We start from the raw sequence: 243,793 nt of genomic DNA, 5'->3' as shown, positions 1-243,793 counted from the left end.
GTTCCAGTTTTCGGATTACGTCGCTAAACTTATTTATATTCGCGTAACAGATACTTCTTTCTCGTTTCTATACATCTTGTAAAAGGTAACTAGTAACTGTACTTTCGCATCGCGGACGATGAATTCAGGATAAAGAGAATTCTCTGAACATGAAGGCAGTTAAAAATTTACCGCTAAGACGGCAAAACGATGATTCCCGATTCCATCTCCTGGAAATCAGTTCATCTTCGTTGCAAAAACTTTTCATAGATGATGCTATTCTTTTGCTCGTGATGTAACGCTAGACAAATGTATTATTAGTCAGGAACTAGACAACGGAATTGTCAGGAATCACGTTGAAACGATGTCCTGATGCTATGGTATCATAAAAATGATAAAAAATTTAATTGACTAGATACTGATTGGTTCAATGTCATGCGTTAATCGGAAATCAGCAAACGAATCGATGGAAGAAACAGGTTTCTTATCACGCGTCATTTTACTAGGAATTTCATTACATCGAATAAGTAGCCCAACCCATAAATAAATCAGGCAAACGGGGGGAATGACTAACGCAAGATTACGCGACCCATCGGCCACTTTCGGCCCACGCTATTTTATCACGCGTTTAATCCGATCTTCGTACGTATAAGGTTATGATACAACGGTCCATAGATTACGAGTCACATCCTAACTGTTTACTAATGTAAAACAATATTCAAATTTTGATTGTAATCGCGATTAATTACTGTTCCTCACTCTGCTCCGTTTTTTTTATTGTCTTATAACCAAACGATTATGAAGTTGCTTGTACTACCTTCATATATCAACATATAGCTTTTATTATTACTATGTATAACAATATTTACATAAATGTACAAGTGACACACATTTTAGTAAATGTGTGTGCAAATCACACGGAGTGCCAGACAAAGATAAAATTGTACTAGGCAAGAGATAATTTAAATGGTCACCTTCTCCCTTAAAAAACTATTATATAGTTAATTTAGTCTGTCTTCAAGTATTTAATATTCTACAAAACGAAATGTGAAAAATAAGGCTTTTTGCCTATGTCGTTTCTTGCTGTTTTACGCTTGGAATAGGACGAGCTTCATTTCTCTGTTCTGGCATTAAGCATCATGAATATTAATCAAAGATGAGTAATTCTACCATATGTACACTCCCTGAATAGAACCATAATACACTGGAAAAAAATAGTCTTATCAATGAGTTACTTATCTTTACAAGAATAGCAACTATAAATACATTCTCGAAAAATCTTTATAAAAGTTCTGGAACTAAAAGAAGACTAGAATTTTTTCACAATGTTACACTGCGAAAACTTTCATGCAGTATATAAAATCTGTTTCTAATTGTTCACATTATAATGGTAGAAAAAATTGAAAGTACTTTGATAGACTGATTGTAAAAAAGCATTTCATTCCTATCATGAAATGTTCGACATTAATTTAAATGTATCTGAAGATTGAATTTTGAGTATTAAGAAGGAATGTTCCGTTTAAAATCATAAATAAACGTGTTCCTCTTTTGTGATGTACGTTCACAAAAGCAACACGAAAGTGTTCAAATATACAGTCGCATTCATTTACAGAAAAAGGTGAGGTATATACTATACATATCGTATGAGGTCATGAAAAAACTTAAGTAAAATAACGTTTACCAGAATATACCTATCATTAAACTTATATCACAATTCGCTTTTAATCGTTTCCTTCCCAGAAATTTTTTGTCGTGGAATAGCATTTCCTGTTCGAGTACTATTCATTTGACTATCTAACTCGATTAACCTAATATTTCTATAATATTTTCTATATTTCCTCCTAATGAGTTTCACTTTCTGTTGATCTTTTCTGAGATCCACGGTGGTGCCTAACATCAAGTGTATGTCCTTAATATGTGCTAACTTCAATAAAATGATTTTTCTCTTGTTTTTAGCATTCTTTCTTCCGAGTAAGTTAATGTGCCTAATAAATTTTCGATAATCCCGGAGCAATTGTTCAATGATATCTAAACACAGCCAACGTGTTCGAGCAATGCATTTGTCTGGTTGCTCTCCAGCTCCAGACTGACAAATATTTACAAGAGCTTCGACATGCAAGTCTTCATCCAAATTCGCCAAGACAAAGTTAACAAGATTAGGAATGGTAATTGGCAAAGAAAACGGATACACCGTGCTATCCTCTTTTCTGAAATAATTTAGAATAAGATTTACCAGAGAATTCGATTAAATTGGCTACGCTGTAATTACCTTTTGGCAGGAAAAAACAGAATGGATGGGAATCGATTCATATTATATTCCCACGGTAAATCATTGTTATCACCGTCAACCCTGACGAATAGAAGATGATCCATTTTACGTAGGTAATGAGCCACTGTTAAATATGTATATGAAATCGCGCTACAAAATGCACAATAAGGAGAATGGTACATCACAACCACATCCTGCAGAGAGATCATTAAGTTTAATAAATGTTCTATTATAATTATAATTTGACTTTGTACCATTGTGTGTTAATTCGTCATCTAATTTACCTTCATAGGATCTAAAATTGTGTCTAGGAAGGTTTCAGTTGTTAACTCTGGTATACACATGCTCTGCACACCTTCCACATCGCAAGTAACATTATTTTTAAACTTCTGAGCGTAACGCCTTGAGTTACTCGATCGCAGAGTCCGTTGTAAAAAACCGTGAGTATAATTATTTATAAATTGTATAAGTGTATATCGATTAAACTCATCCTGCATGACATATTGACTTTCGTGCTGGAAAAAATAGTATCACATTAATAATACTATTAAATCATGATATCAAAGACAGGAGCAAAGTTGAACTTACAGCGGCATCTAATATAACGACAGCAGTCTTATCTTTTCGTTTCAAGACGTCTATTCCAAGTGCTTCTGCAAAATAGAAGTAGTGCAAACTATCAATTGCTATCAGGCCCAATGTTGTATTCGTTTTGCGCACTGAGATCTTTAAATCTATATCCGGTTGGTCAGGATCATCACGTGGAAATATGGGCTCATGATATTTTTTTGCAGCTATCCATCTTTTACATTGCTGTTTTAAATAATTTTGCTTAACAGCTTCGGCAGATTGTGAGTCACGTTCCCTTCCAGGGAATGAAGATGCTTTCTTTCTTTCACTAACAAAAAAAAAACAGTAGCAGGTGACGAATATCGTGTATCTGATAAGCATTTTCGTACTTTTTAAATTTAAACCCTTGTTGTAGCTTCGCAGGTATATGAGCTTTGTTACAGCAAACTTCATATTTCTCTTGCAGATCCTCCACAGGAGAAAGTTTAAAAATATCTGCACCTTTACACATATGGCCCAATTTATCCGAGTCAAGTCTGCAAACGGATGTTATCCTCTCCGCATCGTTCAGAACATTTTTTTTACACAAAGAACATTTATTTATTACAACATTAGCACAACAACTATCATTAATCCATCGTTGGATAGAAACACTAACGACCGATTCGTTTAATTGATTTTTGTTCTCCTTTAGGATCTTTATACATTGTCTGTTTCTCTCAGAGTGCCTATTAATAGCAGTGCGGCGATTAAAACTGAGCCGGTCGAAGATATCTTTAGCCAAGAGACTATCCGCATAGTTATAATACTGAAGTCCGATTTCTCTAATCTGAAACATTAATAGAAATTTTATTAGAGATCTCTCGGATGGAAAAATTTTTTCTAGATTACTACCCACCAAATTATAATTGTAATTTTCAACGTGTAAAGGATTACGAGGTGTGAAGAGAAAAAGTACAGGCCCCTCTTTCAAATATGGTGCTAAAGTGAGTGCTTTTACCCCTGGAGGTTGTAGCCATAATGCTGGTTGATGAAGGGATGTTGTAATCCAATTTAATATATTTTCGGAAGTCCAGTCAGAATCTTCTGGATACCTCTAAACATTTGAATTCTCAAACTCATTTAATCATCCTATATATGCAAATGTTTCTGCTTTATACATTACGCATTGACATGTACCCCTTTATAAAAAATTTTCATATACTTACAAGAGATTCATTCCACATCAGCAAATCTGCAGATGGAAATTTATAAACGTTATGATCTCTTTCACTGGCTAATGCACTGGTAACAATAGCAAAGACCAATTCTCTGTTAGGATCACTCTCTAAAGCACTAATAGCAGCCTTGTGAAATTCTTTGTAACCAGGAGTTCTGTCTAACCTTGTGAAATTAAAATATCCTACTACTACAGCCTGGAATAGTGCACACAGATGATTACGTGTTATGTGTACAATAATTTAAAATATTAATTACTTATTCATATTTACATCATAATTCACAATTAATTCTATCAGCTGATCTGGATGGGTGATCCTAACTATTGGATTCATTGCTGCATTAAGAAAACGAATCATGTACTGTGAAGTACGAATGCCTTTGTATTGTACACCAGATTCTCTTGCTGGATATAGCATCAAGAGAGGGTATCTTTGAATTTTATACTGTGCTCTACATTCTGAGCTAGGATGCCAGCAATTAATAGCAGCAAAAAATATCTGAAACAACAATTATAATAATTACTTTGTTTCTACAATACCTTTCAAACTATCAATAGTTACCTGTGAGTCATAATACTCAGCAACTTTCTCAAATTCTGGTCGCACTGCTTGACTCTCAGCATCCCATGGAGCATAATACATAACAAAACTGAAATCTGATTCTCTGGCCCTTTCTATCACTGCTCCCATATGACCTTTATAAAAATCTAACACAATTGAACTATGATTAAAAAATGGCTTGGCCATAGGCGGCTTTGACACCTTAGGTGATCTAGAAATAAAAACAAAATACAAAAACTGCTGCTGTATTTGCAAACTTAACATAAACCATCTATTATAATGTATCCAAAGCCTGCACGTCACGATAAATGATTAATATGTAGAATGATCTTTGCGTAAATTTTTATTTTCATTAATTATTCACGTATAAATTAGACCAGAAGAAAAAATCTTTTTGCAACCCGAAGATGTCTTGTAGCACTGTTATTAAATTTGCTTGTACTTAAAAATTTTGTTGGTAATAAAAATGCATGAAGATTCGCGGTTTAATAAATCTAATAATCAGAGATTTAACATAACCTAAATCTTACGAGCTATGTAACGCAGTCAAGGCGGTGAAGGTGACTGCGAGAAAAAAACAGATTTCCCTGGCGTAGGAGAACATTTTGCTGGCCAGCTTCTCTTCTATCGCAAGCCTCTGGTTCGACTCCTTGGCCACGTCGTTACTTCCTGAGTCCGGTGCAATCGTGTGCGAGTTATCAGCATTTCTTGGCGTGCTTGTTTCCAGCTCTTCCTTCAACATTATCCGTGACAACCGAAAGGAAATTAAGGGACAAGAATTTCGCCGCGCGTTACAACCTCATCACACTCTCTTCATTTACTCGAGTTGGTCAGTCGAGTCGCTGCTTATTTAATTAAAAGTACCTAATTAGCCGGGTTTTTCGTGGTTCTCTATTGAACCACCTGTACATATTTTCATCAGGCTGGCCAAGAACTTTTGGCCCAGAAGTACATACATACATATTGTACAGTACAATTTGTACTCTGACTTGTGTACGTCGTGCGGTGAATTCTGGTACTAATCACACGTCGGCTTTGAATTTTGAACTACATACCATTATAGTTGCCAAAAGACGCTTGAACACTTGTAGGTGTCTTTAAATTATGAATTGTTAACTTACGATGACAATGTGAACCATGTTTAAATTTTTTAAATTTACAATATAAATAAAGCACGGTAAGGGATAAAGATAGATTGGTACCAGAGTCTTCCGCATGATGTACATAAATCGTATGATGGCAACGTATATGTACTGACTGATTCATGACTGATTGGCCTGATCACTCTGAATATTTTTCATAGGCCGAAAACAGCTGATCGCTAGGTAACACTCATTTGCATACAACACAAGAAAATAACATTGGATTGGACATTCATCAAACAGCAGGAAACTAAAATCGTTGCGGACTAATATTTGTTAAAGTGTAATAATAATCAGCAATCGTCAATCGAGAAACAAATTTGTCCAGAAATACATTGTACGCATTTCAAAACGAGAAATTAGAGAACCGCAATCTTTTGTTAAGAACTTGTTATCAATTCTAAAATCAAACGTGACAAATAATTTGAGTTGAAGTAAGTTTATACTTTGATTTTTAATGTTATATCATATTCGATTTGTAATAAGAAAATTGTTATTTTTTTAAAGGTTTTCAAACTATAGAAAATTAATTGTATTATCATTCATATGAAACTAATAACTTGTCAGTGTCGTCAGGTACTTAAGACTGAGCACTACTCAAGAAATGCTTTACAATTAAAAACAAACAATGAAAAGTCTGTTGATTTTCATACCAAACAAACTTTGCAAGGAAAAGTCAGGATATCTGTTTGGCAAAGTACTTTATGATGAAAATACAGAAGTAAAAAAATTCTATGTTATTGGAATAAGTAGAATGGATAATTCAGAAACAATAAAATGCAGCAGCAATATCATTGGATATTACTCTGATGCAGAACAGAAACGTGGACACATTGATAAGAAATATATAGATTGGATTCACATATTTTTACACTTTGGTACTTCCAAAGAAAATATTTATGATTATGCCATAAAGAGTGTTACCATAAATAATAAAAAGATTTCAACCCTAAGTTGCCATACAGTTATTATCATATATGATCAAACAGCTCTCAGAGAGACAGAACTGTTTGAACAAAAATCAACAACTGGAGACCATTTTTATGAATTAATGAAATTTGTGCAGAATAAACAAGTAGAAGGAGAATTACAAAAGAAAGGAAAATTGACTTATGTAAAGGAAACTCTCCTAGTTTACCACATGTTTCTGTATTTCTACCCAGTTCTCTTTCTCAATAAAATAACAAATAAATTGTTACCAATTTTTAAATATTCATTTCTTGGTTTACATGTTCATGGATGGTTGGAGAATGTTAAATGGATGTCGATTACAGTAATAAGAAATAAGAGGTTTACACTAAAAACTGGTAATTATGTATTTGCACTAATAACAGATATGCTATTGGGAATATTTATGTTGCAATTGTTATTGCATTATCTGGAACATACATTTCCATCTCAAATTCTTTTGAACAATGCAGAGGCAAGTTCGAAATTTAATATAACAATAGCACTAACGTATTTAAGAACATGCAACTTCATATCTAATCATTTACAGAAAGTTGTGACACTACTTAAAGATTTAATCAACTGGTTAATGGGCGTGCCAGCTGGATTAAAATTAAATCATGCCCTGAATAATATGCTTGGCAAATTTTTTCAATATCACATACAATTATGGTGGACATTCTTAATATTTATGAAACCCTTAATGGACTTTGCTTTTGAAATGTTAGTACTACTTGGAAGATTGGGTGTTACATTCCAAATAGCAATAGCTGCAGATCTATTAGCTCTTGTCAGCTTTCATGCATATTGCATTTATGTGTATGCAACAAGGTAATAAAATATAGAGTTTAAGGATTTCAAGTAGATAATTAACTGGGTTTTCATGATAGGCTCTTCAACATTCAATTAAAGGGCATCACAGGATTAGTTAGGTTATTTTTAGGTAAAAAAAAGAATCCACTACGAGACAGAGTGGACTCCTGTCAGTACCAATCAGATCAACTATTTGTGGGTACTCTGTTATTTACAATACTTTTGTTTCTTATGCCAACAACATGGGTGTATTATGCTGTTTTCACTACGGTACATAAACCAATAAATTTGTATTATTAGTTTAATAAGGTATACAATACAAGTCACCTTATAATACAAGTTAAAATTATTCATGATTATTCAATTATTATTAATTCAATGTTAAATTTTTATTCTCAAATTTTGATAGAGTATCAATAGCCTACATAATTATTTGTTACAGCTCAGATTAGCACTGATTGGTTTTGGAGGTTTCCTGACTAGATTAAAATTTTATCTTCAAATTATGCCAGTATACACATTTATTAAATGGTTTCTGCAGTCTCATAGTACACGCAGTAAGTAATAGAACTTATAATTACCTAGCCTATTAATTTGTATAAATAGGTATGTTTTAATTAGGTATTGTCAATATCAAATTACATTCACATCATGCCGATGGACCAATTATATTAGTAATGACAATGGTTGTGGCACCATGGCAGTTTACATGGATCAAATGTATCCCAGACACAATTGCTCAACATCCACCCATTGAATGGAATAAGATAGTAAATAATATAATATGGGGTGAACTTCTATACCCCTTGTAACTATTTATTTACAACTTGTATAATGTAATATACACATCTTTCTACAATACAACACTATAATGTTAACATTATGTCGTTTTATTTAAATGTTTAATTCGAGCTCGTTCCTTTTCTTTTTTAATACCATTGAAAAACTCCTGCATTTCTGGGCTCAAAGTAACTAGTTTCTCATCAATGTCATTTTCCTCTCTAATAAAACAAAAATAAATAAGAAAAACAGCTAAACTTACTCCTATAATTATTCCTTGAATAGGAGGTTTATCATTACGGACCCCATTAGCAGGCCACGTTGCTGCTTTAGAAGTTGAGTACTTTATAGGTTCATTAAAATTATCATCTTCGTCTACAACAGTTGTACTTTGATTAGAAGTACGAGAAGTCGCGCATCTACAAAATAATAATTAATCTCATAACCTTAAAGGTATTAAATTTGATAAAATATGGAATTTGTAACTTTATGTATTTCAATATACCTTTTTAACAGCGCCCTAACATTCTTAGGTTGTAAAACAGCTTTAAATATATTTGAAGGTATCATTTTTAAACAATGTGCGCTTGTATTCGATGTATCTTGTTCGTAATGATGAAAAACTGTCTGCTCTTGCGCAAGTAGTATATACGCATATATTCTGAACTTGACAACATCATATGTGTATGTATGTACAATTATATTTTGTACTAAATTAGTTTTATATAGATGCTACTAAATAACAATCGCTTATTGTGATTGTAGCTAATATCACCGTTACTAAGCTTTTTTTTTTACAAATAAACAATTCTTCCTGATCCTGCCGATTCTGGTCTTAAAGCTCTTATTCTTGTTTCTTCTGTATCACAGGTTCTAGCATCCACATGTACTTGCGGCGGTAATCAATTTTAAAAGTGAATAAGAATTCTTTATATTTTCTTATACGTATTATTCACTTCTTACGAGATAACAGTTTAACAAAATTTTCATTAACATCGCAAATTTTTCATTATCTTAGTACATAAAACAATTAATTGAAACGTGCATGCAATGGGATCTGATGGTACGTCAGAAGTTGAGGTTAAAAATCCGAAGTTACGAAAACGAAATAAAAAAAAAGATAAATTGGAAGGTGAATATCCAGAAATTTTTGTTTACGTTTAATCATATTTTATCTTGTATGTTGTGTAAATGACATTAACGCTACTTCGAACTATTTATAAAATTAAGACTCGGTGGCATTACGTTTAATAGTCTATCTAGAATGGGATCTTTTAATTGTAAATAAGGTATAAATTAATTTACATTGTAGTCGCATCGGACAATAATGTCGACCAAATACAGGAAACTAACGAGCAGAAAGTAACACAAAAAAGGAAAAGAAAAAGAAAACAAAAGTCAAATAGCAGCCATAATACAAATGGTACTAATAACGAAAAAAATGATGGAGAAGCAAATGATTTTGTTGGTGTACAAACAAATAAGAATGAACAAGATTCAAATGATGAAGCAATCTTCCCCAAAAAGCTTCAAAGATCAACGTAAAGTGTTTTTATCTACGTTGCCATTTCTAACTTTTAAGTTTTCAGAATTTTTTGATAACTTTTTATGTTTTAGTGTTACAAATGCAGAGAGTGATCCAGACAATATAGAAGGTGAGGAAAATGAAATGAAGAAACCAAAGCACCCTTCTAAGAGACAACTAAAAAGGGAAAAGGCTGAGAAGAAAGAAAATGAAAAAATTGAAGCTAGCAGACTGGAAGTAATGAAGAAGGGACTGAATTACGTCTCAAAGGTGTTTTATCGAAATTCAGAAAAACGAATTTAAGTAACCATTTATCGTAATTACATTATTTTTATTTACAGTGGAAACATGCAAGAAGCGAATGGAAATTTGAGAAGCTGAGGCAAATTTGGTTAATAGATAACTTATTAGATGAAACTTGCATTCCAGATGACATTTTCCCCACAGTTCTAGAATATTTTGAAGGGTGCAAAGGAATGGCAAGAGAACAACTTCTAAAAAAGGGTATGGACGTTATAAAGAAAATAGAGGAGAACGAGAAAAACAAGGATGAAATGGAAACTGTTGCTTATCAAAGGGCAAGACAGCTTTTGCAAGCTTTACCTACTGAAACATAATTAGCTCAGAAAACATACTAAAGAGTCAGATCATTTTGTACTTCACATTGATTAATGACCATTAGATGTATTAGCAAAATTAAGTGTTAAGTGTTGAATTTCAGCATCGTTTTTAATTGTATATTTATAAATTTGTAGTTATTCTCTTTTCATTTTATAATGACATCTTCACATTTGAAACTCATAAATTTTGTTGTACATGTAACTGTATTAAGTATTTGTAAATAATAAAATTTATCAGTTTATTACACGTACAAGATTTATTTAACAATTTCAACAATTCCCTATAAATTAAGGGCTATACACTGTTAAAAAGTTCCATTTTGTACTTATTAACAGGAAATATTCTTGTACAAAAAATTATACAAGTGTTCCGTCAACTACAGGATATTTCAATCATGATCGTAGTTAAAATAAATTACATTACTCTGTTGTATACTTATCTACAAACTGTTTAAGCTTATCTACATCTTGAAGACCAACAACACGTTCTAAAACCTTTCCGTCCTTCATAGCAATTAATACTGGTACAGAACCAACCTGTGTACAAATATTATGTTTGTAACATAAATATTTTGATAATTACTTTAGTTCAAAATTGTTTTCTTTTTGAACTGACCTCGTAGTCCAAAGCCAAGTCACTGTTCTCGTCAATATCGACTTTCGCTAACAAAACTTTTCCCTGCTTTTCCGCGATTACTGATTCTATACGTGGTGTGAGCATGCGGCATGGATTGCACCATCTACAACAGAAATTGCAACATTAGAGATTACTACCCTTAAAAACAAGTTGCAGGTATGGAAAAATAAATCCACGTACGTTGCAAAAAAGTCAACGATCACAGGCACCTTGGACTTCTTTACGCGATCATCAAAATCTTTTGTATCCTGAACTTTAAAGGCTGTCGAATCTGTTTGTGCCTGGGCCGGTGCATTTGCAAAACTTCTGCTTCCTAAAGCGCTGCGAACAGTTCTAACTCCGACACGCAACATTGTTTCTCAGGTATTTTTTAACACACACTTTTGTAGCAACGAGTAATATCTGAAGTGATAACGTTGTTAGTATAAACGTTTCCTAAAACGCAATACACAACAATACGTCTTGATCTAACCTGTCCTCGCAGGAATACACTGTAATGGAATACACCGCGGATAAAGTAGGTTGCATCGATACGGTGTAAAAGCATGATAACCAACATTACAGAGCAAGAATATGATTTTTGAAATTTTTTATTCTGATAAAATTAATTCAAAAAAATTTTCATTGAATAAGGATTATAGAAAATGTACGTACAATTTAAAAATTTTCTGCACCCGTTTGTATGCATTTTTGTAAATTAATTAACGTTTTGAGGAAGCTTTGGAGATTTCAGAGAATGATTCACAGAAACTAGAATACAGTAAAAGTTTTTAATGCCTTTCATCGTTAAATTTATACTACTTATTGTTTTGTCAAATTTTGAAGAATGTAAACGACTTACTTATTAAGCTCTATTCAACTATTTTCTATCTGATCTAGCTTATATGCAACCAGAGGAAATTTTTTCCCTGATGCATCTAACTAGTATATCGTAAGGGGCTGCAGCTAAATAGCATAAGCTAAGGGGCTCCAAGTATGAAAACTTTTCTTTTAGGCAATTTAATTATCTTACCCTGGATTTCGTAAACATTCACATTCGGAAACCTTCGCCAGTGACCTATTTTTATTTTCGGATCCTCTATTTGCAAATCGAGGGTGATGTTGCAATCATTCAAACATGCGTCACGCATCGTGACACCTAAGGGCGATGTATTGTCTACGCCCGGAAACGCATTTGCGACACATTAAACGCATTATCGACTGAGCTACCGCAGGAACCTCTATAGTCGGCTGCAAAAGACTTTGCTGCGCGTTTAATTATGTTGCTAAAGCGGCCGTGAAGCTACCACTTTAATTTTATTCCTTTTCAACTAGCGTTAAAATAAACAGAAGAGCGACCTTAATCCATTCCAATAACCTTCATAAAGATGGTTAGCTTTCTTCATCCCTTTTATCCATAGACCAATGCCATGTTGGATTTTTTGGCTACATTTCTACATTCATAAATTAAATAATTTCATAGAAATTGTACTCGGTAGAGAATGTGTCAGAGAAGTGACTAAAATCCGGCTATATATGTGACCTATCCAAGTGGCATCGCGACTGATATCGTTCCCCGGTCATAATCGAGTTTACTTTCTGGCGAATTACAGGAAAATCGATTCCTCTGGGTTCTCTGTTCTTTGGAAGAAATCGAATGCAGCTATCACGTGACGATTGTGAGACGAATTAGTTTATAATATCGTCTGCTACTGTCGGGCGTAAACAACACTGACTATAGCCCATTCATTACAGTCTATTATTGAATTCGCGACTAATTATATAACTCGATGACGAGTACGTATCCAAGGTACACCGAGTGTTTTCGTCATCCGAGTTGCTGTATGCTGGTTTAATTACTGAATTGAATCATTTGGGCGGCGAACCTCGCGCTTGCTGTTACCAACTACCACGTGCATCCTTTAATAGCACCGGCATAGCACTGAAACAAATTCGTGGAGCTGTAACTGGCATTCTGAACAAGGACACATTGATAAAAACTATGGCAGACCATTCTTCTACAGATTTTTCAAACTGACCAATTCTTCACCTTTTCCAAAATAAGCCTGCTTTTTACTTCTTTTCAGAAACTGAAAGATTCAATGACAATATTTAGTGATATTCTCGTTTAGTAGATATTTTAATAAATGTTTTAAATTATAGACTCATAAAGATGACAGATTGTAGGCAGACCTAATATTTATAGTCACTCGATTATTCTATTAAATTCCGAGCTTTTGTTGGACAGTCCATTTTATCCGTTCTCTCAGTGACAATTATAGTCGTAGCAATAATAGGTCATTTAAGCAGCTGCAGTATTTGTTTTCCAATTGACTACCTTTGATCCTTCCACATCATGGTTACGTAAAAAGAAAATACGTTAGGTAACTAACTGTTTACTCCGTGACGCTGGACACCTGTGAATTAAAGGAGGAGCCGATGAGAATTTTTCGAGCATGGTGAAAATGATCCTTGCCAATCCGTTCGGTTGGTAATTAAATAAAGAGCATGGATCGCGTGTGCGATCATTCTCGTTTCTTCTTTGGAAAGTAACAACGGGTTGCCTTCGTATACGTAGCTACATACGTCGTAGGAGATCGATCCTCTGATTTTCTACGTTCAATGATTCAATGCACGAGCTCGTCTGGCTTCGTTAATTCCATTTCGACGTTACGCGAAGTAAAAATCTGTTGCGCAAGTTGTTCCTGGTTATACGACAGGGCGCACTTACGAAAATAACAGATTTTCACCGTGGGAAAGCCGCTTGTACGCGAGCAGGTACGCCTGAGGACGAGACAATTGTCTTCTCCCTCCCTAGAACAATGTCGCGACAGTGAGGAAGCGTTCATATTGCCATAACGTACACACAAGAATAATCGTTCTTCGCAATACCATTAATCTTACGCTTTGACCCAGCCGTTATCTTCTGATCTGTCATTCTCAGACTTCATATTATTATTCCTAGAAAATCTGGCACTTATGTATCGCAATTAGAACTTTAATTCAGCTTACACAAGCTGAGCAAAACAAACAGAGTTAAAGCCGTATGTTATCTCGCAACCAGAATAACAGAGTCTTTTTGATTTTAAATGGATTACTCTAAGCTGAGGAGTCAGATGAAGCACTAGAAAGCTCGTGTCAAAATATCTTCAGCCAGCTGTCGTACCAGCTATTCTCAGATGTTCATAAATATGCAGAATAAAGGGAACAACGCCGTAATTAATACTGTTCCCAGATATCAATCAATTTGCACAAATATTTGTAAGGAGCAGGCAGTAAAAAGAGCTTAGCGTAATTACGTGTCTGCGCATAAATGTATAGCGTAAGAAGAGGCGCTGGTTAATGCTTCCTCTAAGCTTACAATTTCGCGACCTACACCGTATCGCCTCAGCGGTAATCAATTTAAATGGATGCAACGTTTCGTAACGCATTCTCCAAACAGAACGATGAAGTGGGTGATAATGGAAAAACGAAAGTTTTAAACCGCGTATTGGATTTACTCATTGCGAGAGGGAAAGACTGGCTCTCGATTAATTCCTCGAGCAATTAATAAGTCGATCGTCGCTCGTTCCCCACCTGTGTCCACAAAAAGGGTGCCTGATCAATGGAACGACTGTCGGTGCTGGTGCTGGCCGATTAAAATGGATGGGATGGCGCAACGAATCATGAAACGGTATGACTCGTGCCATTAGGCTCAACGCAGATAGTCGCTTTTGTCTTCAAGGTCCCGGCCACCTTGGTGTTCGGACCTTTTCCTCCGCAATCCTACGAACGATTCTGAGCGGGCTGCCGAGCGTGTTCGAGAATTGCGCAAACGACCGTCGGTTGTTTCCTTATACGAGCTTCTCCGCAAAAGCGCTCGTACGTATTTACACCTGTAAAATAATTTCTGTTCTTTTCACGTTGTAGACAGTCGAATTTAATATTCATACGTTGTTTTTGTGTCGAGGACTTCGCGCAAAATACCTTCCTGCGTCCAACAAACGGTTGAAGTTACGTAATTAATGGACTGTGGAACCTGCAGCTGACCCGATTGCCTAAAACACATTGCAGTAAAAAGTTGTATGAAGTTTAATGTGGTTTTTATCTGTCTATTGATAGTCTAGAATCTTGATGAGGTGCTTTGTACCTTTGGAACCTGATAATCCACGAATCAATGCGTTCTATGTTCCTTTTTCAACTCCTTGACTTCAATTAAAACGCGAGGGAACTTCCAGATGGAAATATTATTAAAGGGCAACGGATTGACAGTTCTCCTTGTTCTCCATCGAATGAAATCTGTCAGCGAATTGTCGCGAACAGGCGGCGCGATAGAAAAGCCCCTAGAAAAAACAGAATAGGGGTTCTGAATGGAGGGACTCGACCCGTAATCGCGCGGAATAGAAAGGCCAGGGGTTTCTACGGGGTCACCATGGCATAGGCAGATCTATGGGGTGAGGAAATCATAAAGGGAGAACCGTTGGTCGTTATGGTAACCGTCGATCTAGGATTTCATCTAGTCGGCATCACGCTGACTAGAATAGGTGACCTACTGCTCCCGAGAAATCTCGGTTCTACGAGTCCAACGTATTTTCATAAGCGCAAGCGGATGCGGAGTGCCCGTGACGTGTTGATTGTGAAGCTTGCTACACATTTATTTAATTCTCGTTCATTCCTTGTATCAAGTTTATACAATCCTTCACTGTTCTTGAAAATGTAGATTCTTATTTCAATCTTAAATTCTCATACATCTCCAGAAAAAGAAGTTATTATTTTGATTATTTTTCTTCCTATCGAGTTGATATTTCGAACGAAAGCGATCTTCGCTTCGAGATTCAAATTGATGTTTTGAAAGCATTCTGCAAACAAAGGATAAGATGTTAGTACTCTGATATTGTGGAACTTTTGGGGCGAACGTTCCAATTCAGAAGCAAAAGTGGCCTGATCTTCAGATTCCAACAGGTGTCTACATCGACGTTTTTCGATAAATAAAAAAATGTTGGTAGAAAATTGTAGTCACGTAGCGTGAACGGTGCCAACTTCTGATAAACTAGCCAACGACAACACGGGGAGCCGGGCACGTTCGTAAACGTTTAGCGTGTTAGCTCTCCGATTGGATCATTACCGCTTCGGAGCCCAAAGCGACAGAGGATTCGAGGCTTCCAGTAGATTTTCACGCTTCGCCGGGGAACGCAGTCTGTCTAATCAAATTGCACGACGTTTCACGGAACACCAAGCGTTCGCACGCGAAAAATATTCAGTGAACGCCTGGCTTCTGAACCGTCTGCCGAACCCTTTCCATTACTTCTAACGTGTAACCGAATAAACTACCGTTCGAATTTCAGATGTCGCCGCTGTGAAATCGAATAACGTTTTAATCTACCGTTCATCGATTCGGCAACACCCCATACGAGAAACTTTGCGGATCAAGTTCCGACAAAGCTGATGGAACCGTGATCGATGAGAGATGGGCCGCAATGCTGTTCGTGCAATCATGGATATCGTGTTAGGCTTGATTCGTTACCTAGTTTATCTATTATAGATTTTCTATTAGAAAAAACTTTCCAGAGAATGTAAATGTTTTTCGAACAGTACGAGGCGTAGACGACTTTCGCATTGTCTGTGCGGAAACGATTCAATTGAGCTTATTTTCAGAATAGTTTGAGATGTAGATCGATTTTCGCGATGGATGTACGTAATTTAGTGGGAAACCGATTCGATCGCAAGTGCGAACGGGCGGTTCTAGCCGGAGGTGCCGTTTGTCCTAGTTTCGCCCTGTTTTTTCCCTTTTCTTCTCGTTTCGGTGCGATGCGCCCATTATGGCACGCAGCACGAAAACGCCAATCGGCGATCGAGTACACCGAGAACTTCTTATCACGTGATATTCCGTGCACCAGGGTCGTGCAAAATCTCAAACAGTGCATAGTGCATCGTCGCTGCACTCCTAGCATCTCGCTAACAGCCGTCACGACGTTGATTCTCCCTTTCTATGACGCGCCACGGAATGACCTAATTTCGATTCCACCGAGTGCATAGAATGCTCGGCAAACATCCGACGGAAACACTAGAATCACAAAAAATGACATGCTTTTAGCGCTGAGCTATTCTACAAGAAATGTAAATAAATAAAAATTACTATCTCCTCTATTTCGTATGTTGTATGATATGCAGGAAGCTTCTTAGTTTATACTTAGTAATTAATTGATAACCTTGGTCGTTTGGATACCGCAGTCAAAGATAATGTCTTATCAACATTAGTATATCGCACATAATTGTATGCTAATGAGCAGGGAAATTCCATGATGCGTAGTTGTGCGGTCTGTTTAATCTTTGGGTAGTTCCCTCCGAGGAAAGCATTAAATACAATTTGTATTTGCTTGAATTTTTCAAGAGGATTGTCAACATTGTGGAAGCCTCTTTTGTTCGAAAAGGTGAGCTCGTTGCCGGGTTAGGGGAACGAGCGCAAGGACGACGTTGACACAATTAAAAGAGTCTAGGACAAATATTTGACCATGCGAATTTTCATTCTCTGGAGGTTCTCGACAGATCTAGGGCTCTCGTAGATCGCGTGCCTCGCGTGATCCGCGGATCGTTTAGCGTCGGGTTCTGCTTTTATTACTTTAGATCCTGGATAGAGACGACCCTTGCCAGCTCTCTTTGTACGCTGCGGTCTCCTCCCTCGGTTTAATGAAATTACCGGTATAGAGTAAAGTTGACGTAGACACGAACCGCCTCGCGAGCCATTCTCGCCTTGAGACGTCCAGGAAGTTCAGCGGCTCGATAAGCTGGAAGCGCAATTCCCTCGGACCCGGCAAAAATCCTCGACGAAACTCACTGACCAATCCGTTCACGGTGTCGGGTTGTTTAAAATCAAAGGTAATCTGGCGTAGCCGGGGTGCGAAGCTTCCAGTTAACCGGGGACCTTCGGAGCCATCATCACTTGTCGAATTTTACGGCTATTCTATCTATAGGAAGCAAAGTATCCAGATGGGAGACACGGTTCTATACCACAAGAACAATTCATATGCTCTTGAAGCTTACAGAGAAGGCTTCCAGATTCTATCCATGAAAACGAAGGTGTCCAATTAGGAGATACGATATTGCACCCTAAGTACATTTCATATGATCTTGAAGCTTAGAGAGAAGGATCTAATGCTCTTTCTTCTTCGATCTCGAGATTCTTCTTAAAGTTAGAGTTAATGAAAGTTTCTGAAACGTCAGCTGACTAATTTTACGAGATGGATACACAGGCGAGAACAGGCAATAAACTTCTGTGTCACGCCTCTCGATTAGAATCCGTAAATTGGGAATGATCGTGAAGACCACTATTCTTTGACCATCATAGTTTGTGAGTGAGGGCACGCGATTCCTTGCCAGCACAATATCCATTAGCGGGAGCTTTGTGGAATGATAAGCTAGCCAATCGGACTCTAGATCATCCAATCCCGATCGAGCGACGTTCATTTCTTCCCTTAGCGGTTCTGGGTGTGTTATCGTTCGTTCTGGCCGGTTTCCTCCTTTCGTTTCTAATCCGCGAACCGCCTAGCCCTCTCTTCCTGCTTCGACGGTTCTATTTTCAACGGCGCGCCGCACCGGAGCAACGTGGATTTTAGTAGGCCACTGGGAAACGGCGTGGCGAAGCAAGACGAGGCGCGGCCCCTGCCTCTCCTCGTATACGGCGAATTCGCGCATTTATGCTCGTTAAATCAGGCTGACTAATTTCCCTCGCTACATCCTATTTCTTCCGTTTATGGCTCGGCCAGCGGAACTCGCTCCAACACACGGTCCCACCTTGGAAAATTATTCTGTTGACCTTCGACGGCGAATTCCTTCGTTGGCTTATTCCAGGCACGCGACCGCTGTCGAGGAAAATTCAAACACCTGTTAAGGACACTCCAACTTTATCTGGAGCAAAGTCAGTGGTCGCTAAAAATTTAGACTTTGTAAGATTGATTAGGTTATGGAAACGAGAACAAAACCTTGATGTGCCTATTCGCCTAAATAAACAATTTGTTGTCTGCTGGTTATCAACACGAGCCGGTAATAGTCTCCAGTTTGGGGTATGTCCTTCTTTTTCTTGAACCATATTCTCTGCACAGAAAAAGAAAGCTGTTGTCGTTAACGAATTTCTCTAATGAGAAGCAAGAGAAACGAGAGCTTAAACTCCCTCTAATTAACTCGGCTCCAATATTTAAGTTGTTACTTGATTATTTCGCATTTCGCGATAGGGGAACCCACGAAATCGATTCGCACAGGTGTGCAAAATCAAACAGCACGATTTAATCGTGTTTTCACACTTGAACCGTTGGCAAGCCGAGGGCAAATTGCCAGAATTCGCGCGAAGTGAGTCTCGAGAGCTGCGAAACGACGAAAGTTTACACCGACGGACCAAAGAACAAATAATTCGACGACACGCCTCCCTCGGTTTTAACTGGGAAACTTCGATACGATTTACGAGCGCACTTTCGCGATACACCGAACGGATCGATGGATCCTGGGGCCATCGAACTTTCGGTGCTTTAATACGAGAAAGGAAAGTCGGAAGCGGGGCGAACGGATGCCGAGGAATCGACCAAATGGATGAACCGAGGGTGGCGAGAACCGCGAAAGAAATGTCCAAATAAATGGACTCGCTGTCGATTCTAACAGCAGGTTACCACCGGACAGATTCGAATAATTCCTGGCCGATGTCTCGTCAGCCAGAATTTATCTTCATCCTGCTCGATCGTCTGTAATTCTTCTCGTGTTCGTGCGAAAGGTATGTAACTGCTACCGTATATATTTCTGCCATCTGCGTTTCTCGCGACGCTTCTTGCAACCCTTCATTTCACCATCGGCTTTATTTTCAACCTGCTCCAATTGAAGCCGTCCACCGTGCCCTGCTGATCAACTACCAGAACCTGCTGCACGATTCTCTGTACAATTTTGACCCTCCTGCCTTATTTTCCGCACGCAATTTATCCTTTAGCGTCGACGCGACGCGACGCTTGCTAAATTTATTACGAATTAATCAAAATTGTCTACATCTATATTGCAAGAAACGGGAGTAACTTAGTAGTTTATTTTTACCTTTAATTATTTTAGTAGGTCAATAGTACTGTAGTAATGCCTTTCAATTCTTTTGCACATCATATTGATTAAAATAACAGCTAATCATTTTTGTCAAAAATAACATTCGGCAGCAGCATTTCCTGACTCCAATAACTGTAAAATAAAAGATAAAATAATGAATAAATTATTGAATAAAGTAAAATATTGCAAATACTTTTAGTGCTTGGTTGGTTTAGTGTTATAAAAAAAGAGCTTCGTTAATCTTGTTCATATTTCAAGTTGCGTTCACGTGGTAAAATAAACTGGAAAGCGTTGCGAGGGGAAAGCTTCGTTGACGAAGACGGTGGCTACATCCGATTAGGCTATTCCGATTACGATTCGAGCTACGTCTCTGTCGCATCGCGTCGCGTCTTGAGAAGATGAGTATAACGGAAGTGAGCAACGAGTAAGTGGAATCGGCGAATTGTTCATTGTCCGACGTGGTTCAATGTCGGAACAATGGCCGTCGGACGAATTACCTCGACGCGAAATCAAGGAAAAAAAGTGTGCCATGACACGGAATTTTTTCTGTTTATTTTCAGTGCGACGCGTCGCTGCGTCTTGATGGTGGAGGATGTGGAACTGCGTCGACGTAAAGGCACAACAAGGTCGCCAATCGTTTTCAAGCCTACGGACGCGCTCGGCACAATATGTATTTATTCATTACTCTGAATACTCGGTTGATTAGTCAAGTCGGTGTAAAAATATATCGTCCGCGGTAATTTTCCACGATCTTCCAGGATATCGAGCAAAAATCTAATCGTCTTCACCTTATGTGTCCGATAGGAGAACTCTCTCTCTCTCTCTCTCTAATTATCTGCGGTATATTATGCAATAATGTTTGTAGTCAGGCCGTGGAGGGCTAAAATCGTTCCTTTATGTCCGACTATAAACCTGAGCTACTTAAGGCGACTCTAGAGCCGCGATTTGTAACGTTTGCACGTGCCTGCAGGAATCCTCTGATGCACCTGCGCGTAGCCGCGAGGCAAACCGCGAGATCGTGACGGTTTCGCGAAGGATCCGCGTATGAAATTCACGGACGTATCCATTAGGACGTGGGTGTCACGGCGAAATCTTGAAAGGAGGATTTCTGGGACTGCGGTTTACGTTTCGCGGAGGTTACGACGGCGCAATATTTGTCCTAACAAGTAGCAAGCCAGAGACTGAGACGCCTGCGAAACAACGAATAATACCCAACGTTGCATTCTGCAGGAATCTTGGACAATTTTCATATTTTCTTGCGAAAGATCTCTACAGAGTAGACAAAAGTCTCCAACTTGATGCTGGAAATATTTTCTTTTCATTAATAATTCAGAGTTGTTCCATTTTTCTAAGCTTTGGAACATTATGTAACCGATTGCTAAGAATATTGATCTTTGAGAATGGCGCAGTAGTCGAACTTAATTTCTAAAGGTGATATTTGTACACGTACGAGGCAGCATGACCGTCACAGTAAACATCCTATTTGCTTAACAATTGCATCATGCACGATATCGATGACAATAATGTTCCGTTACGCATAGAGGAACCCGTTGCACCGCGGATAAAACACAATGTCGCCGCATGTTGCCTAATTAACAACTTAGAACCCGATCTAGCCAAGAAGGGTGTCAATTAACCCGGCATTCTTTCACGTGCAACTACGGTCTGCTGAAAATGGCGCAGCATCTACCGGGGTAACTGCGAGCAATTCGCGCTGGCAATATTAATCAGTCGTTGATTAGCATAAATCTGTAATTCCTGTCCTAGTGTTGGTTCAGTTCTCTGCATGGTAACGCTGCTAACGTCGGCTGATCGACCGCTTCTTGCGTCGTTAGAACATTGAATCTCATAAATCCGCTTAAGTTCTCAAAATAAACGTTTGTTCGCTTTATAGGTCTACATACACATGCACGTTGCTTCTCAATGACATCCATAATGTTAAAAATGTCCTGTCACAAAAGAAAACTTTTTAGATTCAGTTGCATATATGCAATAATTGAGTTTGAATTGGTTACATTGAAAATGAGGAAAAAATAACGTAACTATAAATTTAAATCTTAACCTACTTAACATCTCCTTAGCTCCACGAGAAGAAATCATGCCTTAAACAACTGTAAAGGGCCGCGACGATGATCTAGGATAGAAAAGTCTGGTCGGCCGTGTCGAATCGCAACCAGTATGGCATAGCTGTTGACTCACGATCATGTGACCTGTAACGTAATGTTATAACAGTAATAAAGTACGTGAACAGTGTCGATGTCTGCAATAGGTGTCAGTCGTTTCATCATCAGGGTCATCCAGATGCTACCATATGAGCGTCAGATCATACTTATTTATCGTTGTTTTCCTCCATTATCGTTCGATTATCCATATCGCTGGCAGTTTCACGTTCCTATAATTATGTAATACGGATATCCTTCTACTCGCAAGTAATTAAAGAAAAACGTCGTGACAACAGTGTAGCTCGCGGAACGATCGTTAAGGTCGAGCGTATGAAATTTTCCAAATTGTTCTACCGATTGCACCACATGTGCACACGGTTTTCTTGTCCGGTTGTACATTTCTTTCCTCGCGCCCCCCCCCCCCTTTTCGGTATCCTAGAAATTACGGTTTCCCGTCAACTGTTTGATCAGCGATTTTTGGTTGTGTATACATGTACCCAGACTTATTTACGGGATGGTCATCTAACGCAAAGCAAATAATCGTTCGCGAAAACTGGGCTAGCCCATGATATTATTGGTCGCCTCGTTATTTCAGTGACGGTGTGTCACGCCTGGCTACCAACGGTTGTTATCAATTTATCGCTACCCTGATCTATCGAGCGAGACCCGAGCTGGTTTTTTGGAATACCGGTCAGCAATTACATCGTCTACAATTCCGAACATCGCTTATGGCATAATATTAAACGCAGATTCCAAAATGTATTAACAACTTCTATGGTTTTTGGCGTAATTTTTACATATGCAGTACGGAGAAATGGAAAACATTATACAACGAGATAAATATTTCGTGAGTCGACAAAATGTTCAAAAGATAGTCGCTACTTACCAACGTGACTAAGTGACATTGCGCAGCGGTAAATAAATATAGTTTATATTCACAAGCGTATGTGTAAATGACCGTATATTTAATAATTTTTCTTTATCGCTATCGACGAACAGAACATAAATTAGAGCGTACGAAACATTTCGAAACAAAGTACTAGTAATGCTGTTCTAAAATCATATTTACAATGCAGTAAAATATTGTTTGGTATAGTGTTTTATCCATTTCTGGTGCAGGAAAGTTATGCAGACTAATCATTAGAATACGGACTTGATGCACTTGTAATACAAACGTTTCAACACATTAAAATGATTGGAAAACGAAATAAATATCTTTGAAAAGAGCACATCGAGACAACCAAACCAGCATGCTAGCAGTGCAATTTCATTTTTCAAGTATTTTTCGTGTGCCGCGTTCGATAACAGATATTTCCGTCTAGGAATTTCAACTAGTCGGATTCTTTCCGACTCTTCTAAATTCTGGCGGCGTCTTTTCATTACGATATACGAATCGAGGCACAAATTACGATAGTCCGCCGTGCGAGAGAAGGTTCATGCGCCTTTCGCGCCCGGGCCCACGAATTCTCTCCGCTCGGTGAATTTTTATAGATACTTGAACTGCTGCCAGGAAACGTTATTGTACTCGTTTCACGCGCGTGCTACCGTTTCGCATTCGAAGATACGCAGAGAGTCGATCAGATTCGGCTCCAGAGTCCGTCAATCAGCCGGCTGCCACCGACTATTTTTATAGCGGGAGCGGTGATGTAACTTTTGTCTAGCAACAGTTCCGCGGGAACTGCGCGCGAACCAACTAATCCGGCAGCTTGCGTGCCTGACCTTCACGAAAGACCATAATGATGGACGCAATGAACTCCGTAAAATAGTCGTTTTGATAAATATACAGAATATTGTAAGACGAAAAAGAATTGTTGACGATGAATTGCAAGAGCCGAGACGACTACACGAAAAATTACTGAAAACATGTATTAACACTTTAGCTACTGGAAACCTTTTAATGACTGCGCTAAAAGAAATTGTATACTTACGTGGCTCGATGGTCATACAATAGTTGTCGAGAATTTATCATTCGTAGCTAAAGCTTTTTCTGAAAGCCGAGTGAACTGTGGAAGCTCGGATCAAGGATTTCGAGGATCGTAGCAGTGGTGGACCAAGAGATCTCGGTTTCAGGCGGGTCTAGTACATCCATTGATCCATTTCACTTGAGATCAATGGATCACGGGGCTAGAAAACCGTTCAGCATGTGGTTACTCGGCGTGACGGCATCGGTGAAACATGCAAACGGATAAACAGCCAAAAAGATTGTTTAGCTTTATCCAGCTTCAGCTTCTTCAGCTTCTGGTCCATGAAACAGACTTTTAAACATCATGTCGAGCTGCATTACATAAAAGTATTCTAAAAATATTACAAACTGGCCACGAGTTTTTCGTTACCTTTCAGTTCACGGCAGATCCGTGGAAAAAAAATTGTCTCGCAATTGTCTCAGAATTGTCCCGTGATTCTCCTACAATTTCCATTTCATGATTAGATTAATAATCTTCGTGGAATACGTTGATTTTTTCCTAGTACGGTTATTGTTAGACTAAACGAAAGACGTTGGTGATTGATAGAGGCGCTTGGACCGGGGAACGGATAAAAGATATGTTGTAAGACCGGATCCGTTTGAAAAGAGAACGCTGAAAAGGGGTGAGGTGGCTTAGAAAAGACTGTTTGTTCGCGATCCTTCTTTATCTTCGCCCTCGGAGAAAGATGAGCCCGAAAAATCGATTCAACGGCTGTTTCTTCGTATTCTGTTGCGCGCGATTGCGTTTGCCACTGACGTCTGTCCGAGCTGTCCTCCTTCTGCACGAAGAGTTGCCGTTGCCGTGTCTAAAGTCATGCTGCTCCTTTGAGCGTTACCATTCGCATTAGGCTCAATTCACGCTTCGAAGGTTGTTTCGCAATAGTTCGTCACGGCGATACCGGTCGATCGTCATTGACTATCTCCATCGGTACTTCTGAATGATTCTCCCCTAGGATACCAGTCAGTTTTTCATCGACCAACTACAACAAACAGTTACATGCATTCTTTCGTGTAATTTTATACGATTCTTATTTTCACGTGGGCTTATTCTAAAATTGACTCAACAAGTATCGATGCTTATGAACTTCTTTTGGAGATATGCGAGCCTATGAAGCATCCGAGGTGTTTCTACGGAAGTATAGCGCACTGCAATATTCCCATGTCATCCTTAAAGCTGAAAAGATACTGATGACGCTTCGAACCGCGAGGAATCTATCCAGACTAGAGATAACGATAATCGTCGCGATTGGCGTCCGAAGAAATGTCGCGAGCGTCATAGTCGATCAGTGATTCAGCGAAGAATGTTAATTTGCATTTCCACAATACATCAACATCTCGGTTGGACAGGGAGTTACGTTTCGCGCGTATCCGTGGAGTTAGAGTAGGGGTGGGCTCTGGGTGTTCCCTGTTGCACGTTCTATCCGCACACAAGCCAGCGCGCGATCCCCGCACACCTATGCAGTTTTGTGCACGTGCAAGTGGCTCCGTTCGTGTAAATAGGCGGCGGTGTCGGGTGGGGGTACGACGCCTCTCTAAGCGACGCTCCGCGTCTTCGTCAGTCAAATTGCGATCGTCTCCGCGTGATGGGCCGCTGTTGAGGGTTGAGCGCCGCGAGTTTCTACCGGCACATAGTAGCTAGCACGCTTCATGGTGAAGACGAATTATTTGCTCGGCGACAGTGTTGGGGAACACTGGCGAGCTCCGGCCAACTAGTGTATTTAGCACGTACCAATATTCCGTGGAACCACACCGGTTCGTCGACGAGAATAAACGCGGAGCGAAGAACCGTCTTCCGGATCCCCGGCGACACTTGTCAGCTCGCTGTTCCGGATATCGGCTTTCAACTGGCTGAACTTCTCGCTCTTTCCTGTCGGCGCACCTAAACAAGGCGTGAAACAGACCCAAGAAAAGCTGAGATTTTTTTAAACGACCATAGTGAGACCAGTCAGCAGGATGAAGAGCTTGACCTTCTTGCTGTTGTTCCTGGTCACAGTGACCGTGTGTCACGAGCCGTTCCAAGTAATCTTCCAGTGGAATACAATCGATGTTGTCTGGCAATCAGAAGATGACAAGGAATTTGCATTAAACCACGGCGAATATGTGCCCGCTAATAACTTCATCTCCGGTATCAAGTTCTGGAAGGGTAAGATGTACCTGACCATGCCTCGCTGGAAGGATGGTGTGCCGGTCGCACTCGGAGTTACATCCGCCACCCCGGTGAACAAGGTTACGGCACCAGCCCTGGAAGCGTTCCCGAGCTGGGAGATGCAGAAGCTCGGCGACTGTAGTGCCTTCCAGTACGTGCAGAGCATGGAGATCGATCCGATCGGTCGTATGTGGGTGATCGACACGGGAAGAGTATCTCCTATGGCGGTAGAGACGAAGAGCGCCTGTCCTCCTCGTCTCGTGATCCTCGACCTGGAGAACAAAGGTGAGATCTTAAGAACCTACGAGTTTCCCCAGCACGTGGCACGCCCGGCAACCGCGTTCTTGAACGACATAGTGGTCGACCACGAAGACGGCGGCATGGCATACATCTCGGACAGTGATCGCGACGATCCGGGCATTATCTTATACTCGCTCCAGAACAACACATCTTGGAAGATCAGACACGACTCGATGAAGGCCAAGCCCGAAGCGGTGCGATTCATGGTTGCTAAGGTGCTGATCAACTTGCCGTTCCCAGTGGACGGGATCGCGTTGTCCCCTGCCAGCGTACAGGACAGACAGCTGTACTACTCGCCGTTGTCCTCTTTCCACATATACTCGATACCAACGTCTGTGCTAAAGACCAATATGAGCAACATCGATGATTACGTAAAGGAGTTAGGAAGGAAGAACTCGCAGTCCGACGGGATGATGATGTCCGCCACCGGAGTGTTGTACTTTGGATTGTTGGCCGACGATGCAGTGGCCATGTGGGACACCAAGATGTCCAGCAGCTTTAACATCGCGCAGAGGGTCATCTCCAGAGACCACGAGCGGATGCAGTGGCCCGACAGCTTCGCGTTCGACGACTCTGGCAGCTTCTATTGCGTGACCAACGGCTTGCAGAACATCCTCAACAACCGCGTGAACGTCTCCGTACCAAACTACAGGGTCGTTCGGTCGAAGATCGGGCTAAAGAGCTACCAATATCTAGAGAATGGCACCGCGCCACTGCAACCGGATATACTCACTTCGACCGCTAACAGGATTAGCCTCGGCCTGGCAGTAGGATTAGCCGTTCTGTTAGCTGTCGCCGTTCAGTAACGTCTCTCTTCCTATTGTCGTTTCTCCTCTTTTCTAGACAGTAGACTGTATCACAACGCACGGGTATACCAAAGACGTTCGACCCATCTTTCCAGTCAGATAACGCGCCGACAAAAGCCTATCCAGTGTTCCTCCGGTGACTCTGAACATCCAGTGCGACCCTCGATCCACCGATTCACGCGCGTGAAGTTATGGTTGTATGTACAAAGATTCAACGCCGGTTGGTTTCACAGCCGCACAGCCAAGCGTGACTCGGCCGCGTGTAACTGTAATGTGGGGCGTTTTCAAATTATACAGTGGATCAAACGAGCTCCTTTTATGGTGGTACACACCTTATTATAGGCGGAAGTATTGTAGCGATTTGGAAACGTTGATGCACACGTTGTAAGAGAAGCTGCAAAGAATCCGTTTCAGAATTCTACCGGGTAAATTTTCCCATACGTCCAGCGATTTCTGTATATTTAGGTTTTGCCCTCCATCGACTACCTGTACAACAGAATATTATTAACGTTTCCGGAGCGGCACATCATTTCCGTGTACATATAGCAAAGTATTAAAGAATATCAGTTCGTTCCAAAAAAGTTGCTAGTACTTCTTAGATTCGTTCTTAATGACGGCTTCGTTCCATCGAAGCCTCGATTAGATCTTCGTCCTCATCGACGGCTTATGTGCGAGGTCGTTTCTTTAACCTGTGGTTTGGGAACACCTGTGCCCGCAATTTCACGGTTTGTAGGATTTTCCAGCTTTCCATCTGCTTGTTCGTCGGGCTAGGATATATTTAATTCGATATTTATAGGTACACAGGTGTGTCGCATTTCGTATGTATACCCGTGTACCAGTGCGACCAGCGCGTGTACATGCATCGGAAGCTCTAGTCTAGAGTACGTCTTCGCGACAGTGTAACTGTGCAGACAAGACTACTTGTTACCATAATCTCGCGAAACCGAGAGTGTAATTAGATTGCACGCTGGTCTAGAGATACCCATCGTGAACGATGAATTTAATGGAACAACAGAAACGCCCAGGATCTCTCGAGACTCTACCAGGAAACCCGTCTCTCTATGTCATCTGATTGCCATCCAAGATTCCCGGGCGAAATTGATCTCGAAGAGTTCATCGGTACAATTACCACTGACGGTCTTTATCACAGGGAACAGTAGCGTATCTTCTTCTGCTGCAGCCACGAATCCGCCTTCGTCTGAAACGGAAGAACATTTTAGTTTATTACTCAAATAAGTAATTGACACGTTCACATCCTGTATATCTACGTTCCGGAAGAGAAATACAGAAAAGCTTCCAAATTATTCAGAAACTCCTAAACTAAACAAGTTTTTCAGTTAAAATATCATTAATTAAATCAATTTAATTTTCTAGAATATTTTTTGAGACTATGTTTCGGATCTCTGAACGTGTAAAGCTCTTTTCCAAAAATACCGAGCAATACCAAAGAGTTGATTCAATTGGTTTTACAATTGCGTTTCCCGCAAAAAAACCCGTCCGCGTTTCCACAAAGTTTCCTTAACTTTTGGATGTATCGAAAGGAAATCGGTCTGTACAAACTTTCAAAGAGGCCACTGGAAGGTAACAGCCTCCCCTCCTGTGAAGAAGAAGAATTAATTCGACAATTCCCAGGGTCCGCGCGAAACGAATACTTTCATTCCACTATGTATTAATAATAAATCTATCAGTATTCCAGCCGAATCTCCATTTAATCAGGCGACCGAATTCAATTGGCACGCGTGCCGCAGAAACAATCACGCTCTCGTACCGGGCGAAACTTTCGCCGCGACACCGACGCATTCGCGCTTAATTGACCCCGAATTAACATCGCCAATGGGCAGTATTAAATCTTCTGGCCAACGTTAAGCGACGATTCGACAGCAGTTGGACAAGATAATGGAAACAAAGTGGATAGAATCAGCAAGTTTTACAAAAGCGGAAACACATAGGTAGTATTCCTATTAATTTGTCCAACCTTTATAATATAGTTCGATCGCGCCCAATTCAAAGAGAAATTAAGAAAAAGCTGCGGGTAGAGGGGAGAATGAATAGCGAACGGACCGTTTGTCGTTGCGACGAAAGTAGTTGTTGTCGAGGTCCCTCCCGGAAAAGAAACAGCATTGTCGAGAATTCAAGAGGGTCATAGTTCGATCGAATGGGAACGACCACGCGACCAACCATAACGGGGGCGATAATAAACGGCAACGTAACGAATCAGCTCGGAAAATTAATCCTCTGTAACCAGTCATGAGGGGTCGCATTCCATTTTTCCAACTATGGACTCTCTTTCATATTGAAAGACATCGCTCTAGATATATGTAGAGTTCAGAGATTCCTTCACAGGTTATGGCGGATGATTATCTTCAGTGGAATAAGTCGTTCATTGTCAGACTGCAGAAGTTTACTAGTCTCTTCGTAAAGCATTCGCATCAGTACAAATGTGTTTCACTGATCGGTGGTTTTTGCCTCTTATTTTTAAAGTTCTGCTGTGTCTAATTGTTGTATTTTAATATCGTCCCGCGGTCGAGTGTGTTTCTTTAATTGGGCGCGAATTGCCAACGATTCGTTCTTGATTCGCCTTGTAGAGACGGAAGAATGTTCGGCGATCAATGGAATACCTTATTCTCATAAGGCTCTCGCTACTCCGACCTGTGAACACGGATGTATGAGTGCACGTATAATTAGTGTCTACGCTGCATATAACGCGTACGAATAACTTTAATGTATATGGCCTTATTTGCGACGATGAATTGAAACCGTATACCGGGAGAACGGTCGGAAAATGCGAGTTATGAATCATTTGTTTAGGCCGGTTCGGGGAACGCAACTTACCGCCATTTCACGGCGTTTGTTTGTTGCAATTATGTATTGTGTGTTCCCTTTCTCAGCGAATCGACCCAGAATGCTCGCATGGCTAACCGATTCAATGATATCTACCTCTCCTCCTTTTCACTGTAAAAAAGGGAAACCCTTCGTCTTCGCGCTACCTCCGCGGGCCCAGAAAATACGAAAACGTGAATACCGTAGATTCAGAAAGTGAAAGTAGCTTGCACTATTCACCTGCGACAGCTTCTCCTCTTGGGAGGCAGTGCAACTTGCATATCAATCCGATTATTTTACCTGGGACTTGACCATGGATCCGCCGAGATTACAGCGACCGTAAGTAGCAGAACGGAGTGCCGCAGGATGAATGTTTCATACGAGTAGAACGTGCACGGAATCCGTGTTTCCAGGTGCATTTTATTAATCAAAGGAAAAACGTGGAACGTCCATTATCGGCGCCGGCATCTCTATAGCTTCGGCGCGGCGTCATTCGGAAAAGGGAAACTCGAAAGACGAGGCGGGGAGGGCGATCTCGCTTTCAGCCTCTTCCCACAATTGTCTCCTCTTTCAGCCACGCAGCGTCCCAGTTTTGCGGCGGAGTGAGGTGCACGCACATTATTACGCGGCGCAAAACGGAGTCGGGGCCTAGCCCTGAACCGCGAGTCAACGAACGGCCAGGGAGAGGCTCGGAGGATTACAAAACTTCGCTGAGAAAACAGCGTGCACCTGAGATCCGATCGGCGCACGTCGAATCTGGGACCGAACCGCGCTTCGGGAAGCGATACTTGGATTATCTGCGGAATAGTCGCGCGGGAACGGACTTCTAGAACGCGAATTCAGAGAAAGACGTCAAGAATGCAAGCCTGAACTGGCTACAATAGTTTCACACTTCCGCTGAAATTTTCTCAGTAATCATCGGCGAACAATTCAATCTTAAACGCTACTCCCGATTCCCTGTGGCGTATAGTTTCCCAACAGTTTTTGGCTCTCAATCTTCTTTCAAAACTTTTCATTGGTTCTAAGGAACCCACAAATTTCTCAGCGTTCACGTTGAGAAACTATACTGCTTCGTATATTGCGAGGTTCTAGCTGAGGAGCGAGAGAATATTTTCCTCGGCGTGCAGGTTTTGTTTAGAAAGAAGAAATGATTTTATAGTCACACCTGACCAATGACTCACGAGATATCAAGATATTTCAATATCACGAGACATTGATGATGACTCACTCACAGATAGCATAAAAAATACTGAAGCATAGCCTTCGCGAAGAGACGCCGCCGGTCAATCGCATCTGCAACAAATGATGTCAGCCGATTATGAAAAGAATATTAAGCGCGTTTGACTCACAGGCGGAGTTCGGTGTTAATGTTCGTTCGAGGCGGTTTCTATTTACTCGTCGGATGATTAAGCGCTAACCAAACGTCCAAGGAGACTGCTCGATCGGCAGATTCGACTGTAGTCGCTCTTTCTGACTAGAATTGAATCGGTGCAACCATACCGAGACGGTTGACGAATCAATAAACTCTAGATTAATGCGAAGAGAGCCCGGAATAGAAAGAGAAAAGGGTGGTGGCATTAATCCGGGGTTGCCTGAACCGAGACTTACTGTACATTGTGGTTCTTTTTCTATGGATAATGATTCTTAATCTCTTAACCGAGCACGGCCAGTTATTTCATCATTAATATTCATCTGCTTCTTTTGACCGCTGATCGTATTCAACAGACATACTTGTCTACTTCTTTTTGAGACTTCAATGAAAGATCGCTCAGTTAGCAGATTAATTGGTGTCAGTAAATTCTAATCAAAAGCAGCACTGATTGCTGATCGACGATGGAAACGGGTGCCGACGGTGCACGACAGAGTGTTCTGCCGTTTATTAGGTTTGTAAGAGCGTTTTTTTTGTGCAGGAGTGGTTTTCGTTGATTCTGTCGAAAATTTTGGTTAGGTGAGTCCTGCCGCAGCTGATCTTCGGACTGGATTGCTTCGTGTGTGACTTTGTCCTGTTTATTTTACGAGCAACGTAAATGATTGATGTAATGATTCCATTCTAATGGTGATACAACTGGTGTTCGACATACGGAGCGATAGTAAGCATATGTACGCTAATTACATGCTCGTTCTATGTCAATTTACATAACAATATCTGTAAAGCTATATACACCGGGAAGATTAATATATTTTCTTTAGTTATATATATATTGTATATCGCGAGGTGTCGCGTAATAAAGTGGCATGATGCAGTAAACGATCATTTTACCAGGAAGAATTATAGTTCACCTAGGGAATCGTTTCATTAACGTTTGACTTTTAAATTGTACTTGACTTTTTAATGTAATTATTTTATTACAATACTACCATTTTTTATAAGACACCTGTGTATTGCGTAGATTAGAAATACACCTATAGGATTCAGGCCGGATATATCGACATTCGTGTCGTTGATGATCTATTACTTCGTGTATTAGAGAGTAACATAGCTATTACATAGTATTTCTGTAAATCATGTCTTATTAATAAAAAGATAGATGTTTGCAGACCTTGGATTTCCTCCTTTCATCGTCACGTCGCACTCTTAATTGTCTTCGTTGCATAACTACATATTCTCACCTCGTTAAATAACCACTGTTTCTTCATCGGCCAATTGATAGAATTCATGGCAAAGTACTAATTACAAAAAGAAAGGGTAATATTAAATCCAAAATTTTTACAAGAAATATTTCTTAAAAAATTGCATCGATCGTTTCTGTTAACAAATACTAATAACATATTCTATTTACATAATCTTCCGAAAAGAAGCGAACCTAAAATAAAACTGAAATACAAAATTAACCGACTAAAAATTTGAAGTTTTAAAAGAACCAAAAGGTTTCGAGGCATTATCAAAGATGGCGCCTTAAGTCCTATTAAAAAATCAGGCTCTGCCGGTAACATTCGACGCAACGATGCTAGTGCATTTTAGAAGTACTAAATAACTATAAAATATAATTTCTATTTTGCTTTCCAAAATTCTTACTTACTTATATTTAAGGTACTGATATGGCACCATCCTAGTATACTGATTTTCCGGAGAATTTACTAGATTACCTAAAACGGGAGAAAGACAGGTGTTGTTTAGCGAAAGTAATTTCTTTCTACTCTACTTCCCAGCCAGAATTTCGCAAATCCTTCATCTATTTTTGATGATCGTAAGTGAAACGGTCGTTCAAGCTTATTTATACTTAAATGTTGATACTATGTTAAATATTATTTATTATGTAGTACATAACTAAACATATTACCTTACTCGGTCATTTTTCACGAAAGTACATTCATAATGACGGCAATTGTTAAACAAACTCTGAAATTGATCGTTTCGATGATGTCAGCAAATACGTTCACAGCGTCTTGCAAATGCTAATGTTCGAATGAAAACAAGTCGTTTTTCAACCAATCACGAGACAATATGTAAAATTACGGCTCTCGTGACTGGCAGAAATCTTAAGTCTCGATTTTTGATTTCGAGAATCGAAAGTGCGCACTATTCGCCAATCGGAGAGCGCACCACATTTGAAATGAATTGCGCGTTAGTCCGTATTGTTTCCATACATCCAGTATGAAAACATTCCATAATTCATTTTGAATAATTAATTATAGTTTATTTGCATATTGTGCAAAAAGTTCTTTTAAGTCGAATTTTCTATCTATTTTTGCGCAGGTAACTCTTTTAAAGATTTCGACAATTTTTTATTATCTCACAGTGCTTTTAATATCACAAAGCATATTTGATTCATCAATTCTGTGTCGAAAGTCTACTTAAGGGTCAATATACACATGTATAATAATGTGATGCATAATTTATTTTAATGTTGAAATTAAATTTACATAGTTCTGCGGTTGCGTTCACAACGAATCCACTTCCATGCGCATGAGCAACGACATATTTCGAGAGTTTCGCCTCTACAAGAATCTTGTTGTGGTGGGGGCAAAGAGGGACTGGTTCGTACCGGCGGCGCCTGCAGTGACCGGCTGGTGTCCGTGAGCACCCGGGTGTCGATAACGTGGACACGAGAGATCATATAAGTCGAGACGGTGTTTTCCCCTCGAAGAGATCGCCGCCAAGAAAATCAGTGTCCTCGCCCGAGTCTAGTGGGTGTCAAGAAAAGAATCGGTCTGGCTAGCTCGCGTGCGTCTATCTCTATCTCGATCCGTCTGCCTTTCCTGTGCCTGCCCCTTCCTCCGGGCCCCGGTTGATCTGTCTCTTTTCAACAAACGGGGACAGATCGAATACGGCGTGACAGCGATCGACTTGCTCCGATACTGCACGGACAACCCTTGCGCTCTTTTTTCCAAGGTTTACGCGGTTTTCCATGTCAACGACACGCGCGCTCCTGCCAAGGCCAGCGTGCTACGCCCTGCACAGAGCAGCCTCCGTTTTCTTCGCCGTCAAGCAACCGATTCGCGCATCGTTCGTACCCGTCGCCGACGACCCGTTGTCATCCACGTCGTGCCTATCGTCGTTGTCATTGTTGTCGACTCGTCGGTGGTCGAAAAGGGCCGGCGAGCAAACGCGTACGTGCAGGGCCATCGGCAGGCTGAGGAGAAGGAGACAGGACAGCGTCGCTCACGCCAGCCTGAGATGAGCGACCATGGCTGCATACACTTGAATAATTTCAAAGCAGCCAAGGGTATCCAGCCATACAAAGTGATACACTCCTATTTCGTGACCAGCACGTCGACCGAGGCACGCGTAAGAAAGGTGCGACTATCTTTTTCTCGCGTGATCCGTGGTCAAGGTTCTGTCTTTGTCTCCCTCTCTCTCTCTCTCTCTCTCTCTCTCTCTCCTCTCTCTCTTTTGCTCACTTTCGCTTGTTGTATGCTCCGTCTCTTTTTCTCCCCGTCTCTCCATCTCTCTTTCTGCACATATGTTGTACCTGACGATCATTTGCCCCGACTCATTCTTTACCGTATTATCTCAGCGATTTTATCATCTCGGAATTGTCTTCGCTTCGAAAACTATGAATACAGTCGTTTCAAGGAGTAGGAAACTGTCGCAACTACGTACGTGAACTCCCGTAGTATCGGAAATCGCGGGATCGTTTTTATTCTTTGTTGTTCCCACTAGCAATATTGAGTCACGAGCCACGTAAATTATAGAAAGTATGACAACCTTGTCTACATATACGCGAGCATTCTTTACAGAAATCAGATGCCATCATTGTCATCTTATTTTTTCGTATTGCAAAGATAAGATGCCGTCTCTTCCTCTTATTTTTTAGTCTGATTAGCCGATCTCTACTGATAACGCTTTGTCTTATCTGTCTATTGTTTCTAATTTCTTTAATTTGTTTTCAACAGAACTTGAATCGCATGAAATCGATCCAAATTTCTTTAAAATGTAATCGCTATTAACTGTTCCAGTTATAATTTTGGAACAGATACACTTTCACGAAGATAAAACATGTTGCGCAGTCAATGAAAACATCGTGAACGGTGTAATTTATTTGTTTGGTTTGTACTGTTACTTTCATGGACGGTCGTGTGTAAAGACGGATTTAAAAATGGCCGCCGCAAACGATTACTCTGCCGGTACAAAGTTCTAGCAGATTTGTTGCTCGCGTAAAGTAACGGTATTGCAGATTTATGATTCTACTGATACCGTTACTTTGATAAATGTTTTATTACACTTTACAGCATTATAAAATTATATTAAATAATCCTTATGCTTCATATTTGATATACCCAAAAATATTTTATAATTTATCTTGAACAATACTGTTATCTTGTCTATATAACACTTTTTATTGTAATTTTTCCATAAAAAATGTTGAATAAGCAATTACAACATTTTTTAGGCTGTAAGCTGTTTATGTCACACATGTAAATCATATAAGGACCGTCTTCATTCTTGCCTTCACTGCATATTTTTTGGCTGCTATGTAAAAGGTCACATACAGGAACATGCAAAGACAAAAAAGCATTTCTTAGGTAATTCAATATAAAATAAAATTTATTATGTTTGAAAAATGTATTATTTATACAAATCTTATGTTGCAGCTGTTGATCTTTGTTATGGAAATATCTTGTGCTTCCAATGTGGAGATTATGTATACGATAGAGAGTTATTGGCAGTTGCCAAATCACAGTGGAGCGAATCTGCAAAATCCCTGAGCTTTGGAGAATTTTATCGAGCATGGGAACCAACACAAATAGAGGCTGAGTTATTGAGGAAACATCCACGCAGAAGGCGTGTTGTAGAAAATTCTACTATAGGTAATAAATGCAATAAGATGCAATAGACAGAGACAATAAAATTTCTAATGAATCCAACATACTTTAACTGTCCTAAAATCTTTCAGGTCTAAGAGGACTTATAAATCTTGGAAGTACATGTTTCATGAATTGCATTGTACAGGCCCTCATCCACACACCACTGTTAAGAGATTATTTTCTTGCTGACCGTCATCACTGCCCACAACCCAGTCGCTGCCTAGTCTGTGAAGTGTCCCATCTTTTTCAGGAATTTTATTCTGGTAGCAAAGCACCGTTAACGCTTCACAAGCTTCTCCATTTAATATGGACGCATGCCAGACATTTAGCAGGTTACGAACAGCAGGATGCCCACGAATTCTTTATAGCTACGCTCGACGTTTTGCACAGGCATTGCGAGGCAGCGCCGATTTTAGTAAAAGATAATCCGCATCATTGCAATTGTATCATCGATCAAATCTTTACCGGTGGGCTACAGAGCGACGTGGTTTGCCAGGCATGCAAGTACGGCATAAAATCCATCTCTATTTGTAAGGTGTAAAGCTAAATCTGTTATATAATAATTATTCAGCTCTACATCCTGCATACTAAATAGTACAATAAAGAAAATTGTCTGCTAATGTAATCATTTTTTAGCGGTGTATCGACTACTATAGATCCGTTTTGGGATATATCATTGGATCTGGGTCCAGCAGCTAGTGCGTCGGGTTCCGACAGTTCTGGTCCTCCTACGTCTCTATTGGATTGCCTGGAAAGGTTCACACGTGCAGAACATTTGGGATCCAGTGCAAAAATCAAATGTAGTAATTGTCAGACATACCAAGAGAGCACCAAACAACTGACGATGAAGCAACTTCCTATCGTGGCCAGTTTTCACTTAAAACGATTCGAACACTCTAGTATACAGGACAAGAAGATCTCCACATTCATCTCATTTCCGGAACAATTGGACATGACGCCCTTTATGTCACACAGACGGAACGGCAACAACAACAGCTCGATGATGGATGGTCTGCCAAAGAATGGAGAAGACATGGCGTTCAGCGATAACAGATACTCGCTGTTCGCAGTGATAAATCACGAAGGTTCTTTGGAAACTGGACACTACACTGCCTTTATACGGCAGCAAAGAGATCAATGGTTTAAATGCGACGATCATTTAATCACGAGAGCAAGATTAAAAGACGTCTTGACTAGTGAGGGGTGAGTCCGCGGCACTGGCCAATCAGTCCGCAGTTAGTATTATTACCAAGGATCCAGTGAAAAAACCTTTCCTTTTCAGGTATCTTCTTTTTTATCATAAACAAATTTTGGAGTACGGTCGAAACGCCAAGGTGTAAACATTAGATCATGTAATTAATTTATTTATCACGACGAATCATGGGCGGTAGACTTAAGTCCTTTAGCATCTTAAGAGATACACACACGAGCAGCTAATCCTGTTCTGAAAAGTATCTCGGAAATCTCGTCCGACCTACACAAATTTACTTTTATTGGTCGAACGCGCATGAACTGCGCAACAGCAAATTACATGTTAACAAAAAAGAAACGAAAAACAAGGGCCTCAGAGAAAGAAATTTCTGAAACACTGAATTCGTAAAAAAAATGTAATAGATGAAGATATATTCGAAATTCGAAGAATAAATTAATGAACGACTCTACTATTACGCTTTGATCATGAGATTGAGCAGATAAAACTAGAAATTAATTACTGTTACGAAAAAAATAGGCAAGATCGACGGGATGTCGTTCTGTTAGTATAAATGTTTGTCGTGATGTTCGAACTTTTAATTGTCAACACATTCTGAAGAGTGTTAAAGATTTAAGGAGATCATCGTGTTCGCTGTAATTTGTCGTTTCACTATCTTTCTTTTCCACCATTGTTTCGTGTTTGACGAAATATCTAGGTTGGCGCACACGGCGATCGATTTTCCCTATTCTCGTGTCTTAAAATAATATAAGCGTAGTTTTTAAGATTAGCTCAATTTTTTTAAATGACCGATCGCATTTTTGTATATCGCTGACTGTTATTATATTCCTGCCCTGACACTTGTATACACAAGACACCAAGGATGGATCACACGATCATGATTTTTTGATTAATGAATTATTTACATTTGTTCCTATCAAATTCTTAATAACTCTAGCATGCATTACGTAAAATCAATTATCTAAATTATTTTTTGACTCAATTCGTTGTGTCAACCATCCGTTGGTGAATCAATTTTGTACAAACGAAGTAACATATATTTAAAAAGGGGGATAATGGTATTATCCAAACAAGGCGAATTATTTCGCGTGACTGTGTATAATAAAAGATCATTGTTTGACATATTTCTTTCTGGTTGCCCGTTTCACTTTTTTCTTCTCGATGATTCAAAATTAATTGTTTTCTGTACACCAGAGTCTACAGAGAGTGCCAACCAATTGCATTATTAGTTCTTAATTTATTGCTTATCACCATTACTGTTATACTCTATTTTGTATCAAGTTTCTGTTGGATGTAAGAATAAGTGTTTCATTACATTTTGTTGATTTCGCTGTTGGTTTCTATGATATTCAGATGTCTATATTAACTTAACAATATTAAAAGATCATTTTATTATGTTGGATTTCATTGTCCACTTAAGAAGGCAGTAGATCATTCATTGCTACATCCAGTATGTTGTGTTCACAGTTTTGTGTACATGTTTCATCAAGACACCAAGCTCCATACAATCTTTTCGAAATTAATTACTAATGAACAAAAATGTACAATCCTGTATAGAAGCGTCAAAGACCCTATCAAGACTTCTAAGTGTGTTAATCTAAAATAAAACTAAAATTTCAATTCGTGCATCAGCGCACAAAAGCATGGGGAAGAAATTGAGAAAAATATATGCACCTTGAGAAAAGATGTGCTAAATATTGTCATCGTGTAGCGTACTCGTCGATAATACGCATTGCAATTTGCAAACTGCACCTATGCGACCATTCTCAAGATGTACCGTTTTTGACATGACCAATAATACTGTATATCTGAGAATTAATATTACGCGTACAGTTGTAACGTGTTTTATATAAGGCTGAAGTAAATATATACAGAAATAAAGTTATATTTCGTGGAGAAACAGTTTCATCGATTAATTCTTTCTTTCATACATTTTAATGAAACTTTTATTTTTATATTAACTGCATTTGATCTTTACCAAACACGATGCGTTTATTTAACAAAAAATTCAAATTTGAATTAAAGCCCGCGCATTTATGTCGAAGTGTACAATAAACTTGGTAAAACAAACTATTGGGAATACTATCGTATAATGTGAGGTAAAAAATTATTTGTTACAATTTTCTAACGGGGAAAATGTGTACAGTAATTTGATATTGTACACTCTTTATATGACGTTGTAGTAATGGAGGAAAGATGGACGACTTGACGTTTGGCTTGCACAGGTAAACGTGCGACTGGTTGACAGAAATTTTCAAAAAGCTTCTGATTAAAGGAATGACGCGTTACAGAAAAATGTTCTTTCTTTTCCAGGCTGGTTCACTTAGATCTAAAAGGTGCTCCACCACGAGTGTGTTACTTCGAAAAGGTCTGTTACCGTGCCGAACTTTATTGTTTACACTCTGTATCATTATTCTGACAGTTGTATCAATGAATCCTATCTATGTATAACAATATTTTTCCTTTTATTAGCCACGCGATATTAATATTACAATAATCTTTCTGAACGATACGATTGTGTATAACTTTTTTATTTACAAAATCCAATCATTACCTGCTCACCTGATATTATCACTTTAATTTATATCATTCTTATTATTCATAGCTAAAACAGTATAAATAAAATTTAATGATTTTAAGTGTGACATATTTTTATGTTATTGTTTTTGTGGGAGAATGCATAATAAACCTGTGAAGGTCAATTTAATTTTTTAAAATAAAATCATACATTTTTTACCACATTCATTGTCGCATCTTAATATTCTTTATAAAAAAAAGTATAATTATCTACAATAATTTACAGCTATTTCCACTTTTGAGAACATGGGGTGCTACTGGCATACTCATAGAATGGGAAGACACATTTCCATACAATCGGGAGCTTTCTCTTATAGGAAGCAATGGTTTGAGCAATTTCACCAGTGGGTACACAGCTCAGGAGGCTAGACATATCTTACAAATAGCTGGAGATTGTGGATTAGCGATTGTTCCTTTAGTACAAACATTTGGCCATATGGAGGTAAATGAAATCTCGATTCCAATATTGAATTAAAAAATGCATTACTAATAATGATATCAATTGCAGTTTATCTTGAAACATAATGAGTGGAAATCTTTGAGAGAAGTGGAGCACTTTCCAAGCTCAATTTGTCCATCTAACACAAGAACCTTGCCTTTGATTAAGTCCTTAATCCGGCAGATAGTTAGCTTTCATCCAGATATCCAATATTTGCATATAGGTGCTGACGAAGTCTGGCATCTAGGTCTTTGCTCAGTGTGCACAAAACGTGCTGCCTCTAGTAAATATGGGAAGCCATCTCTGTACTTAGAACATATTTTGGCTGTTGCACAATATGTGCAAGAAACATATCCCTATTTAAAGACTATCATATGGGATGATATGTTAAGATCTATAGATTTACAGGTTTTGAATGGTATCTTAGTAATTTATACATGTTAATTAGCGTCATTTAATTGCTTCATGAAAGTGTTTCGTACAATTTCCAGACCACTATATTGGGAAGTATGTGGAGCCCATGATTTGGCATTATAATCCAAGGGATAATTTTGCACTACCTCATGGTACATTTCTTAATATCCTATACTATAATATTTCATTTAACAGACATATAAAAATGCTTAACTTTAATTGCATTTTAAATACGAAAATATTTCGGTAGGACTGTGGGATAAATACACTGCAATCTTTCCACGTATGTGGGCAGCCACAGCATTTAAAGGTGCTACTGGTTCTTCACAACATGTCCCAGTTATAAGGCATCACATAAGTAATCATGAAAAGTGGTTGGAAGAATTAAGTGTACATGTGAATAAAGTTCATGAGTTTCGAGGAACAGCCTTCACTGGCTGGTCGAGGTAAGTTTTCATTTAATCGCACGCGAACTGTTCTATTGAATTTGAATTCTAGGTACGACCACTATGCGACACTATGCGAATTATTGCCTACAGCGATACCGTCGTTAGCGCTATGCCTGAAAGTCTGGCTGCATGGTTATTCTGAACAAATTCACAATCAAGTGGCTAAAAGCTTAGGATATATAGATCATCCTTTGCACATAACTCCGCAGCCAAGACCTGCTCCAATACCTAGTAATTTGCTCTTTCCTGGATGGCAGGTTGCAGTAGGAGTAGAATGGTTTTTGAATTTTCGAGCTAAATATCATAATATCGTTGCTAGCGAACAGTAAGTAAGAATTTAAACGTTGCAGCTTCAATGTTCCTCTCCTTGTTATGATATCACAATGTTACAGGATATCTACATGGATGAATCCATGGCAAGTGGCTAATAATTATACAAATCCCATGCAGTTAGAGAACTTAATTCCTGCTTTCACAGAGTATGTTCCATGATCATTTACCATAACGATATGAAAAAATAGTGAATAACGTGATGAACATCTTTTGTAGATTATTATTGGAATTATCCTCCTTAGAGGGCTACTTTAGGTTTCAAATGGAAAGTATTTTTTTCTCGACGATGGTGGACGAGTGGATAGGTACAAATATTCAGCCCATGAAGGGAAAGCTCGTAGAATTGAAACAGACTGCAGAAAATCAAATTATGTTGAATAGTCGTATTTAGGGTTCTAGCAAGTATTTCTTGAAGTATCTGCTTTACATCTCAATGACCAACTCTTATACAGGTAAAAAAAAGAAACACAAAACGATAGGCTGATGAACAAAGTACGAAGAATCTAGTGAATTGTACAATTTTATCTTATAAGTAGACGTAGAAAGGTAAAAAGAATAGCCTTAAGAAAAGTAATGATCGTGTGTAATACACGGGATATAATTTTATAAAAGAATGGACGATTATTTTAATACTTGGCTTAGGAGTGAACGAATTCGTGACAAATGTCTTCATCATCGAGCTTTGTCATTTTGCGAGCTGTTCTGTGATACTTGGCTATGAAGGGATTATTATAATATATTAGGTTGAGTCATTGATAACTGTCACCTTTTTTCTTCAAATTTATTTCAGTCCAAGTAAGAAAGTAGTGGTTACGAGCAATGTATCGAAGAATGTACATTATTATTAACTATTCGCATTTATTTGATGCTCGATACGAGTCGTATGTAGTTTTTTCGGCATAGAAAATATCCATTTGTAGTTGAAGTTGCTTATGATTCGACCCAATAATCAAGCTCAATAACCATACTTGTTGGTTATTGTGCTCACTATACTTGCTTCTAATTATCAGTGTTTCTTACATACATAGTACGTGCAAGTATTTTTTTACTCTTTGGAAAATTTCTTCAAAGTTCCTTTGAAGATGTTATTGATCAGCTGTAAAAAAAGAAGATTGTGCACAGTAGATAACATATTTCATGGAGTCTTTTTTATTCGTTTATTTATTAACTAATCTAATAGTTGTCTTTAATCTCTACTTATTGATGTAACATGTTAAACATCTGTAAAACATAGGAAAATCTCACATATACATGACGTATAGAGAGAAATAGTAATAAATGATAAATTAAAATATATACATATATGTTGGCGTTTCACCTTTTTGTTACAAATCTGATCGTCTTGAAATTATCGTTTCGGCATAGAAACAAAAGCAACGATTCCTTGAAAGGTGAAAACTTCGTAAAAATGTCTTTTTTTATTCGTTTTGATCGACATCATATTTTGAACGAATCGTATAAGGACCATGCAAAAAATTGATAAGTATGAAGATCAAGAAGCTGAAAAATTGGACGGAACTTACAAGGAGATTCTAACGCATATTAGACCTTACATATTGCAACTGACATCTGCTGAGAGTGTGCAATTATGTAGGGACTGGCTGGAAAAATTGCACAATGAGACCTCGCAACGCCGTCTAAGAAATGAGTATCTGTTGGAATTATGCAGACAACTGAGAACAGGTCGGATTGGAGGAATTTTTAGCAAATTGCCGCCCAGTGGGCTTCTTCTACCACTCCCTAAGCCATATCATACGGTATCTACATTGATATTATATGTACGCTATTATGATAATAAAATAATCAATCTATAATACAGCAGGTCTGTACCAGTTCGTCTATCAGTGATCTATCAAGCTTTGTTGTAAGACCATTCTATAGTACTTTAAATAACTACAAAATGTCTGCAAAATGTAGACAACATCATAGAAGCAACCCATTATTGAAATACCGTGCAATGGGCACTAGTAGCATGGGTCAGTGTTTGGATTCTACTAATGCATCCCCAACTGTTCATTCTTACCATCGAAATGCAGCGAGAAAAAGTCAATTGAAAATTTATAAACACCGTATCGATACACTGAATACCTTTATCGAAGAATTGCAGTTACAAAACGAGTATTTGAAAAAGCAATTGGTAGAGAAGAGTAATCATTATTCAGACAATCATTTATATTCAAATGTTAGCCAGTTAACATCTGATGTTGCTACTTTAAAAACTAAGTTAGTATACTTCTACTAAATTAGTACTAAGATGGCGAAACATCTTAGTACTAGTTAAATGTACTCTGGGAACAGCAATGGAATTTATATGTTTTGGCAATTATTAAAGGCTATTAGATGTACAAAAGATGAAAAATTTGCTAGAAAAGAATTGTAAACAAGTTATGCAGGAATATCATTCTACAGTTGTAGAACAGTTTAACGAGTTAAAGGATCAACTAGATGAAGCTCGATCAAAATATGTAGCATTGGATAGCAGTATAGCTATGATAGATGAAAAATTGGAAGATATCATCCATGGTAAGGTAAGATAAAAAGTTATTGTTTTTGGAGTAAAAAATGTGACAGATATTTTTTTGCAGAACAAAGAAACTGAAGAAATGAAAAATCATTTAATGGAAAGAATTAAGATTTTATATAATCAATTCGAACAATTTGCACAGGAGAGAAACAAAGAATTAGAAATGAAAGATTCGGAATTATTTCAGAATGATGTAAAGAAAAAGAAAGATGTAGAAATGCTGAATAACAAAATTTTTGGTTTGGAGATGAAGCTAGACTCAAGGATAAAAGACGTACAGTTAAATGATGTATTTCTCAATACATCATTATTATTATATATTATATTTTAATATTGTATTTAGGAGGAAACGTTGCAAACTACATTAGCTGAGCAATATAATATTTTGAGAGATGAAATTATGAATTGGAAAAGTGAAATAGAATGTGAGACACAACAACAATACGAGAATCTGTTGTCCAAAGTTTCTGAATTGAAGAAAGCTGTTGCAAAATTAGAAAAATCGAAAGAAAAACGTGTTTATGACCACGAGAAAAAAATGTTGAGAGTGATTCAGGTACTTAATTAAAAACTGTAATAGTATAGTTACATAAAAATGGTATTTTGATTTTATACATGTCATGTAATCTATGTTGTCTTTCAGAACAAAGATTTGGAAATAAAAAGCTTGCAGTTACAATTGCAAGACCAAAAGAATGAATTCTCTACAATTTTAAATACTAAAAAGCATAGTGAAATAGATAATATTGTCACACTTTTAGAAAAGAGGTACAAAACATTGTTAGCAGAAACTGAGGCATCAAAAGAATCTCAAACACAGGAATATCTTAAGGTTTTCAACGCTTTGTTATTAATACATTTATTAATTATATTTTCTAAATTTCAATATTAATTTTTGATGTTCAAACATTTCTAGAAAATAGCAGAATTAGAAGATCAAGTACTTAATCTCAAGAAATTTTGAATTAGATTTATAGTATAGTGAGAATATAAACTATAGTTTATAACATCGTATAATTATTATAATTATATAAATTATATCTTTATCATTAGTCTGTGAAAATAAATGTAATCGGTCTGCACATAATGTAGTGCAGTTATTATTGTATAGTCATACAACGTAGTTGTAGTCATTAATAGGATTTCTCTAAGAAAATCCATTTTAATGAAGTATCAGCCAGTAAACCGATGTTTTCCTCTCATTTTGTCGGTAACTGTGTCCTCTACCTTTATCTTGTCGCTAGGGAGTTTAACCCCTTAACCTTTTAGGTACGGCTGAATTCTGCGCGAGGCTATTTTCCTTGACGGCAGAGCATTAAGAACAGCATTAACACTCCTGTAAATCGATGTGAAGACAAAATAAGTGTGAAACAATGCATATGAAGACGATTATTTAATTCAAACGGTGAGCGAGTGAGCTACTAGAGTGAGCCACTATAGTGGCGCGTCATGCCTAAGAGGTTGAACTTGTTTATGTACTATGTGGATTGATAACATGCGGTACATTTTATTTACGAATTTTAAAGTTGCAAAAACACAAGCAAAATGCCAAAAGTGCGAGTGGAGAAAAAGTCTCGTGTGCACAAGGATGTTGCAAGACAGGGTATGAAACAAATAGCTATAAATAATTGAACTATAACGGAAAATATAAATGCATATTAATTTTATTTATTCACATTAGGTATTATGTTTAATACGGATATTGGACAACACATTTTAAAAAATCCATTAATAATTCAAAGTATGGTAGAAAAAGCTGCCGTTAGATCAACAGATGTTATATTGGAAATTGGTCCTGGTACTGGCAACATGACAGTAAAATTATTGGACAAGTGTAAAAAGGTTATAGCATGCGAATTAGACACTAGAATGGTAGCTGAATTACAAAAGCGTGTTCAAGGTACACCGTACCAAGCTAAACTGCAGATCATGATCGGGGATGTTTTAAAGACAGAACTACCTTTCTTTGATTTGTGCGTTGCCAATATACCGTACAAGATATCATCACCCTTGGTGTTTAAACTACTTTTACATAGACCATTGTTCAGGTAATTTACAATATGTAGGTAGTAAAGAAATATAAAAGGACTAGTTTTCAGAACATTATGCTAATTTTTAACATATATATATATATATATATATATAGGCCACACAAGAGGAAACAGGTTTGATCAGCACATTATTTTCTACAGATGTGCCGTACTTATGTTTCAAAGAGAGTTTGCTGAACGTTTGGTGGCTAAACCAGGAGATAAACAATATTGTCGTTTAAGTATAAATACTCAGTTGTTAGCAAGGGTAGACATGCTAATGAAAGTAGGAAAAAATAATTTTAGACCACCTCCAAAAGTGGAATCAAATGTAGTTAGAATAGAACCTCGCAATCCACCACCTCCTATTAATTATCAAGAATGGGATGGTTTGACACGAATTGCATTTGTTAGAAAAAATAAAACTCTTTCTGCAGCATTTAAGCAGACCACAGTATTAACAATGCTGGAGAAAAATTTCAAGCTTCATTGTAGTCTTAATAATAAGGTGAATAATATTGTAGAATTGATGAAAAACATCTTTGAATTATTTAAAAATATTTCTTTTATATAATATTTAGACAGTACCAGAGGGATTTGACATTAAAGAGATGGTGAACGATATTTTGCAAAAGGCAAATGCTGAGTATAAACGTGCCAGAACCATGGACATAGATGATTTCATCAGGTATAACGAGTTGTGTGTTTACACTGGTTTGTGCATTACGATTTGTGCTCGATTTCATAATATAAATTTTATTTTAGCCTTTTACATGTATTCAACGCAGAGGGAGTTCACTTCACATAATTCAGAGTTCAAATGATGCAAACGCAAATGTAAATTATGCATTAATAAAATACGTATTGTTTCAATAAGGGACGAACAATAAATTTTGCTGAAAAAAATAGGAAAGTAAAATATGATTTAAGCCTGTTGTCAATCATAAAAATATGTAACAGCTTTAAAAAGAAGGGGAAATCAGTGTTACCTGTTACAAACCAGTTATTTTATGATTTACGTATAACATGTATAATATACATATAACATTTCTAGGTTTACCTACTTTACAAAAAATTATATTTATGTGAACATTTTAATTAAATTATTTGTTTATAAGATACACGTATATTTACAAACATTCTTTGGGAATTAAGATCGTAAAGAAATATACCCAAATTTATTGTACATTGATGAAGATAATAGCAATTATAATCATACAATTTGTGAATCTTTTTGTGTGTAGAATATGCGTTGCTCTATAACACGCTAGCCAGAACCATGGTACCTTTATCTGGGTATTCTTTTTTTTTTTTATCCAATCGATTTATACCGAAGAAAGAATTATAAATATGAAAGAACAGTTAATGTCGGAACTTTTATACAGATTCTTCATATATTATTTTTATAACAGAAATGGAAGCCATATCCTCGTTTTAAAAGGCAAAGGAATGAAACAATATGAATGCATATTTTGTATGACGCAGTACTCTTCTAGTCTTCTCGTAAAGAATGTTGCCTCTAAACCGCAAATCAGTGATACACTATGCTTCATCATTGTTTGTAGTTTATGCACGCACGATTGGTTTAGAAAAAGGTTCAGTATAAAGCTGTTCGATCCAAGGTTCGTTCATCAGTAGCATCTTCGTCAATTTTTCGAGTTAATCAACGAATACATGCATCCTCGCGATGCCATTGATTTTGATTTGGTGTTACCCTGAGATCTTCTATGGCTCCTAGCATCTCTCAGGAACTTGCCTTTCTTTATTTTGCATTTATTTGAATCATTCTTCGAATCGGAATGTTTCAATGAACCACGAACGTACAATTTTTTTAAGTAAGGTGTCGTCGAGTCAATCGTGATCGCATAGACGAGCTGTACGTTCTACTGCTGGATCGTTTCCTCTTTTTACTTTTGTGCTTGTCTTTGTGTTTTGACTTTTTCTTATGCGTGTACGATTTACTTGAATAATTGCTGCACTGACTATGAGAACGAAAACGATCGTCGTCTGATTTCGAATTATTCAAAACCAGTGGTCTCGGTTTCTTCAACAAAACTAATTTCTTCCTTGATACGTCTCTATTCGAATTGCTATCGTCACCGCTAAGATCACGCAGAGATTCTCGTCGCCTAGAACTAACTCTTTTCTCTTTCTGAGATGTATAAGAGGAGGCGCTGCTACTCCTAGACATGGATTGCCAGTCATTCTTATACCTAGATTCCTTCCGGTGAGAATCCTTTGTGTCCGAAGTTTGTCTGGCTTTTTCGATGGCTCTGGTCAATTTCTCGGCTACCATATCGTAATCGCTCGAGCTGGTAGTGTAAGCCCTCTTTGATTTCTTAAAGGTTCGAGATTTAACGTTACTTGTTTCCTCCTCCGACTCGCTACTGCTGTCACTACTGTATGTTTCCTCGTCCAAATATCGGCTTTCCTTTTTAATTAAATCTTTACGAACACGTACCGTGCCTTTCGTAGAGGATTGCGAAGATCTTGATTTCTTGTCGTTTACTGTCTTTATCTCACTCTCGTGAGAGCTGGAATCACTACTGCTACTTATCCTTTTCTTTATTGTGCGCGAAGTTCTCTTCGTTACTCGTTTCCTTAGCTCGCTTTCTTCAGAACTAGACAAATCCCTCGCCCGATTGCGAGTCCTAGTTTCGCCCGAATGATTGCGTCTTTTGGTGGTCGTATTCCTCTTTGATTTTCTGGAACAACGTTGATATCTTTCGCCCCTTCTACAAATATAATCGAGATCTGAATCGGTGTCCGTGGACGATGAGATAGAGCCTCGTTTCTTAATGGTATGGGATGTGCTGGGTTGAGTTGAATTGTCTCCATAAAATGCAGACGTGGAAGACCTGAAATATTATTGAGATTGGTTATTCTTAAGATATATCTTAGAATCAAGTGTTTACTTACTGTGCGTTATCGTTCGCTGCTTGAGGAACGTTTACTTCTTCAGGATCTGAAGATACTAATTCTATAATTTCTGGCGTTCTCTCGTGGCGAGGTTTTACGTATCCAATTATTTCACAATCATTGTCGGACGAAGAAAAATCGGAGGAAATAGTCAAAACATCTGGTACGTTGAAAGGCATATCTGCAGGAAGGAACATCTGTCCCACAGTACTCGGACCTGATCAACAAAATTATTTTCAACTGTGGTCCAAATTTTTGTGTATAAAGTACATTGCTGGGAGAGATTAAAATTTACCAGGTACGCTAATTGTATGGGGTCCTGTGCTGGGTGTTACAGTATTCATTCTGAGATCTATTGCTTCATCCAGAACTCGGACATCTGAATCGTCAGAACTAATACTGTTGCTACTGGATGTTGGCGAATCGATATTTGGTACATATTCATTCGAAATTCCTAAAACAGAGTAAAATTTAATTTATATATCAAAGAATATGATATATCGTTTATATAATAGGACGAGTCATTGAAGAATGCTTGCAATAATTCGCAAGTCAATTTAGGTAACACAATTAAATGATTCATCGTATATAATGAAAGAAAGTACGACAATGTACCTTGAGGTAAATAGATCACAGACTGATCATACCCAACTAGATCGAAGTTAGTCCGTGCATAATTGAGTAGTTCATGTACAAAGTGATCCGTGAATGTTCCAAAATAGGGATGAACTAGATCACGGAACTCGGGGCTTCTGATGTCGTATTGGATGAGGGCTTCCAATATAATTCTCAACACATACGCGCAATGCTGGGTATTGTTATTAAGTAACGCTTGTAATTCTCTATTTAACCAAGGGATGAGTCGATTCAATTCTCTTGGTTCTCTCCTGTGAACGAAGTATAGTTACCCCCTGTACATTAAATCTTCGCGCGACAATGGGATAGAAACTAACCGATAATAATCTGCGCTACAATCGCGAAAACGACCAAATACATCAGGCAATGCTGTAGCCCAAATTCCATGCATGTAAATGGACCGACGATAAACAGAATGGTTTGCACGTCTACGTAAACGTTCTCCGATGGGAACTTGTGGAGCTATGCTTGGCAACTGTTCTCTTCTTGCAACTTGCTCTGGATTAAGCAATACTTCGTGTGGATTTCGACTATGTCCCATCCTAGTTGTTCTAAAAGAAATTAAAACAATTTATGTAGAATTGCCAATGTGAAATTGTCTAGAAGCACAATTTTGTATACCTATAATGAAAACGATGCCCAATGACATCCACCGAATGACCAAGATCTAAATTGATATCCAAAGTAGCCAGCTCCCTAGGCACGTGGTACTGATCATAATCTTCTTCTGATCTAACATTATGTATAATGGATTTAAAAGTCTGTTTGCACAGTGGACACTCTGTTTTTATTTTGGACCATTGAAGCAGGCATGTGAAACAAAACTGATGAAGGCAGCTGTCTGTAAACGATGTGTTTACCAGCTTGCCCAAACAAATACTGCAGTTTGGAGGTGGTGACACAGCACCATCACTTCGATCGCTGCTATCAGGATTTTGCACAGGTGCTTCGGACTTTATAGGCTCTTCTACTCCCGGAGCAGAAGCTTTTATTTCTAATGGACCCTCCATTAAGCCTCAGTGTTTTTACCGTTCCATTAAAAGAATCTGTCCTAAAACATATCACACAATATTGCATTAACATAATATCCTGACAGTTTGTGTTTCATTACTTTATAAATGCAATGTTTCTTAATGATTTATGGTATTCAGAAAATGGTGTTACATACAAATACAATCCATTCAAATGGTTGTTTATCTGAATTTATACGAAAACAATATTTTCGAGAATAATTTCTGATTTTTTGCTAAAAATGCAAAATATATATAATTTTCATATAAATAACTAAGATAAAGTGAAATGAATATAATCTCAGTAAAGGAACAATCTACAATACTTCGCGATTTTTATTCTACATCATTGGAAAGTTCAAGAAGTAAATTATAATATGAGCTATGCAATTAACCAACTAGATTTTATGAATGGTACTGTTCGAAAAAAATGTAACATCGACTAAGAAAAATGCGTCCGTGCTACATAAATAAAATAGTACTCGATGTGGGTATGGGGAAAAATAGAAACGATGCTATTTACGTTTTCGTCGAGATTGATCTGTCACAAATGTGAAATAGCAGTTACTTGACGAGACAAACTTTCGTACGCGTAATGCGACAAACGAGAAAAAGACCGAATTTACTTTCCACGGATTCTTTTCATCGAAAGGGAGAAAAAAAAGAGTAAGATACGTCACGTAGAGTGTGTAGAAGGCGTCATAAAGCTGTTTGATAATCGGTATGTTTCCATTTTATTCAACTTGTTATTGATTATCGATGTCACTATTTTTTCCCATAAATCATGCAGTACGACTGGCATGATATCTTACCTCTAACGTAACTCGCTGGGAGTCTAATAACCAGCTTCGACAAGTCAAACAATTAACGTCTCGGCGAAGCTATCTTTTTCGAGACCGAGTAGTCTTATAAAAGTCCATGATCACAAAGCGGAAACTGGCGTAGCATAATACCATGAGTGAGACAGATACCTAACGATACTGAGAATGATTGTCAGTGATGTCTCGCGTAAAAGTCCCTAAAATTTCACATAGCCAATCGCTTGTACAGATTGTAGATGGAGCTGATGCAAGTCCAGGAGCATATTTTCTAGATTCTAGATTCTAGAGTACAAATTGATACAAATGATTGTGCAACATTTTACAAAAATATAGTTTTGTTTCGGATATGATAACAAAACCTCTACGGTAAATATTTCTTAAGTTGTTCAACAGAATTGACTAACTTAATGGCAATGAAAAAAGAGCACGTGCTACCAACATTTTGATATATATGTAACTGTGAAATGTGTATGTTTTGTTAATTAGCACAATTCAAACTTTTTACGTTAATATTTAATGCAGGTAGAAATTTTTAATTTTAATAATGGTGAAGAACAAAGTTTGTTAACAGGATTCTTTGCCTGCTAACTGTACCGATATTTAAACTGGTTAGGAATATTTGAGATACATATTGTAGTCATTATGTAGTGTAGAGATGTCCAAGAGAGAGATGTCCCTAGCTATGAGATTCCTAATGATGTGTGTACACCAATGTACATTACGCGACGGACTCCCTGGCTACACTACTAACACCAACCAGTATCAACGACAGTACTAACCTTTGACGTATTATAAAATGGAAAAATTTAACTTGCTGAACCTGAAAGTAACACCTGATGAACGTAAGCAGATAACTGGCACATTCAACACATTATGTACAGACGAAGACAGAATAAAATTTACTTTAAATGTGATGTTAGAATATAATATAATTCCTGTAGTACATCAAAATCCTAAAAATGCTGAGGAAGCTGAGAAATTTAGAGCACAAGGTAATAAGATATATGTTTCTAAACCATTGACAAATGTTTCTTGCATAGAAGCTTTAAAACTATACACTGAAAGTATAGCGAACGCACCATGCTCATCCAAACAGCTTGCTCTAGCGTATGGTAATAGATCTGCAGTTTTGTTAAAGTTGCACAGGTATGAAGAGTGTATTAGAGATATAGAGAGAGCATTAGTTTTATCATGTCCAGATAATTCAAAAGCCAAACTTTATATGAGGAAAGCTGAAAGTTTGAAGGCTTTGCAGAAAAAAAATAGTTCTCTGGAATATACCAATGGTACAGAATTAAATAATACAAATTCTTATTTTGAAATAAAGAGTTATAACAATGAAATTCCATGCGCATCAGATGCATTAAGCTTGATATATAATGAAAAATATGGTAGGCATATTGTGGCGAATCGTAGAATAAATCCTGGAGAAACAATTATCACAGAAACGTATTATTCAAAACTATTACATCAAGATAAATTGTATACTCACTGCTCAAACTGCTTAGAAGTGTGCTATGCCAACATACCTTGCAATAGTTGCATTTATGCCATGTATTGCTCCGAAGAATGTAGAATAGAGCAATGGAAGAAGTGTCATGATATGGAATGTGCAGTATTTCCCCCAATGTTGAAGATGAAATATAGTACAGAAGATTTATTTAGCTTAAGATTAGCCATACAGGCTGTGAAAGAAAGTAATATAGACGATTTAAGAAAAGAATTGGAAGAAGTTGATACGTACAATGGTGAATATATTATATAGGAAGACATTTCTAAATTATTTTTGTTTCAGATTAATTATATTTATTCCTTATTGTTATATTAATATTTTCAGATCCTCGTACAAAAGGTTTCTCTAAGAATGGAATTTTTGAAAGTAATCAGTACAGAAGTATATTAAGTCTTATAACCAATACTGAAACACGTTCATTCGATGATCTGTTTACCAGATGTCTGGATAGTTCTTTCATTTTGTATTTTTTGGCTACATGCACTAACATGTTCGGAAAGCCACTGAAGAATGATTTGTCTCTATTAATGAAGAATCCTGATGTCATATTTGTTGGTAGTCTGGTGTTAAGACATCAGCAAGTAATTCCTAGTAATGCACACTCGGTAAGTTGTCATGAAAAAAATTAACACACAAAATATTGATTAAATCGAGTTATAAATAATTTCTATTTGGGGAAAAAATTGTAACAATCCTTTTATTATTTGATGGTAGAAAGATGCAATAAGTCCCTGCATTAATAATTATATAATTGATTGTATTACATTTACTTGTTCAAATAATTTTCTAGTAGCATAAAATTCAAAGCATAACAATGAAATTGATATTTTCAGATTTCAGAGGAACACGTAGTTACCGAATATCGTGGTGCTTGCATATTGCCATTTTCCAGTTTGCTCAACCATAACTGCAATGCAAACACGACAAGGGTTGATAGGGGCAAAAATATGTCCGTAATAACCATATATCCTATTAAACCAGGTGAACAGGTACGTAGTAATATATGAAAACGCTCAGAAAAATTATGTTATCATAATTTATCAATGTGAATTTTCCAGATATTTTGTGATTATGGTTATCAATATGGCCTTGATAAAAAATCTGAGAGGCAAATGAAACTTTTGCGGCAGTTTCATTTCAACTGTAATTGTGTAGCATGCCGGGAAGATTGGCCAGAATACTATAACTTAAAATCTGCAATAACTCCTACAATAGATAATGTAAGCTGCTTAATAATATAATTGAACTCAAAAATGATCAGTTGATAAAAATTGTATTCTCTACTTTTTTGATCAAGGACCTCAAGAGCAAAATCCTTACAATGCTATTAAAATTCAACGACTACCTTGAGATCGTTAAAGCAGGCGACCTGGATGATAAACCTTATATTCTACCTGACATAATCGAAATGATTGAAATTTTACATGAAAAGGTGCCATTACCTAACAGAGAAATTACTAATGCGGTAGAGGTTATGAAACAGATCTACGCTCTACAGGGAAATGTTTTTAGGCTTCCTCAACTGTAAAGAGATTTTCCCCTTTTATATGTATACATCAGAAGTCAATCAATGTCAAATTTTTTAACAAGATAACAATTTAGATAATTAAGTCTTTTAATTTAGGCATTTCCTAAGAAGGGTATCTAGAGTATTTTCTTTAGCTATTTACTATAATTAGATAAACATGGAAATATATTTATTGACAAATAATATTGAAATAAAAAGGTTTTGACAATAAGAAAATACTCGAACTGTAAACAACAATTGTTTTTACATTGACAGGCTTCTGAGTAATTTTTAACTTTCTGACCATCCTTTTCCTAAAATTTTCTTGTCTACTTTATTAGTAAGATGGTTTTATAACAGATAATGTTTTGTGATATTATAAATCATTTACAATATGTATGTACGCATGTGTGTGTGTTGTATTGTATTCAGATCCATGGATCGTTAAATAAAAAAATATAAATTTAATATTTTATTTTTTTCGTTTGAATTATTAACAACTGGAAATTTGAATGAATCGTATTTATAAATTATTAATCGCTCGACAAGAGGGATTTAAAGCCTATAGTAAAAATGTACAATTTGAGGTAGAGATGTACTTAGATAGGACGCACATAAACAACTGCAAGTATTTATGTAACTTATTCGATTTTTAAATACTGCTTAATCCTGACTATACTCAACCTATGCTCTTACTCTTCAGGTTTGTGTTATGAATAGCCAGCTAACTAATAATGGTAATAAAATAGTTACTATAACAGACTGATGCAGGTTACTCGAACCATTGCTACCAAAACTGTTAGGTTTATGGTTTTCTGTTACATAACTGATCCTCCACTCAACACCTGGGTACACAGGGCTGTGTTCCATAAAGTATTGTGAAAGTATATCTGCTGTAGTCGAACCTTAAATAAAATATGGATTGTTTACTAAAAGGTAAGTATATTTCATTGGAAGTGTTACGATTAAGAAGAAGTAAATAGCATACCCAAAGGATACGTCTTGAGATCCTTTAACATAGCGAATCCATCACCACCAGATTGCATAAAATCAGTCATAAGCACCATATAGATTTCATTCTTTTTTAACTCACTATATGATGGAATACTGCAATTTGCACATTGTACATATACTGAAACCACTTTAGAATTGCTTGGTTTAGTTAAGTCATAAACCACCTGTGAGATTGATGAAACCACGTTAAAAGAGGTATTGAGTTTTCAACAAAATAATGCCCATGATTTCCATCCATACCTGAAGACCCGAGACTTGTATAAATCCACCAGGCAAGTTTGAAGTTGTGTTTAAGTTCAAGTAATAAACGCTCCATTCTAGAACCGATAGCATCGTTTCTCCAGTCATTTTTACTTTTATTATAGAATTATGAAAAGGTAAAACACTAAGAATATCGCCCCTGGTAACTTTATCATCGTTGCTCCTGCTGATAGAAGTTCTAATACTTCCACTGTTATGGAAAGCTATTGCTGCATCTGTCCAGCCATCTTTGTTGCCATACTCCCGAGCATTAAAATCGATCATAGAATCAGTAATCAAGTTGCCAAGATTGCACTCTACGCGTCTGCAGACTTTACTATCTCCGTTGAGGAAAACATGGGTTTTTCCAACTACTGTGTGGCTCACATTATTAACGGCTGCTCTCATTCCTTCTAGTTCTTCCAAAATGTCCTTTGCCTGAAAATTTAAACAATGACAGAATATACTAAAGAATACCTAAGGTATTTTTATAATACTTGACATCTTACTTTTTAATACAACTGAGAAATCAAGAGAAGATATTTTATGCTAAGAAATATTATTATGTAAAGTCTATAAAATTATTAGTTATAGTAAAATTATAGTTTCAACAAAAGCGAAGAATTTAAAACACTTAATTAGTTGTATTCACATAATTTATTACCTTTTAAATTATCCATGAATAAATAGTTATAACAGTTTTCTACTTAGAAAATATATATATATCCTCATACGTTCTTCGTCCTTGTTGTGCCATTTGCCTTTCCTTGTCTTACACATTAGGGATATAGAGTTTTACTCTAGTACCACTTCACAAAAATCGTTAATAATTTCTTTATTACGAACCAAATATGTTTAAATTTATTACTGTAATAATTGCCAGAGGTCTATTCTAATTTTATCAATTATAAATAATCATAAATGATATGGTAGACAAGGAAAGCCGTTTGGTTACGAGTAAAATAGCCATCAGTGGCGCCATCTACGGTGGCGGGTCTGTGAACTAACTTTCCCTATCTCTAGCATGTGTAAGACAAGGATAGATATAGTGTGCGACAAGGAGAATAGATGTCCCGGTTGTGCCACCAACTTTTTAGACGGACTTCGAATTCCCTGGTAAGTGGTAGGAACACATGATATAGATGGAGGTATCCGACAAGGACAAACTTATGCGTTTTACGAAGCGAGAGAAGGACGCACAGCGAGACTCTCCCTCGACGTATCAATTCGAGGGAAGATTCGTTAGTAACTCAATTACCAGGAATAATTTATAAACATTTGCGATTGAAGCATGTAGAATGGACCTTCAGCTACTTTCACATATAGGTTTTGATCAGATTTTATGCGTTATTAGAGAGTTATTAATTAATTTTGACAAGCAGTATCCCCGCGTAACCTCAAAAAATTAAACATCGTTCTACAAATAATTAATTTTTCTGTCTTTGCAGACAGCATTTGTGATTATTTATAATCGACGAATGTAGAATGGACTTCTAGCAACACACCAATCACAAATTTAATTACATTTGGTTCGTAATTAATAAGTTATTAACAATTTTTGCGCGGGAGTACTCTTCTATCCTATTGCCGTAACGGTGCAGACAAGGACAAGGTAGATGGCGCAACAAGGATGGCAATAGTCTGAACGTGCCAATAACTTTGTTTCCTACGGCTCCTGATACTATTCTACCAGAACTCCCAAAAATTGTTAATAACTCATTAATTATGCGTCGAATCTTTACAAAATTATAACAGGAATTTAGCTGAGACCTCACTCTAGATTCTTTGGATACAAAGATGCATAAATTGTGTTTGTAAAACGGCAAAATTAATTATTCTCGGAGGCAATGTCAAATTATTTGAATTTACATCGTAACGGTTATTTCGAAAAATGTTAATAAATTGCTAACGACGAACAAATCGTGATCGAAAACGTATGGTGAAAGTCACTGGAGGTCTACTCTAGATTCTCCAATCACAAATGTGTATAAATTGTTATGCCAAAGAGAGTTATTAATAAATTTTAGGAGCACTATTTCGACATAACCTTAATGAGATAAATACGTTCTCTGAAAACGATTGTTTAATAGGTTTCGCAGCCATAATTTACGCATCTTTACGTCAAAAGAATACAAGGCGAAGTTGTGGCCATCTTCTCATTACAAATTTATTGGGATTTTATGCATAATTAGTAAGTTATTAACGATTTTTGGGAAGTGAAATTATCTTTCTAATATCTCTAATGTGTAAGACGGAGAGAGGTAAATGGCGCAACAAGGACGGAGATACGATTTCCGTGTCACTAACTTTGAAGCTGCTGCTTATCTCCTGATACGTTCTCTGTCCTTGTTGCGCCATCTGTCTTTCTCCGTCAAACACATTGCCAGCATTAGAAAGATAATTCCAGTTCCCAAAAATCGTTAATAACTTCTTAATTGTGCAAAATATTTCAACAAAATTGTAATGAGAAGTTAGCCAAGACTCCACTTTACATTCTTTTCACATAAAGGTGCATAAATTATGGCTGCATAACTAATTAAGAAATTGTTTCCAGACAACACTGTCGGAACACTGCATCAAAAATTTATTAATAACTCTCTTTGGCATAACAATTAATACACATTTGTGATTGAAGAATCTAGAGTAGCCTTCCAGCAACTTTCACAATGCGTTTTGGATCATAATTTGTTCGTCGTTAGCTGTTTATTATCATTTTTCGAAATAGCCGTTACGATGTAAATTCAAATAATTTGACATTGCCTCCGAGAATAATTAATTTTGCCGTTTTACAAACACAATTTATGCATCTTTGTATCCAAAGAATCTAGAGTGAAGTCTCAGCTAAATTTCTGTTATAATTTTGTAAAGATCCGACACATAATTAATGAGTTATTAACAATTTTTGGAAGGTATGTTTATCGGTCCAGTGCCTACCGTGTGTAAGACAGAGAAAGGTAGAATGTGCGACAAAGACAGAAATATCTTTTCCGTGCCACTAACTCTCTTTTATACACCTTCTGATAGAATAGTATCAGGAGCCGTAGGAAACAAAGATATTGGCACGTTCAGACTATTGCCATCCTTGTTGCGCCATCTACCTGTCCTTGTCTGCACCGTTACGGCAATAGGATTGGAGAATACTCCCGCGCAAAAATTGTTAATAACTTATTAATAATGAATCAAATATGATTAAATTTGTGATTGGTGTGTTGCTAGAAGTCCATTCTACATTCTTCGATTATAAATAATCACAAATGATGTCTGCAAAGTCAGAAAAATAATTATTTGTAGAACGATGTTTAAATTTTTGAGGTTACGCGGGGATACTGCCTGTCAAAATTAATTAATAACTCTCTAATAACGCATAAAATCTGATCAAAAACTATATGTGAAAGTAGCTGATGGTCCATTCTACATGCTCCAATCGCAAATGTTTATAAATTATTCCTGGTAATTGAGTTATTAACGAATCTTCCCTCGAATTGATACGTCGAGAGAGAGTCTCACTGTGCGTCCTTCTCTCGCTTCGTAAAACGCATAAGTTTGTCCTTGTCGGATACCTCCATCTATATCATGTGTTCCTACCACTTACCAGGGAATTCGAAGTCCGTCTAAATAGTTGGTGGCACAACCGGGACATCTATCCTCCTTGTCGCACACTATCTCTGTCCTCGTCTTACACACGGTGGAGATAGGGAAAGTTAGTTCACAAACCCGCCACCGTAGATGGCGCCACCGGCCACTATTTCTATCTTTATAGCGTAATCGATTTTTCTTGTCTTTCTCATTGGACATGCCAGAGAATTGAACGGCATCGCCGAAAATTGTTAATAAGTAATCAACGACGTGTCGAAACTGTTCGAAAATATATGGAAAGGTTGCTAATGGTTCATTCAACATTCTACAAATTATGTCTTTAACTTAATAAATTAATTGTTAGAAAAGACAGTAATTGAATGCTTCTTGTCTGCAGATGAGCAAATATAGTGCGGTGGTTCGAAAAAATGGTTAAAAACTATTTAATTAGAAACGGAACCCAATGAGAAAACTATGTGTGAAAGTAATCGCAGGAATATGGAAATTTACTTCCATCGGACTTGTTGTCTACAAGTTTGAGCACGTTGCCGGTGAGGGAGCTACCAACAAGTTAGGACATGTGCAATTTGTCTACCGGTTTGACCATTTTTCCGCGGATGGCGCCATCGGTCAAAGTTCTATCGTGGAAAAATCTATATAATCAATGGAATATTGACAAATAACTTACTAATCGGTGTAAAATTGTCAATATTTATAATCGTGAACGATAAAATAGACCTTCGGCTACATTTCCGTTGCACCATTGATCCGATCTCTGTGCACATCGATTTGTTAGTAACTATTTCTGGAGACCTCGCCCTAAGACAAGCCAGAATAACTCGACACCGTATTCTATAAACAATGAATTTGCCAATTTCACGGATTTAATCAGCGATGCCACACGATCGTAGAAGTTTGAACGGATCGGTGGCAATATTTCCGGCTCGATATATAAAACATTCTAACAGTTTCTGTGATTTGTTCGCGGAGCTCGGCGGGTCGCGAGGAAATATCGGTTGATCGAAGCAAATAAATTACCTGTTCGATGCTGTTGTCCACCAACACAGGATTGCCCTTGATCTCGGTGACCTCGCCTTCCTTGTTAAATTTCACCGTAAAATTACCCAGGTACTTGGTGTACGCGTACGCCTGGACCACGTACACTTTTCTGCCGCTTTTCTGCACCACCGTCGTCGGATAGAGGCCATCGGGCGTTTCAAGGTCGGGTTGTTTGCCATTGTAAAGGAAGGTGTTGGTGTGCCCGCCGATCACAACGTCGATGTCCTCCACTTCTCTGGCGATTTTCTTGTCGACGTCGAAACCGGAGTGCCCGACGGCTATCAGGATGTTGACGCCTTGCGCTTTCAGCCGGCTCGCTTCCCTGCGGATGCTTTCCACTTCGTCCAGGAAGATCACGTTGTCCGTGACAGAGATCGTCTTGGTCTCGGGCGTCAAGTATCCGATGATGCCGATCTTTGTCCCTTCCACGGTTAGAACGGTGCTGTTCAGCAAATTCGTGGCTGCTAGGTCCGGTTGTTGGCTCAGGTCCAGGTTCGCGGTGACTATGGGGAACGACGCGTTCTGGATGAAGGGGACGAGACCCTTGACGCCGTCGTCGAACTCGTGGTTACCCAAGCTCTGATTCGCAAAGAAGAGAAAAAGAAAACCATGAACGACGTTTTAGTTCCCCGAACGGCAGTTTAACCCTTTTAGGCACGGCTGAATTCTGCGCGAGGCTATTCCTCTGGACGGCAGAGTCTGACACGTACTGTACAGAGCGTCTGTATATTCTTAAGATACAGTTATATTGTTATCAGTTATATCGTTAACAGTTATATCGTTAACAGTTATATCGTTAACAGCTATATCGTTAACAGCTATATCGTTAAGATAAGTCTGTATATTGTAATTCGATGCGAAGACAAAAGAAGTGTGAAACAACGCATACGAAGACGACTATTCGATCCGAACGATGACCGAATGAGCTACCAGAGTAAGTCGCTATAGCGGCGCGTCGTTCAGAGCGATGACATCCGCGGAAGCCACTATAGTGGCGCGTCGTGCCTAAAAGTTTAAACCCAGCGCCGATTATAGAGAAGTCTCGAGTACGCGAATCGGGCTCGGCTCAATTTAGAAGAAACGAGGTTAGAACGGAGACCGCGAGCGATCGAGACCAAGACGCTCGAAAAATTCCTGCTATCGATCGGAGAAATCCTCGTCTCGATTTGCGAGACGAGAGCCGACGCTCGACGCGTTACGACACACGATGCTTCCGACGCGTTAATTTGTCGAAGCTGTTCAAGTTCGAATCTCGCTGGTCATCGTCGGTAATTTGCAGAATCGTCGTTCAAATTGCTGGACGATTCGTTGTCGGTCGGCGCGATCGAAATGTATTCGATTAGGCGACGCCTAGCGATAAGAAAAAAAATTCACGATCCTAAATCCCGAATATGTTTAGAGCGAGTCACGAATAACTTCCGATGCAGCTAGGTACGAACGAGTTTCACGGCTTTCGTTGAATAGATAATAGTTCGAAATAAATGAGATAAAAAGGAAACAAAGAAAAACGAAATGAACGTCCGATCAAAATGACAAGAATAATGACAATTACGACACTTATGATATAACGACGCGGCGGGCGCGGCAGGACTGGCGCGTGACAATCGAACGATAGCGAAACGAAGGGGAACGGGCGCATGTGGTACACGTTTAACCGCGTTAACCCTTTGCGGACGAGAACTCTTTAAACGATCAACGATATTTTCCTCGTAGAACCGGATCATGTATCGGACACTTGAATAATCGGAAAAATGAACGATATATTGGGTCGACAACTAAGTAATTGCCGATTTCAGTTACAGATGTCTCTCGCTCCCATTTTCATGATATCCGTAAATGTTATATTATAGAATTATTAGCAACTGGACAAATTGAATGCAGCGGTCAAGGAAAAGCGACCAGAACTGGTCGATCGTAAAGGTGTCATTTTCCAGCAGGACAATGCCAGGCCGCACGCGTCTTTGTCCACTCGGCAAAAATTCATGGATATTGATTGGGAATCGATGTTACCGCTCACCGTATAGCCCTGATCTCGCGCCATCGGATTACCACTTGTTTCGATCCCTGGACAACTCCCTTCGTGGTAAAACTTTTAACGACGACGACGCTGTAAAATCTCGCTTAACTCAGTTTTTGGCCGAAAAGGATCAGACTTTCTACGAGCGTGGAATTTTCAAGTTGTCGGAGAGATGGCAAAAGGTCGATCGAACAAAATGGAAAATACACACACATTACAGATTAAACTTCGTTCCAAGTAAAAAGATTTTTTATTTCATCGAACAAACCGGCAATTACTTAGTTGCCGACCCAATATATCGATCTACCGTTGCGTGCGAAACATCGATTTACGCACTCGCAACTTCTGGAACAAGATACGTGTTTCTGATGTTGGCAGTATGTCGACATTCGTCCTCGAAGGGTCAATTAAATTCGCCGCAGGTTCGGAAGACCGAATCGGCGTGCGAAATCGGCCGAGGCGCGACGAGACGGTGATATAAAAAATGATAAGTTTGCGAACGTACCGTGGCGTTCGGTGCCAACAGGTTCAGGAACTTGGCGACCACTTCCCATTTGTACACGTTGTACCATATCGATCCTTGATAAGTGTCCCCCGCGTTCAGGAAGAGGGAAGGAACGGATGATCGCCTCGCTTCTCGAATCAGGGTCGCCAGCCTCGCGAATCCTCCGTAACATTTCCCTTCGCTCGCGTCGTTTTCCGAGCAGATGGCGGAGAATCTCGACGTCTGCTCGAATCTGCGGACAAAAGCAACCTTTACGCCGAGATCGAATTTCGCCGGAGAAGAATATCGCGGCGTCTCGAACGTCGCCGAAAACGAAAATTCGAACGGAACGGCGCGAAGTAAAGATTCGGCTAGGAAACAGTTCGAAACGCCGAATCTCGTAGAATCGTACGGCGTTTCGCGTTACCGAATCGATGTTCGATAGATCCACGTTCGAGCGAGGTCTTTCTGTACAGGGCGTCCCAAAAATGTCTCGCGATACGGAAATGGGGGTGAGGGTAAGCAGAGGTCGTTCGAAGTAACTTTTTCGTTTTCCTTGGCGAAGGAAATTTATTTTGAAAATACATTAATATTCAAAGTAAATTCTCCCCTAATCGCGCGCGACGCTCGGATTGCGCACGAATAATGGACAATTTTTGGGAAGAGGAGATACGATTATTCGAGCTTCGCAACTCGTTTTTACAATTATTCACGATCGATAAATATAACAATGAGCCGCGGGTCTCGAACAATCGCATCTCCACTTCTCAAGTTGTCCATTATTCGTGCACAATCTGAACGTCAATTGGGGAGAATTTAGCGTATTTGGAAACATCACATATACTCGGAATAATCAAAAATCTAAATGACAAAGTTCGCTTCCCGAGTTGTCCATTGTTCGTGCACGATCCGAGCGTCGATCAGGGAGACTTTCGCGTACTTGGAAACATCGCGTACTCGGAATAATCAAAAATCTAAAAATGATGAAATCTAAATGATAAAGTTCGCGGGGAAATCCAGTTCGGTTAATCGAGCTAATTCTATACAGAGTTCTACGTAACTTTAGTTTCTTGAAAACGTAATTTCACAGTGAATCGAATGCGAATGGTTAATGAGACAGTAGTATTCCGCCCGTCACTCGCGCCGAGGGACAAATAAAATTATCTCTCGGATCGTATCTCATCGATCGCTGGATAACGAGGAACATGAACGAGCCCGAGGAATTGACTCGTTGCCGTGGACAGGTACTCCAAATGAATATTTCTTTTTTTCATATCGATATACGCGAGGTAACAAATTAACGTTTAAACGGCTGCGTTCGGCGTATTAGCATCGGACTGCTCGCAATTAGCGATCGACGCACGAAAGAAGCGGCTCGACTGACTCAATATTGACACGGATGTGTCGCAATTCCCGCATATGTTACGGAGACTTTCTTATTTTTTCATCGACCCGGACAGTTTCTGCGCGCATAATCGGCTCGACGTATCGCGGGAACACGGTGAAATCTTTTCCTTGACGCGTGAACCGTTTCGATTAACCCTCGCAGGGCGGTCAATTTTGCGTCGATCGCGCGATAACTAAATCCTCGACGTTTAAGCGAGATAAATTGCCGTTACATCGGGAACAACGGAACAACGCTGATAAATCTCCGATAAATATCTTCGAAAATGTTTCGAAAAATTGCCGAACAAAGCTCGGAATTGTTAGAAACGTGGCCGACGGTGAGAAATCGTAAAAGACGATGATCCGCCGTCCGAGGATCGAGAAGATCGTGTCTCCGGTTTCCTCGCTTTTCGTCGACGAACAAAATTTATTACCTTGCGTGCATGTCGTTCGTGTGAAGGATCCGCAGAGCGAGCCCTTCGCCGTCTTGCACGGCAACAGGATTGCCGAGGACCCCGAGAGAGAGGGCGGCCACGGCGCAGCAGATCGAGATCAAGATCCTCAGCATTTTCGATCGGCTTACGTACGATTTAACCGGACACTTTCGTTATCTGGCGTTGTCAAAGGTCGACTGACACGGTGCTGCGTTAGTATTTAGCTGTCGACAGTAACGGGGAAATTAAAAGCCGCTACCTACCGTATCGTATTCAAATTTGCTCGGTTCAAATTACAGCGCGATAAAAGCCGATTCTCGTATCGTGCTCGAAGAAACAACGAGAACGACACGTTCGCGCAGGGACACGCGCTTCCAACGAGCGATCTATTCGACCGAATCGAAAGGAACGTACAGTAACAGTACAGTACAGTTTAGTAGTAAGTTTAGCAGTAGTAACAGTACAGTACAGTTTACCGTACAATTAAGGGACGTACAGTAAATTCTACGGTAAATCCTGCTAATCGACGCTCGACTTTTACAGAAAAATGGACAATTTGGGAAGAGGAGAGATACGATTGTTCCAGCCTCGCGACTGGTTTTTACATTCGTTGACAATCGGTAGCTATAAAAGCGTGTCGCGTGGCTCGAACGATCGCGTCTCCTCTTTCCGAATCTCGTCCATTTTTCTGTACAAGTCGAGCGTCGATTTTAGCAGGATTTACCGTACAATTTACTGTACGTCCCTTAATTGTACTGTAAATCCTGCTAATCGACGCTCGGCTTGTACAGAAAAGTGGACAATTTGGGAAGAGAAGACGCGATCGTTCGAGCCTCGCGACTTTTATAGCTACCGATTGTCAACGAATGTAGAAACCAGTCGCGAGGCTGGAACAATCGTATCTCCTCTTCCCAAATTGGCCATTTTTTCTGTACAACGTAAGCCGAGCGTCAATCAAGGACAATTTACTCTACGTAAAGTCGTCCGTGCTTTTGTTTCGGACGAGAAACGCGAGGATAATGGTCGTCCAAGACTTGGAACCGGAAGCGAAGGAATCTGTTGCGACACTCGACGGCCGCTGCCAGCTGCTGCTGTGCCCAGAAGTCGGTGACATTAACGAGGCCCCGTGCCAACAACCGACCACCACGCTTTTCCGATCGCGTCGATCCAAATGAATGAACTCCGATCGTACGCGCGAACGCGGCGTCGGCGGAACCCGCGGAATCCGCGAGAAGAGCCCGAGCAGCGATTTTTTTCTGCTCGATCAGCGGCGATTTCGAGTTTTTTTTTTTTTTAAAACAATGCGAGTCCCCTTGGCATTCGAACCGCCCGCGTCCGAGTTTGAGAAATTGTTCGGAATATTTTCCTCGTCGCGAGCGAAGCGAGCATCGAGACCGCGGCGACTTCCGTCGAAACGTTGGAACGCTTTCGAGCATTGTAACTCGAGCGCGCGATCTCCGCGATTTCGCGTGATGGATTAGTAGCCGGCTTTGGACGGTGAGACGATTAAACCGTGTGTCGAGAAACTGAAAACGGGCGAGTCCAGCGCGTTTCGATTACTCGTAGCCGCGAACGCTGACGACGGAAGAACGCGAAATTATCGCTCGCGAGAAATTCTCATCCGCTCGCTTCTTTATTAACCCTTTGCGCTCGAACGTCGACTCTGTGGCGCCGCTAGACCTTGCTGCATAATTTTTTTAAGTAACTTTTGCACGATTAAATTCCTTTATATTTGAACAGTTGTTAAAATTCTAAGTATTCTACCGTGGCAAATTAGTTTAACTTCGTACCCATGCGATGCAAAAATGATACAAAATCGAAATACTGTACGTTCGAGAGAGAGAATAGTTCAGCTTTAAAGTTAAAACAACCTCGAGTGTAAAGGGTTAACCGCGTTTCGTCGTTCGTTCATCGGATTCAGGATCGTTTGAAAAATCGACCACCGGTCGGCCGACATCCAAGCGGCGACACCGGTGAGATACCGAACAGAGTTAAGATATCGCGGTTGTAATTCAGTAGATATTTGCGAAATTAGGAAGGAGAAGATATCGGCACATCGTCGACGGGTATAAACTAAGAGAGATAACAGCGCGAAAATAATACGCGCGTTGTGTCGTTGCAGGCTCTGTTGGAAGGACGTATGAAATTCAAGGCTTTCTCGTCGTATAAAAGTTATCGTAACAAACGGCCACGTGATCCTAATGTTGTAACACGGATCGCCGATTGATCCGCGAATGTTCGAGCCTCGAAAAACTCTGCGGACGCGATTGAAAACGGTTTGGAGGATCGATCGTCGCGTCTTCGCGACCGCTTGAAAAAACGTACTCGGAGCAACGAGGAAGATTCGGCCCGAGAAAAATCGCAGAGTTTCGGCGCGCGTCGCGTGCGATTCTCCGCCTGGCGAGGCGACAACGATCGAGAACGCCGCGTCGCCGCTGCACACCCGCGGCTCAATGATCGTAATTATGTACGTACGGTGCGCGGATCGTCGCCAAACATCACAGTACGTGGTCGGAAGTGTTTGATCTGCTCGCGGGAGGTGCGAATCGAAGAGTTGTCGCGCGGTCCGCTCTATAAATACCGTTCTAGCCGGCGGGACGCGGCGAGTCGTGCGAAACGAGCGGATCGCCGATGGTCTCGCCGATGCCAATCGCGGCCGACACGGTCCTTTTTACCGACGAAATCGAGCGGCAGATTGCACAACGCGAGTCGACGACAGCGGGAACCAGCCCCGGCGAACCGATTTTCACGAGCGACCAGCGTCGACTGAACAGATCGCACGCTCGGCACGCGGGACCTCGAGGAGGAGGCCGGTGTTCGCGCGCGAATCCGACACCGAGTGCCATGGATCGCGGCGCTCTCGATCGAACCGACCCGGCGACGTAACACCGGGGCTCTTATCGTGCCGCGAATCGTATTTTCGTGTACTTTCTCTTGTCGCCCGATGAGGAACGATGTCGCGGACGCGTCGTCTCCGACAGACCGTTCGGCTCCGACCTTCGGCGAATCGTTCGAACGTCGACGAGCTTCGAGGTCCCGCCCGTTGTCTCGATCTTTCGCAGGCACGGGGAACAAGTCTTACGATTTTTCGACGGGAAGATAACTCCGGAAAATATCGTGCTCGATAAGCAATCTACGCGTTCCGCGCATTCCCGATGAATTCCAGTACGCGAGAGCGTTGAAGATCGAATATCTTTCGACGCGTTAACAAAAATTGATCTCTTGGGAGAAATATGTCGAACTACGTCCAACTACGTCGAACTACGTCGAACTGTGCGTCGAAGAGATTCCGAGGAACGCGCGAAGCGTTTACGAGGAATATTCGTGAAGCGATAAAATGATTACGCTGCGTTGAAGGGTGGCAACGGGGTTGAAGGTCCGTTCGGCCATTCGAATTTCTCCGGAGGACAGAATACAGTAATGTCTCCCTTACCGACGCTCAGATTGTCCACTAAAATCGATAATTTGGGAAGAGGAGATACGATTATTCGAGCCTCGAAGCTCATTTTTATAGTTGTTGACAATTCGTGACTATAGAAATGGACCGAATAATCGTATCTCCTTTTCCCAAATTGTCCATTTATTGTGGTCAATCCGGGCGTCAATTAGAGAGACATTATTATATCGCGCTCGAGACTGTGTTTTAGTCGCTGCTAATCACGACCAAGATTGTCCGTGACGTAATGTTTTCGATCAACGAAACGAATCGATTTCCAACGGAGAACCCGTCGAAGAAGTTTCGCAAGATCTTAACGCGTCGCTGGTTTTTGTCTAACGGAGGAGTATCGATTGGAAATGATTTCATACGGCGGAAGATTTTCGAGAGAAGTTCTCGGTTCCGCCGCGAGACCTCGATCCGTTGCACTCGAGAAACAGATGAGAATCCCGAGGAACACGTTTCTGTCGCAACACCCTTATCTGTCGAGTGATTTCAATGCCTCGCGTCCCCGCGGTAGAACAAGAGCGAACGGTAGAACTAAGGTCACGTTCATCGCAGAGAATTATATGTTCGATGGCCGCAAATTGTCAATTTGTTTCGACCAAGTTGACGCTCCATAGCGTCGAACCAATAATATTAATTAATACTGTTCTTGTAATCTAACACTTGTTAACTGCATCGATTGTCTGCAGCATATTGTGTACAATAAATTCTCCCTAATTGACGCTCGGATTGTGCAGAAAAATGGTCGATTTCGGAACAGGAGATACTATTATTCGACTCGTTTTTGTAGTTGTTGAGCGCCAATAGCGTCGATTAGGGAGAATCTCGTGTACCGCGATCGATCTTCGTCGATTCGACGAAAAATTAATATTCGCGATTTTGAATCGTTAACTCGGACGCGATCTGAACACTAGAGTTTCGCAACACGTGTTTCCTTCGCTGCCCGTAAACTGGTTGTTAGCAGGCAGCATGGGTGATAGAATCAGCATAACTTATGCAGACAGTCTCGTCGGTTTTTTTTCCTCGTTCCACATAAAAATCGCAATCGCGCTGACGAAACAGTGGCGATTTGCGTTGCGAACCTATTTCGAGTCGCGATAAACGCCGCGACGAGGAAAACATTCCATTCGAACGGCCGCCGATTTTTCTTGTTAATCAATTTCGAAGCGTCAACGCGTCGCGGAAACCGTATATCCACCGGAAATGCGAAACGATTTCTGGTATTTTTCGGACGAACGAACGAAAGACGACGGAATTTTGTTAACTTGGCAAACTAAAGCAACGATCGTGGAGGTTGAGTCAAGGTCGCGTCAAGGTTATTTTGACGCTATATTTTTGCCCTAATCGAGCCTCGGATTGGACACAAAAATGGACAAAAACGAGCCGCGAGGCTCGAATAACTATTCGATATCTCCTCTTCCCAAATTGTCCATTTTAGTGCGCAATCTGAGCGTCAATTAGGGAGAATTTTTTGTACTCTAGACCCTAAAACGTCTTGTCCCGGAAAGAGGTTATTATTCAGTTTCGCGATAATACCGCGAAGATGACGTAGATCTTCTAGCGACCAGGGACCACGACCGACGTCGTCGCAAATGTCACGAACACGAAACAATCGTTTCGACTTCAAAGACTCGCGTCTCTGGTCTCCGGGACCAGAATAATTGAAACCAAGCCAATCGAGGGACGATCGAGGCCGTTCGCGAGTTTTCCCGGACGTGAAATCGATGATGCTCGCGCGAAGACGTTCCCTTGACACGAGAGAATTGGGAAAGACAGCGAGGCGACGCGACGCTGGCAACCGCGACGCGTCGTTGTCACGACGCGCTGACAGTATGCCAGCGTTCTATAATTCGCGGGTTTGGACCGAACATCTGCGACAGGAGAAACTCCGGCCTCCCCGCGGATGATACAAGGATAAACGTAAACACGGTTTTAATTCGCGACTAAATGCCATTGATTTCTCGGGCACTGCAACAACGTTACGCAAGCCTCGCCTCCTCCGCATTCCCTGACGGATTCCGCCGGCTTCGTCTATTTATTTGTTAATTGATGCGTTTCAACGCTTTGTTCTCTGCTGAACTTGTTACGTCGAGAAGAGAACGCGGACGAAGGAAGCACGCTTTCGTGCTCGTACGACGTAAAGGCGACTTTTCCGCTGCTATTCTATTTAGGAAAAATCGTGTACGAGTTCTCAGATCCGAGATCTCTGGATAAGGTGTAGGGTAGTGTAGCTGGTTTAATTTAATTTATTTCCGACCTAATTAACGCTGGATTTACCGTGGCGGTCATTTTGACCGGTTTCAAATTTCTTTGATCAAAATTGTCACGAAGTCTCGTTCGTAGGAGACGATTAAATAAATTTCTTCATTCAAGTATCAAGCTATAACAAAAATTACAGAAAGTTTAAATAAATTCAACGTTGCTGCGAAGCAGCATATTTTAAAATGTCTTTGCTGCTCGCTAGGTTTGAGGCTAACTTTATATTTATGGAATAAATAGTGTGTTAGATATTTTAATTCGAAAGTAAACGAAATTAAAGAATAAACACAAAGTTATTCGTGCACGAGTACGATCCAAAGGCGAAACGATTGGTCGCTGCATAGTAATCGGCTCTGCAATCCTAGCTTCTCTCGAAATCGACTAAAAAATCGCTCGAAACGGTTCTACCAAATGCAAAGAAGGCCGAGTTCGGCAACGAAAGAACCTAGAAAGCGATGCCTGTGTGCAATTCGATCGTACCTGGCAGCAGTATTTGGTTAGACACTTTCACGGGAGGCAATCCCTCGTGGCACTGACACAGCGAAGGATCCGGTCGGACTGAGACGGTAAGGACGACGTCCCACGGAAGGATCCTGGCGCCGTAACAGGTTCCTTTTGTTCCGAATTTTTTCCCGCTCCTTTTCTCTCCCTCGTCGCCCTTTTTCACCTTCCAATAGCTGGCCCGCCCTTGATCTATCGTTCCGGGAATCGCCAATCCGTTGATTTCGCTCGTTATCCACTCAGAGATGATCTGCCGGGGGCACCCTCGGCCTCATAGGTCTTAATTGCGAGGAACCAAGGATCTTCGAAAATGCACATTCGACTCCGGACAACGCGGTGGACGCGATTCTAATGGCGCGCGTCCGCTCTTTTCAGCGGCGCGGAGATCCGCGTTTTCTGTCCGACGGAATCCAGGCATCTCGTTATCAGATAATCCGAAATAATTTCTACAATCTGGGTGCACAGATAACGGGACGAAATGTTGAAACCGTCATCGAAAGATAAGAGCATATTGTAGATGAACCATCGTCGTACGATCATAAAAGATTTTTTAATATTGTTTAATCTGTATTGTTTATGCCGCAACAATTATTTTCTCGAGTTTTGCGTTTCACTGGCGATTAGAGAGTCCATTGTCGAACTATTATAAAGGTCTTTAACACTATATTTATATTATTCATACTACAACAATTATTTTCTCGATTTTTGCGTTTGACCAGCGATTAGAAATATTTGCCGATCGATAAGGAACTATCGAGGAATGCGAGGCTGTTTCCAGATCAAAAAGTTCGCCGGATCGAGAAAGCTCGTCCGAAAAGACTCAGAGTCCGCGCGATGATCCAAAATGGCGGCCGGCGAAGACGCGGCGATTAGCCTAAACGCATGGCAGATCGAGGGATTGTCGGGTCCGGAGTTCGCTGGAAACGGGACTGCGCGCGATTATTGTTTTACGGTGTAACGATCTTTATCGTCGGCTGTTGCATAACGAGCGTCATTTCGAGGCCCGATAATGGAGTCGCTCAACCGTGGAAGGTGCGCGAAGATAGATCTTCTTTTAAGCGGCCAGTTCTCGTCGAGCGTTCGCAGCCGGCAGGTGCGTTTCACGCTCGATGCCTGATTAATCGCGGCTTTCGGTGATTAATTATGGACGGCGCGACGTGTCGTCGAATTCGCTCGATTACACGCGTAATTTCGGAACGTACTCGGCGCCCGGGACGCAGATGCCGATCATTATAACGCGTCGTCTTGCCGAACCTCTTCGCCGCTATTTTGTCGTCGCGTTCACGGAATTTCCTTCGCGAGATTTGACGCGACGGGTCCTCGTGATCGGAGGAAATCGTTGTTTCGGTGTTACTTCGGTGTTTCGGCCAGCTTGCGACGATATCACGAGGAACGCTTTCATCTTTATTCGACTCGTATCGGTTAAGATCGATCCTTATAGATCCATTTAGATCGAGGATACGATGGTTTAGAAGTGGAACGACGAGTTCATCGAAGATCTTCGAACTTCCTCGCGTATCAGCAGTGACACTAGCTGGTTAGATCGCTGATACCAGACTGCGGATCTTTGTGCACAATAACAATAGTCTCCGTTAATCGCAAGATATACGAACTACACGGACACTTGTTCCTTTTCGTAATAATTTTAGCGAGTTGGCAGCAACGCAATAATATCTGTGCAATGCAATAATTTCAATGCATATATATATCTTCGAATTGTTTAAACGATTTTGCATACTTTCCATTCGATCTGCTCGTTTTTATCATTGATGCACAAAAGCCGCGATCTAGTTATCACTCTCTGTTCGTCGGGGAATATAAATGCCGCGATATAGAGGTCCTACAGTGTAGCGCGAATTCAGAATATTATTTTTACATGGAATACAGTGTCGTTTCACGCGTGGATCACCGATCATCGAGTACGGAGTCAGCGAAAGTCACGCGACGAGCGCGCCAGCCTTGGACTTTTTGCCAGTTTCAGGCTAAATTCCCGATCCTTTCACTCCGGAGAGGGAGAACAACCGCGATTCGTACGATCGGTAAATTCGTGGTCGACGATGTTCGACAATTCGTCGATATGAAATATCGTGGAACCGATCGTACGATATTATTATTGTATTTTTCGATGCTCAAGGACTCTTCGCTCGAGACGCGGAGCTTCCGATGCAACGGGCGAACCCGATCGCGTCGACCAATGTCAAGTGTTGCTGCAAGTGACCAATGACATTGCGCGCGTCGACGGGTTTGTCGTCGGTACCGAATTACAAGATAACAATGCCGTAATTGCCCGAACGCGGACGTGAAGACGGCCATCGAGCGCCCAAGGATTCTGTTCATAATTTTCGACCGTTTCAGATAAAGCAAACCCGTGTTTAGATAACATTGTTTTCCCCGCGAGCGTTCCCAGCAATTCTAAACAAAATAACAGAGATCCCCTCTCGATCGCCTCCGAACACGATTATATTTATTTTCTCGCATTACGCAATTTTCATCGGAGATAAAAGCTCTTTGTACCTGCGCCTATTCTTCGTTCAAAGAAACTTATCAGCGAACCGTGACCGTCGTATCATCTGCTACGAAATCGTTTTATTGCACAATATTAGTCTCTTTTAGTTCTATTATCGGCACATATTTATCCACCGAGCTTGGCTCATTGTTGTCGATGGATATTAAAGACAATGAAAAACATCGTTGTGGTACTGATTCGTCGACACATCTTCGACAGCTCGTAAAAACCTGGAAGAGATTACTCGCGCTGATTCGCGCCCCACAAAATCTTGAAAGAATCGTACCGATTTAGGAGCTACGGTGGTCATAATCGTATCTGCTCTTCCCATATTGTCCGTATTCGTGTACAATCTGAACCGGCAATTAGTTATTTTAATTTACTGTATCTTTCACAGCTGTGCATCGAGCGTAACAGAATCGTTGATAATAAGAAACAACGTGTCCGAAAATTCTGAACAAAAGGACCGCGTACGTTCGCCGTATCGATTTCGCGATTATTAAGATACGAATCAGCGTTCGTAACGGTAGGATCGTTTATCTTTTAGCAGGGATCTTGTAGCAGGAAGCCTATCGATCAAGACGGATCGGTGCTGATCGCCGAATCGAACGCACAGCGGTCGAAGGAGCCGGCGCGATTCGCGGTTGCGCGGCTGATCGGATCCCGTGGAAATCGAATCGACGATGCATCCGATTTGGCTGTTGATGATCCTGTTCCGGGTGTCGAACGGCTTCACCGGCAGGGGACTGCATTATCCGGGCCGATCGGATTTGTTCGAGCTGTCGGTGATACACTTAAACGATTTCCACGCGAGGTACGTGCCACGTGCGGCGCTCGTTCGACCGTTTCCGAATGAAAATATGAATGACGTCGGCGCGTATGAAATCGGGTCATTGAATACGTTCCCCGTGTCTAATTATCGGGATAACGATGGCCAGTGTTTGCCCCGCGGTTAATTATCGGGCCCAGATCTCTCCCATCTGCGCGGCCGTTATTAAATTGTATCGGTAATTCGACCGATCCGGGCCGATTACGGTCGCTGGCACCGTGGATCGTTCGCCGATTCAGGATTTATGAACCCGGCACGGAGGAACCGCGATCGAACGGGAATTTATTCGGACTCTTGCGAGCTCTGTCAGGCTGCCAGACAAGATCGAACGGTTCGTTAAGCCTGATTCGATTCATTGCCAAATTTAACAGTCCGATGGCAACGGCCGGCCGTAGATCATCCCGGATTTTCCGTCCGGCCCGTAATAAATCGTTCGCTCATTGATTGCATTAATCTTCGCGGTCGGTTCTCGGTAATCGTAGTTTGACGAGCTGCACCCGAACGGAACGTTCGCGACAAGACGAATGCGCGGATCGCCGGCGATCATTAACGATGCAGCGATTCGATGAAACGATCGCGGGGTATTGAAGAGTTCAGCAGGTGGCGGGCCGCGCAAAACGTGCGACGACTAAACGGAGGCTGGAACAATCGGAAAGTTTTGAAAGCGAAACCCGTGCCAAGCGAAATCTCAGGGTCGAGGAGGTGCGACTGGTTCGGGTTGGTCGTGACTTTTTCTAGCCACGTGTCTCGTTGCACAATTGCTGGCCGCTGCGCGTCACGCGAGAAACCATTGTTCCCGTCTTACCGAGGAAAAGTCGCAATATTTTTCCGAAAATCCACGTGGCGCCGGAATAGATAATACAACAACAATGCACTTCATTTTGTCTTATCTCCCAAGGAAAAGTTGGGGAATCCGTACGGCGCGTCGCAGATACGTGTTACGCTTTGTCGACGACTCGCGACAGTTCTTTTTAAACTATCGTCCGCCCGTTGAAAAATGACGAACACGCTTTTCGTTTTATTCGAAAGATAACCATTTTTTCCCGGAAAGTAGACGTCGACCGACAAACCAGCTACGCCTCGCGCGTTGATCTTCAACGATAGATCGAATTTGGTCAGCGGTTTTCCCTGGCGCTTCCGATAAAACCACGAAAAGTTTTCCGATAGATAAACCGTTTATTTTTTACCTCTTTCGCAATCGAGCTTCCGCGTCGTTGGGTTTCCGAAAAATAGTTTTCCTGCGATTCCAGGTTCGAGGAGACGATCCATAGATCGAGCGAGCATTACACGGAGGAGGAGACCGTGGCGGTCGGCGGGATCGCGCGGGTTTCGACCGTCGTGAATCGATTGATCGAGGAAAGGCCGAACCCGATTTTCCTGAACGCCGGGGACAATTTCCAGGGGACGATATGGTACAACGTTCATCGCTGGAACGTGACGGCCACGTTCATGAACATGCTGCCGCACGACGTTCTGGTAAGAGCCGGCAGAGAAGGAAGAGGATCGAGGGAAACGTGGATCGAGACGCGGCACGCAGGTCCCCCGGCTTAATTGGGTCAAACGGGTTTAACGATCGATTATCCGAACGCGGTTTCGTTCCGTTACTCAACAAGATATGCCCGCGTCGAGGCAATAAAATCGAACGGATCGTTCCATGAATTTTCGACGAACGATAAAACGTTCCGGCACGGGCCACGGAGCGCTATCGCGGCAGCATGTTCGAGGCACGCGGTGGGCCTTTTTCGCGGAAAGAGAAGTCGCATGGAAGCGACCGTCGGAGGGGGGAGAATGTTTGCTACCGGAAGTCGAGGGTCTCAACTTAGCGGTTTAATGTCTCTGTCCTCGAGAAAATGTATGGTTGTCAATTATATTAATTTATCGCTTGTCCGCCTTGAGTTATGTCGACTTTTATCTATATCGCATGAATTTTTACATTCGCTTCGTGTCGCGGTCGTTCGAAATGTACTATTTCGCCTCGTTTAGTAATTTTTATCGCGCCCGGTCGAAGCTCTCGATAAATCATACTTTTACTTTATTTTTATTTTAATTAATTAATTAATTTATTTATTTGTACTAGGATCGCTGATTTATTCTCGTCGAATTAAATCGCACGTTTCTTCCAGACGTTGGGAAACCACGAATTCGACGACGGTGTCGACGGTGTGGTGCCGTTTTTGAAAAATCTCGAGGCACCTGTGGCCGTGGCTAACATCGACGCCGGCTTGGAGCCGTCGATGCAGGTTCGTGGATCGATTAAGATCTCGGTTAAAGTGAAATTGTTACTTAAAAGATCGTTTCGCGCTGCAGGGTCTGTACAAGAACAGCACGGTGATCGTGAGGAATGGTACCAAGATCGGGGTCATCGGAGTCATTTTATCGACCACGAGCGTACGTACTTAAGCTCGCAGCGCATCTTAATCAGAGATCGTTTTTACGCTTCCCTCGTTCACGCCGCATATTTTATATTTGCCCGGCGAAATCGCGAACGGTCCGGCTTCCGGAAGAAAAATTGATAAACGCCCATTCCGCTCGGCGAGCGAGAAGCGAGCAGGAATCGAAGCACGAGCCGGATCTCTTTCAATTCGCTTTCACGGCTACATTGGCAACGGCGCAAAAATTCGCGAGACGAAATTTATAAATTTATATCGAAATTTATAAATATGACAATTTCCGCGAAGATCGCGCGTTCGCTTCGATATCTGCCAACAGATGCGAATCGCAACCGATACCCGCCAGCCATGATCATAGCCCATTTGCGTCCCAATGTCGCGGCGATCCTCGAACGTCCTCCGAAACCCTTGTCAAAATCATTCTAATCGATACTGGAAGCGGTCCAGACGCCTCGGTTAAACATTTGATTGATTCCGCACATCTGTCTCGACGATCGTCGCTCGGACAATCGGCGTGCGTCGTCTTCACGCGATCGAAACTGCCGGGCGTCAAGGCCGTCGAGGCCTGCGTCCGCGACGAAAAAAGAAGGCAAAAAGAAGGGGATCGTCGTTGCTCGTTTCGCTCGTTTTGCGCGCGCGTACCGACGGCGGGTCCGACGGATTCTAAGAAGCCCGTAGCTTCGTCGCCGTGAATAATCGCGCGACTCCTCGCCGATTACAGAGGCCCGATCGCTTAACCGGAAGTATAACTCGGCCGTTTCACCACGGTCCCTAATTTCGAACTTACAAATTGCCAGACAATTGCCGTTACCGGGAGATTGAAGTTCCTCGACGAGGTGGAAACGGTGAACGCCGAGGCGAGCCGATTGAAGTCCCGGGGGGTGGACATTATCGTCGTTTTAAGTCACTGCGGCCTGTACGTGGACAGGATAATGGCCCGCAAGTGTCCATTAATCGACCTGATCGTCGGCGGACACTCGCACACGCTCCTCTACTCAGGCAAGTGTCCGTGAAACGCTGCACCGCCGGAACCGAGTGGTATTCCAAACAATTTTCTGCCGGCCGATCACCTGTAATCTTTGCCCCGCGCCGATTAACCGCCGCGCAGATTAAAAACAGAGACGCGGTCATTAAGGCCGGGCTGCCGCGGAACCTCCTTCCGCGATTCACGAAGTATATACCGCAACGGTGATCGTTTGCTTTCCGCATAAATTGGCTGACACCGTGAACGTTTTAACATGTTCATTCGCCGTGCTCGTCGCTTTATGCGCTCGCGATCGTCTAACTGGATCGAACACGAAACGACGGAACAATTTCAAATCACTGCTGTATTATTTTTAACTCGTTAACGCTGAATCTAGCGAGCACTAAAAGTGCGTAACATGCGTCGCTTTGTAAATACAACAAAAGCGAGCTCGTACGTTTGCTTAAATTAAGATATCAGTTTTCTGCGAAAATGTCTCTATAATTAGAACAATTTTAACAGAAAGAAATGCAAGTCATTTTGACCAGAACGGTATAGGCTCGGTGTTAAAGTACACATTGAGAAACGCAGGATGCAATGTACGATGCACAATGCTGCTCTATCTTGCAATTGATACAATTTTTATTTTACGTAGCAATCAGTTATCTAACGATATGGCACTCGCGTTAGGCGTTCGCATAATTTTGCATAATCTGATGCAAGAATTGGCCGTATCGGATCATGCGAGAATTAATTCGAGAACGTTGATAACATTTTCCGCCGTGCACTTTTGCGATACTTTGATCAAGATCTCCTTGGCGAACGACCGGATGGAACTTTCAATAATATTCGTCCGATATCGAATCGGAAACTCTAGGCTCTCGTCGACTCGGGGATATCCGTTCTGTCTAAACGAGTTAAAGTTACAAGTTAACCGCGGTGGAAAGTTTAACGAGGGCTCTTCGAGTGTCGCGCGTTGACTTTTTAATAGGCCCGCGGCGGATCGCGGTGCTCGTTGCACCGAGTCTATCGGCCTTTCGTTTCGGGAACCGAAAGTTCATTCGCGAAACATCGTTAATTCGAGCTAGCTCTGAAGATCGTCGCGTTTGCAGGACAGCTTCCAAACAACGATCAACCCGAGGACGTTTATCCTGTGGTGGTCACTCAAGCGAAGACGAACAGAACGGTGCTGATCGTGCAGGCGGCCGCGTTCACAAGGTTCGCGATTCGTTTTCACGCTGATCTTTCGCGTTAGAAGTTTCCGCGCGTTTTCCTTGCCGAAGATCGACCAAGTTGCTCATTGTTTGCTTCCAGGTATCTGGGGAACTTGACGGTGTGGTTCGACGAGCACGGCGAGGTGGCTGATTGGGACGGTAACCCGATTTTTCTCGACAGCTCCGTCGAGCAAGGTGAGATTCCCGTGGAAATCAGGAAAGTAAAATATAGACTTTAATTGCGGGCTCGTTTATAACTCAAACATAACGTTCTCGTACAAAATGTGACAGTGGCTGAGCGTCCGAACGTTTACTATCGCCAGAAAGAAAAGGTCCCCGGGGTTAACCCTGACTTTTTGACCAGCCTTTGCACGATGGTAGGGCTTGAATAACGAAGGTAAACGGTAGTCCCTTCTGGCAGCTGACGTTTAATGGCTTTTCAGGTATTGCAGCAATAGCCATTTTATTAGTACTAAAGTACTTAAGCCATTTTGATTAGTACTTCTTTATTCGTGATACTATTTTTATTAGTTAAACTGAAAGACACGGACCCATTGTTAAACCCATTATAAACCCATTATAAACCCATTATTATATATAGAAAGTATTAACGGTCTGTGCGAAGGCTGGTTAAAAAGTCCGAGTTACTCCCGGGAACCTCTCGAGTACAGTGATCTTTATAATTGTAGTTTCTAGTGATATGTTCTACAAAAAGATCGCAAAATGAATATTCCTATTAGATATTGTAGTACTGTGGTAATGAAATAGTCGTATTTAATAGATCCTGCGATGGTGAAGGCCCTGGAGCCCTGGAAAGCAACGGTGGACGAGGCAGCGAAAAGGAAGATCGCTAAATCGAGGGTTTATCTCGACAGTAGATGTCGAAGACAAGAGTGCAACCTTGGCAATTTGATCACCGATGCGATGGTGGCCGGGGTGCGTGACGATTCCTGGAAACAGATAGTCAATTAATTGAACAACGAATCTGATAATTTATTGTTCTTGGACTTCAGTATGCGGGGAAAGCGAAGAACAGGACGTTTTGGACGCATGCGGCCGTGGCGTGCATGAATCCAGGAGGAATACGCGCTCCTATCGAAACGGGGGAGATCACTTTCAGCGATTTAATAATGGCCCAGCCCTTCGAGAACACGTGGGACACTATCGAGCTGAAAGGAAGTTGCATCATGGATGTAAGTTGAATTTTGAATCCTGTGAGATTAGGGTTTCTGTCCTATTGTCGCGAGCAAAAGCAGCTTGCGCGATAGTCTCGTTTAGCCACCTGTTGGGGACAATCTTTACTACAGACCTGTGCAGAGTGTCGCAGCCTCTAAGGCGCCTAGCTTTGTTCGATAATTATTATCGATTATTAATATTGATAAATAATATAATTATTAATTATTATTAATCTCTCGATTTATCGTTCTTATCGGTCGACCGCGGATCTTTAGGGGGAATAAAATTCGTCTACGTTAACTGCAAGAAATATAAATTACACGAGAGTGTATTTCCTTTCTTAACGTTAATAATAAGTTAACAATAACGTAAGAATCTCCTGAAATTTATCAAATTTGTCGAATCTCGTTACAGGGTCGTATTTGATTTATTAGTCATTTTTGTGTTCCGAACGCATAAAATCCGCGGTATCTACTGATCGGTGATATTTTTGCACGCACTGGCTGAATCATAAATTGTACGAATTTTTAATACGAACATCTACACGATCGAAGGACAATTGGTTATTTCAGATACTGAATTCGAATGGAATACTCGTGTGGTCCGGTCTGAAGCTCACGTACAAGATGACTGGAGGTACCAGAAAAGTGTCGGAAGTCTTAGTAAGGTAGACGTTTCATTTAATTGACGCTCTGCTCGTGATCGTACGGATCGAGAAATGGCGCTGACCTTTTTTTATACTTCAGGTGTCAAGCTTGCGAAATGCCAATGTTCGAAAAACTGGTGGAAGATCGATGGTACAGGCTGGTGGTTCCAACGTTTTTGATCGGTGCAGGCGATGGATACACTCCGTTCAAAACGTGCGGCCGGTATCACGAAGTCGGGGAAGTCGACACCGATGTATTAATTAGATATATGCGGAAGATCAGTCCGATCACTGTCGGACTGGACCGTAGACTCGTTTTCATAGACGACAATTCGGTGTGATCGATCGATTCTTTAGCATTTATCATTGCGTAAAGTTCATTTTGTACATCGTACGCTCGACGATCGAATAGTTTTACACCTGTTAACTGTGCGATCGATTGTTAAGCCCATTTTTGCAAGCTCTACCTACTTCCTCATCTTTTATATAGTCGTTCGTAAGTTGCACTCATTTGTAAGTTATACCCGTTTGTAAGTTGTACCCGTTTGAAAGTTGTACCCGTTTGTAAGTTGTACCTATTTGTAAGTTGTACTCGTTTCAATAGTAATACAAATCGATCTCTTACCTGTAAACTCATTCACCGCATCCCATTAAACGAAGAATTTAAAGAGCAGCGTTTCCAGTCTGCGTCACGAAACCATTTCCCACGCCCTCTTTTGCTCGGAACCTCATTCAATTAACGAACCAGCTTATCCAGCGATCGGCAAACATTTTCGCGAGTTCGAAAAATGCTCTTAACATCGTAAAAATGCAAAAAACCGTCGCGAAGCCGCGAGGATGCCGAAAAATCTCGCGTGATATCGTCGTGAAAGCAGGAAACGCCGGGACCCGGTTATCTCGCGGTATCTTGACATCACGGCAGGTGAAGCATTTAAATAATATATCGAACAGGTGAAATAGCAGCTGTTCGTCTGCATCGTGGCCCTGCGCCGAGCCGAGCCGAGCCGAGCCGCGCCGGGACGCGTGAACCGCCTTTGTAGTGCCGCGAGGACGCTCCTTTTTCAGCCGAAAAATTTTCGCGTTGCACAATCCGCTTCGTTCGCTCCCTTTATCTTCGACAGTTCTTATCAAATTATACCACGCGTGTCCTTTAATCGTTCGCCTCGTTTCCGAAACTCGTTAATTATTCGCATCCTTATCTCTGAACACTGCCGCGTGCATCGAGATTCAAAATGGTTTCGCAGTTTGCGCAGAAATAATTTCGGCATCGAGGATTCTGTAAATCGTTATTTCGGAAATCTAAATCGGTGTTGTAATCGCAGTATTTATCATATTTACGATATAAAAACTCCCATATTCGAACATTTATTTCTACAATATTCTGGTATCCGATTTAATCATTGTATTATTTAGATACATTATTCCTAGTAGAATATGAAATTGTTAACGACACCGTATCGAAAACACGAGCGCCTATTTTAGAAGAAAAATATGACTCGGTCCACGCAAAGAGAGATCATCGACTTTTCAATCCTTCTGTTCTCTTAAAACCTTTATTACATTCTCGCCGATAAGCAGCAAAATCGCGCGCTGCCGATATTTCTACTTGTTCTGCAGGATCACTCCATCGAAAGCTCCTTCTTCAAAACGAATTGCCCGGAACGGGAACTCGAGAAACAGTTTCCACCGCTGCATACCTCGTCGACCACCCGTCTCTCTCGCAACTGCATTTGAATCCGCAGTCGGCAAGATCCCGATCAGAACATCCGAAAGTCATAGAGAAAACAAAAAGCTGCACATCTCTCCCCCGCGCTCGGCACCGCCGCGTCGCATCGCGTCGCGCGAGTCCGGCTGCAACCGATGCACTTCCAGCACCGTTGCATTTCAAAAGCCGCGGTCTTGGACGTCTCGGCTGCGTGGAAGAATCGTCGTGGTTCGAAGTCTGCGGGGAACTCGTGTCTCCCGGCCGGTGGAGGGGGCTTCTAAGCCCCTTGGAAGAAACGAGAGCCGGCTACGAGGGAGGGTAGGGGTGGCTCGGAAGGGGGGAAACAGATTGAAATGCACTGGAGAAGGCGAGCGAATGCCGCGAGTGCAACGATAGAAGGAGGAGGGTAGAGAACGTTACCGAGCGGCTTGGAGGAACGAGGAGGACCGTGTTCCAGCGCAGGCCGGACGAGGAGGGTTGCCGGCAGAGCGAGGACGGCAGGAGAGTAGCAGCTCGAAAGGGATAGAGAAAGAGTGAGCGAGGGGAGAATTGTAGGGGAAACGGTATCTGGAGGGGAGGAAAAGCAGCTGCAAGCAGTCGGTGCAAGGGAGAGGCGGCTGGAGCGTAGAGCGAGACGGGACCAGTGTCATGGAGGCAGGTCTGGCCTGCTGGCTGTCTGTCGACCTGCTCCCTGGCTTACCTGACAGTGCTCGCCAGTGTTTCCATAGCCGCGTACACCGATGGATCGTCCCGCGATCCTCTCGTGAGCCCGTTGCGCTCGCCGGACACGCTCGGACTTATCTTCATCCTCGTCTTCGGCATCCCCTATTCTTAGCCGGTCTACCGATCCGCGAGCACCCGCAGCACCGGCCGGGGCCCGATCTTGGAAGCCGATCGAACGGAGGAGCTCGATCCTCGAAACCGAAGAAGCTCGTCTCCCGATAGGGGATCATCAGGTCCCGAAGGGAAGAGACCGGGTGAAGCGGACGCGGTGTCGGCCGCGGAGGGAGGGAAGTGACACGTTGCGATACGATCGATCCAACGGGGAAGTTACATGCGTTTAAACGGACTGGCTTTCGGCGAGCGATCGCGGGCCAGCAGCAGCAATGTGCTCGTGACAGCCAGGCCCGGGCACGAAATCGGTCGACGTCGACGCGGATCGGTGTACTGTTCGCCGCGTGTTCAGCCAGCCTCGCGGATCCTCTTCTTCGGCCACGTCTAGCCCCCGACGAACGCGATCGCTACTTCGAGAGAGGTTTCTGATCGTCCGGCGATCGTCCGCGAGGAGCCGGGCGGCGAGGAACGCACGCCAGAGAGACACACGCACCGGGAGGAAACGGATAAAACGTGGGCGTTGAGTGATTGTTGTCGGTGCTAGTTTCCATTCGGAGTCATGAGAGATACCAGCGATATGATGGAGGACGCCTTGTCCGAGGTACGTAACAGATAAGTAAGGTGTCCTCGAGCTTGGAGCTTCGCGGATTTTCGAGTCGATTTAACATCGGGATCTAGGGCAATCGGAGAGACGTTCGTTCGGCGGTGTCTACCGTGCCGTGGAGTTTAAAGTAGCTCCCGGCGACTTTTTGCCGTCCGAGAGAACCGAGGACATCGTCTCGTGGCAGATTTGTCGCGGGTTTCTCGGGATAATTGATCGCGAAGCGCGGCCCGAATCCAGGGCGATAAAATCGAAGATTTTACCGCGTTCGAGCCGTGGAGGTTGTAATTCTGGAGCAACGATCCTCGCGAAGGGAGTTCGGAAAGTGTCTCCGGGCCAGCTGCGAATTATTTCGGAGCTGAGTTGCGGCGGCGCCCGGTGAATTAATTGTCGAGGGCGAACAGGGTGCTCCCGGTGATAAAATCGAGGAGGAATCGGTGCCCGAAGGGGTACAGGATGACGGGACGGTCGTTTCCGAGTGTCGTCTTCGCAGCACGATTTAGAAACACATTGTGCGGCGCGCGGTGGCCCGTTTATGGAGGTCCCGGCGAGGAAACTCGGTCCACGCTCTCGCCGCCGATTTAAAACGTTATTTTTACTCGGAGAACCGGGGGCCGGGGGCGCGTTGAACGCCTCTCGGACGATTTAAAGGGGTTTCTTTCTTGCGGGACATTTTCCTACGCTGGATTTCCCTCGTTGGTTAAATTATTGGGTCGATCCGGTGGCCATCGAGCTGGATTTTACCTGCGCTTTTACCGGTCCGCCGTAGGATTTCTTGAAAATCGTAGGTAGCTTTGGTTCCATTCGCTGGGAAGAGGACTTCTTCCCCTTTTTTTTTTTAACCATCGGGAACCGGGTAATTGTAACTTTGACGGGAATTAACGAGCTGGCCCGAACGACCCACTTCGGGATTTTTATTTCTCCGTTGACGAAGCCTCGAAAGCCATTCGCTGGAAATTAGCCGATCGGTTTGATTGTTTCGCGGCGACGGAGCAAAATTGCACAGGTGCTCTATCGTAGGAAGTTATTGTGATTAATCGATGTCTCGCGTTAATCGAGTCGGTTATGTTTTAACGCGCACCTCGCGGTATGTTTGCGCACGCCCGTTTCAATTTGTCGTCTCATTTAGTACCGTCACAATTCCTAGCAATCGTTAATGCCGCGATAAGACTCTATTCTTCGCCCCTCCGTCTTATCTGCGCGAGACTTTTTAATTGTTAGCCGCTCTAATTAAATGGACGATAAAAGCCCGAGATTCATCCGTTATCTGTAGCAACGAGCGGCTCGCTATCTCCTTAGTAAAATGGTAATGCGAAGTCTCTTAAACCAACGAAACCCTGAAACATTTTGCTGCGAAAGATATCTTCTCATAATTCACGCATTAGCTACGCATTAGCGTTGCGTATCGAAGTCGACAAAAATAGCTAATACGATAGTAGCTGAAACAATCGTCCCTTAGAAGGGAATATCGTTTCGCTGTTCTCGTATCTGGTCCGTCGAAGGAAAATCATAGAAAATATCGTCGAGGCAATCGACGAATCGTTCGACGATTTGGAACCGGCGGAAGGCAGCCGATTCTTCTCGAATTCCACGATCCAGAGACACGGTCTCTTCGTCGTCGCGAAATCGTTCGAAAAAAAGCCGATTTCGAGATCGTTTGCGCGATCCTTGGACGTCGTGGCCGCGGAAATGGTGCGGGCCTCGTGGGAAAAAGACGGGGCAAATTGCACCTGTTTGCGTCACCGGTGATAAATTACTGTATTTGGATTTGACTCGGCCCCATTGTCAGTTAATCGTGTTATTTCGGATTCGATGCACTTTCCCGTCGCCTCGTCGCGCCTCGTCTCGCCGCGCCGCGCCGCACCGCGTCGAGGGTATTAAATTTCGCGCGTATGCGCCGGATCATGAATCCGGGGGCCATTATCGGTTATGTTCTTCCGTGTCTGCGTGCATTCGCGTTCCCATACCATTTTCACTTCCGTTCCCTTTCCATTCCGCCGTTCCCGACTTCCCGGCCCACGGATCGAAACGAATTTTGATATCAATTTTCCGACGTCATTTCACGAACGAGTGCGAGTAATTCGAGCAAAGTTTCTCCCATCGAAACATCGATAAAATTTATACGGCGCGTCCGGAAAAATGGTCTCTCTATCTCCTTCTCTCTCCCTTCCTCTCTTTCTCTCTCTCTCTCTCTCTATCGCTGTGTCTCTCTTTCTCGGTTTAATCGTCGCCTGAAAAAGGCCTTTTGCTCGAAACCGATGATTATTTAACGGGACACCGAGTTTGCTCGAGTGAAACCAGAAAGTCTACCGTTTCACGGGAGAGGAGAAAAAGCGAAAAATAAAGCGTCGAGCGTTTTAAATGGACCGATCTCGTTTTTCCAGCGGAACCTGTGTCCCTCTCTCAATATCTCTCTCACCCTCTCTCTCTCTCTCTCTCTCTCTCTCTCTCTCTCTCTCTCTCTCTTTCTCTCTCGATACGCACCGGTCGTTAATTATAAGGGATCGAACGCGTCGTGCGTTGTCGCGACAAATAACTTTCCTTTTTCCCCAGAAAACCAGTTTGCGGCTGCGATGCGCCGAGGCGCGACATTCTCACGGTTTAATTGCTGTCGAAAAAGGCCCGCGATCGCTTTCGTTGAGCCGCGAGCGTTTATCGCGGCTCGCATACGCGCACGATCGGCGAGAACACGGTTTTCTAAACAACCGGGAGATCCTGCTTGGCGGAAGAATATTCGAGGCGTCTCGTCATGGAACATGAAACGCCGGAAACGATGCTGCTTTTGAAATTAATGTTACGAGAGTCTTCTCGGCTAGATTCGACGGTTCGAAGAATCGAGAGGCCTTGCGAGAGTCTCTCGCGCGCTGCTTCTGCTAGACAAATGAAATCTCCGCGGTGATAGATTAAAACGCGATCTTAGGGATTTCGTGGAACGGAAGACGATTTGCTGCTTTGTACAAGGAAATGTCCCTTTTCATCGTCCGAATATAAATTCAGAAGATCACTCAATTCAGAACTTACGGAAGGAAACGATTACCGTACGGCCTCGATTAAACGAACTACCAAAGAGAGAACATTCGGATAACAGAATGTTTAATTGATCGATTAGATACAGTGCTAGATTAAATCCTTACCGATTTCAAAACAAGCAGCGTTGCCCATGGACCACCTCGGATCGAGCTATTTTTGTCGAGCGTGCTTAATTAATAGCAAAAGTAATCGCCGACGTGGAAGAAATCGCGGAATCATTTTGGTAGCTCTTAAGAATTTTGTAGACGATATTCCTCTCGCGTTTGCGAGAAGATTGAAGCAGGGGAGCTCGGCAGGATAAACGAATCTGCGTTTAATTACAATAATTCTTGCAGAGAGAAACTCGGACAGAAAAATCCGCGGTTTCCGCGTTATTCCTTTCGCGTGCACGTTTCTCCCTCGCAAATCAGAGGAGAGAGAGAATGAGGCGGAGAGGAACGGGGAGAGGAGAGAAGAGGAGGCGGTGCTCATCTTCGTCGTGTTTAACATCCTTCCGGTTAGCGTTTCACCCCGAAAGGGTGCAACCCGAGGCGTCTGCCGGGTAGAGATGGTGGATAGGAAACGTCTCCCGACAATGGGGCGAAAGTGTCTGAAGGATCTTTTTCCGGGCGGAATGGAGAAGTTGTCGGAAGAGTATATATAGAGAGAAAAATATAGTACAAGAGAGAGGAAGGAAGAGACAGGGAGAGAGAGAGAGAGAGAGAGAGAGAGGGCGAGCGAGAGAGGGACGAAAAAAAGATGGCGAAGGAAGGGTAGGTGTAGCGAGCAGATAAAAATCCTTGTTGGCGTCGACGTTAATTGGATTTCTTGGTGTGTTTCCACTGCGCGGGAACCAGGAGCTTTTGAATGCATCTATCAAAGTGTGCGCGTGTACGTGCGCGGAGGCGCGCGTGTGGACGAGATCGCGCGAGCACGTTCATGGAAGAAAATGTGTTTGTTATGCCTATAAATAGAATGTTGCCGTTTAGCTGGTAATGCTGGAGCATCGATCGCGGCGCGGAGGAAATGTCGGCCGACGTATCAGGGCTTGCTCGCCGCTAATTAAAACGTTAATGGTACTCCGCGCATACCAATTAAAGCCGATGCGTTCCCGTCGAGTGTATTAACAGTAATTTCGTGCGTTTAATAATCGCCGGGCACCGAGGTACGCGCTCTGGGAATGACCTTACCGTCGAAGAGCTTCTGCGGAAACGGGAACGCCGTCGGGTTCGCGTAAATTGCTCGAACGGCGACCTTTGTGCTCCTTAAAATATGATACCCGAGCCCGAGATCCTCCTGCCGACCTCCGTGATCTATTAATTGCTACGAAATTTCCGTTTCGGACACCGCACTGCCGTGTCTGGTTAACTCCTAATCGACGTTCGTACGGCTCGCGATGCGCCAGGTCCACTTATATCACGGTAATTCTATGTCAGCCGCGAGATTACGTGACAAGCAGACTGCGGATCTTTATGCATAATAGAAACTGACTGCATCGAGTGCGAGCGAATAAGTCGAATAGAATTTTCATCTCCGCTTCGACGAATCGAATGAGATGGCACCGAACCAATTTTTCCATAAATGCCATCGAATGCAGGATAAAAACTATTCGCGTTAATTGTAATATACAGTAACGTTTTTTAATAATTTTCAATACCGTTTTCCATTTGCCCTAACAATTTTTCCCATAAACTCTCCGTTCGAAGCCCCATATTTTTTCATTAAAATGATAACAGTATTCACGTCATCGTCGGGCACGAGGAATCAATATTTATGAAGTATTAAGTCAACGTCAATCACCGTTCTCGAAGAACAAGGAAACTGAATATTTATTGTGCGCGAAGTTCGCAGCGGCGAATTCGCGACACGATTCCCTGTTTTTCCACGAATCGACGAAATCGCGGAAGCGGGCCGGGCCAATTGAATTGCTAATTGAGCCCGATGGAACAACGTTTTCGAACTTTGACAACGAAGGCAAGAGCGCTTGCATAATGCCGCGGATCGTTGCGCTTCGAAACGGTGTTCCTTCGGTCATAATTGCAGATGTTCGACAAAGAGGAACTAGACCGAGTTCTGGCTGACGTAACGATTCTAGTCCGCGCCGATCCATTTCCCTCAATCTCTGATCTTCCGATGCTGTACAAACCGGAAGATTCGAAAGGCACGGGAACTTTAACTCGAGCGACTCGCTTTGGAAATAAAATGGCACGAAGATGGAAATACGATCGGAACGGGATCACGCTGGAATAGAACAAGTTTTGACGAGTTCCGACGAATTCTTGGCAATTCCGATGAATGCCGAGGCACAAAGGACGAAGATTCCGTAGACAATGGTCGTCGTCCGGGGCGCAGGAACAGGTTCCGGCGGGGTTTTAAACGGCGGAACAAATTTCGAAGTTTAATATTGCCGGGCACTAATTGAAATTTTCTTTCGACTCCCGCTTTCAATCTTCCAGCGAGTCGGCAGCCGCCCGAGGGTAAAAACGAGACATTCTTTCTTTTCCTTTCATATCCACTGGCACACTCGCAGAGGGGCCCCTCTCTCCAGCCCGTTGTTTCTCCATTCGACAATTTCCAAGCGCGGAACTTTTCATCCGCAATTTTCTCTTATCAAGGCCGCGTCAAAGGGGTGGTCGGTGCCAGAAGGGGGGGGCGGCCGGTGGCTCCAGGATGGGGGGCAAACATTTTCCAACCCCGGAACGACGGTTTTCAGTGTTCCGCAGGCCCCAGGGCCGCCTCGCAATTACGTAATTCACCGTCGCATCGGGATCTTGATAAAATACAAAAGTACGATTACACGCCGGCTGCCGCGTAACTTCCTCCTGGCAGATATTACTTTCCGCGGCGATTCTGCGCTCTCGACTTCTACCTTCCGTTCGGCACACACGGGGTGTCCCACTTAAATACGATCCTGCCAGATAATTTCGCGACGATTACGTGTAAACCTCGTGTTTTTAAGGAACCGTTCGATCGCCGAAAATATTCGCCGTCGGCGTTTCTCCGGCAGCGGGAGTAGAGGATAGCTACGATAACATAATTTTTCAAACGCTTATCCGAGGGAAAAAAAATATTTCTCGCGTTCCAGGAATTTCGCGCGGATCGTAGGTTTGATTCCGATAAAGATGTCCTCGATTCTAGAAGATGAAAATGGCGTCGCGATGCCTGGATTCGTTTTGTAGAGCGTCCTCGTCGCTCGGAGGGGACCGACCGCAGCGATATCATCGTCGAAACTGTCTAAATGCGCCCGCGTATGGCAATAATGTTTATTTACGAGCTCGCGAAACTGTACCGACGGCGATATTTTTCCCCGTCCCGGCGGAAATGCAGCTGCCATGGAAATTGATTTCGCTGAAAGCTCTCTGCTTGCTTTTCAGAAGCGACCTTTATGCAGGCCGCTGCTCGGTTACGTTACTCGCTATGCAGTTTTCAAACTTCTGTATGCACGTTAGTTCGTACACGAACATTATGTCTGGCGTGCGCCCCACTGTTGCCCGTGCATTCGGGTTCCATAGATTTTTCAGCGAACTCGACGGACCCGTTGAAACTAATTAATTTCTGACGGGGCCATTGTTCGGCGCCGCGCACCAAAAACCCATCGAAACTTCTGCGCCCGGGACATTGTCGAAGACCGAAAACTTCGTAGCTGGAAAGTGCAGTCGACGAGCTATCGACGAGTTTATTTTTAATTCATCGCGCCTAAGTAGATACACGTTATTCAAGAAGTTCGAGGTATATTCCCGAGGCTTCGGCTACAATATCGTACAGTTCCGAACTAACTTAACCACTTACGGAACAATAGCAGCAAGTTAGCTGCAAAAATTATCGCGTATAATGAGGAAACTTTGCGAAGCTGTAGGTGTTTGGGTATTGTACCACGACCACGTACCGGGTGCCGCGTTCGAAACTTCGACGGTCGGGACGAGCTCGAAAGAAGAAGACGTCCAATTCGAAGAAATATATATTTTCGCGGCAACGAAAATGCCGGCGAACTTGTTTCCAGTTCGCGAAAGTTCCCCTCGATATTCCCCCCGGAATCCTTATCAGTTCCCGGGGCTCGCATTCCGCGCGACGTGGAATCTAAATTTCAAATGGAATCTTATTTCGCGACTGAAAACTTTCCTCCTTCTTTTCTGCTTCTTTCCCCCTCTATTTTCCTTCCCGGCGAGCTTCCCTTTGAACCGCGTCCCTCCTCCAGGAATTTCGTCCGTCGCGAATTCAATCCGACGTCGCGAGGAGGTCCGCGATTTCCCTTTGGCAAGCTTTCGCTCCACTTTTCGCGCTTAGACACCGGCTTTGTCGATTCGGCAGGGCGCAGAAATATGAAGGGACTTCGCGGGATCTTGTTTCCAGGTGTTCGGCGATTTTAACGAGTTCGATCGACACCGTGGGCTGCCATTTTTGGAACGGCCTGTAGCACCGAGTAAACGTTTTCAATTAAACGACCTCGAGAACTTTCGATTCCAGGATCCGAGAATTTTTGCAGCGCTTCTTTCGGATCAAATTTGAGCCCGAAGTTGTCGAAGAAAACTGCATCGAAAATAACTACGTTCGTAAAATAATCGCACTATTTTTGCAGTAACGAAGCAATATACTCTGCAATATACTCTGTTTCCGGTAAATCGGTTCAAATGAATTTGATGCATGTTCGCGAAGGAAGAGAAGATCGGCGGGTTAACAACTCGAACGATTAAACATGTTGTCCGAGCCGTGCAACGACAACATCGATCCATGGGAATGAAAAATGCACTTTATCGTGCGCACCTGCAAAACTGAAACGCAACGAAGCCCCTCGTCGCTATTGTTTTTCCGTCCCTTTAATCCATCGGTATCAACCGTCTATTTGTCGAACGGCACTTTTATTCTCCTCCGGTATTCTCTCTCCCTCTCTCTCTCTCTCTCTCTCTTTCTCTCTATGCTCTCCCATAACATCGCGCGAACATTATTCGCGATAGAAACGGGCTCGCGGCCCGTTCTGCTGAACGCCCCCGTTTTATCGGTTCTCCGTGTAAAATCGATTTATAGCATGCAAAACACGAACGGGCCCCGTATCGGTATCATATTTACGATATATCAATATATCGTTTACGAGGCGGGTGCGACGTTTTGTTGGCCTTTTTACAGCACCTTGCGCATCCGGCCCGCGTAAGAGTATCGATATTCGATATTGCCATGTTTTTACCCGCTCTCTTTCTCCCTCTCTTTCTCCCTTTCTCTCTCTCTCTCTCTCTCTCTCTCTCTCTCTCTCTCTTATTCTCCCTATCCGATCCCCGATAACTGCGTTTCAATAAAACGAACAGTGCATGAAAATGTTGTAAGCGAATTACGACTGGCCGGGATCGTCCCCCAACTTTCTATTACCCTCGATTACGCGATTATCTGTCTACTCCAGCACACGTTTCGTTCATTTTTTTTCTTGGCTCGCGCTCGCGCAACGTTGCTCTCTACCTTCTTGGTCTATGCACTTTAAACGTATTCGATTAAATTCCTGTCATCCCTTACCAGGTTAGATATTTTATGGAAACGATCGTACATTCCCCGCTTCGATGGCGATCCTTCGTTATCGCGTGTTCGGCTCCCGAAACGGCATTTTTTCAGCCACCTATGGTTCCTTCTCTCCCCGAGAAAAATTATGATAATAATCGTGTGCCCGTTCCGTGGCCGCGCAAATGTCTTGATAATTGTTGAAAAATCGTCGATCTCGCGAAAACGCGCACGGTATAAAAATCATTAAGGTCGAGAGAGCATACCTCGATTTCTCGAAACGGCACTTTTTTCGGCACGCCCGTCACTTCCACTTTCCACGAAACAAGCCGCCCGGACCGGGAAACAATTAATATCAATTTATTCGGCGCGTTCTACCATAATCAACGGTCCATTCCAATTTACCGGTAAAGCCTGTCCGGCGGCCGCGGCTCCGATTCAGCCGAATAATCGGCCATAGCTATTTATTCCTGTCAATGAATTAACATTCGCTCCCGATTCACCGGCCCGCCGGTTAATTACAAGCCATTAGTTTACTAAAAAGTTTGCACACAGACAGGAATCCGTATTCCGGCTAATTAGTCGGCCGTTCCCGCGCGAATATTCATTTGCATTTCTAGATTATCATCCCGGGTTCATTACCATAATCCCGGTGTGCCCCCCGGCGTGGATACCTACTTTTACTTTTGCCAATTTGCCAGCGTTTATCGGTCGACCGTGTTTGTACCCGCCGGTGACGTTTTCCAGTCATTCTTTTCAATTAGTTCAACGACGAGGGTCGAAACAGTCTGCCGGCGCACTGCTCCGCGTGTAATTTCATTATCAGACGGAATCGCGGATTTTTAAACCGGCAATCGCCTTTTCTTCTACGCGAAAACATCGATACAGTAAATTCTCCCTAATTTTCAAGTTATTCGAGTCTCGCGGCTCGCGTTTACAATTACCGATTGCAAATCATTCTAAAAACCAGCCGCACGGCTCGAGTAATCGTATCTCCTCGAATCGAACGAATTTATTTATTCTAAACTTCGCGTACATTTTTGTCGTACTTTTATTTCGTTACCCGACGTTTTCCAGTAGCGTTTACTTTGATAGTACACCGTGCTTCGGTCCATCAGAAAATCCAATCGGATTCCCTTTTTCTCTACTTATCGTCCACGCTGCTGCTATCAATTCGATTACCTCGAGTCGGTGAACACGGTTCGATTGCACCGTGTCACCGGATCGCGTGATTCCCCTTAATTTCTCGACGACGTTACGGCGCGTTACAATTCGTTATATCACAGCGGAGGGACCCACAAAAGTATTGTCCCATGGAGCAATGTGTGCCGGGTCGCGACTCGCGGCTATAATCGTAACGCATGGCGCGTTGTCGTGCGAGGCGATCGTGTTCGACCATAATGGGGCCCCTTGTCATATAAAATCTGTCGTGACGCGGGTTCAACGTACAATCGCGAACCCGTGTGATTACACCGCGATTTTCTGTACCGTTTTAACCCGTGGACGACGGAAGCATTAAACGAGCCGCGGCACGAGATGAATCGTCGCAATTTTCGAAATGGTACCACCGGCGCTAATGCCAGAAAAGTTTTTCCCCCGAACGCTTCCGAATATTTCCACGTTTCCACGTGTTTTCCACGCGATTCTGTCCGATATTTATTAAGCAAGTTCCTATTTTATTCGCACTCTCCGGTATCGGAATCGTTAAAAAATTGAGAAAAAAAGCGCTATGCCTCCATAGAGTACAAGAGCCTCGGGCGAGATACAAATGCTCGCATACGTTTGATTCATTGAAATCGTTGCTATCCAATTTTACAAGCCGGCAATTATCCAATTAAAGCGCGAGCATGGTCCAATTAACAAATAATCCGCCGGAGCAGTAAAAGCCTGTATACATATCGGACCAGCTTTTTTTCTTTTTTTTTTTCGTTACCGCGTCGCTTCGGAAATGTACGAGCGCGATTAACGGGTTAAAACGACACCCCGATTAAAAGCAACATTTTCGCCGTGCCAAATAATTCGGCCCCGTTGAATGCAGTCGGGCAGGTGCTCAAAGGGACTTCGACGTAATTGGCGGTGGGCTGTGCATTGTGCGCGAAAAAGTGTTGGCTAAATTTCGATAATATTGGGCGGCCGGATCGGTTGTTAGACCCCTTAACAAACCGGCGACACGCGGGTACATTTAAAACACGATAATTCGATAGGCGGGGGATTCGGATCGGGGGGCGGGCGGGGGACGGGAAACGTTTATTGTATCGAGTCAATATTTTAGCGGCTCTTTTCCGGGGGCCGTCGCGTCGGTCCGCTGCCTTCCCCGTAAAAATATCGGTTTTCGATAACAGATAGTGCGCCGACCCGACTACAGGGTTCTCCGTGCGAATTAAACGGTACACGAGAGCGCGTGAACGAAAAGAGGAAAAAGAAACGGCGAGAAGGAGGGGACAGAGCGAAGAGAAAACGATACTGGTTCCAGTGGATCCAGTTTCATTAGCTAGCGTCCCCCATTAATTAATTAACGGGGTCTTGGAGCGGGAGTGAACTGCCGTATCATCTTAATCGCGATTCTATTGCTTCGATCGTTTGGTAACACAAGAACGTCTCTTTAGTCGCAATCGTCTCTCGTTAGCGTCGCTTCGTGGATTCTACGCCATTGCGAGGCCGCAGCGACGAACGCGTTGCTCGCGATCAGAGGGTCGTAAAATTTTCTAACATTCGTCAACTATTAAATAAAACGCTTCTTCGTCAACTGCGACGAACAGCAGACGGATAAAAGTGCATATCTTCTTTTAATGATATTGACAAGTGAAAATAATGTGACAATATTCTTACAGTTTTCTGACATCTTCATTGCTCCGTGTTTTACTTATCCATTTTTACCATAAATGTATAAAATTCGCAGTCCAAGTATAACGTTGTCGTTCAGCGTTTCGTTTGCTGTAATTTCTCTGCCTCTCGTTGCAATTATTTCGGCATCGCTACGCCGTTGGAAGACCGCGATAACAAGTAAATTGCACGTATTAATCGCGTCATTCGTGCCTTCAATCACAGTGATAATTACAGATCGCAAACGAGAAGGGAACAGATTGAAGGTCTCCACGATTTTATGGATATTGCCAACGTAATACAGGGTGACTGCGAGAACTGAACCTGTTACTTAATAAATTATGAATTTACAAATTAGCTGTGGTCGGTGGAGCTTAGAATTTCGTAGAAGCAACGCATTGGAGCGCCACTAACAGTGTATCGTTAAACACGATCTATTTATTCGATCCAATTAAGGCCCATAAATCGGTCGTTTCATTACGCGCGCAGCAGCTGCGTAAAGTGATCAGATAATTGTCGAATTCATAATTCACATGGCAGAATTTTAATTCGGCGCTCGCGCGTTTGGGAATCAATTAGCCGGGATGGGGGAACAGAGAAAGAGAGAACCGGGGAGATTTATTTGCCAATTTTCGATCGTTTTGCCGGAAAACTAATGGCTGCTCGAGCACGACGTTCCCCGGGCCGCATGAAATAAGGTAAATAAAAGGGAACAAAACGTTGATAGATTTATCGGTTTACCCCGTTCCGCGAAGTAACGTTCCTACCCCCCCCCCCCTGAGGAATTAATTAATCTAATTTATATTAAACGCGGCCGAACGGGGACGCCGCTCCGTGGGGGTTGAACGACCCCCCGGGGGGGCCTCTGTTATTAAAATTCCTCGGTATTTGCAATTTAGATCGATCGGCGCAGACGAGAAGACCGGAACTAATTTGCGCGAGCGTTTTATGGACAAATTAGTTGCGTTTGTCGGGCGTTTATGCGGGTAGAAAATTGATAAGCCTGATGAAGGGTTGTCCCGGCCGGTAACGAGGCTGATTTGCGATTAACGTTACACGGCTGGGCTGGTCAACCAGCCGAGGGTTCGTTCCGGAGGAATAAACGCGAAGTACGAATGAAAATTGAACCGGAGACTTTGATCGCGATTAATACCCGTGGTTCGTGGAACCGATGAATCGATTGGTCAAACAGAGAACCTATAAAATCAACATACCAACAATGTATGGTAACGTATCGTCGATGAATTATTTTTTAATTTCACCGATCTACCTACTCCACGTTCTTCTTTCTTTTTTTTTTTTTTTAATTTCCAGCCACTCGTTAAAAGCAGCAGGCTACGTTTCAATTTACATTCATTCGCTCGAATTAACTCTGCTAAGCTCCCCGTTCAAAATGAAATTTCTTTGTGAAGGAATTCTGTTAACAGCGCTCCAACAAAGTTAACAATGTTGTGTCGGGCAATTGGATTAATTGGTTATCGGTCGTTAATTACTGCTTTTTTTCGTTTTCAGTTACCAGGTTGCTTTATTATCGTTCCCGATTCATACGACCGGGCGTAGATCATCAAAGAGATTGATCGGACCGATGGTTCAATTATCTCTAAAGAGCGAGTGAGAAAGAGAGAGTCAGAGAGGGGTGGGGGGCGAGCCTGAAAAGATGAAAAAAAATCCGCATCACGTTGCACCAGCGTATTTACACTTTACCCGCTTATGCGCCGGCTAATCCATCTTCCCGTTCATTTTCTACCTCGTTACAGAGTTTTATTTAACGAGCACCAGTCCCTGCCACGCTTACCCCGGTTGTCCGTCATCCCCTGGGACGTTTTATTACGCGAAACCTGCCGGTAATCCGAATAGAACACGCCGAACTCGATCCTTTAATGTTAATTGGCTCTAATATTTGCTCGCCGAAACCGCTTCGTTCTCTCTTTCAATCAAATGCCTTCGCGTGCTTCGCTACCCCCGAAAATTGTAGAACATTTTCCAGAACAAGTAACAGCACGAGTATTCAGGCATTAAACGTGGACGTACAATGAATATGACATTTCTTTAGCTACCGAGGAAATAATTAAAAATGAAGATATTGTTGCAGCCTCGAAGACAACAATATTTATTTAAGAATTATTTAGCGCAGCTAATACGGAGTCGGTCGAGTCTCTTGCGAAAATTCTGCAGAGTGAAATTCCAAAAATTCTTGTCTCAACGAGAAGCTTGGAATGTCATTATCTCGAGTACAACAAGAGCTCCGAAAAAAAACTAATTTCGCCTGAATCGCGCTTGCTCAGGATGTAGAAGTGCCGGGAAAAGCGTGCAGTGAATTTTTTGGCGCCGTAGGAACAGATGCAAAAATTCGTAAGCGTTGGACGCGTTGATCGCCAAGGAGAATCGCGGGAACACACGAACGCGTCGGGGTGCAACAGTGTTCCGTTGTTCGTGGAAAATTGCATTTCTGACGGCAGCATCCTCGGGCCGGTGTCAAGGCCTCAATTAACCACGGTTCTCGAGTGGAAATCGGGTCAGTTTGCGGAAGGGTTTTATTCGGCCCCGTCGAATCGATATCAGGAACGCGCTATTAATCTCGAACGGTACCCGACATATTTTTATCGCGAAACAACCCTCGAATGGGGTCGGGAACGAGTCAACAAAATTACATTCCCGGGTATGGGGGCGGCTGCGAAATCCATTTCGCTCGCTTTTCCACGCCGCCCTTTTATTATACGCCCAAGGAATTGCTAAACAGAACGAAAATTGCTGCCATAAATTCACCGGAGAGAGAGAGCCCGCCGCGGCGCGGATCATGTTTAATGGCGGCCGGGGTTTCGAATGCTGAACCAGCGACCGGAAAAATTGATCGCGCCCCTTAAATCCTCGTTGCAAACGACGCGTGAACCTGCAAGTACGGCCCCGGAATTTCTGCCGGGGGGACATTCGGAGATTAGAGCACGACCGAATTTTATTCCCGTTGCCCCTAATTTCGAAAGCGATCGTGGAGCGAGCAATCGTTGTACGGCCGAATCATTGTTTAAACGACGACGTGGTAAAGCTCGAGAGTAGATCGCAGAAATTAATTTCTATCTCGAAAGAAAGCTGACAAATAAAACGAGACCGTCTTTACATCGGATTTTCACGTCGCAGGCCGGATCTCGCGGGTTTTAATTAAAATCTGCTCTTTCGTATTTCTCCTTGAAAAGTGTAATTCTTGGTAATCCGACGAATTTCTAAATAAATTTTCCGCGGCTCTCTCCCGCACGCGTGCGAGACAGTCCGTAGTTCATTAAGCCGGAATAAAACTGGAGTCGGTGCAAAGCAGCCCCTGAATACCCGGGTTTTATCTGTCCCCGTGAGCGTAGCCGCGAAATTGCTTCTGTAAATTCCGTGTCAGGTGCTTTGAATCGGCCGCCTGTAGATCGTCGGCCCCGCTCAAAGCTGAAATATGTCCGGGAAAATTTTAATTCACCGTGTCTCTTTACCGTTTTCCCGGCCACAAAGCACGTCTTCGCGACACTGGGATCCATTTCTTCCTTATTACTCGGCCCGCGAACCTGGAAGAAGAGGAAAGCTGAAAAGCGGTGCGGCGGCGGGGCGGGCGGGCGGGGGGGGGGAAGAAAAATTACGTTTCTAAATAAGACGTAAGCAAGAGGAAGGGCCGGTAAAATACGGGGAAAAGGAGAGAGCGAGAAAGAAAAGAGAGAACGAGGAGGAGAAAAGAGAGAGAGAGAGAGAGAGAGAGAGAGGGAGAGGAAGAAAAGAGAAGCACAAGGGAAAAAGAAACTGCTTCCATAAACGTTCCACTCGCGGAATTAAAAACACGGACAGAGGGAAAGGGAAGGCATGAGGGGGAAACGCGACGCGGAAAGTAATTTCAAAGTAGAAAAAGGGCGGGGACGAGCGACGGCGAGCGGCGAAAGGAGGGGGTGAAATACGAGCGGGCGGGTCAGAGGGGAAAATGAAAAAGTCGAATCAGATAGAGAAACAAATTTCCTTCCAGCTCGTAACAATAGAAAGTCAATTCCGCCTTTATTCCTTCGGCCAACTTTTACCCGCGCCAGAAGTTTTCGTTTCGCCGCGTTAACGCATCCCTTCGCCGCCCTCCGCCGCCCCCTTTCATCCCTACACGATTTTATTCGCGAGCTTATTTTATCTGCGTTTATTACCATCGTTTCGCGAACAGTTTCCATTACTCCTCTCTCTCTCCCGAGGCATCCGCGAAATGGAAATGTTTTGCTAGCCGGAAATTTATACAAAACCGAACGAAAAGATTCGATTGAAGCGCCTGGAAATGAATTGGTAGAATTGGAACGCTCCGGGGAGGGAGACTGAAAGGGGCTGGATTCGGTTTGAAATTTTCTTTGATGCCGTTCCGCTAGATTTTTTTTCTTGTGATTCCGCGCGGTCTGCTTTACGCTCTCGAGACTTTTAATTATTTTCTTCGGCTTTTTTAATCGTTCCGTAGCCAGCGGGAACAGAAATATTCCCGAGCGATATTGTAAATATGATTAAAAATTCTTCCCAGCGAAACAACGGTACTTTGAATCGTCCTATAGACAAGCGGTTGCAGGAAATCCTTTATTAGAAGCTCCGTGTAAAATTACCGTGGGCCGATTAAACGAATCATGTAAAAACGATTAAACTTTCCAAATTGATCCGAATCCTTCCTAAACGAATAGCAAAATTCGGACGTAACGAATTAATGAAGATTGATGTACGCTAATTAAAGCGCGTTTTAAGAGCTCACGAAATTACTAGTCACGGTCGAGCGGAGTTCCAGTTTAAAAATTAGTGCGAAAAGTGGTTGAAGCTACGCCTGTTATTTTTCTTTCATTATGCTGAAACTGACGATGCGCCGGCGTATCTGAGAGGCGCAGCAGGCTTTTTGCGAGGAAACCCTGATTTTTTCGTGGCCGGTGTGTAGCGGCTTTGGACGGACGGGCCTCGAAGGGAGTCGCCTTTTTTGAAATTATAATGAAGCGAGCCCCGATCGATCCGGTCTACGTTTAATCGCGCATAAATTGAGCAATCCTCTTTAATTACGGGGCCTCCGGGGTCCCGCGGAAGAAGGACTCGGCCGAGGATTTACATATTCCGAGGCACTTTGTGGGCCAACAGCCCGAAATCGCGTTTCCTGGTCCATCAGAAAATACGCCTGCCGCCCGAGACACACTCTCGATGCAAATCCTCTTTTTATGCGACGCCGCGAGACCAGGAAGCCGGAATAATTTGTAATTAATTAGCCTTTACTTCGGTCTCTGCCCCCACAGCTCTCCCCCCTCGGCATCGAGACGGCCGAACGAAATAATCAATCGAACGAGAACGTTTACCCGGTTTGATTACAACGGAACACTCGGTAGCGTGGCATCGTAATCGAACGATTTATGACGGTCGTTAAAGTCTCCTTAACACTCGTGGCATAAAATAAACGATTTTAATAAACAGTTCCGAGCTGCTCTTGATGGCTATACGTCGTGCCAACGAATTCTCGTAAAACGACTAACTAAAAATTCTTTGGAACTTCGGCGCTGTTGCTGCTTTATTCGGTTCTATATTTTTCTTCAACCCTTTGCCATAAATACTGTCACCGGTATCAATGCTTCGAAATCTTCTCGCTTTATTGGCATTATCGAGCAGATTACTTTATGCAATAATAAGAATCAGATAAAAAGATCGTTTCAATGATAATTTTTATGGTTTATCTTTCTTCTCTGGCTGGACACAAAATTCCACTCGACTCGATAAAAAATGCCCATCCGCAAAAATCTGTTCAACGTATCCAAGCAGTGGTGCTTTAAATCTGAGCGGCGAAGGATTAAACGTTTAAAGAGCTGTTGACACATGAACGTATAATAAATGTGTAATATTCATTCGACAGAATTTTGTAAAGTTAACTTGAAAATATACCTATAAATTCAACGCGTGTTTAATATTTCTGAACGTTACTGTACACGAAAATCTGGAATTGGTTAACAAAATATAGTTGAAAAATTTGTTCGCTTGTTGTCGAAACGTTCGGAGGCTCGTCTGCGAGCAACTGGAAGACAACTTGCGAGCGGAGCGCATCTGCATTCTGCGACGCGATACCCGAGAGAATCGGGGCCTTTTTTGCGGCCGTGATTAATGCGCGTCCACTTTAAGAGCCCTCATTGGCCACAAAATGATCGGGCCAGGTTTTTTAATTCGCTCACGTGTCAGCTCGGGAATTACCTTGTTCGACAACGAAATCATTAAGGACTGTCAAATTTTCTGTAACGTTCCCGAGGCTCTTAAACGACGCACGGGCCCTTCGTCGTTCGAGCGCGAAAACCTTACAATTAGTTGCTACCTCTGGGCGACAATGACGATAAAGAACGACCATGGAAGTGAAAAGATCGCGGATCCCGGCCGCAGAGAACGGTCGATAAAGTGGAACAGATCGGAATGAATGGGCGTGAATACTTTACGAGGGCCGAATTGATTTTATTCATCGAAAATTTATGCCGGCTCGAGAGAGTAACGAGCGCGGAAGTGTCGCGAGATTAATGCGGCTGATTTGAATTCGCTGGCCGAATTAATTCATTGACAGTCCCCGCTTGGAAAATACGATTCACGAGCTTCGTTCGTATCGACGGGAAGATTGTTTTATTAATGTCTCGCTCGGCGAAATAAAAACTTCCGCGTTAGCGAAACCCATTGTGCCCGGTGAAGTCGAACAAATTGATACGCGAATTATGCCCGCGACGTGGCCACAAACGATTACGCGATGCGCTTTAGCGAATACAAGTCGTGAAAGATTCTTCCTCGCTGTATAACGCGGGGCACGTTTCTCAAATATTTCAACAGACCGTTTGCCAAAAGTTTCCTGGAACACGTCGAAAACCGTATTTCTCATCATCCGAAGGAACGAGGCGCCTTCAAAAATGGAGAATCGTCAACGGAGCAGCGCTAGAACGCACCCATTGTTCCACCTCATAGCGCGCAGCGCGTTTTAAAAATGTTTTAACAATCCGTGAAAGCTTTCCCGCGGAACAATTCGACAGGAACTTTCACGAAACAAAAGTATCGTAACAATAGTTACGAAAATATTCGTAACTGTAATTTTCGTTCTCGCAGGATCTTCCGTATTTTCGGTTACAATGGAAAATATAAAATAAAGCGTGGAAATGAAAGAGTAGAATCATCTGATTCATTTAAAGTGGCTCATTAAGGTCTATAGAAAGAGAGAGAATGGCAACAAAAGCCTCGCTTTAGCGCAAGCAGCTTTCCCGGGCATATTTCAAGAAGCGAAACTATAAAAGCTCGGAATAAAGTACGAAATAAAAGCAACGTTACTCACTTGAAATCGTTCGTTGAGGCGCCCGAGGATCAGAAGAATGGTAACAAGCGGAGGAGCTGAACGTCACGGAGACCTCCCCGTTTTAATTCCGAACCCCATCGCTTTCTACGGTGAAAGCAGCGTTCACCCCCCGGTGATCTCTCGCCGCGTCGTGTTCTCCGGGAAATAAATCTCCAGGCTCTCTCTCCGCCAGCAGTTTTTCGATCTTCGAGGGACCGTCTCCGAGGGTTACCGTAAAACTAAGCCCGGCACGGCGACCCTGGAAAAATCGGTAGAAACCATCGTCGACACAATAACATCCGCCATTGTACAGCTTTCCAGTGTTTATTGCCCGGTGTCTCTGGGTCACTGGGTGCTATGCATTTTCACGTGGCCACCACCGAATCACCCTCGGCCGACCGTTGCAATAAATTTCCCGAATTTACCAAGGTCAGCCATAAACCGACCGCTCGGTAGCGAAACGGTAAAACCCGAAAGTCTATGACTATTGCATACCCAACGTCCTTTTCTGCACACTCTTCCGAATTAGTATCCACGCTAGGGCAAAAGTGATTTAGGTACTTCGATGGTCAGATTATTTTTTTTACTAATGCGGTACGTCCTGTGCTGTTGCTGTTCAAACTAATTGAGAGATTGCATTTGTTCAGACCTTTCGCCACTTTATTACTATGTTTACGATCTCGACGACTTTAAAATAAAATTAGAGGAACCGGACAATTGAGAAGAATTATAGAAATTTAATAGTTAAGTGTTGGCTTAAGGATCCTCTAAATCACAGGAAAGTGTACCAAGAACGTTTTATGCAGAAATCTGTAGTAATCGTAAAGAAAGAAATAAGATTGCAGAAAATTGTAAAAATATAAAATCTGCTAAAACCTTTTATACGTGCTCGGTGAATAATGCGGAAAAATGTTTGTAGACAAATCTGCAGCCCAGTAAAGCATGGAAAAGGTAAAATTGAAGGTATAGAAAATGTAGAAATTTCTAGGTTAGCTTTTGTCCCGAGCGTAAAAAGCGTAAAGAGCTGAAAAATTCTGCCGAAAAATCTACAGTAAAAGCAAATGACAGAGGATGCCTATGGAAATCGAGTAGCCAAGTTTTGGGACAAAACGGCCGAAAATCGGGCCAGGATAATGAGAGAAGAATGGGACGCGATGGACGCAGTCACGGTGGATGGAAACGGTGGATCGGGGATCTCTCGTGTTCCACTCTTATCGTTAGTTCCCACGTTGTCGATCGCAAATTCTCGCTTTCTCGGGCCAGATGCCGGCACTTTATAAAGATCCCGGACAACGACGTTGTAATGTCCACTCTCGGGCCGATCCTGCGCCGCAGTTACCCGATCCCCGTTTTTCTTTTTTCTGTGCACGGTCCGGTCGTCGTCGACGACGGTGGAGAACGGTTTTCTGCGAGAAGAACCAGAGGCGAGAGAAAGGAAAAGGGAGAGAGGGAGAGAGAGAGAAGGGATAGGTATAGCAGAGCAGTTTAATTCGCCGGTTAACGAACAGCAGGAATTAGCGGGCCGGTCGGGCGAGGAATTTTATGGAAAAATCGGGGGAAGGTATAATTAAACGTTCGCCGGCCGCGTGGACCGGGCGGTATCGTGTAATTTCGTTACGAATAACGCTTATTCCGGGAGAAAGTCGTAATGAGCGTACACCGATTACAAAGTGCCACCTTAATGCGACCGCCGGCCGGCCACCGGCCGCTTAATACGACCGCCTGCTTTTTGTACGTTTCAATTTTGGGAACGATCCCCGGGCCCCAGGAAGCGCTGACAACCGCAAGGAATCTCGTTAACCCTTCTGACGGCTGCTCTTCTTTTTTCCTCTCCCCCTTTCTCTCTCTCCCTCCCTCCCTCTCTCTCTCTTCCCAGATCTCCTACCTGTACGCACACACGGCAATTTCGAAGCGTCACGGCGCGGCGCGGCGATCTTTTCTTTTGCATTCCCTGGACGATCGTTGCCGTGTCTTCCCGGTTTTATGACTATATTAAACGCTCTCCTCTTCGCTCTACCTTCTCGGAATTATTCCGCGGAAACCGTGGATGCCCCCTGTACCCCATTCCAGAGCCGATGGATTGATTGTAGATCGCGTCGATGATCGAAATTATTCGGAATGCTACACTCGGATGCGTCCGGAGCGGCGTCGGAAGCTGTCAGTTCTTTCGCGATTGACAGGGCAGCGTAATTAAGTTTTAATTGCGATGTATTCTGAGCCCGTGTCGGGAGTCGGGAGTCGGGAGTCGGGAATGAGCGGAGCAGCTCTGTGTTTTTGTTTTATGGTTTATTGTTGGAGCAACTTGTCCCGGACGGCTTAATGGACAGCTTGTTTCGCCGAGACATCGTTCCGCTACTCCCTTAATCCAGTTAGCCGACGTTGTTTGTTTTTTAATGAATAAAATCAGGTAAAAATCGGATCCGACGTTTGTCGGATTCAATATTCCAGGATTGTCGGAATTAACTTGTAGCGAATTGCTTGGCGAATAATCTTGACATAAACGTTATTTGGCTTGCTTGCTTCTGAAAAGAGATAGAACACACTAACGATGATCCCTAAAACGGGACGGTCCGATTATTTTTAATTTTTTAATTTGCAGCTTTTTAACGGCCTTTTTAACAGATCTTTCTGTTACAGAACACCATGATGGACTGCGGGGGCGACGGAGGGGACCTCGAGGACCTCGTTGACCTGGCCACCGACGTTGCGGACTCGTCTCCGACGATTCGAGGTAATTAGACTCTGCTTGCCACCCTTCCCGCGGAGCATCGGCTCCGCGAAAGCCCATTTTACCGAGGCGCGGAGTTAACTCGAACAAGCATCACGATCGTCGGACCATTTTTCTTAATCCACGACTAACGATACCTGCGACAGACGGAGACTAATTTCTCTTTCGATCAACATCCCTGCAAACGATATTGTAACGGGCGATGCTGTTCGCCCGAAGGCTTAATCCCCTTATAAACATCTTTATCGCGGAAACACTTCCCAAGAGCCTCGCGATAATTATCTCGCAACTACCCCATAGTTCCCAGCGACGATTCCACCGGCAATTGCCTCCGAATGTCGCAAGTTTCCCATTCTTTGCACGAGCGACCGCTATCTTCGAGTCGCTCGTAAACTCCACCACGAGCTGCCGCCCCGGATCCCATTCCCCTCTAACTACCCTCTTGTCTCGCACCCCTTGGCCCCCGTTCAACACGTTTTATTTACCCGTTAATTAGATCGTCGACGGGGGCGGCATTAAGAGAGCATCCGGCGTGTAACGAGACCGAATAATCTTAAACAACGCGTCGGGCTCGTCGGAATCGTCGAATAAACTGCAGAAGGAATCGGCGGCAGTCCGATCTGTAATATTCCCGGGGGCTCCGGTAATTATTTAGGCTCTTTGTCACGGTGCTTCGCGCAGTCTCCTCGCGTCATCGAAACCGTTGGCAATCTCCGAGGGCGAACTCGGAAATGGAAAATCGTCGGCCGCGAGGACAAAGGGGAAATAGTGTTTACGGAACCGAGTCGCTTCGAGGGGCGCGGAGGGATTCCTGGCGGTAATCTTGATTGTGATCGGGCAACGAGGGTAATTGAGGCTTTACGAGATCATGCGGCGACTGCAGGCCCGGTGGTTCAATGGTCGGAGCGATTCCACGAGTGTCTGGGAGCAGCACGATTAATTAGAATTAGGGTGTCTCTTGATCGTACGCGAGCTGCGATTTGTCACGCTGCGCCCGATCTTCGTTCGACGTACGAATATTAACCCCCTCGATTCGGATGGAAAAATTAATCGTTTGCAATTCTTCATTCGATTCGAAGAAGAATACCACGATTTCATTTACCGTTCACCATTGTATAGTGTCGGGTGAAATTAAAGGAGGCTCGAATTTTATTCGACGGATCTACACGAGATATTATTCGAATTAAATTTTATTACAACTCCGATTGGTAACCGATGTTGTTGGAGATGAGATAGCATGTAGGAAACAGTTCGAAATTTGATGGGATTGCCAAGGACAAACAGCTTCCGTGTTTCCTGTCCGGAGTCAATGCTCTTCGACCGAGGGGAGGAGAAACCGCGTGAAAGGGGGATGGACCGAACGAGGAAAAAGATCGTAAAGAGAGAAAGAGAAAGAAAAGGAGAAAGAGAGGAAGAAAACGAAGCAATTTCTCGGGGCGGGATCCCGGGCGCGAGTGTGTCTCGGCTGTCAGGCGAGATCGTCCGGGATCCATGTAATTACGTCCTTCGGGATCGGCCGATGACTTCACGACAAAGTATACCCTCTCGGTTTTACCACTTTATAATCAACGAGCTCGCGTTCTCCCCCTCCCATGATCCCACGGTGTCCGCTTGAACGCGTACCGTAATCGCTCCTAATTACCCGGTCCTCCTGTCTCTCGCTCTCTCTCTCTCTCTCTCTCTCTCTCTCTCGCTCTTTCTCTTTTACTTGACGCCAAGAGTTCCCACCCCGGGCAACGGCAAACTTTCGGTCACGCGAGCCCACACGATCCACGAGTACCACGGGGCACCACAGAATTCAGCCTCCCCTCAGGACTCGGGAACCACCGTGAAACGCGTGCGTGATCGCACGCACCCCATCGCGGTCCTTCAAATTCTTTTTATTTCGTAGGATTTTTATGTGCCTCGCCTCCAGTCGGTTTTAATTGGTTGCTCGGGGATCGATTCCGTCGCAGTCGGTCATTACCTCGACCACCATGATGAGCAACAATTGTCTGAATGCCCTTTTTATACTCGTTCGAGAAAGATTCTGGCTCTCGATACGTTCATTAACGAAGTCGAAATTGAAAAGTCAGTATTCAACCATATTTTATTGTACAATAAGTGGACGATTGTTTTAGGAACATTCAGTTTTTTGGTCATTTCTGGTGAATTATACCTGTACATGCAAATTAAATAACTTCTCGCTCGAGGACCTTCGCGCAAATAAAACGCCGTGATTTTTGCTTTATCGCGAGAATATTAGATAATATTTTACGTCAACGTGTGCAATGACGTAAAAAAATACGCGACATCGTTGCGCGTCAAGGGGTCGAAAGTTGAATCGGGAATTATGGAGACGCGGGAAATGGATTCTTCGTGTCCTGATACAGCGGCTGGAGCAGTGGGTGGTTGGATGAATTCTTTATAGGATTGCTTAGGGGTTTTACGAGGGCTCCTTTAGTCGAGGTTGTTACGTCGATGGAGAGATGAGGAGCCGATGTCATCTAACCATCTGTATCTTCAAAGAAACATCGCGGCGAAGGCGGAATCTCGGCGGAACATCTGAACGTGGAAAATTCCGGATGGAGATACGAGAACTCTTAAAACTTCTTTGGAACTCGTCGTCTCAACGTGGAACATTCTATTAGCGAAACTCGAACAGAATCGACGAGTAATACTCTTTCGCTGTTCGGCGAGGAAACGTTCGAATGCCTCTCTATAAACCATAAAACCGAGAGGGACGGTCTCCGTGAAAATTCGTAGCCGGAGCGATCGAGGAAATTACAGGGAAGATCCGGATCGTCAAAAATAGATCGGAGAAGAGAGAGAGTGCACGCCGGCAAACAGCATTGATATTTCAGTAACGTCGGTCGGCAACGAGAAAGTCCCGCATCGGAGGAAATATCCTCGTAAAATGTTATTCCCCGGCATCCATAAGGAGGCAGAGCTGACGCAGAAGCTTCTTACGCGTCTCGCAAGAACGTCTGCGAGGATCGATCGCGAGATTACATAAAAGTCGTCCGGAATAAATCCTGCGGGAACATCTTCGCGAGAATCGGCGAATCGATCGCGGAGGGTATATCTTCTCTGGGTGGGGATGTTTGGCCCGAAAAGAGATTTATAGATCGTAAATCGGCGTCGCAGTCCCTTCTCTTCCCGTCGCGCGTCGTTCCGGACGGTGTCGCGCGATATTTCTCGGAAGATTGAAACTGGGAATTGTTAGAGGACCGCGGCTCGCAATTACCATATAAAATTCATGTTTCGAAAAAGAAAAAAGAAAGGAAAGGAAGGGGGCCGGGCTTCCGGGCCGGCCGAAAGCGGAAAGTTATTTTCCCCGGGCGCGTGATTAATGGTAACGACCCACAAAACTTTAATGAATCCCACGGACCTCGAGAGAGCAGCCTCGTTATCGGCTGTCTCGGCTCGATTCCATTCGCGATCGTGGTATTAACGAGCCGGTGATCGAGTTTCGAGGTTTATTTATTAGCCCGTTAATCGACGGTCCTCCGCCGGTTCCTTAATTATGTTTACACACCGAAAACTTTGTAGCGGGCTCGCGTGCCGAATCGATGTCGTTATCTTCCGATTCATCTTTAATTCCGTTTTTATCGCGCCGCCCGGGGAAGAGCTGTTTCTGATTCGATCGCTGTTTTAACACGGTCCGGCGAAACGAGTGCACGCTGGCGAACCGAACGGGAGAGTCCAGAGAATCCGAGGAGAGTTTAACTTCGTTCCCGACAGCGCCAACTTAATAGAACTCCGGGGAAACTTCCCGGCTAATTCGCCCTTTATCGAAGCAAGAAACTGAAATGAAACTTCTGCTTCCGATGGAACTGTACTTCATCTTTCATTCCGGGGACGTTCACGGCACCCACGCGTTTCGCGAATTGCGTTAGCCTTCGCGAGAAGGGTGTATGACGCGCGGGGAATCTTCTAGCGCCGAGAAGACGGTCTTCGGAATTTATCTGTCCTCGAGATCTTCTCGACGCTCGTTATTTTTCTATCAACGTAGCCGACAAATCGTAACGGCCGCGGATCATTTGCGATCGATATCGAACTTCGCATAATTACTTTTTCTTTAATTTCTCCATTCTATTGGAACGACAACGTCTCAGTTGTTGAAGACATCGTGCTTTGCAAGATTCTTCTAGGATGAACTTTCCACAATTTGTAACTTCCGTACAAAAATCCTGCCGTTTTAATTGGAAACGATGTTCCTAAGATAATCAAAATTTTCGGCTTCAATCGGATTGAAAAACTCATGGTCGACGAAGGGACGGTCCCGTCGTTGATCGTGCATGCGAAATTAGGTCGTTGCCATTTAGAGGAGCGATCGTCGCGATTCCCAGGAGAGCGGAATCGAGAGAAGGGCTAGGGGATGAGAATGGGCGCCACCCTTCCCGATGAAAAGAAACGTTTCCTGGGATTTCTGCGCATCCCACGAAGGGCATGCAAACACCGGAGGCGAGAAGGGGATCGGAGGACGAGAGGATGTTCCCGTGAAAGCAACCAAATTCCCCATATTCCACGGGAAAATTCGATTATCCGTGTTTCCGCGGACAAAGGACCCCGTTTAAGCAAACCTTTCTCGCGCGGCGACCGCACGTGCACACGTATGTGCATGTGCACGCGATTCCGTTGTTATTTAGGCAGCGGGAATTACGTTTAGGGACAACTTGGCAGTCCCGTGAGTTCTGTATAAATAAGTTTTATGACAAGAACGCCCGGCCAGAAGGTGCTCTAGCGACGATCCGCGGTGATGCCTGTCGAACAGAAATAGATCGAGCGACTGTGATCTCATCCCGCGATCGTAAACTCTTTCGGATTGAATCGTCGATCCTGTTGCTGGACCACCGCAAGTGCTATTGTCCGTGCTGGTATTATTAGGCGAGTCGAAACTGCGATCGAAATTGTGTAGTTCTTGTTGATCGTCGAATAAATTGCTTTACTGACAATGATTTCGTTACGCGATGATCCATCGTGATTTGCTAATTTTTTGAAAAATATGGAAACGAATCGGTCTCGTCTGTGCAACACTCTTAATCCTTTAAGAGACCACGATTAATAGCTGTAGATCTTAGATTTTAGGCGATCGTGGAATATTGGGAATGAGTTATTTCGACCGGTTCTACCGTTAATTAATTGCTGGCAGAGTGTCGTGGATGTTAACGGAATGAGTGTTGTAACGGCGCTAAAGATAGGGGGATGCAGGAGAAAGAGAAATGGCGGAATCAGAAAGAAACATGGTGGAGGATAAAGAACGATGCGCGAGACAGGTGTAATACACTGGGGCAAGATAAGTGCGGGGAGAAACAAATGTAGGAAGAAACGTCGAGTTCATTGGGAGAAGTTGCCAGCGAATTTAATTGGGAACTCCATTCGAGATTGCTGCAGTTAAATAGCGGAGGCAATTACTTCGGCTCTGAGAAATGAGATCCTAGCACAATGAGACAGCCTCTCTCGCTCTGGCGCGAAGAGTAATAGAAAAATATAAACGCCGCACGGTCTTTGCAAAATCAATATTGTTTTCAGTTCCTAGAATATACCCTTTCTACGTATGTACGTATATCGCTAATTAAATCACCGAGAGACGTTTTCAGCCAGTTTGCCGGCCGGAGCGCCAATGTTTCGAGTCGATCAACGTTTTAATTGTCGCAAGGGGATGCTCGAGGGTTCAAGGTGTACCGCGAGAGATCGTTTCCGGACGGTGGCCGTGGGACACCCTTCAAGCCCTTTAAATCGTTGACTAACCTAACCCAATCCGGCCTCGGCCCGTCTCGGAGCCCATAGAAAAGGAGACATTTAAATCTGGGTATCCCTGTGGGAACGTCCGGCGTCCACGTCCTGGGGGGTTGTCCTCCGGGGTGGGGGGGATGAAAAACAATGAACTCGTTTCGGACTGGTCTCGAGTCCCGAGTCCCGACTCTCCTCTGGTGTCGACGGACGACGGGATAAAGAAAAAAGGGGCGCCTAATGTACAAAGCCTCTGAAAAAATGGTCTATCGTGAAAAAGTCGTCTGCTCCGCGAGGGGGATAAGGTACCGAGGTATTCGACCGTTTCCTGGTGGTTTCTGGCCGACGGAGATCGCAATCGGGACTCGTTTGCCCCTTTGATAGTGAAATTAGGCGATCCCCTCTTGCTATGATATTCGAGACGCGCAAGAGAACGATTTCTACCTAGTCCGACAGGGTCTTTGACAATTTAATCTTGATTCTATTTGAAAATTAAACAACTGCGGGACTGTACATATATTTTGTCGATATTGTACTTTTATAAATCGTTGAGAAAACGTCTATCGTTCGTTCGAAATTGCAATAAGCGAAGCATCGGTGTTTCGATACTTCAGGATTTCCCTCTTCCTCCGAGATATCGGAAGGCATGTTGCAGCCCGCGCAAAATAACATTTTGCATATTTTACCAAATTTGTAATTCCGTAGATCGTGCTCCTTCTTGTTCATGTAAGACTGTACCGAGCGAACGAACGATTTCCTTCTCCCCCGGAAATATTGGAAAGACATTTCGGGCTCGGCCGAGCCATTTGTTCGCGGCGTTTTCTCGAGAGAACCCGGCGGTATTCGAATCGCTACAAACGCCATTTCCGCGGCCAAATGGAAGATTTAACTTCTCCGAAGACACCTCCCTCGTCCTGCCATTTATCAAACGCGGTATCCTTCATCGCCCAGGTAAATACTATATACATCCGCACAAACAGCATTTCCATAAGCGGACGCAAATTCTGTTTCCCAACTACTATCCAGCCCAACAGCGGCGCGTCGTTACATAATTCATAACAAGAGCAGTCTCTTCCACGTTCAATCTCCCCTCGCACCGCTGCTCCCCCCTCCGACCAAAAAATAATGGCTTCGAGCTTGCTGAAAGTTCGCCCAAGATTCCCTCCCTCTGTTTCCACGGTTCTAGTCAATTTCGGGCCAACTCTGTGCTCCGCTCCGCTCCGCTCCGTTCCAATAACTGTCGAGACAAGTATGAAAGACTGACGCACCTCCAATTGATGGGACTTCTTGGTTTTGCTTCTCAGAAGTTTGGCCACGGCTTCCGCGAAGCGGCAAATTAACTTGGTCTTCTTCTCCGATTAAATCTTCATTCAATTAAGTCCGCGTTCCTTCGCGTCATCTGTCTTCGATGCAAAACCAACAGGTTTTGATTAATCGACTTTCCGGTTGCTCGGATATTGATGGGCTTCCGACGACCATTTGTTAATTCATTGATTAAGTCGTTATTGGGCCGGAGAGCGACAGCTTCTTCTTTTTGTTCTTCCCCAGGGATGGTAAATCATGGGCTGATCGAACTGTTCCCTCTTCGAGGATATCCATCATGTTCCCACGAACAGGTACGAGCAAAGTAGCCCAGCTCGGCGACCCTTGAAGCACTCTCCCAGCCCCGAGAAGACTTAATTTCCTGGAGTCAGCAGTCCCTTCGGATCTCCGCAGTCGCTACAAATTTCGTACGATGTTCCCATCGATTCCTGAAATATTGCCCCATAAAGAATCACTTAATTGAACGTCCCAGATATTATCTACGACGTTCCCAGGTAAACTTCGGCAACTCTCTCGCCTCCTGTGTCCCAGTTCTCACACTTTCAGGGATGTTCGACATCCTGCAGAACTTCTGACCTTCGAGTCCGTCGAACTTTCCTCGGACATTCGAAACATTCCGTGAATCGTTAGCGTTCATTCAGAAAAGCATATGATTTTTACTTCGTTCCCAGTTTTCACACGCTCCGAGTTCGGAACGCTGCAGTTTCGAGGCAAGTCACTTTCTCCGCGTGGAAAAAATATGCCCGTGTCCTTCGAAGATTGTAAAATATATCCTGAAAATTTCAAATCGATGTCTCTATTGGTTCCGCTTGAAAAAATTCCCACAGATATCGTTTTCTATGCGGATCTGCTCAGCTAATTTTGAACACATGTTTCTTACGCAATTCTCAATGTTCGAACGACTGTAAGTTTCAACAAGATCGCAATTTTCGCATTAAAAAATGATGTTCCTATTCTTCAAAGAATAGAATCCGAAAATTTCAAGTCGACGCTTCCACGACTTTCTTCCACAAAAATGCCTACATCGTTGTTTAATTAAAAACGTGTCTCCAAAAACGCTCTCAACGTTCGAGCCCCTATAATTTCGAACGAGATCGCGATATCCGCATAAAAAGAGCAATGGTTATATCTTAGAAAGCCGGTCAGAAGGGCCCCCCAGATTTTGGAATCGATAGGTCGACGAGAGTATCGTTGGAAAAAATTCCCAAAGGTATCGGTTGCAACCCCTCGACTGGACGTGGAACATCGCTCCACAAAGTGCCGTTTAATTGAACACCCCCCGCGCTGGCATAATCCTCGCGGTTCCCATGAACAGGTAAGCTACTGGCCGTACCTGCCGCGCGACCCCTTCGTCCATGGTTCTCACAGGGGAGGAAAGCGTGCGTATCCACCGGCAGACGGCCGCCGAGGACGAGAGAGAGAGAGAGGCTCGTGCGAAATTCGATGATTCGCAGGACGGATGATGGGGTGGGTAGCGACAGGTAGTTCCCATGGGAGGCTGTCGGCCAGGGATTCCCACAGGAGCGAGCGCGAAACCGGGCCACCGAGTCGAAACCAAATTCCGGTCCCGGCCGCTCTCGTCGCGACCATTCTTTTTTCATTCCCGCTTTATCGCGAGCACAGAGGAATCGGGTTCGTCATCTTTTCACGCGATCTGGTTCCCTCTTTTTCGCCATTCTACGCCGTGTCTCTCGTTGTTCTTCGAGCCGGCTATGTGACTCGTCAGGGTACTCTTCGCAGTCCTCCTCGGGGTGCCCGTCCGCCAGAAATTCATGACGCGATCGTGCACCGTTCGCTCCCGCAAAAGTCGACTGGTTCTCTCCGCGAATCGTATCTGGAACGAGTCACGCTCCCGCCGGAGATTAATGGCGACCCTCGCGACACCGGGGCGCGATTTATGACGTTTTATTTAACAAATTACGTCCCGGTGTCGGGGTTGCTGGACTTCGAGGCGGCTTCAACCTACGACACCTTCCGTTCTCGCACGGACCACGCGATTTACGATAGCTTCGGTATCGTCATTTTTCAAATAACAGCATCCGCGCGTCGCTCAAGGTAGCACGATCAGGAATGCAGTCCCCGCCGCGCGCGCTTCGTTAAGATCTTGTGAAATTATTAAACCCGACAGGCAGGTGCGACGAGCTTGGCTCGTTTAAAAAATTAAAAGGAGCATCGTTCTTGTATTCCTTTCGCCTCCGCGCCTCGCGAGCCACTTTGCGCAACATTTTCCATTGTTTTTGCCCGGTTAAGCTTCGAGTCCCAAAACATCCTCGACAAAGGCGACCGCTCGACCTGATTATCCGTCGAACAAGACAGTCGATCGACCCCGGGCGATAACCGATCGACATCCCGACACGGAATCCATTTCATCCATTAAACTGTCTCAAAGGAAACGAAAGAGAGAGAGAGAGAGAGAGAGAGACAGAAGGAATCCCTTGATCGCAATTAAGCTCGCTTACCGTTATCGGACACAATCGGCATACACAAATTGGTTTGCGCAGATGCTGCGGAGAGGTTGCTGACGCTGTTGGGCGTGGACGAGGAGTACGAGGACCTGTTGTCTTCCTCGGAGGACGAGGGAGTGGAGCTGGACGAGCTGGAGGACGACGAGGAGGAGCTGGAGAACACGAGGCTGCTGCATCAGCTGGCGGCATCTCTGGCAGCGGAGCTGAAGCAGTCCCATCAGAAGCAGAACTCCTCGTCGAGGCTGTCGAGGAGTCCTCGCGACAGGGACCGGATGGACCTGGAGTCCAGCTACCTGGATCACGACTGCCTGGACGAACAGGACGCCGAGGAGACGTCCTATCACGAAGAGATCCCGGAGAAGTGGCAGTGCTCCTCGAGTTCCCGGGGCAAACAGGGTCGATTCATGGAGTCGCTGGAGCGTCTGGACCGTCGTCTGAGGATGGAGGACGATCTGGAGGACGATTCCAGGAGCCAGGAGCAGGTCCCGCCGTCCTGGGGAGCCGGCTGGGACGCCTGCGCCTCCGAAGCTCTGAGATACCTCGTCGAGGACGAAGGTCTGCCGCCCCATCATCCCACGGTCCTCGCCATGAAGGACCATCTGGAGATGCAGAGGGGACGCGCTTTCGCTCAGTACACCGCGTAAACACCATCGATCTACGATCCCATCGGTATTTTTTTAGCCAGCCTCGCCTGGCCCCGTAGATCGGCCCGACCGCTTCTAGACGGAGGATAACTATCGAGACCTCCGGGCAGCCTGATCTTGGCTACTTTGTGCCACCTGTTACGGTGTTTTCCGAGAGAGTGCGAACTTGGGACATTTCTGTTCAAATGGTTGGAGCCTTCGATGATCGGTTCGCCACGGTCGTGGATTAAAGATTATTCGTCATTTCGTTTGTCGTAGATCCAGAAAGTCTGCAGTCGATTCTCTTGATTTTGAAATCTCCGTTGTCTTTTTCTATTTAACAGAGACATAGCTTTACGCGATAGTGAACTCCCCTCTCCAAATGATTGCTAGCTCCGTTGTCCCTTCCAGAAGCGCCTATAGAGCCTCTAGAAATTCTTCTAGACGAGCTAAGAGAACAATTGGATCGCTTCTGTTCTCGTCGCGCGAATCTTTCTATCGTTTTTCTACCTAAAAATCAATTTTGCGACGAGGGACGATGACGCAGAGGTAGCAGCAGGGTTCGCTGCTGAAGTAAATCGTTTCGTACTAGATCCGTCGAATGTTAAAAGCTCCCTGGACCCTGTGATTCTTCGGGATCCGAGCACTAAATGGAGGACGAGCTCAGCTTCCAATGGCGGATCAGGCTCGGACGATTTCCGTTCGTCCGCCGAATCAACCTCCTTCCACCACCGTTTTGTTTCCCCCCAACAAAGCGAGCCGCCTTTTCATTGTTCTCCCATGAGCGCGATGCGTTTCATCGTGTTCTCCCTTCTTCGTTCCCTCTTCCCCCATTTCATTTCTTTTAACGTCCACTTTATGTATCGTCGTTAGCGCTATCAATAATCGTCGTCGCTACAATTAGCATTATCGTTCTTCTCTTTATTATTCATTATTTATTTTTACAATTATCGTGATAGGATTAAGGGATCCCGCGGATCGATTCTCGTGTCTCGCACTCGCACTCGCTCTCGATCCATTCGACGTGTTAGATTCGGGGAACGAACGTCGATGGAAACGATGGAAACGCGGATGGTTCATACGCTGGATCGATATGAACGCGGGGGTGGGCTCCACCTCCGGCTAAATTAATTTCCACGAGGGTTGTAGATCGCGAAAAGTACGTGTATCTTCGGCAATTTGCAGAAACGATTCAAAACGTCTCGAATGTGTATATTATTTTCAATTGGTCTCCATGGAAACTGTACTTTCCCACCCGGTATTCCGAGACTTTGTCAAATCCCGACCTTCCAACCCCTGAGTAGGAAGAATTTTCCCGGCGTTTCGACCCTTTCGGTTGCATTCTTTTTATTCGGAGAAACAGAGAGAGAGAGGGAGAGAGGGGAATTAGTTTCGATCGATTCAGAAAAAGGTGTTCACCGTTTCGAGAATAGTGGTTGAAACGCTGGCACGCTGAAAGCAGGATTAAAGACACCCCTAGGAGAAATTCGTAGACTATTTTATCATAAGTGCGTGAGAGAGCTGGGCGCCGGAAGAAAATTATGCATTTAATTGCTGGAACCTTGCGCCGCGTTATGCTTGCGCCGAAATTACATTTTCCACCCTCCAGTCAACCCTAATTTTGATACTGAGCGTTCGGTCGTAAACAAAGTCCGTGCACCTTTATACAGAATCTCAAAAGAATTCGCATTATCCTCTATTCGCCAGGATTTTGAATAAACAAATTCTGTTAAATAACTTGTAAACTCGTTAAGAAAATATTCGAACGAAAATATTGGTCGATCGAAAATAATTTACGCAGTGTTCTTTTAGACAATCGTCGGTCAACTCGGTGGAATATTTAAATTCGAGGTTAAATTAATATTCGATAAATATATCGAACGAATCGCGTAACGCGGCGCAGGGTTCGATCATCGATCGACCGGCGAATAGTATACGAAAAATGAGGATCCAGTGTCGCCGGAGGAACGACGGGAAAGGACTGTTTTAGAGATCGGCGGCGCGTAACGAGAGTTAATTGGCTAATTAGGCGTACGAAGCTAATCGCGAATCGGTAGATCTAGATAAGGAAAAATCGTTTCTGGTACAGGAGCGGTGTTCGACGTCGACATTGGATCGGTCGAGGAAAGCTAGCTGGAGGATAGATCGCCGCGAGTGGTTCTTGGGATCGACGAACGACCTCGATCGCGAATCACTCGCCGTCTAATCAAAGCGAAAACGCATTTTTCTTTCTCTCCGGTAAAGACAATCGATCCCGCGATCGAAGGCGTTCGCGGTCCATCAATCGGGATTCTTGATCCTCTCGGGAATCGTTTCTAAACGATCGACGAACGTCGCACGGGATCGTCTCGATCGGATCGTCCCTTGTACATATGTATGATATATCGTTTTAACTTATACACGACTATTGTTACTTTTACAATAAATCATTGTAGATAACATTGACCAGCAAATAAACGAGCGATAAGTTAATTTACTTTCTGACTTGATCGATCGACCCGCACCGGACATTCCTATTTCTGTAGTCGTTTCATCGAGAAACCTTTCATACGGCACTTTAAATGATTAAAGCTGTTTATTTCGACCCACGTTTTCGAGACGAACGATCGATTTGCTGTTTCGAGGTTCTGCTGTGCTCGTTGGTCCATTTTTCAGATGATCTGGGCCTTCTGCCAACCTACGTACACAGATGGACGGAGCTCTTAGGCTGATCAAAAATCAGGACCGTCGATGGAGGATCAAGGCGATCCGCGTTGCAGCTGTTCTACGATTTTAGGTAAGAATTGTGTCTCCTTCGATTAAACGATACCTCGATATTCGATCTCGATATACAAGTTGTACTACTTATTATAATTGAAATAAATTCGTTGCTCTTTCAAATCATTGAATTAAATCGCACATATTAAACATTGGACAGGAACTCTAGACTATGTATCAAAAGCTAGATAATTGAAGAACTACAATAATTAGATCAAAAGCAGAAATAATCTAACGATGAATTTGTTATTTCAAGGTGAGCACGATGCCAACAGTTGAACGTTCCATTAAAAGAATTTGTCAGAACTGTGCTTCTGTTAGAATCGCAGAAAATCCAACGGCCCGGTCACGGCGATACCTCGGTTCCCCTAAATCTTCGAGTTCCCCATTGAAAACCTTCTCGAGATCGATCATCGGTCTCGATTCCAAGGATCGAAGAAGCAGCACGAGCCTATATGGTCGTCGAAGGGATCGTTTTCCCCGTTATTCGTGCGGCTCAGCTGCGCGCAGGTTGACATACGCCTCTCCTAGGCGTCTCCTACGCGGGTTCTATCGTGATCGAGGGTCTAGGATCGGGAAAAGACCGATGCCGGGCCTATCCGGCACGCGACCAGCTTCGAAGGGATCCTATGGGCAGCTTTATCGGGCGGCATGCGGCAGCTTGCCTCGGGGATCTCTACGCCAATGGGGCATCTGGTGTCGGCTCGTAGCACATGCCACGCATCTGCTCCGTCGAGGTACTTTTGTTGTCTTCGACGTTCGTCCGGCGAAAATAAGTCGAGGCTGCTGTTACCAAGGGAATCTACGCGCTTTCGTTAGCCGCCGCCACGCCGACGATCGTTGCCGACGATCTATCCCGATGCCCGGTCCCGGGCACAAGTAATTACCGATCACTTTGTCGGTAGTCGGTCGTTGGTCGCCGCTCGATGCTAATCTGTTCGAGTTCTTCGTGGATAGATCGAACGATCGGCAATCGCCGATCCATCGGCGCCCTTTTCTTCTAGGGGATGAAGGACGCTGTGGCATCTGCGGGCTGCTGTGCCAGAATCCACCACAGTTTTACACTCTACAATGTGCGCCGATGAGCGAGCCTCTTAATTTTTGGAGCTTTAAGTACTTTTTTTAAGTATGTCTTTTGATCAACGCTAGATTTAGGGAGCTTCGAAAGCAGCTGTTTTATGTTAAGGTTATAAAAGTAACGATGACATTCTGACTTTTAACAAGTGTTATTCTAACATTTGCCATAAGTAATGCAACGAACAAGTAACTCGTAAATGTGTCTTTACAAACTAATAGTTCTCTAGGCGAGCAAAGTATGCTAAATATAGACCTTGTTCGTTTCACTTACGCGGAAATCAGAATCCACGGTATATATTAATTCTCCTTCCTGTTCTAGTCGCGCGGTCTTCCCTTTTTATCGGATAAAGAAACGGTAACGCAAGCGGTCGAGAGACGCAAAGATTTATGCTCCGATTTGAATTTGTCTCGTTGATGTCTCGAAACGCAACCTGGCCAGCGGATTTCATCATCGACTACTCCGTTAATCCCGAACGCGGCCGGATCTCTAATCATCCCCGGAACATCCTGCCGGGTGTTTCGACGCCAGCTTTTTTTGCCGGGCCCCGAAATCGTTTCGATTTTTTCGGAGGCAGCACCGTTGTTGCGGGCCCCCGACCGTTGGTGGGGGTTGAAGGGGAGGGAACAGCTGTTCCCGAAACCGTCAGGTGGTATCCCGATGCTCGTCAGCTGCGGGGGTGAGAATACGAAAAAAGGGTTGAGCGCAGGAGATCGTTGCACGCGCGACCGAATTCCCCGGGCCCGGTCGATCGGAAAAATCGAGACACCAATATTCCTGGGACCGAAATTCCGTCAGGGTTCCATGGGATCCCCGTAACCGCCGCCGAGGAACGCTATAGCGGCGCGTGGACGATTTTTGGGGCGTTCCTCGAGGTTAATCGAATTTTTCTGGCCGACTGGAAAAATTCGTCCGGACTTGAGAGAATGCGGCCGGTTGCAACATGGACAAACATCTCGAAGATTCCATCGCGAGATTAAAGTATTATTATTATAACATGTCCGATTAATAGGACATTTCTGTCCTGTTACGAATCGTCCAGCTTCGTCGCAAGAGAACGCGAGAACGCGAAAAGACCGTCCGAAAAAATGGAATTCGATGGACGCGAAACCACGAACGAGGCCCGCCAAAGACCGCGCTCCGTAATAACGCGGAGACTCGTTCCAGGCGAAAGAAAGTTCTCCGTCGAAGTTTTCGCATCGCTCCATTTTCCAGAAAACATGGCGGAAGTTCGAAGGGAACTTCCTGTCGAGCAAGTTCGCGGAACTCCCGGCCCGCGTCGCGCCGCGCCGCACCGAGTAAATTATTCCCCTCTACGGAAACTGAAGTATCAATCTCGAGCGTTCGCTATTGAACCGTCAACATCCATTTTAACTCGCAACAAAGTTAGAATCAACAGCCGAACGATTCCCGGACAGCAGCCGGGAAAAGTTGATCAGTATGCAGCCCGCGAATTCGGCTCCCTTCGCGGAACGGTGGCCCGATCCGCCGAATGAAAAGGGAGCAAGAAAGTTGCCGATGCTGCAACCGATTCGATCGGGGGGGCTTCGCTTTGCCTAATTAATTCGGCTCCCGGTCTCGGGAGCCGCGACAGTTTTTCGGGATCGGTTCGTCGTCACGCCACGCCGGGTGTCGTCGAAACCCGGGATGAATAGAACGGAGCGTCGCGAGCGGTATAGGGCGACCGGTTTTCTTCGATCCGACTTTCCTGTCGAATCTTCTTATCGGTACCTGTCCCGACGATTTATTCTCCTGCAACCTTTATCGCCGTGTATCGGCGGGGCCGATTCGCTGTCCAAAGAAATTGAAAGAAACTGGTTTCCGTGGAATTTGAAGTTGAAGGGTCCTCGGCGAGCTAACGGAAACCGACCGGTGGTGGTTGCTGACGATGAATAAAGCATTCAACTTCCTCCGGCAGAGCCGGGTTACTCTTCAATTGATCTTCCTGCTACCGATTTTTGCAGCACAGATCACGTACACCCGTAGTATTATACTTTTCTCGAACGACGTCCTGTCACTGACCCGCAGATGTTTGTACTACTTTGCAATTTTATTCGCGACGTTGTCGCATTCCGTTCATGAAGCAACACGATTTCACGAGGCAGCTGTTATTTCAACTTCTATCCGTCGACGATGTCGGCGAATTTATCCGCTGCTCGCGGTTTGGTTTCTCTAGATTTCAATTTTAGAGGGCCGCGGTACAGCGAATGCGAAAAGAAATTATAAAATAGAGTGGACGGAGTCTATCGACGAACTGTGCCTTCTATGTTGCCACGGCAGGCCCTTTGTTCCGAATTTGGCTCCCTTCTATCGAAGGCCCGACAACTGTGCAGCCAAGGTGTTCAGCACGAGCCTGTCCCTAATCAAGGATCAGTGTTTCCTGGCAGATGTTTCTGATTTTCCGAAACGAAGCCCCCCCTCACCCCTCTCTGACCTCTCAATATCAGCTTTCTCCTCTCCGTTATCTCGTCCTAAAATCGTCTACCCAAAAATGTCTAGAAACATCGTCCCGTTAAAAAAGTCCTCTCCACAATTTACCAAACGATTCTCCGAACATTCCGAAATAAATCTCCATTGTCTAAATTGTTATCGATATCTTCGGATTCGCGAGCATATATTCATTTCTTGCGCGTTCGTTCGAATCTTTTGTTACGGCAGAAAATGAAGTGGAGATTCGATACAGCGATTAGTTGCTGGACTTTAATCGAGAAGTAATTCAGAAACGCGACCGCCGAAGTGAAAAGGTGGCTCATGCTCCGCGGCCATGGCCGGTAAAAGCCGGCAGATGTATACTTCCGGCAGCTGTAAGAGCGGTGTCGTGTGCCTTTATGCTGCACGCGCCGATTGGCCATTAAAGAATAGACGCAGCTGGGGGATTCGATGATTTCCAGCGAAATCAATTTCCGACCTGGCCGATCGATACGCGAGAAAAATCGATACCGAGTCCTGGAATTTTTCTATTGCGCTTTTAAAAATTGTTCTCGATCGATCAGCGTTTGCAACTTTTTTTTACCGTTCCGAGCACAAAGCGAGAGTTCCTAAAATAATTTTGTCTGTTGTTCGATGCTAAATGGTTTAATAAAGTTTGCACGCGAACGGACGGGCGTCGAGCGTTGAAAAATTCATGCGATACAGTTTCGTGTACGCGAGCAGCGATACGCAGTTTTTATCACGGCGGAACACCGACCGTCGAACTTGCGCGACCGTGTGTGCACGTGTTTTTTTATTTATTGAATGCCTTGCAACTCGTTGCACATGTTGGAACCATCTGTCGCCGGCACGAAACTTTTCACTTTCGTAGTTACGGCCGCGAGACTTTTATTGTCCGCGTACACGTCGCTGTTTCTGTCTCAACGATTTTTATGCCGGCCAACTTTTTCCCCTCCCGTTTCCCTTCGCCCGCGAAAATGGACTTTCGAGTTTCCTCGCTGATGGACGAATAATGTTGCCGCGCAACGATTTTCTGCTTCAACATGTTGCTGGATGCCGAAAACAATCCGGCAACATTCAGCCGTTCGACGATCGTTCATCTGATTTCGTTAACGTAAGATCGTGACCGATTTAAAAAATTCCGACGTTCCATTTCGGATGAAATACGTTCCATGAGACGATTATGTATCGCGTTCGTTATCAGCTTCGAGCATAACGACACGACTTTTGCATTACTTGCGAAGAACGTCGAATTACAGTAATGTCTCTAATTGACACTCGGATTGTCCACAAAAATTTTGGAAGAGGAGATACGATTGTTCGAGCCTTGCGGCTCGTTTTTTATGGTTATCGATTGTCAACAACTACAACGCTCGAATAATCGTATTTCCTCTTCCCAAATTGTCCATTTTAGTGGACAATCTGAGCGTCAATTGGGGAGACATCACTGTAATTCTCTCGATATTAATATTTAAAATTATGACAGACGACACTTAGAAAATTCACAGCTATTCTTTGACAACCTTTTTGTCGCGTTTTATAAGAGATGCGTCTAACGCAACTAATAGAGTAAATGTAACTATGAAAGAGTTGCGATACTGTAAATAATAAATAAATGCAATCCAAGAGGAATATATATAGAATAATTTGAAGAACACATTCATGTGTGAATATTTTTCTTCGTTCGTCGTTATAGCGTGATACTTTAGTGCGACTGTTAGCAATGTAGATACTACGCACGTAGGTAAACGAAGCAGAATTGATTCGAACGATTAGGGGAGGTGATCCTCGGAAGATCCGGGCGTATTGTGCGCGGCAACAACCTTGTCCCTGTCCAAACTATTCCACGCCGTAATTCGAGCGATTCTATCTCTTGTCTGCATCGACGTGCCACAATTCTCGGACGTGGCAATTCAGCCAATTTACTCGATTCCTTCGACGTTCCACAATGGGTCGCCAGGAGACCCCATCGCGGCCTCGATGGACGATGGAATGCAGACAGTTCCAGGCTCGTGGGGCCTATTTTCGCTTCCACTCTCTAATCTTGCAAATAATATCCTAAAACCTCCGAACGAAATGCCAGCACTCCTATAAAATCCGCATTACATTCGAGAATTTATAAATTGATACAGCCCCATTCGACAAAATAAATAATTCACATCTTTGCGCGATGTGTTACGAATAGACCGTGGATTTTTATGCGAAATAAAAATTGTCCGCATCGATTGAAAGCGATAGAAACTAATTAGCAAATTCATTTCTTCTTTAGGTGTTCTAAAAGATTAGAAATAATGCATTGACATTGTCGAGTTCTTTTAATCGTTTTACCATTTTAAATCGAGTTTATTCAACCGAGTTACGAAAGATTGATTCTTTCCAGCACGGAACGACTGCTTTCGTCATTATGCTCTTCACGATTTGAAAAATGCGGCACTCTGTTTTCTACAGAGAGAGAGATAGAGCTAAGATAAAACTTTTGTTTATTAAAACAAACGCGCGCACCGTTTCCGTCGTTCTCGCGACTCATCGAGCGAGCAAACTGGCGAAGATCCTTGCCCGGAGGATCCGGGTAAGCTTCCCGAGGAGGATCCTTTCGAGGATGCTGTATCCAGGACTTGCCGGCCGATAGCGAAAAAAGAGAACACCGAGGAGAATAATCGCGAAATCTTCGTACATCCCTAGAAATCTTGTCGCTTTCCTTTCGACACCCGGATTCCATCGTTCCATCCTCCGCTCCATTGTCTTCCACTTTCCCCGAACAGGCTGCATAATAAATATCTCCGGACAGGAATTTCATCGGTCGCGAAACATCGTCGAACGAACGACGTGTGTGACACGATTGATGCGGCTGTTAAGTGTTTCTCTGCCGGGCCTCGTCACTGGGTTAAACCAGATGGCAATTAACGTCGATTTGTCGATAACTCGCTTGCATAACTGCATTCACGTGCGGCTACAATGCAGATGCGGAGACAACAAGCTCCGCAGACACTTTAATTAAAGTCGCCGATATTCAGCACGCCCTGCTAATTAAACTGCCTCTCCTCCTCCTCGTCTCTCTCTCTCTCTCTCTCTCTTTCTCTCTCCCTCTATCTCTGTTGAAGTTGGAACACACCTGGACAACAATCGAGCTGCCTAGAAAGGTAACGCGAGATATTGAAGTTAGGAAAGCTAAATGGCCGGGGCGTACTCGCCGTGTTCTAAGAATTAAATACCAGGGAGGCGCTGCTGCGACCACGGAAATTATTATATTGTCTTTTAAACGTTCTCTCGCCAACAGACGCTCCGCTTATCTGCATAATCCTATTTCCATAAGCTCATCCCCGGCGTGTTAATTCGCGTCATTACATCCGCGAGAAACCCTTTACGTATTCAGGCCTCTTAGCTCTCTTAATACTCCTTCGCTTGTGTCATTGCGTCCAACGACGAGAGCAAAGACCGTTTATCGTCTCTTCGTTCTCGCGAACGTTTTCTTGCCACGCTGTTCGAACCGCGGCGTTCCCGAGCAAATCAAAATAGAAGATCAAATAATGTAATAAGAGATTACGATGTACACCGAGCCCCGTGATATTCCCACAACATTCCGGGCTATCGCAGAAAATTGTCCGGCGATAGGCTCCCGAGCAAAACGCCATAAATGGACGCGACCGACGAGAGCCTCCCGATAATTCGCTTCGCCTGGCTACGTCGCAAGAAATTATGTACATAGAACGGTCTTGAAATCAATAAGTACACTGATCGATGCTTCTAGGAATTTCTAAATAAAACGGGAGCTGCCTTGCACTCTATCGACAACTTTCCGGTACACCTTTGTATCCTGTACTCGCGTAAAGTTTCGAACGAATCTGTACAAATTTCACTAATCTCGATTGTTAGATAATTACACTTTGTATCTAATTGTGTGCACAAACACTTTATTCTTTCCCGCAAACCATACCCAACTAATAAATATTGATCCAACAATGATTCTCGCATCATCGAGTAATTTACCTTAAAATATTGCCGTGTATTTAACGAGTCGAGGCAACGAGTAGTGGAGAAGATTACAGAGCAAAATTCCACGTAACATCGAAAAGAGCGAGACTCTTCGAGCGAGAGAAACAGGAACGAAAATTGCGGAGATTTCGAAAGTGGGAGAAGGAAGGGTTTCGAAAATATGTTAACCCTTTGGAGGAGCGATTCCGAAGGGTCGGAGGATCGCGTGGGGGTCCGCGTGACAGGGTAGGGCAGAGCGAAGGCAGCCGGGTGATCGTTGGAGGTTTAAAAATCGTTGGCACGCGAACAGTGGCCGGAAGCGAACCCTCGGCACGGGGGAGACTACTGTCGAGGGTGCAAACCTGAAAGAGGTGGGTTCCCTAGCCGTGTCTCCCTTCCTCCGTCTCTCCAGCCCGCGGCGCCTCCCTCGCCGAGAATCGGGACTCGGGGCTCGGGGCCCACCGCCGCCGTTTTCCCCCCATATGGCCGGCACATGTGGGTTCCCCCGTGGAGAGGAGGGGGAGCCGAGTTAATCGGGGAAACCAGCTGATGGTCGCCCGTCGCAGTCGCCCGTTTGTTGGCCTTCTTCAGTTACTCTTGGACCGTGCTGTGCTCCGAATCCGCTTTCGCGGCGTTCCATCGATCCAGCTCCGATTTCCACGATACCGTTCTCCACGGTCATCATCGACGTCCTCCTCCTCCTCCTCCTTCTCCTCCTTCTCCGTCGACACCGTGAGAAACGACCTTAACCCGTTGGTTAATTGGATCAGGACCAGGGAACGATCCGAAGAAGGGAGAACGAGGAGGAAGGAGAAGAGAAGAAGAAGAAGAAGAAGAGGACGCTGCTGATCGACGAGGTGGGTTCAATGATCCTATCTTCTGGCGACGGTCTTCGAGATTTACCTCTCCCGCGCTTCGTCCTCGGGATTCTTCGCTCCCCAGCTTCTGTGATTCGGGATTGCTTTATTCTTCGCGGTTCGGGTTTCGGAGGTTGTGGTTCGGTTCTGTCAAGGGTGGTTCGGACTTCGGGGAATGGTTTCGAAAATGTTCGGAGTTCATTGCTGCGCGTCTTCATGGTCTTCGTTCGGCATTTGATAACTCTTCGTGGGCTCTTTTCGCTCGGAATTCAGTATTAGAAAGAAAATTTGTCTTCAAGTTTGTTACGTTATATATGTAATACTCGGCAGGCTCTACAGTTTCTTCATTCGTTAGCAGTTTTATCAACAGTTTGCGACCTAGTTTCACTGTCTAACAGTTTCATGCTAGCTCGCTGATACACTTGAATCGTTCGAACTGGATCCAGTGGCGCGAAAAATGAAAGCTACATTTTCAAGGAAGCGTTTGAGGATTTCTATCGGCGAAATTTCGACTTTGTTTTGTCGCGTTTTAAAGCGTTTCGTCGGAATCCGAAATCAAGTGAAAAATATTGTGTCCGTGGTGCGCGCAAGTCTCTCCGAATCGCAATTAACAAGTTCAATCAGCGGATCGGCGATTGATCAATTGAAACGGAACAACACCGGGGACAGAAAAAACCCGAATCTTTCTCTCTCTCTCTCTCTCTCTCTCTCTCTCTCTATCTCTCGCTCTCACGCTCGCTCGGTAACGAATGGCAATTAGATTTTCAAGTGGAATTCACAGATGGTTAATCAAAAGCTCGCCGGGACGCGAAAAACAAACGCGACTTTCGATCGCGCTCTGGAAGCCGAGGGCCCCGAGGCTTAACATGACAGAGCCAGTAATTGAGTTTCAAAGTTTAATTCGGAGAGCGTTAATCAAAAGCTTCGGGCCGAATAACTTGACGGAATAGGAATTAAACGCGCCGGCGAGCTAATCAAAACGTTGCCGGGGTTGTGCCTGTCTCCGAGATCGACGCTTCCCAAGAAACTCGAATCAAAGATCCACAATTGAAAATCAAAGTTTCACTCGCGTGTACACGTTAAAACTATCGCGGGAAGCTCTCGCTTCCGACGTTCCATCGAGGAGTTGGGAACGGGCTAACTGAATTCGACGGCTGAAACTTGTCCGGCTGGGTAAATTTTTAATAAATTCGAACTAGACGACCGCGCGATAAGAAGATTACGCGTTTAGCTTGTCGCGAGTTAGCCGGCTTATGTATAGAAGCCGTCCAACAAGTTCTAATGAAAACGGATTATCGGCAGAATAATTGAACGCGGAACATAAGAATCTTGGATCTACTCTGTATAGGTGCTTACTGGATCGGATCGTTTAAACTTGGGGTGTAATGGAAACTACATTTCGTTCTCTCTCTCTCTCTCTCTCTCTCTCTCTCTCCCTCACGAGATGTTGGCAACTATAAAGGCGAGCCGCGAAGAATGATATCTTCGTATGCTAGAGCTGACACCTTACAATTCAATCGCGGCGACTGTCCGAGAGATTTTCCTGTAGTTCGTAAATCAAATTACAGTAATGTCTCTCTAATTGACGCTCAGATTGTGCACAAAAATGGACAATTTGGGAAGAGGAGGTACGATTATTCGAGCCTTAATTCTCGTTTTTATAGTTGTTGATAATTCGTAACTATAAAACGAGGCGCAAATTGTCAAAAATCTTCCCAAATTGTCCATTTTTGTGCGCAATCTAAGCGTCAATAAGGGAGACATTACTGTATCTGGAATTTCGTAATACGATAACGTCGCTGGTAATTGGAAGATGATTTCACGATGGAAAGAGCGAGTTTGCAAGAGTTGGAGACAATTGTTGCAATTGCAAGGAATATAGTTCGTACAGCGCGGTTTAAAAGGGCAATAAATTTGAGTAGACGCGTGGGTGGTATTTTATTCTCGGTCGGACGGCCGTCGATCGAGTCGCAATAAAAATTTGCATCGAGCACCGTCGCGCCGCGCCGTCCCGAAACTTCTCGAATAGAAGTTGTCGGCGAGAAGAGAGGGGCAATCTGAAGCCTGCACGTCCGCGAATTTCCGAAGAAGATAAATGTTTATCGTGCCTCTGGAGCGGAAGTGGAAAAAGTTAAAGTGGCCGGGGCGAGTCTGCGGAACTTACCGTTCGGGGGCCTGTGCTTAAACTTCCCTCCCCCCCGAACAGAAAATAGAAGACGGTAACCGGACTTTTTTTCCAGCCATAAAAGTAGCAATTCCTGTATTACGAGCTCGTCAGAATTATTGTTCTCTTTCCTTCCTCGCTGTCGAACGGGGAAGAGGGAGAGAAACTCGGCCAATATTTCCAGCGTAAAACAGGAGATTCCGAAGGACGTGGAAACCATCTAGAAACTACTCTCGTAAAATGCAATTCCCCGGCGAGCCACCCCCGTTCGCCGTTCTCTTCAAATAATTACTTGTTTGAAAACTTCCCCTCGGGGCTGCTATCTTTCGTTTTGCGCGAGGTGGCGCCATCTTGTATTAAAAATCGCGTTCCGCTTTCTTTTTCCGTGCTCCCTCAATTTTCAGAGGGAAGAAACATTGTTATCTCGATGAAACGTGTTCAGCGATGCAAATTCGCTTTTAGTCGAATTTCGTTGAATAAATATGTACCTTTAGGCGAATTTCTAATGTAGCAAGTTAATGTTTATTCTGATTTTTCTGTAATATACGCCACTGTACCAGGAATAATCAAAATTCGCGAGATAATTTCTCGATGAAGGGAGTTAGTTCTGAAAATCTTTTACAAATCGTATTATACTTTCGGTAGGGTTGTTTATTGCACTCTGTTCGTTAGGGGGCGTACATTCGTACAAATTGATATTTTTCAACGTAATTTACATAAAGGGGATTTAAATGGAGATTCATGGCCGCTGTTAAGGGTTTTACGAGGTTCGCCATACAGGAAAAACTTTATTAATCTTTATTAAAGCTTTACGGCTCCGCGACTCTATATGTATGTGGCGTTTCTGCACTGGGCGTAAGTGAAAGATAAATGTAACGTTCTCTCTTGTTTTTTATTATCGAAGCATACGAATAGTATGATTTAACTTTAGCATCGCGATATCCATTTCGGAGGAGAACGTTCTTACCTATAAAAAGAAATACTAAAAACTTTACTGCAAATATCGTAAAGCCAGCCTCCACTTTTTCTACTCTTTACCGGCGCAAGTTAGCGTACCGAATTTATGCTGCGCGAATAAAATAAGGCGCAGAAAATCATTTGCTGCAAAATACATAAAATTCCGATTCCCGGGAAAGGGTTTATCAACCGATTATTTCTCGGGACACGAATCGCTCGAGCCACATGCTATTTTTTCGCTCGTACATTAAAAACGTACGTTTCGAAGAACGAATAAAAACCGAGCGCAGCATGAGAACGCTATCGTAAATAAATCAAACTCTTCTCGTTCGACTCGAACGAGGGAGATTAAATTTATCCTAATACTCGGAACGATAATCGGGATCTTCGCGTTGCTGAAAATTCCGCGAGGTTGTATAATTTTGGGGGATGATCTCCGTGAAAGCCGTGAAACCAGGATAGGTTTTCCAAACGATCGGGCGGGAAGCTGACAATGAATAGAACGGAGACAATGCAGGCGAAGTTTTCGAGTAAATGTAACACACGGAGTCCTGTATTTTGGCCATTGAACCGCGCCGGAGTTGGCCGCGGTTGGCACGGGGGTGAATCTGGCGATGGGGGATGGGAATCCTTAGTAACAGTGTAATGCCGAGTATTGATTTCGGGAGGGGGCTGGCTTTAGGCTTGTGTTACATGTGTATACACGGCGTCCTACAAACATCGGTCGACCGGAGCAAACGTTTCGAGATCGAGGACCGTGATTAAAGCCCGGGCTTTTCCAGCGTGTTGGTCGGACGACGAGGCTCTGCTCGGGGACCGGAATCGGCACTAATTAGCACGATAAGCGGAAAAATAAGGAACGCCGATTGGGATTTGTTTCGTCATTAATTGCGTCCTTGAAACGATCCGGTCCTTTCGCCGCGAGACTTTCGTTCCTCGCCCCCTTTGACGGAGAATAAATGTCGTACGCACGGTGGCGCTTTTGTCATTTGTGTGATTACTTTTTAAGGCTCGTCGCGAGCGGACCGAGGTAATTTGCGGATTTTTCTTGCGCTCCGATCTCGTGATAAACGAGCAATCGTGCGACGTGCATTCTACCTTTAACGTTGCATTTTAAATCGATCGCCGATCGACAGGGGAAATCACAATTTTATAGAACTGACTTTAATTTCAAGATTGAGAGAATTAAAATTGACACCGTTTGACAGATTATCTTAGCACTTTACGGAGCCGTAATCGTCGATTAAAGTTCTCTGCAAGTTCTCACACGCGAGTCTCATTGAAGTTTTTCAATCCGATAGAACGCATTCGAAACCTTTTAGAAATTCTGTACTTTTAGTTGTGAACTTTTCACGAACAATAGGCAGCCACGTCGGGAACAATGGGACTTCGTCTGGTTAAGGGTGGTTGACAGTAAGTAATATCTTGCAGAGCGAATTTTAGCGGAAGCAACGGTTGTAAACTACGGCTTGACGATTCGGAATCCTCTGTTTGACTGGAACGATGCGTGGCTACAGGGCTCAAGAGCTTTTTGTCGAACGGAGAATAAAGGGTTTAGCAAATGGAAGTATCGAGTTTTCGAAGCGGCTTGCTCGGCTAGACCGAGCACTTTTCAAAATAGAATATTCGATCTCTCGTCGTGGCTGCCGGCGTGCAGAGCGTTACAGAAAGCCACGGAAGATTGAATTCTGATCTTTAACGATCGCTGCCAATGGTTTACGAAAATGTTCGCTTGATCTCCCGACGAATCCGGCTACAATCGATTAGCATCAGCGACGAAACGTAAGAGAGAAAGTGCGAAATAAATAGAAAATTACAAGAAGGATTCAATTTTCGTTCAAAGTGCAGAAATTAAAAATTGAGGTTCTCCGATGTAATAAAAATTTAGCTCCGCAAAAAGATACTAAAACGCGAAGGGGAAAATCGAATTCAATTTAAGATTAACCGATCGATAGAAATTATACGAAGCATGTAAAGAACAATTATTTTCTCCAGCTGTAGTAAAAATTTGGTATCGCGCGTTGAGAAGAGAATTATGTTTTCGACTCACCCCGGGTATCGCCGGTTCTGATTGGGTTCCGTGTGATATTTCAGATGATACCGGACACGGAAAGCGTCTGTCAGACTTCGGAAGCTGCGGTCAGGAGCACGGATGTGTATCAGAAGATTAAGAATACGCCGGAAGGGGAAGCGGCCTCGGTGACCGCGTGGAAGCGATATCAGCAACTGGTGGCGATCGTCGAGTCCAGGGGCGGAAAGTTCAACCGGAAGTCGATGATCGAAGCAATCTTTCGCGGAAACGATCTCGTCTACGCGAGCCACTGATCTCACCGATCGGGACCATCGTATCTCGATCTTGCAATCATCTACCAAAGCACAGAGTCCTATTTTTTACGGTGGCGTAGAAACATCCTAGTTTTAAGGCCGATTCGTTATCCCAAAGGTTTCAATTTTGACGAAACGATACATCTTAGACCGTCGCCGCGACGTTTTCCGAGCTGCGGCTGCTTCTGCGAAGACAAACAAGGAACGGCAAGAGATTTTACGGTCTGGTTAGATTCTATATAAACGATCGAGCTTATCGTCTAATTAAGTAAGAGCAAGAGCCGCGCTTATCGAATTTTTTCGAGCCGAGATTTTTACGAGACCCCTGTACACGTAATTTGTTCGACCGAATGAAATTTAAAGGCGCAGCATCCGTTAATTCGCCTGCGACGCGACTTTTAATCATCGGAGGATGTGAGACACGTTCGACTCTCTCACGATGCCCGAATAATTCTGTCGAATGCATAAAATCTATAGTATAAGTTTTATGGGGCTGTCGAAGGCTCGAGGTTTAATAACGAAAAAGAGATTTTCACGACGATTTCTTTACGATCCTCGTTCTCGGCTCTCTCCTCGGTGTCCGCGAAATCAAAAAACACGCAGCATTTACAGACCCTAAAATTTAATAACGGCAATCTCTTCGCAAAAGACGCGCGGCCCTGTTCTGTAAAACGCGAGCCATACCTCCCACGTCAACGACTGTATTAGCGAATAATTTTCTTTTAGTCGATCACCGGACCAAAAAAGCCTGGCGCAACGACGCGACGCCCCGCCGAGCCGAGTCCAGGATCAGCCCGATCCGCAAATAATTTGACAAGGCGCGCGTCTCGGCGACGAGAGCCGGCCGATTGCGAAATCGTCGGCGTTTATCCCGCCGCAGAAAAACCGGCCGATTTTATCCGGGACGAATTATCAGCGTTCATTAACTGCAACGATTCCCGTTTTTGTCGCGCCGCGGCGGACGAGTGCATTCCCGCGTGGATGCACGTTGCGTAACGATGCACCGTGCGTCCGTATGTATATGTATAAATGTGCGTGCGTGCCTGGGCTTGTACGAGTGGATCCCCACGGTTTTTGTCTGGGGGGCGCGTCGAGCCGTTTCTACGCCACTGGCGCGCAATTAGAGAGTTACATACTACTGTTCCGTCTTGAAATAATATTTCGGAGGCGAGCGCGTAACATAATGTCACGGATTTCTCTACGATTAACGATGCCAAACCGTGTATTGCTAGTCAACGCGAGCGTAATAAAACGCGCTGTATAATTTAATTAGGTAATTAAGCGACGATTAGGAGAGGAGGGGTCGCTATCGGAGGGCGTGCGCCATTTAATCTCGTCGAGAACGAATCTCGCTCGTATCCGCCAGGGGGGGAAAAAAACAACGAATACCGATACTCTGTACACGTAATACGTAATAATTGCGGGCTGTCAGCCAATAAGCAGCCTTTACGACCGCCTACGAACACGGCTCCGGTTCACTGAAACTAATTAAGCGACGTTCGAGGCAGTCGATAGAGATTCTAGAGCTGGTACACACCGTCGCTGTGCTCTCTCTTTCTCCTCTCCCTCGTCGCTTTTGCAATCGGTCGATCGTTTATGCCTCGCGCGTTTATAGCGCTCGCATGATTGTCCACGGCCCGATATGAAATTTCATGAAACACGTCGAATTTTTATCCGTCTGCCGAGCTCCGTGCCCCGTCTTTCCGTTTTGCTCGGTTTCTGCGAGATTATATTCGCGCGAGGCCCGCGGTCCGACGATGCTTATTTATACGGAGATATTTTAGTTTAAGAGGATCAATAGCAAGAAATAAAGAGTCTTTTTGCTATACCTAACGAGCGGTGCATTTTGATGGGACCATTTAGGGACTGCGGGATTCGAGTGTGATTCTGGAAAGAAAAAGAGGAGACGTTAATGACACGTTTCAAATCGAGACACCTCGATTGGTCGTTCAAGGGAAGGCAATGAATTTTAAAGGGTCGTTACGTATCGATTTTAGATTGCGTTCACGTGTGGGAATCTTTTCATTTTCGAGACCTTCGATCCAAGTTCGAATATCCCATTTTATGACAGGTTCGATCAGCTTTAAAAGAAACCATTAAAAATACCCTCGTTTTAAAGCGGTTATTTCATATCGATTTTAAAGGATGTTCCCGCGGGATCATTTTTACATTCGAAGGCTCGAATGAAAGCTTGAACATCGCGCTTTAAGATAGATTCATTTTCGTTGAAGCAAACAATTTTAAATCTGGAAGAATCGATGAATCTCGATCGACTGTTCAAAGAACAACTCCCTCGATTATAATGGGTTCTTTCGAATTAATTCTGGAATGTGTTCCCGTGGATATTTTTTAACGTTAGAGTGCTTAAATCGAAGCTTGCGCATCGCGCTATACAATGGCTTCGTTTTGATGCGAACGAAAAATCTTAAATCACGTCGAAAAAATCGATGAATCCAGGTCGATAGGTCGGAGTAAAGTGATTGGATTTCGATCTGGTATCGCAGAGATAAATCGGGACACGCGTTGCCACGTACACATGTATTTGCCGAATTAAATATTACCATACAAATATACAAGGTATATACAAAACGATCTCCATACAATACCGAAGGGGGGTGGGGAGCGCAAACGCTTACAAAAGATTTTCTTACGTAATAAAACCGGCGGAACGTAACCGCGGAAACAATAGGAGTATATTTTACAAATATTTTACACGTGCCTGCTCGCGTTCCTGTTTAGCGTTCGCCTGGCCCGCGCGGAACGTAATTCAGCCCGTTGCAATTTCGATCCCGTGCCTCGTAACTCGTTCGCGCCGGTGATTTACCGTCAGGCGCATCGCCGTAATGCGTTGTCCTGTTTAAACGCGGGTCCACCTCGAATAAACTTCATTTCCATTTTGCTGCTACTCCAGTCACGAATTATCTTAGCACGGTTTTCCGCGCGAATGCTCGCGCAGAATCGACCATCGAGAACCATCTCGCCGTTCTCGCCCCGTGAACTATGAATAAAACGTTCCCCGCATTGTTCGAGCAGAGTGCAGCAGCCCGATCGCGGCTTTCATCGCATTGACACGGCGCGATAGCGATCGCGACGATTAAAAACCGCCGGAGAAGAATGATACCGACAATTGATTTAATTAATGATTTCTTCGAGCCGATGCGGTGCGTTCGCAGACTTTCCAATCCGACTACTTCCGCGCGGCAGTTACATAATTCCCTAGATCCGAGGAACTGCTGCGATTTCTCCCTAACTTTCCTAAAACGAAGCTTCTTCCATTTACAAGAACACTTTGTACAGGCTCCCCGGGTCGTATAAAAACAGAACTCTTTTAATTTCATAAGCCGGCTGCTCGTCCCTTTCATCTATACAAAGTTGATCCGCCACCTTGAGCCATTTCAAGGATCTTCGAAACTCTAGGTATCGATCGCTAATTGGCCGGGATTTTTTCAGAAATTTTCCGAACGTTCAAGAATTTTGTATACAATAAATAGTGAACGAGTAGCTCCGGGTAACAAAGTTAGTTAGTACTCTGTACAGATACGAGCAGCCGCGGATCTCTTATTTCGTATGAACACTTTGTACAGTCTCTGTCATCGATCCTCTAGTTCCGAAGAGTCCTATTTATTCGTTAACGCCTCAGCCATTCTCTTCAGAACAATCTCTCTACCTTCGTCAGCGGTAAGCTAGCTCCGATTATTATTCAGCTCCTCTATTCTCTCAAGCTATAATATCCTTCGTCTCGCTCTTCCAGGTTCTCCAAGCGGCCGGAGAACCCGCGGTCTATCCTCTAAAATCGTGAACGATCCTAAAAACTTTCCTCTAGCCTTCATATAAACTCGGTGACGAAGATCTTCTTGAAGTCGGGCGCCGAGCCGCCGATGTCGTGTCTGCAGAGCTCGCCGTTATCCAGGTAGCTGACTCCGGAGTTCGTCAGGATGCTCTTCAGGCTGTCGATCGACAGATCGGGCAGCTTCCTGTCGACGGTGAGCTTGTCCAGGTCGTTCATCGAGAAACCAGGACCGATCCTCTTCTTCTTGAGGTGGTAGGACTGTATGCTAGGCTTGGTGTCCGGCGCCTGCCGCTTGCTCCTCCTCTCGTCCTCCGCACCGTGCTCGATGATCCTCGGCGTGAAAGATCGCATGTTGACCTTTACCTCGCCGCCGGTTCTCTTCGAGGGCAGCAGCTCCACCTGCAAAACAGCACGTTCTCACGATCCGCGATTCCGCAACCCGAAGAAAGGCCAATAAAGTGCCGAGCGGCTTCGATGCGGTGTTCATGCTCGCCGCAGAGATACGCGGCCGTTTTGCGGTGATCCTGCTCGGAGACGAACGTGCGAAAAGCGTTTAGGCGTGGCCTTCCGGGAGAGGAGCGGGACGAGGATCCGGGCGAGGAGAATCTTACACGATGGAAGATAGCTTTTAAACTTGAACCTCGGCCGAGGCGATCGAGGGATCTCTCCCGGGATTACCGGCTGGTTAACACCTTCCCAAGTTCTCCTTCGTTCTGCTTTTATAGGCGCTTGTTGATCTCCTTAGCGGGTTCATGGAATTTTGTTGGATCGTGCTTACTGGGATTAGCTTGCCGAAGCGGTGCTTTTTTTTGGATACAGGAATTCTTGACGTTAAATTCACGTTGGTTGGTCAAATCTAGAGAAGGCCACTTTGCTACCATCAAATGTACTTACTTAGTGTTTTAAGAAATGATCGGTAGGCGAAGATTAGTTCGAAGATGCAACGAGTCCCAATTTTCCACAAGGTATTATTTACACGGTGATGTTTCGCGATCGAACCTAGCTCTACCGAGATGCATAACGCGTAGACCGCGGATCTCCGTTAATACAAATTAACGACGTATTTATAATTAGCGTTAGAGACGATCTACAGTCCAGTAATGATTAACAACATATAAAGGTGTACGTAATGATACCTTCGTTCCCTTACGTTGAAAATATTCGAAATCATCGTTCGCCACCGTGGTGACGGAGCAGCAGCTCCTGCTTCGGCTTCGGCAGGAGCTCATCGTGTCGAAGTCACCGTTCTCAAGGTCGCAGCTCTCGTCGTCGGAAGTCTCGTATCCGTCAGCTTCGTTCGGAGCATCCTGTCTTTGGGCATTCTGCTGCACGTCCTTCTTCGGATCCTGCTTCTTCAAGTCGTACGTCCTCGAGTCGAGAAATGGTCGATGATACCTGAAAGCGTGAGCGAATATTATTTTGTGTGCCGAGTACACAACGAGGTTGAACGGTTCCTCTACAGAACCAGCAGGGATCTTTTAAGATCATAGTTTAAAGGAGTTACAGATTTGTCTGCTATTCCATGATTCTAGGATTATAGATTAATTTTCGAAAAAAAGAGTGCTTTCAATTTGTAGTACACGACAATGATCTTAAATATTCGTAGAAGCAATAAGAAACCTTTAAGTTTCACAATCGACAAGAATCCAAATTTGTCTGCTATCATATTTTAGCGGCTAATGAACTCGTTAATAGTAACTCCAGCTCACGATTGGCATCTAGCATGGTCGAAGCTCTGATTCCTTCTCAGAGCAACTCTAGGGTATCGAGGTTGCTCCTGCAGATTGTTATCCAATCCTATGATCAAGTTCTCCAATCCCAGTACGCTCCTCGCGTGCCTCCTCGGAGGCTCCTCTCGAATCTCGTCCAAACTCTTGGTGAACTTTCGCTTCGGACAGGGCTCGTCCAACTGGACCAGATTCTCCATCTTCTGTCCGAAAACGTCCGTGCTGCCGATCTTCCACCGATTGCCAGTCAACTCCTGGAAGCTCTCGTTCGGTCTCGGCCGTTTGTTCAGCTGTTCGATCGCGGTCTTCTTGGCCGGCTCGACAGGGTTCGTGTCCTGACGCGGCTCGAACGTTGAACTGGTGAACGAAGAAAGCTCCGCCGGCAGGGAGGCGTAATTGCTGTCCTCGTTCATCGATTGTGTCCGAGGATAGTGCTGAATGCCCATTGTGATCGTTCCGGTCTTTCCTGTAAATTGATCGGCCGGTTAGAAAGATGCTTCCAGCCTCGAAGTTAATCGACTTAATAGACTGTGGCTCGGCGCGGATCGATTTAATTGATTCCTCCGCTTTAACCTTTAACGGCCGCGTCCCGGCACTTTCTCCTCGCTCGTCGGACCCGTTTCACGGCTAGCATTGTTTGGCCAAATATTTGGGAGACGTCTACGCAGAGGATGCTCGCAAGATCTTGCGAGATCCGTTTCATTTTCAATCGAACTATGCTATTTTATTTTCAATCGTCTACGTACTATTTTGTTGTTGTCAATCGTTTCCATCTGACCTTTGTGCTGCCACTTTACTCGAGTTTAAACACGATCTAATCGCACCACGCTGATCGTAGAAAAATGAGAGATGGAAGATGCCGAAATCTGGATCCTAGGATTTTCAGCGAGTAAATATGTTCAGCTCGCGAGGATTGTAGTCTGAAATGTTTATGAAGGGATGGCTCGGTGACGTTATCGGAAACGGAACTCGCAGGATGTTGTTTTCAAGGACACGACGTAATGGCCCCGATCGAGGATACGGCGATACCGTGGGACGTGACCGGGGATATCGATTTTCCAGTTGAACGGCGGCCCATTATTTAAGACGTTCGAGTTCTCGCAGGTATCTCCGAGGAGACTCCGTCTACGATTATCGTCCTACGAATTTCCTCGAGCGTGTTAAGCGGGTCGCGTGAGCCTCGCGATCAAAAATTCAGAGCATGTTCGCCAATCGGGAGTAGCTCGTCGAGAGAACCATGCGATTTCTTGTAAACACCGACTGGTAACTTCTCTCCGAACAATGGTATCACCGCGTGTCTTTGCTAGACAAGCAATACGTCGATGTCTCTGGAAACGACTCCATGCTTCGAACGAATTTTATTTCTGTTATTATTTCATTAATATATAATATATAATATTAATATAATATATAATACTTTATAATCTTGATAAGTATCTCTTGCTTCTAAGAACGACGATCAAAAATTGCTTCTACAGATTTAGAATCAGTTTTTAAGCCGACGATACATTCGGTAATCAACTTTTGCTCGATGTAACACGTGTTTAACCGTTCGAGTCCCAGGGGTTATTCAGAAAACACGGTCGAAAAGCGACGAACAGCGTAATAGCGCTTGTCTTAATTGATCGCGAAGAGAACCAAGCGGCGCGATAGCGGTCGTCAAGATTGACAAAGAAACAAATGAAAAAAAGTAGCTGTGCGATGTACGCGCGTCGCTAAAGTTTGATCGCGATACAAGATCTGAACAGCGCGATCGCGCTGCTTGGGACTCAAACGGTTAAGGATGTGGACGAGAAACAAATGCGAGGAATTATGCGTCGTCTCCGGGAGACGCTCCCTGCGAAATCGATCCGCGGGAAGTTATCGGCGTAAAAAATCGTTTAGCACTGTCACGGGTCAACAGCGTCCCGAATAAAATATCGTAACGGTGCCGACAGTTATCGAAACAAATGGCGTCGGCGTTAAACTTTACGAGTCCCCGGATGAACGATGTCGCAACGACATTGTTCGATGGAGATGTGCGTTCACGCCTCTGCAAATATCGATTGCGGATCGGCCAGGATTAATGGTGTAAGTGTTTCTAAATGGCGAACGTATCGAATGGAAAGTACGTACGTTTGCCGCAGTCGGAACGGAATCCCTCGTTCGCGAAAAATTCTAGGGGACCTGGTAGGGGCAAGGGGGAATATGTTTGCAGTGGATACACCGGCATTATGCTAATAAACAGTTGCAGGCACGGGCTTTGTTGCACAAGAGGCGAGCGTGGCGGTGCGCGAGCGAGCACATTTGATATCGGATTTCTTTTTCCATGCATCACGAAAACCAAAACGGAACGAGATTCCTGACTAGAAAATTACGGGGATGCCTCGCGAAAACCGTAATTCGCTGTAGGGACGATAAAGGTACCGTGCAAGCGTGTAATGAACGTAATTGCGGTAAGTGGCGACTAGAAGATTGCTACAAAGTTGGAAACGATTTTTTTTTTAAGTGAAACGCCAAGGATAATCGCTCTTCTTTGGCGAGTTGCTCCTTTACAAAATTTAGAAACCGTACGGAATTCAACGCTACGCATAATTCTGCTGGCAATGAAACGGACGTATAGCAAATTGATGTTTGAGTAAGCCGCATTTTTTCCGACTCGTTCGAAACGTACGAAATCTATTAGAAATCGATGAAATTATATTCCGATGATAGATCTACGTTCAATTTATGTGTTCTATTCGTAGCAACGTCTTAGTATTGTAAGAAAAATGGGAGTTCAACAGGTAATCAGCGAACGGCTGATTATCGACGTCGATCCGAAGCGATTTTCTGAATTCGAACGCGTTTCGGTGCATTCCTCGGAGAGAAAAACGATCGTAGGAATGAATGGAGGTGGGGCTGGTCTACTCGCCTCTGTTCTGATGGTTGTGCAACCGTCCGTAGAGGCTTCCGTTAGTCAAGGGGAACTTCAGGCCTTGGTTTAAGTTCAGCTGCAGCTTGTACTCGGCGTCCTGCTCGAAGTGTCGAAACTTGCCGTCTATGCCGCCTGCGAAAGGAAGCGTACCAGTGAATTTTCGTGAAATCGGCGAATTTCTCTCCGCCTCTCTTGCGAAAATCCGCGAACGCGACTCCGGTTGTCCGGGCCTCTGGCGCTGTGCTGCGAACGAAACCGCGAAATCCCGCGCGGGGAGGGCGCGCCGCCGAGATCCCGATTAATCCTCGAAGCGGAGAAATTAAAAATTCCATCAAACCGGACCGGATTTGGCCGCGCGTTTCTCCGCGAAAAAGCAACCGGTCGTAGGAGCGAAAGGGAAATTGGCACCGCGATTCGTATCGGCGGATCAAGCTCGCGGATTTGCATCTTCCAATTAAAGCCGACCGCGAAAGAAGGGAACAGCGGGGAATTCGTCCTAAGGTTCTAATTACTTACCACCGCGAGATCGCCGCGGCGAGAATAAATCATCCTCGTGGAGCGGGACGTTATGCAAATCTTGATTAATGACTTGTTGGACGGATAGGCGGGCTCATTAAGGGAGAGAAAAATGAGTCGCGAGAGTGAAGGGGAAATTAGCCGAGTAATTCGGGTCGGGGAAATTATAGCCGAGGTGTATCACCGCCAGAAAATCGCAACTTGCGGCAATTAAAATTCGCCGCGGACGTGCATGCGGCATCATCGCGTTCCTCGCGAACCCATCGTACAAATTCCGCGCTTTTAATCGATGAAACGGGCAGTTTGTATTCTCCCTTCGAACTGTGCTAGCAGCGTTCGTTGCGGATACGTGGCGATCCGAGGTACGAACGATCGAATGAAGGGACGAGTCACGAGATTGGGACGAATAATGTCAGGGCTGATGGGAAAAACTAAATCGTACGAGTAAAAGGGAAACGATGCGGTGTGCGGTTACCGCGATTGCGAGAGACTGCGGCTGTGTCGCATAACTGATATTTCTCCTTGGCGATTACGCGTTGATGCATCTCGATAACCCGTTCCCACGCGTGCCACCGGGTCAGCGCGTGCATTTTTCATCCGCGAATCGATGCCATCCGCCGTTGTGGAAATACCACGGAATCCTGTTTCTTCGATCGTGTTACCGGACTCGACGCGAGCCACGCGAAACGCCGTTTTTTCGCGGTGATTGAACTTTCGTGCCGCGAAATATTAGACGAGCCTCGAGAGACCAATGTCCGAAGATGCATCCGGAAAAGTTACCGCGCCAACCCTGAACCCGAACAACCGTTACGACAGCCAGCTCTGTTCCGATCGAGTGTTCTTTCAACTTGGAACGCACGGTGTTTTCGCCAAGCGAAACACCGCAGTGCGACGCGTCCGAAAATTCGGCGAAAATTCACCGAAGTACTTTCAGGTGCGCAGAGTGCGACCGTAAAGTCGGCGCGCTCGAAAAAATTGGAGAAACGTTCGATTTGTAATTGTTTGGCGACGGAATGCTGAAAATTGCTGCACCGATGATGCAGCGAATTATATCGCAAGGAGATCAGAATAAATATATGTTCGATGGTTTTAGATTAATTTGAGTTCTCGATGTGGTGCAAGCTCACCGTGAGACAATCTCCTCGCGTGATCCTGCTTCGAGTAAACTTTGGCCACGTAGCGGCAGAACATCTTGTCGAACAGCGCCAGAAAAACTGGTAGCAGGGTGTCTTTGACGAGAGGTAGCCACGTTGCGAGATTCTGAGGTGTGCAGAAGTCTGTGAGGAGGCTCGGCTTGATCGATATCACCTGGAAAAGATCGTAATGAACGTGCTTAAAATCGCGGCGAAAGACAGCGGAAACGAAGCACCGTTGAACAAACAAAATCGTCGCGGAAATGGCTGCTACGCGCGACCCATCCTACGAGAAATTCCGCAGGCTCGCGAAGCAAGAAGTAATGGGAAGAAAGGCTCGTTTTCGACCGGAAAACGCGCGAGAGGCTAACAACGGCCGGTGGAATTTTTCCCGGACTCGCTGAAGCCGTAAATGGGCCATAAAGAGTTTGTTGCAGCAGACAACCGGCTTGGCGCGGCTCGACGCGGCGCATCTGTCAATAATTCTGCCGAAGAAATCGTGTCGAGCACGAGCGCGAGCGACCGCTTTCCCCCCGGGCGAAAATCGGTCGAATCGGAATGCAGCCGACTTGCATATCGCATGCCACTAATTGTTCGGCTCGCGAAATGCGTCGATAGACAAGGGACGCGTGCGCCGCTGCAATTTAGCATCGCGAGCGGCGCGGCGCGGCGCCGATGAGTCCCAATGGAGGGCAGAAAAGGAGAGCCGAGACAAAATATAGCGAACGAGGGAAACGGCGAAACACGGCGGCGGGGTCTTACGTGGCCGCTTTACTTTCGATTTTAACGAGCCGCGCGAGCGGGAAATTTCCACAGTGAAAACTCGCCTCGGTCGCGCTTTCAAAAGCGCGCGATCAAGAGCGTTGCGCGTCGCGCGCCACGTACGCGAATTTTTCTGCGCGGTTCCGTCCCTACGCAAACGGATCCTCCGCATTCCTTGGATCCCTCCCGAAAGTCAACGGGTGTTCGAGGACGAGCTGAATCGGAACAATGATTCAGCGTTGCCGACACACGCTGTGTCGATAGAAGTGTCTGATTAATTGGGGCTTGGAATGGAAGTCGCGGTTTGGAAACGAGAGTTTCACTTTTCGAGTGTTCACGGAATGGCCGCGCTTCCTTTTTCGATGCCCGCCGCTGCTTAGCTTTGTTTTTCAAACCCTGACGATTATTGCAATCTTTGCGAAATGTGTAACACACGCGATTAAATGTAGAAACGTGGAACGCGCGGCTCCCGCGCGGCGTATTTTTACAAAGCTTCCAGAGATTTAGAAAACCGCGGACTTCCAACGATATCGTACGGCATCTGTAGCGTTGCGATCGATAACTTTTTATTTCCACGGTCCGCCGATAATCGCGATTCATTTTTGCGCGGCCAAAAGCGTTCTGGTTCGAACAGAGGGGGAGGGGAACAAATCGAAAAGCAAACGATTGCGTAACAAAGAAAGTCTGGACACTGTTTTGTCGGTTTACGTAAAAGTTAATGGCACGGGCGGAAAAGGGTTTCGGGTACCGTAGCAACGGGAACCACGTGTGAAATCCATTTCCCCGGGATTACGGTGGAAACGATTTACGCGAAGCGATTCCAGGATCGCGGCGTTTTGATAGGCAATCACATAAATTACGCAATCTAAAATCCGAAGCGGCGTGTGCGTGTGTACGCGATTGAAAGACCTCCCGCGGGAACGCGAATCTCGGATCTCTCTTTTTCAATTTTTATCCGCGGAAACGATGTGCTCCGCATTTCCGAAATCCTATGAAATTAAAGAGGCGCCATTCTGTTTTGTACACCGCGCCCGGCTTTACATAATACGTAATTACTGGAATTTCTACTGCCTTATCGCGGTTAGAATTTACAGAGCACGATGTGTATTTAATTGCCACAGATCCCTCTCGGGGTTTAATTCATTGAATTCACCAGCGAAAGAAACTGAAATCTAATTAAGCTTCGATTTCTTTCAATGGATCTGAGAGAACATAACTCTGGACAAACTTTCACAGCCATCACCGAGTTAAGCGTATTTGTCGATTATTCTATGTATACATTTCTATGAATTCTTGTAAGAGCAAAACGCTGGATGATTTATTCAGGAGAGCATTTACATTTTTACACTCGGAACGATTAGGAGGCGGCGTGCAACGCGTGTTCGAGATCCTATTCGGCTAAAAGTCGAACAAAAACGCTGATCTTCGAGGAAGATTCCGCGGCAGGTCTCGCGAGAACGCGTGTTCCAACTTCATCCGTTTGTAGTTTATTAATTAGCGGAGCGCTCGCCGAAAGTCGCGCTCCCGTGGAAAGGGAAACCTCGAAATATCGTTCCACTAACACAGTGAAACCGTTCACGGCCGATCTAATCAAATTTCGAATTTCACTCGAGCGCCGCGCCACGCCACGCAGTTCTCGCCGATTACCAGAGATCTTTTGCGCTTAGAAAGCAGATGGCACGAAGAAACGCCGCTGGAAAGCCGGCAAAAATATTGGCTAACGTTCCCACACCGTGATCACGGTGACTTAGAGGTCTTTCGCGGGAGGAGAAAATGAAAGAACGTATTCAGATTTGCACATCGGGGCCGACCACCGAACGCGCCGTTTTATTCACGGGCCCTCGTTTTTCGCGTCGATGGACCACCGATCCGAAAGTCCGTTTCTAAACTTGTAATTAAACGAATTATCGAGTACAGGATATTTCGATTTTATTCTCACCACACGAGACGATCGAAGAAACTTTTCCTGTATATGTACAAAGTTCTGCAATTCAATGATAGCGAATAACAAGCTCCGTATAAGATGAAAATGAAATAAAAGGTTGAGACCACGTTTCCACGAAGCCATAGTTGCAGATAATTTGATTATACATGCAAGGGAAAGTGAAACTTCAATCCTCGCGTCTGGGAATTAGTCCGTAAAAATGTGAACCACCATAAGCACTCTCCATTCTAATGAGAACCCTTTTCTACGCTATCATTTCGTACAAATCTGGTGCTTAACATTTTCACATTTGCCCTGCAACGTGCTCCGCGGCGCCGATACAATGTCGGATTTCGAGATAAACCGCTAATTATGAAAGTAAAAGCGTAGCACGGAATAACATAATGCTCTTAATTTCTTTCGGGTTAAAAAACGACCGAACGCCGCGATCAATCTCGCTGACAATACGACGATCCACTTTCGCCAATAACATTTTATCTGCAAATAATTACAGATCCGGCGATTCTTTTCTATTTCTAATTACATTACGGCCGACTTTATGTTCCTGCGAGTTTCCCTCTCTCGATTTTACACGCTCCTCGATCATCCTGATCCTGCTATAAATATATCGCGTATGTATATTCTACCATGAGAGAATAAAACGACGATCGAACGATCGATCGGCTCGAGGATCCGCCCCTGATTTCCAGAGCGTCAATTATCCCCGCAATTAGAGTTCCCGAGAGGATTTTCCGCTCCGAATCTCCGGAGGAACACGACAGTACACGAGCGAACATACTTTCGACGCGCGATGCTACGCGGTTTCAATACGTAACAAGCCCCATGTTAAGTTACACGCGTGCTACACAACCATAACGATCCTCATCGCGCGCCCATGTCCGGCGTCGTATTTTTCTCTCGGTTTTCTCTCGTGCCCTTCGAGTCCTCGTTTCATAGGTATCGGCTGTATAAGCCGTGGACTATAGACGACCAGACGCACACGCGAGTTTCTCCGATCAATTCCAGCAACAAACTCGCGCTGAATCCGAAACGAGCTCGCTTTTAATTGCGAGGAGTCGCGTGAAGCGTCACGCTACACGCGCCGGACATCGCTTAGGATCCGATCGATTTTCAGTAACCAGCCTGCATACACGGTTTCCCTTTAAATCCAGGTCGAGTCGAGTCGATCCGGATCGGCTCGATTTTATCGGCTCGTTCCACCGGACGATCCCTGGGAAATCCGTACGATTGTTTAATTGCACGATCCCGCTCGCCGATCGATGATTACGGGAAATGGAGTACGCGCTCGGCCAATGGGAACTCGCGCCGCTGCAACAGAATTCATTGACTTCTTCCAACGATTCTCCGATCCTTAAGCAAGTCTCGACACGAACTAATTCAACACCCGGTGTAATCTGATTTTCACAGACACATTCTACAGACACTCGTAAAAATCGTTTCTCGATTTCTGCTCTACTTTTTCCTCGTTAAAGCAACACGCCGGGAATATTAACTTTTATCTATGCCTCTGTTGCGTATAATACTCGCATGGATGTGTAGGATAATTGATTTTCTGTAAAGCTTCGAGTATTTCATAAGATCAAGGCAGTAGATAGCAGAGGCCTGCTATCGGAACTAAATGAAATTAAGATAGAGAATTCCTAGTCCGTTATTGAACTACGATAATTCCAGATAATAAAAATGTACGACTAATTTCAGATGTCACGAATGATTTTAGGAGAATTAAGACCAGAGACAAATTTAATTTATTTAATACAAAATCATGGAAGCGAAAGTAATTCAGAAACATCCTTCTTTGCTAATATGGATCTGTCTCTTGTATTTTTTAAATCCGCAGCCAACAAAAATGAAGAAACATTTTAAATTCAATTGTAGATCGTCGGAGCAAGCGATGCAAAGGTATTCGGCAATTTTTCAAATCCGATTGTCAACGAAAAGGTGCACGAACGACGGAGAAATGCGACCGCGACCGACCCGAGCGCCGGGGACTTGAACGCCCGCACAGAAGCCAACCCAATTAAATGACGGCCAGCGGCGGCGATTACAAACACAGTGCGTCACCGGCGGTCGCGATTATAAATATTAACGAGCAAGAGGTCTGGCTAGTTTCTCCGTGGAGCATTTAACGAATCCCAATCGGGCCCGGCATCGAGGTCGTCGGCCGTATTAAGCCGTTCGCACTTTCGAATATTTTTGACGCGCGTTTTCGGCGCGCGCCCCCCCTCGTCCCTGTTTCCCATCGAGCACGAGACAATCGGCCACGCTGGATGAATATTGATAGGTCGTGAACTTCGATCGAGAGTCAGGCTTGCACGTGAAAGAAGATCGCCGGATTCGTGCGAGGAGACAATCGTCTGTTTCTGTCTCTGTCGGCCCGTGCAGCTTTCTAGTCGATGAACGGAATTCCGGTGCGGGAAACAGAGAGCATGGTCGATGCCACCGGCTGCTTCCGGATGGCAGAGACCCACGACGACTTCCGGTTCACCGGGGACCCTCGTGATCCGGTTCAGTCGATCTTTTCATATGAACTCGTTCGCGATTGTTCGCTCGTTTCAGTGACTTTCCGCGCTCGGAAATCACCGTAAACCGTTTCCAAGCTTATCAAACCGAAATTAGAGCGCCGTAAACAAATAATGAAAACACGAACCGTAAATCTTAACGCGGAAATCCATTTTCGTGAATTATTTCGCAAAGAACGAGAGAAAGATTGAACTTAAAAAAGTTCTCTCGCGTTCTCTATTAATTACTGAACTAGTTTATTTAGTAGCTCATTGTTCCGGTCGAAGAACAAAGAAAGTCACGAATTGTTTACGAAACGCTAGGATCGATTGTTGCATTAGCTTCGACGGGGAAAAATGAATTGTTCGAAAGATACAGCGGATATTAGCTGCTAACGCGCCGATAAATATTCACATTAGGAAACAACGGGCCGTAATTGGACAGCAATTTATCGGGCTAATTTAATGAACGAATTATGCGATCGCGCGAGGCTATTACAAAGCGGGGTCGCGCAATCGTGCGCTTTTAATCGTTCGCAAATGATAGATCAGACGTGAGTCGGGTCCATCGATTCCGATCGTGTAACATTGTCACGGCTCGCTGCGCGCCCGCGATTTCGTGGATATTACGAAATACGGCTGTTATGGCCGAGACGGTTAGGTCGGAGCAAATTTGCTCGAGCCAACCAACTTCTATCGGCGGGATACCGAGCGTTTAATAAATCCCGAGGCGATAAATCTGTCGCGAGAGGTGGCTATTACCGGCTATCGAGTATCGACACCGAAAAAATCACTTTACGCTCACGCCGTTTGCAATTTTTCAAAATGATTTACCCTTTGACTTTGTTGTTCGCGAGCGCTTCAGAAATTTCTCCTGGCAGCTGAAATGCTGTATTATAAACTGCCGACTTGGTAACAAAATTATATTCGTGTTAAAATCATCCGAAATTAATACGTTCAGAATCCGTAAGGATCCTGGTAATTTTCCTTCGAGAAATGTTCTCCTTAATTTGAACGCAAAGTTGCGAAACTTCGTATTCAAAATCGACGAAGAATTTACCTAGTCCATAAAAAGATATTGCAAAAATACGATTCCAACTCGAAACAAAGTCTCGAGCGATGAATTCGAAGCGAAGAACGAGCAAAGAAACTTGCGGAATCGACTCACCAGGATGGGGACATGCTGGAAAGCGTAGCAAGCGAAGAGAATGCTATAAATCGTCGACTTCCCGCTAGCCTCGTCCACCTGGACCTTTTTCTTCCTCAAGCAGGCTCTGCTATTGGTGGACCCGCTGGTGCAAGATCCACTCGAAGGATCCCACTGCTGTGGATGACACTCGAAAGCGCCCGAAGAGTTCTTGGAGCTGGCATCCGACAGATCCGACACCGATTTCAGCAGTTCTCCCTTCGGTGTCCGACACAGCGTTCTGACCAGAGCCAGAAGCAGGCTGATCACGGTGGTCAGCATCAGCAGACACCTCAGAGAGTTGACGAAGACGCCGTACTTCAAGGAGATCTCTTGCGCCAGGAAGACGCAATGCTCCGGCTCGAAGTTCAGGACACCCGTCACTCCGATGCACGCGCTGATCACGCTCAGGCTCACCAGGTGATACTTAAGATGATTTTTCGTCAGATGGACGTCCCTGGTGCTGATCGCGGTGAAAATCGCGATCGAGGTCAGGGTCAACTCCTGCAGGATGCTCGAGGAGTTCAGCATCCAGACCAGGGTCGAGCAGAACTCTGGAAATTGGAGATCGTAGCGATTAGCCGATGACTCGGAGAATTTCATTACGAGATCTTTGGGCTCGTTAATTCTTCGAAACGAAAGTGTTCGTATGGCCGGAAGTTATTTACGATGGCAGAAAATAACAGCGACGACGTAACGGAGGACGCACGCCGAATATCGATCATCTAAATCCTTGATAACCGGCTCGACGCTCGTCAAAGAATATTTTTAGGTTGTTGGGCAACGCGAAGCTATTTATTAATAAGCAGCGACGTTCCTCGAGCAGGTTCGATTATGGGGACAGACTCGGAGACGAGCGTGATTCATAGATACCTCCGAAATGGTTGCTTGGCCGAATCAGCGTGAGGATCGCGTAGAAAAGAAGTCCGAGCTGGTGCACGAGACTCTCCGAGAGAATGGCCACTGTGAACACATCGATCTTCCGTTTCGCAGAGGATGGCTGGCTCTGATAGATCAGCAGCGACCATGACAGCAAGAGGATGCAGATCGGTGAACCCACGCAGGTCGGCAGCCATTCTCCTACCTCGCTTCGCATCTCTGAAAACAGAACCGTAGTCGTCTCCGTTAGTGCTCATCGAAAAATTAATCTCTTCTGTCTGTTCGAACGAATGTACAAGTCGCATTGACGCTACGATCGCGCGATTTTTTAATTCGCGATTGCACGAGATTGCAAAAAAACGTTTCCGAAGAATTTGTTGCTTGGGCAAACGTTGCGGTAAAGATCACTAAAAATCCGAACGAATATATATCATCGTTGCTTTTATAAACAGAAATAAAATAGCTGCTTTTAATGCTCTCCGTAAAGCTGGCGTTGACATCGAACAGATGTAGAGAGCACATTATGTTGCAAGAGTCGCAACTAAAAATACATAGTGAATATCGAGGAGACAAAGAAGTCTCGTCTGGAACTTCTTGCAAAATTGTGCAACGAAAAATGTGAGAGATGATTGAAGACCGTCGAAGCGAGGGAAGTAGGATATTCTTTGTTCTCGGTGGAATTCGTAGAACCGCCGCGGCAGAAACCAAAATTAATCGTCGCCAATTTACCCAATTAAGCGTACCTTCACGCTAATTTGCTCTCGAGGTTCGACAGAAATGGAACAAACTTTACGAGCACTAAAGTTGCGCGGACTATTCATCGAAACGGCCTGGATCCGTGCCAGTTTCCCCGACAGAGATCAACGGTACGGAAACTGCGAGGAAAGAAAAGTGTCTAAGAAACCATTCCACGGGGTCCAGGAATCCGGCGCGGGGGAAAGAGGAATTTTCTGCGGGGCGGCAAGAACGAAACACCGATGCTCAAAAATATTTCATCGCTCCGCTGACGATAAACTCGCCTTTTCCATAAAAAACCGATCCGATATTTCATCCAGCTAAAAATATCGATAAAAAGGGACCGTGGGGCTTCTGTTATTCGAGCATGTGTTTCGCACGTGTTGCCAACGTATTTCCATTAATAGATTCTGCCCATAAATAAAGCACAATGCATTTTTCTATAAATAACAATAACAATTGTACAGATATTAATTATCCACTGCGAGAAAGAGAGAGAATATTTTTGATCGTAGAGTCAATGAAGTCGATAATTGCGGTAAACAGGCTACGAAACCAGTCGTTAAATCTTTCTCTTCCAAATTGGGAATATTAGAAACGATAGTTTTCTAATGGCACGCTAAAGCATACAATAATTACAGAACACGCGCGTCTTCGTTGCTTTCAATCGAGGAGATACTGCGGGCGATGAAATATACTTTCATTAAACGAACTCGCCTCGTCTCTTTAATTGAGAACAATCGAGTCGAATGCATTTTCCTTCCGATTAGCGCCGCCATTAACGAGATAAGTTCATTGAGGAGCACCGCTCTGCTCGGAAGATAACAGAGAAAGAGGATCCGCGTCGCGTTTCTCGCGAGCGAGAGTGTTGATACCTTAATCTCGATGAAAGCCCGGGCAATTAGCGTCGCGCGCGGCGAATTACTACATCCTTCTGCCACGAGGAAGCGCGGCCCGGAATTATTGTTGTTAATCAACGCGACCGGTTACCGAGGAGCGATTGCCACGGGAAAGAGGAAGTCGGCGGAGGCTTCCTTTCCTGCAAGGAAAATGTCAACCGTGGCGAGGACGTTCGAAGAGGATTCTCCGCCGGCACCGAACCCTGTCGCCAGTTTTCTTCCTCGTTCCGCGCGTTCGGTGCCCGGTTTTCTCTGCTCCTCTCCGCGACTTTCTATTCCGCCTGCATGGTCTAATTTATTATTGGGACCGAGTTTAACCAGCGAATTCCGGCACGCCGAATTCCTACGGAATATTTACGGCGATCGGGCCTGAGAATATTGAGCAGCTGCGCTCGGTGTTGCTCGATCGTCTTCGCGATACTTGCATCTCCATAACTGTCTCTATCTTCAGCCTTTAGTTTTCAGTCTTGAGTCTTCAATCTCTGGTATCTACTCTCCAGTATTTAGTCTTTAATCTTCAGACTCGAGTCTTCAATCTTCCGCCTCGAGTCTTTTATTCTCGAAGTTCGCGCCGCGTTCGAGGTAACGAGACTCGAGAAAAATTGCCGGGAGCATTAAGGTGACGATATTTACTGTGAATATATAACGAAGTCGTTGGAACGAGTCTTCTCGAACGGTAAAACTAGCAGGCCCGATATCGCGACTCGTTTCGTACCTAAATCATTGGAATATGCTACCGCGAGGCTCTTCGGCAGGCATCACCGCGCTGCAGGCCGCTGATCTTTCATCACCGAAGGGAAAGTAGGATTCGGGTTCTCCGACAGAACGCGATATTTCCCTGGAACGAGGACGTCGCTAATGCCACGCATTAAACCCGATAATTCCCGTACTATTTCGCCACGAAGACGTCGCTGCGCGATTGTGGAAATACCTCTTGAACTGTCAGTCGAAGGAACATCCTCTTCCTGCATCTGGTGACACCGGTACACCCCGATCAGAAACGAAACTCCGAAAACATCCTCGAGAGCACTCCAAGCGCGCTAAACAACTTCGAACATATGGATCTTTCCGGATGAACATCCTCGAGAAGAAGTAAATATCGAACGAGCTGTTCGTCGAACGCACCGCGCAATCGAAATGGTGCAAGCGAAGGTGAGCGAACTTTTTAATTTCCTAATTATTCCAACGAAGCTCCAATTATTTTCCAACGGTTCTCGACCGCATCTGCCACCTCTTTGTATCTACCAAACATTCGGAATGCCCAAAAGTAAAAGGAAATCAGAAGGTAAGCTCGTTAAATGTAACAAACGAAGCGATCGAATTCACGCGAATTCTGTGATTTTTCTCGGGGAACGCCGACGATTTCACGGTGGTCCTTATCGAAGCCGCATCTCCGATCGAGGATTCTAATTACGTATCTCGGATCTGCGCTTCCGAGTGCCGGTCAACCGCCTGTTTCCTCGTTTCGAAGCGGCTCGGCGCGCCGGACTTTCACGAGCGGCCGGTTAACGAGCCGAACCCGCGTCGTAACGCGAATACTCGTTTTTTCCCCGAGTCGCGGAAAATTATCGCCGCGCTTGTGGACGGAGAAGGAAACACTGATATTAGCGAATTTGAAAATGGGCTGCGCCCGTGGAGAACCGGTGGCGGCGGTAATCGTTGGTTGGCTGCTTGCGCAACCGATTGGATAAACACGATCACCGTCGGGAATAGGAGTGGAAAATGGGCAGCGCGCGCGAGATTATTCCGTCTGGAAAAATTCGAGTAATTATCGAGCAGGTAGTGGACTTGAAATCGGCCGAGCACGCCAGTTCTCATGTACGACTCGTGTACGCGGAGAGATCCAGCGATTGCAACTTGTTGATCGACGGTTCATGATTGGGAGCGCTCGCGGAGCCTGCACGCGAACCGTGGTTGCACTCCGATTCAGAAGACCCGCTAACTGCCGAACACTTTCTTGGGCAATTAAGTACACTGCAGGGTGCGCAATTATTGTTGTCGAAAGTTCGAACCATCCGGCAGAGAAAAGTTTCTGGTAGATTCATTTTGAAACGTTGCTCGAGGCGTCCGAACAGTTTCCAGGAACGACGACGCAATTTTATTTGATTTTCACTCGCGGATGCGCGATCATTTTAAAACGATGCTTCCAATGCTGAAAGATTTTCAGAAACAATGAAATCGAAGATCGAATCGAACGCGACACAGTTCTGTTCCCCTTTTGTTTCAGGCTACACGATTCTTCTTCTTTCGAAGGATAAACGAAGAACTGTAGAAACTTGTAACGACAGAAAATCCTGAAGAAATAACAAAGTAAACGGAAGATCGAACAAAGTTTGAAAGAGCACCGTTCCATTTGAAATGTACTAAAACAATGGACAAAAAGATCGTGCTCCGATTTCAATGCGTTCGAGTTCATCGAGAAGATAACTGCGAAGACTGCACGAAGACTCCGCAGAAAAATGGAGCAAGTTGTTAAGTATATTTCCCTTGAACGTAGTAAGCAGTAAAGCCATCGTGCCCGAGCAGCAGTAGTCGAGCGTGAGTCAATTACGGTTGTTTGAAAGGGCCATTAAGTAGGAGGAACGTCCAAGAAGATATTCTTGATGAACGCGGAGGTACGAGTCGACGATCCTCCAGTTATTTCAAAGAATATCAGATTCCCGGTGGCAGCCATAAACCCCCGGACCCTGTAAGTAGATTTTCCAAGTGGCTTTTCCCCGAGTCAAGCTGCTTCCCTCCCGTTCCGGCCCCCACAGATTTCAATTCACGTGGCCTGAAGACCGCTCGAGAGGACACGGACGGAGTGAAATTATTCCCGGGCTACCGGCGGATTCAAACCAGTTAGAGGGAACCGCAGAAACCAGGTTAATTTTCCTCCGGCTGATAACAATGTCGTTCGAGGAAACCAGTCTTGAAAATCGTTGTCTCCATTATGCTCTCGAGTCTTTCGCCCGATGTGAACACATCTTTCTTCCTGCCGTTTGCGCCGGATGTAGGTTACACGAAGAAAGTTCGCGTTTCCGTGCTGCTCTGCGGATTATTCGAAAACAATTCACTTTCGCGGGCCGTTTCGGCGGGTCTCCTTAAATCATCCCCGAATCTCGCCGTTTTCCTACGATTTTATTCGACTTCGCGTATTAGGAGCTCGTTGAATATCCATGCAGATAGATTTATCGGAGACAACGAATATCATTAATTTCTTCGGATCGGAAACTTTGTCGAGGCGACCATTTGATGGCAGTGTCGAGTACCCGGAACGGAACTATCTGCCATCGACGCTAAATGTTCTGGGAATATACGGAATTTTCTGTGTAATCGAACAGAGATATCTGAGTTTGATTGCCGGTACAGAAACGGAACTGATGTAATAATTTAATGGCGTTTGTTAGCGAGAATGCTGGACTAGGGAAAATGAAAAACTATTTTAGCTGTTGACGGTAACTCTCTCTCTCTCTCTCTCTTTTTGGAGATGCTGGAAATTTTTATTTACTACCACTGTTGGGTGTTCACGAAGACTTAAAAAATATTATTAAAAATATTAAATACTCTCAAAAACTTGGAAAATAAACGTGCTATCAATGCTCGAGGAATGCTAAAAAAATGTTTGCCGTGGGCAATAAACACCTCAAAGAGCCTAACAATAATTTCCTGCGAACGTTCGGTGTCCAAACAGGCGAAAAATAATAATTTACCGCCGATATTAAACGCTGCTAGTAATTCGAAAGAATTATTTTTACTACCAATATAAAATACTTCAGAGAAGTTTAAAAGAACGATTTCCTGCGGCCAGGAAACCACCCGAAAACAGTAATCTTCCCCGAGCACCGACTACCCAACCGAACCAGAAACAATTACAGCTGATATTAAATCCCCGTAGAATCCGAAGAGAGCCGAAAATGGAGCCCCATAAAAACGTGGAGTCGCCTGTCCGGCAGGGCCCGCTTTATAAAACAACGAATTTATAGGCACTTATGGCCGCGCGAAGCCGTTGGCCTACCCGGTTCTATCGGAGATTCTTCTACGTTAGGGTACTTCTCCGAAAGATCGTGGGCTCATCAAAGACGCGATAACGCTCTCGAGCATGCTTCCTAATCTCGTTTAAGGCGGCTAACACCGGGCAACTATGTATATGTACGTTCTCGGCCAGTATAGTCTACGGATTATGGGACGCGACGGTGAGAGGTGTGTCGTTCGATTAGGCTGGAATGCCGGGAGGTGTAGCATCGGCCAAGGTCGGAAAAAAATGCTCGCCGGAGCGAATCCACGCGAGGAGATCCGGAGGATCTAGACGCCGAGAGAAGCCCGGCCTTGTTTCGACCAAGGAAGCGTTCACCGGTTCGGAGGAAACGAAATTCCCCGACGGGAAGACCCGCAGGAGGGCCGTCCTTGATTCTGCGGGGATTCGCCGGGGCCCTCCGCGCTCTGGCAAATTTTTAGAAACCATAAAAAACGCGCAATAACAATTATAAAATGGGAAATTCACGTTCGATCTGTCTCCGACGATTTCAACTCCAGAACCTTGACATTTCATTCGGTATTACTGTTTGATCTGATTTAGAAACGTAAAATCAATCTTGAATCCTTTGGAAGAACCCTTGATTCGCGATGAATTTGTTAAACGAAACGAAACTTCGAATGCCAGCTAGGATCCTTGAAAAGCTGCATAAAATCGGAGCGTTTTCTTGCATCGATTATAATGATTGCGCCGATCTTTGTCCCGCGTGGCGTAAATATCGGCCGCGTGTTTTCCGATGCACCAGCGATCGGCGCAGGATTAAGAGATGGATCTGTGATTTATCGGCGCGCGGATCGCGGCTGGATCGAAGGGGGCCGCGATCATCGGCCGGATCTAGGGACCGTTCCTCGCAATTGCTGGCAGTGGGACGGAATTATGTTTTATGATTGTGACCTTTGGCCAATTAGAGGCTGGCGAGCAATCAGCCGGCCTACGTGAAAACGATATCTGGTGTCACGAGCACCGTGCCCTCGGCGAAACTGTATGGCTCTCTAACTCGGTCATGTGAAACTCTGTCGCCCACTCCGTGTAGCCCCGTCTCCTTTCCTCTCCCGTTCTCTCGCCGCCTCTATCCTCGGCGCGGAACGTTCCTGTCTCTTCCGAGCCTCGGGAAGGATGCTGGCCTCCACCTTGAAACCGTTTCTCACGATTAATCAACGATCCTCCAACGGGAACTCCGTTTTAGCACGGCGATCGAGGCTCGTCCCGATCCGACGCCGAGCATCGCGAACTTGCGAAACAAATCGCGGACGGAATCCGATAACGGCGGGCTTCCGCGTCTGGATTTGGCGAGCACCGTGGAAACCAGATTTCTCGGCGCGGATTAAAAAGCGTCGCTCGATAAACGAGCCGGGATCGAGAACGATCCTTGGACTTTCATCCGGGAAGACCTCCAATTAGAAACCCGTCGATCCGAGCATCGGGTCTGCGGAATCGACTCGGCAGGCTGCGAGATTTATTCGACAGTGGAAAGCGGGCTCGCCGATGATAACGCTAGCTTGTAACGATTACTCAGCGACGCCTGAACAGATGAACACCTGACTGTTCCGTGCCCGATCGATGCACTTTGCCGGCACGATTGCCTGGAAGTCGGGACTTGAACGGGATAAAAGCGAACTAGTTGAGCTCGATTTCAGGAATTGACAGATGACGGTGACCGAGTCTTTTAGACAGTCGCGTGCATGTTGGCTATCATTCTGAAATCTAAGAAATCTGAAGAACAGCCTTTGACGATCCGAAGTGATCGAGGCGTAGGAAAACTTGGGGAAGCCGAAGAGTGTCTTGGGCCAAGATCCAGTTTTATTAAAATTCAGAGAACATGAAGGAAGCCTAGTAAGACCTAGCAAGACCTAGTAAGACCTGGTAAGACTTAGTAAGACCTGGTAAGACTTAGTAAGACCTAGCAATACCTAGTCAAGGCCTGGTCAAATTTAGAAAATCTGATGAAGGCCTAGTAAGACCTGGTAAGACCTGGCAAGACCTAGCGAAGACCATGTCAAGGCCTGGTAAAATCCGGGAAATCTAAAGGAAGCTCGCGGACCAATAATTGAGCAAAAATTCGGGCTAGCACCCCGAGTATTCCGTTTGCGGCCGGGTTACGCATCTGGCGAAGGAAACGTGATACGCGATTCAGGAGAGAAGAGCCTAGTCCGCGAAATAGCCGTTCTTCCCTGACCTCGAAACCACGCGGAACACAGACAAGCGTTGCCGGTTGCGTCGTCGCCGTCGGAATTTGGCACGCGCGTTCCACGCAGAGAGGCCACCTCTCTCTCTCTCTCTCTCTCTCTCTCTCTCTCTCTCTCTTTCTCTCTCCTTTCTCTGAACGAAACACCCAGGCTTAGAAGCAGCTCCGAAGCCGTACCGAGGTCTATCGAGCTCTAGGCAGCCGGCCTGAATCTACCGGAGACGATCAACCTGGCCACCGCTGCGACCGATAATGTGTTCGCCGATGCAAACCGGACGGCCGCGCCTAATCTTCCCCTGCCACCGAGACAGATCGGCTCTCGGTTACTTTCTCGCCAGTATTCGTAACCCACTTCTCGGCAGGACGATGCAGTCACCCCGGTGCCCGGTGGTGATTGCTGGCGCGACGCAGCAACCTGGCACCGGTGCCAACACTCGATTTAGAAGGATCTAATTCGCTCGAGTTACCATCGGTCGTTCGCATCGGCCTCTCCTCCTCGTCCTCGCGGTTACTCAACCCCCGATTATTCGCTGTGCCGCTTCCGCGTGCCTTTGTCTTCGCGATTATGCTTTCGGCCCGCCTGTCTCGCTCTATTTTCAACCAGCCTCCAAGATGCCGCGCTCCGTCTCTTTCAGCTTCTCTTCGTCAAACGCTCTGTACCCGCTACGCCGATCGAACGACCGGTCACGCGTGTCGCATCGATTCGTGAACACCGTTTCAAGCATCATCGAATCGTCGTCGTTGCAGCGACTCATGGTCGAGCTAATAATTGTCCGGCGACGATGCCAGCTTCGCAAATATTCTTCGTTCTTGTTTTCGCTGACGAGCAGCGTGACAGATAAACTCTGTGGCTCCTGCAGCACCAGCTGCACACACTGCGACAGAATTTGTACTCCAATGGAATGCGTATGTAGGACAGCGATTCGCGCGATCTGTCTATTTTATCTCTTCCGAGAGACTAATAACATTCGCTTGAAATCGCCGTTATTTTTTTAAACGTATCCTAGAATCTTCCGAAGCGGTGGTTACTCCGATTTATGGAAAGTTATCGCGGATCGTGGATGCGAGAATAATGAAGAGAAAACAGGGATTTCGTGTTTAGATTCGATTACGATGTAACCGCTCCGTTTCCATATCGAAATCTTTCTGTATCCGAATCTCTCGACGGAGGAGCGCGGAGGGGATCGATGTGCCGTTGTATAAATTTGATTCTCTCGGCTCTTTGTTTTTTTTAAGCTTAACGTTCCGTGCCGCGTGGGCATTTACCGTAAGCGAGGCTCGTTTTATTTCTCCCGGGAGAGAATAGCCGCAGCGCGATTCCTCGGAAACGTAACAGCTGATCGTCTAGCTCGCCGTTCCGAGGATATAAAAAAGAATTCTTGTAACTAGATAGTGGTTTTTAGTGCACAGTAAAACTGCTATTGCCGAGCGTGCTCCATTCGTCATAGCGTACGCCGCGTTCCAGAAGCAGCTCTCAGCCTTCACCGGTCGCAATTTTTACTGCGAGCTCCGTTCCACTTAAAACTGCACTGCATAAAATCTCCTGTTGCCGGCTATCGGCCCTCCGCCGAGACCACGAACGCTTAATATTCAGTTTTATCGAATCCGCGAAACGATTCCAACGCCTTCGACCGATGACGAAGTAGTCTACGTTAATTAATCACCGGGTGCTTCGATGCAAATTAAATAGCTGCACAGATTATTTTTATAGGGTGTTGATGGCTTGCTTGGAAAACGCGGCAACACGTATTTTCACTGATTTCGAATTAATCTTGCTACGCGAACTCGAGGTGCACCGAGCGATTATTGTTCGAATAAATTTGATCGGGGCAACCGTTCGCGCCTCGTTTCTAATTTTTCTAACAACTGGAAGACAGTGCCGATGGCACCAAGGCCCACGCACATTAGAGCGTGGCCGATAAGTAGAAAATATTAGTGTCATTCATAAATTAGGGACACAGCAGTCAGTGACCAATTAGCGCTTCGCGCAGTCATCGCCGGCCAAGGTGGATCGACTTCGATACGAAAAATTGATCCAATTGTGTGAACGTTTTGCGACACGAGTCTGCTCCTAATGAAACCAAATTCGCCCGAGGCGAAGAAAATCCTCGTGAAAACTGCTCGAAGCATCTACCGAAACAATTGTCAACGACGGTTGAACCGTTCGCGGTACAGTTCAGGGAGCACGATCGAATGAAAAAGGTCAGTCGGAAAGGCATGATCGTCGATGGCCAGCGAATGGAGGCTCCGGAATGAGACAAAATTAGAATTCCACCGCGGAACGAGCACAATTTCGAAATTACAGTGCAACGGAGGGTCGGCGCATCCGATTGAGGACTGCATTTACATTGTTATGCTCATTGAGCGAATTAATGCACCGTTCATAAGCAGACGCAAGGACGCGAGGCGGAGGCGTCCTTGATATTCCACAAATCATTTCCTTCGTTAACAAGATAGAACTCGCGACTCGCCGGATAACGCTAACGAGAACGAAAAGCGAGAGAAAAAAGAGAGCAAGAGAAAGAAAGAAAGAAAAATAAGAAAGAGATGAGTACTCACTGCAGAGTGTCAATGATTATGCGGACGGATGGTTGCCGCGGAATGCAACCGCATCGCTGTCTGGAGTCTGCGAGTGCGCGCGATCTCGATCAATCGGATCCTGGCAGTCGGTGGCGAATGCGATTACTATGTTTTCGCCTTTGTCATTGGCATCCTCGGCCTCCTTGCTTTCGGTCCAGCGCGACAATCCGTACTAGCTCTCTTTCTCTCTCTCTCTATCAATTCGGATCTCACATTTGATCACTGAATCTTTCGATCACTATATTCCGATTACACTAAAACAAAAATCGGCCGATTCTTCATGTAGAAAAATAGATGGAAATTCCCTCGGAGCTATTCCTTTCCGAGATTACCGAACGCGGGAATCGTTACGATCCTTTCGCCTAATTTTCTCTCCGAATCGCGCGACCGATTTTTTTCGCGGCGGCAAAGCGGATCGACACAGATCGAGCGTTTTTTTGACGAGGACGTTTCTACCGATTCGGAACTTTCACTGTTTAGGGCGCGCTGAGAATTTCACTGGGCCCCGTTCTCCGCTGCAATATGGGCAGCTTGTTCTCCGATGGTTTAATCGGGCACGTGATAACTGATCGACGGACACTCGCGGCAGGTAGATCGCGAGGATCGAGGATTTTTAATTGAGCGACGCGGAGAGGCGTGTTCGAACGGTGCCAGCTGTGGCCGAGCGAGTAATATTGCCGCGAAGAAGCCCGGACCGGGACTGACTGGCCATAGGATTCATTTGGGTCAGCGGCACAACGTAGTATAGCGCTGCCAGGGCTCGGACTATACTGTCTGTTACACGGCGAAGTGAAGGTGCTACGCCGCGTGGCTATAACGGAGCTATCTTCGCGGCAAGGTTCGATTTTTCGTCGCCTGATTCCGATCCGTTCCCGAGCCGCGATTACCATCTGCAAAATGTCGACCAACTTACATTAGAATCGGCATAAAAAAATCGTTTCTTTTCGAACCGCATTTTGCCTGCTGCAATTTTAGAGGCAGTTTCTCTGATCCCGCGGAAACATTCGCATGTTTGGGATTTTATCGCAACGCTAAATTGGAATTCTTTCGTTTGGAATTCTTTCTATTGTGCGCGCGTACTTTTAAATTATTATAACACAACAAATTACTTGAAAATCAAAATTTTCAGGAGATTGCCGTGTAAAAGATGAATGTTCCGACTTAGAAATTCGAAAATGCTAAAAGTTGAACAGTGTTTTAATTTTCCATTCGCCATTTGAAAAGAACGCGTCCTTTTTGAAAACGTTCAATAAAACTCTGATGCTTGGGGGTGAATTACTTTCGAAATTTATTATTAAGCATAAGAACTAGGTATTTGTCTAAACTAGCATCGATACAACTAAAAAAGGTACACTCGACTGGAGTGAAGGATACAGGACAGGCCGGGCCACAAATGCTTCGCTTAAAAAAATCATCCTAACGTTTTATTCAACTCCTATCGGCTGACCTCTCTCTGCTTCCGCTCGCACCCACGTGTTTACAAAAAATATATATATATATAAGTATGATACATAACTGTCTCTCTCACTCTCTCTCCCGGAAAAATATCTTCTCTCGAGGTATGTTTACATATTTGTCACTGCCTGGTTCGAAGGTTCTCAAGCTTGGTAGTGCAAAGAGTTCTTTGGTTTTAGTTCAACGTACTGCGAATAGTCTAGTTGTAGAACAACGTATCGATTGTTCACGAACGCCCTCTTGAAGGGATAGGCGTTCCCTTGGAACAAAGTTGGGCAGAGGGGTGGCTTCCCCGCGGCCTTGGCGGTCCCGCTGTCGATCATGTCCCAGAGATCGATCATCTGGCAGCCTTGCGGTCTGAAAAGGTGAACACAGCCTTTGCTGTATCAGGAGCAGCGCATTGTTTAATTAAGAATAATGTGATATTAATTACAATTTCGCGAAGGCCAGGCACACAGGCTGCTCCAGAATAACATATCCCACCCTCAAATTTCTCAGAGTCAGGTACACCGAGGACACGTCCTTTCTGCTAAAGATTTCGTATACCTTCATGGTCCTATCCCTGAAAAAGAAGAGCTAATAACACGCAAAGCAATCGGAAACCCTAGATCTCCGCACCTCATCTCCTTGCTCTCGTAATAGGGGTTGTTCACGATAGGTCTGCCGGTAGAGAGCATCAGGTTCGCCATCAAGGACATCTTGCCAGCGAAAACGGCGTGTTCCGGAGTGTTTTTCTTGATCCAATCGAATAGTTCTTCTTGCTCGATGTTACTGAACTCTCCTGGAAGGTCAGAAGATCCGGTCTGTGGACGGGTACAAGTGGCTGAAAGACGCGTAAACTTACCGATAATGCTTCTTTCCTCCTTCAGCCTTTCCAGTCCGTGATAAGACATCGCCGAGATCAGCAGAACCGCCAAAGCGGTCTTCATCATGTCATTCTTCAGGCCAACTTTGTCCAGGTACCTGTTGGCGCAGATCGTACCGGCTATTATGCAAAGATGCGGATTCATGAACAGCTTCAGTCTCATGATGAACACAGCCATTATTATAAACGCGCCAGTTTGCAGTCCATTGTACGCCAGGTCAGCCTCTACACATTTCGGATAGCCTTTGCCCCTGTAGTTCCTGTACCAGTAGTAGACTATTAGAAACCCGGCTAGCACGGCGATCGGCAACAGCATCGTCCTTATGATAGCATCGTAGCTCCTGAACGGCAGGAAATCAAACTCGGCCGAGCAGGTGTAGAGCATCGTGTGGAAGTCCTTGTAGCTTGACAACTTTGCCTTCAGCAAACTGAACACGTGTGCGTCGTCCTCCGATACCAGACTCAGCAGGGACTTCATGTAGCTTGTGCCGATAACTACGAGAACTATCTCCAGTGCTGTCTGTAGTTTCGCGCCGATAAATCGGGACAGTACCTCGAACAAACTTATGACGTTGCTGATAACCATTAAGCACAGGTACAGCATGAAATACAGAAAGGCTCCATCCGTTAACTTCGTGGCTATGAATGCCGGCCACATATGGCTCACACAGATGAATCTGTACAGATCGTTCGGTATTACTTTCATCCATTTAAGTATCAGCACCGCGATAATCTGCGTGGTAAACACGAAGTGCGAGAATTGCCAGAAGCATAAGCTAATCAGCGTCGACCATCCCATTTTCTGAAATAATTCAAACGCTGGTTACTTCGCAGAGGCTCCTTTTTCTTTCGGTCCTAAGCTCAACGCACCAGGATCAAATCTGTGGGTAGTTTTCTCCAGTCTTGGCGACTGCCTTCTCTCAGGATCACAGTCAACATATACATCTGATATAATATCACAGGATAAGCGAAACTTTCGCGCAGCGGTGGTGTCCATTGCACTCGTGTACATTCATTGTGATTATAAAAGAATAAGAGTATTGTGACGACGCCGCTGCTCACGCTGTTGCCCAGGTACACGGAATAGTGAAATAGCGTTGCAGCAGTGAACATGGTACTGATCCAGACCATCTCTAAGTAAAAATACACCGGCACTCCCAAGCCTTCGCAGCTAGTTACAGGAGGCACACCTTCTCCTCTTTCTACCTGAAAGCCACTCTTTTGTGGTCACTCTATAAGACGAGACTGTTTTAGTTCTCATTGTATGCAGAGTCAAATATAAGTTATCTTAAAGCCCAGGAATTGCTCCTGGATACAAGAGGTAGACTCTGGATACAAATCCGATATAAACAAGTCTCACTTGCCAGCACTCCTCTATAGAAGTGATTCCCAAGTACTTGGCGCAATGATAGAGCCAGCCAATTATCAACTGCAAATCAGGAACTCTTATAGCTTCCCATTGTTGCGAGTAGACCACGAATTTTATGCAATTATTCAATCTGCATTCTATCAAATGATCTAAATTATTTACAAAAGAATCACCGATTTCCATGGAACGACTCGAGCGACTTTCATTCGTATAGCCTCTAATTTATGATTATTTAACATATTATTGACCAACAATTTCAGACATCGAAATCAATGAACTCTTTTGTGCATAATTTCTAAATATTTGCATAAACATCCGCAGTCTAACTAGTGGGAGTTCCCCAATCGGAGTATAATACCTCTGGCAGCAAACTATACTTTCTACTAGCATTTATAACATTGCCATACTCCGAAATATTATCGTGGCTGATTTTTTCCCAGCCTTCCATAAACGTCTTCGATTCCGCGATAGTTTTGAAGTAGGAGTAATACATTCCCTGGAAATATAAAAAACAGAAGAGTATCATACCTGACGTTTCCGGACAGAGAATTTTGTTCAGCCGCTCGGAATTCGATCAAGATTTCGTACCATTTCCGTGCGGAACGACATTTCCCTCTCGATCTCGGATAAATGCGAGAAATGCCGGTCATTTTCGAAGAGCGTAGATACGTGCCACCGATGGAAAAATCCGACTCCCAAAGCTATCACAGAAAATGACAGAATTTTGTGACATATACGTCGGGAACTTATGTGTATCGTTGATTTATCGAAAGGAGGAGGTTTTACCTATGAGATTTACAGCGAATTTGTACAAATTGTTGTGTGCACGATCTGGTTTCTCCGCTCCTTTACGTTTCTTGTCACTCTCCGCAGCCATCTTCGATAACTGATCGGTTTTGGACACGTGACTGCCTTGCAGCGCCACGACCCGTGCCGTTTTAAAATGTCAGCCAGTCGCTCCGCAAAGGTTCAATTTTTGAACCATTCTACTCGGAAAAATAGCGCTTCGATCTTTCCGATTTTGATATCAGTGTATCAATCAAATATCAGAGTATCGTCTGCGAGTGCACTGCCATATGAATTTCTTCTGTACATTAATATATATATACAAATATCTGTGAAGAATATTCGTGGCTATAAACGGTGAAAATTTGGTCCCAAAACGATTTGAAAATGAAAATGAAATATATTCACGTATCGAGGATAATTGTGAAGCAGTGATTATTAGAAACATGTGTACACAGGTTTACAGGGAAATATCAACTGGATAGTCGACTATAATCGGACAAATTTTAATGTAAAAAGAGTGCAACAATTGTAGCCTGCATCGAGATTTCAGGATATTAATTACTCCTATCAATAATGTCATCCTTTTAACTAGCTCGTCCATTAAACTGGCCATTTACCATGTGAGAAATTATAATATTCAATGTTCTTTTAGCTGTTTTAAAGTTTTATACACATTGCCTTGACTCTGTTGTACGTATTTTCTTATTTATAGGGTTGCCAGATAAATTGCGAAGGAAATTCGAACGAGCATTCACTTGCCAAGAAAAATTATGAATTTCCCTGGGCTGGGGGTCTTCGTACGGCCCTGGACATGCGCGTATAGCCAGGCGTGCATTGGCACTCCCGCTATCGATCAGTCGCGTGTTAGTCCACCGTGACATGGAGGATCTCCTGCTGCAGATCGTCAAGGAGTCCAGCAATGCGAAGCTACAGAATTTACGGAAATCGGCGCAGGAAGCGCATGGTGAGCCCATTAAATACCATAACTCAAAATCACCTTCGCTGTTTCCTGTGTCTATCAACAAACGCGGCATCGCGTCATTCTATTCGATCATCAAGATAACTACCCTCGATACAACATCCCCTCGCTGTTTCGCGATATATTCCATCGCCAAAACTAATCACCGTATCCTGCAGCAAATAATCCACGAAAGTGCTCTGTCTCATTAATTTTTGGTTTATTCTCCATTAAACTATTTCTCGAGAATTTGTTTTCTCGCAAAGGGTAATTTATTCCGTTTACCCCTTCCGAGGATTATTGCGCGGATTATTCTAAAGATTATTGCTACAGTTTATTTTGGCAATTGTTGGAGAAGATGATTTTTCCGTTGGTTGCTGCAGATTTCCTGGAGAAGCAGCAAGCGTTGCTGCGTGATCCACCCCACGAGCTGCGAGCAAAATGTCTACACACCTTTCAGCTAGCACTGGAAACCAAGAGGAGCAAATTCGTCGCGTTCGGTCTGTCGGGATTACATGTGCGTGGTTACACGTATCTAGCGCCTAGTTTTTTCCGCATAGTGGTTATACATTTTTACGATTCTCCCATACATAAGCCGACATCCGCTCGCGGGAAGGAACTTCGCGATAAACCGCGAGATATCGACGAACAGCTGTGTCGCCTGGAACGTTCCTCGACGCACTGTTCTTTCGATATTTCTTTCGAAAACAAAATAAATGTTCCACTTTCGACTCGACTTTTCAACGATCGTTGTTCCACGTTCGATTTTTAATTGATAAAATTTATAGAAAATTTCGTGGACTTCTCGAGTTTTCCAGGTTGATTTAAAGTCGTTATCGTTGCTTTTCAAAATGTAGAAAATGTTGAGAGACGACAGATTCCAGTCACCGTACGAGCCAGAGGACGATTCCTTATGGCTGCCCGCGCAAATGTTGCACGCGATGGGCTCTATTCTGTCACAGTCCGACGACACGCAGACGGATATGTTAAAAGTAAGTTGAATCGATCGGATTCTTCGAAGAAAAGGTATAGATTGCGGGATTTTCCTCAGGTGCTCCTGCAAGTTGCCTGTTCCTCGTATTGGACGATGAACGGCCGCTTGATCATCGCCATTCTCACTACCTGCTGCGAGGCTTTCGAAAATGGGAACCAAGCGGTCAGAACCGCTGCCCAAGCTGCCACCAGCCAGACACTGCGGTCCTTCTGTCTGTTCTTAGGTAATCAACACCAAAACTCATTATTCAAACCGTCGAACTACCCCTTTGCAACTGAACCGCGTTTGAAATTTGTTAAAAAATAAATCGGATCTCTGCTTTCGTTTTTTCTTAGAATTTCTTCGATAATAATAAATCCTCGAGTAAACTCTAATCTAACATAGAGCCCTTAGCCGACATGGAAAAATTATGGGGACGCTAGGACTTCGCGTTGTTTCAAAATCTGTAGAGTCTTTTCTTCCCACGATCCCAAATTCGTTTCCAACGCGCGAAAACGGTGTTCTAAATAGACAGCGCATGATAAACGATTCCTAGAGCAAACAGATCTCATGCAAACGCCTTGACAGAAGTTTGATCGATAAGTATGCCCGGATCGCGTGTCGGCGAAGCTCCGTCCGCGGATTCCGCGCGGCTATCGGTCTATTTCCCGCCGCGAAACTATTCGGATTCCGTCACGGTCGGTTAGCGTAATGACGAGCACGGTTCCCAACAGACGAGGAGTGCCAAGAAATGGACGAGAACGCGAAGAAGAACAAGAACCTCTGGGAGAGGGGGGTGTCCTGCTTCAACGAGGCCCTGCCGATCCTTCAGTACATCTGCAGCAAGCTGGACGAAGCTCAAAAGTAGGAGGATATCAATCTCCTCGAGTGACTGCATTTTCCAATCGCAGGAAATCTTGTTCCAGCAATGGCAGAAACGGCAACACCGTGGTCTTCCTTCTGGAGTGCCTGCACACCCTGATCTCGTCCTTGCCGCAGAAGATCCACACCAACGGTCATTTCACCACCTTCCTTTGGCAGAAGTTCTGTCCCGCGCTGATCGCTTTCCTCGGGACACCCAGGGTCGACAAAACGTTCACCTCCAGGGAGGGCAAGGAGAACGAAGTGGGCAGGGGCTCCGGGTACCTTGCTACTTCGCTGAGCTTCGATAGCCATCAGGCTAAGACCGTCTACAGGCACGTCGATTAATTTTATTAACGAATATCTGCCACTTCTGAAGAAAATCGCCGCGCTTTCAAGATTTTAACCCTTCACCGACGAGGATCTCTCAAAGAGTTAAGAATAGTTTACTTAGGGAACGAGACTACGCGTCAAAGACTTAAACAATGGCGAACGATGCATTCTGATCTTTGTTATGTAAATGATCGAATAATATTTTTCCAACTTCTCGAATGAGATCTCGATATGCCGGTATTTATCCTCAAAGGGTTAAAGAGTTCAGCTATCCTTGCTTCTTCAGAATCTCCAAAAGATCACTATCAAAACCGCATAATAAATAAATTGTTTTTCAGTATCGGGACAGAGCTGGTCCGATTGGTAGGCTGCGTAGGACCTTTGAGGCCAGTTCTAGAATCCGTGTTCCATCGAATGCTGCTCTATCCGCCCCCTCAGCAGCGTCTAGAGCCTCTGAAGGCGCTGAAGGAGCTTCTTCGCAGTCCCAGTCGAATGGTGGACTTCGCAGGGCCGTTGCTGGTGGAGGAGGACAGGTCGAGCCACATTCAGAGCGACATGGCGTTGATGAGACTGTAAGTTGCGTTCGGTTTCGTAAGAGGATTGCTATAATCCGTTGACTGGGACGCAGGGCAATGGACTCTATCGAGGAATCAACGACCGGCGGACTGAGTATCTTGCACGCCAGCGTTTCGTGCGTGGTAGCGATGCTCTCCGCTCTTCAGGAACTGTGCGAGGGCAAGGCCATCAATCACACCTACACCTGCGCGATCAATAGCTTGTACGAGGACCTGGAGTCCTGCGACTACAGAGGGCCGCTGACGTACCAGAGCATGGCGAGGTTGCCGAAAACATACAGGTGAACCCAAAATTAAGCGAACGACGCGAGAAGAATCCTTCAATATCCTAAATCCTATCCTAAATCGTAAAATTTGCTCGACTCGTTCGGTCAAATGATTTTTTAGCGGACTCGTGCGATATGAATTTTCAGAGAGCAATTGGAGCTGATGAAGAAAGGTATAGGCTCCGATTCCGACTCTTCGGGACACGGACCGTCGGAGGACGGTGATTCGACGGATACCGAAGGGCCTCAGAACGATTCTGACGAGGTGCAAGAAGAGAACAGCTTGGAGGACAATGACTACGCGATGGAGAACGAAAGGGAGAGGCTGAGATTGGAGAAGCTTCCGAAGTGCCTCCACGTTGGCAGACAGGTCGCCGACGAATGCAACGTCGACGTAGAGAGACACAATGCTAGGAAGTTCGTGAAGACGCTGAAAAGCGATCTGATCCCTATGGTGTTGAGCCTGAGGAGCAACATAGAGGTCGACGAAGCTTTGCAGAACTTTGCCTCGGAATATTGCCAAGGTACGAGCGATTTGTCAATGAAACATTGAATTTGTACAACGATCTTCTTCGATTTCAGGGGTGTTCACGGCTCAGCAGAAGATCCAGGAGCAGACCGAGATCAGCACCGACTCCTGCGCGTTGATCACGATCATGAATGCTGACGGGATCTACTTGGCTACTTATGCAGCCTTGCTGCTGAATTTGAAGCTGATCAGGATCAATTATTACCACGAAGAGAGTCGTCAGGTTCCGATCAGCGAGGTACGGTAGATAATTGGTAATTATTTTGGCGATATCTTCAGGGTTGGTACAAATATCGCGTCTCTTCAGGAACAATTCGTGGAAGAAGTGCACGGATCGGGTGTCCTCGTCTATTTGTCAGCGACTTGGCTGTCCGAACTGTATCAGCAGGTGTTGGCCTGTAATCTCCTCGAAAAGTGCGGCTACAATCCGCACTATACCGAGCACAGTGCTCTGATAAACGTTCTAACCGGTGAGTAGTCTGCGCGAACCTGTCGGAAGCTGTCAAAATTCAACGAAAACTAATTGTTTTATTTGTTCCAGACGTCGACGGCATTCCCGGCAGCCAAAGAGGCGGACAGCTCCTTTCGGACTACATAAGGCTGGAGAAAGCTCAGCTGTCTCGAAGCGAGCCAACACCGGAAGCCGAAGCCGGCGCTAAACTTTCCAGAAGAGTCCTAACTTGCTGCTGGGGAAGCATGATGACTGTTCTGACGACTGGCTTGAATCCTCCGAAGGAAGAGAACAATAAAGGAATACTGAACAGAGACGGCGGCAGGAGAGGCATCAGGGACACCGTCGTATTGTCCTTGGAAGGCCTCCATAAAGCTGCGATATTGAGCAATATTCTTGGTTAGCGAAGCTTCCTAACGCATCGATCATCTTTCAGGATACTCGAACATTAATATCTTAGCAATAATTCGTTCTGTTGACGCTCAGGTCTGCAGAATCGTTGCGGCTCGATTTTCGCTTTACTGGCGAAAGCAGCCTGCACGGAACAATCGATATCGAGGATCACGCGAACGAAGGATGTTCTCAGGCTGAAATTGCAGAACAGGGCGACTAATATTCACACGTCGCACGCGTTGAGCATGGACGTTCTCCTGGGCAAAGGTCTGGAGCTGGGGAGCCATGGCAGCGACTGTTGGCCGCACGTTTTCACGTGAGCATCGTCGATTGTTCGCCAATGAACGATACTTTCGAAAACGAACGTTGTCTAACGAGCGATCCTTTCGTTTCTAAAGCTGCTGCTTGTACGTGAGTAAACTGGAGCACGATTTCTTCGGGAGAAACCAGAATCCTTCGCTGCCGAAGACTCAGCAGAAGAAGGAGAAGAAGGACGCTCCGAATGGGGACTCCAAGGGGAATCAGGACAGGTTGAGGCTGAACTTCAACATAGCCGACGAGGAGGAGACCTGGTAATCGCCTTCGAGTTTTTTACTTTGGCTTCAACGAAAATTCTCAGGCGATTAACGACATTTTTTCGTTGCAGCGTCGACGTCTACAGCTTCTTGTCCAGCCCCTACACGCAGAATCCCAGCTCCGACACGATCCCAGAAATTATCCAAGAGTCCACCGCGGACAGTCAGTTCAACGGCATCCTCCCAGCCGATTACGCGGCTAAGATCATCTGCGTCCTGTCGCAACAGGTCGACAGGCTCTTCGAGAACGCTGCTTTGAAGCTGAACCTGAGAGCGCTGTGCCTATTCTTGACCGCGCTTTGCAAGGCCAGCAAGGCTCAATTGTTTAAGACGCCGGACGGGTTCAAGGATAACAAACGATTCTGGTGGCGCAGAACCAAGCCCAGAGAGAACGAAATGAACGTGTTGCTCTTGGCAAGGCTGGGGGAGGTGATGCTGAAATGCGTGAAGAGTGGAAGGCCTTTGATTCACATAATGAGGGTAGGCGTACATCTTAAACTCGATCTAAGAATCGTTCTTCCTGGTACTTCTGGTTCTACATTCATTTCTGCCGGACGATCGTTAGGTCTGGAGCATCCTGGGACCTCACTTCATGGAGGCAGCCTGCCACAAGGATCGTAGCATCTCCAAGAAGGCGGTGCAGTGCATCCACGACTCCATGGCTGCCTTGTTGAACGAGCAAGTCGAGTTGCCGCACTTCCACTTCAACGAAGCGCTCTTCAAGCCGTTCGAGAACCTCTTGTGCCTAGAACTCTGCGACAGCGACGTGCAAGATCAAGTAGGTGGCATTGTAACATACAGGGTGTCCCAAAAACGTCTCGCGATCCGAAAGTGGCGGGTTCCTCGGGCCATCCGAAGCAACTTTTTCCTTTACAAAAATTTTCTCCGAGGCACCGTTAACGAGCTATTAACGAAAAACAGCGACCAATGAGAGGCGACCGAGCCAATGGGCGGAACTGGACTTCGTGCGCTGGTTGGCTGGGCCGCCTCGCGTCAGTCGTACTCGATTCTTATTGGTCGCTGTTTTTCGTTAATAACTCGTTAACGGTGCCTCGGAGAAAATGTTTGTAAAGGAAAAAGTTGCTTCGAATGATCCGAGAAACCCGCCATTTCCGGATTGCGAGACATTTTTGGGACATCCTGTATATCGGAGCGAGTCGAGGCCTCTACGGAGGATACCTCCTCCCTTCCGAGAAGAAAAACTCTGAAGAATGCAACCCTTTCAGATCGTGAGCTGCATCTGCGAGTTCGTCGAGACCAACCGTACCGAGATCCGGTCAGGCTGGCGGCCTCTGTTCGGCGCGCTGCGCGTAGCATCGGTCGGCAATTCAGATTCCGTGGAGTCCGCGCCGCTCCTCGAGGTGTTCAGAGTCTTCCTATCCACGGACAACACCCTCGTGTTCGCGAACGCCGCGCTAGATTGCATTCTCTGTCTGTTGCGGCACGTGAGAGGCATCGGCGACGCGGAGGGTCAACAGGACGAACAGGAGCAGGTCGACGTCGCCGAGACCAAGCGAATGAGACTCTGCGTGGAGAGCCTCAAGTACCTGTTGAGCTGCAGCGATATTTTGGCCTCGATGTACGGCATGCCAGCCTGCCCGATCTTCCATTCCGCGCAGAGGATCCAGTTCGCGACCATTCCCCAGTACGTCGATCCCTTGATCCCGAACTCCGAGGTGATCCGATTCGACAAGCACGCCGAATCCATACAAGAGACCATTCCCGAAAGGCCTCACGACGTCCTCATGGAGAACGTTCACACGATCACCACCCTGCAGAGCATGGACAAGCCCAGCGGTATCCTCAGGGTCTGGTGCATCCTCATCGAGGGCCTGTCCAGCGCCACCATGATCTGTCCCAAACGCTACCAGCCTCACACCATGGAGACGCTCTTCCATTTGCTGCGGGACACCTTGAACGTCCCCGGACCAGCGTTCGGTCTCTATTGCGTGAATCATCTGCTTCTTCCCATGGTCCAGAACTGGCTCAGAAAGACCTCCAAGATCTTCCGGGGCTGGGACAACTTCGCCCCGAATTTCAAGCAGTGCTGCGGCCTCATCACCGACCTGGTCGTCGATTACTTGACGCATCTTCAAGGTGATTAACAGATAATTCCGATCGACCGGTTCGGCTCGGGGGCCCGCCTCGTAGAGATTCGATAATTCGTTGGGGACGAATCGGATGGGTTCCAGGTCCCGAGGTGGTGAGGAACGAGGCTTATCTACCGGCGACGACGCTCATGTTGAAACAGCTACTACTGGTGATGGCGGAATGCGTCGTGCAGCCGACCGAGAGCATAGCTCGATTAGGCTGCGCCTGCATTAGGTAAGCACCCTTTCGATTAGACAGCCGAGCGCCTTGGTCCTTCGGAAACGAGGATCAATCGTCGATCCTCTTCCGAGCTATCGAGAGCCACTGACTCGGTAGCGAATTAAGATCACCGAGTCGCGAGGAAGGCGTTCGACGATCCATAGTTCCGTCGCGCACAGGCTAGTTCGACCAAACTCCGATCGATCCGACGCGCGACGATGCATCTGGTAGATTCTGACAAAGCCGAAGTTGCTCGAAAAATCGTAAAAATTCGCGGTGACTCGGGAGGAACTCTTCGGCTAGTCATAGCCGGACAGAGACGGTGCCCGGAGCCAGAGGAGAGCAGACCGATCCGAAGAGAGAAAGGGTGAATCATAACGCGGAGGTTCGATGGAATGTCCATCGGCGGAGGTTAGATATATCGTCGTTACGGGCGTAGCGTGCGTGTAAGATGATAACGAAGTTTGACAGGCTGTCCGGTGGGATAAGGTAGCCACCGACACTCGACACCCCCGGAGCGTCGTGCCGGCAACACACGAGCAAGGAGAAACGTGTGCGCCTTCTATACACGCGACAAGCCTCCTCTCTCTCTCTCTTTCTCCCTCTCGCGTTCTCTCTTCGTCTCTCTCGTTCGTTCTTGCTCCCTCTGTCGCTCGGCTCCGACGTGTATCCATTCGCGCGTTTTCTCCGTATTAATGCACGCCGTACATCGAGCTGTGTAATTCAATCCTTGCCGGGGTCGATCGCGAGGTATCGATGTACAGGCGTGCGCCGAGTTTAAAAACGGGACAGGTTCGCGGGCAGATTGCTAGCTAGCCCACCAGTGAATGACGAACGGGATCCTGCGCTGAAATCCTAGAGTCACCCACTCCCGTCAACCCACTTACATTTGCGACCCGGACCTCCATTTCGTTGCCCCAAGTCCCGTCTACTTCACCGTCCGTCAGCTGGCGGGATTCGATAGGCGCTGATTAGATGCTGCCAGAGTTTCTTAGACGATGCTCGATGAGAAGATCCGCGGGCTCCAGACGTTCCAGGATGATCTCGCGTGCCTCTCGAAACTGCAAGCGACGCAAATGCAACGACCACGATTCCTCCGCGACATGCTCCTAGCCAGAAACTTCAGCCAATTTGTAACATGGACAGAGACCGTCTAGTTCGTTTAGATCGCGATTGGACTGCGGATTTTGTGCATTTATCACCGAAGCGACAGTCGTTTCAAACCGTAGAATGACCGAAAGCATTCTCGCTATTTTTTTCTTGTAATGTAAACTCGAAGAAAGGAGATATTCGGTCGTAAAAAAGGACCATGTCACTCGCGTGACATCCACGATTTAATCGTTATCTGTCAAGGCATCGAGAAAGTATCCTAATAATGTACACGCGCTAGGAGAAGATACTGATACGCAGATACTAATAGATCCTAACAGATCCTAATAGATCCCAGTAGATCCGCCCCAAGTGTCCGTCGAGCATCCATCTCGAACCAAGTCGGTCGTTCGATGGCTTCGGGGACCAGTCCGATGTTTGACTCGACGAAATCTGGTTTGTACAGGCACGTCCTGGTGAACAGCGGTCCGCTTCTCACCCCAGAACAATGGGAGGTCTGCGGCGTCGCCTGTTACCGCGCCTGTTCGAATTCCCTGCAAGAGTTGCACCAGCTGACCATGGCTTTCTCGCCGAGATCGGAATCCTTTTACGGCGACGTAGCTCAGGTGAAGGTTGCCGCGCGACGGGACGCGACCATCGAGGAGTCGGAACGTCTGCGACAGCTCGCCGCCCAGGTAGGTTGCCACATTGTTGCTTCTATGTCTCGATCCTCTCTATCTGGAAGGAGAGTTAATTCACTTCTGGCTGTTTGACGTTCGTTGTGCTTCTTTGTGCCCTCTCACATCCGCCATGAGTTTTCTCCGCCGAGCGTCTTTTTCTTTTTTTCTCTGTGTCGGTGACCACGGTACGATCTTAGAGTTCCGGAGCGTCGCGGGTTTCCAAATTTTCTTGATCGACCAATGCCACCGGCCCGTTGGTCGCCGGTTTCTTTATCGAGATCTCACACGTATTAGCGCGGAACTCCCAAGGGTTGGCCATGGGCCGGTTGGTTACGTTCGAGCCGCTGCTTCTCTTGCTATGGGAGGGGCTGTAGAAGCATCGTTTGTTGTATCCGTAGATTCGTTTTTGTTTGCGTGCTATGGTGGTGCGAAGTCGTTGGAACGATTTTCGTTGATTCTCGCGTGCGATGGTTATTTCTTTTTCGTTCCAAATGGAAGCCGACGTTGTCGAGTACGGCCGATCGAAGTCTTAGCGTTCAACTGCGACTTAGATCGATTCGATTATCCGTTGCGATCCGCGTGTTTCGATCGTGGACAGTTTAGAGCCGCCGGACGATATCTTTGAGATAGAGGAGTTCGAGAAAGACCGAGCTACGAGGATTTCCGGCGTAAGAGAAGCAGCCGAGTAGCGTCTCGGATCGGCGAATCGGACGAACGATTTTCCTTGGGAGTTGGCCGAATCAGGGTAGATTTCGCGGCGTGAGTATCGAGACGGTAGCTTCCGCGAATCGGTCCGCGAGTGAGTGGGAGAGAGTGTTGTGTACATAGAAGTATCTGTATTATGTAAAATCGGCAAAAAATTGCCAGCGAGTGAGAGACACGTGGTGCCCTCCTGACCTGACTTGCTCCCAGGTGAGCCAGCTGCGCGAGGTATTGTCTGCCATCAAGAGACAGAATGCGGCGTCACTGCCGACGACACCTTTCCAGGATTCGATGACCATTGAGACGACACTGATCGACCAGCACACTACCTCCTACTCCGTCGGTTGTAGGCAGCACACGACACCCCTCGATTACACTAACACTACGTCGAACACGGGCCCCCATTGGCTCTAGCCGCCCACGGTAACTCACGTCATGGATTTTAAACAGCAAACAACGGAAAAAGAAATGAAACCGTGAAACTATTTTACCAAAAGATAATAATAAATACGAGTAATAATAAAACGAAACGAGACGAATCGATAGGGAAAAAAAAAGCAAACAGACGAACGATTCCGGGAGCAATCGGTGTGATCCACCGGGGGGGATCCACCGGGGATCCATCGATGGGATTTAGAGATTCGCGAGACCGCGGTCGTCGTCGACAGGCCTGCTATCGATCCATACGTACAACCGCGACTTCGGTCCACCGCAATTACCGCTTTCTGCCTTTGGAGATCGTTTCCCTCGCAAATTGTGATCGTAGACGAAAACATATTCGGATATACTCTCTCTCTAATATATATATATACATATACGATATATATTTTTCTTTCGCTAAACGTGCCTCGTGGATCGTGCGCTTCTTCGTGTGTTCGAGCTTGCATCTGTATGGCTGATTGCACACCGTGGCGTAGAATCGCGAGAAACCATTGCAAAACGATTATCCGCGAGAACTACGCGAATTATCTGTCGTCGAACTGCGGATCTTTCGGCAGAGAGAACGATTCTCTCGGCGGGTTCCGATTTCCGAACCGATCCACGCGCACGAAATCCGCGGTACAAACCAGATTCTAAACGTTCTCGATTGCTCAAAACGGACAGATGATTCGCGGCGTTGTTCGAAGAGAAATCAAAAAATTAAACGGCCTGGAATCGGGCTTCGGGAGTTCTACGCCGCACTCGCAGCGTATAAATCGCAACAAAAGAAAAGAAAAAGAAAAAAAATAAAAGACTGTCCGAGTGTTCGCTGAAGAAAGAGACTAAAAGAACATGCCACATGCGTACGTGTGCGTGTGTGCGTGTGTGTATTGCATCGATATTGTGAAACACACTCGTGTCTTTTAATCTGTATTTTTGTACCACTCGATGTGTCCGACGCACACTGTTGAAACAAATACAGATGCTTTTATTATCTGCTGGTTCGTTGTTGTATTGCACACCCCCTTGATTTCCCTCAGTCGGCGACCGCGGCCGCGGCCGGGATCGTGTCCGTTGGAAAATGGCGGCCGGGAACAGAGAGGAGTCGAAGTAAGCCTGTCGACGCGGAGAGAGAGAGAGACGAATACACGATGTTTTTGGTAACCGATCACCTCGTTTAGATGTTTGCACTCGCTGGTAGAAGGCACAGGTCAGGCTGCAGTACCTCCTCGGCGAGGTCCTTCGTCCTGCCCCCCTCGAGAAATCTAGCAACTTTCCTCCTACGATCATCTTTGCACCATTTCTACAAGACTTCCGGATGCGTCCAACGACTCATAGATTTTCAAAGCGACGACTGATTTGGAAAATCGTACGGTGGCTCCCGAGTTGCACGATTTTGCAGCTCGAACTCGCTGTAACAATTTTCTTTCTAATCGATATTCCCGTAGCGAAGTTTGCCAAGCAACATTTTCTTTCGTTCTTAACGTTTGCATTTTGTGGGCTTGAAGCGCGTAGATCGAAGCATTTCAGGGAATTCTTGTAGAATCTTTTGCATAGTCTAATAACGTGTAAATAATTCGGTTCGATTCTAACGTCGTCGGAACAAGATTCGAGGGCTCCAAAAGATGGCACGTCGTTGCCGGATGAATTTTCGAAGAAAAGTGTTACCGCGAGAAAATCTGTGAGTCATCGTAGATTACAAGAGCAATCGTTACTCGCGCTTCTTTCTGGTAGATCCACACCGCGATCGATTCGAATCGATCGAGCAGAGAAGGACCCCGTCGTTTGCCGAGACATCATTCAGAGTTAACTTGGCACGGTCTTGCGTATCACCATTAAAATCCATGGCTTGAGTCCATGGCTAGAATTTCACTGTCACATAATATGTACGTGATGAGATATACGACACCAATCCTAGAAGCTGCAGCTTTCGTAGAATGCACACGTATTTTCAATGACCGAGCGTGTTAACGGGATCACTGTTAGGTCGAGAGATAGAAAACGTCGGCCGCGACGATCGATCTCATTCACCGACGGACTGCCGTCGTACTCATTTAGACATCACCATTATACTTAACATACCATTAACAGCAACATCGAAACACCACGCACGATCGCTTCTGCAACTTCTCGAGCTGGAAGTCGATCGAAACACGTCGCCGAATAAGTTCGTTGATTCGACCGCGAACACCGGTCGCGGAGGCTAGAGGACGATCGCGAAAGAGGTTCGAGGATTCAGGAAGGATCGTGCGTCGAAGGATCGACCTCGATCACCGGCGAATACAGGTTCTTGTGCTCTTCAGGTGTTCCTCCTGGAGGAACAACACCCTGAAGACTCCTCGAGCATGTCGGACGACAGGTCGTACGTATTTCTGCTCTATCCACCTTCCGTGGGGTCTACGCTCAATCCTGATCTCTATATCGTGAGAGTGCAACTGAGGGCGCTGGTGGTAGGCCTCTTGGTGCACCAGATGCTGCTGCACTGCATCGCCAGTGTGCTTTTGCAGAACAACGATTCCTCGTTTCCCAGGTAGGTAACGACTTCGATTTCAAATTATATTCTAAAAACGCGCGGGAGATCGTCGATGCATCTTTAAATCGATTAAACTTTGCAAAATCTCCTAATCGCTGACACCAAGTCGAAATTCTAGCCTAACCCACGTGATCCCTCGCTCGATGGGCTCGGCGTCGCCGAAAGACTCGACTTCCGGTTGCCTGTCGTACTTGTCCAGCCAGCACGTCGACATCTTCCTCTCGGCCCTGGACCTGTCCTACGCGGCAGCCCTGAAATTCGATTGCCGACCGGGCCTGAAGTTCCTGGTGCAAAAGATAGCAAACCTCCAACAACCGGCGAACCTCTATCGCCAAGCTGGCGCAGCGTGGATCATCAAGATCGTTACCCTCTTCGAGCTCTGTCTTCGGGAGATAGAAACCACCGGGGCCGACCTCGAAACGGTTAAATCCCTGCTGACCTACAGCTCGGACGACAAGCCCCAGAATCTTAGGAAGCTGTCCAAGTATTTGAGACAGGCTCAGACCACGTTCGAGGAACTTTGCGAGAGCTACGTGGACGTGGTCCTGGACAAGGATGGCAAACACACCAGAATCGACAGCTTCTCCGAACGGGAGATCTTCCTGCTGGTGGCGCAGCCCGACGACTATCCGGAGATCACCAGAAAGGAGCCGATCGTCGACAGGGCCGTAAACACGCCGGCACCCCCGGAATTCTATCAGGATTATCGTCGGGACTTCCATCAGGCGTATCGTCAAGACTACCGTCAACACTATCGCCAGGATTTCCGTCAGGAATTGGAGGATCTCGAGGACCAGACGGACGACCAGGACGACATCGAGGCCTACAACCCTAACCTCGACGACGAGAGCGGTCTGGAAGAGCTTGGACCGGAGCCGGAAGAAGAAATCAGACGCTTCAGACTGTCCGACCTAGCGGTGGAGTATTCCACTGACTCTGGCCCACCCAGCGAGCCGGAAACCGACAATTCCAGGCCGGTGTCTCGCCTAGGCTCCGTCACCGAGAAGATAGTCTACCTCGACAGATCGGGAGGCACTTCGAGCGAGGGCTACATCGACGGAAGGTACTGTTCGATTACCCCGGCTCCTGGTCGCTTGATAAATCGCTCCGACGATCTCTACTACAAGATGAGTCCTCTCAGGAGAGCCGAGTCCGCGGGATCCTTCGGGACCTCGGTCTCCGAAGTGCTAGCAACCAGCACCAGCCTAACCGTCGAAGAGATGTCCAGCTACAGGCGATCCAGGATGCAGAAGAGGAGAAGCGACGCCTGTCTCCTGTCCAGACGGAGTTCCCTCAAGTTCATCGTTCCCAGCGAGATCGAGGACTACCAGAAGTTCGAGTCGTCCAACGCTGCGGCCTCGAGGTGCAGATCGGTCATGGAACTGAGGAAGAGATCCGTGTCCGTGTCGTCGAACGATCTCGAGATGTCGCCGAGGGCGTCTTCGAAGATCGAAGAGAAGAATATTTCTCCGGCCTGCTTGGACGACGTCGACGAACTGTTGAAGGATTACAGACGCAGCAAGAGGGGCTTCAGGATGAATCCTTTCTTGAAGGACGACGGGGAGGATGCACCGGACGGTGTCTCGATCAGGGACAGCTCGTTCCAGAGGAAGACCAACGTGCACAAAGACAGCGAGGCGCACAGGAGGGCCTGGGCCGAGACTCTGTGCACCGTTTTGGACTGGACTCTGGCTCTATCGGTGAGTATTCGACGAAGTGGACGAGGATCTAGCGTTTTATAGCCTTTTGTAGATCGATAGCATAGATGCTCAGAGAGTAATAAACGTTGTTTCAGACTGACAAACTGACACCCCTGCTTCCGGTGTTCGTGAACGGCGTGCAGATCCTCACGAGCACCCCGTGGGCCAGGACCTCCAGGAACGGCTGTCCACTGTTTCCCACAGAATACCAACTGGAAACGTGAAGACGATTCTTCGATTTCAGAAGAGTGATTCGTTCTTATTGTTAATTTCATCGTTCCAGCGTTCATCGGCGAAGAAAAGCGAAAGGTCGCCGGAGCTGGGACCGTCTCGTCGCGACTGTTCAAACTTCGAAACCTTCGTCCAAATTATCTTCGGAATCGGTCGAAATAACTTCGACGTCCAGCTTCCATTATCTCGAGAATCAAAAGAGTGGGCTAGAGGATCGCGGACTATTTCTCGCGAATTGTCGCGTTGCTTGCGAACGAATGCAACGACGCCGAAAACGACGACCGGAAGTGGCACGCGAACACGACAGACAATAGCCAATCCCCGATTCTCCGCGGATGAGAGAAACGGTGTCCCGTTTTCTCCGCGATCTCTGGCTTGTCTCGACGCGACAGGACGCGTCGACACGGAGGGACAAGGATTTTATTTACGATCCACTCTCTGCACGCACATCTCCCGATTCTCATTTTATGCTCTTTGCGCTTAACTGTAGTTTGCGGTCCAGTCGCAGCGGAGACTCGCTGCCGGCCTCGGCCCCGCGACCAGCGCGATGGATTCCGCGAGATGCTCGACTTACCATTCCCATTCCGAGCTCCCGAAAATCCTACCAGAATCTGTTGTTCTTTCCCCGGAGCCCCTGCACTTTCGTTTCCGTTTCGCTGCAACGTGGCGCTCGATCGCAGAGTCGAAGAGAAAATCGAATCCGCCGGCGTTCGTGCTTTATGCTTCTACAGCGAGATATTTCGTTGGAGTTTATTGGGAAATGAAATATTATTATTTTGCGAGATCTTCGAATGCGATAAATATTGATAGATAACGCGGGGATAGTATGCAATACTTATATTTGAGCCTGGATCGAGAATCGGTTAAAAATTAGGGCACGAGTTTTACTTGGAAGTTTTGCCTAACGACGGAGCACCATCTCATAATGTTTCCAGTCGGAGCTGCATTTCCACCCCCCTCCCCCAACCATATGCAATCTATCAAGCATTATTTGTACGACTAATAAGAAACGAGAATCTAAATGTAATTAGTGGGCTAGAAAAGTTAAGAGTTAACGTTGAATCCGAAAGTTAGACACGTTTAGAAATGTTACAAGAAAGAATTTCGAGAAGGATGCATATACACAGATCCTTCGGTGTTTTGCCAAAGAATTAAAGAAGAAGAAGAAGAAGAAGAAGAAGAACGAAGAAGCTGTAGCAGACGAAGAAGAAGAGTATTGTTAGATTTTATTGTAAATAGTACTCTCGATCGATCTCGGTGATCCTCGGGAGCAGCTAGGTATTTTTCGCGTTAATTTTCCGTGTTGTTTAGCGGACGGCTAGTCGATCTTTGTTTCCTTTGTCGCTTCGATATTAATATATTATACAATATATTTTGTATGCCGTTTGTAAATTAGAGAAAGATACCAAAACAAAAAAAAGGAAAAGAAAAAACAAACAGAAGAAGACGGAAGTTTGTCCGGCCGTTGCGTTGTACCAAAAATAATTGATCACCGTTTCACGTCGGTGTTTCTCTCCGCGATTCTGTCCCGGACTCTCGGCCGTTCGGTGTTAAAATACATAATAATATTGTTGAACGAGGTCGAGACGTTTCGTTTGTCTGGACAAAAAATACCGGAGCAGAGAAATGAACAAAATTTCGGACAAATTAATAAATCGATAATAAAACGTGCCTATGTACAACCCTGTTTCCTTTCCGTGTAACCAAGTACGAACTGGGACTCTAAAAGGCTGATCAGTTTGCCTATGTGTACGAGAAACAGTATGAACGAATAAAAGGTGCATTTATTATGAATCGTTCCCCATAATTTCCATGGAGTATCGATAAATCCCCCTCGACACCTTTCGTTGAACAATTTCTTTCAGCCGAACAATTTTATACCTCGTTCGAGATTAAGATTGAAATATTTCAGCGCTGCTACGTTGCCGAAAAGATAATTCGGTTCGAGCTCGATGGGCTTCGGATAAGAGTCTCGGCGAAAAGGGGTGAGCATTCTTCGGTTGGAAGGGTGCAAAAGAGTTTCGTGTCGGGTGAACGACGGATTTTGAGATGTATCGAAGGTGTCGACTATTTCCTGCGAGGCGGACAGCGTTTTACTTCATTTTAACGGGCACAGGAAAGGGCGGGAGACTCTTGTCTGCGGTCGAGTCGTCCTCGTAAAGAGGAAAGCTTACGAGCGACGGCCGCCTCTCCGCTTATTCCACGCTTTTATTCCTGTCCTGGCGTCCCATTCGCTGGGGCAGTAAACATGACCGAGGAGGAAGGGAAAGAAGTCACCGGGAAACGTTTCATCTTCGATGAAACATGCGAGGAATCGAGTTCTTCGTAGAGAACTCACGTACTACGAATCGTTCCCCTACTTCGATTCTGTACGCGGTTCCTCATTTTCAGAAATTACTTTACAAATCATTCGTTCATGTTTGAAACAGATTTTTAAAAAAAATACAAACAAATTTGACGATGCACAAGTTATTTTTACAGAAGATGATAAAAACGGCTGTCTAAAAAATGTACGAAAGTGCAAACGCAGCGGAGACGCTGCCGATGGCTGGTTGAAATATTTCCTCGTAATTTCCTACTTTTCGTACACTTCTCCGCCAAGTCGTTCCTCGATTTTTCTGCTTGATATCTGTTCCAGGAAGCATTGGGAAATAATCGACAGAGAGTCGAGATTTTAACATTTAACATCGCGATTGTTATCTCTCTGTATTAGTTATGATTACGAGTAATTCACCGTGTTGCGAAGGAGGAAAGTGCATTTAACCGAAAAGACAAATTGCCGGCAAGGAATCCCGGCGATCACCTCGCAGAACGGTCTACCCTTTTCGTTGCGATTATAGTCGAAAACGGGAAATATGGACGTGCAGTAGCTGCAACCTCCTAATCACGATGATTGCTTCTTCGTCCTATGCATCGGCTTATCTATTAATTCCTCTTTCGGCGAGCAATTTAGCTGACTTTCTACAGCGATTGCGCAACGCAATCTTCCGGGAGCTCTTCAAAATTCATTGAAACACGCACACCGTCGAGAAACCTTCGAATCGTCTTTTAACTTGAAATTCATCGTTAACCAGCGATAGAATCTTCTCCGATCGAAGACAAGACACGCGACTAAATACGTTCAAGCTTCTCTACGAAATCTAAATTAATCGGTTTCCAGCGCTTGGCAACTTTATCTCCGGTTAAATACATAATTATTTCTGTGCGATCGACGCGCCAACGAAACGAATAAAAATTCTCGTCGGAGTTTCACGGATTTGCGCGTTAATTCTCTGGAAGTTTAATGCACCGAGGCAGCGTACGGCAACAAAAATGGGGTCCCGGGCCATCCAGAGATCCCGGTGGAGGAACGAGGACACCAGAGCCAGGCCGGATTGCTAATAAAGGGACGTAGGACACTGCGAGGCTGGCCGGTGTAGACCGCAACTATCCATCCGTTCGTCATTTCCAGCGTGCTTTAAATATTAAATAGAGCTCGCTGCGCTCGTGAAAAGGATTATCCGTGGCCTCCGCGCGCCCCGAAGGGGGGAGGCCAGCCGTTTCTCTGTGGTTTGCCCCCATGCGAACGGCCAGATAAAGATTTTTCTACTTGCCGCTGCCGAAAAGGATATTCGGCCGCTAATGAAGGCGATCCTTTCATCCTTGTTTCCCTCTCCTTCGTTCCCAACCCCCCCGGAAACCGTTTCCGACACCGATCCTCCGCCCTGGACCGGAAGCCGCATCCCAGAAACGAGAAGAAACGAGGACCTGAGCGAAACTCGACGGGGATTCAGGAACCTGTTCAGGCAAGACTTTATTTCATGGAAAATATCTGTGTATTTACAACGTTACATGACTATCAACCTCGTCGAACGCGTCCTCGAGACACCGATCACTCTCGGATCCGATCAGTTCGCTCGGAAACACTCGACATCACCGTTCCAGCCGACTCTTAGAGTCGCCTGTCATCTATACCGTTACACTCCGAATCACCACCAAAGTCCTCGGAAGTCTCTTCGAGACCTAGTACACATCGTCGATATCACAATTAAACACCGGGTATAATTTCGACCGTCCTCATCCGCCGAATTCAAAGTCTTCACCAAGGAGTCCCAACGGAGTCCCAACTTTTTCAGGATACGCTCAGTAAGGTCTCCAGACGTCGTTCCTCTGCTCGTTCTCTTCGCCGAGCACCCCGATCTCCAGTCTGTTGCTGCTGATGGTCAGATTGCTGCCGGCGATGGTGACCTGCTCGTCGCTGAGGTCGCCGTGCAGGTGCAGATGAATCTGGTTCTGGTTCACGGTGCTGTACAGCTGGGGACAGAGGACCATCGGCGCCGGACTGATGTAGTTTTGACTGGGGTTGTTGTAGTAGCCCTGGTAGTTCGGGTTGTAGTTGTGCGAGGCAACTGGGACCGGGGTGACGGGTCCTGGGGTCCAGGAACTGTAATGGTAGCCAGGACTACCGCTTCCGGTACCTCCGCCGGCGAAGATGTCCGGGTCGCTGGACTTGCTGGGCACCAGGGGTAACGAAGAGGACGATGCAGCGTGGCCCGGGTACATCGACACGCAGTTCGGCGTGTAGGTGTCCTGCTGGTTCTCCGAGGGAAGCACTATAATGGCAATAGAAGCTTTCATCTCGCTGGGTTCTCTTCTCTGGGGTTCTAAACATGTTGGAAGAGGATTGGAGTCTTCGTGCTCGAGGATCATGGATGCTGGACCTTCCGGCAACGTCTCCATGTTTTGTTAGAGAGGCGAGAATATAACAGAGTGTTATTAGAAGCTCGAGGAAGTTGGAGGATCGTCGATCGTGCATCTCGAAGTTACGAGTTTTTAATATGATTCAGGATGCGATTCGGATGCAGTTCCTTGGCGGACATCGTGAGTAGATTAGGATCTTAATGCTCGAGGATTACGGAGGTTAAACATTTTGGAACTTTTTATTTTTTGCTAATCAACTAACGCTGTTGTTGAGGATTTAGGTAGCTCGAGCTATGTATCGAATATACTTGATTCTAAGAGTGTTAGTAAGCGTTGTACCTCCGATCGATATTAATCGAGGTAATGATCGGAGCTAAGTGGAGACGGTTCAAAGAACCTGATCGCTTGTCTAGAATCGTATGCCGCCAGGTTCAACAATAGCTGGAACGAGTCAGCAAAGATTCTTCTGCACAGAATTGTAATTTAATTATCCGGAGAATTCTCGACAATCGTAGACGGTCGAGGACTCTCGGAACGAAGCATTGTCAACTAGGATTTCCAACGAGGAAATTTCGAGGCAACAAATACTATAAATACTGCAATAAAGCAGTCGTAAGTTACGTCAGAAGAGGAAGAACAGGTTCTCCGAATATCTACCGCGTCACAGGAGGTATACGCTGCGAACGTTCTCTTTAGAACAGGTTTTATAATATTTTAGTCAGACTGCCGCGAATGTGGAACGCTTACCAGTCGGCAATGGCATGGGTTCCGTGGTAGGATGATGAGAGAGGGGTTCACCAGGGTACGAGAATGCTCCACCAGGGATTGGCGAAAAGGAACCACCGCTGCTCACTGGAGGTGCTGGATAAGACGGCGCCGACGATGAATAGGCCCACTCTGTCGTCCCTGTACTCGTATCTGAGAACACATAAAATACCTATCGTCAGTCCTGATAAATCGGAATTCATCGGGAAAAATGGAGGTAGCCGAGAACCTTTGAAAAACGTTCGCAATCCTCGCGACAAGATTTCGCCGAGATTTCCAGTGAGTAACATCGTCGGCTACATCAAATGACTCACGTTTTACTAATTAAGTCTCTCTCCGCTTCCTTCGACAGTTTCTTTCCTTGACCAGTTCGCTGTTTTCGGCGAGTATATCCGTTCTAGCAGAAAATGTCGCCATTTCTTCGTGACGAGTATACTCGTTGAAAATAGCTGATCGATTGAGAAGAATATATACCTTTGAAATTCTTTATTTAATTATATATTAATTTATTAAACTACGAAGCAAATCGAACATGTATGGTATAATTACAGAAACTCGCACGCTTCTCGAAGAAATTGCAACAGCCAACTGATTAATAATAATTGTTTCTTCGACTCTACGGTCTCTGTAATTTTTGTCGACACCTCCTGCAAAATCGTCAAAAGTTGCAGGTTCGAGATAGCGTTGTAAAATCATTAGCAGCGATTAACATCTCCTGAAATATTAATCGCGGTCCTCGCTACTTCCGTCGGACGTCCGATGAATTTCCAAGTGGCCAAACGAGACTCATAGCAGCCCGGTAAAAGCGAGGAAACGCGAAGAGGAAAACGTCGCCCGGCTCGCTGAGTCATCGTCGGTGATTCGACGAGGCTCTCTTGCTGCGATGAGAACGACGACGAATCGGAATGATTATGAAATACATATATTCGCGTACGATCGCGGATCGAGAGATCCGGGGAATAATGTTTCACGAAAAAGTCGCCGGCGACACACAATACTTCTTCTTTCCTTTATTCCCCTCGATGAGCCGTTTCACCTTTCATTCGGCATCTGTAACACTAGAGTTTGCTTCCCGTACCCGACGGCCTTCGAGGATTTATTTAAAACGCCCCCTTCGTGCCAGTTTTTATCGTTTTCCGCTCTTCCACCATCCGTCGATCGTTATTTTTCGATCCGAAACTCGAAAACCGCAAGATTTCTTCCACGTCAACATTATTTATTCGCTCATTCTGCGACCGTTCGGTTTCGTCTTTCGGCAAATTCTATGCGAAAACGAAGAAACGAAACTTTTGACGGGAGACTAAATAATTTTCTTAATTTTTATTGAAAGCGCGAATCATTGCCGTTCGCGCAACGCGTCAGATTTTTTCGGGAGACCTCCGAGGACTGTTCGCTGCAGAATCCCCGTTCGTTAATTTCCCACGAAACCAAGTGTCACGGCAGAATGTGGAACACGTTCCCCGTAAAACTCCGACGCGACGCGACGGCGGAGTTCAAAGAACCGCTTGTATCATCGTCGCGGAGTCGCATTCGCGATGCTAGGCTCGTTTGGCAGCGGGAACAGCCGGTGGAAAGTCCGGACATTGGTGATTCTCGACGGAACGCTCGATGACAAAACCCGCTCCTTCAAGGGCGCCGTTCTGCCGATTCCGGGAAGACCCGTGCTACCGAGAAGTCCCGGGTGCTCCGGGATTTTACGACTCTTCTCTGCCAAAAATTCAAAATCTCTCGCTACGGCCCATCCTTCCACAAACTTGCACGAGAAAATAACAGAGCGCGAGGCGATTGCCTTCAGACTTTAACGGCGACTCGCTTCGACCGAGATTTTTATCTGATCGTTCGCTAAATCTACTTAGAACTGCCTCGAACAATTGTATTCCGTAGCGTGCAGCATCGTTTAATTTCCGTAGTTTATTTAAGATGGAATAATATTAAAAGCAGCTCGCTTTGGAACGAGCAATTTGTCCGACCATCGGCCGAATCTACTTAAAAATCTCCCGGACAAAATCTGCGAAGTTCCAAACACATTTTTCATCATTTTGCACCACATTTTTCTGCCACTTCGTGTACCTAAGTTGTTGGGGTGGAAATCCTTTAAAATTGTGCGAAGCAAGCAGCTTTTATTCGAGTCGGAAATTGCGATTTTGTTTAGATCTTTCTTCAGTCCTCCTCATCTAACTTTCTACAAGGATTGCGCAACGCTGTAGAACAATATTTCACGCTGTCGAGATTTTTCTCGACTCCGTGTAAAAATGGTGGACATTGTTCGACGGATAAGATTAGTTTCATGTGTCGCGTGCCAATTTCTGTGTGTACGTGTTCCGCGCAAGAAAACGGTATAATGGAAACTAACAGGTAGGCCAGGTCAAGGCGCGGTACTCGCAGAGAGAATTGATTAGAAAACCGTCGATTTTAATAGCCGATAAATCTCCGGTTTCGCCATTGACTCGGGCTGCACGCTTCGTAATCTCCGGAGCTTGCGAGGAGAGTTGCGACGCGCAAGAAAACGGCCGCCGCGCCGCGCCGCACCACGCCGCCGTGGTTTTGTAATTAACGGTTGCTAATTCCCTCGTAAACGGCCTCCGGATCTGCATTCGCGTCTCCGCGGAATCTTTCCCGTCGAATTTCCTTGCAGCCGGTTGTCTTTTCAGGTTGCCGTCCTCCGGACGGTTCTCGTGTGCGAGCATTTTTACCGACGGTTTGCCCGGAGCGGACGGGGAATCGTGCGATTCGCTCGTCTTGTGGTCGAGTAGAAACTTTGAGGACTTAACTAGAGGCTAAAAAGACGCCGAGGTAAGTTCCTTTCGCGACCAGGAATTTTAAACGAAACTGCCGCGGCCGATTCTATCGTTATTTTCCGCGCTCTTTCGTTTCGTTTCCGAATTGAAAAAAAGCACCGAAGAACCGAATGAAATCGCGCGGAACATTAGGATCGATCGATTCGCGCGAAATCGTTGCTTTCGGTTTAGAAGAATAATATCATGGTTCCGAAAAGGTGACACTCCGCGCCGGGTATCGGGGGTCCAGGGCGAGCCGATGCGGCGTGAAAGATAAGGTCGAGGTCGAGGGTCCCCTGGTAAAACTGTCGTTACGCCTACCGGCCGTGGAAGGTCGAGGTCGTTTCGGAATTCTCAAAGGGGACCGCCTCGGGGATGGGGGCGTGCGGGTGATTACCGAAAATGGCCGTGTATTTGCCGCAATTACCGGAACAACGGTAACAAAACAAAGGCGCACCAGCCCGTGGGTCGGCGTTCGGGCGACCATCTGTTGGATAATAGTCCGTTTCGTGGCTTCTTCAGGGAAGAGGGGGGATGCTGGTTCTATGAACTAGAAGCTGTACGAAAACTTCGGTCGAGAGGAAGTGCGATCAGCATCTTCCGTTCGGACGTGGCCGGGGCAGTCGCTGCCGAAAAGCCGTTCTAGACGATATCACGGCACGGTATCCAAGACGATATCGAGCTCGAGCCAAGATAAAAAGCACGTTACACTTCGTTCGATATTAAGTTGCAGCGAGTTTTAGATCACCGTGCACGTAAAGTCGATTTATTCCGACGGACGCTTCAGATTCTTCGGCGATAAAAAGATCGGATTGAATCTCGTTCGTCAAGTTCCAGATCAGTGTGCATGCACAGTCAATTTATTCCAATAAATACGTCGGAAACTAAGGTCGAACAACTTCATCGAGAAGAAGCATCTTGACTGGCAGAAATCCTGTTGCTCGTAGCAAGGATTATTGCAACGGAGAAGAACGCGGTAGCCAGCAGCAAATGTACAATCAATCACCAGGAAAATCAATTCGCGCCACCGAGGACGAAACAGTTCAGTGAAGATCGCAACGATCGGGAAGGAGTGGATCGAATCGGGGATCAACGATCTACGGGGCTTTCTCGTCGTTGACTCAGCATTCATTGATGGCCAGGGCATCGTCACGGTGCCCAGCCGCTTCTCAGGCGACTGAGTTCGAGGAGTTGCGATAGTAACCTCGCCGCGTTGATCCTGACCGAAGGAACGCACGAGTCCTGACCAAAGGAACTCCGAGTTGTTTACTACTTCCTTCTCTTCGGCGTCTCTCTCGGTCTGTCTCTCTGTCTCTCTCCCTCTCTCTCTCTCTCGCTCTCTCTTTCTCTGTTGCTCTGCGGGTGTGAAACCACAGTGAGGTGGTTTTGGTGCTTAGTCCCCCGACCAGCCATCTACTTAACGAACCGTCCATCGACCGCCGTCATTTCGTCGTTTCTCGGTTTCTCTCCCACCTAACTCTGCCCCACACTACCGGCCCCGTGCTACCGCTAGCCGGAGCGGCGCGGTTCGATCTCGGCCTCATCTTCCTCCCCCGAGGAGATCGGTCTACTAATCCGCGCGGAAATCGCTCGGATGCCTCGAGACGTCTCGTTGCGTCGGCTAATGGCTCGCCGGACCGATCCGCGACAGCAGAGGCTGTTGCGCGATCCTCGAATCGAGCCCCGACAGGATCTAGGATCTTGTCGCGATTCGAGTTGCCGACGACGCAGCTCTACGAGAGATTCGAGGGTTCCGAGAGCCCCAAGATCTTCGCGACTCTATCTTCGGTTTCTGGTAAAGGGTGCCCGAGATCGAAGGGTGCCCGAGAGATCGTTGTCGATCGGGGACGTTACGAAGGATCGTCTCGCAGATTTCCCAGGCATCCGCGGAGCTGATCCTGGCAGCCGCGGATCCCGAAGACGTTGCAGGGAAGAAACACAATCCCCGGCACAGGATACCTGGCGCAAGAAGAAATCGGTGACGGTAAGCGATACATATGCGGGGCAACAAGAGTTTCCTGGCCGCTCGTATGCGTAAGACTTCTCTCTCTCTGCTCCGGGACGTTAGGAGCGGGCTTTGCCAGCGTTCACGGGCCCGACGAGCAAGTACGTGTGCGCCGTACACACCGTGGCCGACCAACTACGTGCGTGTGTCGTCATTCGTGTCGACCAGGAATATCGAGACGACGCAATATCGACTTACGTTACACGACCAAACGAGCATCTATCTCGGTGGGAAACGAAGCCCCACGGCTTCGTCTGTTCGACGCTGTTCCGCGCGTCCGATCTCTTTCCGACTTTGAACCCTCCCGGCGAGAAAGCAACCTCTCCGGCAAACGCGCGATTCGGATCTCTCAATTCTCTTCTCTCGTCGTGCTCTCGCTACTGCAACTTGGAAGTTCGACACGCGTCACCCCTAGTGTGGCTCGCGAAAGCGTTTGCCCGGATAATCAATTTTTCAATTCTAATTTGACAGTGAAGTTTTTAATATTCTGGCGTTGAGTTCGTTTGAATTGATGTATTTCATTCGATAATCTGATCCGGCCCTTGTCACGGAGACGGAATGGTAACTTCTTCTTTCGGGTCATTATTTAACTACGTGGTATATCTTGAAACCGTCGCACGGAATCAGAAGAATCTGTGAAACCGATATCAAAACGAAAGCAGCCCCAAACGAATTAGCATTCCGGAAAACGCCGCAGCGACCCCGAATTACCGAGGCCCGATGAATGGCTGATGATGGGAGATTACTGCCGAGAGAAGATTACAATGAGTCCGGATCGGGAAGACATTCGTGAGACGCAAAAGACTCGACGAGTAGTATTCGCAATTTACCGGGTACTTGTCGTGTCGTGTTGTCTCGTCGATGCGGACGAGAGAGAGAGAGAAGACAGCGGTGCAGTCACCTCGGACAACAATCGTCCACCATTACGACACGAACGGGGGTCCTGGTAATTTGCCGGGCGTCCACGCCACGGTTCGTCAATCTTTCTCGGGGCCCCGATTTCCGACGCGGCGCGATGATTTGCGTCGGGGACCGGTCGTCGATCGCGGATCGCAGATTGGGACAGGCCAATTACATTCGTCCTGCTCGCGTTTTCGCGCACTCGCCGTTATTTCCCATTGAGCCGGGGCCCCGTCATTCATCGGTCGGCGTTCTCAAAGGAGGAAATCTGTTTAGCAAGGGCCCGAGGGGCCCGCGTTTTGCACGCACGCCGCAATTTGCTCCGTGGCCGAACAATGCCGCAGCTTCTGGACGAAAGATCGACACGCTTCCTCCTTCCCCTTTTTTCCTCTCACTTTCTGGGCCCTCCTCTGCCCCCCGTTCCACTCATCCCCCCCTTTCACGGGCCCCCTTCCCGCTCGTTTTCCCTTCGGCGAGGAGCGTTCCGCGATGCGTTTCGCGGACCCTCTTTCTTCTCTCCGCTCCACGTTCGCGCGTAATTTCGAGACTGAATGAAGAGTATGAATGGAGGAGGGCCTGCCGGTGCGCCCGGAAACTTCTCGGGCCCCGGACGAGCCCCTCCGGGCCTTAGCAGTGCTCCGAGATCATCGATTTCACACGAGAATTGTGCCGGCGATCACGGGCATGGTCCGACGCTGCGACTTTTTATCGCTGGGACGCGCTTAGACCAATTGTCCTCTGTCCGACGACCGAATTATGTCTTTCGTCCGAGCCTTCATTTGGAATGCAGTTTCGATTGGACCGTGACCATGGGCCACTCATGGTCACGATGAATGTACGTTCTCTCGTGTCCAGAAGAGTCATTGCAGAAGTGTTAATAAATTCACCGATCCTTCTCCATTCGACATAAATTATGCAGCGTTTTTGTTATCGTAGAAATAAGCGTTCACCCGAATATATAAATAAATTACGTTAAAATTACGTTCCTCGGGCGAAACACTTTTTTTTTCGTGCCAGCAAGATTTCAAATCAGTGCAAAACGAGCCTTTCAGTTTCAATCTGGGATCGTCGAGATCTCGGGGCGTAAATGGCCGCCGGAAGCGACGAATTAAAAATTTCAAAGGACCTGCGAGCCATCCGAAAGCTGATCCTTTGTATTCCTTTGTGAAAAGAAGGATTGCGGCTAGCCGCAACGCATCTCGGCGACTCTGGAGTCGTCGTTCTACAAACGTCAACCTCCACGGTTCTCGCTGTAAATAGCATTCCGAGAAAACGGAACGCGCGCGTAATTTGTTTAAACAACCGGGCCCGTGTATTCGGCGGGAACGGAGGATCCCAGGATTCGGCGAAAGCGACATCGATCTGTAATCAATTGTTCACGCTCGGGTCGGACCGTTTATTGGCGATCAATTAAGTTTCGACGGAAAAAAGCTGCGATCGGGTCCGAAGGAACCGGCGTTTCTTGTCGCTACGGTGGCTACTCGCACGGGCTTCCATGGGCCTGGATACCCGTCGGGCCCTGTTACCGTTTATCGGCGAGCTCAAACGAATCGTCGGCTCGGTTTTTCAAACGAAATCGTCGCCCGGAACACGCTTTTTCACCGGACGGTCGGTGCACGTACGGAACCGTTTTCCACCGTAGTTTTGAATCGACCGCCTCAATTCGGCCGGACAACGCTAATAATACTTCAAAAAATACTTCGGAAATAGGAGGGCCATTCGGGAGGACCATTATTCTAGCCAACGGTCAACGATACCTCGTATTAGCTCGTTCGACGTTAAGGTAACGGAGCGCTAACAGCAGCATCGCGTTACTTCATCAAAATAACGAGCATACATTTATTCAGATTCTCAGGCATTTTTAACATAATCTATGCGCAATGAACGCGTTTCATAAGCCTAGCGTTAATTTCTCTGGATCGAAACAACTCCATCGAGGAGAGCTGGGAAGTTTCAGCGAGAAAACACGGCGGACAATTTATCGGTGTGACAACCGTAAAAAAGTAACTGCACTAACCACTTCAAAGAATGATTTAGAAATCATGGATAATTGTTCGCGTTGCGAGTGTTTACGGATTTAGACGAACCGGAAAATGTTGGTAATCCGAAAAGATGGATCGCTCCGTGGGATCGAGGGACGCGAGACGATCGCGAGAATCGTTTGAATGGGAAGAGTGGACAAAGGGGGGCTCGGGGGCCGCTGGAATGGTGAACGGAAGTACACCGCCGAGGTAGACGAATTAGGATCGAAAGGAAGCCAGCCGATGCTGTGTTCGTCTTCTGGTTCTCTTTTTTCTTCTTGGTACACGAAATCCCTGTACTCGTAACATCCGAGCCGGTACATTGGCTGGATCGTGTCTCTAAAGCGAGAAAGAGAACCGGAGAGAGAGGGAACGAGAGATAGAGCGAGGGAAGGAGAGAGAAAGATAGAAGAAAAAATAGAGAAGAAGAAGAGGAGGCTAAGCAAGCGAGGAACAAGAGAGAAGTGGAGGATAGAGGAGGTGGAGAGGCAGTTACGTGATCCACGCTCGAGAGGGCACGGATCCTCCCGTCGATCTCTCCGAGATCCTCTCTCATTTTGTCTGCGGATGATTTCGGCTCGTCTATCGGCTCTCTCTCGCTCTCTCTTTCGTTTTTCGTCTTCTTTATTAGATGTCGAACAATACCGGGACCAAATTGAATTACGCCGTTGGGCGTGAACTGTGACGGTCCCGGCCAGCGATCCAGCTCCGCTTCGTAATGAACGATCTACAAGGATCGCTGATTACTCCGCGGCTTGGATCGACCACGGAGATTGCGAACAATTAGCGCAATTAACTCGTTTCGTTCTCCTTTAGTTCGGCGAAAGAACGTCCGAGTGAACAATCTCCGATTTGAAGAATGACGCGAACATTCTTCTTTCTCCGATCATCGAGAGCTTGCGCCGTTGTATAGCGATTAATCGGTAATTCCAGAGCTTGAAAATTTGATCGCCAGCGACCGGTTAAGAGTTTCCGCAGCGAGTGCAAGCTCGTGCTCCTTGTCCCGTTGCGTTCGCTAAACCGTAAATTGACGCAGGCTGTTGCGAGAGGGATTTAAAGGTCCACGTTTCTTATAATCGTCCGCGTTCGCAGAAATACTCGGCAAAACGAATTACCATACTCTTTCCTAACCGGCTGCAACTCTGTGAAACCAGCAGCCTCTTCCTCCGGACTTCGAATCCTCGACCGCGCGTCGCGACCACCGTCTCGGATGGATAAGAGGGAAGATTGCATCTCGAATTCGATCTGCATTGTTCCATTTCTTGTACCGGCAGCGAAAAAATAAATTCCGATGTCTCTTTTCCCGGTGAATTGTTACGTTAACCGAATTTACGTTTGCAAATTCGATCAACGAACCTTGACCAGAGTGAACATTATTGTACTCGGATATTTAAAGCTTCGAACTCCTGGCTTTCGCTGCTTCTACCGTCTCGCAACGCTGCCGAGGGAAGCACTTGATCCCACCGACGCTGTCGTGATTTCGTAAGGAATCCGGAAATTCCAGGGAACCATGTGTCCTCGTCCATTTCACCGATTATGCTCGGCCATGTCGCGGAAACTGCAACGTTGTTGCATCGGGAAATACGCGCGAGTGACCTCTCGCGACTTGAAAATTCTACGTGATTAAATATCGAAATTATAAATTGCATTCTAGAACGAATGATTCCATCGAAAAATTCCACCGAACTTGGAAGTAAGGTCGTCGTAAAGGAATTTGAATTCGAGTCCAATTCGACTCGATTTAATGAACAATCAACTCCGATCGTTTTTCTTAATAAAAGCAAGAATTGGATCGAAACGAAGCACTGCTAATGGCAGAACACAGGACGAACAACTCCAGCGATTGGTTTTCCAGTTTCTTCCTGCCGACCAGCCAGCCGATTATTATTACAAAAAACCGTCCGAGACTTTTTTCCCGGAGATTTTCGAGTGTTTTTGCCCCGATGTTTCGGTAGGATGACGATACGGAGGAGCGGGATCCTCTGGATCGTGAACCGCTTTCTCGGTTCGCTCGTCCGGCTCTCAATTCTTTCTACGTTTCGAGCCGTGGTGGATCGACCTCGATCGATTTGCTCTCTCGAGATTGTCCCTCGATCATCTCAAATCGATTCGAACGAGTATCCCTGATTGCCGGACGCCTCGATTTTCGGCGATGGCCGACGTGCGAGTGCCGGCCCCGGCATTCCCGCTGGATCTCCAAGGGTCACGAACCTCCCAGAATTTGTTTATCGGCCGCTGTTAAACAATCCACGCCTGAAACCTCCAGAGAAGTCGCGTGCAACTCGACGTTGATTCATTTACCGAGACAGGATCGAAGAAGAATTATTTCTCACCGTAAATCTTTTCTCCTGATTGACAGTGGGTTCGAAAAGGAACCGATCGTATTGGAGTAATTTTCTTTTTAAACGATATCCAATTAGCTTGTTTCCAGGCTTGTACGACAGATTTTCTAGCGGAAAATTCTCCGAGCAGTTCTTACAGCCGAATTTGTTGGATGGAAAGCGTCCAGCGGGACAGGCGACGGCCAACGACCAGGAATTCGCAGCAGCGATCGTCGTGGGAAAAGCGTGGATGCGTTCGAGCGAAGGGTTCGATTCAATTGACCCTCCTCCCAGGAGCAGCTAGCTCCCGTGCCAAAACTCGTCTATCTCGTCCTAGATGCTCGATCTCGATCCCTCGTACAATCTCCGCTCGCGAAACAAGACAAATAAATTTCCCATCCGCCCCTATTCACGTTTCAACTTCCACTTGCCCTTCTGTGAAACCGCGATTTTTACCTCGCCCTGATTCTTGCCTCTTGAAATGAAATCCTCGCGCTCTCTAAACGCGCCAAAATTATTCTTCAAATATTTCCACCGCTACATCCGTTATACGAACCATCCAAACATTCTCTACGTATAAAACTTCAAGGTCCATTATCCTGTCCAGCGATCGAGCGTTCGGATGAAAAGCAGCGATAAAAATTGAGTGCGCCATATAATTCGGGACATCGGGGGTTAATTCGAGCAGACCATAGGTCATGCAGCCGAGAATAGAAGTTCCTCCGGCGCCTTAGGCGGCGACGATGTCCGAGGTCCGAGCGCGTTCCTCGCGGAAAGCTCGACGAAATCTTGTAGCTTCCGCAAAGTGGAATTTCAGAAATCCCTCGAGTATGCGGTGCTCGGTGAACTTTATCGCCTGTCGGTTTATCGCGTATCCTGGTGGTACAACATCCTTCGTGTCCGTCCAATCAGGCGCGCACTTGGCGGACGGCTTAAGGAAACCCGTGGTGACCGCTTAGCCCAGACCGCGATAATAACCGGGCCGAGCGGAGGACCGTTCCGTTTCCAAGTCTGTATCCTTCTGCTCCCTTCGAAACGGCGCTCCTTCCTTCGACTTTCCGCAGATAATCGGAAGCTCCGTTCTTTGCCGCGTCCCGGTAAATCTCGGCCGGCGACTTCCGGTTAACCGGCGACCGGAGCTGCGGTGGCACACCGACGTATTTGTCGCTTTCACGAACCCGAGGAATTTTCCTCCTCGGCAGAATCAGATCCGCCGTACCTTCCGCTTTGACAGACCTCGCAATTCACGCTGAGAAATTATTTCGGACAGTGGTCCGATAATGTCGCGGTGCTTGCGACGGCTTAGTTTCGTTCGGAATTCCCCTTTTTCTCTTAGCAAAGCGAAGCTGTAACTGTGGCATTCGGTTCTCGGCGACCATCGATTTCTACGAACGAGATACGGAATTTCTTTCGGCGAATTAATTGAACTTCTCGCCGATTATGCGGCGAAGTTTAAACCTCTATGGGTGCTGGCGACTATGGGGGCCTGCGATTGGTCGGGGAAATAAGTGCCGTAAGACGCAACAACAGTCGCGACCCGTCGAGAACGATGGTGCCGACGGATTTACGAGTTTAATTAAGTCCTGCGGTCGCGTTTGTCATTTTAGCGTTCATCGTAGGCTCGTTTGGCGACGGTGTTCCCTGCCAGAAGCCCGGATCCCGATAAAGAATCGGGAAACTTTCGACGTCGGTTTTCTTGCAACCTGCTAATCCCGAAAAATTGACTCGATCGATGGTTTTCGACGGTGTCGAACAATCGCCCGGCGAGAAGATTAGAACGACGAACGAAGGCGAGGTGTTAATTACACGTTTTCCTAATGTGTCACGGATCCTTTAGCATTCCCATGGCGAGCATAAGCCGCGTACGTTAATAACCTTCTGATAGAGAACATGATAGGGGTCGCCGGTGCTTGCGAGGGAGTCTCGCGAAAGGAGTGTATGTGACACTTTCCTAATTGCCTGGCAACTTCCCCCGTCACCCTTTAAGAAAGGTAACCCTTATTCTACTCCCGTTGTTCCCAGACCTCAGACGTTTCCGAGTCTACTTGCTCCTCGACGCGACGCGAAGAAACTCAACACCGTGTGTATTTCATTCGGTAACGATACACACTCTCTACCAACTCGCCTGCGATTTCTCCTCTTCGAGATACATCTGCTTTCCTCGTTCATTCTCATCCAGAGCTCACGCTCCGAATTATTTCCGAATTTTTCAACCAGACATCTCGCAATCGTTTTCGAATATTTTCCACGAATCGATACAGTAATGTCTCCCTTACCGACGCTCGGATTGTCCACTAAAATGGATAATTTGGGAAGACGAGATACGATTATTCGAGCCTTGCGGCTCGTTTTTATAATTGTGGACAATTTATCTGGGCGCAATCTGGCCGTCAATTAGAGAGACATTACTGTACTTCGATCTATATTTCTTGCTGCACAACTGTTTCGATCAATCGAATACCATTAATCGTACCGATATATTTACACGAATCACTTTCTACCGGCTCGCTTTAATTCAGCATCGCTGTGCTGCAATTAAATAAATTGAATGCGCGTGGTGTTAATTTAATAATTGCCCGATGGGGTCGTGTAACCACACACGTATTTCACAGAAAGCTACAGCAGAAACGATACTACAGCTCTCGCGTAGTCGTTCAGAAAACAATCCTGCCTCAGAGTTTTAATTCTCGCAGAGTTTCGAATCAAATTGTACCAGCGATTCCACAAGATGGAGAATGATAATCGCAACGGGCCGGGAGACTGATATTAAACGACAAAGATTTATCCGTCGGCTGCGTTTAGCTAAAATCCCCGACCGTCCGAAGGAGGAGTAATGATTCCGTACAAGCGCACGCACTAGCCTTCCATTAAGCCTGCGACGGACAAAATCCACCGGCGAGGCAAGAATGTGCGCGGGACAATCAGTATGCCGGGGAAAAAGGCCGAGAAACAGCCAGAAAGGTAGCCGCATTCTCCGCTATTCCGCGGAGGCACGTGGGAATCGCGGGATCGACCCTCTTCTGCCATCTTCTTCGACAACTTCTGTTCCGTCTCTTTTTCGTATTCCACGGTCCGTCAATTACCCTCCGTAAATAGGTAAAGAGACTCGATTCTTTTGCCTCTTCCCGGCAATCCCGGCTTCTTAGAACCTCGTCCCTTCCACCTACAATTCGCCGATCTTCGGAGAAAGCGAATCCTGATTTCAAACTCTTCTAAAGCGCTTCTTTGTCAGACGGCCGCGCTTTTGTTCCCGCTTCCCTTCGTTTGCCGGAATTCTTCGTTCACCAATGGCTAAAATCGATTACAAAAATGTCCAAGCGAACGTCGAGCGGGATGTTGAATCCGGTAGACAGCAATTTTGCGCTTGCTAGGCACTATCGAGAGCAAGAGCCACGTGTCAGGGAAAATTGCGAAGATCTTGCATGGAAGTCTAACGCCTCGACAATTATTTTTCGAAGCTCTAGCCACGTTACGGTTCGAGTTCGAGTGTTCGAACGGTAGATCCTGCGTCGAAATCGATCCGACGGAAATGCCTCGTGCCGATCAATTAAAAATGCACGATCGAGCGGAGTGCAAACAAGACAAACGCATCGCGCGAGTAGACGCCGAGTCAGACAGAAGTGGTCCCAGCTCGGGTCGAGGGTATACAATCAGCGTGATTGTTTGACACCCCATAATCAGCGTGCTTACCCCTACCACGACTTTGTCTCTCGGCAGCCGTGTTTCTTTCTCGGTTTCGCCTGGCAGCGAACGCGCAACGGTCCCCGGGTACTCTTCTGGTCCGCTGCCACTGCCGGAGAGAGCCTCATTACCCCGATCACGACTCGAGATGAGACTCGAGGGGAAGAAGAAGAAGGAGAAGAACGAGAAACGGACACGGTTATATTATAAGAGACAGGAATAATGCTTCCCCTTTTTTCTTCACCCGGAGACCTTCTGGCCGAGGTCGCCGCGCCGGCGTGCCCTTCCATGCCGACCGGTACCCCACCGCGTTTACGATCCCAGTAAACGTAAACGCGTGTTCCCCGTGCGAGCATCGCCCGGAAACACGATTTGTTCGAAGCAGAAGTGAACGAGGACTATCAGAAATTTGCAGGGTAATTAATTGTCGAGATTCTCGGCGAATCAGGCGCGTCGAAGTTCTCCTAGAATCGAAGAATCTATCGGTATCGGCCCGCGTCTGCTGCAAGGTGCAGAAGCTGCGCGAGCATCGATTTCCCTCGAAGATCAAGCTTCTCGATCCTTCCCCTAAGCACAAAACCTCCGTCGGAACACGAAGAGCAGGTCACCAAGTCGCCAGAAAAACTGCCAAAGCGCGAGGAATCCGAGAATAAAAAGAGCTAATCTCTGCCATCCAGGCAGAGAATACTCGACTAGCATAATTGCGTGCACATCGTGCATTCAGCAAGCTTGCGCAGGCGAGTACGGTGCAGTAGATCTTGCAGCTGGTCATGTAGGCGAGATTTAGAGGGCAATCAGAGAGACCGGGAGTCGATGGAAAGCAGCGACGAGACGCGGACGAAGAGGCAGAGAAGATTGCGAGGAGGGTGGGAAGAAGGCTCGAGAATGACGAGGAGAGAACGAGATAGAGAGCGGGAGAGCGAGAGAGCGAGAGAGATCGGCTGCGATTCAACAACGTCTGGCATCGCAAGCGAACCGAGCCCGAGACAAAAGGAGGAGCGGAGCGGGCAGCAGAGCGAAGGGCAAAAACAACATGGATCCAGCTCTCGGGATCGATCGTTCCCCGATCGATCGGCCGATCGATCCCTGGTATTACGCAGACGTGCACGTGAGCCGTACGTGAGGCGGCGAGGATCGGTCGTTGTAGGTTGTACCGGCTCCGGATCCGAATCGGTGGGCAGCTCGAAACACCATGGCTGAGTTTCGGCGGAGAGGGGAAAACGCGAGATCGCTGGGAGGGAAGCGCGAGGAGCGAGGGAGGCAATTCGCGGGAGAAGGGGGGCAAGAAAATTGCATCCACCGACGCTCTCCGGTCGGTCATTTCGCACTCTATGCTCGTTCGTACGTGTGCCCGGCCTCGGATCCGCTCATTAGGCGCGAGCAAGAAGAAACCGACCGAGGAGGACCGCGCGAGAGACAGAGAGGGGATCAATGGGGCCCGACGACTAGTAAATGAAGCATTTCGCGGCTCGACTATTTCCCCATTCATGCTGATAGGTGTGAAAACGGTCGCATTACGCCAAGCAAAGCCGAGCCGAGCCGAGCCGAGCCGGAACGAATGCTCCGACGAAGACCAGGGAAAAGGCAGAAACGATTTGCAGGTGGGCTCGCCTCGGGCAACCGGGAACGGATTCGACGGGATCGGGGCATTACCGAGAATCTGGGTCGTTTAGATTGAGAGACCGGGCTCGGGCCCTCCTGGGCTCGCTGCAGTTTCCACGGTGAAACTCGCGATTGTTCCGCGGGCTCTGCGATTGTTTAATCACCGTTGCGTAGAAGCCTTCGAAACTCGAGGGAGCTAATAGTTCAAATCTATGTCATCCATCCTACAGCTACGTAAACGTTGGAGGAAGCCCTTCTTGGCGCTGAAACGATCCTCTTCTTCGTTCTATCTAACTTCGTGAGATCTACGACTCTGCAGATCCATCTTCGATAGTCAGGAAAGTCAGAACCTCTGAACTCATCCTGAAGAAATATCGGAGCCATTTATGGCAACGATGGAGGCTTTCCTCTAACTAAGACGATGATCCACGATTCGATGGGTGAGAGAGAAGTTTCAACGACGAATTTTTGATGCGATAAAACCCTGGTCCTCGATGGGAAAGGCACAGACTTCTGTCTTGCGTCGCAGCCAAAGAACGTCGGCCCCGATGGATGAGGTAATTACAATGGTGGCCGATCCGGAAAGGTGACACGGGCGCGTAGCAAAGTTCACTCGAAGGTGGTGCACGGGGCTGATCGACGGAGAAGGTGGCGGAGAGGTCGGAGCAGGAGGAGATTAGGGCAAAGAGAAACCGCAGCGTAGCTTCAAAGAGGTCTTGCCAGCCAGGGGCGCGTCTACTTAACTTTGATCAGGTCGAGACCGCTGATGCGAGACGAGCCATGCAGAAATAAAGTGGCTGCCGACCTTCCCGCCTTTTTGCATCTTGGAATATCGGCTCGAAATATCCCCCGGTCCTCTGAAAACCCCCGCTAGGAAACGCGCACGCCTGGACCACCTATCGGATCCCCGAGGAATCGTTTCCTCCCCTAATTACTGTATCGCTGCTGAAACGAATTTGAAAAACCGGAGCTATTCTTCGCCCGAGTTTTCTAAGAAGAGACATCGTCTTCAAATATTTCTCAGGTTCGTCGACGAGCCGAGGACTGGAGCACCGAGTCGAGGTGACTCCCGGAGAATCGACGAAACGACGAACAGACCGAGGGAAATTCCATCTGAATCCTTGCGACGGTGCAGCGCGAGGATCGGAGGACACTTTTGCCTCGTGCTGGCGGTGGATGCAACGGTGCATCGTGGCGGGGATCGGCGAAGAGAGAAGAGATGGAAACGGCAGGTTGAATGTCGTTATTACGTTGAATTAGAGGGTGCAGAGCCGGAACGAGGTATGAAACTATTACCTCGCGAAACGGCGGACCTCTCTCTCCCTCCCTCCGTTCCCTCTGCCGTCCTCCTGCCCCCCTTTCCTCGGCCGAGGGTGGGGTACGGGTGCGTAGTTTCGAGTCGCTCCACGAGCCACGAGGATCCCGGTCGTGAGCGAGAGATGATGATGATGATGATGATGATACCCGAAGAAGATCCGCGATCAAACAGTACGAGGCAAACAGACCGGAAGACGCGGCTTCCATCTGGACGCCGTTACCCTCGCCGTTACTCTCGCCCGGAAAGTCTCGAATTTCGGCGACGCGATTAATTAGCTGGCGCGATCGGAATCCGCGACCTCGATCGCTTCCGATTCTCGATTCGGCGGAAACTACGAATTTTTTCGTTCGCGGAAACCACCGGAAGACACCGTCGGAAACCAGAATACAGTAACGTCTCCCTTACCGACGCTCAGATTGTCCACAAAAGTGGACAATTTGGGAAGAGGAGATGCGATTATTCGAGCCTCGCGGCTGGTTCTTGTCGATAATCGAGGACTATAAAAACCAGCCGCAAGGCTCGAATAATCGTATCTCCACTTTCCAAGTTGTCCATTTTCGTTTCCAAGCCGAGGGACAATTCGACGGGATATACCGTACGTCTCGAAGAGCTCGACGACGTGTCGCTGAGAAATCGGAGGCTCCACCGGGCTCGCAGCTAATTAATTTGGCAGGAACTCGACCGACCAGGTGATCTAACGTACACGATTGGTCGTAAGCGACGGTGGAAGGAACAAGACTCACCACCGTGTTGAGGGCTGTGCTTGTAGCAATCCTGATGAGCCGAGGAGCCGCCGGTAGCCCCGAGGTGTGTACTGGAAGCGGGCGATGCGGTCGGGTCGGTGTTGTTGGGGTTGGTGCAGGCACCACTAACCGAATTCGCGGTGACGTTGTTGCCGATGTGATGCTTATTCCTACGGTACGGCTCCGGGTCTCGTAGGTAGGGGGTGAAAGGGCTCGGCGCGTCGGGGAAGGCCCCCCTCGACAGTCCAGGGACCCGGGGCAACGCGGGAACCCGCGCCAGGCCCGGAATGTGTGTCTGTCCTGGAACAAAAATGAAATTTTGCCCTGTAGCGTCGTCAGAATAATTCAATCGTCGGAATCAGTGGCCTTCCTCTTCGACGCCAACGATCTCCAAGATCCTAGACCGCTTTAGCCTGCTTCAATCGCTCGTCCTTCGAACTTCGGACCTCGAATCAGACCTGGATGTTTTCCAATTTCGAATCGAACGCGAACCGGCTGAAACCTATCGGCTGATCATCCGCGAACCAGGCGAGCTCGGTTCGAGCTGAAGCATTTTCACGGCGAAATTAACCCCGCGTGGTTAGGGTGTCGAACGGTGGAATCGTCGAATGATTGGTTCAATGAACGTCCTTGAAGCAGAACAGGCCCGAAATTCGGCTTCTTCCGGTGGCGATCGCGATGCGAACGAAAGCGGAGGCCGGCCACCGTCGACCAAGGGAAGATGTTTGTGCAATTAGCCCGGCAGAGTGGGATAATTAAGAAACTCGAGCAATCCCCGTGTCTCGATCGACTTCAATAGCATTCCTCGCATATCACGGTCCGGCGAATTGATAGAACGCTATGGCCAAGTATCGCAGCGCCTACATAGCGCGCCCGGGACGCTGCGCGCTCTGCGCAAAGCGCCGGGCCGCATCGCGCCGCGGCGATTCGCTATTGCGTAGGATCGCAATATGCGTGTAACGCGTATCGTTATACGTTATACGTTATACGGCGGGGCACATTATGCGCCACGTGCATACTCCCGAACGGTTGCATAATCATCGAGCAGGATATTTAGCGGAAAGATTGCTTCGTAACGACTCCGTTACGGCTGCGTAACATCGTCCGCCCCCTCGCCGATTTTAAGGGTTCCTTGCCCGCGATTCGCCTAAACGTCCTGCTCCGCCTCCCTAAAATGCATCGTACCATGTCTCTCTAGCCTAACGGGGTCGGAACATCGTCAAACTGTTGAGTAATTGTTTCCCCTAAACAATATATAGTTTGTAACGAAGTAATGCTGATGGCTTCTCTCAGTTACGACCACTGCTCCTTCGAAACGCGATAAATCGATGCAGAAAAATCGTAGATCAACGTTCGATAGCTCGTTGGAAAGAGGAAACTTCGGTCTTCAAATCTGCGTTGGTTTCAATCGTGGAGAAAATTTTTCAAACTCCATACAGAGTTTTCAATTTACGAAGAGATCGTTCCCTGGAAAGAGGACCGACTTCGTTTCTTCGCTTGTTACCTGAGAACAAAACCAACTCGGACCAAAAGTCTCGCAGACGAATATAAAATTAGAGACTTTCGTCTATAAAATAAGCTAAGGTGGACCGTCGTACAATCTTTTTTCACAGAGCTACGACGCTCGGTACCTCTTCAGACCTCTCGAGCGCTATCGCTCCGGGACAACGATAATTGTCCTGCCTAAACGATCGACTGGATCCCGGTACCAGCGATCGGTATCCGACAACAAAGTCCCCGGTCGCTAATCAAAAGAAGCGGCACGTCTTTCTGCTTTCCTTTCGGCCGGTGGACGCGAGAGGAAGCCAAGAATGGGAGCCAAGGCGCAAATTGTTATTCCAGCGTCGGGGAGGAACCGGGACGAGGGAGACGAGGCAAGAAGGCTGAGAATGAAGGGAGAAGGGAGATAGAAGGAGGGAGAGAGAGAGAAAGAGAGAAAGAGAGAGAGAGAGAGAGAGACGTTCGGCCACGAGGGCGAACGACAAATAAAGTTCGACCGCAAACTGCACGAAATTGTCGGCGAGCCCAGATGGTCAGCTCCGGTACGGCAACCGATGCCTACAAGATTATTCCTCGCTACCGACTACCACGATCGTCCGCCAGCAGAAACAAGGGAGCTCTCCGTGTGCAGCTCCGCGACCGGATCCCACGACTTCTCACGTACCGGACGCTCGTAATGCCCCCCAAACGTACCCGTCCGACACTCTTTTTGGATACCACCGTGTTTCCATTCAGGAGAAGCAAAGTAGAATGGGAGTCTGCAGAGTGCTGCCGTCGGATAATTCCTCGCCGATCCCCTTCGAACCTCCCCGATCTGCTTCGATCCCCTTCGATTCCCTTCGATTCCTCTCGATCCCGAACGCATCGTTCCCGACGATGGCCCTATTAGCGTTCGCTTCTTCCGAAACAGGAGTCGTCGTAACTGTCCACTCTGCTTCCGTGGATCGTGTATCGTTGCGTTGCAATTGCAGTTCAACGGAGAGCTGGTCCGATCGTCGGCGCACTTAGTATCTCCTCTTTTGATAGATAAACCACAGAAGCAGGAAGCGAGGAAGACTGGGTATGTATTTAGAGTGCAATCGAGATCGCACGGTGCAAGTTCCAGCAGCGTTAATTCGCGTTTCAAGTTTGCTGCGGTAATCGAAGTTTGATCCTGACAAGGATAATAGTCCGAGATTCGATTAATCGGGGAGCATCAAACGCCCTCCTCGCTGCGGCCATTTTGGCTTGCGGATCGTGTGACACGATGGTGGGAACAATTACGGGCCAAGGTTTGTTTCTAACGAAACTAGGATACCGAAGTCGTCTATTCTTTTCGCAGTAATTCCGAGCAAGCAGACTTAACTCGGATCTTGTAAGCTCTGTTAAGGTTAAATTGTTCTGAAAACCTCAACAATGAAACCTTAACGTGTAGCTACGAAAATTTTCTAATGAACAGAAGTCTCATTCTCTCCTTTATGGAGATATTCTCTGAAACGCAGAAGCTGCAATTCTGTATCTTCTATAGGAGACAAGATTAAACATTGAAAAGATCCAACTAGAAGAATTAAATCGAGGAAATAAATTTCACTGGCGTAAGCACTCGTTTGGCTAAAATATTTTCTGCAGCGTCGTCGAAAAGGAGAATGCAAATTCGCGATGATTAGGAGAATAATCCAAGGTGGTCTCTAGGTAATTAATTGGGCAGAGCGTCGGGCGACGCACCAGGTAGCCGAATCGTGAGGCGGGAAGGTGGTTAATTACAATAAACAAGAACGATCGTGATATAACACCTTCGCCGATTGCCCCTTTTGGTGCTCGTGGAGCATGGTGAAGCAAAGAGAGAGCAATAATTCCAATCTCCGCAGCACGAATGGTGGGCTTATCTAATCAAAGTGTGGCGGCCCCAGAGGACGGAAATAGCGCGGCTTTTTCCTCCTCTCTAATAACGGGCCCCTCCCTCCGCTCGTCTTACGTCCTCCTTGACGCCGGGGTCTGCCAGAATTTTCGAGAATTTCGCTCGTATCTTTCCTCCTCTCCTCCCCATGCCCAGAGACCGTTGCTTCGAGCACTTTTGCCGCGTTCGTTTCTATGCTTTCATCGAACATAAATTCCCCAATAAATTCCGCAAACTCTCCGCGGACGAGTAATTTATCAATCGTGAAATCCGAGCGCGAGATCTGGAATAAATTTCTCCGAGATTTCTTATGCACAAAGTTCTCGAAATTTTGGCGAACAATGCGCTAGCAGCTTTCCGGTCGGTATAGTCTCTATCTGCGAGGAAATTGGGATTCGAGCTAACATATTGTTAGCTGTAACAATACGACCGCATACTGCTACCGAAATTATAAAGATATTTCTGTAATAATACCATCGAAGACTTCTGTCGTCATTTTTTTCGAGATTGTACTCTTGTAAAAGTTTGGATTTTTCTGTAAATTTTGAAGACGGTCGCGTCAACGGGTCCACTGCGGAGAATCCTTGCAATAATGATCGTAGTTCTCCATCTTGGAGTCGCGCAATCGCACCGAGACAACACCGAAACATTGTCTAAACCTGATGAAAAGGCTCGGCCGAAGAAAAACGGCATTTTTCCAGCAGCCAATGATGACTCGTGATAACAGCAATTCGCGAACGAACGGGCCGAGGCCTGCCATTTGTAGATCCGTCACGAGATGTCGCGGACCGTCCTTTAATCAGGATTTTTGAAACGACTTTAATCGGCGAACTGCGACTCCCTCTAACATCCGAAAAGGCGTCCACGGAAAATTAACTGTTCCGCACCGAAGGAACAAAATGCCCGGTTGATCGACCTGTGTTTGCACGTCAATCTACGGCCCTAGCGATTTATTTCCATTTCGAAGCGACGATCGTTCTCTCGTCGTTCCAGCCTCCGCGCCGATACAGTATAAAATTCATGTTTCGCTGCAAACAGTTGTTTTTCCAGCGGACGCACACGGCTCCGTTCAATTTTAACGTTTTCATCGGCAATATCGTCCGCTCGATCGTTTGCCACCGGACACGGAATTAAGCTGATTTTTTGGCAGCGCAATTTCGACTCCCATGCGGCCCTTAAATCCAGATGCCAGCGGGTCGTGGGTCGTGGGTCGCGGGTCGCGGGCCTCGGGAACCTCGCTTTTCTATGAAAGCCAGAAATCATTTCGCGGACTCTCCCTGCATTCCCTCTAATCGACATTCCAAACGCGGACCAATTACCGGCCAAGCAAATTCAATTTCAACGTTTGACTGACAGCGACTGTCCGCCGATATTGTCCGGCCAGCTGCGTTTCGATGATTTTCGGCTACCGTAACCGGCTGCTAGCCACTTTGTTCCGCGATCCCTTTCACTCGGCTCGATCGCTGGCCGCCCTTTTCCGTCGCGTTTCTGCCTGCTCTTTCGATCGTTCCCCGCAATTTCTTCGACGAATCGCTGCTTCTTCCGACTAATAGGCTGCCATTTGCGTGTCCAATTCCGGATCCGACACATTCGAGCGGAAGAAAACGACAGGGAGCCGGCCAAATTTTTCAGCCGATTATAACGAGAATTTGTGTGCAGTCAGTTTCTTAGTTTGCGCAGTAGCCGGACACTTCCTTCGCGCTTCGAACGGTTCCGGTCAGACAATTCCAGCCTTGGAAGTCCGTTAGGTCCTGTCACTTCCTACTCTCGATTCCCACCCAACGGCTGCACTCAGAAAAATCACGATCTGCGAGCGATCCTCGAGAATAAATTAAGCCGAACCACGGCAAAACCTGAGTTCCAAGTTTGCGAAACGTGGCCCAACGTAGTTCGGCCAATTTTTCTATGAAATTCCGTAAAATGCAACGCAGTACCTGTTTCGAACTTCGCGGTGCAAGATTATTATCGAAACGATCAATTAATAATACTTTGGTCGTTCGCCTGGGTTACAAACTACACCTGCTTCAAACCGCGATAAATCCACTCCAAAAAATCGTACGTCAATTTTTGATAGCTTGTCGCAAAGAGGAGACTTTAAGCTCGAAATCAACGTTGGTGCCAGTCGCGAAAAAAATTTTTCAGAGCCAGCAGAGACTTTCGAATTTGCGTCGCTCGTACGTAGACGAAAGATACGATTCAGTATCGTCGTTGGGAAACTGTAAGCGTACAGAGAAATGTTCGCAAGAATCCTAAGGAACGGTGATATCGTGAAACGTGCGGAGCACGAAAATCCTTGGCAGTCTCGAAAATCGGGCGTCCGTCGTTTCCGGTGATCGAATCGCATGCCGGCGCGGTCCGTTAATCATGTTACGTGTCGTTCCAGGCCACGGTAGCCGCGCTCGCAGTATTTACACGCGTCGAACTACAGGCGAATTACAGAAATTGCACGATTACCGGGCCTCCGGCCCGAAACAGCCGTTCTCTCGGGCATAAAAGGGAGACAGGCGGGGAGGAAAGAGACGGAAAGAAGAGGGTCGCGCTAGACGATCGCGGACTAGGGGTGCGAGGGGCCGGCCTATGGTGGTGGTAATTTTCGATAACAAAAAGCTCACGATTATCCATGCAATAATGATAGCCGGCAGGTGTCTGCGTAGCGGTGCGCGCTCGTGAGCACAGTGTTTGTTTTGCCCGACGGCGGCGCGGCGCGGCGCGGCGGCTCGTACGCTCGCCGGTCGTTACATAAATTGTCCCTGGTGCGTGCCAAGCCGAGGAGACACGCCACCTCTCTCATGCTTCATGCCTCATGCCTCATGCCTCATGCCCCGAAAAACCCCGGGTGTGTATGCAATATGTCGTGATGCGTGTCCCGTTTCGACAGGACCCAGGACTTCTCCACGCGACACACGCTCGCGCGCGCTCTCTCTTTCCTATTCTATTTCTCTTTCTCTCCACCCTTCGCCTACTCTTTCTCGTTTTCTCTGTCTCATCGTCCCGACAGGGCCCCTTTCATTTCGGGGGCCCGTCGCGTCTGAATTAAATCGACCGACCGACGTTTCCAGTCTGGGACCAGAGAGTCCTCGGTCTCGCGCCTCGGCTGCCGCCACCGTTTCCGTGGCCATTGTTAGCGGCCAGCCTCGTCGAACACGTTTTTTTCCGACCGCCGAGTCAAGGGACAGACACGGACCCAGACTTCCACGATCATTCACACCGATGAATAGCCGCCACGAAACAAAAGTTGAAGCCCGAGAATTCGGCTGTTACCGAGCCCGAGTTTCGCATCTGGTGTTTATACGGCACGACCCGCCATGGAAGTGTCGATCGAGGCGCCTCACTTGACTAAGGAGTCTCGAGTTGTAAATGGAGTGCCAGTGTCGTGATTGCACCCTTTCAGTGGAGGAATTCCGCCGATTGCGAGCCTGGATTCGAGCTAGGCTCGCATTTTACGAACGCGATTAATCGGTGGTGATTTTTGGACAGCTACGTTTGGAAAAGCTCTATCTAGATTCCAATATTTTGTCGGTGGTCGATTCGGAGCATTGGTAGAGCACGGATCTTTGTAGAAACGATGGTGCTTGCTTCGATTATTGGCGATGATTGGACTGCGTTCATGGCAAAGTTGACGTATTAATTGCAACTTGTTCGAATTATTTTTAGGGAAGGAAGAACGTTGCACTTGGCTCCTGTGTCTTGCGATTGTCGCAGACATTTTTTATTTTGAGCGTAAAGGTCCGATGATAGTCGAATACCTGCATCGTTTTTAGGTGGACGACGGGCGAATACCACCTGGTTTCAATTGCAGAGACCGATTGATAAGTGGATCGTTACGCAAACTACTTTACCAGCGATGCGAGCAAAGGCGTTTCCTGGAGGAGTTCTGATTGATTTTGCATCGATCGCCGATAAGAACGGCAGAAATATAGATCGGAAGCCTTGACAAAAACAGTATTCCGGGAAAATTCGCAATGTTTCCATTTGGCCGGGTCGCGTGTCGAAAAATATCGCTTTTCTTGTTTTGATATTTCGGAGCGAGCACGGTTGCCCGGATCAGGATCGAGCAGAGAGCACGGGGCACGGAAAAATCCGAGGCCGGCGGTGTTAACGTGTAAATAGTTCACAATTAACCTCGTTGCCCCGTGAAACTTTAATTCGATGGTTAAACGCGGCCTCGTCGACCGCTGGAAAATTGACGAATATTATACGCGCGTTTCTCCGTTCCGCTGGCCGAGAAGAGAAAAACGGGAGAGAAAGAGAGACGAACGGTCGATGGCAGAGAGGAGAGGGGCAGGGCGAGACGAGCGATAAAAAAAAACGTTAGTAGAATCAATCACGATGGACCATTTTGGGGAAAAAAAATCTGCGAGGCCGCCGGGCACGGATCGCCCTACGCCTATCAATACTTTATACAACAAATGCGAAACGTCCGCAAAAACGCTGCCGTATTCGCGGTCGACTCCGCAGCGGCTATTAATCTGATATCGAAATAACGGGCATTTTTTGCCGCCAGTAGAACAACCGAGCCCGAAAAGGGGGCCGGCCGCGGCTTAGGCGTCGCGGGCACGAGTTTTGCGAGAGAGGATTGCCCTTTCGAGAGAGGAGCCTGCAAATCCGACCGATTCGCGACAGATATTCGCGGGGATTAATTTACATTTCGCGGGTCCCATTATGTGGAAGCGACCGCGGGTAATCGAAAAATCACGCCGGCTTTAAATGCTCGAGCTCCGATGGAATTATTTTCGTTATTGGTCCCTGTGTGCGTTCGGTTATTTTCACGGTTTCCGAATCACCTTTCGCGATGAATATTCATGGCCACGGTGAAACCGGTGTCACCTGTTACTGATTTACAGTTTGCCCTTCGTACCGCCCGCGTTTCCACTGCGTTGGTTAACCTTTGATCGTCCAAAGGTAGTAGGTCGAGTCTTCCAGGCGATTTCATTCGCCAAGAATATTCTTTGATATTGGAATGAAAGATGAGTTTGAAAACTCGTTAGGTACGCGTGCAGACACAGTTTGCTTCGTTCGTCCGGCCTGCCATAATCCCGCTTGGTGCTCGAGTGCCCAACGATTTTTCAAACTCGATTTTCTTGTCAGGGAAGCCTTGTATGAACAAATTTCGTTCCATATTTTCGACTCGGCTTTTTTTGCGAGGAATCACCCTCTTGCCGGACTCTAATTTTTGTGATATACGTTGGATTATTAAGCGTTCTCCTATGATTTGTATAAAACCTAGATGCAATATAGACTTAAAAAAAGGAACACTTATCACCGAATCGCGCGCTCATAGAATTTTTAATGGAGCAACAAGACGAATTTTCTAGCGAAATTTCCAGCTTCCCAAAACTTGAAGGCACTGTAAGAAGAAGCCAGCAATATTTTCCTAGACAATAATTGCGAAAACAGAGATGGCCGAGACAAGAAAATCCCGTGGCAAGATCTCTCAGCTTTGCGAACTGGAAGGCAGAGTTTCGTGGGTCGGCGAATGGGGTGCATGGTTATTTGTATATCAAGCTCTCGCAAATACGCGACGCCCCGGTTATTAAGCATGGCCAAGCAGCAGTAATTAACGGATATTTTTGGAGGTTTTCATAGTATATTACGGTAAGTGGATTACTTTTCGCGAGTGTGCTGGTAAAAGCATTGTCTATGTAGCACGGCCCGGGTGAATAGCTAACCCGAAACACGCATACGCGCGGTACGCACGTCGACCACTGCATCATCGCGCACCATCTGCTCGGTAATGACTCCCCATTACCGCGTATAGGGACTTTCGTTGAATTATCGGTACATTTTCAGGGAATCCACGCAGGATAGTAGCAGCCGGTGGCCGCGGATAGATCTAGTGGCCAGATACGTGGCTGTTGTATCTAACGAAAACTGTTCTTTTCTACTCACTCGTTTTGGAGCGTGGCTCCCTCGGTCCGTCCACCGTTACCTTGATCGCTCTGGTGTAGGTTGCCACTTGCGGGGGCGTCGTTGACACCGTTATCGTGATACTGAAGCTCTTCCCTGCAACAAGCATCGCAAACTTTGCTGTAGAGCGCTATAGACGAACCTGAGAAGCGTTTCTTAGCAAATCAGAGAATTAGAGGATGCGAAGGAATCGATCTGCATCATCGAATCGGTCAGCAAATTGTACTCTGTTCTTTTTATTTCAAATAAAAAGGTGTCTTACGGTGCAGCCGAAAGAGCTGAAGATTAACCCTTCCCACGGAGAACATTTTCAACTCTCACCTTTCGGTGCGAAACTTTGCCTGCGTATAAGGTCTAAAGATATTGGACAACTCTTCTCCCCCGTTCTAAGATCGTAGAGGAAGGTGTTCAGGGGCAGGCCACGGGCAAAAAGGCGACTAATTTGTTAACACCAGTTGCTAAAAGAACCAGCGACAGATTGAAGGCTGCGGTCGAGTCGAGTCGAGTCCCGATCGGAATAGTTTACGATTTCCTCCGGCGCGCGGCGATTGCATCGAGGACCATTAGATGTCTCGGAAGACCGCGAACTCCTCCGGGTAGGGGGCAACACGGCGAAGGGAACCCCGGGGGTGGAGCATCTCGGGGTACATATATCACCGGCGAAGGTCTCGAGGTTGAAGGTCCGGTATATTAATTCCCTCTCCATAAACGTCCGTCGCCGAGATTGACTACGCTCTTTTAAACGGCCCATCGCGCGCTAATATGCATTCGGTAATTCGCCGCTGTCCGGGTTCAACGAAGGGCCCCCCCTCGCCCCTCTCGTTTCTTTCGGGCCCCGGCAGAGTCAACCGTGTTATATCGCCTCGCGGGAATGTTACTTTGTGTCGGCACGGTCCGGCCACTTAAAAATAGATTGGCTTCGTGGGAAGGAGGTGTTGATCGTTTTTCGAACGCCGGGCGACATCCGAGCGTTCGGAGACTGGTAGCAAAGGTTCTGGGGAATTCTTCGAACTGTATGGACGGCCTCGAGCGTGAAATTAATTGGTCCTGATAGAAGATTGGGACTGGACCGGATGCAACGGCAAAAATCGACGCGGTGCATACATCCGAAACACGGTTGCTTGATTTTTCAAAAAATCGCTGTCGCAAGAGATTGCGAATCGGGAGCAGGACGTTCCGTTAAATTCCGTGGTGGGCGGTATCTAAGGATCGCGGGGCGACCGGGCCAATTATGGAAGATACGAAGGAGGACGTCGGTTTGCGTTAAAGAGAGGATATCTAACGTGTCGCGGACATATAGTCGTTTGTGTTGGCGTAAACGTCAACGATTTGTAATTGTCTCCCCTTGGCGCGCCCAGGTCCGCCTCGCTGTGTCTGTCAACATGATAACCGGCATCAAACACCCCCAACCCCGCCACCCCCGGGAGCTGCAACTGACTGCAGAGAGGCACGGCGTTATATCCTAGTTATAGTTCGCTCTCTCCCCCGCGTGCAACCGCTCAAACCCTCTTTCCCGACCAGTCCACCCGTCCACCCACCGCCGACCCTCCCGCGTTTCGCCCCCCCTCACCCCCGGTGAGTTTCACCACCCGTTTCACCCCCGTGAGCCGCGCGGTGCTGTCGCTCTCGCGCCCGTCATTGTATCCTTGTTATCGTCATCGTTCCGGCCGAGCGCAAAGTGGCTCGTTTCAGAATACATCCCCCAAAAATCGCGGGTGTCGCGGTTGCTCTTTCTGGCTTTCGTTTTAAAATCGATTAGCGGCATCGATCACGGAGGACAGAGGCCGCGCGTCTGTCTTTTACGGGCGATCGCGCGACCTCGAACCCCGGATGACACGCGGCGAACGTTTGCAACTGATGGGACGCGATTGGAAGCCGAATGGACCACCCTGGCGTTCCTGTAACCTCGAGCCGCCTTCCTTCTGGAAGATGCTCGGGTCCAGGTCCGTCGAGTCGGTCTATCGGAAGTTTTGCAAGCTCTTTGGTTCGCGTCGATTTTGTAGGTCAGAGAAGATTCTATTCAAACCCTTTGGTTGTCAGCTGTGGAGCGAAACAACCCTCCAAGTCCTATGTCTATCGAGAACGCCGTTTTCGGAAGATCAAGCGACCTTGGCAGCGTTCAAAGGGAGAAGCGTCGGGTCAGTTTGGAAGGAGGAGGAAGGCATTGGGCGCTCGAAGGCAGGAAGAGCGCAAGTAAGGGTTGAAATTCTGTTCAAGTCGCATATCGCGGGTTCGGAGAAGGGGGTTCGCGCGCGACACCCGGCACCCCCGCCCCTCCCCCGTCCGAGTCCATCGCATTTGGGGCTAATAATGCCGCACGGCCGATTCCCCTCCCCCTCCCGCCGATTCCCCGGTCCTGCGGTTAATACTCGATGATGGGAACGGTCATCTGCAGAGACAGAACACCCAGGCTGTGCATTCGCGAACGACGGACGAACCGACGGACGGGCGGACGGACGGACGGACGGACGGACGGACGTACGGGACGAACGGACAGACCGACCGACAGACAAAACCGGGCCACGCGTATGTGGCACCTATATAACGTGCAGCATCACCGGTTGTCCGGCAGCGGCTGAGAGAGAACGAGAACGAGAGAGATCGAGATCGAGTGTGTGTGTGAGAGAGAGTGAGAGAGAGCGAGAGAGAGAGAGAGCGAGAGTGAGCGAGTGGAAGAGGGCCTCGTTTTCGGCTGTGTGTCGGTGTGCGTTTCGAACGGGCGAGGATGAGATTGAGCGCCATCCCGAAACCGCCCACACAACCGTCCCCGAAACCACTCGAAACCGTCCGTTAATACTCGTGGCACCGGGCGGGAGCAGGAACGGGAACGGGGCCGGGGAGGGGACGGGGTATCCTAGGCACATTCGTAGGGATACACAGGCTCGAAGCAAGTGGGAGCCAGAAGCTGGGAGAATGGAAAACGAGGGGGCAGGCAGAGCAACGGGCCTGGGAGGCAGAGATGGAGGAGGAACGGGGCGAAGGTCCCGAGTCTCGCAACAGGATGTCTCTGCAATTGTCAAATAATTACTATCGGTGGTAATTTCAGCCGTGTCGATATAGACTGCGGTATATTACTAATTATAGGCACGGGATGCCTCGGAACCGACCATGATGGAACGCCCGTTTCAGCCGGCCGGTGAGGTACCCTTCTTTCATCCGGCGCTACCAGCTTCTATCTTCTCTTCTCTCCTCGTCTCATCTCTTCTTTTCAACGACCCCTCACTCCCCGAGCTACACCGGAACCTCGACCGCCACTCAGGAAAGGTGATAATTGCCCCGTACCCCGACCGCTCATATTCGGATACATTCTCGAGGATTGTTCCGATAGCGACCCCCTGCGACCCGATCTTTCGGGTAGCTTACGAAAGCTTGGAGACGGCTGGTTCAGACGCTTGTCTTTGCCGGAATTGGTCGGCCGATGTTTACCGAATCGGTATTAAAAATGGGAACTCTAAAGAGGAAACAATATCGCTCGCTCCAAGGCCAGCTTCCTATACGAGAGCACGCGTTTTACTTCGAGTTGTTGAAAAAAGAATTTCGAAAAATTCGAAGGGGCTATTTCAATTTTGATCGAACGTAGCCGAATTTCTTGGGACATCGGTTATTGGGCGATCGGCGCGGCTCGCGGCGGGTTTCAATCAAATTAATAAGTCGCGGAAACAAAACCTCGATGATAGGAGGGTAGAGCATGGTCGGCCGCGGCCGGCTACGAGCCATGGTGGCGGAGAAGGGGGAGGGAGCGGTTTGGTCAATCGTCGAAATTGAGTATTACGGATTATCGAGGAGAGGTAGAGCGGAAAAAATGCCGAAAAACTGGACAAAGGGATCGAAGGATTTTGGCGAGGGAACGTGTCTCTTTCGCTAATTGATTCCCCGGGGTTAGCGTGTCCGGTGTCAGGAGGATGGCGACTCGCTGACCCTGCACTTCATGATGAAATCAAATGAAACATAGATGATGCCATCGAGAGCGTGAGCGCGAGCCAGCCTCGATCAGTCTACCTCGTTAATTCATAAATGCATCCTCCGGTGCATAGAACCCGACGGGGGTGGCGGTGGTACAGCGCGGACGGGAAAATGCATTTGTAGGTCCGGGGACGCACAGGTTAGCTACCTGGCGGCAAAGCACGATCGTCGTCGATCGAAGCACCGAAATCCGAACGGGCCGACGGACTTAATCCGCGCGCCGAAAACGGATTATTTAAAAAACCGCCGCGAGCCGCCGCCGGAGCATCATTTATTAAACGCGGCCGAGAGCTGCAGACTCGTTTTTCATTCCCATTGTGGTCGATGATTCGATTTTACAGTAGCGGGATCTGATTTACTCTTCAAAGTGCCCCGGACACCGATTCGATAAAACTCCCATAGAATTAATCACCGAACCTGCCGATCGCTAAAATTCGCTGATTCGCGCGCTCGCCTTTTCCAAATTTCAGGAAAAAGTTCGATCGATCATGTCCCGCGAAACGATTTCAATAATTAGTCGTTCTATCTATCGCGGTATTTAGTTTCGGCGTTAAAGTTTCGCAGCTGTCTTGAACATCGAGGGAAGGGGGAATGAAAAATCGTGAAAACGCGGGGCCACTTTTCGAACGGGGAATTAAACGAGCGGCGAGCACATCGACCGGACTCGCATGATTTTGGAGACTTAGCCTCTCTGTCTCTGTTTCTCTCCCTAACCGACGGACGATGATTTCTGATTAACGGCCAGTTGTTTCGGATGCTAGGTCGGGGCTACCGGCGGACATCGAGTAATGACTCTGGGGCGGCGGGAGCGGGAGAACTCGCGGATGCGGAGGGTTGAAAAGCGAGGCGGTTCGAGGGGTGTTCAGGCCAGTTGATGACGATGATGATTACAATAACCGTGCTTTTAGAGGGTCCGAAATCACGGCACATGCCCCTGCCGCGCAATTTACTGACTGCTTTTTGGGCGACTTACAAAGCAAACTAGCTTTGAAGAACGGAACTGCACCACCCTAATTGGAGGATTGCTAATTGCTCGTCTCGGGAGCTTCGTCGGACTCGTTAACCGACTAATTTTTTGGCAAAATATAAACACCGGGATCGAAACAGCGTCGACGTCTCTTTTCGAACGGGATAATTGAAAAGTTTCTGCACGGCTGTTTTTATGGTTTCGTTCTTCATTCGTTTACATTGTCCGGAACAATTTTTCGGATCGTGCGATTTGCACAGCGATGCGAGAGAACGCAAGAAAAATTTGCCGATCGATGCTGGAGAAGGTGTTAAAGAATCGTTCGAGGAACTCACCCCTGCCGCTCCTGCCGACGAACCTGAGGTCGTTGAACTTGGCGACTTGGTTCTTCATCAAAGCGGTGGAATTCCTGAGCTCGGCGCAACAGTTTTCGTCGTTCCCCGCTCGCACTGTCACTAAGGTTCCATCTCCGACCTCGCCCAGGGCGACAACTTTGAATGCCACCGGAAGCGTCTTGTTCGACCGCCAATGAGTCGGCAGTTGGCTGCAGAGAAAATACGGCGATCCTGAGAAAGGAGCAAAAATAATTACTGTCTCAACTGTCCATCGAAACTAAATTCAGAATTTCAAAGACTAAATTGTAGAGCAACGATCAGTATTATTTTTAGTAAATGACCACTTTTATACGCTGTGGTACTCCTAGGTCTTAACACATAAGGGTAGAAGCCAGAGATGAATTAATAAATGATAGAAAAAATTGTACAATAGTCTGATCAGGCTATGCGAAAGACTCCGTCTCTCTTGTTAAAGTTAACCAGATAAAATACACCGAAATCAGGTATCAATTTTTATTGGTAATTTCGTGGTTCATAGAATCAATAAGTGCATTTAATTAAGAGCATGACGATGGACAAAGTATGCTGCTAGAACTGCGCGATAGAAAGTATTGTTAAAAGTACTCCTTGATTATTGCTTCTTTTATAAACCTTTCTGCCTACTAACTGAGATAATACAATTCTATAATCGTCATCCACATCAGAATTAATTATAATTTATTCTCCATCTCCACAGGAATGTGCTCAAGATTCCTCCATCCACAATTCTACGCTGATCAAACTGGAACCTTGCTTAATTGTAAATCTTTAGTCTCTAACATTTCTGTGCAAAATATAATACATGATAAGATTAAAAAGTTCGTCACCTACACACTGTACTCTACCTCCACAGGAAAAACTAATCCTAAACCTTGTTCACCTAACTGCAATTAGTTCCTTGACCACCGCGACTATCCGTAAATCTTGTTCACTTATAAAGTACAAAGTACGGTAAAGAAAAGAGGTAACCCATGCAAAAGTCAACCCAAATTCTTGCCTAAGATAAATTCTAGAGAAAGATTAACGAATACCGTTGAATGTACGAACCTGTTCGAACGAGTTCGCCAGGGTGTTCAGCCTGTGCCTCGCCGACGAGCCTCTCGGTCCACCAGAGCTCGCCGACGGCGGCACCCTCGCTCATCTCGCCACCACCACCCCCAGCGTCGGCGTCTTCGGCCTGCTGGTACCTGGTGTTCACCCCTTGCAGCGGCGCCAATGAGGGGCCGCAGGGGCCGGCGCCTTCGTGGGACCCAACGGTGGCGTAATTCTCCCCGCAACCCACGGAACCCACCGGTAGATGCATCCCATCGGCCAGTAGCCGCCCCTCGTCGCCCAAACACGCACCCTCCGGGCAGGACGTCGTGGCTTTCACTCGCCTCCTCTGAAGGAGTCCTCCAGCTCCTATCCAGCAGCCGGCTTCCGGCTTCCGGTTTCCGTCTCCCGGTTTCCAGTTTCCGGTTCTGGCGACTACCGGTGCTTCTGCGCCCGTCGATCAGCCTTACTTACCGACCAGCTCGTCATCGTCTCATCGGGCCCCGGCTAATCACGATCCGTCTCCACGATCTTTCCTCTCCACGATCTTCATCACTCTGTCCGCGATCGACATTTGTCACGACGATGAAAGTGGGACAACCGGCGGAAGATGGCAGACGGGTTCGTTCCTCGGGCTCTCGGTTCGATCTTGGGGCCTCGCTCTCACTGGTGCCACGATCTCGGACCGATCGCGGACCGATCCGAGCTCGATGTTGGTGTCACTGGTCGGCCACGTGATCAACGTCTCAAGAAATCACCGACGCGATCCGAGTAAACACGCTCCCGACGCGACGGATCCTACAGGTTGTTGCCTCGCCCCGGAGGCTCTGCGTTCCGGCGGATCACACGGGGCTTCGTTTCACTTGTGTGCCGGGCTGTTCCCTGACCCGATGGACCGGCAGGAGACTGTATCGGACAACCTGTTCCCGCGGGGAACACTCCGGGCATCCGGTGGTCACGATGAGGTCGAGCGGAAGTCGATCGGAGAGAGGAACGTCCGACGCGAACGTCAGCCGCGGTCGACGGTGCGCGACGTAATGCCGGCGGCGCGGCTTCGGCCGCGTGTTCCGCGTTAGCGGCCCGGGACGGGCCGGGACGGGCTAAGCCTCGCAATTCCGAACCTCCCCACCGACGTCCAAGTCCTCCCGCCGCGTCCCCAAGCGTCCCGACGCTCCCACATCCCCACCGACGCCCGTCCGACCGCCCTCCAGATCGGAGGCTCGAGACTCGGGCTCGAACCGTGTCCTTCGGTTTTCGCGGCATTTCTTTCTGCGCACCTCCGCATTAACCCTTTGAAATCCTTAATCTTCTACCTTCCTCGCACGACTTCTCCGCATCGGTCGCGAACCCGCATCAGTTTCAAAATTTTTGATTATTTACCTGCTGTGTATTTGGATTTTGTATTTAATTCCTCCGAAACGGACCCTTTGGGCCCTTAATCCTCTATCTACACGTGCGCCCTCTCCAAGTTAATTGGGATTGCCACAAGATCTGAAAATAAGAAAAAGTTTTTATACGAGCAGTTTCAAGACTCGTTAAGGTGTTAATTTGGAAAGAAAATGAAAAAGCTATATACGAAGTCATGGATTATCTCAATTAATGATAGGAGTAAAAATTAAATACGACGTTAGAAACCATAAACGCTCGTAACGAGCGTGATCAGTGATCGCTTCAGTACTAAACGAATACCCCTGTGGCAATAAAAATTTGTTTCATACATCAGCATGAAGTATCAAAAAAGATAAGAGATTATTAAAAGATCAAGCTACGGGAAAAAGAAACGAGAACTTAATTGGCTACTTACTTAAATGAAGCAGCTCGATTGCGCACCGAAGTCTAGGTTAAGTTGAGGTTTCCTCTCGTCGTGAGGGTCTTAAACGCACTAAAAGTTCAAACTATTATTTACACTTTACTCGCAATTATTTACTAGCTTACATTATCTACGCTGTTAACTTATTTTGCTTTTCGAATAAATATAAACATCGAATTTCCGTTAATAAAAGCAGCTTACCGTGGAGAGGACACTTGCTCAGGATTCGACAGTTGGCGCCATCAGCGCTTTCCCGCGCTTTCGAGCGCGATGCACTTTCGATTATCGAAGCGACTTCTCATCGATCGCCGCTTCGATTGCGCAGTCGTCAGGAACGTGCCGTGACACTCGTGTCGTCAAGTGCAGCAGGACAGTTTCGCAGGTTGAAGAAAGAGAAAAAATCCAGCGAAGGTCGAATCAAGCAGCCGTGAAAGGTACGCTAACTGCTACAACATAATACGGCTCGTTTTTAATAATCGGCCGTTGCGGAAATTCCTGTGTGTCATCGTAGTATACATACATACATAGAACGAACCGTTTCCTATCTACAGATCCATTCGCAGCAACGAGCCATCTTGTGTATCGGACGAAGACCGGATTCTTTTCCCCAGCGCTTCTCTAATTGCATTCCTAACCTCTTCGGCATATTTGGGTGCACGAGGCAAAACAGCGGAATCTAATTTGAGGTAATTAGCCGTTTCACTGCATAATCTTTCGACTAGTTGTTACTCCGATAAGGAGGAAGTAGTATCGTCGAAATTCCCCCGTTGTTATCGTGCTGTATTCCAAGGCGGGCCAATCTTTCGAAACCCGCGATATCGCAATCGGCCTAGTTTCGAAAATGTTCCTCGAAACAGACACGATTGCGATTTTAATTAAACTGCTCGTGTGTATCATTTTATACTCGCGAATATCTTACTACGTTGTTTCCACGTTGTTTCCACTGTTGCTCAGTAGTTGGCGTAATCGCCGTCTAACTTCATTTTGGCGTCCGATCGAGTCAATTGGACCACTCTGTTTTCTACTAATACCATGTGTTTCTCTTTCAGCATTCATTTCTTTTTTTAAATAGTTCACCAAGTGTGAACAAAATTAGTTATTTTGTAAAGACTCGAAATTTAGGTTTAGTTCTACTGCTGCAGATTGGTAACGAATTTGACAATAGGATTATCCGAAGGATGGCCCAGACGACAATGTATGTTAAACAAGGCGACCGTATTATGTTTATAATTGCAAGTCATTCTCCTGGATCAGCGTCGAGCTCGAACAACCGAACTCGATATTCTGCACAAAAACTAGTGTCGCGCTAGCGTTTTTATTCATCGACCGAGGCGACACGAGCATAACTCTGAAAGAGCAGTTTGAATTTTAGACAAACTTCGTAGATTTAATCGTCGATCTTTAGAAAATACATTGGATCTTTTTTTGTGCAGAAATCATGATTTTATTAGGAGTTATTAATTAGGATTTTCAAGTTCCACCCTTGTTTTTTTAGGTAGGAAATTATAAAATATTGTTATAGTATTTATTATATTTATTATATATTTATTTTATAAATATTATAAAATATATATATATATAGTATATTATTATATAGTATTTATTATATATTTAGTTTGAATTGCAGCAAATACAATAGAAAAAGAATCCTAATTTACTAAAACCATGGAGCTAGAGTTTAGAGGCAGGCCCATAGAAAAATTGGAAGTTACGGCCAGTCCAGGACAAACTGCAGATACTAGGGGATCCAGGAGTGCGATTTCCAGCCTCTCAAGGCTTCAGAAGGGATGACTTTTCCACCTCGGAGAGAGATCCAAGTGGCACAGGCGATCCAGTGTTCCAGCAAGGCGTAACAAGTGTCCGTGTGACGTCACGCGGGTTTCTGGAGGCGGAGCTTGTGATTGGGGGAGCAGGTGGGGGGGTGGGGCTCTCCCTCATCGTGGATCGTTCGCCCCACCCCCGCGATTTTGTTCCTTCATGCCACCGCCACCTTCGACCTCCTCCTTCTCTACCTCGCGGCCTCTTTTCCTCTCTTTTGAACTTTGTTCGGCGACCCCCCACCAACTAAACCTCCACGAGGTAGGGAGACGGGTATTACCTTGCTGGGATAGCCATTGCAAGAGACAATCTCGGTGCAACTTCATCTGCATCTTTTCTTCGATCAGCTCGCATTATCATAGTTTACACATTGGTGGTTGAAAATAATAATTGAAACAAGCTAGCGCCAGCAATCTTTAACTCCTGTGTGTGTTTCCACTTTTCATTTCACTAGATGGTGAATTGGCTGTAGCCTGTGATCAGAATATTTGCATGCAGAAATATGGAGTACTTGCTCTTTATTGCTTTCCACTTGTTCCGGGGACAAGTGTTTCTAATAACGAGATCCTAAGCTTGATAGAATCAATCCCAATCCATTTGGTGCAACCTTTGCTATACTTTATAATCGTTTACTACCCCTAATGGCTTCAGGACAATTCCATTTCCTTTTTTCTCATCGCGTTGCACCTTGCAAATCCCGACTTACAAAGCTTCTCATTCCTATCCACTTTTTCCAGAAACCACCCCCTCCTCGGAAATCCTCCTCGGAAAAGATTTCAAAAGAAAGACATCCCACACTCCCAAAGATCCCAGCGAGTCGGTGATCGGTTGAATCAACTGGTTCTTGGAAACGTCGCTGTTCTACCGCGGAAGGTAAGATTTCTTCCCAAGAACATACGCGGAAAAGTATTGTTAGACGGTTTGAACGGTCCCCGGTGCGGCCAGTTCGCCGCAACGCTACCGTTTATTGCACTGCGGTCTGCTAAAGTGCGATCGAGGAAGCAGATGCGGTTTCACTCGTTCGTGCGGACTCGCAAGAATGTAATTAACCCCTCGGAAGTGCACTGCGCCCCGACCCGTGGCCGATTTCGTCCAGCGTTTTCTTATCTCTCCGCTGCGAGTCGCCTTGGGTTCGACCGGGGAACCGGCGGTCTGTCTCGGGATCGGTTTTGTCGATTCACGCCGATCTACCGCAAAAATCGGGCGGCGTGGCGTGTCGTGAAACCGCAATTACTTACGTGAAAGACGCCTGGGAGATCTATCGCGATCGTCACGTGTGTTTACGGAAATCGAACCGGAATACTGACCGCCTTTTGCCGCTTTAATTTCATTGGTCTTCCTGCACAAGCACGAGTATCGCTGTTGTGCTTGCTAGTACACGTACAGCATAGCATTAGCCCCAGGAAATAGTCTTTAGCTAGGAGAGAAATCACGTTGACGAATTTCCATTCGTTTATTTCGAGTTCATTTCTTAAGTAATTTTAGCAAACGAATGTCGAGGAATTAGCCCTCTATCTTCTGAATTTGACGTCGCACGCTGGTAGAATGATCGTGCTGTTTTAATCAATGTCCAGAAATGAGAATCAACGAATGCCTAGTATGCTACCATCTCGTTAAACGAGCGAGAATGAAAACAGGCTCCGAAACATGTGTTCGATAATTTTCACTTGTCCTCGAGCCAATTTCCCGAGCAACAGAAACTCGTTTATCAATAAGGGTATTTAAGTATGAAAGGCACAAGTGTAGATAGTCAGGAACATCCCCAAAGGGATTTCTTTGGCGCGGCCGATCTAGTTAATCCGCGTTTGATTTTTTGATAAGCAGCGATTGCCTGCTGGCGGGTCGTGCAGTGCGCACGAATACGTGTGTTCTGCATGGCATTTTCCCTGGGATTGGGGGTTGATATTCCCAGCGGACGGAGAGATTGAGCGGTCGTCGCAGAGCGAGCGAGATAACAGATTAACGGTCGGCGGGAAAAACAGAAACATTTTTTTTGACGCGTTTTATCGGGACGACGATATCGCCTGGAAACGAACCACTTCCAGCGCCACCGGAAGGGCTTCGTAAGACACGCTTATCGACGACATGTTTCTCAGAAAATGTGTTTGTTCGAGGCAGACCTCTCTGCCCCCGGTGCTCGAGTGCTCGGACATTGATAATCGATGAATTTTTAATGGGATCTCATTAATCATACCCCGTCACCGCTTCAGAGATTATTCTTTCCTCCTGTTCACAATCTTCGAAACCATTGTTCCCTAGGGGATGATGGCGGCTTCTAGATATTCCCTGGAACGCGTGTCCCTCGGTAAATAATTTATTTGACACGGAGAGCACAGATTGAACAATCAGGGAAACGTAGAAGTCGGCTTTTATGCTTTTATATAATTCGCTTCGCCCTTCGTTCGCAAACCGTGATTAAATGATTTCATACTATTTGAGTGACGGCGCTCATTATTAGCGGAGAATTTTCATAAATTCCGGTGGCCATGCCGGGCAAGAATAATTTAATTAGTATTCCGTCAGCTTTTCGCGGGGGTTTTGCGTAAAATTCTCTGTCACAGAGCAGAGAGAGAGAAAGAGAGATAGAGAGAGAGAACGACCGTGTAACCGGGCGTAAGTTAATCTGCCTTTTGCGCGAAAGCCGAGCTAATGAACTATAAATAAGGGAGGAATACTTACGGCAAGTGGACAGACGCACTTACTGACCCTTCGTAATTAAAATCCCGTCCTAAATCAGGACTAGGGACACGATTAGACGACCTCGCCTAAATCCGCGTCCCTTACCTCCTTCGACCCTACGTTCTTACGTCCACGATCGCCGACACTCTCTCTCTCTCTCTCTCTCTCTCTCTCTCTCTGTCAGCCTCGTTAACGTTCATTCCTTTGATTATTTTCAAAGACATCGCGTGGAATCAGTCATTGGAATGATGCATAAATTGCAAGCTCACGGTTTATCTTTCTGCATCGAACAGTGTCTAACGCTTAATAACCAACTTTCTGCATGGCAAAGTATCTGCTCGAATGAACAAACGAATGCGATAAAGTACCATTCTTCTTATTTTATAAATATCGGAATGCGAGTGAAATAACTTCGAGCTCCGCGTGTGCCATAAATGCGCAGAGATTCGCGGTCGAATTATCAAGGCCTGATAAAGGAATATGATAAACTGAATATGATAAAGAACGACCAGGTTTGGAAAAGTTCGCGAGTTTCGCGTGAGGCATGTGAATGATTCCGGCGACTCGGTTTTGACAGAGAAGTTTCGCGTTATTCCGGGCCATATTTGTGTCATGGCACCGGCAAGTATTTCCATTAAATGGGACGAACGCAAACGGTCCTTCGTGACCATGCGGAACAATCCACGCCGTTTCCGTTTCCGTCGATGCAATTCCGCTTCCGCTAATCCAATTCCAAAGCGTGCAGCTAATAATACTCGCCGGGGTTGCCACGCGATGAAGGGTGGCTCGGTCAAGGAAAACAGGCCTTATAAAAACGTTGGAGAACCTCCCCGACGAAACAACCATAATTTATTTTTTCCGAACAACCAATTAATTTCTCGAGAGTCATTTAAAAATCTCGTAGAATCCCGCTCCCGTAATCGGACCGATTCAACTCGAATTAATTATCCGCTTGGTAGAGATTCGCGAGTAGACGCGCGACGTTATCAACGAATTACATATTCTAATTAATATAGCATTCTCTCGGAAATGTTCCTCGAATAGTTCGCTGGAAAATATTAGATAAAAGGTCGGAGCAACGGCGCGGGCGGAATCAATTTAATTAGAGTTCTATATCGTGGAAAATCTGGCAATCGAGGGATGGTCGCTGGCAGAGCCGTGCAGGTAGAGACGGGAAGGAAATAACGTAAAGGGAAGTGATAATTATAGGAAGGACGAGCTGAAATCTCGAAATCTACTATATTAAACGAACGGAGAGAGCCGGCGCGGGGTACACGCACCATTATCTTCCACCCTCGCGCCCCTTCTGGCTAGCCATACTTTCCACGACCACCGGCGTAGATACGTCCACCCTTGTATAGTCCGTTAATAAGCTTAATAAACCCCCTGCGCGACTGGCCCTCTCTCTAGTGTCCGCTGTATTCTAGATTCCGAGGATACAGGGATGGCTTTTGATTCTCGGTCTTTGGTACATTACATTCGGCATTCCGTCGCTCTGACCGATAGACCCTGCCGAAATCTCTCCGGCGCATCACGGGGTCTTGAAAAAATTACACTTGTCCGCTATCGATCGTCGGCAAACACAAATTTATCTGGTATAAAAGCCTAGAACCGGTAATCAACGTGGAATTCACGTTTAAACATTTTATCCACAGGTAATCGAACATGCGCTTAAATATCTGGGAAAAATAATTTATCTCGAGATTCTTATCGAAAACACAATTTTTTAAGCTTCGTTTAACACAGTCGCAGCCATTGAAACATTCAACAGACCTCGGGCAACCAAAGTGTTTATACGGAACAGCTTTTTATTTTAACCCTGTTTCAAACCAATGAAGATTTAGTCTATATTTGGTCTCCCATCTGGACGTTAGGCGAAAGAAGCGCCACTGTCAATATTTCTTTTGCAGTAAATAGTAAGTTCTCGTTCGTTTACAGCGATTTTTCGACCAGCACCGTATTCGGTGGTCGAAGGTTCCCTCGAGTGGACATTTTTGAGGGACGAAAGGGTCAGAGGTTGGAAACATAATTTTTGGTCGCAGTTCAGAGGTGCTCGGTCAAAGTAAAACGGTATGGTAATGTCGGATGTTAAATGGTGCAACCGGACCGTCGAAATTTATCGCTTCTGCCTCCCTGCGCTTACTGGAACGGGGAATGTAAGCCCGTCGTGGTCCGGCTTTGAGAAGGACATCAAAAGGATAACAATACAGATGTGAGACGCGCGCCGTCTCTCTCTGTTCCTCGCTCTCTATTCTATTTGAGAGAGAAACGAGGTTTAAAGCACGAGCTTTGCCGCTCGTTTCGGGCAGGATTGCGAAGCGTAAATTAAGAACACACGGGGAGAGTATTAAGAGGGACAGGATTGCCAGTAAATTATACGAGTGACCGGACTGATCGATACGATTCCCGGTTATACAATCATTTTTCTTCGGAGCGAAACAGGATTTGATCGTTGAATTCCATAAAACATGAACTGTTAGACTAGTTGCTCCCTTGTGTGAAATTATTTTCTGGCAGTTTATCGTTCTTAATATTAAAGCCGATGTGAAATTATTCGATCCGCTGGAAAATATCAGTCGACATTATTTTATTATTTCTAATATAAAACGCGATTCGAATTATCGGGAAGATTTAGGAATTCGATAGCGAGTATCGATAGTTCCTGTATCTTTTCGATTGGTGTAGGATATTCAAGAATCTTGTTTTATCAACGCCCGGTGTGTTTTATAACTGTCGATAAAGCGTGTGTTGAGGATAACGTATTCGCAGATGATAACACAGACGTAGAAGTGCAAATTTAAGACGCGTGCAGAAATTGCATGCATATTCGATACATTTTACCATAGGTATCAGAGTTGACTGCACCATACGAGGTACCGCATTTCATGTTCTGAAATACCGACATCCCTAAAATCCAGAGGTTTCCTCGCGCCCTCTGTGAAAATAGAATAGTCAGCTGTGCAATCCACTTTCACGTGGATGTTAGTGATATACCAAGCACGCATAAACATCCGTAGAATTTTAACAATTAAATCAAAAACTGTTTCCAAGCTTACTTTTCCATATTTATCGTCGATCCGAAATTATCGCGCGACACAGGGCAATAGGCCTACAGGAGATGCTGTCAGGAGGCGTAGCCCTCGCAGCGTCGATGTTGCGTGCAGTCTTATTCCGAGCCCTGTCTCAAATCGTAAAACGTGCCGGAAACGAATGAGGCATACGTTATACTCGATTCCCACTAAGAAGCTCGAATTTTTGAAGTATCGGTAACGATGAGCGCTACACGGGAATAGCAATGGGGTTTCCGAAACCCCATTTTCGTTTGACAGATATTTACATTGGGTGTTAGCAGAAACAAGGTATGTGGAGTTATATCGTGACTCGCCTATGCTCTCTGCAATTCGGTCATCGTCGACCAGTAAGTCATACCAGCAGTGCAGTTCACGATGCAACCACCGATGTCTCCACTGCTCACATCCTGCATGCACTTTGAATGCACGCGATGTCTTCGCGCATAATTTTACATAACTTAGAATAAATTATCTGGCTGGCCGGTAAATACCCAGAGTTCTCTACCATAGAGGATCATTCGATGCGAAGGGAGGTTCGAAATTCATCTCTTTTAGCTTTCTGCTTAGAATTCCAATAGCATTCTCCGCCGACGATGCCCGAATTTTTGCAAATTACGCGCTCGCGTCACATTCGCTTAATTATCAATGAATTAAAAATTCCATTTTTCACGTAGATATATCGAAATCTATTTTTATCGAAGCAGCAATTCTATGAAATACTGTTCAACCCCTAAAATAACGTTCCCTTAATGGAATCTTGACGGAACATTAATTTTCTATAAATCCGTCGTTGCAATAATCGAAGGAAGAAGATACGAAAGATCGTCTGATATCAGACCCAGAATTTTTCTCCATAAACGATACGAATTTTCCATAATTCCGTTGATCGTGGTAATTTGCAAACACGCCGGAAAGCACCGCTAAAACCCGTAAGAATGGAACGACGTCCGGTTTCGTGCAATGTTCCGATTAAAACGGAGAGATACGCAACAATAGTATATCCTCGAAGGGACACACCTACTCGAAAACCAGCAGACTTTTTCCTTCTCCGTTGGCAGCACACTAAATCGCCGGATCTACGCGTCCTGCCTGGCATCCCCTCGGTTGCACGGGGGCATAAGCCACATTATACGATATCCGAGAAAATCGAGAGCACATCCTGCCCAAGGAATGCGCCGCTGAGCCCCCCGGCCAACAATGGGGGCCAGGTTTTGCGCCATTATGTCGCTGGGGGATCGCATTACCGGCCGATACGATCGCGCGCTTTCAGCAGCTTTCAGATCCTATCTTCGGGATATCTTTTTCCCTCTCGGTGAACGCGGAACCCGGCCCGGAACCACCGAATTTCGCAACGGCCCCGAAATCGAGGGTAATTACGCGGATTTACCCCCTCGCGGTGCCCTTTTTTTCTGGGGTCCGCTTTCATCGGCGCCAACGTCTTTCATCCAGCCGCGTTTATCTCGATCATTCTGTTTTGTACTGCAAATTAACAACATTAGCGATCCCTCTTCGTCGATGTTACCTCTGTACTGTTTTAGAACTTTGCAAAATTTATTTCGATGGTTCAGAGACTGTTCGGTTTTGAGTCGGACTTTTGAAGGACTTGAATCGAAGACTGTGAATAGAAAAGGGGGTGTACGTGTGCTATTGTTATAGCAAACTCTTTGTTTAAAATATTTTATACGAAATTTTATATATGACATACTAGAATACACTCGGAGATTGCATCAAATATGCATCGATGCATTCTAGTAACATGCATGTATGCGTATGTATACAGTAATGTCTCCCTTACCGACGCTCAGATTGTCCACTAAAATTGGATAATTTGGGAAGAGGAGATACGATTATTCGAGCCTTGCGGCTCGTTTTTATAATTCTGGACAGTTTATAACCATAAAAATAAACTGCAAGGCTGGAATAATCGTATCTCCTGTTCCCAAATTGTCCATTTTTGTGGTCAATCTGGGCATCAATTGGAGAGACATTACTGTAATCGGTATTAGTTCGCAGTTCAAGCTATTACTTGCAACAATAGATTTTTCAATTCTTTTCTGAATACGATGAACGGTAATTGAAAATGAACAACGGACGGAACAACGTTTTATTTACTTATCGAACAACAATGAATTTCAACGATCGAATAATCTTCCGATGAACGCAAACGATTCAACACCCTTTACTCTTCGTCCTGAACAATCCCGGAGTGTAAACATATTTTGAGAAGCCCGCGTGCACTGTAATGAATAAAACATCGATTCATGAATAGCATAAACCGGAACTCCGTGATTCTCGAATTTTCGCAAAGGCAGCCAAGCAGGGGAAAGTAGGCGCGCATGAGTTCCGAGCACGCGAAACCGGACAGGTTCGAAAAATTCGGTAATGGTCGAATGATCGATCGCGGTGATCAAGAGATCGATGAGCCGCGAGAATCCGATGGGAAACGGCGCGGCGGGTTTCCCCTGGCCGCGGAAAATCCCTCTTTTGACGCAAGCCCGGTTTTTCGCGTCCTTCGGAAGATCAGAACGATCGAACGATAGCAGTGTGTGTCGATATATTGGAACGATGGGAAACAGAGGAAACACTGACGGGCTGGCTGGCCGGCCGATCGCGGCGTGCTCGCCCGGTATTTCGCTCCGGTTGCGAATCAGTTGCTCTCTGGTTTCACGAGCCGAAAAAAAATCGACTATTCATGCGTAACGCCGATAAAATCTGAAAGCTGCTAAAAGCGCACGCGATCGTATCGCCCAATAATGTCGTTTCCGCAGCGGCAAATACAGAGGCCGGCCCGTATTTAAGCCCCGGCTACGCCATAATTTAACAATCCGCGGATAATGTCGTCTTCCTTCCTGGCAGATTCGAAGCAATCCGATCTCCCTTCTATCTCATAGGCCAAATCTATTTCCGTCGATCCACTGCATGGCGATTCTTCAAGATTGCCACGATCGATCATTATTTAACAAACTTTTAGTATTCAACGACGAACCGTCGATATTTCGGTCCCCGAATTATGTCTTTTCCATGAGAATGTTATGTCAATGGTTCAATAGATCATTCTTCGACGACTTTATGGACTTCCCAGGACAAAAATCGCAGGTAGTGTGTATAGGTATTAACTGGCCTAAAGAGGCCTATAAAAAAAAATAAAAAATTCGTTCATCGATGTAGGTATGCAAACTAATCACCACAGCGGGTGGCGAACCAGTCCTTTTTCCGTCCCTGTGGGTTTTAAAAGACAACATTAAGAAAGCCTTTACTGTATGATTCGGAGCTTACATTCGAAACAAAGAAGCAACCATAAAAGGGCTTCGGAAAGATCACGCTCGCCACGCTTCCTGATCTTTTTTGGAAGATCTTTCGATGCTTGCCGCTAAAAAATCGTTTGCGGTCTCGGGGATTAGCTTTTTACGCATGCTCCAAGTTTTTGACGCTTTCGAGAGGACAATGGCTCGAAAGAATCCTGGAAGTAAACACAACCACCGTGGATTCTAGTCGCAAACGATCAATAATTGCTCGTCCCACGGGACACTGGCGCGCGATCGCGACATCACCGTTCATTATGCGCTTTTTGCGTCGGCTTCTTTCAACCGCGCGTTTTTCCACGACTTTTTCCGCGAGTTTTTCCGTGGAGTAGCGCGTGTCGGCGGTGTCCGACCGGGTTGCCGATCGGCGCACCGGTCCATCGGGCTCTCCTCGGGGCCTGGGACAAGCAAAAAAGGAGCAGAGAAAAAAATTCCCTTCGCAGGCGGCCGCAGGGACTTTACGATCCTAATAAAACAGCCGCAGAGAAGGCCAGAAGAAGGCGGCGAGCGAAGACGGAAGAGCAGAGGAACGGCGGAGTACACGAGGCGCGACGCGGCGCGGCGAAGCGCCTTTTTAACCCGAAGAATCCCATAAAAATTAAAAGCATCGTCGGTGCACCGAGATCCCATTGTCCTGCGGCCGCTTCGTTTTCCCGTTCGGCTGCCAGTGTTTCCTCCGTCTTCTTTCCCAGATTTTTTTTCCACGAGTTCTTCGAGCTCTCCGACTAAAAAAAAAAAGTTTTCCGTCGGTTCGCAAAGGGTGCGAGACGACGTTTCCTCCTCTCGAGTGCGAAAAAAACGCGAGCTTCGGAAAAAATCGGGCGTCGAGATGCAAAAAAAAGCAAACCAAAAAAAACATTGGAAAAGAGAGAAGAGCGAGAAAGAGAGAGAGAGGGAGAGAGAGTGAGAGAGAGTTGTCTTTTTGCCCGGGGACCGTAAAAACGAAGCAATCGTCGCTGTAACTCCGTAAATCGTCGCTCGGCCGTATATCACCCCGTTTGAAAAATAATATCCGCGCTTCGAACCGTTCCACCCCCTCTCGTCCTCGTGCTCACCACCCCCGCGCTCGCTTCGCCGTCGAACGTGCAACCCCTTCGATGCTCCTTGTTTTGTTTTGTTTCGCCGTTTTTTATTTCGCCGTCGACGTCCGCCTTTCTTGTTTTCAGCCGGCTGCACGCCGTCGAACCCTGTCGATTTCCTTTTTCTTCCAAAGCGGCCGCGCCACTGGTCTCACCCCCCTCCTCCCCCCTTGGTGTCGGCGCGCGACACTTGAAATTCTAATTCATGCAAATTCACCGTCTAACGGAGTAGAAATGTTTCCCTTGTATTTTAATGAAAATTTACCGGCCGTGCCCTCCGCCCTTGTCCCCCGCCGCCTTCCCCCCTCGCCACCGCTGCCCTCTTTCCCACCCTCCCCGTCCCCTTCTCGCAGCCGCCTTTTCCGCCATCGCTGCAATCTCGGAGCCGCCACCCCCGCAGCCACTCTTCGACGAATATGAAACGACGCGCGCGATCCTGTCAGGGAATACTTAAATCAATTCTCTGTGCAAAAGGGCCGAAGGGGGTCGGCGCGGGAGAAAAAGTCGCAACCGGGGTTTTGCTTCGGGAAAAATGCCGATGGAATGGGGGAGCGGTAACGGCCGGAATGTAACGCGAGTAACTCGACGAATTTTTCATGAATGAATCGCGCGAACTGTTGCTCCTCCCCCGCGTCTCCAACCCCTGCCGAAACCCCGCCAAACCCCGTCAATTCCCTGCCAACCCCCTCTCGGCCGTGCACGAAAATTCGGTTCCCGGCAGCCGATGTTCTGCGGCCCGTTCCCGATTCGACACTGAATTCTTTATGGATATTTGCGGTATCGCGAAATGTTCGATGCATTTTTCGGGGTTCTTGTAATATTAACTTTCGACCCCGCGATTGCTCGGCGACCGACTGAAACGGGACGCGCGCTGTTTCGAATGTTTCACGGAGGGCCGTGTGTCAGCCGTGTGCGATTTGCGGCGACATCGAGCACTTCGGGAATTTGATTTCTTTTTCGAAAGGGTTTCGTAGGTGTGAACCTGATTATTGTGGGACTAATCGGTTTTTAAGCACGCATGGATTTTATTTCATTCGATGTTTAAGGGGCAGTATATTGTTACTGTCTTCTCTCTTCAAGTACTCTGTGACTGTCTTCAAAATCTTCCATCTTCGTAGAAGAATTTCGGGAACGCAAAATTAACCCCATCTGTATCGTAAGGAAGAATGAAAAATAACGATCTCATCGTCAATTATTTTCTGCGCTATTTTTAAATTGGTCAGCGCATAAAACGATAATACTTCATGATACTTTTAACCGTGTCAAGTATTATATAATATTCTTCTGATAAGTTATAATTTTCAAAGTATGAAAAATAATTCGAAAATCCGCGATGTATCGAAATCCTCGCGAAGGAAAAAAAACCATACGATGCGACAACTTCGAATGAACGTTGCCCGAAAGGCGCCGAGACATTTTCGGAAGGGATTTCGAATTTTTTCAAGATTTAGGGGCGCTCAAAATCTTGGAGCGACAGCTATGTATCTCCAGGATCTAATTTTTTGCACCCGACGAAAATTTATTTCGGAGATCGTGTCTCCGGTCAAGCAGAAACATTTTCGCGACACGTTTCAGGGTTGGCTTTTGTAAGGAGGGACAAGAAAAACAGAGGAAAGGGAATCAGTCACACGTACTAGCGACAATAGCTCTTCTCGCGAGGTGTCTTTGTAGCGAGCGTGAAAAAAGGTGCAAGCCGCGTTAGGGTGCTCCCGTTTTTGCCGTCCGTGGATCTAGATCGCCATTCCGATTCAGTTTTGCTCGCCCGGTCGGAGAAGAGGTGCGCGTCGCGTACACGGTATCCTAGTTAATAATTTATTAATTTTTTTCTTTCGGTCGAAGCATTCGACGGTTTTCGAGTCGGAAGCTGGATCAATATTCGGACAGGATCGATCCTCCTCTGTGTTCCACGTTCGACGATTGTTCAGCGTTCTAGATCATTTCTCTCTACTTTACAACTCTCTAGAGCTGTACACCCTCTTTTACGCGCGTATCTAGTTTCAATCGACGTTCACGCTACCCCGCGCACAAATCGGAATTAAAAGACCGAAAGCTCTTCGATATCCCAGGCTTTCGAGCCCCGAAGACCTCTATATCTGTCGCCACTCTTTTCCCACGACGTTCGTATCTAAACATAATTTCTCGTTCGAATGTTCCCGAAGGGAGCGCGGAGGGTTTCGGGGCGAGCCTAGGAGCGGAATCGGAGCACTCGTCGGTGCTCTATCACCGGCGAACGATAGAGTCTTGCCGCGACTTCGTGCTCGGCCAGAGAAGGTCGCGCAACACAATCAATAACTGTCGTCTGTCGGGCAGAGGCGTAAGTCGTACGTGCTCGTGGACGTTTCCGCGTGCTGCCGGGGTTCGAGAACGCGTGCCAGTTTCCATCGGGAGTGACGGTAACAGCTGTTGCACGTCCATTTCGAAAGCTTTCTCCGTGGAAGCTCCGCGCGCGGTGGCACGCCGGCAAAATTGGCGGCGCTGATCGTCGCGTAAACACATCCTAAAAGCAGTAGATCACTCGATTCCTCTTCGCACCTTTCTAAACACGGGGCTATCGCGGATACGCTCCGCACCCGTTCCGCTCCGTTTTCGCTTCGCGCAACGCTCCGCAACGCTCCGCAAAGCTACCCAGAGATTCGCAGAGATTCGCAGAGATTCGCGGTGACTGGCGACTGCGCTATCTCTGTACGCGCTACAGGCCCGACTGAAATAGAGCTGTCGATCGATTAGAACTTTTCCGGCACATACGTGACATCCATAAAAACCGTATCTCTTTATCCAAGGGAATTGGATTCGTCCGAGCTGACTTCGTTCCAGAAGCCATCTGCGTGTCTCGGCCCTGGGAAAATCGTCGCTGACTTTCCTTCGGCGACACCTTAACACCCCCGGTGCAAGATCGGCCTCTGCCATGTCCTCGAATCGAGCAATGCGCCATGATTATTGAACAACATTCTGACACAGTCGAAGTTTTAAACGAAACCGATGGGATAAAACTTGTCGCATTCCTTCGGAATCTTGGTTCGCTCAAACGGATCGCAACAGCAATTAATTCTTTAGTTTAGCCACAGTCGACGTGGTCGCGATGCAAGGGGTTGATTTGTAGACGTCTGCTTATCACGAAGTATTTAATAGCTCCGATATTTGATCGTCAACTGGATATCGATTGTTAAAGAAAGAATAAAGTTTCATTTTGTTCCGGTACCTTGCGGTTGATGCACAACATTTTCATTCTGACTAGTTATCAGTAAATCTTTTCCAACCGATTTAAAATTATTCGGCGTTATTCGTTTTTGCTCAGTCCACTGATCGATTCATCGACTCGTAAAAAAAGAAAGCCAGGAAACACTGAAGCTACCTGAAAAGCTTCCCGGACCTGTGTACGAACTTCCCCCGACGGCGTACAAAACGCTATAGATAGAGTCTGTTGAGCGTAATCTTGAAACGACTAAATGGGGCTTGTCAGCAGTCCCAAACGAGCATCTCCGGAGAATCCTCAAAGGGAGATCCCGACGGTCTTGCCGGTGATTCTTTCTGCGGGCGGGACGATTAATTAAGACTTCCGTTCGAGCGACACGAGCCGTCGGTGTCGTAAAGGCTCGCCTCGACCTTAAAAGAGACCAGAACTTGTTAGATACGGCGGTTTCCCCACCGAGGAACGGTCTCGTCGCGACGGGTCGGCGACGAATCGACGAACCGGATGCTGTCGACGCGGCGAGACCGTTTGCTGACGATTCGCAGACACTCTCGGGGAACAGAGGGCCAACTGTTCACGACAGTTGCGACAACAGGGGCACGCGCTGTGCTACCCGGAAGGGGGGGCCCCCAGCGAGTTTCGCTGCCTGGGGTCGGATAGTAGTGATAAATCTAGGGGCCAAGCGGTCCTCTCCACACGCTAGAACGTCTTTCTTGAGACGATAGCCGACTCGTTAAAAGCTTCGACTGCTACCCGCTCGGGATCGATAACTGGGACAGGGGGTGGACAATCTGTTTGCACAGATGCGCGATCATTTCGGACAGTCCAATAGTTGGACCGGTCGGCGATAGATAGTCGTGGGTCGGTTGTTGTTTGGAAATTAGGATTTTAATTGGGATCACAGGGTCTTGGAATCAAATTTTTGGACTTAGCGAAGCCGATGGGCGTACATTTGATTTCCTAAATTGTTTCCCAGTCCGAGGATGTTCCAAAGTATCTTCTATTGAAAATATCAACCCCTAGAAAAACGATCGGTTCGCCATCTCGTATGGAATGGTGTCAGCATCTCCTAAAACTCCACCAAAATCACGCATCGTCGCCAACCATCCTCTCGGAGTAATTTATATACTTCCAGCGAAGAAAAGACTCATCCCCGAAGGCGTGTCCCCAATCATCGCGGGATTACAAGGCGAGCCACCCTCGGCCGACCCGAGGTGTCTAAAAAAACCGGCGACACGACCGAGAAAAAGAGGAAAGGTGGACGAAGCGGAGAAAATAATCGTAGGTGAAAGGAAAAATCTTGGAAACCGCGTCGGCGAGCTTTCTTCGCGATTCGATTCGATGGTTTTACGATGACTAGCTTTCGTAAACAGGTAACGAAAGTATCGGCCATTGTCCGCGGCCCGGAGTGGCGGCATGAGTAGCGCGATCGGGGGACGCGTCTGCGAACGGCAGTGTTTGCAGACAAGGCCCCGGTCGGGCCCCCCGTTATGCCCCCTCCGCAACCTCTCGCCCCCTTTTCTATTTTTTTTCTCCGACGCTCCCTTCTCTCCTTTCACGTCTCACTCTCACGAGGTCCGGTAGCCGCGCCGTTGACACGCAGGGTGACAACATAAATATAATGTCACGCTCTTGCGCCCGCCAATGCCGGTCCTGTGGCTCCCCTCTACCTCGTTTGCTCTCTCTCTCTCTCTCTCTTTCTCTATCCACCTCCTGGGACCGCTGAAAGGCTCCGAGGGGCCCCATTCAACGGGAGATACATGGACGACGATTTTTATGGGGCACATGAAAAATGAGGTTAGCCAGCCATTTATCGGGAACCCCCTCCCTCCTGCGTCTTCCTCGGTGCCTGTTCGTGGACGCTCGACGAGAGCCTCTCAATATTTTGGCACTCCATGGGTCGGGCTCTCGTTTCATTGATTCTTGCGCTTTTATTGTCGCATTCCTCGATTTCTTCGATTCTGGGGCCCCTCCTCTTCTCGCCTTTCAGGGCCTGGATCTTAATATTGGCGGGCTGCATCCTTGGGAGCTGGGTCTGATCTAGAATCTGGATAGAGATTTTATTGGTGCGAGGCAACATACGTAAATATATAGTAACAATTGTAATTGTTTTTCTTGTAAATGGAAGTGGTTCTCGAAGAAGGAACCTTCTGACCTTTTAGAGCTCCGACTTAAAGGAGTAGTTCAGTTCCGACAGAATTCGGCCGCAATTTTTATAAAATTTCTTGCCGAATAAAAGTTCTCAAAGATTTTAAGCAACAAATAAAAAAGCCGTTGCAACTATCGCCTAGAAACAGCAAACTGCAGCGGGATAAATGCTGAACGTTAATTGAAAGTCGCGACAAAGACTATAATTGAATTAGTCGCGCGTAATATCGCTCGCATTAAAGGAAGAACAGTGTCTATTATTCGCGTACCCTCTCGATGGTCCTGCGGGCCCCATGGCCGCAGAGTAATGAAGATGTCACGTCACGGGTGTCCTCGGCTGCTGCATAGGGCCCATTGGTCCCGTGGCAGACCACGGGGGGGCGAGCGTAAACGATGTCACGGATGTCATTGTGCTCGCGGCAGAAACGATCCCCCGTGGAATCGCCGGTGAAACTTCGATCTCTCGCCGGGCCGAGTTGAAAATAGGCCGGATACATAATTGGGCCTCGGCCATTCAAACGATTCCCGCGGTACCCCCCACAATGCCCATCGAGTGCTCGATGAAAGGGCCCCCGTGAACAATCGCGCGTGTGACTGCTGCGACGTCTTCGCTTAAAGTTAATTTATAGTTGCACTTTGTATTTTATTTCGCGCGTCTTTTCAACATTTTACCATGCATGGAATACATTTTAATACGCGATAAATGCACGAACATTTCTACCGACGCGTGGATCGCGCGTTTAAAAAACGAGCAGACAGAATTTCAAACGGTAAGGAAGCTCGAGAGAATTTTAAAAGGAACTTTCCATTTGGCTTCGGTTGCCGCAAATGCACGAGATTTCTATCTCGTCGAAAGATCCACGGTCTTCCTCCACAGACCTCGCGTCTCCGATCTAAAAATCTAGAGTCGCCATCTGCGGGGTTCGGTAAATCCGCCGAAAAATCTCGGGGATCGGCGGCAGGTTTACCGTGGCCGTATCGGCGGCACCTGGAATCGCGAAGGCCGGAGATAGGCTACCGTAGCAAAGGGTTAGGGGTTGGGAGAGGGTCGAAGGCGACAAGGAGGGTCCGTGGTGCGGTGCCTTGGTGGCCACGGGTGCGGTACGGCTTCCTCCGTAACGAGGGCCAACCTTTATGACCCGTAAAGATACGTGCCGTCCAGTTTGCCACCCCTCGGCTCCCCCGTCCCCGCCGCAGAAGCCATTGCACCCCGACGGGTCTCGCGCGCGATAGCCATAGCCATACAAGGCTGCCCGTAACGTTCAACTCACGTAGGGACATTTTGGACCCCTTCGAGATGGCAAAATCTCCAACAGAGTCTCTCCATATCCTGCTCGAATCCGGCCAACCCTCTCGATTCGACCCCCTCCCCTGTTTCGGACACCCCCGGGCCTCGCCCCCGTGCCTCCGGCATCGAGAATTCTCCCGGGGGTAGTTTTATAATGCTGGCCGTGATTGTGCGTGATTGTTCGAACGCCGGCACCGAGAGAAGGATTTTATTCCACTTTCGGGGTCTCCTTTAATCCGGCGCGAGGACCTAATCGTATTATCCTGCTCGTTGTTTCCGAGTCAGAAATATTTGCTGTCTAGAAATTAAAAATTCTTAGGGTCCGACGTCCTCGAATTTTAATCGTGTTTCCTGGATATAGCGCTTGGAATGGATTCTGGAAAGCGTAGGATTGTTAAATTAGCGTATCTTCTTTCGAGACAGCTTCGGAACGGAGTTACCAGAAATTTTTATCCTTAAAATCGATGTTCGAAGCATCGGATAATGTCAGCGGTCCTCTATACTTCGTCGTACAAATTGCAAACGTTATATTTAGCGAGATTTCAATCGATTTTTGATTGTGACACGTGTACGGATGTATCCGGCGAATAAATTCCGGCGAGAACGTGACTAGTTCTTCAGGAATTTTTAATTGGCGGAGACCCAAGGGGGTCGAATCCAGGGTCGAATTTTCGGGCGAGAGATTCGCGCCTGAATCGCTAATTAGGATGTCCGCCGTCGCGAGCAGCAATCGCGCGTTCTCCAAGTATAGAGATTTTCCGGCGGCTGACAAACAGGCTCCGATAATTTGCTCGACGCTACCAGGGAGCGGAGGGTTCCGTAAAAACGAAGGATCGACTGCAATCAAGCCCGATGCACCGTTTCCCAGACGGGGATCCATTTCCTCCCGATGCAACCGGGATTTACAGCCGCCTTGCAGCCTGTAATTTCGGTACCATGCCGGCGCGGCGCGGCGCGGCGTTGGAAAGACGGGAACGCGACGACATGTGGAAACAGGGTCAAATGGGGTGAGTCGGAACGGGGGTGGAAGTACCGGAGCCATGGCACCCTTCGCGACGAGACGGTGAACCCTGTCTCCACAAGAGCGGCTAATTTTGATTCGCGACTGCACCCCCTTCGGTCATCCCGATGTTGTTGCTTCTCACACCAATGCCACCCTTATTTTCCCTTCGCGACGAGGAAAAAATTGATCATGCTTCGCAGCCGGTATTGTCTGCATGCTTCGGCCTCTGCGATCCGATGCTTCCAGTACGCTGGTGTAATTTTTCGCCCTAATGGAAACTAGCTTTCCAGTTTAAGAGATTATTCTAATCTCGTTCGCGAGTTTGATTTAGAATCCTGGCGGCTCTTTAAACAAAATTATTGGACTAATTAATTCGTCGAAAAGGTACCAGGTTGCCGGAATCAAGAAAGTCAGAGCTACGCGTTTTTGTTAACAGTTTACGAGTCTGTCGACCGTTCGAATCACCAAGAAAATCGTCGATTCTAAAGAAAGAGAAGAATTCTTTGTAGGAAAAATCGTTTGCAGGCATCCGGAATGAAAGTAGAATGCAACTCGATTGCAAGCGATTGCTAGCACATCGTTCGATTCCCTTCGTTGTCGTAGCCGTTAGTATTTACGTCAAATATGTATCACGTAATTGATGCGCCGCGGTCCATCGCGCGTTTGTTGCGTACAACAGTTTATTAAATTCCGGCATTCATTGCTTTATCTTCCCTTCGCGCCCGAGTCGGGTGGTCGATGATTTTTCCCGGCCGGAAGATATAGCTGTGCAACGGTGACATTCCGCAAAATGTTTTTGCCATCGTCGAAACTATGCGACCGTCAGTCGGTAAGTTAATTAACCCGAAATATCTGTTCTACGGGAACACTTTCGAATCGAGTCACAATTATTTATTACATCCGCTCGTGCGTCGTACGCAGATATGGGAGAGGGATAACTTACATATTAATTGACCCTCGCAATTCCTCGAAATCCGCTTCGCAAGAGATCAGAAAAATCCAAGAGAAATAAACCCCGGGACATACGTAATCAGACATCGAGCGGGAGCAAAAAGTCGCGATCCTCGCCGGAGTCGATCGACTAATTAGCAAAATAAAACGCATCGTAGCTGGCCGGGAGCGGGGGCGGGGGCGAGGAAGCTCCAGGGCGGCGGAAGTGTCGGAGCGTTAAGTCGAGACGCATTAATTGGAGGATAGGATCGCTCGTCGTCACTTGAAAACCCCGTTTATCTGCGCAACACCGTGCTTCCTGTTGTGCAGAGGCTCGCTCCTTTTTTTCCGGCGTCGCAACAGCCACCCCCTCGCCACCCCCGAGCCCCGGCCCCCGAGCACCCCTCTTAGCGGGTGACGGGAATATTCCAGCATCAAATACATCCGCGCTGTTGTAGGCGCGCACACGCGCGTTCACCGAAACAATCCACCCCCGCAACACGCAACGCCGAGCCGACCACCCCCGCGCTGCCTTCCTTCCCTCCGCCTCTTCGCCTCTCTCTTCGCCTCTCCGCCCCTCCGGCCCCTCGCCGGACCAACGACACCCTTCGGCGGTGGTGGGTACACGGCGGGGGCGTAGAGGGGCGCGGAAGCGGAGCTATTGAAATTAGCCGGTCGCCGGTTCCCCGGCTAGTGATGGCCGTTCAATTCTCTGTGTCGCGAGTTCAAGTAATTTGCCCGAGGTCTCTGCGTTCAAGTAATTCGAGCGTGGCGAGCGCGCGCGGGGGATGAGCCGAGGGGGACAGTGGGGCTGGACGCCCGGCTCGTTCGCAAATTTTTTTCGGGAATATCGGGCGACCGGTCGGTCGGTCTGTCGGTCGGCCTGTCGGTCGGCCGGGCTGATTCTGCTCGGTGATTCTCGATGAAGACTCCCCCTCTTTCTCTCTCTTCCTCTCTCTCTCTCTCTCTCTCTCTTTTTTTCTCTCTGTCTCGTTTTTTGCGTTTTTCGGCCCCAGTTTGATAATTGGGCACCGGGGTTCAAACACACTTTCGTTGTATTTTGCGGAGGAGATCGGGTTCGAGCCGACTTTTTTCACCGTCGTTTCGAGGAGCCCGGAATATTCGGCACTGCCGGAATGATTGCGATCGTTGTCCGGAAACCGGCGATATTTATTAACGGAGATGTCGCGGATGAGCTGTTTTTTATTTGCCGGCTTGACGAGCCGTTTGCGCTGTCGATTTTCATCGGTGTCGGCGCGGGCGAGGCTTTTCGGATGCGTTAATGATGCACCGAGAGGAGAACTATTCGCGGCTCCCCGATCGGATTGTATAAATTTTCGAAGACGTTCGAGAACTTTTTGGGGCGAGACGTCGATGCGAAACTTCTTTAGATTAGTACATCTGGCTTCGTTCCATGGAATAAGCAAATTGGAGTACGCGAATAGTACAGGTTTCTCGAGCTCTCCGTTAACTTCTCGCAGACAGTGATTTTTTAAATTATTTAGAATATTTTTAGAGTATTTGGGATATATTCTTCGCTGCGTCGACATTCCCCGAAAGAGTCAAGACGTGCATTAAAAAGATCGACAAAAATCAAAAGCTTAGAGAAACGAAACAAGGTTGAATCGACGGACAGAAATTTGGATCGAAAGAAAATAACGGATTCCGTGATCCAGCCGCTGAAATTTCTGGCGACAGGAGAAATCGTTGGATCCGCAGGTAATTGCAGAGATCGAGGCGTGTCGATCCCATCGCTAGCGATCGGTGGTGTGCGCCGGCGAACGTGCTCGTCGATGGTGGCAGGGATCGGGATCCGGGAGGCTTGCATATATTCACACCGAATTAAGTCACCAATACAGGTCCAGGCAGGCTGGCCACACTCTTTGTGCATCCACGAGCCCTTTCACGCACGCAGTGTCAGCCGGAACGCTGACCAGCTTGCGTCCGCGTGTGCGACCGAGCATCCTGTATATACTACGTGTGTATAAGAACGCCGAGAGGCCGTGCATCGTGCACCGTGCACCGTGCTCCGTGCTTCGTGCACCGTGCACCGTGAGGCGCGGAATCGGTGGCCAGGGGCCGAGGGAAGGGGGCTGAAAACGGGGTTGGCATGTTTGAATTTGGATGGCGGTGGTCTAGCTTTGGGAGAGGGCTGCGTGTGCGTCGCCACGGTTTACTTTAAACCGTCCATTGTGGTATATTTCCTTTCTGCCCGATGATGTAGCTTGCCCGACGAAGGGGTGCGCCTAGTTTCGATGATTTTTACCCGGGATTGCTGCATAGCCGCGACCTTGACGTAATAGCCGCCTCTGACAAACTACAGTAATGTCTCTCTAATCGACGGCTAGATTGTGCACAACAATTTGACAAGAGGAGACAATTTGGGACAATTTGGGAATAGGAGATACGATTGTTCGAGCCTTGCAGTTAATTTTTATAATTACGAATTGTCAACAATTATAAAAACAAGCCGCAAGGCTCGAATGACCCGCCTACCTCAAGAACCTCCTACATCTACCTGCAAGTAACCGATCCGCCCCAATCTGTATACACAAATTACATTCGTATATAGACTCCGCCCTTCCTACCGATATCCCAACGTCTAAAGCAAGGGCCCGGTAGGATAGCCTTACCGATGAGTCCCCTAGCGGGTCCTGGACAAAACGTCTCCCCCTCTATTTTGCTCCTTAAAACAGTCACATCGACAACCGGCAAACTACGTTGACTCGGTGTACGAAAAACTTGGTCAGACTAGAAAGCGTCGAATAATTATGCAGAAGGCGATGATGCAGTTCTTCGAGCGCGTCATAGATGAATCAGTTTGGACAATGCCGCGGGACGATTCCGAGGACGAATTTATCGCGGAACGTATGACGTAGTCGATAAAAAATTCAATGCGATCTATTGCCCCCAATAAAGACGACAATCTGTGTCCGACGAGGGTGCATTTCCCAGGAAATCAGACGAGTGATGGACCCATTCGACTAACTGCAGAAGGGTTGACGCATAAATCATCTCGAAACAATACACT

General features: G+C 45.9%; 18 protein-coding genes and 3 long non-coding RNA genes across 35 annotated transcripts; 12 read left to right on the top strand and 9 right to left on the bottom strand.

The window, feature by feature from the left end:
* Positions 1-801: 801 nt before the first annotated feature.
* Positions 802-5,341, bottom strand: LOC117225955 (thioredoxin domain-containing protein 11). Of its 2 annotated transcripts, none has more exons than XM_033479822.2 (10): positions 5,130-5,341; positions 4,600-4,810; positions 4,309-4,536; positions 4,027-4,233; positions 3,717-3,914; positions 3,208-3,647; positions 2,837-3,146; positions 2,533-2,763; positions 2,249-2,442; positions 802-2,186 (listed from the first exon to the last, which is right to left on the bottom strand). In XM_033479822.2, the coding sequence occupies exons 1-10, from the start codon at positions 5,339-5,341 to the stop codon at positions 1,688-1,690; spliced, it is 2,730 nt and encodes a 909-aa protein (XP_033335713.2). In that variant the 3' UTR covers positions 802-1,687. The 2 variants fall into 2 exon arrangements, with proteins under 2 accessions (XP_033335713.2, XP_076381361.1); XM_076525246.1 differs by having other exon boundaries at positions 802-1,183.
* On the top strand, positions 5,290-10,674 carry PIG-Q (phosphatidylinositol glycan anchor biosynthesis class Q). The gene is made up of 12 exons (XM_076525322.1): positions 5,290-5,428; positions 5,903-6,175; positions 6,249-7,164; positions 7,240-7,520; positions 7,580-7,772; positions 7,945-8,059; positions 8,124-8,311; positions 9,153-9,168; positions 9,322-9,414; positions 9,595-9,823; positions 9,900-10,077; positions 10,149-10,674. The coding sequence occupies exons 3-12, from the start codon at positions 6,370-6,372 to the stop codon at positions 10,422-10,424; spliced, it is 2,364 nt and encodes a 787-aa protein (XP_076381437.1). The 5' UTR covers positions 5,290-5,428; positions 5,903-6,175; positions 6,249-6,369; the 3' UTR covers positions 10,425-10,674.
* LOC117225957 (thioredoxin, mitochondrial) lies at positions 10,666-11,581 on the bottom strand. The gene is made up of 3 exons (XM_033479827.1): positions 11,245-11,581; positions 11,044-11,167; positions 10,666-10,964 (listed from the first exon to the last, which is right to left on the bottom strand). Exons 1-3 carry the CDS (start codon positions 11,415-11,417, stop codon positions 10,848-10,850), a joined length of 414 nt encoding a protein of 137 aa, XP_033335718.1. The 5' UTR covers positions 11,418-11,581; the 3' UTR covers positions 10,666-10,847.
* Positions 11,582-12,720: 1,139 nt separating this feature from the next.
* On the bottom strand, positions 12,721-24,549 carry LOC117226261 (uncharacterized). Its single transcript, XR_013034415.1, has 11 exons — positions 24,185-24,549; positions 22,161-24,111; positions 21,785-22,043; positions 19,796-20,226; positions 19,002-19,113; positions 17,720-18,881; positions 15,173-15,365; positions 14,976-15,080; positions 14,620-14,918; positions 13,237-13,460; positions 12,721-13,133 (listed from the first exon to the last, which is right to left on the bottom strand). It is a non-coding gene; the product is annotated as an uncharacterized LOC117226261 (long non-coding RNA).
* A 1,220-nt stretch (positions 24,550-25,769) lies between these two features.
* Positions 25,770-29,166, top strand: LOC117225990 (dopaminechrome tautomerase). Its single transcript, XM_076525250.1, has one exon. The coding sequence runs from the start codon at positions 26,173-26,175 to the stop codon at positions 27,469-27,471; it is 1,299 nt and encodes a 432-aa protein (XP_076381365.1). The 5' UTR covers positions 25,770-26,172; the 3' UTR covers positions 27,472-29,166.
* Positions 29,167-32,599: 3,433 nt separating this feature from the next.
* Positions 32,600-33,719, bottom strand: LOC117225991 (uncharacterized). Its single transcript, XR_004491679.2, has 3 exons — positions 33,573-33,719; positions 33,312-33,378; positions 32,600-32,958 (listed from the first exon to the last, which is right to left on the bottom strand). It is a non-coding gene; the product is annotated as an uncharacterized LOC117225991 (long non-coding RNA).
* Positions 33,720-34,217: 498 nt separating this feature from the next.
* On the top strand, positions 34,218-38,874 carry not (ubiquitin carboxyl-terminal hydrolase nonstop). Its single transcript, XM_033479954.2, has 6 exons — positions 34,218-35,029; positions 36,126-36,258; positions 36,328-36,543; positions 36,630-37,044; positions 37,177-37,743; positions 37,823-38,874. Exons 1-6 carry the CDS (start codon positions 34,910-34,912, stop codon positions 37,878-37,880), a joined length of 1,509 nt encoding a protein of 502 aa, XP_033335845.1. The 5' UTR covers positions 34,218-34,909; the 3' UTR covers positions 37,881-38,874.
* An 899-nt stretch (positions 38,875-39,773) lies between these two features.
* LOC117226022 (hexosaminidase D) lies at positions 39,774-43,258 on the top strand. Its single transcript, XM_033479956.2, has 9 exons — positions 39,774-39,975; positions 40,064-40,118; positions 40,554-40,769; positions 40,836-41,184; positions 41,258-41,332; positions 41,431-41,626; positions 41,679-41,954; positions 42,022-42,108; positions 42,179-43,258. The coding sequence occupies exons 1-9, from the start codon at positions 39,947-39,949 to the stop codon at positions 42,351-42,353; spliced, it is 1,458 nt and encodes a 485-aa protein (XP_033335847.1). The 5' UTR covers positions 39,774-39,946; the 3' UTR covers positions 42,354-43,258.
* A 146-nt stretch (positions 43,259-43,404) lies between these two features.
* Positions 43,405-45,894, top strand: LOC117226020 (uncharacterized). 3 transcript variants are annotated; one of them, XM_076525249.1, is made up of 7 exons: positions 43,405-43,719; positions 43,782-44,185; positions 44,295-44,490; positions 44,548-44,760; positions 44,830-45,042; positions 45,130-45,318; positions 45,756-45,894. In XM_076525249.1, the coding sequence occupies exons 1-7, from the start codon at positions 43,429-43,431 to the stop codon at positions 45,789-45,791; spliced, it is 1,542 nt and encodes a 513-aa protein (XP_076381364.1). In that variant the 5' UTR covers positions 43,405-43,428; the 3' UTR covers positions 45,792-45,894. The 3 variants fall into 3 exon arrangements, with proteins under 3 accessions (XP_076381364.1, XP_033335844.2, XP_033335843.2); XM_033479953.2 differs by lacking the exon at positions 45,756-45,894 and adding an exon at positions 45,403-45,671 and having other exon boundaries at positions 43,785-44,185; XM_033479952.2 differs by lacking the exon at positions 45,756-45,894 and adding an exon at positions 45,403-45,671.
* Positions 45,895-45,952: 58 nt separating this feature from the next.
* On the top strand, positions 45,953-47,637 carry LOC117226466 (putative dimethyladenosine transferase). Its single transcript, XM_033480799.2, has 5 exons — positions 45,953-46,089; positions 46,168-46,534; positions 46,679-47,024; positions 47,098-47,204; positions 47,282-47,637. Exons 1-5 carry the CDS (start codon positions 46,032-46,034, stop codon positions 47,322-47,324), a joined length of 921 nt encoding a protein of 306 aa, XP_033336690.1. The 5' UTR covers positions 45,953-46,031; the 3' UTR covers positions 47,325-47,637.
* On the bottom strand, positions 47,257-52,040 carry LOC117226462 (uncharacterized). Its single transcript, XM_033480789.2, has 7 exons — positions 51,894-52,040; positions 50,693-51,122; positions 50,389-50,622; positions 50,051-50,322; positions 49,731-49,889; positions 49,436-49,652; positions 47,257-49,374 (listed from the first exon to the last, which is right to left on the bottom strand). Exons 2-7 carry the CDS (start codon positions 51,079-51,081, stop codon positions 48,348-48,350), a joined length of 2,298 nt encoding a protein of 765 aa, XP_033336680.2. The 5' UTR covers positions 51,082-51,122; positions 51,894-52,040; the 3' UTR covers positions 47,257-48,347.
* Positions 52,041-52,218: 178 nt separating this feature from the next.
* LOC117226464 (protein-lysine N-methyltransferase SMYD4) lies at positions 52,219-55,390 on the top strand. Its single transcript, XM_033480794.2, has 5 exons — positions 52,219-53,650; positions 53,740-54,020; positions 54,249-54,404; positions 54,474-54,635; positions 54,713-55,390. The coding sequence occupies exons 1-5, from the start codon at positions 52,699-52,701 to the stop codon at positions 54,941-54,943; spliced, it is 1,782 nt and encodes a 593-aa protein (XP_033336685.2). The 5' UTR covers positions 52,219-52,698; the 3' UTR covers positions 54,944-55,390.
* Positions 55,382-71,677, bottom strand: LOC117226463 (protein 5NUC). 3 transcript variants are annotated; one of them, XM_033480792.2, is made up of 7 exons: positions 71,314-71,677; positions 65,133-65,356; positions 63,334-63,565; positions 60,791-61,390; positions 56,177-56,614; positions 55,911-56,100; positions 55,382-55,827 (listed from the first exon to the last, which is right to left on the bottom strand). In XM_033480792.2, exons 2-7 carry the CDS (start codon positions 65,264-65,266, stop codon positions 55,622-55,624), a joined length of 1,800 nt encoding a protein of 599 aa, XP_033336683.2. In that variant the 5' UTR covers positions 65,267-65,356; positions 71,314-71,677; the 3' UTR covers positions 55,382-55,621. The 3 variants fall into 3 exon arrangements, with proteins under 3 accessions (XP_033336683.2, XP_033336684.2, XP_033336682.2); XM_033480793.2 differs by lacking the exon at positions 71,314-71,677 and adding an exon at positions 67,714-67,934; XM_033480791.2 differs by lacking the exon at positions 71,314-71,677 and adding an exon at positions 67,608-67,933.
* Positions 71,678-72,413: 736 nt separating this feature from the next.
* Positions 72,414-81,691, top strand: LOC117226465 (apyrase). Of its 3 annotated transcripts, none has more exons than XM_033480795.2 (13): positions 72,414-72,871; positions 74,238-74,310; positions 74,391-74,654; positions 75,920-76,145; positions 76,793-76,909; positions 76,977-77,057; positions 77,857-78,058; positions 79,136-79,241; positions 79,338-79,432; positions 80,019-80,173; positions 80,251-80,430; positions 80,986-81,080; positions 81,160-81,691. In XM_033480795.2, exons 3-13 carry the CDS (start codon positions 74,524-74,526, stop codon positions 81,398-81,400), a joined length of 1,629 nt encoding a protein of 542 aa, XP_033336686.2. In that variant the 5' UTR covers positions 72,414-72,871; positions 74,238-74,310; positions 74,391-74,523; the 3' UTR covers positions 81,401-81,691. The 3 variants fall into 3 exon arrangements, with proteins under 3 accessions (XP_033336686.2, XP_033336687.2, XP_033336689.2); XM_033480796.2 differs by having other exon boundaries at positions 74,388-74,654; XM_033480798.2 differs by lacking the exon at positions 74,238-74,310 and having other exon boundaries at positions 74,388-74,654.
* A 1,676-nt stretch (positions 81,692-83,367) lies between these two features.
* LOC117226361 (uncharacterized) lies at positions 83,368-118,148 on the top strand. Its single transcript, XM_033480603.2, has 3 exons — positions 83,368-84,199; positions 105,456-105,549; positions 115,086-118,148. The coding sequence occupies exons 1-3, from the start codon at positions 84,158-84,160 to the stop codon at positions 115,691-115,693; spliced, it is 744 nt and encodes a 247-aa protein (XP_033336494.2). The 5' UTR covers positions 83,368-84,157; the 3' UTR covers positions 115,694-118,148.
* Positions 118,149-126,175: 8,027 nt separating this feature from the next.
* Positions 126,176-134,042, top strand: LOC143260276 (uncharacterized). The gene is made up of 2 exons (XM_076525251.1): positions 126,176-126,763; positions 131,979-134,042. The coding sequence occupies exon 2, from the start codon at positions 131,979-131,981 to the stop codon at positions 132,207-132,209; it is 231 nt and encodes a 76-aa protein (XP_076381366.1). The 5' UTR covers positions 126,176-126,763; the 3' UTR covers positions 132,210-134,042.
* Positions 134,043-134,732: 690 nt separating this feature from the next.
* On the bottom strand, positions 134,733-160,721 carry LOC117226359 (uncharacterized). Of its 4 annotated transcripts, none has more exons than XM_033480601.2 (8): positions 159,935-160,721; positions 149,536-149,760; positions 148,645-149,216; positions 142,266-142,446; positions 140,620-140,754; positions 137,709-138,192; positions 137,136-137,394; positions 134,733-136,398 (listed from the first exon to the last, which is right to left on the bottom strand). In XM_033480601.2, exons 2-8 carry the CDS (start codon positions 149,756-149,758, stop codon positions 136,036-136,038), a joined length of 2,217 nt encoding a protein of 738 aa, XP_033336492.2. In that variant the 5' UTR covers positions 149,759-149,760; positions 159,935-160,721; the 3' UTR covers positions 134,733-136,035. The 4 variants fall into 4 exon arrangements, with proteins under 4 accessions (XP_033336492.2, XP_033336491.2, XP_033336490.2 ...); XM_033480600.2 differs by lacking the exon at positions 159,935-160,721 and adding an exon at positions 157,843-158,530; XM_033480599.2 differs by lacking the exon at positions 159,935-160,721 and adding an exon at positions 152,107-153,262.
* Positions 160,722-161,357: 636 nt separating this feature from the next.
* LOC117226360 (C-mannosyltransferase dpy-19) lies at positions 161,358-164,557 on the bottom strand. The gene is made up of 9 exons (XM_033480602.2): positions 164,431-164,557; positions 164,233-164,345; positions 164,003-164,140; positions 163,636-163,704; positions 163,146-163,481; positions 162,255-163,077; positions 162,029-162,191; positions 161,844-161,972; positions 161,358-161,767 (listed from the first exon to the last, which is right to left on the bottom strand). Exons 1-9 carry the CDS (start codon positions 164,519-164,521, stop codon positions 161,554-161,556), a joined length of 2,076 nt encoding a protein of 691 aa, XP_033336493.2. The 5' UTR covers positions 164,522-164,557; the 3' UTR covers positions 161,358-161,553.
* Positions 164,558-165,201: 644 nt separating this feature from the next.
* LOC117226000 (brefeldin A-inhibited guanine nucleotide-exchange protein 3) lies at positions 165,202-181,806 on the top strand. Its single transcript, XM_076525393.1, is given in 23 exon segments — positions 165,202-165,397; positions 165,775-165,908; positions 166,249-166,383; positions 166,443-166,608; positions 167,099-167,228; positions 167,276-167,560; positions 167,897-168,130; positions 168,187-168,414; positions 168,547-168,923; positions 168,982-169,166; positions 169,236-169,398; positions 169,470-169,778; positions 169,866-170,088; positions 170,171-170,344; positions 170,419-170,827; positions 170,913-171,125; positions 171,574-172,444; positions 172,540-172,672; positions 174,213-174,441; positions 177,852-178,078; positions 178,200-179,781; positions 179,877-179,931; positions 179,934-181,806. Coding segments are annotated over 23 exon segments (7,110 nt in total). The 5' UTR covers positions 165,202-165,312; the 3' UTR covers positions 180,497-181,806.
* A 1,974-nt stretch (positions 181,807-183,780) lies between these two features.
* On the bottom strand, positions 183,781-219,584 carry LOC117226001 (uncharacterized). 3 transcript variants are annotated; one of them, XM_076525394.1, is made up of 6 exons: positions 218,460-219,581; positions 217,374-217,604; positions 212,091-212,204; positions 202,826-203,149; positions 185,440-185,610; positions 183,781-184,604 (listed from the first exon to the last, which is right to left on the bottom strand). In XM_076525394.1, the coding sequence occupies exons 1-6, from the start codon at positions 218,713-218,715 to the stop codon at positions 184,135-184,137; spliced, it is 1,566 nt and encodes a 521-aa protein (XP_076381509.1). In that variant the 5' UTR covers positions 218,716-219,581; the 3' UTR covers positions 183,781-184,134. The 3 variants fall into 3 exon arrangements, with proteins under 3 accessions (XP_076381509.1, XP_076381510.1, XP_076381511.1); XM_076525395.1 differs by having other exon boundaries at positions 202,826-203,125; positions 218,460-219,575; XM_076525396.1 differs by lacking the exon at positions 202,826-203,149 and having other exon boundaries at positions 218,460-219,584.
* A 977-nt stretch (positions 219,585-220,561) lies between these two features.
* Positions 220,562-222,492, top strand: LOC117226097 (uncharacterized). Of its 3 annotated transcripts, XR_004491711.2 has the most exons (4): positions 220,562-220,688; positions 220,806-220,940; positions 221,304-221,749; positions 221,882-222,492. It is a non-coding gene; the product is annotated as an uncharacterized LOC117226097 (long non-coding RNA). The 3 variants fall into 3 exon arrangements; XR_004491710.2 differs by having other exon boundaries at positions 220,806-221,749; XR_013034448.1 differs by having other exon boundaries at positions 220,806-221,749; positions 221,870-222,492.
* The last annotated feature ends 21,301 nt before the right edge of the window (positions 222,493-243,793 follow it).

The sequence above is a fragment of the Megalopta genalis genome, chromosome 11 (assembly GCF_051020955.1).
Source record: "Megalopta genalis isolate 19385.01 chromosome 11, iyMegGena1_principal, whole genome shotgun sequence".
Lineage (NCBI taxonomy): Eukaryota > Metazoa > Arthropoda > Insecta > Hymenoptera > Halictidae > Megalopta > Megalopta genalis.
Note: the sequence above shows the minus strand (reverse complement) of the source record. Positions and strands in the feature narration are given on the sequence as shown.

What these genes read in the sequence shown, in the direction of transcription:
- LOC117225955 (XM_033479822.2), bottom strand. Translation starts at nt 5,341, where the DNA reads ATGTTGAAGGAAGAGCTGGAAACAAGCACGCCAAGAAATGCTGATAAC. An exon ending in TTGACTGCGTTACATAGCTC is followed by an intron (nt 4,811 to 5,129) that starts GTAAGATTTAGG and finishes TTTTATTTCTAG; the next exon opens with ATCACCTAAGGTGTCAAAGC. An exon ending in TGATGTGGAATGAATCTCTT is followed by an intron (nt 3,915 to 4,026) that starts GTAAGTATATGA and finishes TCAAATGTTTAG; the next exon opens with AGGTATCCAGAAGATTCTGA.
- PIG-Q (XM_076525322.1), top strand. Translation starts at nt 6,370, where the DNA reads ATGAAAAGTCTGTTGATTTTCATACCAAACAAACTTTGCAAGGAAAAG. An exon ending in ATTTATGTGTATGCAACAAG is followed by an intron (nt 7,521 to 7,579) that starts GTAATAAAATAT and finishes TTTTCATGATAG; the next exon opens with GCTCTTCAACATTCAATTAA. An exon ending in AAAAAAAGATAAATTGGAAG is followed by an intron (nt 9,415 to 9,594) that starts GTGAATATCCAG and finishes TTTACATTGTAG; the next exon opens with TCGCATCGGACAATAATGTC.
- LOC117225957 (XM_033479827.1), bottom strand. Translation starts at nt 11,417, where the DNA reads ATGTTGCGTGTCGGAGTTAGAACTGTTCGCAGCGCTTTAGGAAGCAGA. An exon ending in ATCGTTGACTTTTTTGCAAC is followed by an intron (nt 11,168 to 11,244) that starts GTACGTGGATTT and finishes TTTCTGTTGTAG; the next exon opens with ATGGTGCAATCCATGCCGCA. An exon ending in ACTTGGCTTTGGACTACGAG is followed by an intron (nt 10,965 to 11,043) that starts GTCAGTTCAAAA and finishes ATTTGTACACAG; the next exon opens with GTTGGTTCTGTACCAGTATT.
- LOC117225990 (XM_076525250.1), top strand. Translation starts at nt 26,173, where the DNA reads ATGAAGAGCTTGACCTTCTTGCTGTTGTTCCTGGTCACAGTGACCGTG.
- not (XM_033479954.2), top strand. Translation starts at nt 34,910, where the DNA reads ATGAGCGACCATGGCTGCATACACTTGAATAATTTCAAAGCAGCCAAG. An exon ending in GACAAAAAAGCATTTCTTAG is followed by an intron (nt 36,259 to 36,327) that starts GTAATTCAATAT and finishes CTTATGTTGCAG; the next exon opens with CTGTTGATCTTTGTTATGGA. An exon ending in GACGTCTTGACTAGTGAGGG is followed by an intron (nt 37,744 to 37,822) that starts GTGAGTCCGCGG and finishes TTTCCTTTTCAG; the next exon opens with GTATCTTCTTTTTTATCATA.
- LOC117226022 (XM_033479956.2), top strand. Translation starts at nt 39,947, where the DNA reads ATGGACGACTTGACGTTTGGCTTGCACAG. An exon ending in TAATTTTGCACTACCTCATG is followed by an intron (nt 41,333 to 41,430) that starts GTACATTTCTTA and finishes ATATTTCGGTAG; the next exon opens with GACTGTGGGATAAATACACT. An exon ending in AATATCGTTGCTAGCGAACA is followed by an intron (nt 41,955 to 42,021) that starts GTAAGTAAGAAT and finishes ACAATGTTACAG; the next exon opens with GATATCTACATGGATGAATC.
- LOC117226020 (XM_033479952.2), top strand. Translation starts at nt 43,429, where the DNA reads ATGCAAAAAATTGATAAGTATGAAGATCAAGAAGCTGAAAAATTGGAC. An exon ending in AAATGTTGAGAGTGATTCAG is followed by an intron (nt 45,043 to 45,129) that starts GTACTTAATTAA and finishes GTTGTCTTTCAG; the next exon opens with AACAAAGATTTGGAAATAAA. An exon ending in AAACACAGGAATATCTTAAG is followed by an intron (nt 45,319 to 45,402) that starts GTTTTCAACGCT and finishes AAACATTTCTAG; the next exon opens with AAAATAGCAGAATTAGAAGA.
- LOC117226466 (XM_033480799.2), top strand. Translation starts at nt 46,032, where the DNA reads ATGCCAAAAGTGCGAGTGGAGAAAAAGTCTCGTGTGCACAAGGATGTT. An exon ending in CAAGGATGTTGCAAGACAGG is followed by an intron (nt 46,090 to 46,167) that starts GTATGAAACAAA and finishes TATTCACATTAG; the next exon opens with GTATTATGTTTAATACGGAT. An exon ending in TTACATAGACCATTGTTCAG is followed by an intron (nt 46,535 to 46,678) that starts GTAATTTACAAT and finishes TATTTTCTACAG; the next exon opens with ATGTGCCGTACTTATGTTTC.
- LOC117226462 (XM_033480789.2), bottom strand. Translation starts at nt 51,081, where the DNA reads ATGGAGGGTCCATTAGAAATAAAAGCTTCTGCTCCGGGAGTAGAAGAG. An exon ending in GGGCATCGTTTTCATTATAG is followed by an intron (nt 50,623 to 50,692) that starts GTATACAAAATT and finishes AATTTCTTTTAG; the next exon opens with AACAACTAGGATGGGACATA. An exon ending in TGTGATCTATTTACCTCAAG is followed by an intron (nt 49,890 to 50,050) that starts GTACATTGTCGT and finishes ACTCTGTTTTAG; the next exon opens with GAATTTCGAATGAATATGTA.
- LOC117226464 (XM_033480794.2), top strand. Translation starts at nt 52,699, where the DNA reads ATGGAAAAATTTAACTTGCTGAACCTGAAAGTAACACCTGATGAACGT. An exon ending in TTCCTAGTAATGCACACTCG is followed by an intron (nt 54,021 to 54,248) that starts GTAAGTTGTCAT and finishes TGATATTTTCAG; the next exon opens with ATTTCAGAGGAACACGTAGT. An exon ending in CTATTAAACCAGGTGAACAG is followed by an intron (nt 54,405 to 54,473) that starts GTACGTAGTAAT and finishes TGAATTTTCCAG; the next exon opens with ATATTTTGTGATTATGGTTA.
- LOC117226463 (XM_033480792.2), bottom strand. Translation starts at nt 65,266, where the DNA reads ATGCTGAGGATCTTGATCTCGATCTGCTGCGCCGTGGCCGCCCTCTCT. An exon ending in TGTTGGCACCGAACGCCACG is followed by an intron (nt 61,391 to 63,333) that starts GTACGTTCGCAA and finishes TTTGCGAATCAG; the next exon opens with AGCTTGGGTAACCACGAGTT. An exon ending in TCTCAAGACGTATCCTTTGG is followed by an intron (nt 55,828 to 55,910) that starts GTATGCTATTTA and finishes ATTTTATTTAAG; the next exon opens with GTTCGACTACAGCAGATATA.
- LOC117226465 (XM_033480798.2), top strand. Translation starts at nt 74,524, where the DNA reads ATGCATCCGATTTGGCTGTTGATGATCCTGTTCCGGGTGTCGAACGGC. An exon ending in TTAAACGATTTCCACGCGAG is followed by an intron (nt 74,655 to 75,919) that starts GTACGTGCCACG and finishes CTGCGATTCCAG; the next exon opens with GTTCGAGGAGACGATCCATA. An exon ending in GCACACGCTCCTCTACTCAG is followed by an intron (nt 78,059 to 79,135) that starts GCAAGTGTCCGT and finishes TCGCGTTTGCAG; the next exon opens with GACAGCTTCCAAACAACGAT.
- LOC117226361 (XM_033480603.2), top strand. Translation starts at nt 84,158, where the DNA reads ATGAGAGATACCAGCGATATGATGGAGGACGCCTTGTCCGAG. An exon ending in TGGAGGACGCCTTGTCCGAG is followed by an intron (nt 84,200 to 105,455) that starts GTACGTAACAGA and finishes TTTCTGTTACAG; the next exon opens with AACACCATGATGGACTGCGG. An exon ending in CTCGTCTCCGACGATTCGAG is followed by an intron (nt 105,550 to 115,085) that starts GTAATTAGACTC and finishes TGGTTTGCGCAG; the next exon opens with ATGCTGCGGAGAGGTTGCTG.
- LOC143260276 (XM_076525251.1), top strand. Translation starts at nt 131,979, where the DNA reads ATGATACCGGACACGGAAAGCGTCTGTCAGACTTCGGAAGCTGCGGTC.
- LOC117226359 (XM_033480599.2), bottom strand. Translation starts at nt 152,146, where the DNA reads ATGCAGGAAGAGGATGTTCCTTCGACTGACAGTTCAAGAG. An exon ending in GCACAACCATCAGAACAGAG is followed by an intron (nt 138,193 to 140,619) that starts GCGAGTAGACCA and finishes ATCAATTTACAG; the next exon opens with GAAAGACCGGAACGATCACA. An exon ending in GACCATGCTAGATGCCAATC is followed by an intron (nt 137,395 to 137,708) that starts GTGAGCTGGAGT and finishes TCACGCTTTCAG; the next exon opens with GTATCATCGACCATTTCTCG.
- LOC117226360 (XM_033480602.2), bottom strand. Translation starts at nt 164,521, where the DNA reads ATGGCTGCGGAGAGTGACAAGAAACGTAAAGGAGCGGAGAAACCAGAT. An exon ending in ATTCGCTGTAAATCTCATAG is followed by an intron (nt 164,346 to 164,430) that starts GTAAAACCTCCT and finishes TTTCTGTGATAG; the next exon opens with CTTTGGGAGTCGGATTTTTC. An exon ending in CTATAGAGGAGTGCTGGCAA is followed by an intron (nt 163,482 to 163,635) that starts GTGAGACTTGTT and finishes AGTGGCTTTCAG; the next exon opens with GTAGAAAGAGGAGAAGGTGT.
- LOC117226001 (XM_076525394.1), bottom strand. Translation starts at nt 218,715, where the DNA reads ATGCATCTACCGGTGGGTTCCGTGGGTTGCGGGGAGAATTACGCCACC. An exon ending in GCACAGCCCTCAACACGGTG is followed by an intron (nt 185,611 to 202,825) that starts GTGAGTCTTGTT and finishes ATGTGTTCTCAG; the next exon opens with ATACGAGTACAGGGACGACA. An exon ending in ACCCATGCCATTGCCGACTG is followed by an intron (nt 184,605 to 185,439) that starts GTAAGCGTTCCA and finishes TTGCCATTATAG; the next exon opens with TGCTTCCCTCGGAGAACCAG.